The sequence below is a fragment of the Plectropomus leopardus genome, chromosome 11, assembly GCF_026936395.1.
Source record: "Plectropomus leopardus strain MGB_pleo_1.0 chromosome 11, ASM2693639v1, whole genome shotgun sequence".
NCBI classification, from domain to species: domain Eukaryota; kingdom Metazoa; phylum Chordata; class Actinopteri; order Perciformes; family Serranidae; genus Plectropomus; species Plectropomus leopardus.
In genome coordinates, this window is record NC_142186.1 from 22,734,705 (window position 1) to 23,023,062 (window position 288,358).

Below are 288,358 nucleotides of genomic sequence, written 5' to 3' on the forward strand. Positions count from 1 at the left end.
GAAAAATGGGATGGGATGGGAATTGGGGGAATGAGTTGGGCAGATACTATCGTTGCCAAAACAACAAGGTTAAAAACTTGATGTCAGGGAGAGAAAATCAGGGAGCGGAGAGAGCCTGAAGACTTGGAGATTTCACACAGATTCACGCAAAAGAGGTCAGATATGAGGCGAGAGTTCAAAGCAACTTTATGGAAGTCATGGGTGGGTATATTAATATTAATGCTAATAGACTGCTTTGATGCTTTGCTGCCTGTTTGAACTTTTCCTGACTGTTTGAACCAAACTGTGTGTCAAGTGTCAGGATTTGAGTCAGATGAGAGGGAGGCCTAAGCAGAGTTGAGATCCATGACGTGCTATCCTTGAAATCACCTGAAGGGGGCGCCAAAGATGGTTCCAAAAAAAAGATGCCTCAGAGGCTACAAGCCCATGGTATAACGCTAGATTAGGAGGGAGAAAAAAAAGAGATGTGGAAAGAGAAACAATTTTCATAATGGAGCAGCGCTCTCTGACTGGAAAACACAATTATGGGCAAACTGTGGCCACAGCATGAGGGTAAAGTTAAAGAGCCCCTTTAGCAGGACCTAATAGGCCCTGACTACATATGAGCAGAAACACTGGTTCATCCAGAGCACAAGTTTTTGTTCCGGGCCATTACCGTCTTTGTGAATGGTGATTTGACCGAATACACTCAGGTCTGCTCATGCTCTCCTTTATGAGTCCTATGCACATTTTGGAGACAAAGTAGCTTCTGCAACAGAATGTCCCTCCTAATCTGCACATAATATGCTGCACATAGTCTGATTTGGCAGTGAGTCATTTTATAACCTTCCCTCCATTTTTTATGACCACATTACGCATTGATAATAAGGAAAAATCATTTTACAGAAAAATTATTGTGTTTGCCAGCATGTCAGCCTTGCAGTGTGGGAAAGGTGAGCCCAGCTGCTACTGACATGGAGTGGAATCAGCACACGTATATTATGTGTGCTGATTTTAATCTGCATTGCATAGGAGTAGATTTTGGGAGGGGACCAAGTTGACACACACACCTTATTATTTTAAAACTTGGGTCTTCTACAAGAGATCTGCAACCCCTAGGCGGTCCTCAGCGTTACTGCAAGGGGGCTGCCAAAGTATTGTTTGGTTTGGCCTTGATGAAGTGTTTTGATTTCTAAAAGAAAATGTGGAAGTTAACTAGCAGTTACGCACAACTGAAACATATTGGACAATTGCTGTATTGTTATTTCAAATGTATGGACATGCTCGTTAGCAACAATGAATCATTTTTTCACATTTCAAGCAAGAGACTGAAATAACATCGTTCGGAAACAAACATATGATAATTTATTTTGCACTAAGGGGATAATCAGGGTTCTTTTTGAAAGTAAAAGTAGTAGAGGACTTTCATTTTGACAAAATTAAACTACAAATTAGTGCAGAAAAGGCTCATATTGGAGCGAATTTTTAAAAATGCAAGAAATGAATATTTTGCTGGTTAACATTTTCTGGTGGAGGAACCCCAACACCCTTTCATGCACCCCTTCCAATGTTGAAACCAAATCTACGCCTTTGCTGCATAATAATTTTGCAATTGACTTCAGAATACAATAGATGACCGCCACACGATTGTCCCCTCAAACAATAAACATCTGGTTTATTTTCGTCATCTCAATCATGATGCCACACATCCTTTTCGGTTTATGGAACTGAATTTGTAATAAATTGGTTATTTGCGTCGGGAAATTAATGTTGGTTATCAATCACATTTAGAGCGAATTGATTTCAATTAATTGGAAGATGCATCCATCCTCCCCTGCTCTCCTCTCTCACAGCCGATTTCTCTCTAAAGCCCAGCCCCTCTTGCTCATCCGCACACCCCTCCACCTGCTCCTGCTCTCTGCAATTGGTGGGAAACACACACAGTCCCGCCCTGCTGGCAAGCTTTGAAATATATTTACAATGTAAAGTAACCAAGTAAAACCGGCCGAGCCATCATATTCAGGCATACAGTGGGGGAGAAAGTGGGTGTGTGTGTGAGAGAGAGGGAGCATTACTATGTAAAGACCTGCCACTGAGCACTGAGCGCTTGATAAAACACACACTCGTTCACGCACGGTCTGCACGCTGCGCGCCATCACACTCACACACACACACACACAGACGCTGAAGGCGCTGTCGGAGAGTGAACCTGCGGGTTCATGTCACTCTGATTTCTCCAAGGAAGAGGAATACCGAGGAAGAGATCAGAGGGGGGAATATCAGCGACAGCGATGGCTTTCGCGACCGTGTGGAACTACTGCGTCCCTCTCACCATCATCACCGTCGCCTGCCTGGTGCGCACTGGTAAGACTCGCAACCACACAGTGAATGAGTGTGATGTGAATGAGAAGAGTGTTAAGCTGCCTCGATGTGTTGTGGCTTTGCAAGTTTGCTTAAGTCCAACAAGAAGCAGCTGAATGACGCTTAAAAAATGCACCGGGCTCGTTCTGACTGAATGAAGGAGAAAAAGGGAAGCAGGCGCACACCATGGGACAAAAACACGTGCAGTTTACAATCATCCTGCGGACTAATGTTAGTATCCACCGCTGGGTAATTAGAATTAAAGCCCATTGCGCAAGTCTGGACTACATCCGGATTGCTTTTTGGGGAATGAGTCATTGTGTTAACCACTTCTCGGAACGTTTAAGCTGGAAAGACCCCACATTACCTCAAAAACGAAACCAAAAAGTGAAAGTGCAGACCTTTAGCACTTTTTTGCCCACGCAGAAATCTTTTATGGAATCATTCCATGCTCTGTTGACCCGCGTGCGTCATTGCATTTTGATTATTTGCAGTGGACAGATCACATTGTGGGATTTATTGTATCATAGCTGCTGAGGGAGCCGGGACCGGATCCTCAGGAGACGTGTGTATGTGTGTGTGTGTGTGCGCACAGTCATGCATGTAGAGAGCTCCGATTGAATATTCTGACAGCCACATGAGAGCTCATAACAGATGCCCGCAGTGGACCAGACGTGTGTCACACACTAGACAGAGCAGCGGTGTTTATTGCAGCTTTTCTGTTCTGCAGTAGTGTGTGTGGGACTGAGAGGACCTTTGAGACTTCACCTCATCAGATACAATAACGTCTAACAATCAATTGCAAAGCTTTGTAATGGCACCTGCAGTGTCTTTTTTGGTGCTTTTGACTCTCCCCATTGGATTCTCTTAGTCTGGGATAGTCATGCATTGCTTCCTTTGAGGCACAATATATTTCATGATCACTAGTGCATCTGCTGCAAAAACAGGGATTTGGATTAGGCTCAATCATGACTCTGAGCAACTTTAGCCTCATGGTGTTTTGTGCCATCTGCTTGCATGTAGTATAATACAGTCTCATAGCAAACCTTATTAAAAGCTTTAGCAATTCTGACTTAGCAGGAACTGCAACGAGTGCAGATGTTGCCTCGCTTATTTGTGTCCTGTGGTTGTTGTACTCCTTGTTTACCTGAGGCAGCTAAAAGGTTACGCGCTGGGGTCGGACATTGGCACAGTCAGTCCTGTTGTGCTGTTGTGAAGATATCTCTTTTACAAAGGGACGCTCCATAGCCGTTCCTCCGGCTGCACGACATCACCACGGCCCTTTGTATTGATTTCTTCCCTTGTGTGCATTTGTGTGGATCTATTTGTGTTTGCAGCAAAGGGTTGATTTATGCATAAGCATGTAGGCGTTTGTATGTCAGTCTAGAGTACTGTAGAAGAGGTTTGTCTGTGTGTCTGTCTGTCTGGGAGTGTGTGTTGCATGTAAATGCCTGTCTGTGTGTGTGTGTTTGTGTGTGTGCATGAGTGTGTGTGCTACTTACAGTGCTGGTTTTTGCCTGAGCTGCAGGCAACCTCTGCTGGGGGCTGCTCACTGATCACTGTCATTAATCTAGCCACTGACAGGGGCCGGGAGAGACAGGGGGCCAGCAGGGTGGAGGGGTGTTAGAGGCAGGAGGAAGATGGAGGAAGGAGGGAGAAAGAGAAGTGTAGAGATGGTCTGCACAGATGCACATATATGCAGACGTTAAAAACAGTTTCTGATAACAAATCAGCATATTTTCTCCCAGAGAGGAAAATGGCAAAAACTAATCTAGCAGAAAGGGGAAAAGGTGGGAGGCGATGGGGGTTGGTTATTATGCCAGGATAGAGATGGACAGATTGATTGGGCAGATAGACGGATGAGCAGACAGATAGATTGAGAGGGTGCTGTGAGGATGTCGAGGCTGGGAGACTTGGCCCCTCTTTGATGAACGAAGCAGAGAAAGAGGGATGGAAAGATGGAGGGAACGAGAAAGACACAGAAGAGCAAGGGAGAAGAAAGGCAGAAAGACTTCACAGTGTGTCTGACGGGCAGGCCTGAGGGACACACACACACACACACACACACACACACACAGTCACTCACACACAGAGTCAGCGCTGTGTGTTTGTGCACCGAGTGCATGGCTTTGTGGGGGTGGCTGATCCACAGCAGCTGTGGGCCAAACTTCCACCCCACGTACAGTAACAAATGCTATTAACTCCACCTCTGCTGCTTGCCCAACCTTAATCGCTACCATGCATTCCTCCATCACTTCCATTCTTCCACCTCCTCCCCATCCCTCTCCTATGCCTCCATTACCACCTGCCTTATCGCTGTATGCATTAAATCACCTCCATTTGTTTATTTGAATGTGTGCAATGAGAGCCATCCGTTTTGAGCTTGTTCCCCATCACGCTGTTTGGACCTTGGCTGGGGCTCTGGCGGTTGAAAAACGGCAGCAGTTGGACGTACTTGTGGGAGGAGATTTGAATACCAATTATAGCTGGTGTATGTGCACACACACATGCACACACACACACACACACACACACAGAGGCCATGCATAAATCAATGTCGCTGCAGTCACAGAAGGGAGGCCTGGCGTGTAAACACAAACATCAAGGGAAATGCTGTACACCGAAAAACAAAAAAATAAGGATGTGTATGAGCACACGCATAGGTGCGTAAACACGTGTGCACACACACCTTGCCTACAGACAGCTTATGTAGTGCATTTCTTTTGAACATAGGAATAGGACTGCTAATGCATGAGTTTGTCTGAGCCCAATTGCAGTTTCTGATGCTTGTCAGGTGCAGTTTGCATCATTCCTGAGTCAAGATTGCCTTTTTACTTTCTTCCACATTGCGCTGGGTTTGCCATTTCAGCGTCTTTCTTTGTTCTCTAATGCGCTGAAAAAGCCTTCACAGTAAGCCAAGGTTTATCCTTTGATCCAAACCTTGGAGGATAATTCCCCCCCTAAATAAAATAAACTTGTCGACAGTTTAATTAAAAAGAGCGAGACCTTCCTTCCTTGCTCTCTGCCCCGCCATCTGCTGGTTCACAGCGTAAATTTAAACTCGGCGCACAATCACATTTCAGTGTTCCATTCTTTTTTTTCTTCCTGTGATTCCCTGTCTTTTGTAGGTCTAAATAATTGGACAAGCTGAACTTGGCAGACATTGCTGGCATGCCCGTCAACACGAGAGAGGCTGAAATTAGCCTTTTTTAAAAATACGCTGCCTACTGCTGTCGTGCACGGCCCTGTTTGATCAAGCGATGCAGTCTTAAAGGGTCCTGACAGGGTGGCCCACTATCTCAGCTGAGCAACTGCTCACACATAAGCTCCATAAACAAATTGGACTGTGTCGCTATTTGGGCGAGTCATGACTGAGAGAGTTACGGAGCTCAGTGTGGGCTGGTTTTTATTCTCCCCTGGGCTTTTATGGGTCCATTACTCAGAAGCAGAAGAAGTTCCTAGGCTCACCGTTTAGTGCAGGTGATGTATTTTACAGTAATTATCTCCTAATCTGCCCCCGAGCCTTCAATGTGATCTATAACTCCTTGTTTTGAACTGCTGTTGTTTCACACAATTGCATCTCAATAACTCCCTCCAGCATCACAGATGAGGTCCAGAGAGAATTTTATTTTTTACGTCGACTTAAATAGAAATAAAGGGGAATAAGGAATGTCCAGTCATCTTGTTTCCACTGCAAAGTCACTTCACTTGATATGACCATCACATTTTCACATCCTGTTTACGACACTGTTTTGTCCTCAGAGAAGTTCATGTACAAACAGAATACATGAGGCACAGTGATTGAAAGGGGCACACAAAGACACCGATTGGTAATTGAAGCCTTATATCTCATTTGACCATTTGTTTAATAGTCCATTAGTGAAACTTTCTGTCAATCTAATCAGGCCAGCGCTAATGTAGGAACACTCTTTATAGCTGCCACCTCATCTCCTTCCCATTACTATTCCCCAGACAGTGCCGCTTGTGATTATCATAATGGTGATCTATGTCGTCCTTACGTGTCGCTCTCTGAGAACAACTGGCGTTTCCCCAACTTTGCCGCTGAAGTTTTTTAATGCTGAGTGGGATGCCAAGGACATCTGCTCAATTTGCTGGCATCAGAAGCCTGCCAATCAATCCATTGCTTTTAACTCTCCATCCCATCTGATTGGCTGAGCGCAAAAGCGCAACGCCCTCCTCGGGTGCAGCTTTCCAAACTGACCTGATGTCCCCTGAGCCAGCAGCTTTTCTCCAGCCACTGACCCCTCTCGCTGTATATTTGTCTTTGCCACAGGAGTGTGAAATCAGTAAACAGCAATTCCCTTCCACACTGCTTCTTGGCATTATACACAAAGGCAGTTGCTATGTATTCTTTCTACTGGGGTACAAGGTGTACTAATGTCTTGAGCCAGTCGAAGTTGAATTATTGTTGGGGGGCTAGAGGGAGAAAGAGGGAATCCAGAGTCTGAAAAAACATTAAAACACTAACTCCATGGTGTGAGCATTCCTCGCTATTGGTGACACAGTTTCCATGACTAAGAGTAAACATTTATACCTCCTGCTTGGCTGTGGGCTTGTTTAACACCCTCCCTCGTTGTGGTGACACCTGTCTCCAAAGCTCCCGCAGGGCCTCACGCTAACTTGGCCAGACAGCGACCTCCAGTAGCGCCGGTAACCAAGGTGATTATCCACACTCAGGCGCTGTGACAGAGCCCTCACTCGCCTTGATTGGACGAAAGAGACTGATTGAGCCGAAAAGGGCAAGTGCCTAAAATTGAAGCGCTGGAAACTGTGTACTCTGCCAGTGCGGAGGCTAATACACATCCCATCTGGAAGACTCGATGGAGAGACAAGAGGAGTGAACGCCTGGTAATGAGGTGCTCGTCCGAGGGTAAGAAGGATCAGTGAAGGACTTAAACTCAGGTGAAACTGTCAAGGCTGGGCACGGAGCTTGCCAACAAGACCCCATTTTCTTTTACCCTTGGGAGGTCTGTGTGTCCAGTGGCGGCTAGCTGATGAAGAGTGACCAGGCTTAGCCGGGGCACCGAGGGACTGATGGGGTCAGAGAGGTAGAGTGAAACAGAGAGGGGGAGAGATGGCTTGCTGCTCAGTGTATAAAAGAGCGAAGGCGGGGGGAAGGCACCACGGGCATGCGTCACAGACCAGTGAAGCAAAGAGGCGCGGAGCAGAGGAGAAAGTCAGGCAAAGAGGAGTCCAACAAACAAGTGAATGATTGCAGGATTTCAGCTCTGAAATGGGAGGGTGTAGGAAAAAAAAAAGACAAGCGAGAGAGGGAGAGAGAACAAACCCCTGCTGTGGCGAATGACGGATTTAGAAGGCCAAAAAATACAGGCAGGAGGAAAGGGTGAGATTAAGAAGGTGGGAGCAAAGCAAGAAAGTACAGGGTGCTGGTGTGAGGAGAGGATGGGGTGAGAAGGAGGAGGAGGAGGAGGAGGAGGGGAGACAGAGAGATGGATGGTGATACACAGAGATAAAGACGGAGAGAGGGCAAGCACTGTGTAGGTGACCACACCAGAGAGACAAGGTGTCGTGATCGATGAGGTCACAGTATGCACACACACTCTCACACCCACACACACACACGAACAAGCAAACAAGTATTGAAATTGCCTCCCAGCAGCTCATGGCCAGTCCTCCCACTTTCAGAGGAGCTACACGCCGCTTCAGCTCAGAGAATTAAACACCCACACACGCACGGGGCTATTCATCTGTCTGCCATTTAGAATCGCTCTTCGTATCATCGCCATTAATAGGTTGGCTTTGATGAGATTGTCGGATGCTGAAAATTGCCAGTCAAAGCAGCGCTCTATCTACTGGGAAATCAGACGGAGATATCCAGCAAGCGGACACAACAATGCTGAAGAGGTCTCAGATGAGTTTGCTATCTCAGAAAACTCTCAAAATGTCTCTCTCACGAGTAGCAAATTCATCTGAGCTATGATCATGTCTGGCATTGATAAAGTGGTAGTGTCACTTGCAGAGACCTCAGTCAGGACATAATTTTTCCATTTTTTATTAAAGTGTAATCAGATCTGATTAGATCATACTAATGAATGTTTGAAACATCTTTGAAAGAACATTTGAAGTTGGGAGAAAAAAGGGGACATCGGCTCAAACAGAATGTATTTAGCACGCAAAAGATTATCACAGATTATCTCTGCAAATGTTACACATTCTGCTTGACTGTATGTGCTTTAAAAACCAAATGCTATCACTCAATGAAGGACAAGTGATAACAGCAGCTGCCAATAGATCAAACTCAGATTGTAGGACTCCATTCTGGACAGATGCCAAGTGATTGTTGACATAGCCACTGAAAAAAAGACCTCTACTTCAGCTTACTTCCCAGACACACCCCTACGCTCTCTCTTTCGCTATCTGACTAGTCATCTCATTCCCAGGCCTGAGACAAGAGCTTCAACATCAGGAGTAGTAAGCTTTGATCCACTTCATTAGCAACCCGTAAACAACCATTAATTATAGGCAATTAATTAGCAGCACATGAAAACAATCCTCGAGAAGTTGGCCGCTCTAAAAGACCCCCAAGCGCTTGTCAGAAGGAAAGAATGAGAGAGAGAGACATGGACAAAGAAAGGAGAAAGAAAAGAAGAAAAAATGAGGGGAATAAGCCTGCGGTCATGCTTAATGTGCTGGGGTGAGATTTACCGCAATGATTTGCCGGGCTCTTTTGAGATTCATAAGGTCATCAATTCATGCTCTGCTTTCAGCAGGGCAAAACAAAAGTGAGGCTATGCAGCCGTCTGCACTGAAGTAAAGAGAGAAGAAAAGAAGCCGGGCCAAATTGGATTGGTGCTGCGATTGTTTCTGCAGAGATTGTTACAGTTGGCAAGGCCACTTAAAAAGTGGCCAAGCACCAACGACCTTGAGGAAAGCTCTGGCTGATTCTCTCCCAGGATTCATTTTCTCCTGTGCAGCTGAAGGGGAGTTTAAGTGCACGACTGCTGATTCACCTTGTGGCCGTTAACAGGTATACCCCCCCTCACCTCCCATAAAGTGCACCAGCAGACTGAAGCAGTGCTTTGACTCATGTCCACAGACCTGTTCCTATCTCCGTGTCCATCTGTCGACTGAATAATGTTATCACGGACCGCAGAAGGGCCGTGTTGCTCCTTCCTGGCCATTGCCGTAGAGGAGTGGAGTGGAACAGCCGCACGGTCTGTGATACTCAATGAGTTTGATACAAGCCTTGGGCAATGAGTGAAGTTGCGGAGGAACGGTGGTTCATAGCAACTGCCACCCGCTGGGCCATACTGGTGAACTGAGCTGTGAAACAGCTTGCAGAAGTCAGTGGGGTTCTGTGGTTGGTACCAAAGTCATTTTTAGCTTTTGTGGACTCTGTAGCCTCGGACAGCAAGTGGTTTTTGTGTCAGTAATATAGATCCTACAGTTCGGAGAGCTGCAGAGCACACACAGCACGACACTGTCGCCTCTCGACTGCATATACAGTAACATACTTTATTGCAGGAGAAACTAATAAAAGAAAGCCGTGGGGGAATGTTCTTTCATTCTTGATTATTTTCTCCCTTCCCAAGGGCCAAGATGGGTGCCTGCCCGCTGTTCAAGTCACCAAACCTCCAGTTTCCTGCATATCTGACCACAAATTACCCATGGTACATGAGTTTTTTGAAAATGTGCTTTCTCTTATGTGAAAATTCACCACAAAATTATTTAGAATAAGATGACATGACATTATGATTACAAGTGCCAGGCATCATTCTATGTGTCTTGCTTAGCATTAGTGTAAACGTAAGCTACATGCATCTGCGGTTATGTCAAGGTCCTATGAAGCAAAAACTTGACGTATGCTTTGTAAGGCAGGAAATTGAGGCTGCCAGCAAAAATGAAGGCTCGACAATCTTAGGGGAGATTGTATGAGGAAGTGTGAGTCTGCAAAAATGACCAGAAGCTAATTTATCAACGTCAGGATTTGATCAGCTGAGATAACAGAGGAGACGATGCCCATATCTGGTTAATGTGTCACTGTTCGTTAGATAACGCTGCCAAATGTGGAACAAAGCATAATTTGACATTTTGGACAACTTTCTCGGAGACATTTTACTCTGAATACTTGAAAGTTTTATTAACTTAGATAAAAGAATTTAATCAGAATAGAAAGAGCAATTTCAACATTGAAAAAAAAGACACCATTCCACACCTCACTACTCCTTTGCAGACACCACTATATGTTAATGTGTTGTGCGCTTTTTTGTTATTCTGTTATCGCTGACTTGAATAAAAGTCGTACTTATGAATGCAATTCTTTGTAAAAAGAAATATTTATACTGATAATTTCGCCTTATATTTCAATCATTAAGTTATTATCCAAATGACTTTAGCCAATTCTGTTAACTACTACTTTAGTGCGAGAGCCAGGGAAGTTAGACATCTCAAAACTTTCTTAAAGAAGTATTTTACAGCTGGAACGTTGGTCTTTTCATACAACCAGCCTGTCTATGCAGTAGAAAGAAGCAAATTCTCTTTGAAAGTGCTATATGGCCAGCAAAAACAGAGAAAAAAATGCTGTGGCATTCGCTTTTACTTGTGAAGTCAAAAACCTACAACTACCAGAATATACAGCGCCACACAAGACCAATAAATGCTCCTGCTGGTTGGTGACATAATGCGAGCTTATCTGTTTTGACACAGGAAACAATATGGCAGCCAGCTGTGGTTACAGTGAAGTAGGAAGCTAAAATATGTTTCAGAAGCCATTTTAGGTGAGAAATAGGCAATGCAGTAGCAGAATCTTGGTTCATATTTAATCAGCGCTGCTTAGTTTGACAGTCTGTGTTTTTTTTAAGCCTCTGTTTTTAAAATACAGGAAACAGTACTTCTTGTTCACAAATTCCGATACAGTAGTCAAACAGTGCATTTGAATATGTTTCTGAAGACATTTTAAGCGAGAAATAGGCAATACAGTCCCAGAATCTTGGTTTATATTTGATCAACACTGATTAGTTTTAATATTGATCTGAGTTTGGTCAAAGTTTGAAAGAGAGAGAGGGACGGCTTTCTCTTGATCCCCTTCTATGCTCTTTGTGTACATGGTGGAAACAAAGAGACAAATGGAGTTAGTTTTTACACATACTACCCACATTGTGATGATACAAAGCTGGTTAGAAATCGTTAAACTACCGCCTTAACTGCTTTACAGTCATCACTACATCAATAGCTTTTAGGTACAAAACCTCAAATCCTAACTAAATTAGTTGTGTGGATTCATCATAATTACATCAACATTATCATATATTTATCATCACTTACACATATTTTCCCTCAGCTTCTAAAGCAATTCACTCAAAACCGTGACAGCTTTGGTAAGGGGGATTCAAATGAAGTTTTGTGACAGCACACACTACTTGTATATGCAATTATAACTGATGCTTATTTACCATGGAGATGGATTCGAATTGTGCTGTGGGGAAAACGATTTATGAGCTTATGGGGAAAATTAAAAACAAACATAAACCATAGGTAATTAAAAAGCAGGTTGATCCCAAATGATGACTTATGTATAAATCTCTGGCCGTGTTACAGAAGTGTGCACAAATCTGCAGCGAAGCAGACCGGCAGTTTGGCTTCTGCACACACAGACACAAACACACACACACGTACATGCATTTGCATACGCATGAATACAAACATTACACTGCACTCAGGAGACTGGATAGACCTTTTGGAGTTTCCAAACTTATTTACTGCAGCGTGTTGTGCCTTGATGCTCTGTGCTTTTTAAATGCCATGTACCCTCTCTGGCCTCCTTTTTTATGAGCTTCCCCAGGATAGTGTTGACAAATAGAGGGACACACCTGGTGATTGTGTTTCAAGTGCACAAGCATATTCACAAAAGCACATAGACAGCATTTTCAAACATCCATGTAGTACCCCTTTTCTGCCTTTTGTTCTCAAACTAAACCTGTTTTCACTCTTGATCGCTGTACTGCTTCTACTCTCCCTCTTTTTTTACCTTGTTCTTTTTCTACCCCTCCATCTGTCTCTCTTTCCCTCAACCCCTCCCTCCTCTCTGATCCCACACTCCCAGTTCTCCCGCAGTGGGAAGCAGGTTCAAGGGCCTCTGCGGTGACTTGGTGTCTTTTTGTTTGTACTCACCATGATCACTCAAAAGCTTTTTTATCCCTTCTGCCCCCTCCCTGTGTGCCTGTCTTTCCGCGACTAACCTTGTTGGTACTTAAATGCCAAAGCCCATGTCCATGCACACCCTCCGCTTGTGTGCACCAGGTGCATGTGTCCGCATGAATCTGCTCCAACTGTTTCTGAGAGTTTGCAATGAGAGGTAGACTCAGTGATAGTTGGAAAGACAGATTTTGGTGAAGGGAAGAGGGGGGCCTTTTCGTTGCCAGGATCGCTGGCTGATGGATCATTTGGCTAACAGTCTCTCCTGCTTCCCCGCTGCTTGCACCCCATTCCCGCCTCCTCTTCCTATCTACCTCTTATACTGTAGCTGCAGGCGATAGGGATGCCGGGGCCAGGTGTGGAGAGGTAGACAGTGAGAGGAAGAGCAAAGGAGAGAGAGAGAGGATTGACAGGGCCCAGGTGGCCAGCTTGAACGCCTGTGCTTCTGCTCTCACCTTCTCATTTGCATAGACAAAATGGTTTTTCCCTTCTGTCTGACTCTTTATTTTCCTCACTCTCTCCTTCCATTTACACACGCTGCATCGATTTATTTCCAATATTATTTTGTCTTCTCCCCTCCTCTTCTCGCGCCGTTGTTCCTGTTTCTCTGAATAAGTTACACTTCTCCCTTCCTTCCTTTTACTTTTAACTTTCTGTTTTCTTTTTATAGACAATTGCCTTTTTACCTCATACCTCCAGATTTACCTTCTCTCCCCATCTCTCTTGCTCTGGGCTTGCTGAACTGTGCATTTTATACTTATATGCTGCACTGCAATATTCTGGAGGAGGAGGCTTATTTTCACCGTACGTGCACTTCAGAGACCATGCAGTCCCCCCAACCATCTCCATTCATCTCCCACCCACCTTTTCTTGCTCCCATGACTGTTTTTAACTCACCCTATATCTTCTCTCCCCCTCCCTGCACCATCCTTGCCCCTCCCACCTTTTATTCCTCTTGAAGTCTGTGCATAACTTTGTTTTCCTATTATTTGCAGCAAATCAGAGTTTAGCTCCTTCATATTTAATTCCCTCATCTACTTCCTACCAATCTCCTGCGATGAGGCCATCACTCACACACAAACACACACTTCATCACTCTCCTTTTTCCACCTCTACCTTTTTCCATCTCTCTCCCTTAACCTCTGTGGCACTTTATCTCACTTATCCATTATATATCATGATTCACCTCTTCTACTTGGCCTGTTCTTGGCATAGTGGCCGTTTTACAGTTGTGTGTGCTGCTGTGTAGGTGTGTGTTGGGAGAGAGGCTGAGTAGTATTCTGCTCACACATGCAGGCACATACACATGCATCGTTGTCCTGGCGTTTTTGTCATGCCAAACACACTCCTGACTGGCTCAGCCTGAGCCTAAATTGTGCATAAGCACGAACATGCTCTTAGAAATATAATTTTAAATAGTTTGGGTACTTTTTTAAAAAAATCAAAACACACATCTAAACAAGCCTTCCTTTAGAGATATGCCAGGGTCTCATCTGTAAAATTCCCCAGATATATAGAAGCCCACATATAGACTTCCACATATATACAGGTGACACTGTCTGTCAGATAGTAGCACGCGAAATTTCTGTGCACTCACACACATATAAACACACACACGCTCACAAAAACAGCCATCAGGTTCCTTCAGAATTGCTGAATTGAGTTATGTAGCCTGTCAGTCAACTCCAGGCTCCCACACACACACACATACACACCCCCCTGACAGATTCCTTCCACACACACACATCCGCCCGTCTGACGGTGCATATTTCGCATGGGGAAGGGACTCAATTACGGCGAAGGTGAAAGAAGCAATAAACACTGCACAGATACAGTGAGGCGCGCTCAGCAGCACTGCAGTCAATCACAGAGCCAGGTAGGTAGCCACTGCCGCTTTGCTCATCCAGTTGTGAAGTGCAGAGAATGGCCAGGGGTGGCGGATGGATAGAGAGAGGGAGGGAGCGAGGAAGGGTGTAGAGAAGCAAAACGCTGCCATCCGACCCTCCTGAAAATTATGTGCCTGTAACCAACTTACATGGACCTGCCACTGAGAGGACAGAGAGGTGGGCTGGATGGAAGGAGGAAGGCAGTGGGAGATGATAACAGCCCACCTTAATTTCAGCCCTCAGCATACACACACATCGATAGTCATATTCTGTACACAAACAAACACACTCACACACTTGACCATCGCTGGCACTGCAGCAGAGCTGCATGATTTGGTCACCCACCCACACTACAGGACCAACAGCACAATCGCACAAAATAGTGCATCGTTTGCCTAGGATGCATCTGTTGCCCTATCCCTGTTTGCATGTGTGGGCTTATGTGTGATATAACCAACACCTCGCCTGATGTTGTTGGTGCCATTTTTAATACAGTGGGTTGAATATATTTTGGAGACTATACACATGACAGCTTACCGCCTCAGGAATTTACACACTGTAACTATGATGGTTTTTTTTTAATGAATTCAGGGAAGAGTTGTGCTTTTTAGGCTTTTTCTTTGTTAAACTGAATGAACAGATAATTCTAATTTATTACAGGTCTTGTTGTATGGTATGTATCTTTATTCCTTTTGCCGTTTCTTGTACTCTAATGGTGTCCACACACCATTCCCCTTGTGAGTGAGTTTTTTGGGATGTGCATTCAGGAAGAATCACCACTACTTGGCCACAATTGGTGTCATGATGAAATTCGTACAAGTTAACTGCTGAGATTTGGGAACACAGCCACCAGGGGCGTGGCATCAAACGCTGGACCTTATGCATAAGCAGTCCCTGTGGGTCCCCCGTCCTTTCTCCCTTGATCCATGTCTTCTTTTGAATTGTTTTACTAAGTCAGTTTGTTTTCTTTCCCTTACTCTCTTTTTTTTCTTTTCCCTTTGTTGCGGAAAGACATGACAGTACGTTGGTGCTCCAGCATAACAAGCATCATTCGGGCTAGACAAGTCCTATTGTAAGTTCAGTCTTTTGACAAGTTTGTTCAGCAAATTTTAATTTAGTTATGGCACTAATTACTTTGAAACAAAAAAAAACTGTAAAAAAAACCCTAAACTATTCATTTCAGGCTTTTTAAGGCTTTGAGTATTTAAAAAGTAGCTGTTAGACAATCATTCACTTTTTAAACCAACTCTCAGCTTAGCCAAACTTACTAAGAAGACAGGGGATGACTTTCTGTGTAGAGCGGATCTTCAACTAAATAGAAGGGTGGCTGTTTGGTCCCTGACTCCTCCAATCAACATGTCAAAGTATCTTTGGGCAATATAAGGAAGCCCAAATTTCTCCTGATCCTGTTCCATCAGCATGTGAATGTGTGTGAATGTTTTAAACTGAGTAGCAGGTGGCATCCTGTAAGGAAGCCTCAGCCACCAGTGTGTGAACATGTGTGTGAATGGTTGAAGTTGGCTTGTTTACAACCTGTCTGACCATCTTACTGTTTGTGTTTCTTACTCCTGGTGAGTACAGTTTCATCACAACCAACAGAAATTATATCCAACATTACAAAAACAACACTCAAGCTGTAAAAACCTGGAATCATCATCTCGAAGCACCAGTCCCTGGCTGCAGATACACTGAGCCAGGACAGAAATGTGTTCGTGATTCTGATTTTTGGCAGCCTTGGGCATGTTCACAAACTGACAGTTAGTGGGTTACACCTGGCAGGCTTACCAAAAATACATACAAAAAAGAGCCAGACAGCTGACAATTGGGCTCCATCTCTGCCTATTTGTGTGGCACAGGTGGTGTTTTCTTACCTTACTTGTCAGAGAATGTACCTGCATCCTGAAGGAGCAGTGATTTACCTGCAGTGTATTCCATTTTAATTCAGTTTGAAATGTTTCTGTATAATGGAGGCGATCTGTTGCTGCCAATGGATCGAACAGACTTTCACATACTTGAAGTTGGTGATGTTCTGCCATGCACCCACCTACACGTGAACGTACACACAGTTCTGAAAAAGTTTCATTCCCACTCCGCATTCCCACACACACAATCCAGGCCAACAGACGGAGGTTTGTACATATATATATGTGTGCATGCATGCAGTGCACATAAAAGAAGGTGGGTTGGTGGGTGAATGAACACCTACTCAAACTTGCACACGGGTCACACGGTGACACTTTAGTAGTCGCATTAACAGCATCACACGAAGTCTGACTTGATAACTACAGCAGAGGTAGAGAGAGGAAGCGAATGCCTACTGAGAATCTAATAGTTCCAGCAGCTCTCTCACTTACCTCAGCTACCTTTCGATCCTATCTGTCTCCCTCCATCTTTTATTCATTTCTGTTCCCCACAGCACATCCGTATTTCTCTCTGCCTCCTCCCCTGTCTCCCTCTCTTCCCACCCTCACACTTCTGAATTTACCACCAAGCCTTGCCTTTTGGCAGTTCCTTCATTTCTCCCGCCCTTGTTCCTCTCTCCCTCTGTGTCTTTTTCTCTCGTTCTTCTTGGCCTCCCTTACTCTCCGTCATAGTCTCCTTTGCTCAGTCTCAGTATCCAATCCCATTCTTTTGTACTTGGCCCAAACCTCTGCTCCTCTTTTTCTGTCTCTCACTCTGCACCTTCTTTCAGAAGTGTGACTTGGCAGAGATTTATGGAGGGAAAGCCTACAAGAGAGGGGAGGGGGAAAAAAAGTTGAGGTCAGGCGCACCGCCAGGGAGAGACCCGTACTGTAAAGAGCATCGCAAACACACATCCGCCAGCTTTAGATTAATCTTATTAATTGCTTGCGCAAAACTCAGGGGTTGTGACACTCTTGTTATTGCTTTGTGTTATTAATAAGAAGAGTTACGGAATGGAGGGGCTGAAATCAATAAGCAGGCTTAAGGGGAAATTAAACAAGGAGAGAAGGGGACAGGGCACACGGACAAACTTGGAGCAGCTCGGACATTGTTATTAGTTGCTGCTGCCCTTTAATGAGGGTTATTTAACGGGCCAGAAAACAGGCGCACACAGCAACCAGCAAAGTGAATGCTGATTTCGAGCTCCAAGTACAAACCAAAGTCTGACAGAACTCTTTTTATACTAAACTGAAAACAATGGGAGTGAAATATGAAGGTGCCGGAAAAAGCAAAGAACTTGGCCAAAACCCCTCTAGCCTGCTACCCCCCCTCAGCATACTCACTCTGGCTGTGTGTGCCGTTTGTTCCACTTTTATCCTCATTTACCTCTCTCTGCTCTGGGTCTTGCTTTATCAGTCTCCCTCGCTCTCCCCCCTTTTCCCACAGCGCCTTTCTTTTATGGGAAGTGTATTCATTACAGAACAATAAAGGCCTGATTGGAAAGAGTGGACCGTCTTTCAGAATGGGGTGTAAAAAAAAAAGCAGGACAAGAAGCAGAGAGCATGTGACGGCATTACACACCTGATGTCTTCACTCAAAGGTAGCCCTGATTCTCTCCACGCCGCTGCTTAACTCTCAACATCAAATCAGAGCACCTGTGATAGAACATTGTTTTTTTACGCTATTAGAGTCGAGTTCTAGGAAATCAGCTGCGCTTTTACTGCTGCACTCAGCCTGCAGTGCAAATATGGAGCAACATGGGTTTCAGAGTCACTTTAGCAATGCTATATTTACATTTAACAATTGTCTGGATCCGAGTGTGACACTCGTTCAATTATGTGATGTGTCTCCCCTGTGTAAACATGGCACCGCGGTGTAATGTAATTCACTGCAATAAAGACATCTCAAGGGTGGATGACAGAGATAAAGCAGTCACACAACCTCATCTGCATGGTGTTAGTTCAGCCTGGGTTATTACTCCCAACTTTTCTTTCAATTTTTCCCCTGTCTGCTTTTATTTTCCCCTTCACTCAAAGAACATAGAAGATTCTCAATTTGGATATAATTGTTAATGGTATACCATAGGAGATTTTTGGTTAGTGTTTGTAAGGAAGCTCACCAATGGAAATGAAAGTAAAAGCCAACCCAAATTCACTCTTGTTTGGTCCTCTGCCTGTCTTTATTTGTGTGTGGGTTGTTTTTTTTTTCGGCACTATGCCTCTTGCCTTACAGTCTGGCAGCTGGTCGCTCCCTTTCTAAAAAGCCCAAACTTCACCTGAGTGCTGTGTGGGTACACGCCCATAAACATCAAAGTAAATAAGAAGAAAATAGAGGCAAATAGAGGCTCTCTTTTTCAGAGAGAAAATATTGACCGCCACATACGTCTAGCTGGTCAAAAGTGATGATTTAGAGAGATTATTTATATATGAGTCTATATGTTGTTGTCTTTTATGGAAATCATGCATATTATAACTTTAAGTAATGTTAATGACAGTTAAGTCAACAAACTTGCACCTACTCATTTAGAAACTTGTGGTTACACATCATCAGAAACAGTGTTGAAGTTCTCAAGATTAGCCTCAAGACCATTTGTTAGCTTACAAAAAACAAAGGAATATTGATATCCCCACACATAAAATTCACCACCGCAATGCCTTTAGATTAGTTTATCAAGACATTTCTCATCATGTACACACACTTGTATATAGTATTGCAATAGAAGAGGAGAGTCTTTGTTTTCTGTGGGTATTTTTATGGGAGTGTGGCTCTCTCACATAAATTTGAGGTTGTTTCTATGGTTTGCTTGTTCTTCATTTTATTGTGAGCGTGTCATACAGTGCGGCTCTGATCTTGGTCTTGGTGTCGATGCATTCTGGTCTTGGTCATGACTTGCTCTTGATTTTAAGTGGTCTTGACTAAAACATTGTCCAGAAATGTGTGTTTGTGTTTGTTTGTGCATTGCCAGAAACACGTAATTCGAGACAGTCTGATATATTGGTAGATAGCTAATTGGAGATGCATTATATCAGTGTCAGTGAATTTGCTGGCCGGTAATTATCAAGAAATTGCAGGAAATAAATGCCAAAGATTCTTGTTTGAGGTAACTTAGAAACACCACAAAGAAATTAATGGATCCTTATAAAAGATGTTTGTTTAAGCAAGAAAATGAATATTGAATACTGGAACATCTATCATTATCAGATAAAGAAATAACTCAAATACTAATATGGGACTCTAAAGTCCTGCATCAGTCTGCCAATAATTTATTCCACGATCAATGGCATGACTAACATGAACTTACAATGAAGGTAAAATACATGCACTTATGTCATAATATTGTTGCAATTATGTAATGTTTGGCAAATTACACATCTAATATTGTTCTTGAACATATTTTACATGGCACCTAATTGGATTATATACTGTATATGTATATATTTATGCATCATAAAGGAAGTTCAGAGTTTAACTGGTCATGTGAGAAAAACACATCACACATGAAAGAAAATTAAAAGTAGAACTTATGTTTCCTCTTCTTCTTTTTTGTTTTACTCTGAAAAGTTGCCAAATGTGTTGACATCATCACTGGCTTCCCTCAGCCACCATTAATGATTTTGTGAAAGACTTTATAACCGGCAGACACTTTTATTGCATTCTGGCACAGAAAAGCTCAGTGGCATTTCATTGGAAAACAGTCCAGAAACTGAAACTATACAAAGTCTGCACTGCACTAGACGGACAACAGAAGAAGAAAATGCCCATCCTATACAAACTGCTGAAGCAATAAAAGCAAAATGACTAATATTGTAAAACAAATAGTGAGGTGATGGGAGAAAGATTGGTTGGGGAAATAGATGCATCCTATAAGACAAGGATGTTTCAGCTTGAGTTTAATTAAAAATAACAGTAGTCATGTCTTTGTTTTCTAACATCCAGTTCAATGAGTTGTTTCTCAGAAAGATTGCTCTCATAAAGCAGAATCAGCTGATAATTAATGTAAATAGTTGTTATGAAGAATAGTCAAACATCAGATTTCACAACATATTTTCTGTTGAGCGAGCTTAGTTCCCAAAATGTGAGCTCATGCTGCCCTTTTTGCACAGTCTATTTAGCCAAAAAACGTTGACAGCACTGATGAATCTGGCCCGCAGGTGTTTACAGGTGTAGACAAGTGCAGTATCGATGCTCTGGGGTCCAGACAATTCAAAACTAAAAGTCTGTGACATCACACAGAAGCAGAAATCTGCATGTGCAAACTCTCTGCCAGATTTATTAACTGCTGTATTTGCATTGTTGTGTCAAATTCATCTCAAATAGGTGTGAAATTTTACGCAAGGGCATGCGTGACGCCTGTTCACACAATTATCCAATAATGGATGTCAGCAAATCCCTGTTTGACCTTATTTGGACATAAACCAGACTTGTTTTGTCCTTAATCTGGCATTGGCAACATCCTCTGACAGCTCTACGGCAGTCATTCTTGTAATTACACACATCCATTACACACTGGTATGTTGTGAGCCATAACTGCCTTTTCATGGCGCATGTGCATCTCATGTATAATCCCGTGCATGTTATTCCCACTTTACTGCACAGTTAAAACATGCTGTATATATCTACTTTCACAAGAATATAAAATCATGTGCGATGTTATTGCTCTCATCTATGAATGTTATGCAGAGCCCTGCTGAAAATGTGTTGAGACCGACAGCATGATGTGCTGGAAAGATTAAGGCTCCAAATAAAGTGTAGCCCAAAGCCCAAATTTCCTCTTTGATGTTATCTTTCTCTTTGCCACATTTTCTTTTTCTCAGTCAAGTCAGTGCGCTCATGAAGGTCTTTGTAAGCACGGTGCAAAGCAAGCATGGAGGTTAGTGCTGAAATGATGGCTTGAATAATCGAGTAGTCAGTGGCCAGAAGATTAATCGACAGTTATTTTGGAAACAGAATAAGCTTTTGAGAGGCCTGATTCTGTGTTGGAGGACTCACAGAAGAATGACTAAAACTGAAGCGGCAGAAGCCGAGATATCCTGACTTTCAGTTCCAGTTTTAGGCACACAGGCGGTCTGTTAGTTGAGATAACCGTGATGACATCACCATGACATCATGAAGAGTAATTTTTTTCAAACTTGACAAAGCTCCTCCACAGAAACAGAGAACATTATGCGACTGTTTTCCAAGACTGAATACTAACCATGACGAGTACACTGACCTTCTTGTCAAGCCTTGTAAATAAGACTGACAAGGCTTGACAAGACAAGACCTTCTTCTGTAAAATTTTTGAAGTGTCCTGGAAAATATTTTTTTAACAGCAATTGCAAACTTTTGCCAGTTTCAGCTTATCACGTGGGAGAATTTGCTGCTTTTTTGTTTTATATGATTTTGAATGGAATGTTTTTCAATTTTAGACATTTAGTTGGACAAAATAAGCTCTTTGAGTTGTCACCTTTGATTCTGAGAAATTGTGTTTATCACATTTTACCGACTTATTAACAGCTTAGCCTGGAAGGAACTCGTTCAGACTTCCTTTTAAAAGCAAGTGCAAAAAGTAGCACATGCACTCTACACATTATTTTTGTTTATGTGAATCCAGTGACATCATGATCTGTTGAAAAGAGCATAAGGGTCGGTTTATGGCCGATGTGCGACATGTTGTTTGACTGAATCAAAGTTCCAAAATGGTTATAGTTATTCTGAACAGCCAGGTGGATTAAAAAGCCGGCTGGCATAGAAAATAGGGAGGAAAAGTTATCGTTTTTATCATAGTTGTTTTGAAGAGTTGAGGCTTTCCTTCTTTTTCTTTTTCTTTTTTTTTTTTTTGAGCCAGAAGTAACCATATTTAGATGAGAGGTTGGAGCTGCGGAGGTGCAAGGGTTGGATTAACCAATCAGAGCCGAGGAGTCATTGCTTCTGAACTGCGGTCAAACTGTCAAACTAGAAGGTGCTGATCAAATATGACTCAAGATTCCGTCACTGTGTTGCCTATTTCTGGTCTCAGATGTTTTCATAAACGTATTTTAGTGCACTGTTTAGCTGTAAAATGAGACATTTCCAGCCGATTGGCGGTGCTTGGTACTACTGTATCCAATGGCAGCCAGGTCATAACCTTTATAATTTACAGCAATAACTGAATCTTGATTCATATTTGATTAGTGCTGCCTATTTTAACAGTTTGGCAGCAATCATGAACAGTGATTGACATGATTGACAGTTGTGTTAAAGACTCTCTGATTGGTCCATTTTGGTGTGTAGATCCTAGCAAGTGCACTAAGAGGCACGAAGGAGAGGAAGTGGGACATGATTTTTTTCACAGCTTATCTGTCTCATGTACTTCTTGTAGAACATAGTGACAGTTTCAGCAAATATGAACTTATTTTCATAAAAGTTACTGACTGTATTTTTAAATATGGAAATAAAGTAACAGATTTTAAGACTTTATGTCCTGAGAGACCTTCATAGTGTTGCACTCAGTTGTACACATGAAAAATGCCACAAAAAGTTGTGTGCCAAATGAAAAAAAAAAAACAGCTTGAGAGAGAGGTTCAAACTCAGTGTACTTTATCACCTCTGCACAGCTGGCCAGTCATTGAGTGAAGTGGGTGTGAATGTCATATCGTTAGTTTCGGAAAGTTACAAAAATGTTAGGACACAGCCCTCCTTATCTGACGTTGGAAAAGTGTTGGAGGAGGGAATTTCCAAAAGTATTAGACAGGCAGTTCTGATGGAGTGCCGGCCCTTTAAACTAAGCTAGTGTGAGTGTGGGAGCACGTAGTTGCAGGCATGTATTTGCACATTTATTAACATGCAGACACACTTGCATAAAGCACATACATACACAAACACACACCACCTGTTTTTCAGGATGAATCAGTATGAATCTCAGTCTGCAAAGATTTGCCTTGGCTGTGCAGAAATGACCCACTTTATTTGAAGTTGAAACGCATCAGTTATCACCTAGAACTGCTAATACAGCAGCATTATTCACCAACTGAAACATCCAGCACAAAGGGAGGACGAGAGTACGTTTCTCGCTATAAATCAGATGACAGATATTTTCGCCTGTGCATCTTTACTTTTGCTTTTTCATTTGAGTGTATTAATGTGTTTCAAGAGATTGGGTGCGTGTGTGTGGGTGAGTGTGTGTGGGATTTATCTGTGTGTGCGTGCTCAGACTTGGTGTTTGTTGCTGTTTCTGTTTTGAAAGAGTACAAAGAGCCCGTGGTGGGAGTGAAAGCTCAGCCTCTAGTGCTATAGGCCTCTGATGGAGAGATTAGCAGGAAGAGCTGTGAAATAAAGAGTGTTAATTAAAAGCAGAGAGTGGAGGTGTGGGAAAATCAGGTAAGAGAGATAACATGGAGCCGGGGAGCTGAATAAAAAATTATTTACCTGCCCACACATGGACTCACACACGCGCGCGCACACACACAAAACCCATTTTAACCTGAGAAGATGGAGGTTGAGGGATAAAATGAGCAAGTTAGTGATGTGGAAAGAGTGCAAGAAAGGGAGAATCGCTGAGTAGGAGGCAGCGGGAATAAGGGATTAATTGAATCTGATTTTAATCCTGCTGTTCGTGTCTGTTTGGTTGTATACACTTTATGCTTAAATTTAAAGGGTGGGCTGGTGTATGTGCTCTTGTTCTTGTTCCAGGAGGTCAAATAAGGCGTTGAAAAAGTGAAAGCCATTGTGGCTGTGATGGCAGATTAAGAAGAGGAAGGGAGCTATCTGCCTCACTTCCTTTCTCCATGTTTGAAGTAAATGGAAGGAGATAACATTTGAGTCAGGCACCCGAGATGATTGCAGTTTCTAAGTATAACATAATTACAGAGAGGAATAATGTTTATGTGTCTGAAAGAGAGACAGAAAGATAGAGGAAGGGTGAGGAGGAAAGGCACGGAGAGAATGAAGGAAGCTCATAAAAACTGTTTTAACCAACAAAGTTGGGAGTTACGGGGGGCTACGCTGGAGAAAGTTGCCGAGGTGGAAAGGGCAGTGAGAGGGAAAGCATGAAAAGAGAGAGGCAGCGAGCAAAAGGGATTAATCGAAACGGATTTTAATCCCGCCGGTGATATTAGGGTGAGTTATATTTGGGGGGTGCCAGGGGGCGGGAGTTTAGCAGGAGGGGGAGAAAAAGACGGAGAGTGTGGAGGGAGGGGGGATTACATCTGTAAATCATTTTAATGACGCCTCTCCTCTGCATTAGGGGGCAGCCAGGAGGCCAAACAAACAGTGTGTAATTAGAGCAGGGGAATGGGAAATAGAGACGACGAGAGAGCCGGGGCAAGGGAAAGTCATTTGGTAAAGTAAAGGATTGGAACAGGAGACCTTTGGACAATAATGGTTATGGCTCTCATTATATGGTGCCGCTGTTAAGAAATGAGACCTGACAAGGTCCGTGTAACCACCGAGGAGGAGGATGAAGGTGAAGGTGGCCATGGCGATGACGTCGTTATGATGATGATGATGGTGGAGGTAATAATGTACCATCCTCCTGGGTGGGGGATGATAGCGATGAAGACACTGGTGGTAACGCTGATTATGATTATGATGGTTGGAATTATGATTACAGTAATGGAGCTGATAATAAATGTGATGGCGGTGTCATGGCTGCCAGGGCTGTCAGTTCTACTAATTATCAATCCATCCAATTTCAATACCCCCTTATCCTGTGCAGGGTCACAGGAGGGCTGGAGCCTTTCCCAGGATGCATTAGGCAAGAGATGAGAGGTATATTACAGGGTTATCACATACAATATAGTCATGAACTCACATTGATGCCGTCGAGTTCCTAATTGAACCTGAACTGTACCTGAACTGGGCTGTTGGGAAGAGCTGGAGTCCCTGTGCTGTCCGTTCTGCTAATTATTCTCAGCTAAATTTAAACTATTTTGAGCTGTTCCACATAATTGTGTGTCTGAGAAGTCGGTGTGCTCTTTGGGTTCAGTACAAAGTGAGCAGCAATTTTAAATGCAGTATCCAAGCAGTTATTTTTCACTTGCAAAAAAAGGAAGCAAGAAAAACAAAAGGTTGCAGAGCTTAACTTTTATGTTGTGATGACATTTTCTCCGTGCTAAATTGATCTTAATGAGAAGTTAGGACTACAACTAACATTTAGTTTCACTGTTGATTAATCTCTGGATTATTTATCATTTAATTGTTTAGACCATAAAATGTCAGAGTATAAAAATATCCCATCACAGTTTTTTCATAGCCCAAGTGGTACAGTATTTCAATGACTTCTTTTAAAAGAAAAAAAAAATCAACTTCTAGTGATATAAAACAGAGCAAAAGCATCAAATGTTCACATTTTAGAAGCCTGAAGCTCAAAATGATTGGAATTTGTTGTTGATAGTAAATTAATCACCAAATATTTTGATATTAGGATTGCAGTCGCATACCTGTTTCAAGGTATGCTGTAGTAGGAAACATGATGGTTATCATACCATTTAGATGTCCACAGTATTGAAAACAACTGAATTGGATGGAGAGGGATTTTTTCATGTTTTTTTAAATAAGGACCATGCAAAAAAACATTAATCTCAATTGAGATGCTTCATACCAGATTTAGCTGTTAGCTAGTTTACATCTGCAGTCCCTGGGCAGGTACAAACAGAACAAATATCTAACACTAAAAAACACTTGTCATACATGATGAAAAAGAGTCATTTCAATTGATTATAATGATAATTCCGTAATACTGTGAAAGTAAATCTTTTTCTGAAACAGATATCATACCGTGTAACTCTTATACCATTGCATCCCTATTTGATATTAACATTTATCTGTTGACGAATCACTTAATCAACTCATCATTTTAGCCCTGATTTTAGATTTAAAGGTGATCTTCTTGGTTCTGCATGTGACAGTCAGAGCATTAGTATAGCAGCAAACTACTATGTCTTTCGTAACGATGTAGTGGACTGATGGCGTCCTGAGAAGAGAATGAAGTCACGCTTCCTCTGTGTGTGTTGTTATCTGAGCTTGTCTGTGGTTTGCTTTGGTAAGTGCATGTTAGTGCATGTGTGTACTGGCAAGATCATCGCAGCTGCTTTGCACTGTGCTCATACAGCAGTTATTGCTGTTCTTGGGATGACAGAAGCACAGTGCTCATCCTCGGGTTACCCCTAGTTAACACTGTTAGCTCTGTTAGCACTATTGCTGTTGTTTAACCCTGTTTATGGAGTTTGCACTGTTAGCAGCCAGCTGAGCCATCTCCATGTTAAGAACCGTGTCCAGACAACTCATATGCTTTGAATTTTACATAGAACCCTTTTAAAGGATAGGTGCCTGGTTTTTCAAGCCGGTGTTATTACATTACTCCCATGCTCATATGAACATTGAAAGAGCTGTAATCATTCCTTCTCTTCATACTGGCTCTAAAAGGTTCCCTGCCTAATGTGATTACAGTTTAAAAGAAGGGGGATAAAATCCGCAGTCCTATTTCTGTGCGAAAAAGGATTCTAAAGTTCAACTGAATCTAATACGAGGCTTCAGCGAGCTCAGATGGACAAAGTCTTCAAATCTTCCAAAGTTAGTCTTTTTAGTGCAAAATTCCTTCTTTGTGTTTCCTCAGACAGAGTTTCCTTGCTGAGCTAAAGCACGGGGACAGTGACACAAAGAGGGATTTTTAGAGTATTTTTGGGTTATTTTATGTCTGTATTAGAGAGTTGACAGAGGGGAGAGATATGGGAAGCAACATGCACTAAAAAGTCTTCGGACTGATTCAAGCTGAGGACATTGCACTTCATGGTCAGCGATTTAGACCCTTGGGCCAACATGCTGCCCCAGAGTGAATTTTAAACTGAAAATAACATTTTAGAAGATGCTCACTGGATTTGTCTAACTTAAAGGGATACTTACCCGATTTTCAACCAGCTTTGTGTCATAATGTAGGTTGTATGTGTGCACAAACTGTGGTAAACTTACCTCTATCAAACCAGTGCTTAGATATTCTCCCCTCCCCCCTGACGAAACACTGTCTAATGACAATGTTTCATTGGCCCTCGGGCTGTTGCTTAAACTACAGGATGTACTTTTGCATTTTCATATTGCCCGCCAATGCAACAGAGCTTGATCAAGAGACTTACCTGCCCCTCTGTCTTCCTCTCAAACTTTGACCAAAATTTTATCAAACAGTTAAACTAGGCAGCGCTGATCGAATGTAAATCAAGATTATGATTCTCTCCTCATGTGTTTTCAGACATATATTTTATCACCCTGTTCAGCTGTAATAGTGAAAGTTTGTGAACAGGAAGTGAGCATCATTTTCAGAAACATGTTTTGGCTTACCATTTAATTGTAATATGAGATACGGTTGGCTGCCATTGTTGGCGCGTAGCATTCTGGTAGTTGTAGGTTTTCTACCTCTTGATCATTTAGCACCAATTTCAGAAGTATTTGCTTCTTTCTACATAGATGGCTTAATTTTGTGTTAGGATCTTCTTTATACAGATGAAATACTTCTGTAAACTCCTGGGGACTCATAGTTGCTTTTTGTTCATTTTTTGGAATTGGAATAATTGGATTTTTTTCTCTTGTCACTTTCATTGAGATCATGTTAACAGTGTAAAAATTAACTATTTGTTTTAATTTAAAAAAGGCTGTGTCCAGGCTGCCTTATTTTTTTAAGTTGATAGATTTTGATATTTCACATTGAAACATTACAAAATGACCTCAACTTGTCCACTCAAATTCAGTCAACTTAAAATTAAGGAAGCCCAGACACTAACTTTTTTAAGTTAGAACAGTTTCTTTTTACAGTGCTATGGACATGTAAATATTATAAGTCAGACTTGAAAGACAGACAGATTATAGCAGGTGGTGTTTATGTCTTCCATCAACAGATAATTGCCTGTTTAAATACTGCATATGTCAATTATGAAAACATGTCCCATCATATAATAACTGCCTTAATGGTGAAAGTTACACTGAGGCGGGTGACATCAGTAATGGTCAGGTACAGTAATGGCAATGACAGTGACTGTGGTGTGTGTACCTGTGATAATGACAATGATTTCACTCAGAGCATGTAATTTCATTTTGTTTAGGTCACCGGTCAGCACGCATATGCAAACGTTGTTTTTTCTCACATGTTGACAGAGGTGCTGTGTAGTGTTTCTATCATTACCTCAGTGCCAGCAACAATAATGAAGAACATTCGATGTCGTCAATCATCTAACAGGGCCCGGGGGATTGCCCTTTGTCGTTCCTGTCTGACCTCCTTCTCACACTCACGGCGATCCATAATTCATGCGGTGTGTCGTGGCTGCTGGATGGTGATACCGAGATGCTATCTGCTGTACACGGACGGCTGTTTGTTTTGCTGGAGAGCTGCATATAAATGAACGCAGGCGGGAAGGAAAACCATATAGGCTTATCTGAGGTGCAACGAGCGCTGGCTCGGGAGTGAATGAAGGGAAAGATGAACAGAAGGATGAGAGGGAGCCAGGTGGAGAAGTGAGGCGCTGTGCACTTAGCTGATGCATGGCTGTATGTGCTCTGTATGTGAGTGTGTGATTGCAGAAGTGTTTAACGGAGTGGAGAAGATAGGGGGGATTGTCTGAAAACGAAAATAGATGAAGAGAGGGGAGCTGATTAAGGTGTGTGAGTTTTAGCGCGTCCCATGACTACAGGCGTGTGTGTGTGATTACTCTCTGACCTGTCGCCTCTGGCTTTGCGTCTACATAGACCCTCTCATTTGCGCCACACACAAACACACACATACACACCCTAAATCCAGCGCGTAAATCCAGCCAAGGGCCACGGGGCAGGCGGGAAAAGCACCTCAGAGACACAGAATCTCTCTCTTGCTCCCTCTTTTTCACTCTCTGATCTCTCCCTCCCTCGACCCCCTCCCTTCCCCCTCTCTCCTAAATCCTCATCTCCATATTCATAGACAGAGGGGCTCTTTAAGAGGGCTGCTATCTGAAATAGGCCGGCAGCACCTCTTGTTTGTGGCTCTCCAAATGGAGAAAAGCCATTTCCTCTTCCTGTCAAGCATGGAGGTACACCAGTGTGGAGCACGTATGTGTTTGTGCATGCACGTCTGTGGTGTGCGCTTGTATTTGGATGGAGAGTTGCGTTGTCAGGCAGTTTCACAGTCTTATAGGCTGAGAGCAGGCCAACTGTTGGAGGCTAAAACCTCACTTCCATTTTCACAATCACACTTCTCGTAAAATCCTTAAACTGCAGCAGTGCTAGAACTGGAGAAATACAGAAATGCGGCATCAAAGGCTGAATCGTAAAGAGAATGAAGAAAGTAAGAGACTTTGTAAATGTTTTAGTTTTTTTTTAACTTCATATGCATGCTCACATCAATAAGAAACAGCAAGTGAAATTCATTTCAAATTGTAAAAGTTTTCATATTTTATAAAACTCTGCAAAGCAGGATTGAAGGCTCCTTGTTCAGTGATGAATTATCTGTGCAGACTGACTGAATAACATATTTCTTGAATTGTTGTCTGTGTTTGAATGAGAGTGAGTTACTTTGCAATAAAATGACATTAAAACATTTTTTTTTTGGACATTTCTTGTTAAGAACTTATTTTCTTATTTTCATCAACCAGCTTGTCACTTAAGAATATAAAGTTTTTGTCAAAACTGGGTTATTCATATATTCTTATTCTGTGACAACCAATTAATATTATGCAATCTGTTTTTCTTAGAGCTATATACATTTTTGGACTTTATTTAGAAAACAAAAAGGTTCATATTATCATTGCTATTTGGAATATAAAACTTTGAAGCTCAATATCTCAAAATTAGATAGACCTTTATAATTTTAAGGTGGAGAAAAGTTTTATATACAAGAAGGGACAACTTCAGGTGTGTGTATGTCTCAACCAGAAGTTTCTTAACCCTTTGAACTCTGCAATAGTCATGATCTGCCAGTGCCTACATTGGTATTTTTAAAATGCTTCATATCCCTAAAATCAGTGGTGGGCTGTTAGGGCCATCAGGGCCTTCTCTGCTGGCCCTGTCAAAATCATAATTTGTTTTTCATAATTAAATCGAAATGTGCCTGGAATGTGTCTGTATGTAATAACTTATTCAATGTGCTACGTATCCACAAAACAAATATGTTTTTTGTTTTTCTCATGGGGCTGGACTCGGATTTCCCATGTCACTTAAATGCATCACAGCTCCTCAGACCAGCTCTTGGTAGTGCTAGCCTTTTGCTGGAGCCCAGGGCTGCAAATTGATTACAACTTTGAGTGGCAGTATTATAAACCAATCAGATTTTGTTATGTGGTGACAGGACGCCCCGGGGGGACTACAATGTGTCGCTGCGCTCGCCTTTGGTCGTCATCAGCTTTGAGCTTCACCTGGCGGGTGTTGACCGTGTTTGTGTTATAGTCGTTAACGTTAGCTACGAGTTACGTACCTGTTGATGAGGAAACACAATGTCCGCTACATTTACCGCTGCTACCGACCTTATTTTCGACCTACTTCAAGTCCTTTTTTTAAGAAGACCGCTTGAACACAAGACAGAAATAATTACAAGAGGAAGACCTAAACAGGAAGGACTTATTAAGGCAAGCAAAGGTTTTGTGTGGCACTTCACCCAGAGCAACTATGACCATGAGTGGCTAACAGCTGTGCCGGCCATGTTTACTGTTTAACACCAGGGGACGTGGAGTAGCTCTGGTTTTTACAGCCTGAACAGCATTTTGAAGATCACAAGGGGCTGCTGTTTGTTGCATTGCTTTATTCACAACTGTTCCCACAATTCAAGCAGACATTTCCCAAGTCAGAGCTCAGGTGCCTGAATGAGAGCTACGGAGCACAGTTTGACCTTCCCAGACTCAGCGCTGAACTCAAAGTGATGTATAACATGACACATTTTTAGGGGAAGAGCCCACGTGATCTGCCGACTTTTCTGAGGGCATGCAGACAGTATGTCACGACTTGGCTTGATCATAACAATCCAAGTGTTCACAGCCCCAGTTGAGCGATCTTTCTCGGCTCTCAAAAGCATCAAAACATATGCGAGGAATATAAAACTGGACAAACACAACTATGGGCACTGGCCTCTATCTCTACAGAGAAGGAGCTGCTCATTCATCCAAAACAGGAGGCGCAACTGCACGATGAGGTCATTGAACGTTTCATCAGAAAGGATCGAAGGATGAATTTTATATACAAGTGGTGGGTGAGTGCTGCTTTTTTTTCTCAGATAAAGTTATTGTTGTGGTTTATACATCTTGCATTGATAAGGTTGTGTCTGATAAGTGTTGTTGGGTGTAACTTGCACATTTAATGTTTCGCATTGAACTTGTGCAATGACAATATTATGGTAATATTTACTGCGTGGAAACTTTTTTTTCTGTCGTATGGTGTTGGTGTGCAATCTGGTTGCTTAGAGACGTGGGATGATGTGATGGTGCTGCAATCGCTGCTAGTGGCGTTGCGGTTGTTTAAGATCAGTTTTGGTGTTGGGGTTTATGCAGTAGTGCAGGTAGCATGATGGTGTGTTTTGTATGTGGCAGTGTCGGCAGTCACTGACGCGAAGGGGTGTGTGTGTGTGTGTGTGTGTGTGTGTGTGTGTGTGTGTGTGTGTGTGTGTGTGTGTGTGTGATAAAAGTATTGAAATTGTCATTCAAAAATCCGATTTTACAATAAAACAAACCAAAGACATCGTTCCAAAAGACTTTTAAATATAGAAACGTAAATAAAATATTTATTAACATAAGTTATGTTATTTGAATTATGTACATTGTTTAGTTTTTTCAGATTTGCACGTTTTTATGAGCACAAAGGCATCGTGATGGATTCATCATTCATCATTCATTCATTCTTCTGGCGCCACTATTTTTACACCGCAGGTAACGTAGCACTGTGACGTCATTACGAGCGTACACGGTTAAATCGTGAAATCGTAAATCGTTGCTGCAAAAAGGATGAATGCGCTTGCTATAATGCCTCTTATTTTATTTATACCTATTTGAATAGAATCATGCAAACCAAGACATCCTGCGGCCGTCTGTCGAAGGTTAATTTTCTAAAAAATTCTGTTCATATTAGCAAGGACACTAACGATTATTTTCGTCATTAATAATAGTTATTTTCTATTTTTTATTGTCTGTGTCTTTGATCTGTAAGGTGACAAACTAGTAACAAATGCCCATACTAGAGCATAGGGTGACATCTCTTTAAAACAAAAAAAAAGTTAACATAATAGAAGCTTTAAACTACATTATGTGTGCAAGTGCGGCTCCAAAATAAATATAATATAATACAGTATAAATGTTTTTCATTAAATGCTGCCATATTCTCATTAAGAAAACCCCATAAATAACACTTGATTACCAGTATGCTTAATTGCATTAGTGTAATGAATCCAATTCATGTAAGACTGCTATGAGAACACACTCTCTCTGCAGTATAGAATGATGATACTCCATTTTTCCAATTCAGAATGAATGAACACAGGAGTGATTCAACACAGTTTTAGTGCCTGAGGGATGAGGAGAAGTAAGAGAAAGAGAGAAGGTGAGTAAAACAAGAGGGCGGGGAGTGAAACTAAAAATGAAATTGTGCAAGTTTAGGAGTGGTGAAGAGTCAAGAGTTTTCTTTGCCTTCTCTCACCTTCCCCCCCCGCCTTATGTTTTTTTTTTTTTTTTCTCATCTTTGCCGTATCCATGATGCAACTGAGGGCAATGGCTGCTTTACTTAGAGATTCATTGAGTCATCATCAGAAAAGAAAATGGCTGATGAAGGAGGTGACGAAGGGTGGCTTTCTCTCCCTCGCTCTCTGTGTGTTTTCCTTTCCCTGTCTCTCCACATCTCTACCTCCTACATTGTGTGGATTGAGTCCACCTCAGAAGGATCAAAGACGTGATGTTGCATTAATAGTACGTCACATGCTGACTCGTGTCTAGCCATCCTAGAAACTCTTACGTTTTTGGCTCAGAGTCAGGCTGCTGCTTCACGGAGTCAAATGTTCGAAGCTTTTGTCTCTTAAATCCTAAATCCCACAGAGCTTTGAGTGGGATACGGGTGGCGGAGGGCTGCAGTGGGTCTGTAGGGTGTGTTCCTCTGCAGGGACAAACAAATAGATTGATAGATGGTTGACTATAAATTAACAGATGGATAGATAGGCCTAGATGATTATCATTAATCACCCCTGTCTCTTCAAAATAATGTTCATTGATAACTAATACTGTTTTTTTTAAATTAAATGTTATGTTTAATTAAGTATGTTTTTAATCAACATAATGAGGAAACCTTTATACTGATCATATCTGCAAACTGTCAACATCATTTGTTTTCCCTACAACATCTGGTCCAGGCGGCTAATGCATGATTAATGGTTTTGTGGTTATGTGTAGGGAACTCAAAGCACTTGGTTAAAGTCAGGGGAAGATTGTTTTCTTGGTTCAAGGAAAACAACCAATTTCCAACCAGCTCTGAGCCTCTGTGTCATCGTAGTGTGCAAACTGTGTACAGCTGAACGGTGCTTGTCTTACCCTATTGCTGGGAGCACCCAGAACCCCCCGTTTTTTTTGCGGATTGACTTCAGTGTTTTGTGTCACCTGGTAGACTTTTGCCTGTGGGTGGGCGGGGAGCTACAGGTGCTTGGAGCACAGGGGGAAGCCTGGTAATATTCATCCACACTCATTGCACATATTGCGATGACACAGAGCTAGTTGAAAATTGGCAAAATTTCCCTTTAAAGGTCCAATGTGTAGGATCTGTTGGCACAAGTGATATATATTATTCATTACTATGTTTTCATAAGTTCATAATCACCTGTGTGTTAGTTACCTTAGAATGAGCCCCTTTTGGACTGGGTCCTCTTCCTTGGAGGCCGCCATATTCTACAGCAGCCAAGAACCGAAAAAACGAACTCCGTCTCTAGATAGGGCCATTCACCTTTTCACGTTGGCCACCGTAGTCGATTACACACTTGGCACACAGCAGAAGTTGCAGATCTGCTGATGGCTGATGAGAATGTTATTAGAGGTAAAGGTCATAAACCAAATAATTCAACTTTTGGCCTGATGATGGCGCTAGATAAAAGGAGGCAATCCTCAGTTTCCAGTGTCAAAGCCCCTTTTTTTCTACAAACACATCACACTTCCTGGATTAGAATAAAATGCCAGCGAATATAATCCATTCAGCAATTACAGCTTCTTCAAAACAACATTTTTCAAAGATAATAAGTACTGTATGAACACATTTTTTTTTTCAGAAGACATCTTTGCATGATTGAACCACCTAAATAAAGCATGACCAGTTGATCAAACAGAAATAACAGCCCTTAGATTTGTCTTTAGTCTGTCAGCACGTGATTGTGTAAGAGATAAAAGGTGTTATCCATCATCAGTCGCAACTCTAACTTCACTCACTAATAAATGCCTGTGTGAGTGACTGATTGGCAAACACAAAGCGCTAATGATGTACATGCCAGTCTGCAGGCCTCTGCGCCGTTTCGGAGCAGTGTATCAGGACTTGATTGCAACTGTTGTTTAAAATGATTACATATGAGCAGGATGAGGCTTTGGCTGGCTGTGATTGGATGTGTGTCTTTCCGGTGACTGTAGCAGTTCCACAGAAGATGTTACCAGTCCTGTACAACCAGTTTCATCGGCCTTTTAGACGTACTCTGTGTCGTCACACACTTCTCAAGACTAAGCAAACATACAGGGATGTGTGAGAACTTGTGAGAAACAAGAAATGTGCAGGCACATACACACACACAAGCAAACACACACACGCACACACTCTTGCACACACACCACACTGTACATTTATCCTCATTTACTCCCCCTGCCTCCCCCTCCTACTCTTCCTCTCCCCCTACTAATCCTTTTTTTCTCAGTGTTCTCTGTGGGCTGATTTTCTCCCCCCTATCCATCCTTCTCTTTCCTTTCTCCCCATTCTTTTCATTTTTCACTTTTCCCTTGTTTATTTCCCCTGCCTTGTTCCCTTTTCTTCCCAATCCCTCCCTGCCTGCCTCCTGTCTTTTCTTCTTCCACCTGCTCTCATTTCTCTCCCTGGCTCATTTTCTCCTTCTCCCCCTGTCTCCTAGTGTATCGCTGCAGACTCTTGTAGTCAATTATCCCTTCTGTTAATGAGCAGATAAATCTAATTGCTCTCTCCTTCAGTGCCTGACGGCGTTTCTCTTCTCTGCCTTTCTAAGCCCGCAGGACGCGCATCATTCTCTCCTCCGTCATTTTTCAACCCTTGCTACATACAGTGGCTCCGCTTCTCTTTTTCATCCACTCCTGTGGCTTGCAGAACAAGAAATTTGTATGGGGAGCCTTTTGGTTTACCCTCATCCCTATTTATATCTCTCCAACGCCCTGACCTTTACATTAACCTCACCTCAGCTGACTCTTCACCTTCTCTTCGGCTCCACCCCCACTCACTTTATCACTTGTCTTCCTCTCCGCTTCAGTGCGATCAGTAGTTTAACAGGGCTGTGGAGGGCTGGTGATCACAGGGATTGATAGTGACAAAGGGCAAGGGTTGTTTGTCTTCTCAGCTCATGGGATCAGCTCTCTCGCTTCTAATCTTTTCACGATTGACAGATGTTCTGTAAAATGACACTTAATTATGAATATTAGAGCTGAAACAATTAGCCCATTAAGCATTTCTTTGATCAAAACCAAATGTGCTGGCTGCATTTTTAATAACTTGATTGATCCTTTAAGAAACGTTTAGGTGAGGTTTAGAAAATTCACCATTTTCAGCTTCTCAAATGTGAGTATTAGGGCTGGGCTATAAAACAGTAATAATTATGTCTATATAATTTTCCTAGATGTCATAAATGTTTGATTCATTTGATTAAACCACAATTAACTATATGGTTTCCTCAGCCTTTAAATTCAAAGGATTTTTAAAAAATGTTTTTAGTGTGATGATTATCATTATCAACTTGTATGAACACTTTTACCATAACATTTTTAACCATATCGCTCAGCCCTAGTGAATATTTGTTATTTTTCATCATCTAATATGATTTCAGACAGCTAAAATGCACAATATAAACATGTCACCTCAGAATGAGGTAAATTAAACTGGGCATGATTTCATGACATTTATAGACAAAAGAAGGAAATGAATCAAGAAAATAACCAATAATTAATTCATGACGAAAATAATTGTTGCATCCCCAATAAACACACATTGTGGCAATCTGCTCATAAGAAACTTCTGGGTCAGACACACACCTACCTCAAGTTTGCATTTATATATAAAACATCACATTGAAGAAGATAAGTTCTCAGCAAGAAATGTTGACAAAAGTTTCGGAATTTAATATGGTGGGCTTGTCTAGAAAAACATTTGACGACCTTGGGAGATGGAAAGAACCCCAGCTTTTCATTTTGAAGATTTAGTCATCTTTGATGTGCCTTTTCTCACTTTAAGTTATGTGTCTCTCCGAGGACGAAAGTAGCCATTCAGTTGGTTTCTCTGTAGTTAGTGACCTTTTATTGAAATGTCTGCTTTTTGCAGGAAAATAATATTTGTTTTTACAGTGCAATTAAAGAAAAACTGAATGTGGTAAAGTCAGCAGCATTGATCCCCATGCTCACTTAAATGATCTGCATGAGGTTCATTTTCTAGCTTTATTCTGTCCCTCGTACGATGAGCAGAGCACCGGCCGCTACATACGCGCAAGGCTGATAACTGATGTGTCACCACTCCGTAATGTATGTGAAATGTTGGCAGAGGAGGCGTCTTATTGACATAATTGATGTCGGTGGATGGCAGGGTGACTGTAATAACAAACATTACACAGTAGTAGCAAACAGCGTGGAGATAGTTTGCTGTGTGCCGTGCACGGGCGGGTCAGCATGAATTATCGGTTACTGTCACATGTGAAACAAAGTCGGCCAGGGAAGCATGTTGATATGAAAGGATGGTCATGATTCAAACCTGGTGTGTCCACCCAAACAGGACGGATCAGTTGGCATTACACCGGAGGACTTAATGTGCCGTGCAGCCACACAGACAAGTTGAGTCAGTTTAGCAGCAAGACAGCTCGTGCTTTATTCGTCAGTGCTGGTTCTATCAATTACACTTTTAATAAGCTTTAAAACAACAAGCTAATTTCAGTTTAGTCACCATGGTAAAAGATTTTGTCTGACTGATAAGTTCTGCTAAAAGTTGGCCAACATATAAACTGCTACACAGTATCAGCATCCAGAGTCAAGGCCTTTTCACACAGTCTTTAAAAAAAAAAAAAAAAAAACAAAAACTAAAAAGTATACCTTTTTTCAATTTCAGATAAAAAAAGGACTTTGTGTGCAAAGGCCTTCGGTGTTGCAGACTCTTTTTCCAAGAAATTAGTGGTAATTCAAAAATATAACGCTGACACATGTCATACTTAAATGAGTTTAGTACAATCCACACTGAAACTGTATCGAAGGCAGTATGGAATGCGCCAACTTGTTTTGCAGGTATGTAAGTGAAGTCAGTTTTATTTATACAGCCCAGAAATTGCCTTAAGAAGCTTTATAATACACCCACTGTCCTTGCTTGCGATAAGAACCCCCGCCGCTCCTCCAAAATCTGAAGAAACAAGGATGGCTGGTCTTCAAAATCGCCCTTTACACAAACTCACAAATGTCATGTCAGTATTTTTATACATTTCATGTGTCTCCCAGCAGACAAATAGCTGCAAGGACTTCCTGCATTGCTGAGGGGAACAAAACTAATTTAGCCATTGGAGTAACCGGAGGGGAGACAAAACAAAAATCCCCTCCAGACTTTCACACTTGGTGAAAAAAAAAAAAAACCTTTGATCTATGATTGCGTCAGGTATAAGTACAGGCAGGGTGAACCAGGTATTTAACTCATACACACCGGCTCTGCATTAATCATGAGTTATTATGGAAAGGGCAGAAATAATCTTTAAGTGTAACGTGCCATAGCCACACTGTCAAAGCAATGTATGTGTTTCATTACACATTGTGCAGTTGTGTTTTGTGCAGGCACACTGGAACGGTGTTGGCAAGGTACCCAAATTTATTTTGTGCTGGCAGGAATTTAGTCTTGGTGATGTAAGTGATACACATAACGTTCCAGTATTTGGAAAGCCAGAGGGTGCTAAAAATAATCTGTCATAGGCATGGTAGACCTGTGAGAGGTTCAGAAAGGTGCACGCACACACGCACACGCACACACACACACACACACACACACACACACACACACACACAAGGGAGAGAAGGCGCACTACAGCAAACCCAAACATAGGTAGAAATTATATTTCACACAATTCATTCTCGTGCATACATAAACATCAAAAGCGCCCTGCTATCTGCAGCCAAACACAGATGCATAAAAATGGGCACACACACTGTGGGACATGGAAAGATAAAACATCTCTCAGACACACGTACATGGAGCCGCAGGATTTCGCACAGAAACGTGAACCTGATGTGCATGTACACAGTGGGATGCAGAAAATTATGAACACAATGTAAGAACATCAGAAGCACACACACACACACACACACACACACATATACACACATACAAGAAGTAAGACTGGAGGGAGCAGAAACAAGAGAGTGATGTGCCATCATATGGTGTCTTCAAGCTGTGGGAAACATTTATGTACAGATGAAATGGGTCTGTATGCATTTAATTTAAGTGTAAATGAAATGTTGTATCAAAGCATATCTAAAGAGCTTTTATGTATACATGTGTTTGTGTTTGTGCCTGTGCACAGGAAAAAAACCACAAGTGCTGTGTGTATGTGTGTGAGAGAGAGAAAGTGTGTGTATTTGCACCGCAGGTCATGTTTAGTTCATTTCCACCTCATCTACCTCAAGCTCATCGTCCCCTGTTGAGCCAATCAATGTCCTCTGAGACAACCTATGTCTCCAGCAGTGCCCTGATAGCCAGGCTCAGTGATGAACAGAACCGTGGTCGACACAAATGCACACCTGCATGCATTCAAACACACTCACACACATAGAAATGCAGCATTCAGGCGTACTCGAGTCTCCCGGTTGGGAGGGCTCTTTTCTCATCACAGCAGAGCCCTGTGGGAAGTGAGAAGAGGGGGATAAGGATAGTTGGGTAATGATAAAAGAGGTAGTTAAGGCATAATTTGGAGCCGCACCCATTTAGCAGTGCTGCTGTCATCAAACGCTGCTCCCATCAAGAGACGGCCAATCTTGGCCACCCCACACACAGTACAGGTCAATGGCAAGGCCTCTGGCTGCCTACATCAAAGATGGTCACTCTTTTAGAGTGGGTGGCCATGCTGGTGGAGCTGCCATCCCAGGCTTTGAGACTCATTTGCCACCTGCTGGCACATTACATGCCAAATTAGAAAGCCTGCTGTTTCATCACAAGCCTCCAAGTGTGACGCTTGTTCAGAAAGAAAGAAAACTTGGGGATGATTACAAGCAGCGATCACAGCCCCTTAGGTGTTACTTTTCAGGGCACAAGCGAAGCATTAAAATCTTAAGTGATAATTCCTCTTTTTTATCATGTGAAATATGAAATATTATTTAGCCTGAGGGCAGAGTTAGATAAAACTGCATCGCAGAGCTTAGTTTGGAGTGAAATTCATGAAAACATCATTACTGTTTAGTCTCTGAAAGTGCAAAACAAAGTAGAACTAGAGCACTTGGAATAAGCAAGAGAAAGCAGTCGTCTTTATAATTTAACATTAACCTTGGGAATACAGCCACAAAAAAAACCCTAGTTTGAATCCAAACCGGTGACCTAAAACTGACACATTGGTGACCGCAGCCGTTTTCATCACTTCCTCACAGGAGAAAGGCACATTTTCATTTCTGCTCCTGTATTGGAAAGCCGTCAGATGTGATTGATTCCATTGGAAGATACACCTTGATAATATTGATCACCTGCCCTGCCTTGGGCAACTTTCCTCCACTAACAGTGAGACGAAATCCCCTGCAAACAGCTCAAAGCCAATTTTACCCAAGCCAAACCCTGTTTGTCTTGTGAGGAACAAGAAGCCGCAGATTTGACAACCTTCAGGGCTCTCATAAAAAACAAGGTTTTATAGATTTTTAGACTTAAATATTGATAACTTAGGCAAAAGAAGTTAAACATAGATGGGTGTTATTTCTTTGTATAACTAAAGACTTCATCACTCTCCAGATTGTCCATTGGGTTTCCCTTTCTGCTGCTAAGGTGCTATTATACTGTAGCTTAGAGTAAGGGAGCCTATTCATTATGCATAGGATGAGGGTGCTACTGGACTTTCATGCAAATGGGATTCATAAATAGCAGCTGTTGGCAAAAGGATGACGTTCAGTTCAAAGTCAGCTGTCTCAGGTGGAGTCGCTGCGCTCAGTGAGAGGTATGTAAGCTTCGACTATTGCCAGTTATATCCATCTAAATTCTGTGGGATGACTTTGATTTGGAGAAAACAAATAACGTGTCCGACTATTCTTCATTTTTGCTTTCACTTTCATGAGATATGATGAAATATAGCAGATCATGAAATATAATGAAAAGGCTTGATCTGTAAAACGCAAAAAAGCAGGGTAGCTCACGCACAACGAAGCCTGTGAAATGAATTTGGAAGGGGAAAATGAGGCACTTGAGGAGTAGAGAAGAGCTGATTAATGGTAGGGAACAAGTGTGATTGATTATACGATGAAGTTAATCTTTTATTTCCCTCCTTTTCTCCCCCTCCCCTTTTCATATTAAAGCACCCCCCCCCCACTTCACTGACCTCAACACCCCTGTGAATGTTTGAACACTCCATTTCATAGAAAGATGTGTGATTATCTCCACTCGCTGCTCTCAAAAATCAAATGCAGTTCACCACGTGCAGCTGACGGATCGGCTCAGAAATGCACAGCTGTGTCTTTTCCTCTCTGAAATCAGTGTTTCCTATTATGCCCCACAAACCAAGGATAAGCCAGAAAAGATTGTCTGAAAAATCTCAGAAGAGCCAAGTGAAAAAAATAAGAGTTTGAAACAAAGGAAATGTTTGTGTAGTGTCTCAAAATTACAAGCGGAGAGAATTTTTCTTTTTTTATTTGAAACCACAGAAAATGGGTTTTTGAAAACCGCATAACTCCTGAGCAAACAAAGTAAATGTTGAGACGTCAGTATTGATCAACCCCATGAAACCCCTGCAGAAGTATATGTTGATTTTATTTTATTGATCAGCAGAGGTCTTGCTTATTCCACCTTTTAAAAATCTGCGGCATCACATATTGAGCACTTACTCTGAGAGAAGATGTAGGAGAGATGTCAGATTTGAGATAATACAATGAAGTGCAGATTCTGCAGACTGAGCTCCGTCTGGGGAATAAAACACGTTTTCTTCACACCAACAAATCTCATTTCTAGATATTGTCCAATACTGAATTCTTTTTGATGTAGACTTTCAGCTCATACTGGGAACATGGACGTGGCTTTACACACTGAACGGAGTTACGCTTTCATTTATCTCTTTCACAGAACTTGTACAAATGAACATTACTAAATGTTTGCAATATGGATCAAAGTTTCTTTACTGATGGTCTTTCCTATGTTAATAGACCATGTACCTCGTTACCAATGTTGTAATAATTGGAGGGGGGCAAACTTAGTGCAGGAAGTGTGTTTTCAAGCATTATCAACTCTCTTAGAAATAAAGGTTCTAAAAAGTTTGCTTTTGAAGGACCCATTTTTGAAGACAGGGTTCTGTGCTCTAGACAAAGAGTTCCATTAAGAACCATTTTCATGCAAAGAACCCTTTTTGGAAGAAAGAACTCTTTAAGTATTGCTGAGAGCATAGGTGTTCAAAAACCTTTGTTCTCTACACATATTACGAATGGCTATTTAAAAGCAGATGTATCACGAATTCCCTGAATTTATTTTATTTGTGTCACACTTGTGCCATAGTTGGTATCTTTACCATTATTTCATGCTGTACACTACCACACGGTCTTTGTCATGCTACCACAAAGGATTTGTGTTTTTGGGTTGCATGTCCATATGCGATATCTCTATGTCATGAGGGAATTTCTTCAAATTTGGCACAAACGTCCACTTGGACTAACAAAGAACTGTTTGATTTTGGTGGTTATAGGTAAAAGGTTAAGTTCACTTTGACCTCATGAATCTTATTGTTGTGAGTGCAATAACTCGAGAATCTCTTGAGAGAATATCTTCAAATTTGACACAAATGTTTACATGTGCTCTACAATGAAATTTAAATTTGGTGGTCGAAGGTCAAGGTCATTTTGACCTCACAGAACAGTATTTTGGCTATAACTCAACATTCATAAGCTAATTATGACAAAATTTCACACGTCTAATAGGATGTAATGATGAAGTGAAGATATTTTATATCCAAAAGGTCAACATCACTGTGACATCATAATGATTCGGTGGCACTAATCTTGGGTGCCCACCTTGAAACTGTGCTGATTGTTTAGATATTCTGTGCTGCTGGGAGGAAGATGTGTGTGAAGCATCCATCTCTTTACAGACATGGATTTAAACTGTAAGTGCAACTTGACTGGTGCGTGAAGGCTTACAACCATGGTGGTAATTCAGATTTTTTTTTTTTTAAATATCTTAGTACTTGGCAGTTTGTATTCAGTTCAGTTTGACAATTAAAATTGTAAAGGCTGTAGTGAAAGTAGTGACTGTGGACCATGACTCAGAGTCAGCCCCAGCCCTGTAGGAACCTCATGAAATCCAAGAACACTGGACATGGCTCCCTCAGCCCCAGGCTAAACTGCTAAACTAAAGCCACGATTAATTTGAGCGAGATCTATGAGTATGTAATCAATTACTATTGTTAGAGTCCCGCTGGGGTGGACTTTAGATAAAACTCTTGGAATACTGAAGAGTTCTTGGTAGAACCACCTCGGTGGCTTCTTGTTAGCACCCTTAGAAGGTAGAGAGAACACCCAGATACGCTTTTTACACCACATTAGGTCTGGTTGTTGAACTGATTCCATTCAGGGTTCTTGAAACATGGGTGCTATCCAAAAAAGCAGCCTGTTTCTCCACCAGTTTTGAGTGGAACCAATATAATCAAAGATGTGTATCCATAGAAGGTGTAGCAAAGTGCCCAATGGAAATAAACAATAGACGCAAAGTTGCGGATTACATTAATTAACTGCAAGCTTTGGTTCTGTTTATAGAAATATTTGTTTCTACCCCAAAAACAAGCATGGACAAACAACTAATGCTTGCTCCTCTTTGTCACAATTTCACACATGACTCTCTTTCCAACCTGTAGAATATGACATGCCCACTGTCATCACGGTTCTCACTATAGGTCAAGAAAAACTTATTTTTTGGTTCCAGCTGAGAGCCAACTTTTCAGGTTCTGAATCTGAACCAGTTTATTCTTGCTTGAAATGCTTTAAATAATTCAAAATTTGTTGCAGAAACCAGAATTGAACTGGCTCCATGTTAGAATATCCTGTATGGTTTCTAAGAGTACTGGTCCAGTAGTCATTCTTGTATTGAAACTGTTGAAATAAATACAGTACATATCTGTGCATGGATGCAAGGTACTGTTCCTCATATTTCTGAGGAAAACAACAGGGTTTGTCAGAGAGAGAGCAGAGACTATGCTGTTGCTCTACAGGCAGAGAAAACACTGATTGGTCGGTGTGTTGGTTGGATCGTTGGTCTGGTTCTGAACAGTCCCCAGACAGCTCCGAAGCTCCGACTGCAGACAGAGCTTGCACTCATCTGACTCCGCAGCCTTGACAGGCTCACGCAGGCCTACATCAGTTTGCCCCTGCACGTCTTACTCGGCTCTGGTTGATCATGATGACATGTCTTCTCCTGCACGCCTCTTCTGTGTGGTTACATTGTGCTTTATGGCAGCTGCAGTCAGAGTCAAAGGGTGCGAGCTTGCATCATGGCAGGAGATTTCTTGGCTTGTAAAACCCAGTATTCCTAGAAATAGCTTCAGCGTTGTATAGGCTTTATTTCAGCAAATAAATATGACAAAGCACAGGGAACAAAACGGTAAAGGGATTGTGGAGGTAACATTAATAGAAAAAGAAAATAATAAAAGGAAAGAGGCTTATAAAACAACACGCTTCAAAAGTAATGGACCAAAAAAGCCAAATGACAAAAGCACTGCTGAACTGGGTATAGGAAACTAAATGACAACAAAAGCTAACCAAGAAGAAATTACAGTGGATATTTACACAATGAAACTATTTTCACATATTAAACAACACCAAGGAAAGAAAAGAGGAAAAAAAAAACAGTGCACGTCTCATTTTCTCGATCTATTTCTATTTTATGTGAACAACAGAGCTTTTCATAAATTTTTCATGCATTATCCATGTCTAAATTAAAGTGAGGGAGTGAGATTGTTGCCAGAGAAACACATCAGTGGGCCTTTACCAAACCATCCCGTACACCCTCTCCCTACCCGCTTTCCACTTCGTTTCAGCGTTCAGGATCCATTACATTAGTCTGAAGCAAAATCAGTGATTTCTTTCTAAACACGTTATACGTTAGAAAAACTTGTTGAAAACATGCATTAAAGACTGGGAACTATGGAGTACTGAATCGTGGAATTAGACTCTTAAATTGTTTTTCACCATTACTTTTTTTCAGGATGTTTTTGGGGAGCCATCCGTATCACACCCCTTCCCTAATATTTAAAAACGATGTTACTATTGATGTTATGGTAAAATAGTATCTGTGTTTTTTTGTTTGTCCCCGGGCAGTTTTGCTATATTGTATGTATCTTTAGTTCTTTCAGTCTAATATGTACATGAATAGATATTTCTATTAAATACCACAATCATATGAACACAAGCGAAACAGCTGTCACTAACATACTGTACTTTTCAGTCAAATATAAGTGATACAAAAACATGTAAAGAACATCAAATCAGAGTAGTATTGCATTATATTTGCAGTATTCAAGACATTTGAAGTTCTGACACTTCACCTTCAAGTCCCATTTGAAAACTCACCTTTTTAAGCTGACATATTCGATTTCATTTCATGAAAACATACACATCTTGATTTGCACTGATGCTGATTTTATTATAATGAATTTAGCTTTTATGACAATGATTTTGTCAAGTTATTGTATAAGCTTATTATTGTATATTAATGATTGTTTGTCTTTATGGGTGCATCCCTTCTGTTTTAAACTGTGTCTTGATTCATTGATTGCTTTGCAAGGCACCTATAAATAAAATGTAGAATTATTATTTATTATTATAAAATCTGAGAAAATTTAAGAAGGAAAGAAAAGTTATGAATATTACTTTTTACAGTGAGGAGAGGGGAGTTTGCCCTAAAAATAGCCAATGTGATTTTGCCCAATACTTTAATTAGGGGTGCTTCATTCAGCTGTGAAGTTGACTACAAAAGTGTTAGACTCAGTGATGAAGTGGGAGAGAGGAGGGTCTGGTTTGAGAAAGGCTCAATAAGACACATGCCAGTTGACTGATACTGTCGATGTTTCGGAGACTGAGCCCGTGGACTTCCTGTTTTAGGTCCGTAACCATTGCATCATCCTTTTCTTCTCCAAATCTCTTTAATGTGCTTTAGTGACTCATGTTTAAACAAAGATACAAAGGTGATTGTTTGTTAACTTTGCCTGTTTTTTTGGAAAAGAACAGGAAATGACAGTCGATACTGCCTTTGCATTAGCTTGTCTGAATGAACAAATTGTATTGGTTTCCCGCTGAGCACATTGTTTCAAAGTACTTATCTGTAAACTCGCCGCCAGTTATCAAAGTCATTGCCTGAAATGAACAACTGAAAAAGGAAGCTTTTCCCTCCCGGATAAAATGAACACACTGCATTTACATTGATGGATTGCAGCCGCAGATTGACAAGATTGTCTGTCAGCAGGATATTTGATGGAGCTCCAAATTCGGTGTATTCCTCGGAGACCTTAAATCACACACGCGCAGACACACTTACACACACACACACACACTTGAGAACATAAAAAAATAGCTTAAAAATGCTCTGCGCTGAATGACAGCATAGGTGGGTCAAAAGTGGTGAGAAAAATGGTTGAGATAAACAAGAAAGAAAACTCAATAACTGCTGTGTTTTCCTTCAAGTTGATTTTTCTTCTTTGGCGTGTTCGTCTTTTGAAGTCAAAACTTCTCAATGACTCCAAAGTTTTCTTCGGGCATTTAAAGCCGCGCAAGAAAGCAACACAGCCTCTGACTGCCGGGAACCTCTACTGAATTACAGAGGCTGTTAAGACTGTTAGTCTGCCGTTTCAAGTCAGCGATGGATGCTCCTGCACTGCTTATAAGCTAAGCCAGGCTATGACAGGTAATCACTATTATGCCTGCCTTTCCATTTGGGTTACTGATCACAGCATAAAAGCCCATATCCCTGATTTGTGTGTACTATAAAGCCTGAGGAGTGAAATGAAAGAAAAAGTGAAGTGGGATGTGGGAATGGTGTTGAGAAGGGTGGAGAGATGTAGAGATATAAGTGTTGTAGGAGGTGTGATAATGAAAGAATGGAGGAACGGATATATGGAGGTGGAAGGAGGTGGGTGTATGAATCCTCATATGGAGATGTGGAGATTGGACAGGAGGGTGAGAGACTGGAAGAATGACAAGTGTGTGGGCCAATCAATAAGATCCTGTCAGGCAGATGGCAAATTGGAGAGTGGTGTGACACTGAGACAAATTGACACAATCAGATCTACGAAGATGAACGGTCGTTTGGGGGTGTGTGTGCATGTGCGTGCCTCTATGTGATGTGCAAGAGACAAATAGCCAAATCACACACATACATGGAGAAAGAGTCAGGGGGAGGAAGTGGGAAGAGGATGTGAGAAATGGGAATGGAAAGGGAGAAAAAAAAGGAGAAGGGGAAATGAGAGAGCGGGAGTGGCAGAAAGTGAAGGTATGTGTCTGGTTGAGAAGGAGTGCATAGACCATAACCTTAAATCTGTCAGCGTTGGGGCCAATATTCGCTCTCTCTCCGTCCTTGTGTCACTCACACATTCTCTTTCCATCTCAGGCGCACACGCACCCCTCTTTGCAATTGCGCATTAATTTTTCAGTGTCAATCTGGCTTGTGCCCTTAGCCCTACTATCTTCCCCACTCTCAGCTTTTTTTTCCTCATTTCTCCGCCACTTTTCTCAGTTCCCGTATTTTCTTCCTCACTCTCAGCGTCTCTTCCCCCTCGGATTTGTTTTGTCGTCGCTGCATGCCTTTGGTTAATGTGTGTGTCTGCGCTGGTGTGTTTGAGTGCCTGTTTGTACCCATTCAGCTTTAGTTTATTCCGTCAGCACCATTTGTCTCTTTTGTTTGTTTGTGAGCGAGAGATAGATAAATATAATTAGACAAATGAAATAGCGCCTTCCCCGTTTTATCTCTCTTTGCTCTCCCTCTGTTGGGCATAATCCATCTCTGGCTCCTTCCTACCGTTGCCCCTTTTACCCTTCCCTGTCTTCTCCCTCTTGTTTCTCTCCCTCCCTCCCTGTCTCTTGCTCCTTCTCTCCCTTCCCTCCTCCCTCCTTCCTCCATCTCTTGCCCTAACGCATTTTCATTTGGGCTGTGAAAGTTGCTGTTTGAATAGGCATATTTGTCCTGGTTAATAGCATACCTCCTCGCTCACTATGTGATTTAGCTCCTTGGCCTTATCTCGTGCAAACACAACCACTTCTCTGTATATCTGGGGGCTTCTCACACACTCTCTCTCTCTTTCTCTCCCTGTTTTTTTTTCTCCTCCAGCGTGGCTCTCTCTTTCCGCCCACACCTCTGGCCATTGCAACGCCCCACGGCTTTATCGAAAATGTAAAAAGGCGACAACCATACGTTTTGTATGACCAGATATGATAACTGCAGCATTTTGCCATTACACCAGTGTGGAATGCTTTTAACCCTTTATCTAATGAACAGCAGGTGCCCCAATGCAAAGATTCATAAATCTTCTTTTAGCTTGAAAAAACCAGCAGCTCCTGCATTTGATTTCCATTGGGGATTTATTTGCACTAATCTTACCTTATTTTACAGTTTATCTGACAATGTGAGGTGTTTGAGTCTCAGCTTTAGGTAAAATCCAGGTGGGAAAAAAAAGACAAATGCTGTCGTCACCTCTTTAAAAGCATCACCAAGGTTACATTCCCTCGGCTGCTCCAGTGGACCTGCTTGGTGTTATACTAGAAGACTGCAGTTGTACTGGGGAGCTCCCTGGTGTAGCTGCGTGTAACTGTGAATGTGAATGAATGTAACTTCACTCAGAAAGACTGTCCCTGGCTCTATAGTGTTTCATACAGATAGAGCAGGTGACCTGTCAAAGTTAGAGGGCGTGGTTAGCGATGAGGAAAGCATTAATTTCAGTCCTTTTCCCCAGCATATAAATGATAGAAAAGTGCTGTTTCTAAACTCATGTACAGTAAGAAAAAGATGGGAGCGAGAGATATTTTTATTTAAACTCCCCATAATATCCGTACCCTACAGTCATTAACACTATGATGTATTTTGGGATGTCCCAATCAAGTTTTTTATGCTGCCATTACAATCTGAGTAAGTTAATATTGAATATCTGCCAATACTGAGACCTGATTTGATACCTGCATTTTCCTAGATTATACATCTGCACAGTGCACTTCAGAGTTTTTAAATTTAGTCCGTTGTTGAATACCTCTTCAGTGTATTAAGAAAGAAAAAAAAATCCCGGAACCAAGCTGTTATTTAATGGTTTTTATTTTTTTAAATTTTTTTTACAAAATATAGTATAAAACAATGAAATCTTCTCATTAATTGTCTTGGCCTTGTTGCTGTCTTGAGTGAATCTCCTATGTGTCTTCATGACAGTATTGTTCATTGTTTGTTGCTTGTGTGACAACTGACGTAAAAGAAAGGATTGGATCAGACTCAATACGGCCGATCCAGATCAGATAAGAAATGCCTTCATCCGCCCCAGTACCAGTCTTTGAGATTGGATTGTGACATTCCTACTTGTAATAGACTGGCATGTTTTAGTTAAGTCCATGAATGTTTTGAGACAGTACAGCAGCGCCATTAGCCTGTGTTTTGACGATAAGCTAAAGCGTTATCAGGTAGAGATTTGCAACTTCAAGAACTACTCCTTGAAGGCTCACAGCTTTTCTTTTTTATTTTTTTTATTTTATTTTTTTTTTACCAGTGGCTTAACAATAGAACACTTACTGGATAAAGCATTTAATCCCTTTTCTTTGACAAGAAACACTCCCCAAAAATTACATCACTAAACCTACCGGACTCCATTTAAATAAAGAGTACTTTTAGCGTGCATAGAGGCAGCATATTTTCACATCTGACTGCGTAAATTAATGGTATATTTCAATCAAACTACAGTTGGTGATTGTTAAAATAGTAGGACGATGAATCAGGATGGCTCCTTTGAGTTTTATTTCATTTCTGTTAACTTTGAATTTAAGTATTGTTGCCATGATACAATTCCTGTTTATTTAAATGGAGTATGGTGGATTTGACAATCGTGATTTGGGGGCTGTTTCTGGTTAAACCAAAAGATCTTACTCTTATTTTTTTTTTGCTACCTATGTATGGATCCTCTCCATAATCTTGTCAAACACTTAGATTAATAATTTGAGCATGTCAGAGGCAATAACAAGCACTTTTAGTGAACGTACATTGACGGCGAAACATGCCCTGAGTGGTTACATTGCAGCTTGGCAGCTGCTCTCTTTCGTGTTGTCTGTCAAAACATGGCTGGAAGGCGTTTTTTCCACATTTTATCAATATTCTATCGACTACATCTCATATTTCAATCGAGGAAACGTTATATTGCGATGTTATCTTTTTTTAGTGCCCAGCCCTACCAGACTAATTTCAAAAGATGTTCTTTCCATGATAACTTAACCACAGAAATATGGGAAAATAGGGTCTAGGTTGAAAAATACCTGTTAATGCTGGATTTTTCATTTTATTTGAAATGCAGAAAGCCACACAGCAAGTCTTGCGCATGGAAGCAAATGCTTTATTTTTACCGCTGGTATAAAAGGGAAGTGACATTTTGTGGACAGTCCCTCACTCTGTTTCATGTTTTGACACGCTTGTAACCCCTTGTGATCTACTACAAGTACACCCTTGCCAATATACCAAAAACTCTGTACTCACCTTTTCCTCAAATGACATATGCCATTTTTTTCTGCTTGCTTTTATCTGTACAGAGCATAAATTACAGTGAGTAGCATCAAAGTGATCAAATTCATACAATAGTGCATGAATAAAAGGTAAAATCAACACTTCCACGGATACATATAACTCATTTTCTTTTGTATTAATAAATGCTGCCTCTTATAATAATCTCTGAGTGGATGTCACATCTCACCCGTCCTTTATCTACCACAGTGCTGATTACTATGTTTGACAGTATGTGTTGTTCTCATTTCAAATGTCACTGTTTTTGCAACAAGAAACTCTTTCTGCGTCACAAATATCACAGATGCAAACATGGAGCCATTCCCCTGGAGAGAGACGCTTCCAAAACCCAATTACACTGTCCTCTCAAACCATCAGTCAGCCATTGCGTGCGTCTGCACAAACTCGGGAGAACAAGCCAGACTGTTGTTCTGTAGATCGAAAGAACATACCACATTTTTCCTCTCTCTGGCATTTTGAACTAGAAAGAAGGAAAATTCATGTGGTACTTCTTTTGTTATTTGCTATTCAGCTACACTTTCTAAATATGTTTTGATGACCTTCTGTACACCTCCAGCACTTATGCTTGTGCGGTTTAATGGGTCGACATTTGAAGGACAGCGTGTTAATGACATCTGTAAGTCCCATTCACAGACAGACTTGCACGAATGTCGAACAGCACAGGAAAAACACTAAAACATTTGCAGCTTGCACACACAGGCACTCATAAATACACACATCTCACACAATGCGACTCTCATGCGTGCACACACACACTCACTGATTCAGGCAACACACAAATAAACACTTATCCTTGTAGAGTTCTTATGTAAGATTTACGTAATCAGTGTCTGAAACTCGCGCTGTACTGTCACTCTTTGTCTAGCCTGTGGATGGGGAACTGTGGGAATTGTAACAGCACTGTAGCACTAAAAAAAAGCAGTGACCTCCTTTAACCTGTTGGAGTGATCATGGTTAAGTGTGTGTGTGCGTGATGTCTTGTGTCTCTGCCTATTCATATGAGAGTTTGTGTACAGAAACACATCTTGTCTTTTTTAAATGTTGAGAGGAGTGTTTGGACTTAAGGTCACGTTTTCATTTTTCCTTCTACTTTTGTCTTCCTCTGAAGCACAGTGGAAAAAAAGTTTTTCATGCCCTTTGCCTCTTCAGAGTAAATATCTAGAGAAGATAACTGTCTAAAATATTAAAATAGTCTTGGTAAATATAATGGAAGCTGTTTCAGGCCTTGACTTTAATATCAAGCAATAATTTTGTTTAGTGTGACAGAAACAGCTGGTAAAACTGCCTTTTCTTTGTTTGTTGGGGAGTAAGTGACAGAGGGCAGGTTCTGACAGGTGTAGGACTGATTCTTAGTATTGTCTTTGTTTTGAATGAACCCTACAAACTCTCAGCCCTGCACTGAAAATGATTCCATAATTCCTTTAAGGAGACCCAACAAAAGCCTGAACATGAAAATATAAATGAATTTTCAAGTAGGCCATTCTCTTCTGGTGGCCTCTCCAAGTTAGGAGCTCTTTATTAGATACCAGCATCTCTCTCCATAAAACCATTCAGGGGTAATTTGCTGCAGCCGTTTCAGTTTCTCACACTGTGGCAGGCTGCTCTGCTGCTCATTTGGATGAATACTGAGACCTACATTTTCAGGTGCTCTCAGCGCACTTATTCACTGGCACCAAAGTTAAATCGGCTTTGTTGTCACCTACACAAATGGATCAAAGCGAAGGAGTTATGATGCAGAGTATGAATAAACCACTTGTGCATGAACATGCCCTGAGAGCATTCAGAGGTCAGGGATTGAGCTTGAGGGCTGAAAAAGAAATCAAAAGATTGTTGTGACACATAACACAACAAAAAACGGTTTGTCAGCTTTTCTGATTATTATGTATCTGTATGTGTGAGCGCTCTCTGTGTCGGTTTGTATATGTGTGCAGCATAGTTTAAGTGTTGCCAAAAAAAAAAGAAAATCCAGATACCACTCCTGCAACCTGAACTCTTAACTGTAGTCAGCGATTGCTTATTCACATCCAGCGTTCTCCATTTCCCAGCATCCTCTATTTGCATGTTCGTGTCACTGTGCTGCAGGTACACTGCGTGTGTGGGTGTCTATGTTTGGCATCGAGCTGTTTCACTGTATGCCAGCTCACCAGTGTGATTTTTCTCGAGGACAAGGCTAGGTCATGTTTGTACTTGTTAGTTTCGGGAAGCCGGCTGTGAGTGTGTGCCAAGGTGTGACTCTGGGTAATTTAGCATGAGCTTGTCTCTCTTATTGACAACATGTGTCTGTCTCTCTGCCGTCGTCACTGTATGTCTGTCTCTATCTGCTCCTGCAAAAGCATGAAAGAAAAAGACATTTTCCCAGCCACTTCTGGACGTCATTGAAAAATGTTTGGTTTTAAAAATACAGATGACATTTAAGATTGTCAAAATAATAACGATGAATAATAACGACGTTTCCCTCAAAATTGATCTTAACGTGATGTGACCATTCACACACCAGCAGAGCTGCTAGAATCCTTGTTAGCGGAAATTTACAGAACGTTATACATGCAGTATCTGCATCATTAAATTATAGCAGCGGCACTGTGTGCTGTTGTTCACTCAACATGTCAGTTATCAAACTTTAAACTGTCATTCAATTTATTTTAACCATGCACAAACACAAACACAAAAACATATCGATTTTGTCCAGGTGGAGAGAGAATCTTTTAGAAAATACTTTTTCAGAAGTCATGCAGCACTTTAGCATCTAGTATATTTTTTCACCATCCATGAGCAAATCGGGCAAAAAAAAACCACACTCATAATCTATTTTGAATGATATATAAGGGATATATTAGATGTGATAGAAGCATCAAATACTTTAAGTTATGTCAGAAAAAGAGATGAGCAGAGACACACAAACACACACACACAGGCAGACAAAAAAAGAGCTCTACGTGTGATTATAAAAGAGCAAAGGAGCAGAATAAGTGGCTGACCGACACAGAGAGATGCGTTTCTGGTGTAAATGGCCATGCGACTGCTGACAGGCAGCTGCATGACCATTAGCCTTTACACATCGGGTCTTTTTCGCCTCCAGAGTGAACATGACATTAAGGGCAGCTGAATAAGTTGTACGCACAAAATTGACATTAATTTGATATGTATGACTTTTGTTATGTATGAGCAAAATAAGTCAATGTATATTTATAGCAGTTTTAGCTGTGTATTGGTCTCCAGCAACTCCTGAGGGAAGTATCTGGCCCTTAAGTTGCTAAACAGTGACACTAAATGCTATAGTTGTTAACTTTCTGTCTTTTTGGTGTTAGGCAGGTTATGTATATTGTATATCAGAGCTTTTTTGCTGCCCGCTGTGACTGCAAATGAGGTCCATGAGAGAGAGGGACTGACACGAAACTGCGAAGCTGTAAGCCTCAAGAAAAGTTTTTTTTTACATTATCTGCTGTGAGGGGTTCAAGGACAGAGGTTGTTATATGTTGTAAAACCCTCTGGGGCAAATTGTGGTTTGTGATATTGGGCTGTGATAAAATTGAATGAAAGTAATTAATTGAAATTGTTCTTCACCTTGCTGTAAACTGTTTTGTTGGGAACAAAACAACAAATTTGATAACATGATCTTGGGCTCTGAAAAATTTTGATTACCATCTTTTCACAAGTTTTTGAAAGTACATAGACCAAATTATTCACCGTAAACATCGGCAGATGAATCTGCTATGAAAGTAATCGTTAGTTGCAGCCCTACAGTTAACACATGAATTGCAAAATGTCAAAATGTCATTATGCTTTCACAGATGCAGCAACGACTGAACGTGCGAAAACATGCTATGACACTTATTGTGCACTGGTTGACTTGCAGTGGCATGTGCGTGTTACCCTCTCTGTGGGTTGTGTGTCTGTGTGTGTGCGATTTGTGGAGTCAAGGAGAAAGTGTAATGTGTGTTTCTGTGTCAGACTGTCTGCTTGCATCAGTGCCAGAGGTGTTGTGTTGGGTGTGAGCTGCGTTTTGGACGTATGTTTATTTATATTGCTCGGCTTTCGTGTCAAGATGTCAGCCAGGATTAACGTCAATGAGTTAGCAAGTGTTTAAGCACACTGGGGGTGAGTGTCTGTGTTCGCTCAGATGGCTTTGAGTGTCAGTGAAATGTTATGTCAAAATGTCTGTTCATATTAAAGTCTTTATTTAAGTTTTTTTTTCTAAGCGCAGGTGTGTGGGGACAATGTCATTTGTTCCTGTTTTTATTTGTTTGTTTCTTTGCGTGAGCACGAGTGGGCTTTTTTGCTCGTGAGCACGTACATGTGAGGCTTTTCCATGCATGTCCTGTGCAATAACACCACCGCAGTCAGTTGGTAGATGAGCACACGAGGCTGTGTTAGCAGGCTCCATGCCATGTTTCTCCCTGCTGTTCATTAGACTGTCTCTCCGTCTGGCTACGTGTCTGTCTGCTTGGCTAATAGGCTTTATGGCTTGTTGGCTGCTTGGATCACAGTATCTCTGGGTGCTTGAAAGCCTGAAAATATCTCAAATTGTCTAAATGAAAATGTCCTCGATTCAATTCAGTTTAGAGACTTTATTCTTCCCCGTGCACTTTCTTTATTCAGGAGGAGTAAGAGAGGAAAGGACGACTTGTTCCATAAACATCTTTTTAATCGTGTCTGCACTGCAATTGCACTTAATGTGTCTTCGACAATTCCCTAGTGTCCTTTTGTTTATTATGCTAATGTACCGTTTAAAATTTCAATATAGTTACATGGCAATAAGCTGGTTTGGTTGCTTCGTCTCTTGATCGGTATCATTTAAAAGAAAAGGCATTCAATTTAGCTGTAAAGCTTGCAGATACCAAGGAATGGCTGAATACATGGTCACCTTTATGAGTCTCAGTGGTTTGCATGGCCTTTTAATGTGAGCTGATGAATGAACAGATGGATGCCCATAGGCAGTGGTGGACAGTAGCAAAGTACCTTTACTTAAGTACTGTACTGAAGTACAATTTTTGAGTATCTGTACTTCACTTGAGGAGTTTTTTATTTTTTTGGACTCTTTGACCACACTACATTTAAAAGACAAATATTGCACTTTTGACTCTACATTTCTACAAAGGCTTTCGTTATTTATTACATTGGCTTTGAAGTCAGCAGATGATTTTTTTCTTTTCTAAAATGCAGAAGTCTGTAAACTGCGATGAAGCTGTTCTGCGTGTGGTTTCTTTGTCTTAGTGGTGTTCCTACACCTCTATCTCATGCATGCGCTACTCCGATTGGGCAGCTCATCAGTAGAGACAGGTTGGGCCTTTCCCAAAACACCCCACACACCCTCTCTCACCCAGTTTCACTCTATTTCTGCATTCACAAAGTGTCCGTGACATTAAATGTCGTCCCAAACCATTTAGTAATCGTTTTGTCAATTTGTGTTTCTATGGGCATTTCTTTTGGCCTTGCAGCATATTCAGCAAGCTTTTCATTCTGCAGGCTATACAAGCAAGTCACTGCAGTCAGTGGGATGTTTTAGAGTCATAAAGATCTGTAAATGTATTGTGACAATTACAAAAATGCATTGATATATTTAAAAAAAGTACTTTGAATACTTGAGTATTTTTAAAAGCAAATACTCCACTACTTCAATACAGTTGAAAGTTGCTGAGTCAGATTGTTACTTGAGTTAGAGTAGTTCCTGATCATGATGTAGAAAAAACTTGCACTTGGTCAATCTTCATATTGATAAATAACAAAATGAATTCAAGCAGCCACAGTTGATTTTATATGGATATATAGGTTTATGGCAACATAAATCAGATCCAAATAAGTTCTTGGTGCAACACGATCATCGGCAAAGACACACCAACAACTTAAAGTTGTTCATGAATCATTCAGCCTTATACAGCACATTTCACTCATCAAACAGATGTGTTTATCATTGCAGACTAAGTATCTACAACGTCTTACTCTTGCAGTATCTTAACATTCAGACACTCTTGAGCCTCCTCACATGCCTGCACACAGACAGCGAAGGACTCTCAGGCCCCCGAATCTACCTAACCACGACCATAGATAAATCATATAGTCATGCAATTATTCACTATTACATTTACATACTTTCATATGTAATAATTTTCTACCACAGACCAGGAGCGTCAATACTTTCACTCAAGCACTAGAGTTGTGTACTTTGTCCACCACTGCTCATTGGTAGCTTTTGTCGCCGCCTGCATGTCCAAATAGTTTGAGGGGCTGGCTGGCAGCCTGTCTATCTGGCACTTTCCCAGCAGCATTACTCCTCAGTCCCAGTTTCCTGTGTGAATATTTAATGAGGGCTGCGTGCATGCTAATAGGCCTGCTGTAATTACCTCTTCCTCTGCTCTCAACCCATTTTTCAGACCACAGCCGCCCAATGCCAATGTTATTTTTAGATGGCAGTAATGATAACTCTCCCACGTCACAAACATCCCCCACGCTGCTGATTAGCAGAATCAAACTCTCCCCTGCCTCTCTCTTTCACTTCTAACCTTCCATCACTCGTTCTTCCGTTTTTTTTTCTCTGTCTCCCCCTCACTCTTTTTCCATATCACCAGCTCATTTCTCCCCTCTGCCCACGCTTTTCTTATTCCCTCTTTCTCTCTTTCATCTCCTCTGTGGAAAATGGGATATCAACAAACATTCATTCTGCCATGCTCTGCTTCCGTCATCTCCCCCTCTTTCTTCTCACCTTTATCCTCCTCTTCTGTACCCCCTCGCTCGTGTGCTTTTACTTTCCCTCTTATTCACTTTCATTCCTCACACCTCCCTAATCCCTCTGTACCCCTCTGTCTGACTTTCTCACCTCCTTTGTAACGGCCTGTTCTGTCTTTTTCCCGAGGAAGTTTTAGTGGCTGTGCGAATGTGTCAGCCTGAGCGATGTCATTTTTTCCCCTCTCGTACAACTCCCTCCATCTTTCTCGCTCCCCTTTCTTCCATTCTCAATTTCTCTTATCTTTCCTTCTTCCATTCTTCTTTCCCTCCTGTCGTTCCTCACCTCACAGGCTGAACCTCAATATCCGACTGGGCTTTATTAGTATGACATTCATGGCTGCAAAGCCCTTTATCCCAGTCTGCCCCCCACCACCACCACCACCCTCACACACGCCTCTCTGTGGCTGTCCTCTCCTACACACACACACACAAAATCTCCACCACACACGCTGACAAAATGATAGGCGGCCAGACACCTACACACACCTCCTTTCTAATCTCTGGTGATTTTGGACCCTCTGATCTACTCTTTTTTTCAGCCAACTCTCACTCTCTCCGCCCCTTCTCTTTCCCTCCATCCATGCATTCATCCACCTCACTTTTAAATCTGTCTCTCTCTCCCTCTGTGTCAGTCATTTTCCTCCTTTTCTGTAGTCTTTTTCTCACTGTAGGAGCTCAGGTTCCATTAAAGTCTACAATTCAAAAGAGGAAGAATAGAAAGACAAAATAACGACAGATCTAAGGAGTGAAAGGGGGGAGAAAAGGACTTGCCGGTAACTAGAGTAGGGCAAAGTATCTTGTTCTTTATTATCTCCTTTATTCTCTTTTTCTCTGTTTCTCAATTTCCTCTTTTCTTTCTGTCTTCTTCACTCTCTCTCACGTTATCCAGGCCTCCAGAGGGATCCGCTTTAGAGCGGCATGAAAATCAATCACTCCCTCCGTCCCGTCTGCCCGTCTTTCATCTTGTCGTGACGTGCGGTGGGGTGGTTCTTTCAACCTTCCTCTTTTGTGCTCTCCCTTGTTCTTTTTGGGAGGCTCAATCCCATCCACTTTAAAAACAAATCACTTGGTATTTGCTTAAGGTGGAGAGGGCTGATAAAACAAAGCAACCCCAGTTTGGCCTCCCCACGCGCCCCGGCAAACACTTGGCTCCATGATCTGCATAGTGATTGGGCAGTGAGAGGCTGGGAGTCTAATTTGGGTTGTCCATGTTTTTGAGGTGTGTCCTTTTTAATTCTAAGAGTGGCTGCCTGGTCCGCCGGGCCGGTAATCCAATCGGCTGTCCTGTTTAAAAGACTAAATTAACCCCCGTCTAACCTCCAGCCTTCCTCTGTCTGCCTCAGTCTGTCTTATTCCCTCAGGCAGGAGGCAGGCAGGAGGGGAGGGAGGAAAAAGGGAGGAAAAGACAGAGAGGGAGAGAGACACACAGGATTTCAAACCATGTTATTGTGTTGCAGAGGGGTTTAGGAGCAAGTGTGAATGAGTGTGTGTGTTCTCCGTGCCTGTATCCTTGTGAGTAACAGTCTGAGCTCTAGACCTTGAGAGGGAGGGCATCTCAGGCAAGTGAGGATTGTTTGATCCAAACTCGGTTAAAGGGTCAGTTCATCCAAAAAATAACAGAAACAAACCTCCAGTGGCAACAACATTAGACTTGATGTTATTTGCCAAGTTGTTAAGAAATCTGATCAGATTTCTAGGGCTGTGCCCGACTCAGTGTTATGCCAGTTCAATTGGATTTTGCAGTTCAACATGAATATTAGATGATTCATTTCATTTTCCATACAAAGTTTTAAAGTCTGAATGGGGCTCCACGGGACGTTAAGTGTGACAGTGGCATTCACATCATATAGTAAATAAGCTAACAGCGCTAACAGGGAATTGCAAATGTGCAACAACATTTTTTGCAGTGCACTAGATGTAAAGAAAAGCCAGATACTTTAACAGTGCAGTCTCTCTCTCTGTCTCTCTGTGCTGCTGCCTGCATGTCTGCAACTACAAGGAGGAGCGTGAAAGTCAAGAGCACTCACTACGCAGAAAAAATCTGGTGACCAAAACAGCAGTACACTGTACAGAAAAAAGTGACTGCTCGACAGTGACTGTCTCAGTCGACTGATGGTCTCCGTCGGATGATTCCAGTCAGCCTCCGCACATTTAAAAATGTGTGCTGTGTGTATTATCCAAAGTAAATGAGATGATTAGTTTTTACCCAAAGTACTTAACAATGTGTCTTTCATTGTTAGCACACACACAGTTATGTGGAGCTGCCACCAGCAGGAGCAATTGCTGTTCAGTGACTTGCTCAAGGACGCTCGGACATGTGAACAGGAGTAGCCAGGCATGGAACAACCAAACCTGTGATTAATGGATGACACTCTTCCTCTTGAATTTTTGAAATGCAATTTTTGATGCTGTGAGTGCCACTTGAGAAAATCATCCTCTGTCTAAGTGTAGGAGGCAGAAATCTCACAGATGGATATTTAAAAAGCATTGGAAGATAAACCCAAACGAAATTTGCCAGCAGGAGTAAGTGAGAAAATATGGGTATCTACTTTGGGTGAAATGACCTTTTTTAAAGGAGCCTTTTGTAGCTTCAGAGGGAGCTGTGTGAAGTGTGATAAACTGCCTCAAGTGATGTCACTAAGGTCAGCGCCTATTGGGTCTGAAGACTACAAGTTTGATAACAAAAAAGTTAGTGGAATTATAAAGAAGTGAGCTTACCAGATCCATGCAGCCTGCTCCTCAGCTCTGCTTGAGGTTTGCAGCTCGAGGCTACATTAGTTGCCACTAGCAAAACACACCCAAATCCCAGACTGAACTGTCAGCAGTCGAGTTGCATTGTGGGTACTGCCAGCACCAGGTTCAACTAGAAAGAAGGATGCATGGAATAAAAAAAAGAACATATCTCTGCTCCTGATGAATTGAATTTGAGACTTAAAAAAAAAAAAAAGTACCCATCCTAAAACTGATATAGGAGTGCAATAAATCGGTGGAGTTCATTCTTAAAAATGAGGTGAGGACTGCTGTAGGAATGGCTTTCAATGAGAACGAGGGTTAAGTGTAAAAGTCCTGTGTGTAGGATTTAGGGGGATATATTGGCATAAATGGAATATAATCAGGGCTTCCCACACATTCATTTATTTGTTGCGGGCTGCCACAATTAGATTTTCTATATTTGAAGCTGGATTAAATAAAATAAATAAATTAATATTAATAGTAATACAATAAATTGGAGCACTATTGGAATATATATGCAGTTCGGTTATTCATGGCACCACATTGCATACTTAAAAAAGCAATCACTTACAAATAGCTGCTTCTTTCTTTTCTTTCTTTCTTACCGATCAGATCAGATTCCACCCTGCGAGTGACAAACTGCTACCGAGGAAAAAAAGTACATACAGAGAGCTCTGCCTGCTGCGCTGTATTCACTGACCTGCTAAAAAATCTGAACTTAGTGAGGAGACACAGTAAATTGTACCCCCAACACCATATTGCAATGCACCATCTTTCTACAGTAGCCCAGAATAGACAAACCAAGCACAGGCTGTAAATAGGGCCATTTGAGCCAGCTGTTGTAGTTAGCAGGCCCTCCGCAACTAGCAGCATCTGAAAAACTGTATGTTTAATGTGAAACTGCTTTATTTAATTTTTTAACTGGTTTAAATCAGCCGGCCTGTTTGTTTTGAAGAGGAAGAGATAATTCCTAAACAATAAACACTGAAGAAATCATAACCAGGAGTTCACGCTTGGTACATGGGGGAAGTTTCGGCTGGTTGCATCTGCAGTCCTCACAGTGTGAACAGTGTGAACAGTGTGTTTTGCATTTTAGCGAGATGCCGCTAAATGCAAAACACTGTTCCTTCAAGACTAAAAACTGTTACAAATGAGGCCTGATGGGTCAGGTTTATGGAATTATGCAATCAATAGAGAGCTGTCATGAGATTAGAAACAAGATGACAAGATGTCTTTGTGCGTCACTCCATCCCCATAACACAAATAGACACAGGAACACAAAAACACTTCTTTTTCTTCCCCCTGTTCTGAAATGAAAGCCGAGGCAAAATAGAATACCTTACACACTCCCATAAATGCTTGAGGCGACGGAAGATTTATTTGTAAGACACAGTGCCAAACCCCCTGGAGCTTTCATCATATTAAAATTCTATAATATGTTCTGTTGTATTCGCCAATCCCTCCCCAATACACACACAAACACTCATAAACACACACACATGCACCTTGTATTTCCAGCAGTGTTCAATTTGTTATTCTAAAAATGCAACCCAATATCTGCTTTTGTGTTTGCAGCTTTTTTTCTTATTCCCCGCTTTTCACAGGCCTTTTTCTCTTCCCTTCCTCCTCCTCCTCCTTCCCTCTTCCTACCCCTCCCTCTGTCTTTTTTCTTCCGTCGTCAGTCCCCAGGAGTCATATCTAAAGTGTCCGTTGGGAATTCAGTGCTTTCATTAAAGTCATTACGCAATCGCCCATGCTTCCTCCTTTCCTCAATCGCTTGCTCTTGCCTTTGCATCCCCCTCTCCCTCTCTCCCTCTCCTGCTATACTCTTTTTCTCACTGCTGTCTGTCACATGTTGTAAGAAGAATATCACAGAGTGATATATTTATTTCCCCCTCTGTTTTTGCCTCCTGGTTTCCTCACATTCTTTTGCCTCAGTTTCTCCCTCTCATCTCATCTCTATTCCCGTTTCAATCTGTTTCCATCACTCTCATCTGTCTCCGCAGCCTAGCTTTTCCTTCACTTTCCATTCCTCTGATGCTTCTGTCTCTCTCTCCCTCTCCTCTGTTTCACATTATAATCTCTCCATCTCCTCTGTTATCTACCTTCCCCTCCCTGTGCGCACAGCTTGCCTTAATAACATGGGATGTACATGTAAATCCTGCGCTATTCTCCGCAGATTAAGCCACAACGCATCATCCCACCTCTGTTTTCTATCCGTCATCCATACCTCCTATGATCTCTCTTTGAATTACCTCTCTCTCTCGCTGTCTTTCTTCCCATTTTCACCCCCCGTACCTGCTGCTTTGATTTTGCTGGCTCTTCGCTCTGTTCTGCTTCGCCCCGTCCCTCATCTTCCTCCTCCCTTTCAACTAACTTTGTTTCTCTTTTAATCCCCCTCCTCTCCCCCTCGGTTTCTTTTCCTCTTTTAATCCCTCACTCTCCTCTCTGTCATTCTTGCAATTTCTCCAGGCTTCCTCTACACTTTCCCTTCATCTTCCCGCTAACCACCCCCTCTCCCTAAAAATCTATAAAAAGCCCTCTGAGTGTATTAGAACAGTTTGGTTTTTGCTTCCACCCCCACCCCCTCCTCTCCATTATAACAGTATGTATGTACTGTACATATATCATGGTGTGTTTGGTGTCCCAGATCTGAATCAGGGCCCCTGGGGGACCACACCTCCTAACAGCGTAATGAATTCAGGGCCCCAACATGAATATTTCAAACTCTGCCTTGTTCCTGTTTACTTAATGACAGAGCTAATTCAAATGGCTCCATTGATTAAAAATTCATTTTATTTGTTAGATGCTTGCCTTTTATTTATTCCTACCACTGCCTACATAAACAGCCGGAGTGTGAATATGTGTGTGTGTGTGTGTGTGTGTGTGTGTGTGTGTGTGTGTGTGTACACGGAGCTGTTAGTGTGAAGATACTTGCCTACAATTCAAGTGCTCGCTTTGTGCTTCTCGCGATCCCCGTTTGAGTGCGTAACATGTGCTGTTCAGTGCAAAAGAGCACACGTGCATGTGTTTGTACGCGTGTGTGTCTGCGAGTGTTTGCATGGCCTAATTTTCACATTGTTTAGATTCTCCCATCTTTCCTCCAGAGGCCTCACTATCACAGAGGAGCAACTTCCTTTATCACAGGGAGAGAACACAGGAACCATACCGCTCTAATGCATTCAGACCTCCTTTATTCCATCTTTTCTTACCTTCTCATTTATTTGAATGATTGCTGCTGTTCCATCTTTTTTTAATACTTTTTATACTCACCCTCGCTGTCTCTGTTCCTCCCTCCCTCCCCTCTTTTTTTCCATATCCTTTCTTTCATCCTGATAAAACAAGGCTCTGTTTATTCCTATCTATTTTGGTGTGTTTGTCTCTTTGGTCAATGCCAGTCCACAACACTGCTCTCTCTCTGAAGGCAGCAGTCATGATGGGAATGATTAACAACTCACTTTATGTGTGTGTGTGTGTGTGTGTGTGTCAAGTTTTTTGCAAGGATTATTTGTGTGTGTGTGTGTGTGTATGTATGTGTGTGTGTGTGTGGGGTGGGGGGGGCAGGTGTGCATGCGTGCTCGGCCCACAGATCCTAAGTGACAGCTGATCACAAGCCTTCTGCATTGACGCATGTCTTCCTTTAAGTCCTCTGTTCTTCATCTCTCCACTGATCTCCCCCTTTCCGACTTTCCACGCGTCCCTCCTCTCTGATCCTCCTCTTTGTGTCGTTTACACTCTCCATCTTGCCTGCTCCCGTCTATTCTCTATCCCTTTCTACCTCTTCCAGATGTCGAGAAAGGAATCTCTCTTTCATTTGATTTTTATTCACCCCCTCCTTCCTCATCTAATCTTGTCACCACAAGGCCCCGGCAAGTGAGGAAAAGAAAAGCAGTGCGTGGAAAATGGAAAAATGGGGTCTTTATTCATGTAGTTCTCCCTTTTCTTCTTCTTATATGCCGCTTTTTCGCCGGAAGGGCGAGTTTGTCGCACATATCTGCAAGGAGAAAAGAAAAAAACGGGAGAAAAAACCCAGCGGAGGAGTGAGAGGTGGTGCAGAACAGCATGCAACAGAGAGGGAGAGAGAGTCAGAAAGTGATTTTTTTGAAGGGTTGTCAGGCCGTGTCAGAGTCAGAGAAAAGAAGGGACAAGAGGAGAAGAATGCGGAGGTGTCAAATCTGTTTATCTGCCTAAAGAAAGTGACAGTCGTTTACCAGCTAACAATCCATTCTTGCTGCTGCACTTCTCTCCGACTCCCTAGCCTCTGCCTCTTATTCTGTCTTTCACTCTATTTCCCTCCCTCTCCCCTAGAGCGTGCTTTCAGAAGCGGCCTTGCCAATTTACTGTAACTCTCCATCATCTTTTCTCTCTTTCCCTCATTTTCCTTTTTCATCTCGCTGCATTTCCTTTCTCAATCAAATATACATGGGCTTTTTTTGGAGGCCTCCCTCGCTTTCGCTCCTTTTCTCTCTCTTCCAAACATTCGCTCATGTTTTCTTCCGCCACTGTCACAGCATTTTATCTTGACATTTCAAAACCGAGGCGCTCTCTCTCTCCAGGAAAAATGTCTCAATTGTGCACACGATGTTGGGCTTATTCATGTGCTAGAGTGTGTGCGCAAGTGTTACCCTGCCTCTATTCAAGAATGTGTGCAGGCCTTCCATTTCGTGAAGTATTCTGATGGCCTTAGGCGTTTTCTCAGAATCACACAATTCATATTCTTTGCGTGCGGATGTCAACTTTGGCAACAGTCGCTTTGCGTGTGTGTACGTCTGTCTTTTCGTGTGTTTATGTGTGGACATTTCGAGATCGCTCATGTGTGGACAAGGATAAATAATTGATTATGCTGGAAGTATAGCCGCCGTTGTCTGCAACATGACGTGTGATGGATGCTGCGCTGGGGGAGTGTGTGTATCTATATATATGTATGTGTGTGTGCTCTCACAAAGAGTAATTATCACTGGAAGGTTGCTGCCCTATTGGCAAATGCCAAATGTTTTGTTCTGCTCTGCTCCAGGTTAATTGGCTGATTGAAGTACAAGACTCCTACTAATGCTTTGTTGTGCTGTAATGTGTGAGTGTGAGCGTGTGTGGGTGAGTTTGTGTGGGTGTGTGCCTTTTCCTACGCTTGAACCGTGTTAGGAAAGGACACGATTTGGGGCGAGAACAAAGAAAAGCAGTGCTAGAGGTGATAATGAGGGTAAATCCTGTTACGTGTGTGCAGACACACCAAGTGTTCTAAAAGGATAAATTCTGTTTACTACAACTTGGGTTTTGTGTTGTTTCTAACGGTTATGATAACATTGTGCTCGGCTATACACAGCCGAGAACATGCCGACATTGCTACAACAAAGTCTGGCGGCACGCGAATCACAAGATGATCAAATAAGTTTAATTATATTATCTGTTCCACTTAATCTGGAGGCAAAACATGAAGTCAACACACCTGCGGTGTTAACCCCTTGAAACCTGCAGCGACATTGCTTTCCTTGTTATGCTTTCAGACACTTTGATACACTTTGCAAGTATTTAATCCCTTGAACTCTGAGCAAATGGGTTGATTAATTTTAAAACCACAGGGTATAAAAGGCAATGAGTGAAAAAAGTTCCACAAACTGCAAGAAATTAGTAAATTTAAGAAAATTGTTTTAAAAAGGTAAGGGAACAGTGTCTAGGGAAAAAAGAAAAAAGCTAGAGAACAACTTTTTACTTTAGTGTGCTTGTGTGTAGGTTTTCTTTCTTTTTTCAACTCTTTTTCATCATAATTTTCAGGTAGTTGTACTTTTACAGATTTCCTGCTAATTTTTGGGTCAGTTCTTTTTCCGTTGCCCATTGCCTTCTTCCCATGTTTTTAAAAGAAATGAAGCCAATTTGCTCAGGTGTCAAAGGGTTAATAATCTATCAAAGTGCAGGAAAAGTGTGTGTGTACAACTGAGGCAAGTCCTGTGCTTTATGATTAAAGTTGAGCCATAAAGTGGTGGTGTAAACTGTGACCATTTTTTAAAAAAAAAACAACTTTCATTTTATCGAATAAAGTTCTCTGATGGTACCGACATCACTTTTAGGGTAGCAGTAGTGGTGCTGGTATTGACATTTTTTAAATGATAACCAGCTGACTATTGAGGTTCTGTTTTGGTTCCATGTTTTAAATTATTTTTTTGCAGGATAATAGCAAAACTTTGGTTTTCATGAAACTTGTTGGAAGGGTGTAAGATTAACCAAGGAAGAAACCATTCAAATTTTTAGCGGCTCTGAATCACAGGGCGAATACACAAATCATTTTTCAGTTTTGTTAACTTTGCCAGATAGGGCATTTGGTCTTGGCGGGGGTCTGCACTTTCTGAGTGCCCTTCTAGTTACCAATATAAACATTTGCCAAAGCTACAAAAATAAAACCCAAGTTGTTATAATTATCCTTTAGGAATGTGATCCAAGATGACAGACAGCAGCCAGACTCTGACACACTTGGCTCTAACTACATTTTGTTAGAGTACCAGCTGACCTGAGTGTTGAAAACACTGCAAGAAAAAACGTTCCGGGACTAAAATGTCACTTATTCATGACAAGAATGCGTGAAATTCCTTGGACATGTGTGTACATGCGAATTCTGTGTGTGTAAGAGTGCTCAAGAGAGAAACAGAGATAAAGTGTGCCCTTTCAAGTGTATATATGTGTGTGTCTGCGTCTGTGTGTGTGCGTAAGCCCGTGGATCAGAGCGCTGGTTAAATGAGAGGGGTAATGCTGTAGCTTTGTCAGAGCGACGAGGGGCCTAACTCAGCATTAGTCCGACTGATCTCCATTTGTTCCACCCGTGTAGAGAGAGTCAGATGGGGAGCGAGAGAGCGAAAAAGAGGGAAACAGAGAGACAGAGGGAGCGTGATGAATTACATAACCATTCGGGAGTTGGGATGGGGCAGAAAGGTTGGAGGGGAAGACAGACGATGGAGCGAGGCAGAGAAAAAAAAGGAAAAAGATAAATTGTGAAATTGAAAACACTGTTTACTTGTGAAAATGACATGGGTCCGCACTCGTTCTCACTCTGAAACATGTAATTGCTCATTTTCCCTCATCACACTACACCTAAAATTATATCTAAAGATGCATGTAAACATCAGTGTGGGTCCACACAGGAAATTGTGTTTGGGATAACCATAGGTTGCACCACAATTCCCAAATATCAACAATGTGCTGTACAAACCTGAGCGTCAAGTGAATCGATTAGTTTACGTAAATACTGTTTGGTGGTTGGTTTGAAATGGGGAAAAAACATATGACCCCAAACAAGGGACGTCAGTTTTGGTAAATATTTCATTTAATTTAGCTTTTGATAGGCTGTCACCAATAGAGTCCTCCAGGGATGACTTTATTTGTTGGCCGCTGTGGAGTTAGCTACAGCCTAGTTCCATCGTCAAAAAGCCTATGTGATTTTTTGAGGGGGATTACCGTAGAAAATGAGCCCTGTACCAAACAAACGTTTATAATACTTGCACGTTTTGCGTGAAATAATCCCAGATGGACCCAGTGAGTAAGTGGCTTCATTTTGACCACAAAACCTTTTCGCTTTGTTAGCACCACTAGCTGTGCTAACACTGCAAACAGTGCTAACAGTGATAGCATAGTTAAGGGAATTTTATAACTAAAAATTGAGCTGTGGCTGGATGTGTTACCACAGCAACGCTGTTGGGTTGGGACGACGTGGTGGTATTTGTCACATGAGCAGTGCCGCTAGCTGGCTACTACCAGACCCATTGTAGTAAACTAAAGAGAAATAAAAATTAACCTATAAACCCACATGTGTAACTGGTAAAAAGTATTCTCATCAGGTAACTGATTAATGGTTAACCATTAACATCCCTAATTCAAACAACCAGGCATGCAAACGTCTTCTAAAAGACCACTGTACACGTTTACTACCAAGAGGAGCCTAAAAGCAGCTTCTCTGGGCAGTTCTTTCAAGTATCTGCTTTTTTTTAAGTGTGAAATATTTTAGTGTGGACAGAGGGCCTAAACAAAAAGATGCATTTTTAAATATGGCCTGCTGTGGGAGTGTTCTAAAAGAAGAAAACAAGGAATTTTAAAGGCAAAAAAAATGGTAGTACAGAAAAGATGGAGTGGGGAGCAGAGAACTCTGGAGCTTTGTTGCTCGGGTATCGTTTCCCCTCCTCTTTCTCTCTTTCTCCACCATCGCAGTCCTTTGATCTGAGCTCATGCCAAATTTAGAGATGTGGTTTAGCCCTAACCTTTCGTCATCTTCCTCTCTCTCTCTCTCTCTCTCTCTCTTTCTCTCTCACTCTTGTACATAGGCACACACACATTAAACGGCACTGATAAGTCTCTCTCACTCTCTTTTTCTCTCTCACACACACGCTGCACAAATCCATGCATTCACATGGCTTCATGCTGTTATAATTTGGGTTCCGCGTGAGTGGGTGCGTGACGATGACAGTTAGAGGACGGCATGAAAGAGCTGCCACCCAGTCCTCGGCTTGAGACAAGCTCATAGACCCCAAAGCCCTGCCTATCTGCCTAACCAGCACCTCATCACATTATAACCAAGTCGCAAGTCACTGACACCCCAGGCCTTTTTCCAGATGTAATTATCATACACTAGAAATCTCCCTCCTGCACTCAGTGTGCCACCAAAAAATGAATTCTTTGAAAAATTACCCGTTTCTTTTTCTTCTCAACAGTCGCGAGGGCTCAAAGACTGTAATCTGTTTTCTGGAATGAAGAGATGTTATGCATAGTCAAAAAGCAAGAATGCATGAAAGGTATAATTAAGAAATCAAAAAGCACATGATGTTATCAACAGAGCAAGATTATTATCATAAAGGAGAAGAAAAGACCGAGGAAGTTGAGAAACACTGTCACAAACTGAGATACAAATAAAAATTACATTGTGGAAATAGAAAGAAAAGAAACCTAACAAATGATGCTTACAAGAATAGTCCATCAAAAGGCACACGCTCTGACAAAAAGTTTTCTAGATGCAAAAAAGGAAGAGATTTTAAGAGAGAGGTAGCAGATGCAAAAGGTTTTTATTCACCTTCCACCTCTTTCCTTTCTTTCTTTTGATTTGTCTTTGCTGTTTGTCTGCTGGCCCATTTGGTGTTGCACCAGCATTGCTAAAATGCCCACCTTTCATGCAAGGCTTTTTCTCACATTGTCACCTTTGTATATGAAATAAGTTGATATTTTTTTTTACTCTTAAGAGCCTCTCCAAGGTTTTTTTTTTACTGCCAGAGTCCAGGCCTGTTTTTCTTTTATGATTAGACTGCTTACCTTGTAACCCACACACCTGATACCAGCTGGTGGTAAGCCTGGAAACAGCAGAAGCTACATTTGAGTAAAACCTGAGCAATACTGGTGCTCCTGCCGCGAAAGTTTCTATCCAACCACGTCACAAATTAACACTGCTTGGTGGCATATCAACCGCTGCAAAAGGTGGCTTTTGGTGTCAGTATCTTACGCCGAAATCACTAACAACGTGGTGGTATTTGATGACTACGGAATGAGAATGGGCTGACAGTATTATAATAAAGACCAACAACATAGCAACTACTCGTGAAGCCAGAACATCTCAATAGCCCCATGGTGGTTGGCTACAGTATATGTCATTAATCCCTGCCCCCTCCATGTTGGCAGATGAGACATGGACCAAACTAAAAACTCAAAGTTCACAACAAATTAATTTTTCCTAAAGATGGTTTCTGTCATTTCTGGTAGTTCTTATCATGCTGGTGTTTGTTCAAGTGTTCTTTTTTGTATAAGTTTGGTTGTAAGTGGTTATTTGATGCTAAAAAAAAAGGGGTATGATGTCATGATGAACAGCTGGGGGTGCCGGTTGAATGCCTGTGATCAATGGTGCTGCTATTGATTGGCTGGACAATGAGAAGTTGATACCGTGGAGGTAGCAACTGGTGTGATGTCACCAGTCCAAGATGGCAGCTTAAAGTAAAAAACAATGCATTTGTTTTGTCAATTTCAAGTGTTTTGCAGGATAAATTGGCAGGGTAAGCTTTTCAGCCCACTCTGTCCAAACAACTAAAGAAGCATGTGTGATCGGAGGAATCAAACCAGTGACCGTCCGTTCGGGCAGCATCTCAACAGAGATGATCCCATAGTTTCAGAACCACAGGCGAGGAGATAGTAGTTTTGTCCTAATCCTACTGTGACCTTTAAAATCTGAACAGTGAAGTGGACAGAGACGCATTTAAGGAACCCAGACCTAAAATGAAGCTCTCAGGGAGAAAAAGAAGTTAAGGGTTTGCTTGTTGTAATGGGCCGATATGGTGTGTTTATGTTGCGCCTGTGTAATCATATTACACCCACCCTGACCTTGCTGCTGGCAGGCTTCCAATTTGAGTCGGTGGCCCACAGCGAGAGTGTGCGAGGAGGGCAGCAGCAGCGCTGAATCTGAGGCTAGTTTTCAGAATGAGGTTGTTGGTGGTGCACTGTCTGAGCCTGAGGGGTCGAGCATTAGCTGTGGTCACAGGGTGTATACAGAGATTTTGTGTGTGTTTGTGTGCAGAGCGGATTGCACGTGTGTTTGTGTGATCTCAGATGAGCAGTCAGTTCATGTGTAATTTACTGTGCGTGCAGGTGATGCTGCTTGGCGGTGTGTTGTGTTATACCTGAACCTGAGGGTTCAAGCAGAGGTTTTAGATGGAGTATGAGGAGGTTTTGTGTGTTTGGGACGGCCTTGTAAAATTCTGTACATCGGTTATCGGCGCTCTTGGGCAATGTAGTGCGTGTCGCGCGAGCAGTGTTTTCCCTCGCTGTGACAGGTGAGAGGTCAGGACATGATGGAACAAGGGAGGGAGAGAGAGAGAGAGATACAGCGGCTGAGCTCAGTGAGAAGGCCAACGGTCTAATGAGACCTGGCTCCTGCCCTGCAGCAAGGAGGGAGAGTGGGAGGAGGAGGGATAGCAATAGAGGCAGGTGAGGAGGGGACAAAGAGAGGGAGAGAAGGATGAGTCAAGAAGTTGATTATGCTTTGTGGGTATTGTGACAATTTCCATTTTAAATGTTTAGCAGGAATTGGGGGGATATATTGGCTGAAATGGAACATAATATATAGGTGTGTTTTCTTTAGTTTATCACCTGAAACCAAGAAAGTTTTTGCCATTTACATGTAGTGGGAGGGGGGCACTCGTCCACCATGTTGCACCTTTTTGTCAGCCGTAGTGTCCGCCGTAGTTAGCAGGCCAGCAGTGACAAGCTGAAGAACACTGATTTGAAACATAATACTGCTTTATTATGTGTTTACTGGTATGATTCTCCTGGTCTGTTTGTTTTTGAGAGTAAGAGACCCCCTGCGGATAATTTGGCTCTTGGTAAAAAACCTCCTGAAGGTTTGGATCTTAAGTTATCGTCTGTGATGATTTGAATAATGTCAGAAAAAACAATTATTTGTCCCATTAAAGTGCTTTATACAGTGTTTATACTTGTCATCTCCTGGTCCGTTTGCTTCAGAAAGGAAGACACCTCTGTGCATAATTCGGCTCCTACTAAAAACCTCTTCAACAATGAAAACTGAAAGAATTTGGCTCTTGGTAAAAACCTCCTGAATGTCTGGATTTTTAAGTCAGAGTCAGAGTAAAAAAGGTTAGCACAGATTAAGCACTGGATTGCAGCCTGTTTGCAATGAGTGAACAGCATAGGCTAGACACTGATTTTTAATGTGATGCTAATTTTTTTCAGTGTTTTTACTGGTTTAAATCTCCTAGTCACTTTGTTTTCAATAGGAAAAAACATCTGTGGATAATTCGGCTCCCACTAAAAACCTCTAGAGCGATGAACCCTGAAGGAATCCTAACTGGGAGAAGTTTCAGCTGGTTGCAATCTGCAACCCTCATCACTAGATGTCGCTAAATCCAACACACTGCTCTTTTAAGTTTTGATAACCATTTGGTTCTACTTTTCATTTTTGCATTTCTTTACTTCCTGATACCACTGCAAAAGAGAGTCATAGTGTTAAACATCAACATCATCTGGAAGGAATGAAGAACAGGAGTTGTTGGTGCAGTTGCAGATGGGGGGAAAACAAGGCTTGAGGCAAGAAGTTGATTGAGCGAGAGAGGAGGAAAAAATGAAATGAGTGTAATCAGAGAGAGAGAGAGAAAGAGAGAGAGATATTGATAAATGGCTGAATGGGAAACGAAGAAAGATGAAAATAAAGATGAAGAGGCATGTAAACGAGTGATCTTTTGGAGGCACGAATAGAACAGTAGCAAATGAGATAACCTGAGGAGAAAAAACACAAGAGCTGGAAAAGGAGCAAGATTAAATGAGCTAAGTGAGTCAAGTGATGCCAAAGGTGGATTGGGGAGGTGGAGCTGCGAGACGGGAGAGCAAGAGAAGAGCAAGTTCAGAGTCTTAGTATCAAAACATCTCCTTCTGACTTGCCAGTTACTTCTTTATAATGACTTTTCTCATTCAACCTGCAGTCTTATTACTAGGGCTATTCAGTCAGACTGCCCGTGTGGGTTAAGTGATGTTGACCTGAATCCTAAGTACTCCTGTCGCACCTCTGGACCCATCACACAAAGCCATTCATTACCAGCAAACTGAGAGCTCAAAGGTGATTTAGAGCGATTTGATGCCCTCAGCTACGTATTCACATACTTCACTTTTGTAGGACATGGTGCTCGTGTACTGTAGTTTGAAGTAATTCAGAAAATGTACAGATGCATTCAGACTGCAGGCAAATCAGATTTGTTTCTCAGAGCAGATCTGTAGGACAAACTGTGTTATTTCCAGGTGATGAGATCAGATCTGTTTGTCCAGACAATACCAGTCAGTCTGCACATGTCGCAAGGGTAGCGTGACGTGGACTTGAGTAACTACATAGTGACTCTGGCGATGAGGGTTTCAAAAGCAGAAGCATGAGAACTGGAGGTCATTTCGCCCTCCAGACGATTGTGCTGTCAAGTCGCAGTGCAGACAACGTGATCTCATCCTTGAGGCTCAATTATACGCCCTTAACATATGAAAATAGATGCTTTTGTTTCAAACACTGTAAATGTCACTCTCCTCATACGTCCATGCATTCTTTATGTTGGAAGAAACACAGCCAATAGATGGCACTAGAGGGCAGAGTCAAATGTTTCACACATAAACAAATGAGGCAACATTGGAGGAGATCGTAATAATAGACCTTTTAAAGGAGGAAGCCTTGTAGATGGAGAACGTCTGCTACAGTGTCTTGCATGAACCGTGCTACACTACCCCCACAATCATTGGTGGTGCTGTGTTGTGGCAGAAAGTGGTGGTTCAGAGAGGAATCAGATGGTCGAGACACAGGTATCAGATGGGGAATCTCTTTATTCACAGCGGCCCTACTTTTCTCCCACCCTCCAGATTGCGACATGTTCTTTTATACCCACAAATGTTTGTGTGTTCAACATTTGTGTGTCCCTTGTATGGACAGTTTCTCTTAACATTTCGGCAAGATTAACTTCCAATGAAGGAAACAAAAGGCTTACCACTTAACTTAGACTCCAACCAACAATCTCCACTTACTAAGTGTGTGTGTGTGTGTGTGTGTGTGTGTGTGTGTGTGTGTGTGTGTGTGTGTGTGTGTGTGGCGTACTTTGCCTTTTCCCAGAATATTCTTGGCTCCTTCCAGATGTTTTTCCGTACTCATGCTCTTGGCTTCTTCCCGATGTTTTTGTTCACGTTGTTGACCCGGCGCTCACTTACTGGCGGCCAACCAGGGACGTAACCTGCCCTGAATGTTTGACCCTATCATTCTCCTACAGCTGCTCCATTCATCCGTATCTGTGAGCCCTCAGACGATGTGCGCAAATATGGACAAAATAAATGCAGAGAACAAACAGAAGGATCCGTCCATCTCCGTATCTGTTGTTCATTATAAATGATTCCTTGCTCATCGTAATTTGTTGCTCGAGCAGAAGCCTTGGTGTTATGAAAATTATGTTGGGGGCAGCCTTTTGCGGTGTATCTTGACGCAGTAAGAGGGGGTTGTCAGTTAGGTTTCGGTAACAAAAATACTTGGTTATTGTTGGGAAGATGCAGATGTCACTGAAAACATCAGGTTTTGAGTGCCATGAATGCAGCAAGAAATGTAGATGTGTGTCGCTAAAAGAACACTCAACCCAAGTTGCTGTTAGATGGTCTTGAACACCAGTCTCCTGCGGGGTCAAAGTTTGGTGCTTGTTGAACCCATCTAACGCCACTCTGCCTGCCCTGAGCGACTTTCAGACTCTATATAGTGTGTCTGTTGCTATGAGCTTCTAGTAATGCATGGGTCTACATTGGTGGACAGCCCTGTGAGTCTCACAGTGACGCTAAATGGGGCTCCCTGTCCCAGCTGCATATTTTGACACTGAAGGAGTCAGACTAGGCTGGTGCAGCCAGTGCCGGAAGACAATTTATTTTGGCATCTGTCCACAAACTGTAGTTCTCCATGTCTTTCTCCATAGCTCTCTGCTAGTGCAGTAGCAGCAGGATTCTCCTCAGCACTTCCGTCATTCTGAATTTGCCATCGTTGTGTGTCGTGTTGCGAATGATCTAAAAGTTTGAATGGCCAAAGAGAGCACTGAGAGACCCATCCCTAGCAATCTGATTGGAATCACATATCAAACCACCTTTAAATATGGTTTTGGAACGAATTTGCATGTGTTTTTTTGTTGTGTAGATGTTTGAAAGGCAATTTGGATGCAATCTGGACATGCCAAAAAATGGATTTGCAGTCTGAACAAGGCCTAAGACACTTTCAGACAGATGCAACAGTGTGCAGAGTTACTTTAAATCTCTGAGCTGATAGGTGAACTTTTTTAATCCAGCAGGGTCAAACATCAGTCTGGACATTGATTGTTTGTACGACTTTGGTTTTTCAACTGCTGAGTGAGCGTGTCTGAGGCAGCAAAGTCAGCCGGTAGTAGAACAGAGATTCATGATGTTGATGCTCAGAACTGTCTTTTGCAGTTCTAGGCACAGGTAAGTGTAAATTTGAGAAGTGCTGACAGTGTTTGGAGAGCGTTTAGTGAATACTGGAATCATGCATTTGTGTAGGAGTTGTGGAAAAAACTGTAATGGGTGATGGCAGCATGAAAACCAGCATGGCTTACCTTTTTTATTTTGTCATCTAAACCAGATTGCTGTGTAAACGCTTGGCTTAGATAACGACATAAGGAGGTGTTAGGCTACATTACATCCTGTGTATTGTAATTAGCACATCCCTGCTATTACAGAAACCAGGAAAAACATTTAAACTGTGGAAAAAACATCCAAGGATTTCAAGCCAGAGTGAGGAGCTGGCCATTAACAGGTGTTTCTAAAAAAATAAACTAGAAATATCCACTTAATTTACAAAGTAAGAGACTGGAATAATATCACAGCGTAATGAAGGGTATAATTGTAGTAATGACATTGAGTGTTTGTGCCCATGAAGCTGTTTACCTGACTGCATAGGAACACAAGCTTACTTTAATGCAAACAGAATTGTGAACGCTTAAAGTGCCATGCAAATGAGGATAATTTGTAACCGCTTGTTACATGATGATGTAAATTCAAGCAACCATGCAGGTCGTATTTGTATAATTGGGAATAAGGTGGCTTTATTTTAAAATTCACTTACAGTGGGTAACCATAACATCCATTGAGAGAGGGTGAAGATTGGTGCTATTCTTTTTTTAGCGACTCAAGCCCTCAGCCCACTTCCTCCTTCCCTGTCTCCTTCATTAATTACAGCCTCTGTTCTCCTCTCTGCCTCCCACCTCTCGTCACTCCATCACTGGAAAGAGGTAGAAATCGCTCTCACCCTGACTCGCCCCCTCCCTTCCACACCTCCATTCCCTCTTTTCACAGTTTCCCTCATCCTTACATGTCGCCTCATTTCCTCCTCTCTCTCCTCTCACATCTGTCCTCCTCGTTTCCACATCAGCGTCACGTTTCTTTTTTCGACACTATCTTTCCATCTATCTACCCCCCCGGAATAGCTATCTCTCCATCTTTTTCCCCTCTCTATTACTCCATGGGTTTACTTCACAGCTTCCCTCATCTCTCCCTCTCACTTTTGTCCAATGGTGTCTCTTTTTTTTCTGGAGCACACTCTCCTCTTTCTCTTTCTGTCAGTGGAATGGAAGATAAAGATCTTTAATTAATCAATCCACATACTGTTGCAGACACTGTCTCTCTGTCTTACGTCTCCGGCTCCGCCGCTGGAAAAAGATGACCTTTTCCACCTTTTCTATAATTCATTCCGAGAATACAAGAATATTATTTTTCCAGATTTGGTGGGGTCAGTGTGGTCATCACCTTTGCACACCTGACTGAGCATTCACACAGGGAGAAGGGTGAAAGTTTACTCGCATTATGAGTCAGAATTAAAAAGCAAAAATAGTTTTTTCATGTAGGAGTTTTTGGTGATCTTTTTTATATCGGGTTAATTAGGACTACTTCAATTAAAGACTCAGTAGCAATTTAATACTTTCATGTCAGCTTTTGCAATCACTATAAAAAGTTCAGCTCTTCTTAATGATGAAATTTAATTCACATTGAACCCCATGACACATTCATGGGAAGTATAATTTGTACTGCAGGACCCCCCTCACAGGAGGTCAAGTCACATGACTTGGACTCAAGTCAGACTCTAGTCAAATATTTGATGACTTTAGAAGGTAGAAGGTGAAAGGTAGATTTATTAGTCATTTTTTAAACAAAGTTTTTCAAACAAAGTTTAGAAAACAAAATTACATTTGTCCTTGATCCTGCTACATCTTTGGAGTTGAAGGATGTGTTGATTAAAATCAGCAGCTACTATTAAGATTCCATCGGGCTGCTCGGGCATGTTGCTGCTGATGGCATCACTCTATTCCTGCAGTGCATTTTTTGACTTTGCATTAGAGTCTTGTGTCCTTATGACTTCCAACAAGGTCCGCCCATCCAGTGCAACAGCTTGATCTGGGTTGTTAGGGGCTAACCATGTCCTTGCAAAGATGTGCGCAGAGCCGTTCCCCCGCCGCTGAGCGAGCCCCAATTGCATCTCATCCACTTTATTCTCTTGTGACCGGACTTAAGCCAGAAGAAGACTTGGTAGAGGAACAGCTCTCGGTCCAAGTCGGGTCAGCAGCGTATGCCATTGGTGGGGACCCTCTCGCGGTCTGCTGCATTCAGTCCAAACCTCACACAGCTTTTGCCGATGTTGATAAAAACAATTTAAAAAAAAGACTTACAACTCGACTTGATCTGTAACACCAGTGACTCATGACTTAACTTGGGACTTGAGCCTTTTGACTTGAAAATACTTTAAACCTTCCCCCAAACCCAAGATTCAGAAATATTAATTAAGAAAGTGCACCACAAATCTATTAATTTCCCTTAATTTCCTGAATCTGCTTAACATTATCTTTGTATCTCATTAAGACAAGCAGCACGCATTATCACTTTAAAGGGAAGAACAGTCTTCCTGAAAATGTCTCACAAATTTGTAAAAAGAAAGTTGTAGACTGTTTTTCCGATGTGATATGAGTTAAACACACAAGACAGGAAAGAAACCTGTCAAAATTAATTATGGCGTTATACTGGCTATATGGTATGAAAGTGCAACGTCAGCACTGCTTTTTTATGATCAAAATCAGTTGCACTTGTTTAATAAAACTTGTTTAAACAAATTAATACAACATTTTAAAAAGCATTTGTGATTTTTTTAAATTAATTATATTATTACTCTTTTGGCAAATGGTGCATTATGACTTGTTTGGGACTCAAAATCTTAAAGGACTTTGGACTTGACTTGAAACTTGTCAATATTGACTTTAGACATGAATGCAGAGACTTGACTTTCTTGTGACTGGCAAAACAATGGCTTGGTCCCACCTCACCGCTTGGACTCAGTAATCCACAAATGAGCAGCAGCTGTGCACTAACCTTTTTCTTACTGTATACCAAGGTGTTTAAAGTGTGACACTGTTAGACACCCCCTCACTGTTCAGTGCAGAGCAAATCAGCTAGTAGCAGTTTCTGTTAGCAGTCTACTCAATGGATTACTTTCAAAGTGATGCAAAGATAAAAACATGATAATTTTTTGTGTGTTATGGAGTTTTAGGGAGAATGCTTTTGAATGGTTTCAAATCAGATTTATGGATGTTTGTTCACAATGGATAAAGTGCAAGTTACTGAATTTAAAAATATGTGAATCATGCCTGGGCGTTCACAGTTGACCAAGTTATGAGTCAGGAAAAGTGCAACTTTTGACGCAAATTGTGGCAGTCAGGTGCCAAGTGTTTTGAAGTACCTTAATTGCCGGCATGATCTGTGTCACAGCCACTGCTGCAGCTCAGACTGCTGCCTGTGTCAGTGTGTGGACCGAATCAGCTGGACAAACTACAGTAACTAACTTCCATTTGTTTTCAGCGGCATGCACCTTCCCCTCTCACCTCATGCGATATCTCAGCCACACGTCTTTTCCTACCCCCTGGGGACGTGCTCCCTTACAGTTTGAAAATGTCCCCTGTCTATGATACAAACTGGAGGGAGAAATTCATGGATGCCTGAAAGGCTCCCTGCTTGGCTATGGACTATCTTTCACTTTATTGCAGCAGACAAAATCCTGCTTGAGTTGAATTTTCGCCTATTTTCACCAAATTTGTGGCACCAAGAACAAACAATGTCTGTCTCGCTCTGTTGGCCTCCTTCCATCGGATTATACTTGTATATTTTGAATTTTGGCAATCTAGTGTACTCACTGTAAGTTACTCTGAACAAGAGCCTTGATCAGATGCCCAAAAATCTAAATGTCTCTCATGTGTCTTTCTCTGATTTACAGCTGATGAACAAGACCATATTGTTCCTTTCCTTGCCTGTTGGCATCATTGTTTCTTTGCCTTTCCTATTTGAACAACCTCACGCCTACTGTTCCTCGTAGTGACGGTAAAAGAGCTGTCAGCACACGAACACACATTCACACAGATGTTTACACATTACACCATCACACATACAGACTCACTGTGAGCCATGATTGTCTTCTGCAGACAATAAGAGCCAAGAGTGACCTCTTGCAGCATCTCTGTGTCTCACACTATCTCTCTGTAATCCCTCATCTCTCCCTCTCCTCATCTCCACCTGCTTCTCCTCCATTCTACTGTCCCTGTCTTGTTCTGCTCCGTTCCCTATAGATGATTTCTTTGTTTGCACTCCTTTCTTTGCTAATCTGTTTTCTTGTTTTTTATTCACCCCTCCCTCTTTCTTCCTCTCTTCTTTGTTCCCAGTTTTTCTGCCTCTCATTTTGCTTGTTGGTCTCGCGTCTTGTTTCCATTCTTGCTCTCTTTGTTTTATCTCTGCCTTTCCTTTTATACAAAGCATGTTGTTTTCTCTCCTCATCCTCCATCCCTTTGGACTTGTTACACGAGCTAGATCGCCATTTACCATCGCACTACCCCTCTGTCCTTCCATTTCTGCTCTTCTTTACTTTCATCTCATGTAGCCCTTTACAAGATCCACTCTTGGCTGTATGTTTACCTCTCCAATTAAATTAAATGAATCAAAATTAGAGTTAATTACTCTTCCTTCGCTGGCAAGCATGGGAAATGACTCCGTGTTACAAGGGCATATTTCACTTGTGTAACAAAAAGCCAAGACACTTAGGCAATATGTCTAAAGGGATAAACACTAATTAAATAGTGTGATTAAAAGACACTGCAATGTTGGAAAGATGGTCATGCCCAATTTAGCACAGCTCAGCATGCCACCAATTTGACAGGTTTGTTTGCAGCCTCTGTGAATGACATTGATATAAATTATTTCACTTAGTGTAACATTGACAGGATTCTTTAGTTGTGACTTGTTACAACTTCCAGATAAGTTGATCTGAAGTTGATCCAGCAAAACTTAACCCATGCATACATTATAATATATTTTATGTAAATAAACATTACCATCATTAGTAATTTTTATTCTACCTGTAGGAAATGTTTGACCTTCAATATTTTAGCATTTGTGGTCAGAAGAGAAAGGGTGATGCATGCACATCCTAAGGGTAAATATGAGATTGAGAAAAGAATTTCACCACACAACCTGGTCTTATTACCAACTTGTCAAACGACAACACATGGCCAGTGGCCATCAGCATCAGATACTGATGCACTAAGGCACTGTTTAGTGGTGATATGAGAACAGCAGGCAGTGGTCATTTTTTGATGTGTCGAGCAACTGCTGTGCTGTGTATGATAAATTATTATGAATTATAGGTGAATAATTGACTAAAGTATTTTACAATGCCTTGAAATGTGGCTCAACCAATCATAATCAAGGACTAGAGTTATCTGTCTAATGAGCAGAAGTTAAGCTCCATTCTTGGTTAGATACTGTAGATTCTGATGAACTTCATTGTTTATGATTGAGAGCTCTAGAACTAAATAGAGTGCGTGGTGAGTGAGTGGGGATGACTTTGAACTTCGTAATGTTTCAAGTCAAATTAATTAAGATGAGTTGGCAAGCATGAAAGCCCTTATAAAGTCAGAGCTAATATTTCAGCTCTGCACAGAAACAGTCATGCTGCAATGTGGTGAATTGCTATGCTACCTACAGTGCCACTCAGTGAATGCCTCCCTCGCCATAGAATTACACAACTTCACCATGTAGACATTTACCTGATATACAGAAAAATGTGGAATATATTTAATAGTAGAATAACCTTCAGTCACTTCACTGAGATCTAAAATACTTACCTGACAAGCAAAGAAAAGCTTACGCTAACTGTCTGACCCATGAAAAAGATTGCAAAGGATTTGCTCACAATGCTGTGAAAATATAATACCCAGTAAGCACTGAAAAGAGAGCTACAGTGAAGGAAAATTCTTTTTACATCAAACCTTGAGTCATTGTCAATCAGTACGCTGTCTCAATTGTAGGGAAATGGCTTTTCAAATTTAAGCATTTTTGAATGTCTTATTTCACCAACAGCTCAACAAAATATATTGGCTGCCTCTGTATTAAACAATGAAAGTCAAAATGGAGCCGTGGTGTATATTAAAATGTGGACTTCATGTTTAATGCATCAATTTCTGATTAATTATCCCTTCTGAGATTGTGACGTGTTGAAACTGATTTGGCAGCCAGTGACTGCACCCCCTCCTCTCTGCTTTGAGTTTCTGAATATTATGGGAAGAGAAGAAAATAAATGGGCTTATATTTACACATGGACAGCAAGTGTACTTTTCCATCATATTTATAATGTAAGAATAGAACTTGCACTCTCTGGCGTCTCCTTTTGTTTTGCTATCTATCTTGCATTTCTGCAGTCTCTCCTTACCCCTCCTCTCTCCCTCTGTGCACGTGTGTCCACTGTCTTTGTGGTGAGAAAGAACTATTTGAAAGATTAATTGCAACCTACTGTACTGTGGTTACTGTCAGCAGCCCCGCTGGACCATACAGAAAGAGAAAGAAAGAGCCAGATAGGGAGTAAATGCAACAAGGGAGCTGTTACGGACAGACTGGGATTGAGAATGAAAAAAGAAAAATAAGAGGTGGCCTACGAGAGGGGAGGAGATGGAGGGAATACAGCGGCCTAGGAAGAGATGTAGAGAGGGAAAGGGGAGAGAGATGGGAAGAGTGGAGAAGGGGGGCTGGGGGGCGAGAGTTAGTGCAGAAAATGGAATTGAAGGCTACTGTAGCGTTACTCTATCTAGATGGGAAAATAAGGATATAGGTGGATTCAACACTGTATGTGAGAGAGGGGCTTAGGGAGTGGGTTATATGCTCTTGTGATGAGTTTGTGGGCCCCTACATGTGCTTGCATGTACTTGCATGTGTGTCCTGGTGAGAGTAAATGATTGTACTATCATTATGACTCTCTGGGGGGAGGCAGCACTGTGTAACTCATAGATACAACTCTATGTACTCAGGTATTGAGAATCTCAGCATGAATAGCGTGAGCGTGTGAGCACCTGAAGTGGCTCTCGTTATGTAGACTAAGCCAGTATGAACTTATCTGGAGCTTAAGATTGTTTTCAATGAAAAAAATAACATGTACTAGTAAATATCCACATCCTGTGGAGAGAACTTGTACTTAGTGTCCGTGTGTAAACCTGAACAGTAAATTTGCTTTAATGGCTTTCTGCTAGAAAGCTTTTCCTGGCATAAATCTTTTCATTTCCACCCAAACCATGATTGTTAACACGAAAGCCCTTTCTTGGTTAATTTCAGGTTAAGTTTATGCCCTTAAGGAAAACCTTTTCCTACGGCACCTGAACAAATATACTCTGAGAGGCCCGACATGATACCTGGTGTTCCTCAAGGCTCTGTCCTTGGTCCGCTTACATTCACCATTTACATTCTTCCATTAGAGCACATTATACAAAATAGTCACAGCTACAATCATAATTATGCAGACGACACCTAAATTTACCTTGCTCTGTCACCAAGTGATCATAATCCCATAGATTCTCTTTGCAAAGGTATTGAGCAAAAAAATAATTGGATATCCCAGAACTTTCCTTAGCTAGATGCAGACAAAATTTAACTAATTATTTTCTGGCCCCAAAGAAGAAGGCTCGAGTTAGTTCTTATCATGACTATCTTCTATCTCTGAAAACCAAAAACCAAGTCAGCAAATCTTGGAGTAATTTGTACTTAACAGTCCTAATTTTACCATCATAAACAGCATAGCAAGAATTCAAGGATTTCTTGTCAAGGCTTATAGAAACCAATCCATGTTTTCATTTCCAGCAAGTTCAATTACTTTGATGGTCTTTTCATAGCTCTCTGCAAAACTTCAGCTCACTCAGCACGCTGCTGCTTGAGTATTAACAAAAACAATGACAACTTTTCAAAACTTGTTCTGCACTACCTGTGACTGAACCTTAAATACCAATCATGAACCATCTTATGTCTCTGTTCTTAACTTTTTAATTTCCTTTAAAAAGTTTCTGTTCTTTTAATTTGCATTTTAATCCTTTAATGTTTGTTTGTCTTTTTCCTCTGTTTTTAAATCATTATGTAAAGCACTTTGAATTGCTTTTCTGTAGGAAATGTGCTACACAGATAAACTAGTCTAGCAATGCCTTACTCTCTCAGTGTGATTAGATAGTGCTAATCGTTTGAAACAGTGTTTGTAATGATTCCACATGGGTAGTTTTAGAATATTTTCACAAAAGCCTTCTTAGCCCTTTCCACTCAGCGCTTTCCCTTTTTTTCCCCCTGCACTTTGAATCTGTTCAATAAAAACAAAAATTGCAGAGCCGGTAATGGTACCAGTAAGAGCAACTGTACTAAAATATATGTCGTTGCAATTTGCATAGTGTTTAACACAGGGCACAACTGTAACTGTCAATGTCTTCGAGGATCCTCCTGGCGCTGCCTCATCAATTACTTTGCTACTCAATAACTACTGGCAGACTCAAGTACAACAGTAAATGAGATTCTTACATAATACGACATGGGCCAATAATGACTTTGGAAGCTCACTGCATGCATTAGGTTTGGTGGCCAGGTACTACATTTCTGCACTTAAAATCCAATACCTACTGCACACAAACCAGGAAATCTTTTTATGAATACTAATGCAGTTATGCTATGTTTTGTTTACCATATGCTTCAGTTTTTGCCCACTGATATCAGTTTTAGCATCATCACTGTCATCATTTAACAACTTCTGGCTTCCAGCTCCTGAGCACATCACATTTTGATTAGTTTTACACATTTCATATTGGATTTTTGTCATTACTGACCAGAAACAAAAACAATGCAGAACAAAAATAACAGGAGAGTGTAAGCCTTATACTCCTCGTTACTGGCTAGATGTTGTTTTTTCTTATGCTATGATAATGAGAGTGTGGGTATGTACCAAAAATCGACATAGCCACATAAGCACAATGTTTTTCCAGACACCAAATAAATCACTAGATAACTTTTCACTGAGCCGTGGGCAGACATGTCCAACTTGTCCAGCCAATGTAACACACAGTTCCCCCTGTACGATTACTTGTATTGTGTGAGGATACATAACACACAAAAGCAGCAGTTGTGATTAGAGCTGATGCTGCGCCAATGCTGCCCTCTCCGCCCTCTCTGTGTCCACAGGGCAGATACAAGAGGGAGAAGGTATTGCTGATGATCATTTATGTTAAAGGTTTTGAGGGTTTACCTTAGCTTCTGCACATCTTCATCTAACAGCTTCATCTATGCAGGGCTCCATCTTTTTTCTTCTTTTTCACATGAAAAGAAAATGGCTTTATTGTGAAGCACATAATAGAAGTTTTCGATTTATATAAAGTAGCATTTGCTTACTGCGGCAAGTGCACAAAGCAGTACAGAAAAGAGCACGGCTCCTGCTGTGACAATTTGAGTGGCGTTTGGCAAATAGTGCATACATCGAGCAATATTATGCACCGTAGATTGCTCTGGTGTTGAAAAATCAGGTGTGGCAGTCGGCTTTAATGTAGCAAAAAACATTGAAATATAAGCAAATGTAGTAAATGAAGCCTATAGTGTTTAAACATTATTGAGACAGTGTTTATTCAACTCTGGGCACTTTTGAGGCTCTTTAATACCTTCTTTAATATTTCTGATTTATCAGTGCATAGCAATTTTGAATATTTAGTATGGTTGCAATAATCATTTTCTGCTGGGTTTATGTACCATGTGACTCAATGGCGGTTCCAGTACCTGGTTTGGGTACCCAACAGTACCCTTTTTCCTCTGCAGTAACAAAATGTATATTTTGAACAAGCAGCTCGGCTAACAGTCGACTAAAAAGTAATTCTGCTCCCCTGCTCTTTTCTAATCACACATAGAGCTAATCTGCCGTCTCTGTCTGTCTGTCTGCTTGTGTATTTGTATGGCTATTAAAATAATATAGAAAAGAAAGTAGACCAGATGCCAAAACTATCGTGGCAGATTGGTGCTGCAGACATAATTTTGGCTTGCTGGGAAGGCAATGGAGCGGCTGCAGAACTCCATGGCTGGCTTCCCGGCTTCAGGACGCTTCGGCCTCCTGTCTGAAGTTGAACCCGGTACTCCATGAAACTCCATTGCTGGCCTCAGAGCTCCGTTGCTGGCTTTAAGGCTTTGAGGTGCTTTGTGGCACTTCCACCTCTTGTCTAAATCCAGCATTCTCACACAGATGTGCTCTCGCGTATCGACATTTAATTGGCACCAGTGAAATTAACCTTAATCAGTACTCAGTAGTACCGATCGGTACCCTTAAAAGTGCCAAGTTCAGTACCTAACCGTATTTTCTGCAGTATCAATATACCAGCGCCAGCTGGACTTTGTCTCTCTCTTTAATTTGTCTCTTAATGTTAATTTTTACTGCAGTCATTCTGATATTCTCTGCTTTTAAACAAGAAAGGAAAGAACTTCATTGACATGGTACAGCCGTGTTATATTTATATTTTAATAGCAATTTCATTTGTATGCCCTCAATGTCAATTGTTCCCCATCAAAATGGTATTGAATATCAATATTTTTCAAGATAGAGTATCAAAATTAGAAATTCCAGTATTGTGACAACATTACTTTCTCGTGCTGTTGGGCTACAGTGCATCATAGTGGCAGGCATCATGAATGTATTCATTACATGCTCAAAACCCTCACAGACATAGCAGCGATCATTGCATCAGGTTGCATTATATTTAGTGTGTGTGTGTGTGCTGTTGGCAGTCTGACACACAGAGACAAGGAGAGGGCTGGTGAAACCACACAGACGGTCAACAGTTGGTTCATCATAGCGAGTCATGTTGGTCAGTTTATAAAGCTGCTACATTCTGACGCTCCAACCAACCCACACACTGGGCAATCCACCAGTATTCATCCTGATTCTTCAGTCTGGCCACATGGTATGTGTATATGTATGTGTGGGAGTTTCAGTTTGTGTGTCTGCTTTCATATCTGTGGGTCCTTTTTTCCAAGTCTTTGTGTCTATTTAACTTTATATTGGATCTTTTGTTTGTTGGTGATGTGTGTGCATGCGTACAGTATTTTCATGTCCGTGTGAGCCTGTTTGTGTGCGTTTGTGCCTGTCTGTGTGGGGCCTTTGAAATGTGCAGAGGGGGATTGTCTGTCATTGTGCATCCGTCAGTCTTCCTGTCATGACAGTCAGAGAGCGAGACGGAGGAGGGAGGAGCGGCAGAGGAGATGAAGAAAAGGGCGGATGAGAACAGGAGGAGAAAGAGAGACAGCAAGGCAGTTGTAGAAGAGGAGCTTGAATTAGAGAATTGTTTCAGGCAGACTGTATGAGAGTGTTAAAGTTTAACCTCATACTCATCAGGATGACAACGAACACACACTCTAATACATCTTTTGAGAGCTACAGATGCTGGCAGAAGAGTAGTTTAAATACAAATTGAAAAGAAATCCCTGCAAAAAAAAACAAAAATCTTTTTTATGTCTTTTTTTAGAAAAAAAATGATCAACTCACAGTTTTATGCCTCAGAGAACCACTGAAGTTGCAGTTGCAGTTTACATCTTGTCTGTAGCCACGAGAGGGACAATGCATACTCTAAAACATGGATGCTTCACAAACATCTTCAACCTGGCAGCACAGAAGATCTGTACAATCACCACATTTTAAAGACTGAACCGAAGATTACGAGTTATGACCTTAAAGAACAGAAGAAGAAAGTTAGCCATTTTAATATAAAATGTCATCCCTTAATCATTTCATCCTATTTGATATTTGTGGGAAATTTTGCCATAATTAGCTTATGAATTCTTGAGTTATGGCCAAAAACATGTTATGTGAGGTCACAATGGTCTTGACCTTTGACCACCAAATTCCTTTCAGTTCATTCTAGGTGTCTAGGTGGACATTTATGCCAGATTTGACCAAATTCCCTGAAGACATTCCTGAGATATTATATTTATGAGATTGAGACGGACGCACGGTCACAGTAACCTTGACCATGGACCATCAAAATAAATCAGTTCATCCTTGAGTCTTAAGAGAACGTTTATACCTAATTTGAAGGAATTCCCCCAATATGTTTTTATATCCGACTCACAAAAATGAGACAAATGAGGTCAAAGTGATCCTCACCTTTGACCTTTGACTTCCCAATTCTAATCAGTTCATTTCTGTCTTAAGTTGGGTGTTCCCTGAGGGTTGTCTTAAGATATTGAATTTTTGTATATTAAAAGGACACAAGGTCAGGGTAACCTTGACCTTTGACCCTTGACCACCAAAATCTATTCAGTTCAATCCTTGAGTTGAAATGTATGTTTGTGCCAAATTTGAACAAATTCCCTGAAGCCCTTTTTGACATATCAACTTCATGAGAATGGGACAGATGGACAGACAAACTGAAAATAGAACTCCTCTGGCCACCGCCATCCTCAGTGCAAAGGCATTAAAAAAGGATGAATTCATCAATAATACAATGCCCACTTAAAGCATAGACACAAAAATGAATGAGTAAATAATGGGACACGCACACAACACACTAAGAAACACACACACACACACACACACACACACACACACACACACACACACACACACAGAGAAATCGCAGCCAGACAGGAGTCAAACATCCTTTTAGAGATAGTTTGATTCACACAAATGCAGTAATGAGCCCTTGCCTACACACAGGCCGGCTCTCCCATGTGTATTCACCCAACTCAAACATTAACAGGCTAAAAGATTGAGTGCACACACGAACCCCACACACACACATAATCCCCCGCTCTCTCTCTTTCTGTTTCTCTCTCTCACCCACACATGCACACACACACACATACACATAGGGCTGTTAAGCACACCCATGTATCTCAAATGAAGTGTCAACTGTACTTTAATTAGGCTTAAATGCCATCACTAGGTGTGCTGTAGTGTGTGTGTGTGTGTGTGTGTGTGTCTGTGTGTGTGTGTGTGTGAGAGGCATGGATGTGTGTGTGCTCAGTCAACTATCTCTGTCTCTGAGTTTGACCACAGTAGATAGATTGGCTCGCCCTGCTCTCTCAGTCCCTCAGCCTTGCTCTCTGTGGGACTCAACAGCACAACAAACCATCAAGTTCTCAACCAGATGCCGACCTTTGGGCCAGAGGAGCACAGAGCTAAACTACATCCACCCTAAGGGTCGGGTTATGCTCGATCAGAACTAAATTGAACGTCCTGTTGTCCAACCACGGCGGAAATGAAAAGGGGTTTCTGGCTGTTTGGAATGGTCATGCTGGAAGGCGGATTCATAGAAAGGGAGAGACATGATATTGTCTGAATATGGGGATAACGGCGCACTTTTTCAGACGGCCTCTTCTAGAAGACAGAGGGTTTCGCTGGGTTGTTTGCATGAAAAGTGACAGAAATATCTGTGTAAAACTTAAAAGCGAGCGAGAGGGACAAAAGCTGAAATACAAGCTAATTTGCTAACTTCTCACACCTGGTCAATCATGGTGTGAGAGGGTGTGAATGTTGGATTGACGGTTTTGGAAAGAAGTTTCCTAAAGCAATTTGACCATCTGAGAAGCAGTCTTGCTGGAGTATACTGGCTGAATCTTTGACTCATTATTTTGGCTTTATATCCACTGTAATTTGGCATTTTTCACACCTAAAAACTGAGCTTTTAAAAACGTTCTCTGGTGTGGTTGAATCCAGACGTGCTTGCCTCAGGTAGCTCTGCAAATGGACCTGAATGTAAGCTTGTTTAAATGTGTTTGGGGCGTGTGTGTTAGCTAAGAGTTAAGAACATGACTTTGGTCTGCCCCTAACCTTCTCTGCAATCACTCGCTTTAAATGTCAACACAGCCTATCTCACAGTAAAGTATTTATTTTTATCTCGATGACTCCTCCATCATAAAATAGTGATCTGATGGACGCCTCAGTGCATTGCAGGAATTACATTTATGGGCCCTGATTAAATCACATTTTTTTGCTTGTTCAGTAGTTTGACAGTAGAAATCAAATAAAGATGTAAATGAAAGCAGCTAAATTGTTGATTTGCTGTACTGAAACATGGTATCGGTGACCACTGAGAGCAGATGTAGCAGAAAAAAACAGCTGAGATTCAACAAAGCAACCTGGCTGTCACTCATCGTTTTTCAACTGTGATGCACGGTTGTGTTGTTTAGCAGCCGCAAAAAGGAGAAAGAAGAAACATGTTTCAGTGTGTAGGGAAATATTTATAACAACACTAATGTGTTCGCAAGTTGTTTTCATATGTGAGCAGTGTTTACAGATTTTCCCGCTTATTGTGGACACAATCTGAGAGCAAAAGAAACAAGTAGTTAGTTAGAAAAAAGCTAATTTGAACCAATTTGTGTCGAATGCTTAAAACAAATGTGCCCGAGGGATGCTTGTTTACAGTATGTGCTTTTGCATGTAGACCATGTGAGTATTTGCATGTAGGCTAATTGTTTCCCCACTTCTATGTAACCTGGCTGTCACTCATCATATTTTAACTGTGATGCACAATTGTGTTGTTTAGCTAGCACAATGAGGAAAAGAAAAGACGTGCGTCAGTGCGAATGGAGATCTTTTCATACACAACGAGACAACACTAATGACAACTTTAAGTATTTAATTGCTGTGAAAAAAATGTGTTTTGATAAAATGGGGCTGTGTATGCAGTAGAAAGAAGCAGATACTTTTGAAATTGGTGCCACATGACAAGAGAAAAAAGAAGAAAAGGACGGTGGCCTTTGCCATGGCTCAAAAGCTTCAAAACCCAAAACTACAAGAATACACTGCTCTGCATGGGACAAATATTCACTGCTGGTGGTGGGTCACATAATGCTGTTTAGCCGTTTTGACACAGGAAGCAATATAATGCCCAGCTGGTGACAAACAATCTCGAATAACAGTTAAACAGTGCACTAAAAAATGTTTCTGAATACACTAACAACCAAAATCTTGGTTCATATTTGATCAGTACTGCTTAATTTCACTGCTTGATATCAGCTTTTTCAGCCTCTGTTTACACAATGCAGGAAACAGTTTGGTGTACACTTTATAATTAGTGTACACACTATTACAGCTAAACAGCGCATTCAGATATGTTTTTAAAGACATTTAAGGTGCGAAATAGGCAGTAGCCGAATCTTAGTTCATATTTGATCGGCATTGCCTATAGTTTTAATCTTTAGTTTGGTCTGAGTTTTAGAGATAGAGTCTCTATCTCCATACGCTTCTATACTCTCCGTGTGCATGTATACATTTCATTGGGTAAATCTGAGCTGAGAGATGAGCAGGGAGATCTTGACCCTGGTAAGATGGAAAGAAACTTACCACAGTTCATCTACACATATTAACCAGATTGCTATGCCGTATGCTCTAAACCTGGTTGAGAATCGACAAAGTATCCCTTCAAGTCGAATTCACATGTAAACACTGTTTACAGATTTTACCTGCTTAGTGTGATTGTAGTCTTTAGAGCAAAAGAAACAAATAGTTGTAGAAGAAAAGGCGAATTTAAGCCAGTTTGTGTCTAATCTGCCTCTGGGATGCTTTTTTATTTGCTTCCGCGTGTATGTGTGTATTTGCACCTGATTGTTTGTTCTCGTATCTACATATAACCAATGTTGGTGATGGGAGGCAATCAATCGTCCAACTATACAATTAGCAGCAGCCTAGAGAAAGAGTATGTGCGGGTGTCTGTTGTTGATGGTGTGTTGGGGAGGGGGGTTCTCTCTGTTAATTTGTGTTAGGCTATTTAAATTCACAAAGCAGCCAGAAGAGAGAGAGAATAAGAAGGGAGACGAACGGGAGAACCGAGTGAAAGGGACAGAAAACAAATGGAGTGGAAGGAAAAACAAGACCCGTGGCAGAGAGGGAGGGGAGCAGATTAGATGGGAGGGGGGTTAGGCCGAGTGAGAAAATGGGATGAGAGAAGTGTCAGAGAAGGCCAAGCAGTCAAAGTCAGCATTTAATCCCTGAGATGGCTCGCGGGTGGGGCAGAAATCGCCTCAAGACAAGTTACCGTTCACACAAATACATATCATGCATATCACGTGTTGTGGTTCACCCTTATATCCACTCAGTGCTATTGAGTTCAGCATCTCTGTTTTCTCACATGGTACCGTATATTTCCACACATTTTATCAATCGCACACCTGGTGACCTTTACGATCAAGGACACAGGATTTTATAAATACCGAGGTGTCCAAACTTCTCTTCACTGCATTGCATATTCATCAAACGTTTCAGAAACGTGTTTTAGCCTACTGTTTAACTGTAATACGAGATGGTTTCTTGCCAGCTGGCAGCTATTGTTTTTAACAGAATGCTGCCTGATGCTGGGATGCACTATGTCCCCCACCAGCGGGAGCGTTTATTGGTTTGGGGTGGCGCTGGGCATTCTCGTAGTTTATAGTAGTGGTGGGTGATACCACAAAATTTGGTTCCAATCAGATATCAAGTAATTCACAGATCAGAATTCAGATACTGATACCGATAAGATTCTTTTATCATTAAAAAAAGATTAATATTTTTCACGTATGGGGATGTAGGGTGTCATGATTTATGTGGTCAATAATCAATCTGCTTAAGTGAAAACTAATGATGACCAATTACAGTATGAAAATGTAACATTAATCAATGCTGAAGATCTGATTTGGCTAAAATAATAACTTCACCTCTATATACGTGGATATTCCTCACCTGAGCCTCTCGTAACAGACTGCCACAGTGCACGTGTGCAATACTTGGTTCTGGCACACTTTCTGCATTGAATGCCTGTTGACAGCTACGGTCTCTCTGGACATGCACATGGTTGTATTTATCGTTGAACTGAGGGTCCACGTCAGTATCCAGCAGTAAATGGGAGGGTTGGGATGTGAGTTTACCGCCCTTCTACTGCCGACATCAGTTGTAAGTGAAACTAAAAAAAGACACTGCTGGGTCTGGAGTATTTTGTTTGAGTGCAGACAACAGAAAACCAGTGGAGGAGTAGAAGAGAGAAACAAATCCTCTTTTTGGTACATATCCTACTGACACTAGGATTGATCTTTAAAATGAAAACGTAGTATCGAGAGTATTGATATAGTAGTGTTATTTATATGTATTATTTATATTTAATCGATTTGCCCAGCCCTAAATTGTAGGTTTTCTCCCTCTTGAGCAAAAGCATCCTTTTTCTCTGTTTTCTCTGGTCAGATGGCTCCAATTTCACAAGTATGTGTGTCTTTTAACTGTATAGATGGCTAAGTTTTATGTCTTATTCCTTTATATCGGTGAAATACGTCTTTAACTGTTCAGGGTTTTTGTGTAGATTCTATTTCCTTACAACACGGTCGAAATGCTTTTCCTCCACACTGCCAGAAATATGGGATAGGGATTTGTCAGGGAGAAAAATACTAAATCCCGTCATTTTATTTTAAATATTTGCTCAGAATAAGTCGTTAAGTCTATTTGATTATGTATTATGCTTGCATACACTTGTCTTGATGTAAACCTACAGTATCTGCTGGTATGAGCTCCACAGCTCTGCCGAGACAAGGACATTAGTTACTCGAGAGCAAATTACTTAATTCACAAACCATTTAGCACTGATCTCTTCCGCCCCAGTAACTAGATACTACTGTCTCCAGCACTTCCACTAGCATTAGCCTCTGCATTCATTTCTTCATTACATTTAGCATTAGCTAAAGGCGCTGTGCAGCCCTATTAATTAGGTCTGTTTTTAGCGCGGAGCATTTCAGATCACGTTAGCGTGCTAACTGAAGCAGGACCACTCTGTCTTGCCTTGTTGCCTCCTCCATCACACGCCTGTTTCTCTTCTCCAGCTTTATTTCTTTGTCTCCTTGCCGTCCCCTGCTCTCATTTTCTCCCGGGGTCACTGGCCAACCATGACAAAGAAGAGAACTGTCTGTGTGCTGTGTTTCTATCCGTGTGAGAAGCTTTTATTGAGATTTAGACCCTTGTCATTGGAACATGTGTTTGGGTTACGACTCTACTTTAGACTCAAGATTAGGATCACGTTGAGGTTAAGTTAAGTGTGAAACAGTGAGAGATTAATAATGAGGTTAAGGCCTTGGAAAAGACTGTCCAGCTGTGTGTGCTATAGGACAGAAAGAGCAGCTCTGTTATTATCCACAGTGTTTACCCCTGCATGCTGGGTTTATCTTTCTACCCTTATGTGTGTGTTTGTGTGTGCATGCTCATGTGCATGGAATAGGATGTGGTCCAGTTGGTGGCTCAATTTTGATTGGAGCAAAGTATGTGCAGTGGATGAACGCAGGAGGGAGAGGAGTGGTTGACATGATAAAGTGGAGAGTGGGATGGGAACATTAAGGCAGGGTGTAGGACAGCTGTCCAACAGGGGAGAGCGATGGGTGGCAGTGCCAGTGGTGACAAGAAAAGGTGAATACAAAGTAGGAGGAAGCAAACAAGTGCAGGTGCATTTTATCATAACTCTCCCTACAGCAGCCAAAACAGCAGTCCCAGAAAATGATTAGTGGTTTTGACTTCCCTTTTTTTTTTTTTTTTTTTTTTTTAAGCAGTGATGACGACAGTGACTTACGTCATCTGAAACTTTGTAACCAATATGACAAATCATCCACTAGGTGTGCATGAGGGATGTTAGTAGTTATCATAATTGGTCAGAAATACAAGATGTCAGGAGTTCTGTTTGAAGCCGATTGCACTCGTGCCTCAGGCAAAAATTCTTGCTCAAGTTGAAAAAAAAAAAAAACCCTCTGGAGCAAGCACCTCTTCATTTACATTTGCAGTGGAGTGAAGCTCTGTTACATGTTAAACTGCCACTTTGCAACATGTAGAGTGGCAGATTGCTGAACACAAGTGAACATTTCAGATCAGAAGGGACACACACAGCATCAGTCAGCACAACTTTTCACATTCTGAACAAGAGACACAGAGATCCAGGGAGCTGCCAGGTGAAGCGCACTCCTTGTTTTGAACACACACAATCCAGATGAAGCAATACATAAGTGCATTTACATTTAGTCCTGCTCATTAACAACGTGATCTCGTCCTACTCATCATATTTTGATGCCGGGGTGGAAGCCTCCAGTCTCAATGTAATGACCCGGGGTTTCCACCCGACCCAAGCATCAAACATTTTGAGTTGTAACTTTAAAAGGGTTTAGAAGGGTCAGAAGGGTTGGTGGATCTTGATGCCAAAGGGATCAGTGGTTTGTTTTTTGTTTTTGGACTCACGGTGAGATTTGGCAGTGAGATTTAGGCAAAAAGAAACATTTGATAAGGGTTAGGAAATGATCATCTGTCATTGGCAATCAATCGTCATTGGCTGTCATTGGGCGGAAGGCGGAGTACACCCTGGACAGTTCGCCAGACCATCGCAGGGCCGACACATATAGACAAACAACCATACACACTCACAGTCACACCTAAGGGCAATTTAGAGTCACCAATTAACCTGAGCTGCATGTCTTTGGACTGTGGGAGGAAGCCTGAGACCCAGAGAGAACCCATGCAGACACGGGGAGAACATGCAAACTCCACACAGAATATATATATATATATATATATATATATATATATATTATGTATATTTTAAGTCTTGACTTAAAATCCCAACAAAAGCAGTTGTTTCAGCAGGTTGTTGCTGTGTTTCCATCTGCTTCTTACGCTCAAACGTGGATGTTTTGTACAGACCCGTCAGTGTGTTTACGTCTGCTTTTTAGGCTCCAGTCGCTGATGTTTTGTAGCAAGCTGTCAGTGTGTTTCCATTGACTTTTTAGGCTCCAATTTTGGGTGTTTTGTAGTGACCTGTCTGGGATAGTGGCACAAAAAGTAGTTGTTTTTTTTAGCAAGACATTGCTGCTTTCCCTTCCAGAATTGTGCCATCTAAACTTAACCACACCTGAACCACAGCATTGTTGAAACATAAAAGTTTAAGCGCATTTGCTACATAATTAAGTGCAAATGTAATGTACATTAGTTTGCATAAACGTACCAATGTCATTATTTTTTGTGAAGATTTGGTTGCCAACTAGTGTATTTCGACACCCAGAACCAGGCTGACATAAAGTAGAATACTGAGGTATTTTACCGAGGTATTTCCATTTTTTGCTACTTTGTAGTCGTACTTCACTAGATTTCAAAAGGAAAAAATACCACTATAATCTGTTCTTTATACTATGCTTTTTATTCAACTACATTTAAAAACAGCTATAGTGAGCACCTGCTTTGTATCTATATAACACTGACAAAGCATTACATATATATTACTGTGATAAACATGTTAAATATGATATATTGTTCTGAATTGAACTGCCTAACAGTAGATTTAATGGTAAAGATCTTTCAACAACATGAAAATGCTGCTTATATATAAATGCATCAATAACAATAATACACTGATAAAATATGTATTATATAACTCTCCACATAATGAGTGTTGGTACTTGAGAACACTCTGCTATTCATGCTAATAATACGTTGCTTTTTACTTAAGTAAACGTTTGCACTGACCATATTTTTACAGCATGACATTGTAATGATTACATGAAGGATCAGAGGTTTTCTACAGAAACTCTCCAATGCTCATCTTCATTGAAATGATTTGGCTATAATACAGTATGAGGCTCCTTTGTACTCTGTGAAGAATGAGTAAAGTAAACATTATCACTCTTTCATGTGTTAGCATAATAGTGATTTTATTATACAAACCATGTAGTGGTGTCTGTTTTAATCTAAATGGAGATGCATATAGGCAGTGTGTTTTGCATTTTCATAAGAATAATGTTAACAGACCATTAAATCTTCAGTTGAATTGACCTGAGGAGGGAAATAAAGAAGGGTGAAGCAAATAAGTTGAAAGTGAGAGACAACGGGACAGAAAGACAGATTAAGGGAGAGAAACAGACAGAGAGTGAGAGAGAGTGAATAAGTGAGAGAGATGAACAAAGACGGCACAGAAACACTTCTAATGAAGATGAACAACAGAGAGAATCTGTCATTGAAGACGAGTGATGGCTGATTTATGGCGGCAATAAAGGACAAGATGGGTGTTTAACTCTCACAATGGTCGTCAACTGGCCTGCCTGTTATTGTCCTGCCCATCCTGGCCTCCCAGTGACATCACTGCTTCTTACTGTAGGGGCACGTTGGGCGTTAGTGTCGCCGCAGCAACTGGCTCTCCTCCAGTTGTTGCCAGGCGGCAGTCTCCATGGAGATGTATATGGCGGGGGCGTGGGTGGAGCTGGGAGAAGAGGAGAATGGAAAAAGGGGCTAAAGTGCTAATATGTACATATGTGTGTGTGTGTGTGTGTGTGTGTGTGTGTGTGTGTGTGTGTGTGTGTGCTTCTCTATTAAAAGCATTTTTCAAGGTGAGATAGTAATGCTATTAAATAAAATAGTGATGTTGACAGAGATTAAAAACCCATACTGGCAGATATGTTGCTAATTCCAGTGATGCATGTTGGACAGAATACCTCCACCCCATGAAGAAAAACCTGCTGGACTGACAGCTCTCTTACTGTACGTCCATGTCCATGTCCGTGTGTGTGTGTGTTCATGTTCGTGAGTGTACACAGGCGGCGGTGGAGATAAAAGGATCAGGTAGACGGTGTGTGTATGTGCATGTGTGTGTGACAACACAGCAGTAAGTAAGGACCTCTGTCTTTCTGCCTGTAATGATACATTAACTGTAGCTAAGATGGTAGAACACACACACACGCACACACACACAGCCTTGGTTGTCCTCTCTATGCTTTCATTTTATTCCCTCTTTCCCGCTTCACTTCACCTCCTCCATCTCTCCAACTCCCACCTCGCCCTCTCTCTTGTAATCAGATGTGAGTAATACACATTGTCACCACTGAGCAAAGTTACTACTCCTCCTCTCCTTTTCACCACACATACTCATTGTATACACGTGCACAATCACACACACACTCACTGTACATGTAGACATTGCATACTCCACCATAGGCGACACATGTGGCTCTCTGCACCAAAAAACCTGATAAGGCTTGTTCTCTGCTGTACAATACAGTGCAGCATATAGATCGTATAAATCTTTTATTGAGCCTCGTGCTGCTCAGCCTACGCATATGAACTGAGACTAATATACACAGACATTGGATAGCTAACGTGATCAACTAGCTATGGGACCTATTGTGCTCGGAGGTTCTTACAGTAGAGTGGTGATATGAAATCAGTGCTGGTTTCTGTTTATATGAGCTACAGAAACCTCACAGGCTTACAATCCTGTTAAAGTCCATTCTTGGTATCAGAAATGTAGTAGTGGATACCAATACCAGTAAAATTCCATACTATTCAATACCAGGGTAAAAAATAACAAAATCCCATGTTGTAAGCATATACTCCTTTATTAAAATTTAAACATTACAAAAAAGGAAAACTGGCATGTTGTTACTACAATATGTTGTTAATGTAAAGTTAACCTGAATTGAAACTCACTTACCTTGAATTCTTTGAAGAAATCCAGGTGTCTGTCTTTAAGTCTGTCAGTCTGTCTGTCTTCACTCATTGTTTCCTTCTTTTGTCTAATAAAGTTTGATGGGACCATTTGCATTCTGGTTTCGAGGCGGCGCTGTCGCTGCAGCTGCACTTTTTGCCATCTTCCTCATTTTGTTTTTGTTCTTCCCTTCTAGTAGGTGTTCTTCTTCTTTTCATATTTAATTGTTGACTAGACACTTGTATGAATACATGCTGTCCCTGTCAGGTCCAGAAGATTTGCACCTACAGTACAGGAAAAAAAAACTACACTGTCATATTTTCAGAATTTTGGCATTGACTGCATTGACACGGACTGGAGTCTGACATCTCTAGATCCTACCAGCACTCTCATAGCAAGACGTTAAATGGACACGACTTTTGAACAATGCATTTCATGGTGGTGAGCACGCAATGTGGTAAAATAACTTGCTGGTTACATGAAAACAATACCAATCAGAAATCTATCATGGATGAAAATTGTTGCAACAGCTTGTTCATGTGTAGGTAAAGAAAAATACTGATGATGATGATTAAGTTTAGGACAAGATCACAGTTTGGTTTAAGTAACTACATACAGGACATAAGTGACATAAACATATGTGCTTTGTATAACTGCAAAAAGTACCTACATAAAGTACTTTGCTTAGATGCATGAAGTCAGTAAAGTCACGTAACTTTGTTGGCTCTGGGCCTCACACTGGACACAAGCAGCGGTCTCCTGGATGAAAGTCCATGTTTGTTTGACCAATCCACCACTGCTCCCACTCTTTAAACTTCATTCGTGTTGCCCTCACAACAATAGATCCTAATTGACTTTACACATTTCAAGCCCACCACCATGTAATTCATTGTTAAGACTCTGCAACCATTTCAAGCATAGCAAGAGTTAGCAGAGCTGCTTAGTTAAAATATGAAAGTGACATTTTCAGTCATTAAAACATTGCTCTACAGCATCAGTGGTAGTCGTAAATGACAGGTTACCTTTAAACTCTAAACTAACTCCAGTCCAGTTTTTGACCATCAGGGCTGCTTGCGTTCTCTCTTGCGATTAGTTCTTTGTCCCACACGTACCCAGTTGATTGTGACTGACTGAACTATTTACGTCGTCATTTTCTGGTTGGAGAACCCTTTGGTTTTTCTGCATTTGTTTCATGCTGCTTTTCATAGTTTTGCATTAGCATTAGTATCATGTCCGGAAGTGATCAAACTTTCTCTGCTGAGCTAAGTCTGACAGATCCTTATGTCACCATGTCTGCTGTAATCAATTTAGTTACCAAAAAAAGTCAAAACAACAAAAACAGTAGCCTCACTCATTAACTATATTCTGTGTAAAGTAGCACTTCTGCTTTTTCTCTCCTTTTCAGGTACAGGTTTGATTTTATAGAAGCGTTTTAATTCCCTCTGACATTCACTATAGCTGTCAGCAATTCAGCGGAGGTGGTGCACCTCTGCTAACGGCTTCTTGGATAGCAGCAGGTGGCAAACTTTCGCATTTCTAATTAAGTGTAATGTGTGTTTTTCGAGCTAAAAGCACACTCATTTCCTATTCAGTACTGCTTTACCTATAGCATAACACACATAAGACTTATCTCTGCGAACTCAATGAAGCCACATTATTTTCTCTTACCACAGACTTTGTATGCCACCACCTGTACCTAAGGTCATAGCTTCGTTTTCTCCTATAAATGTTTCCTGTAATGGTAATTCACAAGTAGGAGAGGAATTGCCTCAGGTGTGCATGCTGTATTAGATTTTTTATTTCCAGGATGTAAGCTATTGATGAGGACAGCCAGCTAGTTAAACAAGCTTTTTCCCTCAGTTAAAATGGGTTAATCATTCAAATTGCTCCAGAACTGTTGAAGTTAAAATGTTATTTTAGACCCTCAGTGGAAGCACAGGCTGTTAAAACACAATATTTCTGCCTGCAGGGATTAGTATTGTTACTCTGCGAACTGAGACTCCCTGGCTAGCCCTGATCTAGTGTGTCTAGTTGCAGTGCTGCCAGTTTTTGTGCCAGGCACTTTAATCAGCTCCTCATTGCTGCATGAATTCCCTATGTAGGCCTGGCCTCCCTCCCCTTGTGCCTGGCAGCCTGTTATTTTTCCCTGCCACTTCCACAGCACATCAACCTGTAAGTGTCATTTAGCTATCAACACACACGGCTCCCCAGAGCTTTTTTGTTATTAAAAAATGGGACACGCTCCCCTCGCCACTAGGGTGCCACGTGTTATTGTGTGTGTGTGTGTGTGTGTTGATGTTCATTTGGGCTACAGAGAGACAGCGCTATTACTAAGAGTAACCCCGTGTTCCCCTGGAGGAATCAATGAATCAAGAATTATTTGTGCACCGCTCTGTGTGTGTGTGTGTGTGTTTGTGTGCATGCCTGTGACTAAGTGCATCTTTCAAAGCTCAGAGAAATAGGTGTGCTTATTCCCGCATGCATTACTGTGTGTGTGTGTGTGTGTGTGTGTGTGTGTGTGTGTGTGTGTGTGTGTGTGTGTGTGTGTGTGTGTGTGTGTGTGTGTGCGCACGCACGTATGGGCTGAATGTTGCAAAAAAGAGCTGAAAGTGTTAGAGAAATACAAACCTGGAAATCTTGTTTCTCCTCATTGCTTTATGTCAGGTTTCAAATTCAAATGCTTTTTCCTTGTGAATTTTTTATGTGTCATCCCAGATAAGTAGGGTGATTACCTGCTAACATGTATTCGATTTACCGGCTGGCATGAAAGCCCCCCTGGGTGATGAGTTAGCCCTGTTTCTGGAGAGACCAACCTGCACCTGAGTTTGTGTGTAGCTGTTTGCAGATCAGTTTTATATCAGTTTTTTTTTTTTTTTTTTTTAAATAATTTTTACTGCTCATATGAGCATTGATTGAAAGGAAGGGTATTTTTTTTTATCAGTGAGTCATTAAAAGTGACATGTAGAGATGTAGAAACACTACTGGCTGCCATGACTGACTTTGAATTTCACCAGCACCACATCTGGTGCAAAATGAGCTGTCAGGTACCATATATGCGCTACTCTGTGTAAGTGTACACATTTCATATTGGATCGAAATTAAGCTGTCAGACATGTTTTTTGGCGTGCACGCTTTTGATCGATAGTGAGCTGCCATGACAGTGTGTGCATGTGCATGTGTGTATGTGCATGCATTGCACATTAGTGCAGTTTTTAGGAGCTGCAGTCTAACAGGCTTTAGCTTTTCCTAAATCTGTGCCATATCAGTATTTATATATTCAACTTCATTTTCCGCTCATTTAAACGCAAGCACAAGCAGATAGGTGCACAAACAGCAAACACACACACACACACACACACACACACACACACACAAACTCGCAGAATGCTTTATTTATTTGTGGGAGTTTTTAAGCTAATTAGTTCGAGTCCAGGGGAAAACAGTAATTGCCTCCCAAGAGTAAAGGGGGATGACAAAGGGAAAGCGAGAGGACGGAGGCCTAGAGGGAGAACAAAACTGTGAGAGAGTGAGAGAAAGAGAAAGTTGTGGTGTGGGAGGAGCTTTGTCTGGCAGTTCGAATGTGTCGAAAAGGCGTGTTTTGACACACGCCGTCTTGAAACGTGCCTCCGTGCGTGTGTCTATGAGAGTGTGTCAAGACAGTGTGACAGATCACCACTGATGGTGACTGAAACAGTGCCCTCTTCGAGGCGGCACCTTGTGTGTGTCTGTAAGTGCGCGTCAATCCACGCTGGCTTAGCTAATGGTGTGTTTGCAAGCGTGGGCGGTGAGCGAGACATCCCTAACTGACACCGACAATACTGTATAATTTGAGTGACGGAGAGAGTGAGAGGGAGCAATGTGACAAAGGCAGAGACACAGAGGGAGACAGAGAAAGGGAAAGCTGTGTAAAGATTGAAAGGGATTTGATGTTTAAGGAGATACAGTAAGACAGGGAAGAGATGCAGGAAGACACACAGTGACAAAGTTACACAAACAAGAAAGAGAGATGCAAGAGAGCCCGGTGGCAAAATGATGCAGAGATTGAGAGATAGGAGGAAAGACAGAGGAGGGAATGAAATTCAATGAGAGAAAAGATGAAGGTGATGAAAAATAGGCCACCTCCGAGGTTTTTTTTCTCGGGCTCTGGCAATCAATCATTCTATTAATCTCAATCCTTCCCCCATCTTTCTATGAATTTAATCCTGACTCACTGCCTTCTGCCCCCGCCACATATTGTTTCTTTTTTTGTCTTTGATTCTTTTCTATTATATTCAGCACAAAGAAACATAATCAATAACTTGTTACTCAACAGCAAAAATAATGACATTACTTCGACTGTTACATAACAACAGCATTACTTTCCATAACTCAGCCCAGCTCCATTAAAGGTTCTTTTAACAACTCCAAAGGCACCTCGCCACATAGTACACATGTAGCAGCCGGTTATGGTTCCCGAGTATTTAGCTTCCTTTCATGGTAGAAGTTAGTCTGACAATTTCTGTAACATCTTTTCAAAACTGACAATCTGACATTCACACCAACTTCACACAGTCATTGGCCAGCTGTGTGGAGGTGAGAAAGAACATTTTTTTTCTCAAGGTTTTTTTTTTTTTTTTATTAGGATTCTCAGTTCTACTTCTTTCACCTTTCAAGCAATTTTAACACTGTGAATACCTTCCAGAAGAGATTACCTTTAAATTTTTAGTGTTATATCCCTATATTAAAAGATAATTGTTTCTCTCTGTTTGTGCTGCCAGTAATGTGGCTGCCCCCAACAGGTATAATCACTTCTACATTAGGATGTGGCTGGAGGACATGTTGTGCACTACTTGTTACCAATAAAGGTAATGACATTTTTAAGTAACACATTAAGAAGTGTAAGGTGTTATTCATCCATGGATGCATTATTGAACGGGCCTAATAGAGGCACAGGCCCAGGGGCCCAAAGTGTCAAGGGCCTTATGGCCTTCACCTGCAAAATGTCTCTCAATTTAATGCGTACTAATCAGGAAGAGACTTAAAATGACCACAAACAGATGCAAAGAACTACAACGAGACACAGAATGACCACAAAAGATACAAATGTGATGCAAATGTCACAGTTTTCTACATATTTATTTATTTGTGGTGGCTCGCCACAATTAAAACATCTGCCACCACATATTGATTTTTTATTTTTGAAGCTAGACTGTTCATTAGGAGCGCTACTGAAATATAGTATATACCGTTCAGTTATTGTTTGCGCCACACTCTCAGAGTGCAGAGCGTACTCTGAGCACAGATGGAGCAGCAGAAAGTGAAACAAGCCTTCATTGCGCTGGGTCTAAAAAGTTTGCTTTTAGCAGCAGCTATTCTTTTCATCCATCGCCCTGATCAGCTCTGACCAGCTTGATAGATTAATTATATAACCTGCAACTCAAACATCTCAAACTTCTGCTGAGGGAAAAAAATAACTCATAAAAAGTTCAGCCTGCGTTTACTTACCCTCAAAAATGTCCAAATTCAGGGAGAGGGAACATGTTAAAGTGATAAAAAAAAAGGGAAACACATGAGATTTTTTAAACAAAAAAAGAGAGAAAAAAAGGAGTTTTCTGAGACCGGATCAAAGTTGTAGTCTTGTTCTATTCTATCCAGCACTTAGGATGTTGTCTTCGTCTGTCTTCTTCCCGTCTTCTCTCCAGCTCAGCATCTGATAATGACAATGACAGCATACAATGTGTTTGATCATGAAACAATGATTTATCAAAATACAAGTGGATTATGTGCTCTACAGTACAGCACTGCAGTGTCATTCACCATCTGCTGTGATGCAAATGCGGATATTTCCATCTAGGTTTTTACTGGAAGATCTCTTTGTGTTATAAACCGTGTTCCCCTGCTGTATTTTCCTGCAACTGGTTCGCTGATGGTTCAGAGGTAAAACAGACTTTAGAAGCTGGTAAAGGCTCTTCTCTGTTTCTTTTTTTTTTTTTTCAAATGATGCATGTAGCACCGTTAAGCTACCCTAAACAAGGGTTAAAGAGATACTTGTGCTCATTTTTCTCCTGCAGTGTGGTGGGAGTAGACAAAGCTAACTTGTATCCATGCAGCGCTTTTATCTTCTCTATCTCGCCTTCTCTAACTCTCTTAATATCTCTTTCCGTTTTCATCTGGAGCTGCTTTGGCCTTGCACACATTGTCTATGTGAGTTGTTGTGTGCTTCTATCAACGGTTGGTCTCCTGGTCCTTGTATGTTTCAAGGCCATTAGTCACATTGTCATGGGGTCACCGCAGGTCACGACAGAGTGCAGCTTGGGCTTGTTTACTCCTTGGTGCTCTGAGCTCATCTGTTCATCTCTCTGTCTGTCTCTGTTTCTCTCTCTACTTAGCTATCTGACCCACTGCCTGCCTCAAAGCCCTGTCTTTCTGTTTGGATGTCTGATTAACTGACTCGACCTCTGTATTTTTTTTGTAGTTAGACTGCATGTCTACATGTTTACATGTTCCTTAAGCTTCCTTTATCAGCAGGGAAATGGGAATTATTGCCAAAGCAATTAATTCCACAAAGTGATCATTGTAAATCAACACTATGTTTATCACCCACTGATTTTCTTTTCACTAATTTTCTCACCTCTTCCCACTCTTCATATCTATTTCACTTCAGTTCAAATCTATTCAAGATGGCTTATTGGCATGATCTCATCCTTATCCCGTTGCCAAAGTGCAAATCACATTACCAGTACATCTCAGCTCAGATCAAACACACAAACAAGTACATCTTTACAAATTTTGCATATATATATTTATCTGTATTTGCATGATCTGTCTTCCTCTTGAAGTGGTAAATCTTTATAAACAGGTAACAAATGTTTTTGTGGTTAGCGGAAAAGCCATTTCCTAAAACAGCAGGACAGTGATTGTTTTTCACAGACATTTCTCAAACAAGACTAAAGGGTACATTTGTTAGGGACTATTTTAAACCTGTGGATTCATACACATTTGATGCCCTAGTGTGTATATACAGCAGCGAAATGATGTACTGTATGTGGTATTTGCTCGAAATAAACCTTTCTTCATTGCAATGAAGATACATGTTACCCAGTGTTACGGCACGGCTCATTCATGTGTTTTTAATAGTTTTCGGACAACAAGGCCAGAGAGGAAAAAGCCACATAAAAAATTAGATTTTTTGAAGTCTTATGCTAATATCAGTGCTTTTTCTTTTTCATTTTTCTCTGTCTAACCCACCGCCTCTCTATCTTCCCTTAAATCTCTCTGTTGAATAAATTCAAAGCACCTTTATTAACAGTGTTTCACATTGTTCGAGCATGTGGGAAAATCACATAACCAACACATCTCATTTTGGGTAAATATATCAGTCTTTACGATGAGTGGCAGGTCTTCCTATAGGCGCCAGAGGCAGCTAGCTGCCAAGGAACATTATAGTAGGTGTGAAAATGAAAAACAAAAAGCCATCAAGGTTATTAACACATTCTCGTTCCAACTCGTCAAATATTGCCGCTTGGTCTTGGACTTTGACATCTACACGTGACGCTCTAAGTAGCTATCCTCCAGTGTCTGTTGTCCTGCGCTCTGGGATGTTGTGCCATTGTTACATTTTGTCTTTTCAAAAGACACCTCTGTTTTCACAGGAAATGTAAAGTTTCAACGTGTTAGATGCCAGTTTAGTCTTTTTCAAAATACACGTATGTAAGTGAAACACCTCGTAATAGGGATCATTTCCGCTTGTGGTTAAGTGTAGGCAACATAAGCAGATGGTAGGGTTTGGGAAAAAGTTGGGGTTGGGCATGTGAAGGGGCTGTTGACACAGTACAAAAGCTAATATTACCGCATTCTCTTATTGTTTGTTATTTATTCATTTTTTTGTTTGCTAGTGTCATAACCCGGCTCTCACCAAAACAACTTAATAGTCAAAGCAATTCATTTAACAAATTAAGTTGAAATATAGCATAAGCAAAAACAAATTGAATTGGACGTGATTACCAGTAGATCAGGGATGTAAGATGTGTTGTGTGAGTGGTTATATGATGTGTAGGATGTTGTATGGTGCACAAACTATATGAATACAACCAAAACACAACAGAAGGGCCAAATCACCAGGGAGGGGTACCTGCTGAAAAAAGAGAAAGAGACAATAGTTAACTCAGTTTATAAATTGGAGCACTGGGACCAGATGGTCCCAGAATGCACTGATTACCAACTCATACTGTAAGAGAAGTTCTAGCAGACCCTGCAGGCAGGGCTGAGAAACAGCAGGGGACAGCACAGTTAGCGAAGATGTTTATTTATGCTTTATTCTCATTAACTATTGTTGTTAGTAATGAATACATTATTGTTATTATTATTATTATTATTATTATTATTATTGTTGTTGTTGTATTAATAACAATAATATATATTTTTTTTAAGGAATGGAGGGCACACTAGGGAAAACTTGCCCAGAGCGTCTAATGTGCTATGTCCAGCACTGTTTACAAACAAGATACAGCTGTCTGTTTCGTCATTGTCAGCAACATCAGGGAGATTCAGTGTTCTTTATCGAGAAAGATGACGGTTTGTTGATCCTCGTGGGGAAATTGCGAGTTTATACCAATAAAGGGGCTGTTGACAATTACGACATTAATCAGACATCATAAGTGGGAGGTATGAAGTGTTAGAGCGCCTGCAGATTGCCACTTGGAGATGTTAATAACACTTCCAGCTGTTTACATGAACATGGATTGCAAAATTCGCGACGTCCAATATACACAAATATAAAAATGAAATGCCTGCCATCTGTTTGGCCTGTTTCTTCCTCTCTCTGACTTCTATGATGTCCCTCTTTGCCCGTCTGTCTGTCAGACTCTGTGTCTTCTGTGCTGCTCTTTAACTGTATTATAAAGCCATTTTCTTACAGTAGCCGCTCTGTCTCCGAGCCTCCCCTTGTGCTCGCTCTCTCCCCTCCCACTGCTTCAAATCAATGAAACTGCACAGGCCCTTCCTCTCCCCCTGACTTTCTGAATACTGTTCTCTCTCTGGTTCTCTGAATACTTCTCCCTCCTGCTGCGTTTTCTCCCTCTCTGTCTCCCTCTTTGAATACTCTCGCCCCCGTCTCTCTGTTAGCCCGTCTGTCTGTCTCTCTCTCGCCGTCTCTCTGCCTGTCATCTCTGCTGGACAGTTAGTCTGTTTTCATGAAAACTTTCTCTGTCCTTCGCCAGCTCGATTTTAAAATGTCAGATGAGAACCAGAGAGCAGTTTTTTTTTCTTTAACACACAATGTCCCTCTTTCTGTCTCTCACAAACACAAGCGAGTAAGTACACACACTCTTATAGACTAACATAAATGAATGCTTCCTCTTCTAACACACACATCATTGCTCACTCACACACACACACACACACACACAGTTTGGTGACTCATACTAACAGGTAATAAGTAACCACACTTGGTTCTCGCAAAGACAGCAAAACACACTCTTTCAATATATACATAGTAGTGACTGGTGATGGCGTCTAATTTTTACCCCGTTGACATGCCTCATGTAGGCTGCCAGTAATGAACCCTGTGAACACTTCTGCTCTTCAACAGCACAGCCAATTACAGCAGGGTTCCCGAGCACGGCTTTTTAAATTCTCCACTGCGAGGGATGTGAACAGACAGAGTCGTGCGACAGCCATGTTCTGTTATACTCTCACATCATTTTAACTTTGACATTTTCTCCGGCAGAATATGGGCGACTGGGAGGTGACTTTGCCATATTGTTGACGCTGGCATGTAATTTGTTGTGGAGTGGAGGAAGCAAATTAGTGATGCTAATCTCAGTTATGGAGAATTTAATTGGAAATCCTTGATGGGATGGGGGAAAAAAAGAAATTAGAGGGAAAAAAGGCGAGTGCTTTTGTGTCTGGTTAACCACTCAAAAGATTTTTCAACATGTTGGATCCGAAAAAGTTTAATTTCACAGCTACTTGGGGACGTCTTTGTGAACGTGGGTGTGCGCAGGAGTGTAAATAGCATTACTGTAGCTGTGTGTGCACACGTGTTTTTGTGTCTGTTTCCTGCTGTGTGTGTTTCTCTTGGATGTGTCTGTGCACACGTGCCAGTATGTTCCTCGTTCTATAGAATGTCAACAGTCATTTGCGTAGCTTATTGTCAATAGCAAAGTGTGTGTGTGTGTGCGTGTGTGCACGAGTGTTTAGCAGCAGCTGTGTTTGTCTGCAAAGGAAATGGATGGAAAGCTCTTTGTCCAATCGCAAATAAGCTGCAAGTGTGACTGTTATTCAGAGGAGGAATGAAAGACTTAATGTTGCAGCTTCTTTCACATGGGTACTGGGAATGGAGAGGGATGGATAATGATGGAAGAAAAATGTTTACAAATGAGAGAAACAGGGAAGGAGGAGGTGCATGTGCAATTTGACAAAGTGAAAGCAGTGTGTTTTCATAACAGCAGCTAAGCAAGGGGAGGAAAGGGGAATCTGACTGGCACTATTCTGGCAGCAGACAGAGAGAGGGGGGAAAAAGGGAAAAGAGTGATGAGCGGAGATTGAGTTGAGAGGTTAAATGACCAAAACGCTGGATCAGAGGATGAAGGAAGAGGGAAACACACACACTGAGAGACAGGGTCATGCCAGTTTCCCCACCATTGTCAAACTCAAATGCTGCTGGTTGCTCGAGAAACATGCAAATGGAGTGCAAATGAGCTGAACCACGGGCGGAGAGGGGTGGTCATCATGTTGACGTTGTCATGGAAATGACACACAAGCGCACGTGTGTGTGTGTTTGTGTGTGACTGGATGGATGGATCGGTCAAGGGGGTGGGAGAGGGGTATAAAAGAAGGGGTGGACAGACGGCTAATGAAGATGAAGGAGTGAGAGACTGTTTACCTCGGAGTTAAGGAGGGAGAGCTGCATCTGGCCAATAATGCAAAATCCTGGAACAAATTTAATAGAGGTGAACTGAATAATAGACGAGGGTAAACAATTGACGTTATTGGTGGAAAATGAGAAAAGACAAGTGGAGAGGAAGGCCGGTAATATGAAGCAGACGAGGCTGATAGAAGAGAGTCAGTATGTTCATCACTCCCTCCTCTTCCGCCGTCCTTCAAGTTATTCTTCCTCTCCTCCATTTATGCATTATGCTCCATCACTTTCTTTCTACACCTTGCAGCTCTCAGCCATTTCTCTTTCAATTTTCAAGGTTCAATCTAAGCAACAGCCGCTGTGTCCGACACTGTTGAAGCACCATTAGGCACTACAGGTACTCTAACTGTTAAGTGAAATGCATGCATGCACATTGGCAGCCGCTCGTCATGCATTTATTTTGTTTCTGGATCAGTCTTACAGCTATACTGCAGGTGGTATTTTCCTCCCTGAGTGTTCTTTTCAAATAAGGCCGATACTGACAACATCTCAGTGAACCAGTCTGCAGGTCGCCGCTTTCAATTTTGAGTGACAGTGAAAGCAAAACTTTTATTGTTCCCAACCACTTTCTCTTGGGAATGGAGCCCGAGTGAGCAGCAGTTCATAAAGTATGCAGTTTAAAGTGGAGATTCTTGCATCTGTATGTGCATATCAATGCAGAGAAACAAACTCTTAATTACATTATAAGTAAGAAGCCAACTGAGAAAAAAATATTATAAAATAAGTACAGGAGGGCAAGCTGGAGGAGGTAATGACTCTCAGCAGCAGCAACGATGGACAAAGAAAAAGGAGATAATGAAGAAGAAAAATCACACAGACTACGAAGGGCAAATGAGAGAGAGACTGAACGACAGAGGGAGATAAACAGGCAGAGAAAGAGAGAGAGAGAGCCGAGGATGCAGGGTGCACAGGAGGTATGGAGATGAGAGGAGGGAGATGGGAAAAGGAGGGAAAGTGAGGGAAGGAAGTGAAACGAGTGATGCGAAGAGGAGAAGGGGGAGGACAGATGAGGGAGGGGAGCAGTCGTGCAGGGAAGGGCTGTGAGGCGAGGGAGAGGGCTAACAGAGGGCCGTGTTTTACAAATTGCCATTTGAGAAGAGCCAACGGAGGGATGAGGGGAAAAAAAAAAAATACAACAACCACAGACCGGCTCCAGATTGCACACAGCGAGAGATGTACTCCGGCACCTCCAAACACTGCATCATGCACACATGGGTGAACACACACAGACACAAATGATGCAGACACAGGTAGACAGAGAGCACCGATACACACCAACATGATTTGATGGGTAAATTGGGGTAGCACACTCATCGCCATGGCTGTGAACTCATCCTAACCTCTCATTGATTAGCCTTATTCACCGACCCCTAAACATACCGCACGACAGCTCTTATGAGACTGAGAGACGATTTCTTTTAAGCTCTGACTCCCTCAGGACTCTCCGATGTTGTGTCAAAGTCTGTTTTCCCATCAATTTGTTTCCACTTACCTTAACTTGAACCCAGACTCAGCCCTAACCTCAGCCAGCCGTCCTGTCTAACCAGTGCCACAAGTCTAAATACAGAAGGCAGGAAACTGTATTTGTAAGGAAACACACATTTTAACGTAAAAATGAAAATATTTATATTTTTGTTTATGATCAGTTTTTATGTAAGGCCCATATCCAATACCATTGGTCCATATACCATTTTTTGGAACTGTCAAATCTGTCAAATAAATATGAAACTTCATTACTTTCAAAGAGACAAGAGTGGAAATGATTAGTCCCATGGGCGGATTATGAGAGAGTGGGCCCCAGGGCACAGATACGCAAAGGGCCCCACCACCTCTCCTTCACAGGAGCAAGACACAGAGACTTTGTTGTCTTTTTGCATCTGTTTGCAGTGGATATGCATTTTTTGGTGGTCAATTTATTTCTCTGTTAAGATGGTTTTGTGCATTTTTGGGTTAATTTTGGGTTTTGTTTTGGGTTTTTTTTGAGGTAGTTTTGGTTTTTTTTTGGTTTTGGTTGTTTTGCATTGCTTTGTAGTCATTTTGTGTCTCCTGGTAGGTTAGGTTTAGGGTTTTTTTTAGTGGTTTCCTGTCTCTTTGTAGTCTTTTTGTGTGTTTTTGTGGTTGTTTTGTGTTTCTTTGAGGTATTTGTTTTAGGTATTTTTCTTCAGACATTTTGTGTCTCTTTTCAGTAATTATGTGAGTCTTTGTGGTTATTTGTGTCTCCTTGTCTCTTTAATTTAAATTATTTGTTTTTAGTTGTTTGGTTTTTATTTATAGTCATTTTGTGCCTCCTAATGTTTTTTGTGCATGTGTGTCTCTTGGAAATAATTTTAGATTTCATTTTGCGTCTCCTTGTGGTTATTTTTAATGTCTTTTTGCAGTCCTTTATGTCTTAGTCATTTTGTATCTCTGCATGGCTGTGTCTCTTTGTAGTCATAATGTGTCTCTTTGTGTTTTTTGTTTTGTTTTGTGTCTTTTGAGGTACTTGTCTTTTGTTTTTTTTTTTGTCATTTGGTGTCTTTTTGCAGTCATATTGAGTACCCTTGTGTTTTGTTTCTGTTTGCATAACCTTTGCATCCCTTTTGTAGTCTTTTCGTGTCTCTCTGAGGGTAATAATTTTTACCCACATGGTATCTCTTTGTAGCCATTTTGAGTCTTCTTGTGGTTGTTTTGTGTCCTTTTGTAGTCATCTATATCCCTTTGAGATCATTTTATGTTTCTTTGTTGGCAATATGTGTCCCTTTGTGGTTGTTTTGTTCATTTTTGTAGTTATTTTGTGTATCTTTGCAGTTCTTTTGCACCTCTTTGTAGTCATTTTGAGTATCGTTCTGGTTAGTAGTTGTTAATTTGAGTGACATTTTGCAGGTGAAGGCCAGAGGGCCCCCTGACACTGTGGGCCTCTGAGCCTGTGCCCAGAGGGCCTGTTCAGCAATCAATCCATTTCTGAAGCTTCATTTGCAAATTGACACAGATGTGTCTTGACAGAAATGACGCATTTCCGATGGGAGAAAAGAGTCACAGGGCATGAGTTTTGCTCCTTTTGTACATGCAGATTTCGTAATGTGCCGGCAATGTCAAGGACTGCTGCACAGTGTGATTGGATAGTTTGTCACCATTGTAATAATGGCCTCTTCCTTAAACGAGAAAGAAATGAGAAACTATCACGGTTTAAGTGACTCATTTACATGAATCTTAAATTGTACGTTATATTTCTATTTATTTCTATTCTCATCCAGAGGGTGGGAGAGGTTAACCATGTCCTCACCATTTCTTCGAGGTTTAAATGCAGGGTGAGGTGTGACATACATTTCCATCACTTGTTATGACACAGATGTCGAGTGCATGATTATGTCTCCAGTTACACATACAAGTATACAGTTGGTTTCATCGAAGGAGCTATGCGGAGACTTCTTGACATTATCTGCATTATGTTCAGTGCCAACACCTGTTCCATCAAAACTGCAGTGAATTACTATTATTATTATTATTATTATACTGAATGCTGTTCCCTTTTGACTTAAAACATAACTTTATGCATCACTATAGTTACATGGTGCCTCTAACTTAAGCTTAAACCCAACTATGAGTCTGGAACTTCTGAAGATATCAATTTTGCTGAAAAGTTTCTCATTCGGCATGTTTGAAAATATAGTAAAGAGGAACAACACACACACAAACACACATTTAGAGGCACTCTCTGTGTCTTTGTCCCACTCTGTTAAGCCCTCCAAACCCACCAGGCACTCACTCTGGAGCGTATCCTTCCAGAAGCCTTGCTGACACTCCTTTCTCTCGGCCCTTATCCCTCCTCTTCCAGCTCCACGCTTCAGCGACACAGGACATCATAAAAGTCCCATCAGCGCAGCACCACTTTTCTTCCCCACCCACTGTCCTTCCCTCCCACCTCACAGCCTCTCCGCTTCCCTCCAGTTCACTATGGCCATCAGCAGCAAACGAGGATGGAGGCTGAAAATATAACGGGCAAAATGTCCTCCTCCCTGACAATTTTACTCAAATAACGATTTAGATTAAGAAAGGGGTTATTGAGCTCAGGTTGATTTGTCAGGCCGCGTTAAACAGTGAAAATGGAAGTGGCCAATTTATTATTAATGTATTTATTGATTTGTTTGGCACCTTTTTGACCTGCATGTGCTATGTCTTTTAGTTTTTCTTGCTTCCTCTTCAGGTCTACAGTGGCAAGTGTATTGAATTAATGATTTTTTCATTTTCACTAGTGAGCAGTTTGCTCCTATTATTGGTACCATAATACGTTTATTGTCATATTAATACCCCCCCGACTGTGGAGTAGTGTGAAACTGTTGGCACTGTGTGTGCATAACTGTCTAGTAGACCAAAATATGCAAACAAGTTGAGGACCCAGACAAAAAGAAGCAGCTCCAAATCAGTGGCAGCTGGGGCTCAAAAAAATTGGGAATTTGGAAGAAAAGCCAACCCATGGTGTCATATTGTTTTACACCAGTTGGCTACTTATCCCTGCATTCTTGTGTTTAATGAAAAATTAAGCAGTAAAATAATCACTGACAAGATTCCTTAAGAGTAACCACTACAGGCTCTGGATGAATGAACCCTGTGTGTGCGTTATGTTTCACTGCAGCCCGTGCAGCCATCCATCACCCTTACTGGGATCCAGTCACGGGTGAGCGAAGTGCAACAGTAGGTTGAGCTGCCACAAGCCACCATAGCCCCACCATGGGTCCAGCCCGTACAGCTGGGGCAGCAAGGCCTGAAGCTGCACCAACAGAGCAGAGCTCTCCGGCCGATTGGCGTCCTGTCGCTGCCGCGTCCCACAGTCCAAATCCTTTTTCACCATTAGTTTAACACTCCTTCAGGGCTGCAACAACAAGCTAACTGTCACGTTGGCTAACTGTTGTGGAAATTCTCTGTTGCTGGTGAAGAATGAAGTAGAAACTTCTGCCAGCCGACGAGGTTTTTATTTTCTTTGCAAAGAAAAGGTCAATCATCACACGGACGGTCAGAATGAAGACCGAGAGCTTAGAAAGATGTAAACATTTATACTTGAGGAACGCCCCCTAAGGTGTGTTTTTCTGCTGCAGGGACTGGCACCGACTCCCTACCTGGGGGATCCTGCAGGTTTGTGTATTTTCGGGTGGGGGGTTAAGAGGTCTAGTCATCTTTATTTAAAACACAAAAAGGATCTGGTATCTTGATGAAAATGCAGGAGGTTGGACGTCTCAAGCAGTTGAAAACAAAGAAATTGAAATTACAATCACACTAACACAATTTGCTACTGCTTAATAAGAAGAAAAGCATAAATCTGAAGAAAAAAAAAATAGGAATTTGGACTCTGTTGAAAAAGCCTGAAAAAAGTTTGTTTTTTTTACTGATGTGTTTAATAGTAGCACTTCCACTTCCCATTTTCTTTAGAAGCCTGAAATAAGGTCTGCGGTAAACACAAGCTTGAGAGACTTTCACAATTTTTTCTACAGCATTAAATACGTCAGTGAAGTAACCTCTCTTGTTTGAAGCTTTTATGTGTCCTAGTGGCCAAATAAAACTACAGAATGTCATCACACTGAGTCGTGCCACCGAAGTGCCGACATTAGAGTAGTTAGTTTTTCGCTGAATGTTTGCTTTTAACATTTGGCCATTGCATTTGGGCCTCAAAAAAATCCTGAAAGTGTTTTTTACATGTGTGGAGGTTATCTTCCTGAACAGAATGCATAAATATCATGCACTTTTGTTTGCCACAGAGCCAATTTTCTACGGTAATCCAAAATTTAATGTCATGTGTAGACATTTTGACGAGGGAACCAAGGCGACACTAACTTCAGCGCTGGCCTACAGAAAAACATCATCCATGCACAGTATAGTGGTAGAGAATTGAAGATGAAATTTGGAAATGATTATTAGATCAACACAATGCCAATATCCTATAACAGCTGTTGATTGGTTAGGTGGGACGTCGTCCGTTGGGCGTCATTTCACACATTTTTGCCAATAACTAGTGCATAAAATTGATGTAAGAGTTCCTGCCCTAAGGAGGACAGCAGGAATCTCTTTTTCTCTGCCCCCCCCCCCAAAGACCACTTCACACAGACTGCATTTCCCCCTCTTGATTTTCCTGCAGATGTAGCTGTTGAAACATTTTAATCAGAATACCAATAATAGATTGGAATTAGAGAAATGTCATTTTTATAAATAATGCTAAGATTTGGCAATAAATTATTATCAATCAATTTTTTCCTTTTTTTATATTTTGACCCCTCTCTTGCCTCTCAGAACACGAAGAAGAGCAACCTCCTCTGCCTCTATAGACCTGCCTTCCCTGCTCCAAACACTCGACTGGTTTTATGTTTTTGCAAGAGGCGCCATTATATTTGTTCAGCTGAATAAAGCTGTGGTGCAAGACTGTGTAGCTGCTGATAAGAATTGGATAGCCAATAGTTCCTAGATCCAATAGAGCCCAACTCTTGATTTATACAAAATACTGTTGTATAAACTTTGATGTTGTTCTTGATTAGTAAAACTTTTAGCTCTGAACAGCACATTTAGTCGCTTCTGTTCCATTTCTGCTTTTTCCATCCTCGAAGTATTTCCAAACTACAGCCTATTGTGCTTCAAAACAACTGCTAGAATTGATTATATATGCTTCGCTCTCTCTTGGCTGTCGGCGCTGCAGAAATTACAGCTGGTTCAGAATGCCACAGCAAGAGTTTTTTGAAAATGTAGAATCAGCCGCAGGGTACATATCGCCCCTATTCTTGATTTTGTGTCACTGAATGCTGGTAAAATGTAATGTTTATTTCAAGATACTGCTAAAACTGCTTATATTTTGAGATTTTTCGACCACTCACTTTTCGTACCAGATGAGTTTTACTGGCCATTTCTCAAGTTTTGGCTGTTGAGGGTCAGCAGTGGCCTTCTTGTTGCCTTTCAGTGGGTCAGTCTCTTTTAAAGTGCATCTGAGCACCTATTTGTACAAAGTGGCTTTTCATCAATGACTGTGTTAGACTGCGTGAAGTCTCTCTTTGGTGTTGTTTGCTTTATTGACTTGAGGGGTACTTTGAGATACTCGCTATATAAAGATGCTTCATAAATACATTTTGCCTTTTACAGTACCTTACCTAGAACAACAAATGTAAACCTTTCTTATGAAATGTGTTGAGATGAATTATTGTTTTATCAGTGAACAAGGGCAAAACAGACTTTTAGGTCTTTGAAAATACACACGCAGAAACACAGACACACACTTTGTGTATGGCTCTCAAGGTTGACAACTTAGATAAAAGCTCTTGGTAAGAATAACACTTCACTACTGCTTCTTCAGCTTTTCTCGCTTTCACCGTGTTATCCGCATTGATTTTATTTTCAAACCGCATCCATATTTCAGACAGTGCTTCATTCCCTCAGAATATAGCCTGTGTGTTTACCCTCAGAGGGTTTTAAATGTGGCTTTACGCTGGCCTCTTACACAATGAGATCATTGCTACAATTGAGTGAAATTGGCCTTTGAAAAGGGAGGGGACGTGGTGTTGTATTATTTGGTGTGTCATTCAGGTAGTGTGAGAACTGTGTCACACTGTTCTGTCTCATACTTTGACAAGGGCCTTCACCATTCTGCTCTGTCAATATAGGGCAGATCCACTGGGGGAACGGGCTGAATACATGAGCCATTTGGAGGAGAGCCTTTTCATGCACTGAATCTCTCTGGGGTTTTCTGAATTCTGTTTGTGTCACAGAGACATAAAGTGTGTGTGTGTGTGTGTGTGTGTGTGTGTGTGTGTGTGTGTGTGTGTGTGTGTGTGTGTGTGTGTGTGTGTGTGTGTGCATAAGGGTCAACAAAGACTGATGATAGGCTGACGTAACAAGGCCCAATGTCGAGAATAGAAAGGAGGTTGGCCCACATGTCAAATCAGCTTCGATTAATATATAGTAGCTCTGTTGATGTTGTTGTTGTGGTTAGTGGTAATAGTGTGCGCATGCGTGTCCATGTGCATCCATATGTGTGTGTATGTGTACAGAATGTGGATGTGTGGGTTAAATGGTGCTGTGATATGTCGTTTTTTTTTTTTTTTACTCCGTCTCCTTCATTTTGTCTGTGACATACCTGCATCATCAAAAAATAGCTTGTATTCGTCATTATTTCATGAAAATATTGGGAATTTCTACGTGTTTGATTGTGCAATTTAAAGTATTAAAGGGATATTCTGTTACTGTATAATTCTCTTACCGTATTTCCTATTTTTCCTCTTAAATTGTCTTCAGAAACATGTTTTGGTGCACCGTTTGGCTGTAATACAAGGATTTGTGAACAGAGAGCAAGAGGGCACCATACTGTTTTTTGTCATGCAAAACCTGAGACTGACAAAAAAATGACATTAAACAGTAAAACTAAGCAGTGCTGATCCAATATGAGTAAATATTCTGTTACTGCATTGCCAATTTCACTCCTTAAATGCCTTCCCAGATGTATTTTAGAGCACTGTTTTACTGTAATTCGAGATTGGCTGGCTAACATAATGTTTCCAGTGTCAAAGTGGGCACTTTCGCATTAAGTCAGCCACCAGCGGGAGCTTTAATTGATTCGGTGCAGCGCACTACATTCTGATAGCAAATGCCACAGTGCTTTTTTTGTTTTCTCTGCTCAAGTATCACCAATTTCAAACATATTTATGTCTGTTTTCTGCATACACAGCCCAGTTTTATTGAAAGACTGTCTTTCCAGAGTGAAACACACACAAATTATCTCAAATCAAATCAATAACATAAATAATATAGTGGTGAATATCAAATGATAAAACCTACTTCTCTTAACTCTATATTCGTACCTATCTAGACCATACTATGATTGTCATTTAGGCTGACTCTGAACAGGCCCAGGGGCCCTATAGGGTAGGGGACCTATGTGAGCCACAGCCTCAGCCTCTGTGTGAGCTGACGGCCAGATCTCACATTGTTGAATGGAAAAGCAAAAAGTCTTTCTGACAAACTGAAGAAATAACCCCCATATTCTCTTTGAAGTTACCAAAAGAAAAAAAAGCATTGTGACACCTTCAAAGGGTTGCTGTGTGTTTGTCCCTTCAGGCTTTCTGTAGGGTGGTTACTGTAGGTCCTCTGCTCTGTAGTGACACCATGCAATACGGTCGCTTTGAGTCTGCAGAGAAGCAATAAAAAACACCTGTGTGTCACTTGACCACCAAAGTTTGTAAGAGCGAGGAGGCATTTACGCATCCACACCCAGGGAACAATCACGGCATAATCCTCCTATGACTTAGAGGGACTCTGGCGCATAATCTGCAGCTCATTTGCATTCTATACCCATTTGTCTCTTCACTTTCTATTACCGGAACATTCTCTGAGCTGTCTCTTCACAAAAGGACCTCATTTACTGTAAACAGCCGTGATGAGAGTCTTCTTACCGCAAGACCCACATCAACTTTTGTGACTGCGTCGGGACATGAAAACATGGGTGTGAACTTTTCTGCTTCTTTGCAAAAATTTAACCAAAGACGCTGAGCCTCACCTATATCTGACTTTCTCATGTTGTTGCGTAAAAGAGTGGGTATACAGGGGGTAATAAACGGACTTTATAGACGCTCTGATTGTTGATATGGGTAAACAACTCTGCAGAGTGTTTACTGTGTTGTTTATTGGTGGCTGTATTAGCTGAGTGCTGTTATCTCAGCCTATGGCGCTTACTTGGCCTCCACTGTCCTGCACTAGCTTTCAAAGTCAGTAGATAAGTGGGAGCAGGAAGAGAAGGGTGGAGGGAGACAGTTGAGAGAAGGAAAGATGGAAAACAAGAAAGAATGCTGTTATTTCACAGCTCACAATGACCCCAGTGTTTGACAAGTGGAATGGGAGGGAGGGAAAGAGAGATGAGCAGGAGGCAGAAGTGACAGATGATGCAGTGGCATACTGTAAATGGTAAATAATCCCAGAAGAGGGAGATGAGTGAGGGAAGGGGGGGGGGGGGTAATGCAGAGAAGGGGGAGGAGAGAGAAGAGGAGTGGATAGTCAATTATGTGCAGAATGGGGTATGTCAAAAATGTGTGGCCTCCTGAAAATGCAGCATGGTAGCCTACTTTGCACGTGATTGAGGAGAAACATCCCGAGATGACATTTAAACACGATTTTCTCAGGAATAAATTGCATGTAATTATTTCAATTTCCCATCTGTAGTAATCACTCTGCATTTTCCATCTACTCTATGAATTCTGCCCACACACACACGTGCACTTGCGTCAATATACCGCTGTATTTGCACTTTCACATACTTGTGTGCCCGCACACACAGAAAAGGCGACCCTATCTTCCCTGCCTCCCTTTGTGTCTGTCCTGGTGAATAAACAATAACTCATCTTTGTGACAATAAAAGTTGACACCCCACCCTTCCCATGAACATCTATTCTCGATGAATGGCCCTCGACACAATGAAGGAGCGCCGCACTCTTGGCCCGTCCCTCATCTCCTTGCCTGTAACTCCATCTCTGCCACCACTCACAAACCACCCTCCTCTCAACCCCGTTTTCCATCCCCTTCTCCCGTCCTGGAGTTAAATTCAAATCATGCAGGCTGCTTGATGAATCCATTGTTACCAAAGCACTTCAGAGAGAGAGAGAGCCAAATGCGGGCTGAATTAATGGGGGCTCAAGACCAAATAGCTTTCAAAAGGCAGCTTCTCTTCAGCGTTTCTCATTGCTCATGTTCATCCCTTGCTCCTCTTTTTGCTCTCTTTCTTGTATACTCTGTCTCCCACTCGCTCTGTTTTTTTTCCCCTCTCCTCCCCTCAGGGCTTAGATAAATACTCTTTCTACCTCTTCCTCCTCTCTGATGAAGATTCCCTCCATCTCGCTCACTGATGCCTTTCATCTTTTCTTGTTTCTGCGTTTTTTTATCCATCACGTTGCATATCTCTCCTGCTTACTCCCTCTTTCTGTCTTTCGCTACCTCTGTGTTTTCCCCCCCTTTCTCGTTCTGTCATCGCAAATTACCTCTCCTCTCAGTCTCTCCTTCTCATCACACAATTCGTATTTCTCCCTCGTTGGCCTCCGTCTCCCGTTCATGTGCTCTTTTTCTTCTCATCCATCCTTCTATCCCTTCTTCTGCTCCTCAATGAGCGGCAGGGCGTCCACAGCCCTCCAGGGTGTGTTTGGTGTCATGGTGAAGCTTGTCTTGTCACCACAGGCAGCTTTCATCACCGCTGGCCTTAAAGGAGCGCACGCGCGCACACACACACACACACACACACACACACACACACACACACACACACACACACACACACACTTGCATGCACACACACAGATTTGAAGATGCTGACTCAAAGCAGCAAGAAATTGATCTCCTAGGGACAATTTTGGCCGAAAGGGTGTGACATTATCAAAGTGCTCTCTTGAATGCAGCAAGCATGTGTTTGTTTGTGTGTGTTCGCACGCGCGTGTGCGTGTGTGTGTCCATGCTTCGACTCCACATGGGGATATTAGCCATTTTAATTTGCATTTGTCTGCTCCCTACATGTGTATGAGTGTAAGTCCCCTTGCTCTGGAATATTGTGTCATCAGCTGCTACTTCACATTTCATCTGTGTGCTGCTATAATTTGTGTGTGTGTGTGTGTGTGTGTGTGTGTGTGTGTTTCCCTGTGCTCCAATGTTATACAGGAGCCATCACAAATCACTTTGAATTGCGGTTCCTCTTTGTGTGTGTGTGTGTGTGTGTGTGTGTGTGTGCGCGCGCGCATCCTATTTAGCTCCTCCCTTCTCCTGTCCTCTCTTTGAACTCTGCTCCAATGTTCACGGCAACAACTGCCGGACTCAAGGACCATACCAATTTGATTCTTGGAACACACACACACACACACACACACACACACACACACACAAGGATGATGCTCAACATTTTCAGTTTAAACTATTTTCTCCTAAAAAAAAAACAAACAGATTTTTATTGAAAGGAACACAGCACATCCGTTCAAACTGATTTTTTAGTTGATTTTTATGCTCCCACGCGCCAAAAAGTTGCACTGTTTCCCACTGCCAGACAAACTCTTCACTACACATTACAGCAAACTAAGGTCCTCCTGTGGCAAACACAACTCCGAATGTGCTTCTGCTAATAGATGGAGAAGTGAAAATGAGGAGAAAATGCACAAGCTGCTGATTATGCTGCAGATCAGCCCTCCAAGAGCCCATGGAAGTAATAAACAATAATATAATATGAGAATGAAAAACATTGATGCTGCGAATGCTGTTTTTATTACCCGGTATTCTCCAAGAATTTTGCATTCTTGATATTTCCTCTTATTTAAAAAAAATAGTGGAAATACTTATTTTCTTAGAAAAATAAAAATGGGAAATAATGAGCCCCCAACAGGCAGTGCATAGACATGTGCTTTAATGTGGACACAACACATACAGGAGCGAATACACACTGACGCATCAGCACATGTGAGTAGGAGAGATCAACAAGGACAGCGATGAAAGTCAGATAATTGCGATATGTGGAGAAGATGAAACACAGGACACAAAGAAAGAGAGGCAGAAAGAGAGAGAGATAGTGTAACGGATTGCTAATACCCAGCAGGAAGCAGAATGTGACAAACAGATAAGAAATGGCCTGATGCATGATGACATGAAGACGGACAGGAGGGAGTGGAGGAGGGAGTGGCATCGGGAGAAAAAGGATGGAGTCAAGGAGAGGTAGCATGATGGAGGTGGGGGGAGCAGGAAGGAGGTGTAGGATATTGAACGGGAACAAGAGATGGAGAGAGAAAAAAGGGGGGAAGGAAGGAGAGGAAGGGGGGCTGGTGAAGCGATGAGGCGAAAAAGCACAGCACACCCGGGAGAGATAGAAATGATGGAAGGATCGCAGCTGAGGCACAGGGACAGACGGATAGAGACACAGTGATAGAGGAGGGCAGAGGGAGGGATGGAGTGAGACAAAAAGCAGGAGGTTTTCAGTGTTTCCTGCTGCCTGAAATGATAACATGACATAATAACATAGTGCTTGACAGATGCTTGTAGCTTGTAGAGTTCCTCACACCTGTGCACATATATTTTTACAAGCATTAGGGGCCGCAGGAGGACTGGAGTGCCCAACTCTTAGATTGAGAGGTGCTGCCAGTTCCACAATTATTTTGTCATCGTAAATTTTCATGATATCCTCACTGTCATTAACATACAAACACTGTTTGCTGGGTAAATTGAAAGTAAAAATATTTTAAGTTATGGTGATCAGTTTTAATTATGTAAACTTTAAGTGTGGCAAATGGCTCTAAATACTATAATACCCATGAGCCTCAGCAGCTGCACAGTGGAGAAAAAGCCAGTCATGTTCTAGCTGAGCTTAAAAAAATAGTCATTGTAAATAAGTGCTGGGCCGTATGAGCTAAAAAATTGTATCATGGGATTCTGGCAGTTTCAGTGTATGTCATTGTATTTTTTCCCAGTTTATATAAATTTAAAGAGGCTTATTCTACTGTGAAGAGTTCACGCATGATTCGCTAAATCCATAAATTGATAAGGCTTTTTGAATTTAAGATTATAATACCATTTCATTTCTGATTTAAACATTTATCCAGCACTGAATTTTCATTGCTGGACTATTAATTGTTGATTTGTAATGATCAACAGATCATTGGCACCATGGTTTTGTGGTGTTCATACAAAATTCATGAGCGATTTGAACTGTTCAGAACCTGGGTTTCCCACTGATTCATTCATCTGTGGCTATTAAACATCTGCCACCACAAATAGATTTTTTTTATTTTTGGAGTTGGAATGTTGATCAGGAGCATATATATATATATATATATATATATATATATATATATACAGTATACTTTTTTTATTATGCTAGGCCTAAATCTCTGCATTCACTCGTAGCAGCTGCTCCTCTCATCCATCACATCTGATCTCATCAGCTCCAAAAGTATCGACAGCCCAGATATCCACTCCTTGAGTCAAAAACTGCTGTTGAGGAAAAAAAGAACGTCATGAAGCGCTCTTGCTGCGTTGCATTTACAGACCTGCAAAAACCTTCAGAGAGGGGGCACAGAATGATACAACGGGACACACACATACTTTTAAAAACAAAAGTAATCAAAGAAATGATAATAGTTTGTGTAACACTTATCTAAACAAGGTTATACAGGAAATAAATTGTAAAAGTTACAAATCAGGCATTAAAGGAAAAGCTTTCCTGCATCCCACTGCTCAACGCTTTTAATACGTGGCTGGTCTACTGCTTGACTGATTAAGGGATGATTAAAATGAATACTTCATTGTACCACAGGCAATGCGAAGCAGCAGAGCAACCCTGTGGGTGTTTTTACCGTTTCACATTAAAATAAATCAATCAGATCAATGCATCCTGTTGTTAAAATGATCCCATTAATTAATTCAGTACTAGTTAATATAGCCCACACTTCCAAAACCTCCATAAACAACTACATTATCACTTAGCAAAACTCAATATGCACACTGTGAAGCTGGCAGCTACCACACACCTACTCCGCCTACGTCATGCATCAGTTTCCCATGTATTTTGTTCATAATGTATGCATGCATGCAACATCATTTTTAGTACAGTGATTTACCATTTATCATCAAAATGCACTTTGAGAGATTTTAGGTACATTTATTGTGTAAATGCACAGGCTTATAGATTTTTTTCCTCAGAGAAATCTTAAAGAGAGAAATCTGATACTAATTATTCAGTCATGAGAGTTTCATGCCCATCCATAGTTTGGTGATACCTCATTTGCTGGTCACCTTCCATTAATTAACAGAACTTGTATGTCAGACATGGACACTCCAAAGAACTCCTCATTTCTCAACACGGGAGAAGAAAAAGACAAAAGTCTTGTCCCAAAATTGGAAAGTGTCTCCCAACATTCCAAATATCATACTAAATGTGTCACATTTCGGTGATAAGGTTGTTTCTTCTTGTGGTACACACATTATATATTAACTGTGTACCTCCATAAACTTACGGGATTACTGGCCCACATTTAAAAAATGTTTTTCCCTCAATATCTGTGATTGGTTTAAAAAAACAACTAACCTTTGCAACTGTCATTTTTAACACTATTAAGTTACTCGGTAGAAAGTCCGCAAACAGAAGAGATAGTAAAAGCCTGCTGGTGAGGGTAAACAACCCTCAAGCCTCTTCAGAAGCCTGCATGCAAACAATGAGGGATTCTGACGTCTTCCAAAACACAATACTTTAACCTTGGTTGAAGCATACACACAAGTACTCTTATTTTAGGCTAATTAATGAAATTCACATACTCACCGTTGTAAAAGAGATCTTGATGGCAATGGGCTTCATATCTGGTTAAATAAAGGTTAAATAACAAATAAAGAAAATAAAAATGTTTATGATAAATAATTTTTCCATGACATCTACCTAGGAAATATGGTTCCGTTTTTTTTTTTTTTTGTCCGCTATTCCAAAACTAAAATTCTAAAACATATTATCCTATTATATTATACTATATATATATATAGTACTGTGCTGTTAAAATGATCATTGTTTAAAGCAACAACACAATATAAAGCTGATTAAAATCCAATAACACTGCAAATAGGTATTCCATCTAGTATAAAGTTAATATTTATATAGCCTAAAAATCGCGACTTATTTCTCACATCATGCAAATTTACATCCACCGCCTAACAATGGAACAATAACAAGGTGTTCGCTCTGAAAGAGGTGCAGTATAAAATGAGAGCGAGTCTGCAAGGCTGCAAGAGAGGCAGAGTGGGGCTGGGGGTATGCCAGAGGATTATCAGGCTGATTTACAGCAGATTTGCCCACCCGGACAATTGGATCAAAGGCTTGATCGGGACCAGTGGTCAACCCAAATTTATCTGGTAGAGTGAGTGATTCAATTTCAGTTAACCCTGCGAAGCTACCCTAATAATGTCAAACACATCTGATAATTATAACCCAACATCTGTACAGATCCAGACCAAATCCTGTCACAGATTCAGTCCCACAGCAGATCCGACAGCAGAGCAGAGTTTATTACTGTGTGAGGTGAGGCTGAGCACGCCGAGTCTGATCCTCTGCCTCCATTGTTGTTTTGATTGGGCTTTCATTGGATTGAGTGAGTTCTTGTGAGATTAGAGGTCAGTGTCACATGAGGAGCCAGCAGCATCAACTCAGTTTTATTTTCAACACATAATATTGTTGTTGTTTAAGTTTGTTTATAAAGAGCTGTAGACAAAATTGTTCATTTTTCCACCATCAGAAGATGCCATTTTTGCTGCCATTTTTACTCCGCTTGAAAAAACAACTTGCAACAGACTTGAAAATTGCCTAAGACAGAAAATCCATCACAGCAAAAAATGAAGCCTTGATTTGGTCTTGTTAGAGCTCTGTTTTATCATTATCTCATTGTGCCAGAGAGTCCCCAGGTTGAGTGCTTTCATATCGCTGAGTTACATTGTGCTCCGCTTACTGTCAATCACCTGACACCAACAAGAAGAAATGAAATTCTCTGGCGGGACGTAATCCCTCTCAAAACATGTTGCAATACAAACACTGTCACAATCTAAAATATCGTCACAGCCATGTCTTGTTATTTGAGGCATCTTTGTTAGCCGGGATAAGAAGCGAATTTCAAGCCAGATTTGACAAGATGAAGTCTGGAAAACAATGACAAAAACAGAGAAAATGACAAGAAAATCCAATTCTCTGCAATGCAAATGTTTTTTGGTGAAATAGAACCAGGAATGCATAAATATTCTTAACCTGTAAGTGACACTGCTTTTCATTTTTGTGAGAGCTGCATCTCATCTTTCTCTAATCTGTCTATGAGCAAGATAGAAAACCTTGGTATATGCATCCGATGCATTATCTAAAATATAGGTTTGGGTTTTAAAATCACAGAGCGCCGCCTACACACTGAGAGAGAGGAGGAGAGCTGGCGAGAGGTTGAAGTGCTCCAACAGCAATAATTGTTTCACAAAAAAAAAAAGACATGAAAAAACAGAATGACGAGCTTGATTAAGAGAAAGAGGAAGGTTTGTGCTGGTGACACTAAAGCTTTATTGACTCAGCCTGCACACTTCCCCTCCCCCCTTCTCCTCTTGATCACTGTAGTTTTCTCCCTGGGGAGCAACTCACCTGATTGGCTGCCTTTCAGGGGCAGGCGACTCCAGTCCGGAGGTGAGCGTGTGCCCTGATAGGTGGTTGCTAGGCAATGGATGCTAGTATGTGGAGCTGGGTGTGGAGGACAGACCAGCTGCAGGGATGATTGTGTGTAGTTATGTCTGTCTGTGTGTGTGTCTCTGTGTGTGTGTGTTTTCTGTGTTTTATGTGTTCGCACGCATGAGTGCGTTGCTGTGTGGTTTACTGTGTTTGTTCCCTACAAAATAACTCTGTGATTGAACTGCACAATTGCACATGTATCAAATTAAATGGTTTGTAAGAGTGTGTGTTTAAGTATATATATGTGTTTGTGAGTGTGTCAGTGCAAAAGCCTCCTGCAGGCAGAGCAATGTAATAACTATCATTACCAAACCATGGGCTGAAGCTCTCATTTAAGACTAAAAGGAAATTAAAGGAGGGCTGCTGTCAGAGCCACAGCAATCACAAAAAACTGTGTGTGTGTGTGTGTGTGTGTGTGTGTGTGTGTGTGTGTGTGTGTGTGGTGACACTGTGCACTGGCAGATGAATACATATAGAGTACTTATGCAAACATACTATCAGTTATGAAAGGTTTCCTGAGGTCATGTAATAAAACTGGATCCCCTCCATCGATATCACACACACAAACTGTACACACACACACACACACCCAGCTTTGAATCTACATATGGCTGTGCAGGCCCCACATTGCGCCTTATTAGGCCTGTTTGTGACTGCTGCAGCTTAATTTAGTCCCCTGCTGGGGGTGTTATTCTCTTCATTAGAATTACCAACAGGTGTACTGGGAAGCTCACAGATAAAACACTGCCTGATAGCAGCAGCGTTACAAGTGTTAGTCATGCTAGTTGTGGTCTAATTCTTCTTCTTGTGGTTAGTCTCTAAAAGGTCTCAAATCCCCCAAGTTCCCTCAAGCTAGTTAACAGACTGCACTGTTGAAGTGAAGCTGAATGAAATGCAAATTTTTTTTTAAAAAGAAGCGAGAGGTGTATAAAACTCAGGCTGGTTAATTGCTTCGAGCTACTCGGGCTCATTTGGTGGATCCCTCTGCTATGGCTTTGCAGACTCTCTGTCCACTTTAAGTCGTCTAGGAGTAAATAGAGGACTGTGCATGTGTGTGTAATGTGTTCCGTGAGGCACGGTGAGCTATTGGCTTGTTAAAGTGGTTTGAACAAGTATTTGCTTGTTAAAGGCAAACAGCACCTGGCAGCTCGCTGTACAATAAACGAGGGAAAGAAATACTCGCAAATGAATTGATGAATTTTTTCTTTTACTTTGGCTCAAGAGGGAAGAAGGTTGTGTTCACCTGAGCGCTGTGTGTCATCGACAGCTCCAATAAAAAGTTGGATGAAGTAGATTTTACATGGATTTTCCTCTTTCATTGTTAAACTCATAATAATCAATCAAAAGTCCAGATGAAAAACAATTTAGCAGATTGGAGACACAAGTCTCCCTCGGACATGTTTTAAAGTAGGCTATGTAAATTCTTCTACTAATACTAATATTATGTTTGGTTTTCCACATAATAGGCCTAGTTAGAAAAAATATGAAAAGTGGTTGAAAACAGAGCTACTCTTTCTTTCGCTTTAAGGCTATTGGTTTTGTTTTTTCTTTCCACTTTCTCCATCACTGCTAACATTTGGTTGACTGGTCAAATGTGGGTTAAGATGGCTGGAAGGAGCTATACAGGTCTGAGCCTGAGTCAGAATCAGATTAAGAGTTTGTTCTATACTAAAATCCACAACTAGCAGAAGTATCAGAATGGTAAGTGTAGTAACCATCTTTTATTTATGTTTTATTTTTAACTTGTTAACATGTAGGCTAACTGGCAGTCACTGACACCAGGTAATGGTTGTATCACATACAATAATATCTGCTGCGCTGGGATTTTTGGTAGAAAGGAAAGCTCCAGGGTCTGGTTTACATCCAAAAACTGCACACTCATCTGTGTTTTATGTCAAAACCTTCACCATGCTAATGCTGACTATGCATTACGTGGCAACTTTTCCATAGCTCCAACAGTCGCTGAGATGATGTCATTCGTTTGCTGATTACATATTAGTGCATAATGAGCTAAAGCTTTGCTGAATTAGAAAAAGTAGAAAAATCCACAACAAAACGTTTGACTGGCATGAGAGCTATGGCGCCTATAGCCTACTATAGTGCATCGCTTTCGCTTCGAATATTGAGTGTGAGAGCATCATTGCATCCACAGAATCTAACAACTGAACTCCCATGGCAAGTGGCGTCTTGAGAGACCCCGCGCTGATGGCAGAAGAGCCACAAAAGTGATTTCTCAGAGCAGCATGCATGGGGATGTATCATAATATATTTCTCTCTTTTGAGACCTGATGGTCTGAATAAGTCGCTAAATTTGTCTCACGTCGTTTTGTAGAGATGAAGTTTCAAAGACGGTCTGCAAAGTCACTAAATCTAGTGAGAATGTCGCAAAGTTGGCAACGCTGGCGTCAACATGTATTTCTTGTTTTAGTAGACACTGACTGGCTGTCATATAAATGATGTCTGGTTTTTCTGGTGAACATTTGAATCTCAGACCTCTGGGAATGCTCAGGCATCGTCCCCTTCAGTTGGCCTGCACGAATGTGACAAACTTTGCACAGATGAAAGTCAGTAGAAGGGGGACTTAAATCTGCCAGTGTTCGTATCTGTTTGTCTCTGCTTATTATATGTATGACTAATGTATTGCAGACATGTCCACTTAAATATTCTTGCATGTTAATGATGGTTAGTGTGTTTGGGTGGCCATATGTTCATTGCTTAGTCCACTGTGGGAGAGCGCAAATACTTATAATGCAGGTAAAAACAGTGGTGGCTTATTATAAATGAGTAAACAGAGCCTGAGGGCAGTTAGAGCAGGAGGACGTGAAGAAGAGAGGTGAAGAGGAGGATAGGGCTCATGAATAAAAACAGTGCTGTGTCAGGGTCACTTGTGTGGAGGCAGTGATAGGTAGGCCTACCTTGAACATGCCAGCTGGCTGCTCTGCACAGCACTCATGTATGTGGGCAGTGTGGTAAGTGTTCGTGCGGGTGGGACAGAGAGAAAAAAAAATATGCTGCATTTCGTACCTTTAGCTATCTGATGTCAGCAAAAGAAACAAACTTTGAACACAAAGAATGTCACCCTTGTTTTTCTCCTTAGAGAGAAAAACAACATGAAAATAGAAAAATAACAACGCCTCAAGAACAACAGCAAAGGACTGAAAGGAATCAAATCAAACTCGTAAGATGGCTCATGTTTCTGGACTTAAGACAGCAGTGGCAGAAAGACAGATGGTGGAAAAGATAGCAAAGTTATTGCCTGAACTAAAGTGATAAACTTGTTCTGATCCAATAAATCATACTTGCTTTTTTCCTATCAGTAATCATTACCTTAATTCAAAGCATTGCCTCTTAAACCACAATTAGTAGCCTCGTCATGTGTCACGATTAGTGAGAGAGTCATTTGTCTGTGTTGATCATCATTTGTCTGATGTGATCATTTAACTGTGATGTGGGAAGCTAAAATGTGGGTGGACGCTCAAGTACCACTTCATTTGTAGAGCAGAAAGTCATACAAAGCAATTCAAAGCGCTGGGCGGTATGATCCAGCAGTACAAAATCATTTCAAAATATACATTTTGTATTTTAATGTGCACAACATTAACTGTGTTTAGATCATAGATCAAGATACTCACACTAAAAAGATGTAAAATTCAAACTGATTTAGAGAGACAACAGTAAGCGGAGACGAAGAGAGACAAAAAAGGAAACACAGAGATGTAAAATGGGGAGGACGGCTGTCAGAGTCACCTTGCAGGAACAGGAAGTGACTGTCCCAGTGAGGGATGTTTGGAACAAGTCGGACTAAAGAGAGGAGGACGGGGCTGGAGAAAGAGAAGACAGGCTGATGAAAAAGGAGGAACGGTTAGAGAAGAGCTCTGACAGATTGTCATTAAGAAAGACAGCTGCCTTTTTCCACGGTGACTTCTAATCTATAATCCACACGCACGTACACACACACAAACTCGCTCACACTTTCATTTTTCACTTTTGCTTGCAGGTACTGTGGTCTCATTAAAATTGAGATCTCTGTTTCAAGGGAAGCTTCTGCAAGTACAAGCGACAATGAAAATGCACAATCTAATTTAATAACATGTTCAGTCAACATACACTTAAAAAAGCAATTATTAAAATTCTTGGAAAATATGAGAGAAGGAGAGATTTTAATTTCACAGTGCTTTGCAGCCAGTTTTGTTTACAACGCACAAAAACCAGTCATGTTTAGAATTTATGCACAATGTATTTAATTAGAAGAGGATCTGTGAACTGTTACCATAATTATTGGACTTTAAAAGACAGTAGAGATGCAAACGACATGGGCAGCTTCAAAACAAAGATAAAAAAATGCTTTGAGCCTTATCTTCTTACTGTGGGATTACAAGAGCCACCTTTTTGTATGAATTACATCACGAGTTTAACTATCTCCAGTAATACACATGTAAACACACACACAGCCACGCACTTAAAAGAGAGGTTAGCATTTCATGTAGTGCAACTTTATGTTATCCTCACATGTATGTACAGTATGCTGAAAGAGTTATTAATCACTGTAAATAAAATCCTCTTCTCTGTAGTGGCTGTGATTAGATATAAATATATAAAGAGAACTGGATAAGGCATCATTCCTGTGAATGGTGCGCAGTGGCACATGAAACCCCAAAAAATTTTGAACCGGATCTACTACACTGTTAGGCCCATGAAGCAAGCGCACTGGAGACTATTTCCAGCAGAGTGATTAAGTTCAGTTTTGCCCTCCTCTAACTTGAATGGGGATGAAATTAATTAACAAATCCTGATAGTGAAATGAGTCATTTCTCACTTGTGAACTTGGAAGCTTTTATGTTTCTTTTAAAAGGCAGTTGCTAACAAGTGGCTAAATGAGACTGTTGTTGTGATTACATGTGAATATTTAACTGAGTAGCAGGTGGCACCTTGTATGGTTGCCTCAGCCGCCAGTGTATGTCAATGTAACATATATCCCTTTTCCACCAAAATCAGCCCATGCACGCAGGTTTTTCAAACACGAATAAACCCCCATTAAAAAAAGGCTATAGACTCCCTTTCCATTGCCAGTAAAGCAGAGCTGTGTACACTGCTCTGCAGCAGACAAGCATTTGTTTTGTTGTTTTGATGTGTCTGATATCACGGACAGGCCAGAGAACAGGTAAACAGGAGAAAGCAGCATAAACAGAGGTCACTGACAACTTGACAGTGTTTACTTTTCTTTATATATCTCTTATTTATTCAGTCTCTTTCAAATCAGTCCAGACTGCTTCGGTGGAGACGAACGATAATTAGTGGCGGCGCATCATTGCATCTGGCTGGTTGAGCTGAAATTAGCACCCCAGTGTTGTGCTCCCATCAATGCTGATCGGAACCAGAGCCAATAAATACCCATGACTACTTCAGAGTCATTTGAGCCAGGTTCAAATGACAAATTGTACACCAATTGTATTAAAAAAGCCAGATGTTTGCAAGTGTCAGCGGGTTTTTTGTGCAAGTCTATGGAGTGTAAACTTTGCACTTTGAGTAGTTGGAAGACTGGAAAGATGCTATAAAAATGCAAGCCCATTTACCATCTAATGAGGCTAGTTAGCCAAATTAAGCAGATATCTTCATCCAAGCAGTTGCTATTAGCTTTACTGCCATAGTTGCATTTCAGCAACAAATCTACATGTCAGGATCTATCCCACTGCCGCAATTTGGCGAGATAACAGTGTCCGGGGAAACACAAAGAGGAAATATTGTTCTAAGAATAACTTGTGCTAACTCAGACTGCTGAAGCTTCATATTTGCAGAACTTTAGGGATTACTACACTTCCAGTATGGACAGGAGGGATGATTTTATGGCATGTGAGTGTTAGGCGAACTTAGACAAACTTATCCTTTACCACAAACATGTACACACGGATGTCACCGCAACCATGCACAAACATGCACACTCTATCACAGTCAGACAGGCGTGAATGAACTAATTAAACACACTCTCCTGCAAGTCCATAAAACAGTGAATAATCAAGCTGACATACTACCTACAGTGTATTAACATACTGTAGCTTTAATACGCAGAGAGAAAACAGAGAGGAAAGACGGACAGAGAGGGAGACAGAGACAGGGGGAGAGGAGATGAAAAACATGCCGTGAGAGCGGAATGGGAGCAGATGAGAGGGAGAGAATGGAAGGGAGAAAGTGGGGGAGATAGAAGTGGGAGAGTGATAGGGAAGCAGTGGAGCAAATCAAAGTAAAATTAAGTGCATTTACATATTTAGATGAGCGCTTCTAGTCAGCCTGTCTAATTATTTCATCTCCATTTTTCATTTGCACGCTGTTCAATCCAAAAGCAGCAGGCCGTGAGGAAACTTTCCCCCTCTCTCTCCTTCCTCACCATTACTTTATCACATTCACACTTGTCCCCCCCCCATCTCACTCTCTCTGACTCTCCACCCCTCGCAGCAGCCTTTCGTTATCCGGGTCATTACCATACGCTTTTTGTCCGTTCGCACTTGTTCTCCCTATCTCCCTCACGCCCCCTGCTCCTGCTGTCTCTGGCCATGTTTTATGCATACGAGGATACTGCCCCACATGTGTCCAAAAAATGTGTGTGCGCGCACAAAGGTTCACTGCTAATGCCCTTTCTACCACCATGTTTTATGCATTGTGTTGTCCTGGCGATCTGTGTGTATGTCAGTGTCCAATATCTGTGTGTGTGTGTGTGTGTGTGTGTGTGTGTGTGTGTGTGTGTGTGTGTATGTGCACCCAACCACTATTAAACCTTTCAAATTAGCATGAACCATGTCAGGAGCAGCCAAGCCACGTTAACCTTCTATCACTGATTTTCCCCTTTTCTTTATGCCTTTTTTCACACTCCATAAATCTGTCTTTTCCTCACTCTCACAATCTCTCCTTCCTTCCCTCTCTCTCTCCTCGCCTCTGTCTCCTTCTCCGTCTCTGCCTCACTGCTGCTCATCACTTTGTTTGTCTCTTCTTTCTTTCTACATTACTTCCCCTTGCTCCTATAAATGTCCCCCTCCTTCTACACCCACACTCATCAGTGCAATCTATTAGTGTGTGTGTGTGTGTGTGTGTGTGTGTGTGTGTGTGTGTGTGTGTGTGTGTGTTTGTGATAGCACATCCTTGCTTTGAGGCCCGTATGTGTTTCTGTTTATGCGAGCCTCTTTGCTTATAGGCCAAATTGTGTGTGGCAGCTTAAGTGTGTGTTTTCCTGCAAGTATGTGTGTGCATGTGCAGCGGCACGTACGTGTGTACGAGTGCACGCGCACATGCATGCGAGTGTGTCTGCTGGCATAAAAGGTTGTTATGTGCTTTAGGTGTTAATTGGCTGAGGAGCTTCGTTAATATTCTCCTTGCGAGCCTGCTCGTCAGGAGCAGAGCCGGCAAACTGATGAGTGTGTGATTTTCCTCCAGAGAGAGAGAGAGAGAGAGAGAAAGAGAGAGAAGGAAAAAGAGTAACAAGAGTGACTTCAGTGCAAAGACCCTCTGTAAGGTCAGAGTGAGAGAAGAGTAGAGCATGAAAGGATCGGAAAAAAGCAACAGAGGCAGAGAGAGGGCAAGCGAGGCGAGAGCTGGACGAGCAGGGAGGGGTCGGGAAAGCAACAGACAGTTAGAAAGACAGAAAAGAGATGGAGAGAGGGAGGGAAAAGAGAGATTTGATAAAAAGCCATAAAGGGTTCCATTGAGGCGCTGGGTGAAAGGAAAGATTATATCATGCGAGGGAGAAATTATCCTTTTGTTAGGCGTTTGTGAATTGGCGGAATGGGGGCAAGGCGGTTGGCGGGGTACCCCCCAGACGCAGTGGCACATAGCCACTCAATTCTAGTCACCCACACTAGGCCCAACAGCACACAGCTAACCTGGTCCAGACATCCAGCTACACTGAAATATACAAACCGTCCTCCTGCAGAGCGCGCAGTTAAAAAAAACATCAGAGGCCGCGGCCCTGACAGCTTGCTATGAACATCAAAAACACAACACACGCGCATACCTGGAAAATAAAGAGCAAAGTAGTAAACTGATGCATGCATATATAGGCACAGTTACAACAAACCTGTCTCACACACACTTCAGGGAACAAAAGAGAATTCCAGGCAAATGTTAGCTCATGCACAAGGGAACAGAAAGTTGAGAGACTGACACGTGCACTGCAGCAGAGAAAACAGTGAGTAGAGAGTCGTGGCCTGTCACTGGGAGGTATGATGCCACATGGATAATGAGTGTTACTCCCAGCAGGTAGCTGTGTAGCATGTGGCTCACAGTGCGCACGGAAACACTCGTTAGGAAGCTCAGACAGTACGTTCTCAACTTGGCAGGTAACACTGTTTGCATTTATCTTACTGAATAAGGGATGACTGAGCTGAGCATTCTGTTGCATCCCAGTGGGGGAGAGGGGGTGACTTGCAGGGTTCTGCATGATATAATAAGCATGTAAAGCGTTCTCATACTTAAACTGTGTATTTTTATGAATGCATGTATAAGAAAGACCAGGAGCATATTAAAGTATCATGCCTGCATTTAAAGCATTCAGCCTTGTTGGCTTGTATACTCCAAAAACCTTGTTCTCTTTATCTGAGTAAATGAAAAAAACTGCAGCTACCTTGACTCCCGCTCTATCCGCCTTGACTGCTAGTCTTGCAGATTTTATGTACACTGGCTATGATTGTCACCATTTCTGTGCGCCTTGTCACACAGAACCTAAACTACTACTGTTAGATTTTTACAGCTGTAGCTGTGTTTTTTTGGCTGTTTAACCCTTTGAAACCTGATAAAACAGGCTTGATTTCCTTTATAAACATGCAAAGAAGGCAATCAAAAACTTAAAAAGAAATACTTCAGAAAAATTCCAGGAAATTATAAGAAAGCACAAGAAAATTTCAAAAATGACCTTAAAAAGTACTTTAAAAGTAACAATAATTCTACTGTTCACTGTATAATTACTACACTTATACAGTAATATTACTATTATATTATTACTTATAAATATTCCCGGACATTTTCCCCAAGGTTTAAATACTTGTGAATTGTGTCTGAAAGCAGCACAAGAAATGTGATGTTGATTTAGGTTTCTAAGGGTTAAACTACAGGTACTATATGTAAAATGTTATTGTTTTAGTCCCTGAGCAGTTGAGTCAATAAGCATTCACAATGCAGCCCTGTCTCCTACAATGTGCTTTGCCAATTACGTTTTGTGGGGAAAGTAATTGCTGCCATGACTTTGTTCAGTTGCAGGTTTTTTCTAATCCGATAAATTTGACTGTCTTAAGCCATTTTCTCATATGAACTACCAACAATATCCAGAAAACCTGGTGCAGATATTTTCTGTCACACATGTAGCACACAACAGCAGATGTCTGTGTCACAAGTTTTGTCACCCACTGGAAATACTTTTGGTTAAGGCAAGATGTGGCACCCCGGTAGAGCGTGCAGAAGGCGTGAAATGACACTAATTACACCGCGGTCACGGGGTAGTTCACAGGAGGTATGTTATCAGACATGCAAAGCAAAGGACTTTGACACCGGAAATCAGGCTTTGTGTTTATTTATGAAAAAAACGTTTGGTTAGGGTTAGGCACCAGAATAAAACCTAATAATATAAATGATGATCTTACGCTTGGATAAAAAGAAGCTTATTTGTGCCAAATTGGTTAATTCGTCTCTTTTTGTTAGCAATCTCCAGGAGTCTTCTTTTAGTGTGCTTGAGTCCAAAAGTCTTTGTCCACACTGAGACTTAAGAGTAAGGTTCCCCTGAATTTGTTGTGGAGACAAATTGCAACTCTGGCTTGTGAAAAAAGGTTTGGAGTCCTGCGTTTGTTAAATAACTGCTCCATCTGATTAAGTGAACTCGATGCAGTGAATTAAACGAAGAGCATTTTTACTGAATTAAAGAGCTTCAACGGGCTTCTTCGACTACACCAGCACCAGCCATTAATAAGAAGTCTCCATCTTCAGTTCTTTTGTGTTTTGTTCTAAAATGCATGCTTGCTTCTTTGCCAGGTCCAAAAAGAATAATCTAAAATTGTCCCCTTTAATGCACATTTGATGCATGGTAAATGCATAATGAGATGAGACTACTAATAGGATGTCTACAATGGCTATCACAGCGCCTTTATGACATTCCTTCCACTCTGTAAAACCAGTGAAAAGACAGTGCCAAGTCTGCTGTCTGCCAGAAAGTGAGTTTAACCTCCCAGTTTACTCTGGAGAAAGGTGAGGCAGAGTAGGAGTACATGAAAAAAACACTCCGCCTGGTCAAAACATGTGATTTCAGACAGCCAGTGATTCAAATACTAATGTCTGTTTTGTATTCTTGTTAGTCCGCCATGATGTGAGCCATATCGACTTGTGTTTATTTGCCAGGCCCCACTGTCAACAGACTGTGAAAAATAAAGAAAATCAAAACTTTGTAATCCTAAATTGTGTGAATAAGGACAGGTGGTGTCACTCCAAATGTACCCAAATGATTGGTCAGTATTGATCACTGTGCCTAGAAGCGTGAGGTGAGCAGGAAGTAGCCTGAGCTGTGCCTCCAGAAAATGCAGTCACTGATAGTGTCCATAGATCGAGGAGCTGTGACTTTTCTAATTAGAGAGTTCAGAGTCAAACCCAGTTGGATTAGCTAGTGCATGGCTTTAGGCTAGCTATTAACACCAAGTCAGACAAACAAGAAATCAGAAAGACGAGAAGGAAAGGAGAGCAGAGGACCAAGGAGACGCAGGGCATGCAAGCGCTGATGTGAATGTACTTGGATCAAAATAGTTGTTTTTATAAGAAAGTTGGCTCTGGAATCTGGAATTTGTATATATTTTTAACACAAGGGAAATCTACAAAACAAGTCAGGAAATAGATACAAAGATAATGGGTAGAATTTAGCAACAATTGTAAAAAATGATGCTGCAACAAAATAAAATAAAAGATAGAGGTACAATTATATTTAACAATTATAATTTAAACAAAAAGGCAAAAAAAGAAACAATCAGGTAAACAAATAAAAACACAAAAAAAGCTGCTGTCCCTGCTTTAGGCTTTCCATGAATGCACATGGCAGGGAGATTTTCTCTCTCTGCCTCAGGCTGTCCTTATATGTGCGTGGAGAGCAGAAAGGTTTGCTCTCTCGGCTTGGCTTTCCTCTTAGCATGTGGAAGGGCGAAGAGGTGCTCTTTCCACCTTAAGCGTTCAATGTAGGTGGGGGGGATGCTCTCTTTGCCTTAAGCTCTCCACGTGAGCGTGTGGAGGGGCAGAGAGGAATCAGAACTGACAATACTGCCAAATTTCAAGTTGCAAATAAAAATACAATTTTCGTTGACTGATGTGATCCTGACTGAACAATATCTTTGTATCTAAATGACAATTCACAGTTTTTAGCGAGCAGCAACCTCTGGGGCTGAAAAATGAGGCAAACACTGAAGTGGTATAAAAATTGCAGTTCCTCTCAATCTTTATAAATCCCCATGTTAAAATGCCCAACTTTAAAGCAGTAATTAACGTGTTTACAGCCTGGTACACAAAAGACTTTTTTTTTTGGTCTCTAAAGCTAATTTCAACATTCATGACAACTCTACAGGAGTTGGTTTTGTTTTATAACTCAAACATATACATTTAATTAAGGCTTGAAGTTACACATAATCAAGGGCAGGCTGCTTTGAGTGACAGGCTGTCTGCAAGTCGTCATGACAGTCTTTGAGTCCTGATCCATCCGTCACTCCTCTACTGGACCAGCCTCTCACCCAAATATGGTCACCTCTGGCTCATATATGCAGTATGGTGATGGCCAAAATGCTGAACGTCACAACTATAGTGCACAAACCAATGGATGACAGAGAGACAACCAGCTGTGAATATCAGACAGATTTGCATACCAACATTTAAAGATTGATGGCTAATTGTTTAATCTTCGGATGAGCAAAGGCTTCAAGTATTTACTATTAATTTAAATCTTTTGTGAACAAAAACCACTGACAGGGTACAGTAAAAACTTAATGATAGCATCTAAGGAACTAAGCCCATTGGTGTTGCAGTATTTTAAACATTGGTTGTAGTACTTTAGATTTTGTTTACACTGGAGAGAATCCCAGAGATTCCTCATTCAGGGCAGTTCAGATAATACATAGCTGTGAGTGATTAAACTTTCTGGTAGTCTGGGACTTTGTGGCAGTTTCATAAAAAAAAAAACTTTGTATGAAAAAAAGAAGAAGAAAACTTGAACCTATTATTTGTATTGCACTCAGAATCTACACAATCTATATTCAGGAATATCTGTATGTATGAATTCACATGCCTACGTTAATATAATCACACTAATACGTGGATGTTCACTTGTGCTGAAACATCCTTGGGGAGATGTTCATTTGATTTATCTTTACCTTTCAGGAACACATGCCCTCCTTCACACTTTGCCAGCTAATAAACCCTTAAGATTCACGCCTACACGGACACATGTAACCCCCACAACACGCTCACAGACACACACACACACACACACACACACTTCCAGCCCACTCGCCCGCACAACCTCAAGGGAGACATAAGAAATAAATTCGACACTTCCGCTTACCCAAGAAGCGCCTTAAGGACAAAGAGAAATTTAATCTTGGATAAGCCTCCCGATAGAATCTCTGCATTAGCCCTCTGCTGCTGGTTCACAGCTATCCCATCAACCCTTACCTCCCACACCTTGGCCCGCTTCCCTCGCATCTCTCCTCCTCTACACTGCTTGGGTTTTTTTTCGTCCATATTTCCTCTCCTCCCTTGCATCTCTTGGTTTGTCTCACCACATCTTTTCACTTTCCACTCCTCTCCTTTGTCCTTGATCTACACTCTTTTCTTCACCTCACTACTTGCCTCCATCCGTTTGACTCTCCCTTGTCTCCCAGCGCATGCCTCCACCGCCTCTTCCCATTCTTTCCACCAGCCTCCATCTCTTCATCTATTCCCAGTATTGGTACATACTGTACATATCTATATTTCTGTTCCTCTCCCATGTCGAAGCGTTTTAATACCATTGGTATTAAATGCTGGCACGACCTCCTCGGCATACTTAAGCAGGCAGGGATCCTTGTAAGGCTGTTTGAGTGCTTAATATTTTCAGCACGCCGCTGACTTAAGCCCCTTAAGTGCTTTGGCAACACTTATTCCACGGTGGCACCAATGAAGCCCATTAAAAATTTGATTTGGATGAGAGAGAGAGAGAGAGAGAGAGAGAGAGAGAGAGAAAGAGAAAAAAAAGAGGAAGGGGATAGGGGACACAATTTGCCATTACCTCCCTTCCTTCCGCACACACTGCGACAAAAACAAATACACCCATCAGGGGGTTGCCCACACAGGGACTCTGACACACAAACACACTCGCCAGTGGTGCAATGTTTGCAATGTCTTCTTCTTTTTGTCTGTAATTATGTCCTTTGTTACTCTATAAAGCACTCTGTGATGACCCTATTTTGTTGAAAGCGCTTGATAAATAAATTTGACTTTATTTGACTTGATAATAGGGAACAGCATGTTTCAAATTGAATGCATAAAGATGTTTGTAAATACAGCGTGTGGCAGATTAGAACTGATAGTTTACGATCAGTTGATTAAGAAACAAGAAGAGGTGCTGTTGTAATAGCAAGACTGTGTTTCCTTTCACATTTTACAGGACAATGAAAGTCACACACACAGAGTCTAGTGTAGTTAGCCTCCACCATTGGCTTTGTATTGCCAGTTTTATTGCCAATAGCAGTGATGTTAGTACATGTGGCAATGAGCATGAACAAAGGAATTGCATTATGCACGATGTGTTGATGCAAAACATACTGACAGGTGGGACTAGCTGTTAGTGATGATTTCTGTTTCATCAGTATAAAAATATGGAGCTGCTACTTTTTATTGAGCCTGGCTCGCATCAGCATAACTCTTGACACAGTCATAGTCACGTTCATTTCTGCCTCATCCACATACGCTTTGAATTTCAAATGCCGCACACAAACACGTATACAGTTCTTGTCAGCAGACAGCCGAGCGCATCCCTGCAGCCATAAAAACGGCCATTTAACATAAAGAGGCACTATGATGCCTCTGTGTGTGCCTGCAAGGATAAATTAATGGGTAGTAGATAGTGAAAGGGCCAAACAGACAGCCAAATGTACACTCTGCTTCAGTCAACACTGGACAGACGAGCACATTCAGACACACACGCCGCCACTGTTTGTTGACCTGAAAGAGAACCATTGTTGCCGCGTCCATCCACACACGCTCATCTCTAACCTTCGCAAAATAGGATGCAAAATATGCAGACACGGATCCCACACTGACACACACACATTCTAAGTAAGGGGAGGGTAGCCAGGGTTATATAAACAAGTGGAACACAGAGAACGGATAGACAGATGGACGTGATCAACCGCGATACCACATTGGGATTATAGCAATTTTCATAGATCAACAGGAGAGAAGTGGAGCGAAAAAGAAGACAAACTTCCAGGAACTAACAAAGTGCTACGGATTGACTGGAGGACTGAAGCGAGAGGAGAGAGAAAGAAGGCAGAACGGATAAACTAAACACAATTTGAGGAGATCAATCGGAACAAGTGAATAGCAATTTTTTTTGGCAGTCTGTCCACCGCGAGGGCCCAGACCTGTCAGACCCGAGTTTCTGGTGAACACCAACACAGAATAATTTTCTCAGCATCAGCCAGTTGACCAGAGAAGTCTGCGCCGTAGGGAAGATTGGCGATGATCCGCTTTCGGCTTTGCCAGAAGTGTCAGGGCCATCGGCATTAGAGCTCATTGTGTTTGCAGTGGCACCGAGAGTGAGTGAGAGCAGGGCAGTGTGTAGTAATCTAAGAATGACACCCGCACTTTATTCCATCAGATAGTGCTCAGCGAGGTGTGCAGTGCAGCTCATCACGCTTTGTCTCGCCGCTGCAAACACATATTAAACTAACACATACAAACACATGAGAACGACACACTCCCAAAGAGCGATGATGCATTAGATCCTGAGAATCAGTGGGACTCTCTCCGGACCTTAAACACAGCATCAGATCAGTGAGCGTGTGTCTGGAGTGCACCCAGTGGAGCATGTTGGAAAGGACAAGTTAGGCAGGTCGATGCTGCACGATTACACCGTCTGATAGCCTGTGATTATTCTGAGGGGTTTCAGATTACCATGTGAAATCACTGTCCGTTTACGCTACGGTGTATACATGATAGCGTATCAAAAGAGCTCTAGCGTTCAAGCGAGTAATGGTAGATACCTTGTGCGAGTAATGTGCAAGTCTCAGGGGTAAAATAGCAGACTCAAAAGTGTAATATCTGAGACTAAAGCGTCTGGCTGCAGTTTGCTCAGCCTCTTGCAGGTTGGTTATTCTGCACGGGGCAAGCACTTCCACTCTCTGTCTTTATAGAGCAGCACTCCAGCTCAATGGATTTTATTTAACCTTAGCTATCTACAGATGAGTTGTAGTAAGATCGTGTCTCCATTTCTCCCGAGGCCTGGCGGGTTTGGTTACAGCTCAAAGGAACATTGACTTCTGCCTGCCGATTTGTCGAGTGAGAAAGTGCAGAAAACCCTGTTTGACTCATTAAAATACAATGTGTTGGAGAATGAACATTGTTGCCCTAGATTTCTCTGTCCTCGAGGGCACAATAATGTAGGTAGCTCTATCGCAAAAGTTAGCATTCTGTCAACATCAGAGGAGATAAACTTGACTTGCTTTGGAAGACAGTTTCTCAGCCTCTATCCAACTGAAATATAATATTATTGATGTTTTCCGTTCCTCAGAGCCGTGTGGTTTGACCTACACAACACAAGCAGTGTGCTGTGGTTAATTGTGTGGCTGATTGTTGGGGTGCCCGGTGCTCAGGACTAGCTCGGCTGCCAGTTTGACACTGCAGTGTACAGCTGGTGACGAGCTAATTAAGCTGTCCCTCATTTGGTTACTTGCATATTTCTGTTGCTGAAACCCATTGCTGGTAAAGAACTCAGTATTGCAGGTCTGCATCGGTCACTTTTGGTATTGGTATTTTCTGGTTTATTGATCTGAGAGTCTTGAGCTTTGGTCTCAGGAGGCTTGGAGCAGTGTGGTAGAAAATAGCTAGCCTCGCAGTGTTTGTTTTGTTGTCGTTTTGCTTAGATGGGACTGAGCTCACATACTGCCTTGTAGCAGCAAAGCCTCCACACTGTATGGATTTAAGACAATGAATGTCAAGTTCTTCCTAAGCAGCCCAAGGTGCTAAAGTCAACAGTGGAGCTTTTTGTCACTCTAAGCTCATCTCTGTGTGCATTGTGATATAGTATCTAAATCGCTAGCTCTGTTAGCACACTGAGCTCTGGCCAAACGTCTGTGGATTTCGTGCAAGCTCCGGCTACAATTCACTCCTATGTGATTGAGCAGCTAAAGCACTTTGTGTGCGTGTGTTGTGATGTGGCGCATCACATAAGAGTCTTTTCTCCAAGTGTTGTCCTCAAACAACAACTTGTGTCTGATTGCACTGAAGTAAAGCTGGGCCGTTAGCGTGTGCACGTGTCTGCAGCATTGCAGTCAAGAACAAATCAGAGTGTGTGTGCGCGTGTGTTTATGTGTGGACTAGTGTGTCTCTAGCAGTGCAGGCAGGGTCACAGAGGCGCCATTGATCAAACGTGCACATCCACACATCCACACACACACACACACACAGCTTCTCAATACACAATGAGGCCTGTCCGGTGCTATGTCCTCTGCCGTCTCCTCCCTGCCCACTTCTCCCTGGCCCTACGCAGCCTCGTCCTGGTCCTGCTCTGCATCACTCGTAAGTCATGCATGCATGGGCATCCACATGTGTATACACACACACAAACACACAAACACACATGCAGATTAAATGAGACGTGCAACATCGATTCTAGAGGAAAACTCAGGTGTCATTAAACAGCAAATAAGTCAGAGAAACAAGCGTATAATGTTCACATGTACACACTGATTTCATATTACGGTCAGGATGTGGCAATTTAGTGTGAGCAGAGAGCACAAGCTCCTTGTTCTTTTAATTGAATCTCCCTGCAGATATATTTTTAAAAATGTTGATGTCTGTGTTATATGGAAAGAGTATTGTGTGTGTGACACTAATTGGTGCAAACTGATACAGAATGGGATCCCGTGCATCGCCTAGCACATGACCAAGGGAGGAATAGCTCATGATGGAAGGAGAGCTTCAGATAAATTGTTCAAAATGCCAGTAATTAAGTTAGAATTGGTAATTAAGATTCAGAATACTGAGAATAGGAAGACGGGAGCATATGCCCAGGAGGTGACAGTATTGGGGAATGAGAGAGTGGACGGATGGACCCAGAGACTTAAAGCGAAACAGTCGCGAATGAAAACAGAGAAAGACAGAAAGATATGAGAGTGGCTGAAGCCTTTCTCTTCAGCGCTCCTCTGAAGAACATAATAAAAGAAAGTTGGACCCCAGAGTGGGAGAGATATAGCAAGCCAAATGGAGAGGTTGACGAATAGAGGGAGAATTTGGGGAGGAGAAAAGTGCAGTGCAAGAGACCAATATTGAAAGAGAGACAGACTGACACAAGGAAAGAAGGATGACCAGATAGACACTTGAATTTGAGGCAGCAGTGGAGGCAGAAAGAGAGAAATAGGGAGACAGAGATGGAGAACAATGCGGTCAGTGTGTGCGCAAGAAAGACAGAGATGGAGGGGAGGGGTACAGCGATAAAGCAAGAGACTATGGGCTTTAAAAAGAGCTGGACAAGATATGAAACCAAGAGTCATAAGACTGAACACGAGAAAGAGATGAGAAAGAGCACAAGTGGAGTGGGATCAGTGGCAGAGTTGCTAGGTGCTATTAATACCCCCCGTCATTATTATTATTGTGCATCTAATACAGGAGATGTTCTTTCCCCGCTGCTCATTGGTAAACAAGTGTTGTGCCGCTGTGCACAGTACCTTCTCCTCTGCGCCAGCCAAAATCTCAATTCAGTTTTTTTTTCTTGCATATTACATCAACAGAAGGACATTGTGTTTTGTGGGATGTTGAGGGGGATGCTGGGTGGGGGTGACAATAGGGGAGCGAGGGCTACAGAGAAAGAATGAGTTTGTGTCTTGGCAGTCGGCATGATTATGTAATTCATGCCAGTAGGGCAGTTTTGTGTTGCACACACATATACTCTTGCACACGGTCAAGCACACACTTTTAAATGCACGCTCATGCTTTCCACCCTCCCACATACACACCAAAGGGAAGCAGCCATGTGGTGGATTTTTGAAGGGGGTGTAAAGACCAGTTCTTTTGGCTGTGGTGAATCTCCAGTGTCGTCGCGTAATAGCCCTGTAAATTTCCTTTAAGCCGCTGTTGGGGTGTGTGTGGCGGCCATTGTCACAGGGTTGTTGGGGCTGTGACAGACCCGAGCCATAAAACGCCGCACAGTAGATAGAGCTAACCAGCTTTGACTGTCAGAAAAGGAAAGAGGGGAGGCATGAAAGAGAGGGAGAAAGGAAGGGATGATAGTGGTTTGTGAAGGGTAAGAGGAGGTGAATAAGAAAGCAGAATAAGCAATGGGATGGGTGGACAAGAGGGAAAGGAGAGCGCTCAGGGAGATGCAATGCAGCGGCAGAGGGAAGAAGAGGGGATGGGGGAAGAGAGGGACGAGGTGATTGAAATACGCCAAAGGGCCGGAGAGACATAAAGATGCGAAGGTCAAAGTGAGAGATACGTGAGCAGGAAGGGAGGGGAGGAGGTAGAAAGGAAAAGGTGATGAGAGAGGAGGAAGACAACAGATTTCAATGCCGAGGATGATGTGACTGGGGAGCAGAGTCAGAGAAAACAGGAAATATATAAATAAAACAAAGTAAATGTTTCTAATGAGAGGTCAAAAGTGAATGGAGACAATGTTATGCTGATTTTGCTGATTAGCAGTGTGGTGCCCACAGTGCACCACAGGGTGAAGGAGGGATGGTCTGAAGTTCCTACCAAAAAGAGGGAGAGAGATTTAGAAAGAGAGGGATAGAAAGCGGAGAGAGGGCTGAGCTATAACTGGCAATTAAAAGAAGAATAAGAAGAGAAGAAGTTGAAAGAGAGAGGAAAAAGCTGAGATATTCAGTCTCTCGCTCCAATAATTTGTTTTGTCCCCTTGTCCCATTCACTCCTCTCACTTTTTTCCCCCCTGTCTTCCCCTTGCTCCCTCTCTTCCGCTCTCCCGGCACACTATAAAAACAGCGCGATTATGCCGCAGACTTGAGCTGCAGAACAAATCACATTTAGCGAAGGAGAGTGTGGAGGGAGAACCAGCAGAGAGGCAGGAAAAAGATTCCCACTGAGTCAGAAAAGGAGAAAGAGCAAGAGAGAGAGATTGCAAGGGGAATGAAAGCCTATTGCAGCTTGAAAGGAAACTATTGCGGGGGGGGGGCAACATGAAGAGAGAAAAGGAAGGAGGGGACAGGAGCGAAGAGACGAGGTGAAGAGACAGTAATGGGAGAAAGAAAGAAAGAAAGTAAGAGTCGCAGCCATTCTCCTGAGGCCGAGGAGAAGAGAGAGAGAGAGCATCTTCAGGACGGCGCTGATGAGGAAGATGCATGATGAGCGATGCAATAAAAGATAAGGGAGAAAAGAGGGAGATGGAAGACAGGAAGAAAGGAAAAGGGGCTGATGAAGGCAGGAGGAATCAAGGATTAGATCAGGCAGAGGTGGGGGGGGTGGAGGATGGAGAGACTGGGTTTAAATAAAAAGAAAACGGAAGATGGTGCGAATGAGATTAGATGCAGGCATTAGAGGAGAGAATTAAGAGTTGTGGACTAAGTGGAAGCACGGGTTGGGGCGTTTTACTCGAAAAAATGAGAAGAAAGCCTAAGAGGAGGAAAAGGAGGACAGGAGAAAGCGACAGAACAAGGTAATGAGAGAAGACGAGAGCGAGATTTGTAAAGGATTATGTATTATTTATAGAGGGAGCATTTTTTCTTTGTGCTGGATTTGATTGGCAGAGTTCTGGCTCTCTCACAGAGATGGAGTGATAATTTTAGACTGGGAAGAGGAAGAGGGGGAGAGTGGGGAGAGTTGCGGGCCTGCAGAGGGAGTTATGGCGGAAAAGAACCTCAAAGTCAGCTATTTTATAAAGTCAGTACACCGCAAAACTCTGTGATTAACCTGGAGCAAGTGTGCATGCACACATACACACCCACACACACATAAACATTGCAAACTTCATTTGCATACATACTGTGGAAAGCGGCTCGCCTTGCAGGCTCGAGGGATAACGGGGAAAATATGTACATCCAGATGGGAAGAGATGGAGAAGATGCCAACGGACGACCCCGTATGAGTGGAAACTATGAGCTGCTGTTATTGTTTTAATTAAAGCAGTAATAGCACGCGGGGTTGCGCATTGTACTCTCCTGCATCGATTCCCTTGTAAATCCGTGGCCAGCATGCAAAGAAAACACAAGCTCTTGGCCCCCTTCCAATTGAGAGATAATGAGAGATAATGAATAGGGAGACAGTGACTGCACTACTTCAAGGATACATGGGGGCTTGTTTGGGGCAAATGGAGACAGCTCATCTCTTATGTGGCTTGTCTTTTTTTTGTTCTATCTTTTCCTCTCACTCACAGAGAAAGAGAGAGAAATAAGGGCAGAGTGAAACTGAGAGAGAGACGCAGCAAGGCGGTAATTCAGCCCGCTAACCCTGCACCAGTGAGGCAGTTTCTAGAATTTACCGTGACCAAGGGTGAGCCAGCAGTCCACCTGGCTGCCTCCCAAATCCCCCTCTTTTAACTCTCCACACCTCCGTTCATCCCCTCCCCTCTTGTCCCTCTATCCCCTGCCTCCCTCGGCTTATAACTCAACCCTATTGCGGGACCATTAGGAAGGGCCCCTGAACAGCCTTGTCTTATGAATTTGCACGCCTATTATTTATTTATTTGTTTATGTATTTTGAAATGATGGCCCTTCCTCGGATCTCTATTGCCGCTGTAAATAAAGGCTCCTTTTTTTCCCGGTGACAGCGGGGGTAGAGGCATTTCCAATGATGAGAAGCACCAATTCACTGCTATGAAATACTGCCCCCGCTTGGTTGGAGAGAGAAGTGATTGTTGTTATTCCCCCTCCTGTTTTATTTGTGCGTTGATCATGGCAGTCAGTGCACTAGCATGGTATCGATTGCTCTCAGCATTCTCTCTTAATATGATTCGACGCTTGTGGAGTATTTTATTACGGGCACAGATTTTAATGGGGGCCAGATTAATACCTCTGTCACAGAGGTTGATTCCCTCCCCCTCCTTCTCATTCCCCCTCCCTACTATACTTATGCTGCTGATCAGAAGCACCAGCTCATGGCCTTGATGTGAATGGCAGCCTATAAAACCTACAGTCAAACTAAAGTGCTGTACCCAGCTGCGTTATGAGCAGGAGTGAAAGAATATGCGTCATCTCTTGTATATTTTCATCCAGCCCCCGCCAGCTGCATTATTATACTCAAACCATCGCTTCCCCAATCCCTGCTATCATTTCCTGGTTAGAGCCCTCACTCCCCCACCGTTTCTCCATCCCTCTGTTCTCTTCGCCCAGACTGATCATCCACCAGCAGCCAGCAGGTGTTTCTGGGTGGCATCTCTCAGCAGGCGACGGATGCCAGCCATCCCGCTCACAACAGCGGTTAACAAATTTTTTTTTCCTTTACTTTTCGTCAATGCCACTGCAGCTCATTTCCTTTGAAGGGGTGACAGCTGTCACAAGGAGTGGCTGTGCAAATGGACAGCTAATTAGTTTTTCTGGCCTCCCCCCAGAAACAAACTTTTGACCACTTTCTTTGTCTGGAGACCCACTTGAGGCCCTCTTTCTCTGCTGGTTCTGATAGGTCACTAATCACACACAGACGCTGTTCCAACTTTGTCAGAATGCACGGCAGCACTTTTACAATTAACACTGTTTAAAACAATGGCGGTCTAGCCTGGTTGCCACGGTGATGAGTAATAACAGCCATTAGAAAAATAATTGGGATGGCGGTGGCAGGCCCTGATGGCCGCCGATATGAATCACAATATTGATGCAGAGAATGGGAGCAATAATGACTACAATTAGTGGTAATTGTCAAGATTTTTTTCTCTGTTCCATAGAGTATTAGAGTCCCCTTTGTCTTTATCCCCTCTTGGTTTCTTTCTGTCTTCAGTTCAATATCCACTGTGTCTCTCCGTTTCCTCTGATGTGATGAATATGTAGGCTTTGAGTATTTCATTAAAAGAGATTAAAATCGAGGGGAGAATTAAATTTGGATGAAGTTGGCGGGATCAGATGATGTCAAAGCAGCTTAATTGCAATATGCCAGCCAATGCATTTGCACACCCGATGCACATGCTCACCTTTTGTGCATGCACACAAGCACATGTGCTGAAACACAGGACACACTCGGTTGCAGATATAGACATTCATTTTGGCCCAAAGCAGTCAAGTCAGCAACTCCTGCTATGGCAGCCACCATCTGTTTGTCTCACAACATTTCCTGCCTTCTGAAGGTGTTTTACTGAGCTCAGAGACACTGCTAGACCCAGCAGTGAAATATATATAGTTGCGTCGTCTTTATCGGCACTTCTTATTGCCTGCTTCATCATCATGCTTCAATATTGATGTCGCTCCTTCTCTAAATCCTCCCCACGGCCAACACTTTGCCAGGGAGAGAGGGAATGCAAATGGGGATGCAAATTGGTAAATACTAGTTTGGGGAGCCCAGCAAGCTGGTACTCTCTTCAAGGCAATCAAATTCCACTGCTGGCTGGAGCCTTATGGCTAATTGCGCATAAATCATTTGAATTCAAATGGCATAGCCCGCTGTCCATTGTGCTCAGCAGGAGGCGTAACTCAGCTGAGACGTGTCAACAGCCTGACCCACAAACACGCAGGGCGCTCCAATCAGAGCATAATCAACCTCCTCATTACTGACTCTTGGGCTGTCAGCAACATCAAAGAGGCTCCCTGCTGTTTCTCAGCACCCTTGTCTAAAAATATTGGTTTTGGGGCCTAGACAAGTTTGTTTGAAAGATAATGTACAAAAGTTTCTGTAAGTGTCTGCACACATGCATGCATGCATGCATGCATAGTTCTGTGTGTATGCATCTGAGCGCACGCTTGCTGGAGCATGTGCACACACCAAGGCATCATGACAATACATTCATTTGATCTCGAACAAATAAGCGCCCCACAAAGTAAGTTACAAACTTCATGTAATGTTACATACGTTTAAGAGAAGAAACATGGTGACAATATACATTCAAATATCTCATAGTTCATTTGGTTTTACACAGGGACAGAAACACCTGCCTTTTGGGGAAAAGTCCAATGATCTTTGACCAAACCACCATCCTAACCTGCCTCCACAAGAGGACTTTGGGTCAGATAATAAAACTACACAGATAAAGAAATCATAACATTTTAATCTATAAAAACTATAAATAATAAAGTAAATAGACACATTAAAAGTATAGAACGATCTGTTTTTTTAATACTAATAACAATAAACTAATAATACTAATAATAATAATAGCTTTTGATCATAATATCAGCTTCAAAATGTGCCCTGTATGAAGAAACTTCAGTTGAGATTTTGGCCCATTTTTCCACACAGGCAGTCTTTAAATCTTGAAGTACTCAAATTCTTACTGAGTGTTTTTCAAATAAAAAGTGTTGTAAGAAATTGGTAAACATGCCCATCTCAGCTTTTTTGGAATGTCTTAAAAGCATCAAATTCAGAATAGTGTATATTTACAAATAATAATCAAACAAAAAGTTTATCAGTTTGAACATTAAATATCTTGCAAATATCTTACTTACTTTATTCAATTGAGTATTGGTTGAAGAGAATTTACAAGTCATTGCATTGTGTTTTTATTAATGTTTTACAGTGTTTTTTATCAACATTTTACTTTTTTGGAATTGGGGTTGTATGTCCCTCTCTGACTCAGCTCAGTGGTCACATGATTGCAGCCTTCCTAATTTTGCGGGTTACACATGCAGACTGTATAAATATGGACATAAATGGACACAGCTGCATCACCCATTGGTTGGTGGATTCTCATTTTGTAGCCTCGAGTTAAGTATTTTGGCCATTCACCATCATGGATGTTTGTTTTCTTTTTTCTTTATTTTTTTAACTTTGGACCCTAATAAAATGTAAATAGGTTAGTTATTTAAAAAATCGTTTAGTTTTCATGAAAGTTGAAATTAGCCATAGAGACCAAAACCGTTTTTTGTACCAGGCTATAAACATTTTTATTTCTGCTGAAACCTCAGGCATTTTAATAAAAAGGGTCTATGGGGATTGTCTTGCTTTTGGAGCCAGCCTCAAGTGGCCATTTGATGAACTGCAGCTTTTGGCACTTGGCGTTAGCTTTATTTTTCAGCTGTGGAGGTTGGCGCTTGGTTGATTATGAATTGCTGGCTCATTATTATGGATTGTATAGAAATTGTGCATTATTTCCATAAGTATACATATGTATGGTGCATAAGAACCTGCACACACATGAATGTTCAGGTGTCTGTGTGTATGGGTGTATTCATTCCCAAAAATTGTGAGTGATATCCCCCCAACCCCCCCAGCACTTTCCAAATTCCTGGAATAAGAACCGTTACATCAGGATAATAGAGCATAATCAAATGGTTTAGCTCACACCTGGATGAGAAAATGCACTTTGGCCAGCTTTCACACTGAGGCAACCACAGATTCATACGATGACACTACAGTTTAAACTTTTATACACACAGGTGGTGGCAGGGCCACAGTCCAACCCGTGATCTGCTTGTGTGCCTTTTTGTGAATGTCATGGTGTGTTTATTCATGTGTGTGTGTGTGTGTGCGTGTGTGCTTGTGTGTGTCTAAATTCAAGACCGACAGCCACTTAGAGATTTAATAAGGCATTATGTATTCAAATGTGTGTGTTGATGCATTCTGTTAGACTAGCCAGCGGCAGTAGGCCTGTTTGCATGTGAGCGTTTGTGCACATTTAAAGATGAATAGCAGTAATTATAATCATCCCTATTATAATCACAAGAACACATTGTTCATAGGGACCCTGTTTTACTTGTTGAGTCCCTCAGTGTCTTTTCTGTCGTTTTCAGTCTCTTTATCTCCATCATTCTGTCACCTCCCCTCTTTTCCTCCCCCCTCTATTTTTCCCTTGTTGTGTCCATATGATGAATAACGACTAAATGAAGGATGCTCTAAGTACCTTATTTTGAAAGGTTCTATCTCAAGCGCACTGCAAATTGAACATCTTTTTTTTTTGCTGCATCTGTTCCCCCTATTTGTCCCATTTGCTTTTTTTCTTCCTCTCCATCGTCCACCCTCTGTGTCACTACATTAACGTCCATCTTTCTCTCCCACAGCCCGTTGTCAGGCAGTGCAGGCGGAGAATGTGACAGTCTTGGAGGGAGGTACAGCCCAGATCTCCTGCCGCCTGCAGAACTACGATGGATCAATCGTGGTTATCCAGAATCCCCGCCGGCAGACCCTCTTCTTCAACGGCACGCGAGGTGTGTTGCCACGCGCACATTTGTCTCTGCAGACAAACTTAATCCATCTGTGTGTGCATTTGCCCCCAGTTCCATTTGAAGCCAGCCTTTTAAACACATTAGCAGTGACTCACCAACACTTGCACTTTACATTTTTCTTATTGCAAATGTCCTCACTTTGCCTTTGAAGCGATTCCACATTAAAAAGTCAGATAACCCCAGAGTTAATTTGGATGATGGTTTTCCTCTCAGCCCTAACAGTGTGACTGCTTTAACTGTTTTAAAAGCATAGTTCAAAGCTCTCTGCATAATCCACTTTTAACCCCTGTGATGAGATCAGAACTTATTACAGATCCTCATTAGAGCATGGCCTTGGCAATCACATGTTTTTTTTAAAGGCAGCTTTATGGCAAATTATCATTGTAACCAATATTATAATGAAGGCAGATTTCATAGAGGGCCTTGGGGTAGGCAAACACTACTTGTTTTTTTCCTAACTAATTAAGGGCAAAAGCTGCCACCTTAGCCAGATTTTCTTCTAGTGCTGCTAGGGAACCTTTGAGCAAAAGAACAATGTTCAAGGATATTAAACATTGCCTTTGAAATACGTGTGGGCAGCTTAATTGGAGCAAAGTTTTGCATTATGATTTGGTGCAGCAATAGTTATTTATATTCTACTTAATCTATGTGATAAACTTAATACGTTGGCTTGGGCTTAAGGCTGTGTAAAACTGTTGGTTTGTAACTGTTTCGAGTTAAAGGCAAGGGGGTGAAATTGTAGGTATTCAAAAAGTTTTAGATTCAAGATTAAAGATACTGTTAGTAACTTTTAGTTGAAATAAAAAAAAACATTTGCTGTCACAATATCCTCACAGCAGTACTTGAGACAGATGATCAGTTTTTTTTTGCCTTCTCGAATTGCTATTAATAGTCTTACTGCACAAGAGTAAAAACACTCAGAGCCAAGGAGTCTCTAGCACAGCTGTCAGTCATGTCAATCGCCCAGAACTATGGTCAGACTGTCAAACTTGGCAGAGCTGATCAAAAATGAAATAAGATTCTGTTACTGCATATTTCTACCTCAGATGTTTTCAGAAACATATTTTGGTGCACTGTTTAGCTGTAAAATGAGAATTTTCGCTCTGGACGGTGCACGGTGGGTGGTGCTTGGTGTGTCATTTGTTTCTAACATAACAGCCATGTCACTTTCACTGTTAACAGCAACACAGCACACAAAAAAAGATGTTACTGAAAACACTATAGACAAGAAACAGGCAATACAGTACCAGAATCTTGATTCATATTTGATCAGCGCTGCCCAGTTTGACATTTTGAATGCAGTTCGCGAGCAGTGATTGACATCATTGGCAGATGTGTGAGAGACTCCTTTCTTCTGATTAGCTGTTTTCCTTGGAGTTTTTTTCCACAGACTAACTGTCTCATATAACACTTTGTGGATGTAGTGACAGTTTCAGCAAATATGATAAAAAAAGTTATTTTCACAATAACCAATTTTAGCTTTAAGAAACCACATCAGCCCAACAACCTATTCAATACAAAAAAGTACTTACACATTGCACCAAACTGTAATACCAGTTACTGGCTTTGCAGAATTGCCTCTATATTTACAAACAAGTATGCAAAAAATAATGGATGTAGCTTGTTGACATCATGTTAACACCACTGACCAATGCAAGAGCTGCAGCATGTGACAAGTTGGGCCAAAAATCACCTAATAAATCTGCTTTAAGTAAACTACTAATTGACTGAAGAACAGCTCAAACCTTCACACAGATGCAGGATTTTGAGCTTAGATTGTATTGTATGCTACAGTTAGTTTTTTCCCAAATCACATCAAAACACAGCTTAAGTGGTTAAACAAAGACATGGGCTGAAACAGGTTGACAAAGGAGTCAATCTGACACCTCAAATCCTGGTAAAGGAGCCCTCGCTCACCTTTAAGCTGAGGAGGTTGACATTGCGCAAACACCTTAACGGTGTCTTTTCTATCTTCATCCTAAGATCTGATCCTCTCGGTTCACTGACTGGTCAGCCCTCTCTTTCTCTCTGACACACTGCTCCAAAAATAGTTTTGATTAGTTACAATCCCAGAAAGGATTGTTCTGCTGTTGCAATTGTGTGACAGGTGCTAATTTTCCCAGCATGATTTAGACTCTCAGAGAGTCTGTTTGCTGAGCTAACTTCACTCAAGCTGCTGAATGTTGCTGACTTCCAAAGTAGCTTATAAAATACGGTTACACATTATTATTTTAATCTCAATCTGCTACTGTTACTCAGGCCATATTTTTATTCAATCTAATTGGCTTTAATTGAGATGAACTGACAACAGCATCAGACGGCCAGAAATTTTGTTCCAAATATTACGATGTTTGTATTTGTCTCATGGCTTTGAGCTTGTGATAAATAAAGAACGCCTCAGATGCAAGGACCAAGCTAGTGCCAGTCTCACACAGCCTTAAAGAATGCATTCCACTGCTGGAAAGATCATCTTTTCATAAAACTTCGCTGTCTATGCAGTAGCGAGGCACAAATACTTGAAATTGGTGCTTTATGACCAGAGAAAACAAAAGAAAAAGGGCTATGGCATTTGCTATTGCACAAAAGATAGAAAACCTACAAATACCAGAATGCACTGTGCCTTACAGGACAAATAAGCATTCCTGGTGTTGGGTAAAGTAATGAGAGCTTGGCCGTTTTGATGTAGGAAAGAATATAGCGCCTGGCAGGTAACAAGTGTCCTGAACTGAATAGTCAGGTAAAATATGAAAGAAATTAAAGTTCCAGTGCACACCAGGATGCTCAAGCTGACGCTTGTTTATTAACAGTTCACATTAAAAACAAAAGATGGAGCAAACTACATGTTTCGCATATCACTTCTTTAGATTTGCTTTATGTTTAACCATCATCAATTTTTCCATTCAAATCCTCACACATGCTCATTAGCAGACGATAAGACAAGTGTGATTCAGCATTAAAGGTAATATTTGCTGTAATATAGAGTTAATTTCAACATAAATATACATTTAATAGAATAAAAAGATACAGGTAATGGAGAGATACAGCAAACAACATTTCATAAGGATACCATAAATATTAAGTACATAATTTAGGAATACTATTATAATAAATATATCCAAAACTAATAGAAAATGTAGAAAAAATATATTGAAAAGAATGTAGCACTAGTACAATACCAAAAAAAACATTATAGAATCAGTAAAATTTTACTTTTTTTTTTTTTAACAAGAACTGTTCATAAATAAATGTCAACAGCATCCTGGTGTGCACTGGAACTTAAATTTCTTTGATTCATTGTTACCCTGCACTGGCTGGCACCCAGGAGAGAGGCACAGCTGTGCAGAGGGCTTCTCCATTTTATTTTGGGTTTTTTTGGTAAGGTAAAATATGTACCAAAAATATTTTAGGTGAGAAATAGGCAATGCAGGAACAGAAGCTTAATCTGATCTCAGTTTTTTCAGCCTCTGTTTTTACAACACAGGAAACAGTATTGTACCTACTTCCTAATTCTCATATTACAGGCAAACAGCTCACTAAAATATAGATTCTGAAGACATATTTGGTGACAAATAGGCAATACAGTAACCTTAATCGTGGATTATATTTGATCAGCACGACCAAGTTTTAAAGTTTAATCAGTTTGTTCTGAGACAGCAGTCTATCTCGATCTGCTTCTGTACTCTTTGGGTCCATGGTGGCGGGCATACAAAAATGCGGGGGCACAATCTGTAGTCCTGGCAACATCCCTTGAGCCAGTGAAAATCTGCTTTGAGCTGAGAGACGAGCAGGGAGATCTGGGTACTGGTTAGATGGAGGGAAGTTTACCACATTTCATTTACACATACCATCAACATTGTTGTGATGCAAAGCTGCTTGAAAATTGGTAAAGTATCTCTTAAACACAGATGCATATTCATTATCTTTCCAGCATATAAAATTACAAATAAAGTACAGTGCTGTGAGGTAGACAGTCATAGACAGTGGCAGTAATGTGGTTAACCCTTTGAAACTTGGAGCAACATCACTTTTCTTGTGCTGCTTTCAGATGCTTTTCACAAGAATTTAAACTTTTGAACTCTGAGCAAATGGGTGGGATTTGTTTCAAAAACATGGGGAAAATGGCAGTGACCAACTTGTTAAGAAATGTTCCGCAAATTGCAAGAAATTAGAAGATTTAGAAAATTATTTTTGAAAAAGCTACAGCAAAATGTCCTGGAATAAAATAAAAAAGCTATATTCATAAACATCTCAATTACATATTTGAAAAACTATGTTACACAATTCTAACACTTTTTCCAGGTCATTTACCTTTTTCTTTTTTTGTTTACTTAGCTTTTTACAATAATTTTCAGGCGATTTTCTTGTACTTTTTACAAAATTTCTTGCTAATTTTATGGTCACTTCTTCCTTCAATGCTCATTACTTTCTTCCCATGTTTTTGACAGATATCACGCCAGTTTGCTCAGGTTTCAAAGGGTTAAAGAAAGCTGACAGATCCAGAGCTTCAGTTAAACCTCCACATGATGAAGAGGGGGCAACACATTCACATGACTATTTAAGATAAACTACTAAGAACAGCTAGAGCACGCTCGAACTTTTGTTCTAACCACAGAGAATGAATGAAAAAGTCCTCCAATTAAAAGGCATTTCTAGAAATGGATATTTTCAAACATATGCCATGATATTTTTGTACGTGTGTGAAAATTTCCACTTGAGCACATTTTCACATTTCTAATCATTACAACTTCCAGCTCTTGTAATTACATTGATTCGACAATCAAAACTCCCACTCTCCCCTCGGGAACAGTCTGCGTCAAAGTAGCAGTCACTGAAGATTTTCTGCACAGTGCGCCGAGATCAGACTAAAAACACTGAAGACAAGACTCGTACAGTGTTCAAACACTTTTGTTCTACACACCTTTTCCTCACTTGTTAGTCTCCTCGATCACGGAGCGGCCTTAATTGGGTACTTAAGGTCGCTGCATTTGGAAACCTTACTTTCAACTTTCCCCCCAATTTTATCAGATCAGCACTGCTGGTAAGTTCCATTAAGTATTTAAACAGAGCCGCCCCATGTGCTCCCCCACGAGACACGGACTTGCACCCTTTTGGAAGCACGATGAAGTCTAATCAGAGCTAGGAGGAAGACGAGATGTGAAAGCGAGAATGAAAGAGAAAATGAGGAAGAAAAAAGGAAAGAGTGGGGGAGAATGTGACAACGGGTTAGGAACGACACAGCAACAGACAGAATAAGGAAAAGGAGCGGCGCTATGTAGAGAGAGCATCACTGGGAAATGATCCAAAGGTTAGGCATGGTATAAAGTATAGATGGCTTCCCGTAACTAATTTGGCTCCCGTAAGCTCTGAAAAGCCTCGTTGGGGGACATTTTGTGGGAGCGTAAATTACAGCTCACTCTGGCTCTCTCTGCCTCCACGTTTGCTCCATCACTCGCTGTAGGGCTCTTCCATTTCTGCCTATTGCCCATCTGGCGCCCAGATATCAGGCTAACAAACTGAGGCCTTTCTGTGCTGAGCCATTCCACGCTAACTGCCCAAATAGAGGTGCTGCTGTAAGTGCTGTGAATTAGGCTGTCTGTTTTGCAAGTGAGCAACCAGCCAGGGGTGTGTTTTATGAGATTGTGGGGACTGATAGCTATAATAGAGCGGTGGAACTAACCAAATGGACCCTTTCTCCTCAGCGGTCCATATCTCTCTTTCTCCCACTATTGCCAAGCTCTCCTCAGCATGCAAATGAGATAGGACAATAAAGGTGAACTTGGACTTGAACAGAAGTCTGACATTTAGTTGCCATTTAGTGCAGAGAGGGAAAAAAAGATTTACCTATCTGTGGGGAATAGCTCTCTGACAATGCTTTCGCTGCCATCCGGTGGAGGAGGAATTTTGGGGGCGGGGTGGAGAGATTAGTGTGGTGTACTTCCAGGAAGAGTGGACTGACTCCATCGCTCCAGGCCGCTCTCTCGCTCCCATGTGGATTTCTGTCTCTATCTATATTTTTTTTTTTCCCCGCCTGCCGCATTATGTAGCTATATGAGACTATTTCTCTCATTCTGTCCTCCTCCTCTACTCTCTCTGGCATACACGCCAACACACAAAGCCAACATCTATACTGTAGTGTCTGTGTTGTGATGAATTATGCTGAGAGATGGCTGGTTGTTACATCAAGTGAGTGCTGTTCCCTGCGTGAACCACACAAAGGATTAAAGACGGCATGGAATAAAATAGAGATGGGGAGGTTTCACAGTCAAGTCGATGCAAAGTGAGTCTTCGATGAGAATCTATGGACATCGAGCCACTGTCACCCGCAGGCTGTTATTAGCCTTATTTGTTATCAGCATTTTTCTTGCCATTGATTTTTACTCTTTCTTTGAGTAACAAAAGAAAAATTGTCGCATGTGTTCTCATCCTCGCTTTGCTTTCTTTTCTTTCTCCTTTGTGCATTGTGGGGTTAGTGAGAATCTGTCTGAGGTCCATGATTGGCTGTAGAATTCAGAAAGCTGATATGTTTTTACTCTTTGTTTCCAATCTTCGATTAATTTTCATAGTCTGGATTACAGTGTTTACATTGTGTTGAATTGTAGTATTTAGCCCATCTCACACTGACTCAAAGGGCAGCACTACTCAGTTTAATAGCTTTCCTAAAATAATTTTGCTTGTGCAATGAGCTTTATTTGCATAGCAGTTTTCAAAAGACTTACCAAGTGCTTCACAGCGAGTAAAACAATAATGATTAAAACCTAATAAGATCAACAATAAAAATTCCAGACACTAATTAGAAATGGGCTTACAGAGGAATAAAGCAAAGCACTTACAAAGAGAATGAATGAATACATTCTAGTTTAGGATGGTCCAATCATTGCTCGGGAAAATGAACAACACGCTCCCTCAAAGCTGGAAATGAGAGAACCAAGACATCTGTTATGTTGTATCAATGCACAGCCTGGAGCTGCTCCATCGAGACTGACTTTGCAAACTCTCTCTGAACTTTTTATATCAAACTGAGCTTTAGATTTAGCTGCGCTATCAATTCCAGAAAATCGTCCGAGGTTCTGTCACAGCCACTATTCCTCCCATGTTTAGCAGTTTTTTTCTCAGCAGTGCTGTCCATCCAAGTGACATCACAAATTAGAGGGTGGTGAAAACGGCGCTCCCGTTCCAGACTGTGGGAGATACAACCAACTGTTTGCTAATGCAGAGCAAACTATCTTGAGGCTAAGAAATGACTGATTCCAAAAGCTGTAAATGTCATAACACTCAGTTAAAGCAGCTTTGCTTTTCTTGTGCCTGGTTTGCTCGTCAATTACTCCTTGCAAAAAAGGTAAATGTTCGGTATTTACAAAGACAAACAGAAAAACATTTACATTGTAAATATGTAGACAATAATTAACATGGATACAAAGGGTTATTGATGCAAAGTGCCCGCAACCAGGCCAGTGTCATTCAACTGCAGAGCAATACTTACAGCCCTGCAGCTCTGCCACTGTAGTTCCAATCAAACCTGTGCTCTTATCGACAAGAAAAGTGCAAGCAATTGCAGCAACTGTCACTTTCTTGGCCAGCAAAAGGCAACATCAGCGTACCTACAGTACATCCACTTGTATGAACTGATATGACTCCCCTGTAGGTGGTGCGGGTTTGCACTAGCCTGGCCGCATGGATGATTTTTCTTGGGAATAGGTCTAGTGTTCTCATGGTCAATGACCGTTGTTTCCTGGTTGGACGAAGAACCAAGCAAATTAGTATGGTGAGTAAGACTGCTGACCTGGTGCAGGAGCCTTTGTGTCAAAGCTGGCAACAGATTTAGTCACAAGACAGCGGGGTTAAATGAGAGACCAGCAGGATCTGTCTTTTATCACTCTCCAAGGCGAGCTCCCCACTTTCTGAGCTAGCCTATGAATGTGCAGGCCCTGCTAGTACACATGCCTTCCCCTGCTTCCCACTGCATTGATAACTGCAACTAAACTACTCTTGTTGATTATTAATTCGATTAGCTGATTATTAATAGGATTAATTTATTGATGTACAGCACTTGGTCACCTCTGTTGTTTTTAAATGTTCATAAATACATTTGGATTGGATTAATAGGATAAAAAGAAATAAAGCTTATTTTACAATGTTCTTTCAAACAACTTGCAAAAAAAATAACAGCAAATGTAGGCGATGCTGCATGAAGAGTAAGTGCAGACAAGGCACTACAAGAAAACATAAAATAAGATAAATGGGCGTTGGGGAAGCAGCCATGCACTGAGAATAAAAGGGAAATGCAACTAATATTTTTTTCAGATATTGCTCAAGTTTCTGTTGTGAAGAAATGATAAATTTACTTTAGACTGTCACTGACTAATGGCATGAAAAACTCCAAACTAATTTCAGTGAATATAATGAATTCACATTTTAATGCTGAATTTAGCATTAAAATAGATTTGTGTAGCTTACCTTTTGACAGACAAACACAAGCCACAAACCAAGCATTATAATGTCTTTATCAGGGCCCTTAGCAGCTATGTTTATCCATCACAAAACGGAGGGAAAACAGACGGAAAGTATCTGTCAATTACATGTATTTTTTTAAAATTTACCTGTAATCGTGTGTTTATCCATCAAAACAAATCAATTTGCAGGTTTAGCTAGCTCTATCCATTTAGCTGAAAATAGGCTAAAATCAATCATCCTCACACTCTTACCTTGGTAACCCACCGGATTTAATCTACAAGTGACTTTGCTCGTCACTAGCATCTCTAGTCTATCTGCTTCAGAAGGACAGACACATCACTTACTATTGATTGGTTAGGGCGAAATACCAGCCTTCCAGAAAACAAAAGCGGCTAACATGAAAACAATATCGCACTAAATATTATAGGCTTAGTAAAACAAAACGCCATTTCACTCTGATTCTCTTAACTAGTTCTGCACAAGTAGAGCTGGTCTGTCAATGACCAAACAACTCCACTCTGTGGAGAACCTGCAGTCTGCTCAACTGTAATCAGTAAATTTGTATGTGAGGTACAAACTCACTTCCTGAGGTGCTTCTCATTTGAAAATAAACTCGAAATAAAACAAGAGAAAGCTTCCCGCTAAAAATTTGTCATGACACTCAGCAGTAATTTTTAATACTCTGTCTGTCCCTGAAGCATAAGAAAATTATGAATCAATTACACTGACCCAGAGTAAAATCTTGTTTGTTGTTATTTTCCCTCTGTTTTTACCCTTTATATACATGAATACAGAAGCAATTATTTTGTCTAACTTCACAGACGGATTGTGTTTTTTCTCCCAATGACTGATGTACTCACCTACCCTCTCTTTGTTCTTGCATCTCTTCCTGTCACTTACCTCCCACCCTCTCTTCCTCACACCTCCTCTCTTTTCCCTCTTCAACCCCGTCCCATGCTGTCTCACTTCCGCCCTCCACCTCCATCCTTCACTTCCTCTACTCTCCCCATCATCCGTATCCACCTCCAGCCCTGAAGGACGACCGTTTCCAGATGGTGCTCTTCACGCCACGGCTGGTGCGCATCACGTTGACCAACGTCAGCGTGTCGGACGAGGGCGGCTACTTCTGCCAGCTCTACACTGACGCCACGCACCACCAGGTGGCAACTCTCTCCGTCTTAGTGCTCCCGGAGACGCCCACGGTGGAGGTGAAGCAGGAGGCAGTAGAGGGCGGCGAAGTGGAGCTCACCTGTATGTCGCCGCGTAGCAAGCCAGCTGCCGCCCTGCGCTGGATGCGTAATGGCCGGGAGATACCAGGTACCTGGATGTGACTGACAAAGGACTAATGGATGGTTGGATGATTATGAGAGATAAATGAGGAAACTAATGAGGGATTTTAGGGCAGGTGAAGTGAAATGGGTGGATAATATCACAAAATGAGTGCTGAATGGAAGACGGCTGAATGGATGTGTGATTGATGGGATGACAGAGGTAATGGCAGATGGATTGGTTGATGGGAGCAGGTGAAGATGGATGGATGGATTAATGGATGGAGAAAATTACGTTTTTGGCTATGGGGTTGTCAAAATCTCTTTTCTCCTCCTGTTTCCATGATTTTGATCAGTGTTCTTTGCAATATTTATAGGCGACGATCTAGTTTCAAATGATCAAACACTGCAAACTTTTCTGTCTCCATTCCTTCGAGGAAGAGTCAAAAGTTCATATATCTACGTGTGTGTTGATCTATGTGTTGAGGAGACAGACATCAACAGCCAGAATTAGAAAGATTTCTGTGCTTTTCTGTCTTTTTAATGTGTACACTAATCAAATTCTCTTCCCATCAAAACAGATACACATCTCCCCCCTCTTTATATCTCTCCCCATGCACATGCTCCAAAATTCTATTTCAAATGTGTTATATTTGCACATAATCTGACAAGTAAACCATTACATGAAAGCACAGATGCTACACTCCAGATTTTCTTCTCTTTTCATTCCACCTCTTTTTCACACGTTCACAAAGAAACACTTTTTAATTCACCATCATCTAACTCTCCCTACTTCTTTGCTTCTGATAAATCTACCAGCCATCCGTCAGCACATTACCTTGATCTATCCATCTTTCTAACTCGTGTCTCCCTTGACTTCTCTCAGTTAAAGGGGCACTTCACTCAATAATACATCTGAGACTGATCTTCTCCTTGCCTTCAGTCTATTTAACCCCGGAGAAATCACTTTCCTTTGCGCCATTAAAATCAGCATTTGTGTATAATTCTCTGTTTTGATTTGAATTCCTCAAAAACCTTACACAGTTGACTGAGCAGACAAAACTTTAGAGACTAATTTATGCAAAGCGTCTCAGGCTCATGGCTATATTTCTTTATTCAGTTAATCTCAGATTTTAATAAATACAGACAACGTTGTTTAAAAGTACAAATCGCTGTCAAGTGTGTTGCATAATCATTAAATCTCACTTGCCACCATCAAATAACGTACACGGACACCAGATGAAATAGTGTGAGATAATCTGGTGTCAACAGTTTTAGGGGACATGCATTGAGCAATGTTTTGCCCTTTAAAACTTCATGTCAGCCGTCGTCTCTTTTACTTTCTATTTTTGTCTGACACTCAACGTCTCTTTCATCCAGTCTCTTCCCTTTTTCTCTGTCGGAACTCGCCTGTCACCGTCATTCTGTCTCTCCCCTCTCTGTCCTTCCCCTCTGCTCCTTCCCTTTCTTTTCATCTAATCTCCCTTTTTTTCTTTATATTTCACTGGTGACAAATACAGGATGCTCCTCAGCTTGGTTATTGGTTGCAAAGGGCTTTAATAGTCAGAAAGACAGAGAGGGGACGCACTTTTGTTTCTCTTGCCTCATCTGTTTTACTAAAGCTCCTCTCCTCTCCTCTCCTCTCTTCTCTTCTCTTCTCTTCTCTTCTCTTCTCTTCTCTTCTCTTCTCTTCTCTTCTCTTCTCTTCTCTTCTCTTCTCTTCTCTTCTCTTCTCTTCTCTTCTCTTCTCTTCTCCTCTCCTCGCCTCTCCTCTCCTCTCCTCTCCTCTCCTTGCCTCTCCTCTCCATCATCTTAATATTTCCCTTTGCTTCGCTCACTCACATCTCTCCTTTGCGTCTTTGTTCCTCCCAGCAAGGATGTGAGAGAGATGCAAGAAAGAGACATGTAGGATAGTGTTTAATCGCTCTAAGCTCCTCCAGAAGCCTCATCGCTCCTCAAGGTGCATTTAAGGGATTGGAAGATCCTCCATGATGGAGGACGCGGTGTCGAGATGGTAACCCCGGAAAACTCCCGCAAGATTTCATGTTATATGTTTCAAGTCTTCATTTTAACTCAAACTATTATTTTTTTCCCCAGGGGCATCGAAGTGTGACTAACCCTTTTTATACAGAGATTGCGCTACAGGGCCAGTGCTAAGTCCCTTCTTTATGATAACTTTGCATCGTTACACAAATAGCCTCATGGAACCAAAAGAGGCATGTGGCAAGTGTGACATTTAACACAACAGTGTCGGCCTCTATGTGACATATAACACACATGTCAGCAGTGCTTTCTAAACAAAAAAATGCCATCACATGGCAATAACATTCATTTACTTTCTCTTTTATATCTCTATTTCGTCGTCTGCTCGGAGGATAAGGAGCTCCTGAATCTCATTGTTTTCCCAATTTGCAGACTTTTACAGACGCTTTTCTTCTTCTTTGAGTAAGCTGCTAACTCCTGTAAGCTGCTTTTAAAAATCCCAGCAGTGGGTCACACACATGACACATAGTCAAAACATGACGTCAGTCATGCCCACGGTGTGTCATGTCCATTTTCTGCAGTCACTTCCTCCTGTGGTGGCCTAAAGCGCCCCCACTTTGCAATCGAACCTTTTGTAATGGCAAGAAAGCATAATGGTGTGATACTCCCGCCTTGAACAGCCAGGGTAGAAGGAGCTACTGATTGCCTAGAGCTCCAACTGGAGGGGAGCCCTTAAAAATCCTGGAATGGAAAGTTTACCTTTGGATTGAAAGACTAAACTTTGTATAAAATACTGTGGACACTCTTTAAGGCCCCATTCACCCCTGTGGCTCAGGTGGTGGTGCAGGTCGTCCTCTAATCAGAAGGTCATCAAGTCGATCCCCGGCTCCTCCAGTCAGCATGTTGAAGTATCCTTGAACCCTAAATTGCTCCTGATGGCTTTTCCATCAGTGTTTGAATGTGCATGAGTGGTTAAAAACTGAGTAGCAGGTGGCACCTTGTACAGTAGCCTTGGCCACCAGTGAACGAATGTGTGCGTGAATGGGTGAATGTGACTCAGAGTGTGAAAGCGCTTTGAGTTGTCAAAGGACTAGAAAAGCGCTGTACAAGTGCAGGTCCATTTACCATTTAAAGGTGAAAAATGGCTTAGGTCACATCTGCACAAGGCTTCATCTCTATATGCAGCTAGAGCTGAGAGAGTGACTGCTTACGCTGCTGGTTCACCAAATACAGTCATGTCTTTCCTCAAGAAAGGGAAATAGGGGTTCAAAGAAAGAAAGAAAGAAAGAATAAAAGCAAACTGACTTTGTTAAAAAAAAAAGTAAAAAATCAGAAGGTGCATTAGAAAAACAGAGAGGAGGGGCCCACAGAGACTGTGTATGCACAGGGCCCTGCAATTGGTGCAACATCCCTGTCTTTTCCTAACCGTAAACCCCAACCATACCTGAACCATAGCGTTGTTATGACATAAACACAGCAATACAAGAATATTTTAAAGCGGCTCCCAAGAATTTTATAGATTTAGAGTCACGATCTAGCTTAAGCATGGCGGCGGGGGAATAATTCCTGGGTCACAGGAGGAGACAGGACGCGAGAAAGCATAAGCTAGCGTAATGAAAAGCAACCTCTTCTGGTTCCCATCCTCTCTTCAGGATTTCTCCCCACATGTTTCCTCTCTCCTCCCCAGCCCTCCCCTCTCTGTTGGCCCTGAGTTAAATGAACTGTGGCACTAAAGGTTAGAGGCAGATCCCAGCAGATATGGGAAGGCACTCTTTAATTAAGACACTATCTTACCCACCGCTGCCTCATTCCTGCTCATCTGCACCCACCGCCGTCCTCTCTCACGCTTCGATTGGGCCTTCTCTCATTTGCTCGCCGGCAATAATTGAAAACTCAGCGCGATATAAGTAATATTGTTGTATTCTGCCTCAACAAGCACAAACTCCCAATACGTGAGCGTGTCACCCCACCGTTCTCTCTTCTTCTGTCTCTCCTCCTCCTCTTCTCTCGCATCTTTCCTCCCCTCAGCATCTGGCTTGGCACCCTTATCGTCCTCTTTCATGTCTGGACTTGTCTCATCGCAGCTCTCCTCACCCCTCCTCCCCCCATCAATCATGTCCATTTTGCTGCCCTCTTTTTCTTTCTCTGTCTCTCTGTTTCACTTTCTTCTCTCAGCCGTGGTCCTTTGACACCCCGCTCTCTCTCTCTCTCTCCATGTCTGGCTTAGTTAAAATCTCAATTCGGTTATGCATATTGTCTCTTTTATCCCTCTCTCTCCCACACACAAAATATTCAGTTGATTTGCCATCTGCAAACAAACAGTTCTGCTGCTCATAATTGCAATGAAATATAGATGCAAATTGCTTTCTCTTCTTTCTCTTATTCTGGCCTCCACCACCCATCCTCTTCACTACAGGTACCTGATGCTGTAGAAAGCTCATTCATCAGTTACTAACTTCTTCCTTTCTGTCTGCTCACTCCTTCTATCCACCTCTGTGGTCTCCTCTAAACCCCCCCCACCTGTCTCTCTCCCTCTCCCCCACAGGTGTGATGTCTCAGCAGGGAAAAGGGAAGAACAGGCATGTTTTGGCTGCTAACTTGTATCTTGGCCACCCCACCTGTCTTCTTTCCCTCTATCATCTCATCCCGTCTTTGTCTCTCCAGGTGTGGTATCCCAGCAGGACAACGGGAAGACGTTCAGCGTGTCCAGCACCATCCGGATTCCGGTAGAAAGGAAAGACAACGGGGCAGCGCTGAGCTGCGAGGCGTTCCACCCAGCACTCGGCGGGCAGAAGAGGATTCGACACTACCGCCTAGATGTGTATTGTGAGTGTGTTTCTGTGTGTTTCTGTGTGTTTCTGTGTGTGTGTGTGTGTGTGTGTGTGTGTGCGCGCGCGCGCGCACTTGATATCAAAGCACTTTCTATCCATCTTGGAAACAAATGAAGTAACATAATGTTCATTGCCAAATCTTTCAAAAACATAGATTATTCCATCTGTATTGCTGTCACTTGTGTGCTACTTCAGTACTATTCATTATAGTGTTTTACTTTAATGACAGCAATAATTTCATCAGGGTAGCAGCCTCATTCTTCAAATGCTGGATATCTCATTTTAGAATGAAGCTCATTTAAACACAGTCCAGGATTTTAACAGAGTGGTAAGCTGCCCTGTATGAGACCTGCTCTCATTAAAACCTAATACATACGAATCTTGTCGTGCAAAGAGCTGGCAAATAGGCCTGAGGCCAGTTTAGGGTCCTGGCCTGTGGTTTAAGGAGCCGATCGACATGAGCCGAGAAAACCCGGGTCACATTAGTATGTGCAATTATTCCAGTACTGTCCTGGGGTTGATTCATTTTGCTGCCTTATTTATACAAGTTTTGAAATCTCTACACATATGTCCATCGGAGGCAGGCCAAAGCAAACAGTAGAAAACACTGAGAGATTTAAATTTATAATTGGCTTAAGACTAATATCCACTCGGGGCGACAAGTTCAGATAGAACCGTGTTTTATGTTTTAAGATGAATTCATAATATTTTCACAAATCTGTGGACGCTTCAGTAGGATTAATCTTGAAAATGTCAGACAGCTATAATCTATATCCTTGGAAAAGTGTGAAATTCATCATGTAATATATTAATGTTAATCCATTGTGTTTGCTTCTAATCCGATCTAACATGTCAAGTTTACTTCTTCTGCTTTAGTTTAGACATTTTTGTCTTTTAATGTGATCACAACAAAACTGACACTGCCTTTCAATTCAGTGATATTACTATTTAATTATGATATGTATGTGTTATATGTTGTCTGCAAATCCTTCTTTAAAGTCAAAGAAGAAAGTCATACATCAGCTGAAAGGCACTAGATTTCATGTCATTAGCTGATACACCAATACTACAATAAAGCTCTTTTTCTCCTCCAAAATATTCAACAAGTTAACTAATATCCAGTTACTATATTTGTTCTTTCCTCTTATTAGTATTCCTGACAGTTCAATAGGATTCTTATCTCACAATATATCAGTCATTCCGAATGGTTAAACATTTCACAGGCATATATAAATATTTAGCGTTGGTGCTATTATTCATATTCAGCACACTTCTGCATCAGTCTTTGGGTACAGTTAATTTGCCTCATGTACACTAATGTTTGTTGATAGATCAGAATGATTAATATTCAACAGTTAAGTCAATCTGCGAGCTGGTGGTTCCTCCAGCCCGAGAACTGGTAATAATGACCAACTGTCAGCGTGGATTTGGCTTCCCATCGCTCTGTTACTGAAGCAAGTGCGGTACGGCAGCTGCCGGAGCAGTGGGCTGCTTATGATAACAGGTGTCTCAACCGTAGAGTTGTCAGCTGGTTGCCGTGGAAACAGATGTGAAAGACCCTTCCTCACACCACTTTCTCACTTTTTCCTTGTTCCTCCTTTTTGTTCCCTCGCTCGCTACTCTCTCTCTCATTCCTGATTTTTTTTCCTGTCCTCTCTGATTGTCGTTCTGTTTTGATCCCTTTGATCCACTTTGTTCTCTATTGTGCCTTTCTTGTTTTCTCTCTCACTTGCATACTCATTTATCCCCCCTCCCCTTCTCTCTTTCTGTCTCCCCGCAGTTGCACCAACAGTGAGAATTGTTCCCCCCACTGGTATTTTGCGAGAGGGCGACTCGCTCAGCCTCACCTGCTCCGTCTCTGGGAACCCTCTGTAAGTCTATGTGTGTGTGTATGTTTGCTAAATTGTGTGGGGTTTTTTTTTGGTGTGATCTGTAGGCCTTAATGCTATTTTTTAGGCTTGGGTATGTGTTTTTTCATACCTTCATAACTTCTTGAAATTTCACAAGGATAAAATGTATGGTTTTGCAATAACTAACCCTACTGACCGCCAAGTTTGCTACATTCTGCAAACTTTTTTCAGTCTAAGAAATTAAAAGCAAATGTCAACAACATTAATAGTCTTACGCCTATTTTCGTGCACCTTCTAGATTTAAGTTTCTCTTTTTTGCCAAATAAACTAGCTTTACTTACTAGCTTGTTAACTCACCGTAAAACACATTTTATTCAAACTCGGCAGAAACAAAATTAAACTCACTAAAACTGCCTTAGTTAGTGTCATTAGATAGTCCACTGTTCCAACAATCACTTACTCTAGTTTGGTTAAAATAATCCCTTAATTCATCAAGTGAAACTATGCAGTTTTTTCCCCTGTAGTCTCTCTCTGCTGTTGCTAGCCAGTTGTCTACAGACTTGTACATTATCCCCACCACTCGCAGTTGCCATGTTTGTCAGCTTAGCTGCCTGTATCACACGTAGACTTTATATAAAGATGAAAAAAAGACAAATTTCCATTTACCTCGACTGTACAAATAATACATATGTAGCAGTTAATCATGTCATGAAATCTTTTTTATAGCATTAAATAACTTGTTTAAAACAAACATGTCAGAAAAATGAACACTTGAACAATCATTGGCATGATAAAATCTGCCTAAAGTGATAAAAATTGAGTGTTTTAGTTTTGCCCATGCCCCGTCCACAAACATGAGTTTGTGGTGTGGGGTTTATATTATAAACTGCAGCCAACCACCAGGGGGTAATCAAGATGCCTTGGCTTCACTTTTAGGGGGGTTGTCATGTAGTCCAACTTTTGGCAATAGACAGTCTATCGTTCCACCAGGAGAAACTGAGCTCTTGTGGCTTGTTTTGTGCACTACATACAATATATCCTCAATACAGCATCTCCTTATGAGTTTAATAGAAAAATAAGCTTCTGTATTTTTTTACTATTTTGAAAATCATACAGTCGAGATTTCTAAATAGCTTGGTGTGCTGTAACATCATGATATCGCTCAAGCCTAAGATCCATGTCCTCGTTCTACAAATAACATAATGAAAATGGTTGACCTTGTTCATAAAATCTAATAATATTGTGGCATCAGTGGCTCAGAAGGAAAAGCATCACCATTCAGAAGGTCGCTCTATCTCTGGCCCTTGCACGCATGTCTAAAAGTCCTTGGACAAAATGCTGAGCCCAAAATTGCTCGTGATGGTTGTGCCATTAGTGTGTGAGTGCGAGTGAATGTTTATCATATGAGTGTGGTAGCCTCACATTGTATGGTAGCCTTGGCCAGTATTGCATGAGTGTGTGTGTGAATGGTGCTTACGTTGTAAAGTGCAGTGATTGCTTTTTGTAGTTTTAAAAATAATTACAATCATCAGCATCAATCAGCTTCACCTTCAACAAGAGATCAAACCTGTACATTAACCAGCTGTCACAAAATGCTCCTTGTGAAAGCTGTCACAGCAGTATGTTGATTTGTTTTCTCTCATTCTGTAATAAATTCCTGACAAAATAATCAGAAATTATAAAAGGTTTGTCTCAACAAAGTCTTTGTGCTTGAAAAGCTACAATGATTCCTGACAAATTGGCTTAGGGATACACAATAAGCGTTTGATAGACGGTAACATCGGGAGGTTGCCAAGTTCAATGTCAACCCTTACAAACACCACATTTTCATAGAAACTGATTTTATGGGACAGCAGGTTTTCATGTTTGGTAATTTTTTGAGCTGCTATGAGAATAACATTCAAGTTGTAACATCAACAAACAGCTGGTAGCTGCAGGTAGCAGCTACACACACAGCTACAAGCCTACAGGGCTCAACTTTCACTCTGGCAATCTGTTTGGAGGGTGAAATATTTGCTGGCTTCAATTCAGTTCAGTTCACACATTTACCTAGAGCACCTTTTCTAAGCATAAGTGTAGAATAAACTTGAGTTCAGTAACCTAGAATGATTGCAAAAGTCAAAGCCAAATGTCTTCTTTGCTTTGACCACAGGCTGCAGAGAGCAGTTTTAATTGTAGGTTTTTTCAGGTAAAATAATGAGGTTTTTTTTGTTATGTCTGGTAATGTTTCCATTTTTTCTTCAAGTTGTTTCCAAAAACAATCAAAAGTATTACTTACAAAGAAACTCAACATACTGCAGAAGACCGTTAGAAAGAGTTTGGGTCCAAACTAAGTGCAGTCCCTCTAATGGCCACTTGAGGCTGGCTCCAAAAGCAAGTCAATCCCCATAGACCAGTGGTTCCCAATTAGTCTAGTCACAGGGTCGAGAGTTTGTCCTTAGTCATCAGGTCAAGGTTCACACATAAGATAAATTTCCATATATTCAGTTTTATTTCACAAAATGTAAACAGCACGTTGGCTTAGAATAAAATGAAATAAAATGTACACTGCAAGAAAAAAGCACAATTACTTAAACTTTCAAAATAAATAGCACTGCAACCAAAAAGTGCATATTATTGCCTAAAGATCAGTGACATAAAAGCAGTGCAAAGAAGCAGCATGTTTATAGGCTAAATAACACCAAGAACAGGGCAACCAAATAGTAGCAGGAACCATTACTTAAACATAAAAGCCTTGTGCCAGAAATTCAAAATAATGAGTGTTTCTTAGAAACTTGATGTGTTTGGAATTCACTTGTGTTCCATTCAGAATGGATTTGTGACCGACTTTTGAACTGCGACCCTCCAGTTGGGAACCACTGTGGTAGCCCCCCATGTTAAAATACTCAACTCAATTTTCCTGTTTATGACAACTGTACAAAGGGTGTTTTTTCTTCAATTCACACAATTACATTTTTCCAAATATATTCATCTTGGTACACTCTTAGCTTTAAAAACAGTGATGGCCAAAGTGCCAAAATTGATTCTTCAGAACAGGAGTCCACAAACCAATGGGTGACATCACGGTGGCTATACATCCATTATTGTCATACAGTCTATCATAGGTCTCTGAAGGGTCCAATCCTGCCCACCGAGTGACTTTACACACCAAACATTGACGCCCGTGTGAAGGCTAATGGCCAGACTATATCAGACTCAGGCGTGGCTCCACACATCAGCCACGGCATGCCCCCGGCAGACCTTGACCATTACACTGAACACAGACACTATTTTTTGTCCTCTTTGTACGGTTCTGTGGGCCTCCAACAGGTAAAAACTACATAAAACTGTTTAAAATAAACAAGCACAATCTTGTTAAAAAAAGGCTAAAAGTTAATACTTAATTGTATCAGAGTTATTGCAAAACAGTGGTGCAACCTTGTGAGTGTTTTTGCAATTCATGTTAGAAGAAATCAATTGAATTCATCCAGTTTTTGAAAATGTTCCAGTTAATTAATTCTGTACCAGTTGAGATAGCCTATGTACTTTCAAACCCTCCATAACCAACTGTATTATCACTTGGCAAAACCCAATACACACACAGCGAAGCTGGCAGCAGCTACGCGCTACATTGACAGTGTGTGTGTAGCAGGTGAAAAGCCCTGCTCCACTCTGTCTACATGACATGTCCCAGCCATGCTCGATGGATTTTGTCCGTAAAAGTTGCCAGGTTTTAAGTTAATGAGTGAGTGACCTACTTTAGGTAAAATGCTGCTTCAGAGGATTTTCCACCCTGACCAGAATACAGTTCTCTGAAAAAAAATCGCCAATGCTCATTGTTGTCATACTTAAAGATAATTATTAAATTAATAATGAAGCAAAATATTATCAATCAGTACCAAAGAATCTGTATCAGACTTCTAATGAAAACGATATTGGCGGTACCCTTATTCTATAATGGTCTGCCAAAACGTGATTTGTGAACGATTTGTAAAGCAGAAGATAATCTGATTTCTCAATAGCTTCCTCTTTAGTTTGGTCTGGAAATGACTGTAAAAATGCACATGTAATGACAGTGAGTTGTAGACTGAGTGAATGTGGAAAAACTAAGACATGTTTAAATTGCACTTAATTTTCTCAAGACATCTCAGGCTGTTCATCACCTGTACATTATCTTTACACCTTTACACCAAAAGTAAGGGAAAATGTGGAGGTGTTGTTATTTATAGGTTATTATGCATTTTTAGATCAAATTGGGCTGTATGTGGATTTGACACCCCCAGTCGAAATACACAGATACAACCATTAGTGGGTACCAAAAGGTTGTTTACCTGAAATTTGATTAATGACCAGAAGAGATGAATCAGAGATACGATCTGCCAATATCACACAAACAGCTTTACTATATAATACACAGTTTATTTTCCAAGTAATGACTATCCACCTTACACAAAAAATCTTATCCTCCTTAGCAGCTGTTGTGGAAACGTCCTTGAGTAACCTCTACCTGCTCCAGTTGAGCTTTTCACCGGCCGCAGCAGAAAACAGTGGTTTTCCTGGATGACTACCAAATGTGTGAGAGGAAAGCAGGGCATCACTGTAAGGAGAAAATGTGCGCTTTATCAACCCTCAGTGCAGGTTCCAAAAAAATGGATGAGAGCTTCTCCCCCCTAAGTAGCTTAAAATAGCCAGCTGCATACAAGAGATCTTACCCCTTCTCTCTTGATTACGTGTTGTTGAAATGAACACTAAGTTGACCTCTTTCTATATAATTACTATCCCACATAATTCCAGGGGACTTTCTTGGAAACTTCAAGTAATTACCAAGTACTACTAATCTCCACCAACTTCAATATATTCCCTATAATTACCACCAGATATCTTGCTGCTTTCGAGGAACCATCCTTAGAAATGAGCAGCAACTTCCAATCAACCGCTTTCAAGGAAATTATTAGGAAACAGACAATCAAAATTAAATACGACCACATGCTGTCCGCCACGAATTATGAAGGCAATTCAATCCCAAATGCTTTAACTATAATTGAATTCAAACCGAGCATGTCTAATATGCCACATGTAAATTTACAATATTACAGTAATACTGTAAATTTACAGTATTATTTACAGCTTGGGTCTTCAACGGGGGTTCTGTGGCCCCTAGGGGGTCCTCCGTATTTGCAAGAGGTCACCAAATTTTGTTTGATATATATATTTTTTTAATGTTTTTTTAAATTAAAATAATATTAAATATAAAAACACATATCTTATAATATTGAGAGAACAGCATCAAAGAAGTAGTGTACTTCCAAATTTTATCACAACCGGAGGAGGTGTCTGTGGCATCACCTGACAATAAAGTTTGACGGAAAGATAAAACCCACCTGATCCATATTTTATTGCATGCAGGACAGCGAGGAAAAAGAGCTTAAGAGAAAGGCAGAAACAGTATAATTTATTTATAACTATAAATTTACAATCTTCAAGAATTCTGTACGTTATACTTTATTATCTGTCTATACACCTATGTTAATATTATTATTATTATTGTTATTATTATTTATTTGCCTTTTCATTTAAAGGTCCACTATTTTTCCTGCCAAGTCTGACTATTTTATTCATATGTAATATATGTTTTAATTGAAAAACTCAATAAAAATATTGTTTTAAAAATACGTATTAATTTACAGTATTACGATAATACTGCAAATTTACAAATGATACTGTATATTGGTTTGGTAACAACCAGGATATTTCAATAATCTTGACACCAAAGACATACTTCAAAGTTTTATCACAACTAGAAGAAATGTATCTATGACATCACCTGACATTAAAGATTGACAGACAGATAAAAACCATCTGATCCATATTTCATTGCATGTGGGACGGCGAGACAGAGCGCTTAAGACGAAGGCAAAAGGTTACCAGAAAAGTATGAAAGTGGACATATCACAAACTTGTGTGTGACTCTGTGTGCGATGGTGGAGCTTCTAAACCCAATCAGCAGTCAACACTTTTAAGAGCCAGCTTTGAAGCAAAGCCTTTTTCTAGTGTGTTCACAGCCCTTTGTGCACTTTCCAGAAGGGTATTGGGTCCTAAGCTCTTAAACCCTCCCCATAGATGGTCCGTCTGTCTGTGGGCATCAAGTCCACTAAAGCTCCCCAGTAAGGCTCCACGCAGCCAAAGTGTGTGCATGTGTGTGTTTGTGAGCGTGTGATGACTTAAGTGAAATCCCACAGTGAGGACTGGCTGAGAAGCGTATTGGCTATAGCCCCACTAAAGCTTTGTAACGGCTGATTTGGGACTCTGTGTGTGTGTTTGTGTTTGTGAATGCACGCGTATGTGACAGTGAGAGATGGGACAGCAGGCTACTGTGGACTCTGACCCTCATCTCACGCTGGACTGCACACACACACACACACTCACACACATTACAGTCCCCTTGTCACCCTCCCACGAGCTCCCTGGCCCTGTTAACTGCCTGTTAAGTAATAATGACCAATTATATGCCACTTCCTTTTGGTGGAGGGGTACACTCATTGTTTGTCTGTTATTAGAAGAGATGGAGACGATGTCTTGTCATTTTGCTTAATTGCCTGCTTAGTCGTGTGTTCGCGTTTGACGGAATGATTGTCTGTGGGAGCACAAGTATGCGTGAGTGTGTGTGTTGGAGAAAGAGGAAAAGGGGGAGATTTTAGCTTGTGTAGGATGAGTGAGGGAGTGTGTGTGTGTGTGACTAAGCAAGAAAGAGGTTTAATTAGACGTCCTGAGGGATTAGAACCCAGATGAGTCAGGATTGTAATCTGGCCAGGGTGGCATGAGCCATGACACTCAGCCAGACACACACACACACATACACACACAGCGTTGTTCGCCAGGATGTCTCTGTAATCCTCGCACCTCCTGTCTACTCTGCCTTTCCCGTCTTTCATGACCAATTCATTTTGTCTGCCTGCTCCTTCCCTTCATCTCCCGGCACGTCTCTTCTTCTCTCTCTCTCCTCTACCTGTAGTGACACTCTTTCTACCCGCCTTTTTTCTCCTCTCAACTCTGCACATCTGACACCCTATTTCTCTCTCATCTGCCCTCTTTTCCCTCCTGCCAACCCTTTCACACCATCGCCGCCCTCTGACCATCCGTCTCCTCATAATTTGTCAGGATGCAGCCCTCTGCTGCCATTGGCTCCTTCAAGCTCCTTTTATACTTTCTTCTCATGTCATCTTCCCCCTGTGGGCTTTACTCTCCTTCTTCACCTCTCTTTTTATAGTATCCCTCTGGTGCCTGCGCTTCCATCCCTTGTCTTTTTTCACTTTCCTATTTTTAATATCCCTTAGCACCTTGGGTTTTACTAAATGTGTTTAAGACTTACAGTCTACCTGTGGTATTAGTTAGAGAAATACTTGTTGTGTTGTATACAGGCTTCACGGGACTACCTAAAATCTAGGAATTTCATCATGGAGCTTTGCCTTACGTCTGGTTGTCAGAACCAGTGTTGTGTGGCCTAAGCCCGGTTTGAACTGTGCAATTTTGGGCTGTCTCAGTGAACGATGACCAATGTGAAAGAAACGTGGAGATAACTTTGGTCGTGGCTCTAAAACAGTGGTCCTACGTCACACAGTGAGAGAGGTTCAAGGACGGCCGTTGTCACAGTCTTGTGATCAAAGTCAGCCTGGGATAAAATTCTGATAGTGTCAGAAATTTGGGGGAACGAACTCACTGTGTGACTGCTATTATAACAAACATCCACTGACTAACCAATAAAAAAGCAGCATGAAATGACACACTGATCAGCGCGACTTTGGCACTAAATGCTCATAGATACTAATGAATACTTATTTTGAGTCCTCATTGCAAAATTGGCCTCTTTTCCACAGCCATGACTGCGCCTCTTTTCAGTTTTTTTCGTCACATAATGCCATTATAGCGAGGACTCGATTTGTTCATTTACATTTTTCTCTTACCACTGCAGCGGCGTAGATGGATGATGCACGCTGATGAAGTTTTGTTTTTGTGTATTGATGTGGATTGATGTACGTTGTAGCCTGCGTAGGCGTTGTCATTGCACAGTCTGAAAACATCAAACTAGATGTCATACCCAGAGTTATTAGATCCATGTCGCACACTGTAGCTTGCACCAAACTTAAAGAGATTGATAAAGCCGCACAGCCTGTATAAGGTTTTATTGGCAGTTTCATCCATTTAGGCACTTTTTGGATAATCCAGTAACCCAAAAGTTATTTATTTACCTAATCTTTGTCTGAACCTCAACATTAAATGTACAGGAGACCTTATGCCTACTTATAACTTCAAACAGAGAGACATTTTCTTTACTTTTTTGTTGTTACTGGTTGATTAATACTCTGGCGACCAGGTTGTTCCCCGCCTCTCGCCCAATGTCAGCTGGGACAGGCTCCAGCCCTCCTGCGACCCTTAACAGGATAAGCTGTTGTGGATAATTAATGCATGAATGATTTAGGAAGATTTAAACAGAGAATGCTTTTTGTATTGCTGGCACTGCTGCAACCTAGACCAGACTTTCCTGCAAATATACAAATTACTTTTACCTGAATGCTGATAAATTCTCAAATTCATCATTATGACGTTAGACTGAAAAAAATGTCCAACTAAATGGTGCTGAAATGACATTTGAATGAACTAAATTATGGGTGACACATTTAGATAGTCTGCCTACAGATAGCTTATAGATAATTTGTGACATTTCAACAGCTTAACAATTCAACGACTTTAATTTGTCTTTAGGTGTTTAACAGATTATCTGTAGAATATATATGAGAATTCATGAACAAACATATTCTATAATTTAGTTGAACATTAACTATTCACTCAACCTATGCTGCATTTTTTTTGTCTGCCTGCTCCTTCTCTTCATTTTCCCAGACACACCATGTCTTCTCTCCTCTGCCTGTTGTGAAACTCTTCTCCCTGCTTTTTTTCTCCTCTCCACTTCAAATTCAATTAATTTATTCTGAGAATATGTAGTGAATTTTTACATACACTTTATAGATAAACATCTATAGAATAAAGCAAAACAGTTGAATTGTTGAACCTTAATTAAATCTAAGCTGTTGAAATGTTACAGATACTAATAATACTGTATTCAGCTATCAGTGTAGTAACTTTTAGTAGTAGTAGTACCGATTTATAGGGCAGACTATCAGTGGTCATGTATGCTATACTAGTATACAATTTTTAAGAAGACCTGAATAGTATATTCTGTATGCCTTTGTACTTGACATGCATGAAATAAACTGACCTCATGTATGCTTGTCTTCTTAATTTTCCTTAAATTTCTTAAAGGTTTAGAAATAAAACTAGCCCATACTTTTCTTCTCAGTCCAACTTCTCATTTTCATCAGAGAACATACTGATGAGATGGTCACAGAGCTCAGTGAAGCATGCACTGCTGCATCCTGCAAAACCACGCCCATCTGGGTGAATCACTTAAAAATACGTTTCTACATCCCAGACCAGTCTCTCGGCTGAAACTAATTTATATCAACCTTCCATCAAACTCCATAAGACAGTGAACAAGTCAACCTCTAAATTGTTATAGTGATGTGGCACTTGTAACTTAAATGTAATCTCTAAAATTCAAATTGCACTGCTTGTTACTGAAAAACGTAAACACATTACGGTAGCTCATTACCATTTAACACCATGCCATTGTTAAGGTGATAGAAAAACTGGTAGAAGTAATTATATGTGTAAATCTACATTATAGCTATATTTAAATGGAATGCAGTGGGTTGAAGATTATGCTTTTAAAGCATTATGTTTGGACATAGACGCAGGGTCAAGTTTCATGGCTAGAGTTTATCGATTTAATTAGTTGTTTCAGCGGCTAAGAATTTACACAATCTAATCTGTTTCATCAAGTCTGGCCTATTGTTGACAGACGGCCAAATCATGTTTTTATTATCATTTTTATTTATTGCTCATTGATCCAAACTTCCCTTTGTGACATTAGTTTCCATTTTTCAACACCAGACAATAGTGCTAAAACATCCAGTTTAACAACTTGTCTTATTGACTTGGCTTAAGAATTTATTTTTTAACGGGACTGGCTCCATCTCGCACTGTTTGTTGTGTGTTCGGGGTGCGAGTTGTGGGTGCAGCGTGGTCCGTAACACTAAAAGGGAGCGAGAAGATCGATACACAGATAGAACATATCACTTATTTTGGAACCTGCTTGCTTTCAGTGGTTGTGAACAGAATTTTTGACTTTCTGTTAAGGAGAAAGAGAGAGAGAGATGCAAGCAGTAAACCACAAGCAGCTGCTTCTATGCGCCTCCCCCGCTGATTTTGACAGAGATCCATTCATAAGTTCACAAAATGTTTAGCACTCTGCCAGTGCCACTTTTTAATTTGACAGCTCTGGCTATTACATTTATGCCAAAATTGGTTATATATCATGATTTATTGGGAGAAACCAAGCAATTCTATGTAAAAGCAGACATTCAGCACTCCTATACAGCAGGCAGTCAGATCAGGCTCCTGAGATCAACTCTACGAATATTCAGCTAGATGGGGTGACTCCTAATTTAGACATTGAATCTATTGACCCTCCCCCCTGATTAATTGCTGTGAAATGTCAAAAAATAATAAATTAAAAGGCACACCGCTGTTTCCCATAGCCCAAGATGACCTCCTTAAACGACTTGTTTTATCCACTCAACAACGCCAAAGACACTCTGTTTACTGTGATATAAAACTGAAAAAAAAGCAGTGTATCCTCACATTTGAGAGGCTGATATCAACTTCGATAAATGACTTCAACAATTACTAAAATCACTAAATCTCTTGGGATTCTTACAAAAATAGAGGTTTTGTACACAATACATGCTTGTTAACACTGCGTCATAGTCTGGTTTATCCATATTTAACATATTGCAATATGTTGCTGTAAGTACATTTCCAAATCAACTTTCTAAAATTTTGCTGCTGCAGAAACAGTTTGTTAGATTAGTGAGCTTCTCTAAAGTTGTACAAAGTGCACCTCTCTTTTATAAATTGCAGTTTTTGACTATTTTTGACATTAATATTCTTCAAATCTGTACATTTGTCTTTGAAGTGAGATATAAGGCTACAGATTTACCCCATTGTTTTAGATACTATTTTGTTAAAAACTCTCAATTCCATAATTATAAAACTAGACAGGCTCAAAATCTTCATATTCCTTTGTAAAACACTTCCCGTGGTCAGTTTTCTGTTGTCTCATGTAATGAAAATGGATTCTTCTGTCATCAAAACAAAAAGGGACTCTAAGTCAAAAACATATTATTTGGATCAATACTGTTCCCTTTATGAACTGATGTTCACACATTCAAAATGAATATTTGCACTTATATTTTTTTTAACCCTATACTTATACTGTGAGATTTTGAATTTTTAGCAACCAATGTATTGATGTTTTGATTGCTTGTATTTTACTATTGTTATGTTTTCTGGGTGTGGTTTCCATATAAGCCAGTATAGGTTTCTAACACCCCCTCACGTGTACATTTTATATGTTTTATCACATCGTGCTTGTATTATGTGAGACAAATAAACAAAACTAAAAATCAAGTCAGTTAATCGACAGTGGATTTAAGTAGTATCTATCATTAACCCTCTCTCTGTCTCCTTCCCTGCAGGCCCAGGAACATTCAGTGGTCCAAGATTAACGACACCTTACCTGAGAGGGCAGAAATTTCCGGCCCCACCTTTCAGATTTCCCGTCTCAGCCAATCACACAATGGGACGTACTTGTGCCAGGCCCAGAACAACTACGGACGTGCTGCCGATCATTACACCCTATTGGTGTATGGTGAGTAACTGCGGCTGACAGTTAATTATATGTTGCAAGTTTTCTAAGAATTTCACAAGTGCTTCAAAAGTTAGCTGCATTGATTCTTTTTTTCCGATGTTTTCATTTCCAGTCTTATTATCCCAGGTAATTGTTAACTGTTCAGAATAATTTTATGTTCAATGGATCTTTTGTTTGTTACATTTCTTCCGTTTGTGGTTTGATTTCTTTCTTTTTTTTGTTTTTTTAAATAAATCTTTTAAATTTTATCGATTCTTTTATCTTCCCAGTGTCTTTGGAGTCTGGCTATTCTTGCACTGGGCAACAGAGCCATTAAATCCTGATGCTTGTCTCATCTGTCTCTCTGCTTTATTTGTTTTCCTGATTCGGTACACAGCAGGAAACCTCTTCTAACCCTCCTGAGCAATTGATTCAACAGAGGTATTGATTCCACAGGAAGACGTAGGCTACCGTGCTCAAATACTAGTCACCAACATCATTATTCAGGCTATGTCTGGTAAAGAAGCAATTTATCTTGTCCCCTGTGACCCACTCCTTCCTTCCAGGATTTTGGAGTAACTTTAATCATCAAGTGCAATAAATAAAGATATGAGATGTTTTGACAACTAAATGAATTTCACACTAGCAGCTGACATGTAGGAGACAAAGACAACAGAAGTGCAGAGTAATAATGCAATGCTGAATCTGTTGGAACTCTGCATTTTACATGGTAACATTTGGCAGAAAACAACGGCGCAACATCTGTTGCATTTAAAATTCAGGCGAATCAACTTTGCTTGTTGCTTGAGCAGAGGCATCAGAGGAAGGGGAGGGAGAGGGATGTGGGTTAGAGGCTTTTGTTGTCAGTTTTTTTTTTTTCTTTTTTACAAGTTTTTCAAGATGTTGCACCTCGATTCACTGTTGGCTGCTAAATACTTAATGAGAGTTGACCCAGATAGGCTGCACACCGTGGCTCAAAGACGGATGACGGTGGAGCTTGCAACATCACATGAAAATTTTGGATCACAATAGTTATTTGTCAGAAAATGTGACAAATTGGCCAACTTTCTCTGTGAGTTTGTTTGACGCACATTTTGGAAACCGGTTTGATGCGTGTTAATATGTTCCACTCACGAAACAAGTGAGTAAACTAGCAGTCAAGTAGGGACACATTTGTGAGATTTTAATGGGACTGGAGCAAATCGCAACGTTAGCTCATCATTAGAGGCTTCTACGGTTACGCCTCAGTTTTTGGTTCAGCCTAATTACATGCACAGTCCTGTCACTCAGCAGGTTTGCTGTTTTGTTCATCCAAGCGCCCCCTGCTGGCTGCTCCTGTCATTGCACACAAGATCATCACAAGCAGAGGGACAGAAGGAGGCAATGGAGAGATGATATCTTATGTAACATTTTTAGGCTGCTTTCGGTTAGCGCCCCCTCATTTATCCATCACACTAAGACTCTTTCTTTCTCACATGTGCGCACAATATTGCACTCTCTTGTACAAGCATGTCTAGCATCAAACGGCACGCATTATGGCAGCTTTCCACAGGCATCAAGGGTGGTAACAGTGGCAAGATGAAAGGTGACATCCCCACCCACTTCCCTCCCTCTCTCTCTCAATCTTTTTCTTTCTCTTCGTCTCTCTTTCTTGCTCCCTCGCCATCCTCGAAGGTTAGACACGTTGCGCTTTGATGTGCATTGCCACCTCTGTATGTTCTGTCTTCCTCCCTCCTCCTCAGATTCCTCCCTCACCAATTTTAGCTGTCTTCTTCATTTGTTCTTCTTTGAGCCATTTTTTCCTCCTTACATTTCGTCATTTATCTTTTTTATTTCATGCCGCTGCTCCGTGCTGGTCATTAATTTGATTTATCTTGCTTTTTTTTCCTCTCTCTTATCCTCTCTTATTATAAAAGAAAAGGGCTACATTTAAAGTCAGTAATCTTGCTTCGACCAAAATCCATAAAAGACCAAAAATCAACATAACCAACATAAGTCAGGCTCCAAGTCCTCTGCTCTGCACCATGGATATCCGGCAATCAGCTTCGTAAATCCTTCTGCTGTAGCCGTGTATCAGCGGTGGTTTGTTGTACTTCAAAAAAACAAAATAAATGTACTCACCCACGGGGCAGATTGTTTCACACCTTATCTCAAAGAGCTCAGTTGTTGATTCAGCCATCATATTAATCTGCAGATGACTGAATGTCGCTCTTAATTTTCCTACAAGCCTCAACTAATAACGTGGCAAATGTGTTAATTCCTTCGCAAGAAATGTCAAGTGAACATCTTGCATTCAGGCTACAATACTGCATGTGTCATTGTAAGTGTTGCATAACAACAGTAGGGTGTGTATGCTTTACATAACTGACAATGCACATACCAAGGATGTCTTACAGTGGTGTTAGTGAAGTGCTACTTACTGATGATTAAACACAAAGTTCATTAGAAAATATGGAAAATAAATATGATTCCACTCAATATGTTAAGATGACTCATAACTCTTAGCGCAGAGTGCTTTTTTTCATTCCAGCACCCACGTTCTTATTGTAGGTGTCTTGTTTTCCTCTCATCTTATTTTATAATAAAGCTCTTCACTTTTTATTTCAAGACTTTGCTGATAGGAGAAAGAGTTTCATTCTTGTGCCTCAATTCTTATTTTCTCCTTCAGTCAGAAGTATTTCAACACTCTTCATCCCTCTCTCGTCTATTATTCTTGCTCCTCATTTTCTCTCCCTCTTCCCGTTCCTTTCCTTGACATTCATCCTCTCTTTTACTCTGCCTGCTGTTCTCACCTCTTTTACACCTCCTGTCCACTTCCTCTTCCTCTCTCCGTTCCGCCCACACCCTTTCAACTGTTTCTCACCTTGCCACCAGTTTGCCCTCCGTTCTCGGTTCAGCTGCAGTTCATTGTCTTTACTCAAAGACGGCCTAGGCTTGTGGGAGTATGGCACAGAGAGAAGTAAATGTGACTGTGTGAGAGCGAGGAGGAGGGATAGATGGAGGGAGGAGAGGAAGGGGGAGATGATGGAGGGATGAAAAGGGGAGAGAAGAAGGACGATGGAGGTCGAACGCAGGTTAACATTCAGTACCATAGGCTGTCAGATAAACGGAGTGTCAGTTTTGTTGGCTTCTAGTCCTCCCAGAGGGAATCCCAGGGTGCACTGGGGAAACTGGGGAAGGAAGAGGGGAGGTAGCGCTGGAGGTTCTGTGTTGTAAAAGATGAGTCAGCAGAAAAGAAACCATTTTATTGCAGGTGCAGAAAAACTACAAGCGTACTCTCTCGTCTCTCTCCTTCTCATTCTGTGTCAACCTTCCCTCTGCGAGAGTTATCTGCCATCAGGGCCTGTACACAGAGTACAAACTCAGGCAAAAGTGGCTGCCAATTTGTCAAAGGTGCTTTAGGCGCTGTCACGTTATGAGGGGAGACGAGGCTTAATGCTGGTGAAGGAGAACAAAGAGCGAGAGGTGGGGAGCTCTCCAGGGAGCCCGGGCTATGGCAAAAACGGGTTGCATTGAAGCTGAGCTATATTTGACTGGTCACACTGTGTGTACATGTAACTCTGTGTGTGTGTGTGTGTGTGTGTGTGTGTGCTTTGATGTGTTTATGATTTAGAGAAAGCGCATGGATGTGTGTGCACAACTTAATGCGTTGAAATTAACTTTCTGCAATTTTAAGAAGTCGCTAATGATAGAAACGTGAAAAATTGTTTTGAATGAATCACAGAACACACACACACTCATACACATACACGTATCTGTGGAATGAGAAAAGGATGTGGCCTCTTTCGGTTGTTTCATCTCTGTGCCACCATTGTTAGGGAGAAATTGGATTTTTTATGCGTGTGTGTATGCACGAAGGTGCATGTGAATGTGTGTGCATGTGACTGGGAGGAGAGTGTTGCTGATTGTCTGGTGAAAGCCCGCAGGGCTCCCTTATGTAATTGAACTGAGCTGCTGCACTCAGATGAATCGCCAAGCCAATAAAACCCATTAGAATTGAATTGCATGAGAGAGAATGTGGGAGATGGAGAGAAAAACAAAAAAAGGAGAGAGAGAGGTACAGATGAGAAGATAAGAATTGTCAGTTTGCATATATGTAACCCATTTATATGGGGGGGTGAATGTTCCAGCAAAAGGGAGCTGGAAGTGAGCACAGGGGAGAATGGAGATATTAATGGTTTTATAGAAAGATTCATAGAAAGCATAGGGGAGTGACAGAATGATGAAAGAATGGGTACATAGTGAGATGGAGTGGGATGCTAGGTGACCAGGGATTAGTCGGTGTCTCCTCTCCTGTTGTAATGAGCCGTCAGGATAATTGGAATGAGAAACATAGTCCTCCATTTAATGAAGTGAGACTTTCAAAAAACATCGAATGAGAATGAAAGTGGAAAAAGGTTGGGGGCTACAGGCAGAGGAAGCCAGACGGAGATAATGCCGATTCAATTTTGTAGTTTTCCTCCACACATGACGGCGCACCTTTATTGGCGTCTGGGTAAATTCTGAGTGAGTTTTCAGCCAATCAATGCCAGCCTTAACAGCCCCGCACCGGACCCCTGACCAATGTCCAGCACTCAGTGCACTGATTGACAGCTGGAGCCACCACTGCTCTGGGCAAGGCCCTTATAATCAGGAGCAGAGAACATGAAAGAATAACAGGGCTCATCCAAAATGGTGGTACAGTATCCTCAGGCGCACTTCTGCGAGAATGAGATACGAAGAGAAACGTCATTATCGCAAGTGCCGCCACATCCATCCCTGGAAATAACATGGGCTGTGTGCCTGATTGGCAGCCATATAGTGTTAATGAATAACAATATGATGTAGGAGAAAAAAAGGGACGCTATCGGCCAAGAGAACGACAGCTGTATGGCATTCTCCTTAATTAAGTTGAAGAGAGAGGCAGTGAGGGAACGTAGTCACAGAGGAGTGAAACCAGAGAGGCAGCCGAATGACGGAAATTGAAGGAGGGAAGGGGGTGGGGGGTGTAAATGAAGGGAAGAAAGTTTGGTTGAAGAAGGAAAAGGAAGTGAGGGATGACGGTAGAAAGATACGAGCAAGTTGGAAAAAAAGTGTGAAAGAACTATTTTTAGGTCATTCATGATTGTCAAGAGAAATTAATCAGCGTCCAGTTAATTAGTGCAGCAACCCCGGCCATTAATCCTCAGGCTCAAGCGACAACCACATGCACACGTATCTGCACACACACATGTGACATATATGCACTCATACAGGAGACGCACATACTTGTGGAATTTCTGGCTCTTTCCTTCTTCACTCTCTTTCATTTCACCCTACAGAAAACTCTGCTCATCTCTTTATCTTTCTTACAAAATACACTACGCATCATGTAACATTTCTTTACAGGGAGACGAAGACCAAGGCTGGGCTTGAAGAAAGAAAAAAAGAATCAGGAGAGGGGGAGGTATAGTGCTGACATAAGAAGAGTGCAAAAAGAGATTGATGATCTCAGGGCCAGTGGGAGAAAGGGAGAGAAGAGACAGAGGAATACTTACCAATAAATTACTCCTGAGCAGAAAGGGCAGTGTGTGTGTGTGTGTGTGTGTGTGTGTGTGTGTGTATGTGTGTATGTGTGTGTGAGCGTGCGCGCATGCGTGTGCGTGTGTGTGTTGTTTCTGTATGCCTTTGAGGGTGTGTTGAATGTGTGTGCACATGGCCAATTATGCATTTGTGTGTTAATGTGCATGAACATGTGGTCTGGGTATTGGATTGTAGAACTCTGCATGTATTTTTAAAAACAAGCTGTGTGTGTGTGTGTGTGTGCGCTGAGACTTCCAGTGCACAGACTGCCTCACATGTTGCGGTTTTATAGAGATTGTTTGATGAATTGGCATGTTATTCACTCCTAAAGTGCTGATGCACACACGCACACATACACACACATTCACACCCACTCCTCCATCTCCCTTTTAGTTCTTGTCAGCCATTATTTTTGTCTTTAACGGCAATATGAACTTGTCTCTCTCTACCTCTACCTTCTATTGTGTCTCAGCCATTGATTCGGAGAATGTGTCAAGATCCAAGCTATTGTTCTGCATTGAATGAGACGGTCCCTGCATGGCACTGCTCCATTGGGAATGCATCTGTCACAGACAATGTCTCTGTCTCTCCTGCCATTGTACCATAGAAAATGTGTCAGTGATAGAGAATGTGTTCTTGTATAGTCCAATTGCCTCGTAGATGAATGTCATACTGCCAGGTATGATTCTCTTCAGCCCACGCTTTAAAGCATGTCTTCCTCATTGTAAATGTCTCCTTTAACCCCCTCAGCTGGCGTAGAGGCCCTGCCGGAGAACGTCATTTGTCCTCGTCCTTATCACTTGTCAGGGGTCGAGGTCGATTCCATTTCGCACACATGGTCAATTTGGGGAAATAATTAGTAACATTTGTCTCTGGTATCGAAATGGCATCGGCCTCAATTGCTAAACATGTTTGAATTAAGTCTTTTCTCCAACAGTGGTGCCCCCAGAAATTTTTCCAAGGGGTGGCCAGATGGGGTCACTGGAAATCTTGGAGAGGCACACCAAATCCAAAAGCCATAACTGAATTTCAGTAATTTGATTATGCTGTGAAAGTATACATTCAGTTAAAACATTAAAACAACTGGCTGGTTAAGTGAATAACGTTGATGTTTTCATTACAATTGGATGTTCTGTGGATCTTCATCGTCTTTGATTCTGGAATTCACGTGGACGCACTTCATCCACCCAAACATTGTTGCAGATCAAGTGTCCCCCTAATGGCATCAGCCTCCCAAAGTGAATAGTACACCGTACCACATGGAAGGGTCTGCGGGAGTGACTGACATCTGGCATCAAACTGGCCGCCAAATTCCGCAGATCCCAAACTGATCGAGTATTTGGGGCCTCCTTCAATCAGATTTGGCTCTCTCCCATTAAGGCATCGACAGAGGACCAGTAAGGGTTGTCCTGTGATGTCTGGCACCAAGGCATTGGTGGTGGATCCTTTTAGTCATTTTGGGATTTGGGGAAATTGAAGGCCAGGTTGAAGCCTTGAGCTCTTTGTCATGTTCCTCAGACCATTCCTGGGCAGTTTTTATGGAGTGGTGGATTGTTCTACTGGGGAGTCCATTTGGGAGTGCCGTTGCCATGAGGGGTCCACACGAATTCCAGGACTCAAGGTCTCCTAGCATAAAATTGCATTGAAACAAAATGATCACTGTTACTCACCCCACCTGTCAGTGGTTTTAATCAATTTGGCAGATTGGTCTAGGTAAAAACGATGTCACTCTGGAAGTAAAGGAATCACCCATTGACGTACTTTGGTTTCTTATTTTACACTTAATACTACTAATTATCTGATATGTATAGACTGACATCGGCACAGTTAACATTTTGAGTTCCACAACAATCATTTTTTATGTTTTAAATATCTATACATGTCAGGCATTTAATGTTTCTTCAAAAAGGCTGGTTCTCATTTTTCTTAAAAAGACAAATATAAAAGTTTAATGTGAAGAAGTACTCTGATTTTAAGGAATAAAACATTTATGGGGAACAATCCCTCTCGAGTTGAGGGGAGACTTGTAGGCACACATTGAACCCTTTTTCATTCAGATATCTTGAGGTAAGAGTTCAGGGGACCCTTTTAAAAAATGACCATGGCAGTTGTTCCCTCACCAAAATTTAGCCTACATTTGGGGCATTATTTAGCTCCCTTCCCAACAAGCGATGCTGATGTGGTTTGTACAAATGAATGCCTTAGCTTGTATATATTTTGACAGGGTGCACTTAAAAAATGATTGCACCACAGCCTCTTAAAATCAGTACTGTTGGCCTCCAATTATTTTTTTGCCAGTAATGCCCCCCTCTGCCCCCCCTTGGGGGCACCACTGTCCTGTAATATTTTACATTTTCTCCTTCTCAAAACTCATTGGAGGAGACAAGCTGTCTCTGAGGCTTTTGCCCAATGATTATCGAGCAGGAAGCTGAGGCGGAGCGGCCTAGAAACTCCATTAATATCAAGCAATAATAAAGCATGTGTCATGTTTTATAGGCTGTAGTAACTTTGCTATAAAACCCTGCAGCACCTTTGTTGAAATGTCACTGCATGTTGTAGATTATAGCATTTCTGTAAGTGTGTGTGTTATCCCATTCCCTGTCTGTCTTTAGATAATGTGTCAGTCACTCCCACGGTCCCTCCCACTCCCACCACCACCCAACCAATCACCTCCCATCCCACCACCCCAACACTCCTAACACCCAGCTACGCTCCTGATGCAGAAGGTAACATACACACACCTTTTTTTACCTCCCTCTGCTACCCTCCATCTCTCTCCCCGTCCTTCCCTGCTCTCCTTTGGTGTCTTTCACTCCCCTACTCATTTGATGACTCTCAGGTGGCATGCATACACACACACACACACACACACACACACACACACACACACACACACACACACACACACACACACACACACACACACACTTTCTCTGCTGCAACCTTCCTTTGCCCTGCATCTTCATGAGCATACGTGCCTGCAGACGCTTGGGTGTGCACCGTGCGCAGCCACCCACTCGCTCCCTCTTTCTTATCACTAGCTGTTTGATGCTCCCCACACACACATTGCCCAGTCAGCATTTGTGTATGTGTGTGCGTGCATATGTGTGTGTGGTCTGGAGTGAGTATCTCGGTGCTTGGTGGGTAATGTTAATGAATCTGCATTAAGAGTTTAAGGAACTAGCAAAGACTAACGCTGGCCTCTGGAGAGCCGGGGAGGTGCTACATAAACATTTTTATCTGCGCGCATGCACACACACACACACACACACACACACACACACACACACACACACACACACACAAATACAAAGGTAAAGTGAGAGAAAGAAAGAAAGATCGGGGATCAAGGTATGTCTAATAGTGTTCTCCCTGATGATGATGTTACACAGCAGGAGAATGAAAGGCTGCTTGGCAGTGCTCTGCTACCTTGTGTGTGTGTGTGTGTGTGTGTGTGTGTGTGTGTGTGTGTGTGTGTGCGTGTGTGCACATGTGTGTGTAAAACACAATACTCTCTTACACTATTTTTACTCTCTTTTTATCCACAGAATCTATTTATCTCATACGTACACTCACACAAACACATGCTCACCGTCTCCTCCTTTCTTTCCACACCTTCGGCTGCTCTCCGTCTCCTCTCTAATACTTAAAAGGAGAGATGAAGCAGCAGGAGCGGAAGCATCCCCTCTTGTTCTTCTTTTGCCACCGCCATCGTTTTTGGCAAGTAGAGGTTGTTCACCTGCTGGGCATGTGTTGAGATGTCATAAAGAGTCGCAAAAGCAGCGGCTTGAGCAGCTGTGTGAACGTTTAGTCGATGTTGATATATAATCTCAGGGGCACCTCAGAGAAACGCCACACTTTTCAGTACTGTCATTCATTTCCTGTGGAGCTTTGGGCTGTGGTGGATTAGGGCGGCGTGAGGGAAAGGTGTAGCGCTTGCTTCTTCATCCCCGGTGAAATATTGGTGTTCGATGCTATCACAGTTGGATCACACGTCTTGTTTGCTTGCTGGTGCACCAATTTTCATAATATGATGCGCAAACACACACACACCCATGCCGATACTTGACTATACACAAAAGCAGGAATGTGATGCACACAAGGTTCAAAGATACACCTCTCAAAGAAATACACAAGAATTCAACCTCTTTTCTTAAGCTGTCAAGCCTTCCTCTTCTTCCTCCTCCACTTTCTGCTTCTCTCCTGATCTTTATGTTAGCACTGTATTAATGATTCATGTTTTAATTCCGCTCTGTCAAGGTTCAAGAGCTGCATCAATAACTCTGTGTCCTTGCCTCCTATTGGCCTTACCAGCTTCTCTGCACCCCCTCAGCCCCATTAAAATAATCTTTTGTGATTCTCAGCAACGCTGTAAATCCAGACTCAAAGAGCTTTTTTTTAGCAGCATAGATTACATGAATTCACACTTTACCAACCATTTATTTCTCTGTCTCTACATCTCTACACTCTATCAATCACCTGCTGTTGTTGTTGTCTGAATGTATTTACTGGCAAAACTGAACACACACGCATGCTTGGCCCTAAGTTTGCTTTATGATCTTGGTACATAGGGCTGCAACTAACTTTTTTGTAATTTTTCAACTAATTGATTAATTGTTAAGTCCACAAAATGCAAGAAAATACTGAAAAATGATCGTCAGAATTTACCAGAGCTCACAGTCGATGTCTTCATTTTGGTTGTTTGCTCTGATCAATAGTCCTGACACTCAAATTATTCAGTTTTGAAGGAGCAGTGTGTAGGATTCAGTGACATCTAAGGATGATGATTGCAGATTACAACCAGCTAAAACTTCTCCCATATGCAAAGGGTGACCCCCTGGTTTGGATTCCTTCAATGGTCGTTTTTACCGGGAGAACAATTATCCCTAAGGGTCTCTTTCTGTCCAAAACAAACAAAATCAGTGATGATAAATGAAGCAGTTTCACATTAAAAATCTTTGTTTTTCGATGCTGTTTGTCTCGTCGCGGAGGGCCTGCTACCTACGGTGGCCGACCCATAAGCGCAAATGGCCTTAGCTAGAGCCAGTGTTTGGTTTGTCCATTGTGGGCTACTGTAGAAACATGGTGGTGAACATGGTGATCTTTTTAAAAGAGGACCCACTCCTTATGTGGATATGAACGACTCATTCTAAGGTAACAAAAAATGCATTTCTTCCAATATATCCCCCTACATCCTGCATCTTTGAGTGATATTAAACAAAGAGCAGTAAATCTTCACTTTTCAGAATCTGGAATAATGTTTAGCATTTTTGCTTTATAAATAACTGAAACAGTAATCAACTAATAAAACTGTCTAAATTTTTCTGTTTCTCTGTTGCTGAGTGATTGCTTTGTCAACTTATCATTTCAACACTAACCTACCTTTTTTAATCCTCTGTTTTTCTTTTCATATTTGTCCTCTACTTTAAAGTAGTGTAAAAATGGTAAAAGGTGAGGCTGACATGAATAATTCCTCACCACTGCTGCAATTTCATACTACAAAATGTCACAGAATTTAACTTGCCTTTCTTCCCTTTTTTATCTTTTTATCTCTCTTCACTCATCTTGCGATGAAGTGTTTGATTTCATTTCCCAGGGCTGCACTACTCGGGGTGTAAACACACTCAAAGTTTCCCTCATTCAAAATGCATTGTGGTCTTGACAGGTGCTTGGCTGAAGTGGGTTTTTAGAGGCTGAAATACTTATTTTTTTATTCACTATCCTCATTTCTCCACCTTTTTCCTCGCCCGCTCTGATTGTCTGGCGTCCTGTGCAGTGGGGGGTGATGAAAGGTGATAATGCAAGTTGGGTGGAAGATATTGACTTCTCTTTTCTCCTGTCTCGCTCCCCGTACCCTCTCCCACGCTGCCGTTTTAATGTGCTTTCTGTCTCTCACTTTTATATGTTTTTTCTCTCCCTACAACATCTCTCCTGCTTTCATTTTTGATCCATCTCTCTCTTTGTCTCAGTTTCTTTGCTCGCACTTCTCTCTCCTTTTATCTCCATATTCCCCTTTATATACCCCCACACTCTTCCCACACACACTATTTGTCTCTTTTGTTCTTCCGCAGATCCCGGTGCAGTTGTAGAGACTCACAGTGCAGTACCGTATGCAGTGATAGGTGGCGTTCTGGCACTGCTGGTTTTCACCGTCATCTGTGTCCTCATCGTCACCATCTGGTGCTCTGTTCGACAGAAAGGTAACACACACACACCTGAGAAAACACACAGCAAGTAACACAAAAGTTTCATTCACAAGCGACACATTTCGGCAATCAGAGTATTTTATCACATTTTTCACAGCCGCATTTTCTCATCTCGCCACTCTCTGGCGTTACAAGCTGTGAAAAAATAATTGCAGGCCAGTTACACCCAGATTCTTTGAAAATAATCTTTTAAACCGAGGTGTGAAATTGTCAGCACAAAGCAGACAGGACGGGATGCTCCTCTCCAGGCGGGCACTGTCCATGATGGACGACCTTGGCTGGCCAGGATAGCGGAAGAGATAGGGTGGGGTGGGAAATGTAGGTGTGGTCCCAATGTTTTATGACTGTGTGTTAGTGTATCAAGGCTCATCTATTAAAAGCAGCCTCCCAGTGTTCCCTATCTTTTAAAGTGCCCCCGTGTTGGCAGCCTTCGAGTGTGCACACTGGCTGCCAAGAAATGATCCGAGAACAGTGTAGCAAGGCAGCAACTGCGGCTACGAGCCGTCAGTCAACATTCAGTATGGCCTGACCACCAATCAGCGCAGAGACAGGACCATTACAACCAAACCATGTTGAGACAGAGCCATTAGGGCTTTGTCTTCGGCCTGCCGCGACTGTCAGCACGCCAGTCAACCTCTGCGGTGAGGAGAATTAGAGTGTCACTCACCCCTGGAGTGAAGGGACACTCGAGCGGGAAGATGACTTGAGCATTCCTCGCTCTCTGTAACCTGTATTGCACCGACTCATTAATCATACGGACCTGAGGGGTGTTAAAATGTGTTTGATGGGTTTTATAAGTGACGCAAACGTGCCATTGTTCTCTTGCACCTAACCTTCCCTCCACCCTTTTCTGCCAATCTCTCCTCCCTCTCTGTCTTCTCTTCTCCTCTGCGCCTCCTCTTCTGCCTCGACACATCCATCCCAAACCTTTAATTTCCGCCGGTAGGCTCCTACCGTACACGAGAGCCTATTCTTGCTTGGTATTGACCTAACAATCAGTTAACTAATGAATTAATCAGTCACAGGTACAGAACTCAGTAATATTTGCACTGATTGGTTTGATAATGCTGCATGACGCTGCAATGATCATGACGCTTCGCCACCTAACCTTCCCCCTCCAATCTCCCCCTCCGTCTCTGTCTCTCTCTGTCTCTTCTCTCAGGTTCCTATCTTACCCATGAGGCCAGTGGGTTGGATGAACATGGCGAGGTGCAGGAGGCTTTCCTCAATGGGAACGACGCCAGCCAGGGCAAGAAGGAATACCTACTGTAGCCCCTTTCCTCCCCTATCCCCTTCTCTTCTGACCTCATCCCCTCCCTATCCCTTCCTCTCCCTTTGTCCCACCTTATATACACTATACACACACACACACACACACACACACACACACACACACACACTTCTACACAAAGCGCCATAACAGGCAGCCTTCTGAAAACGACTGTATACAGATACTGCACACAGCCAATCCATCCCGCTCCATTCCACTCCATATCCTCCACACACACACAAGGAGACAGACGGAGAAAAAGAGAGCCTATAGACCCACCAGCCATTAACGACTGTGCCATATACTGTAAGTCGGAAAAACTGGAGAGAGCAGGGGAGGGGGGACGAGGTGAATGTAGACAATAACGGAATGATGCCATAATTATTTTGATTGAGAGGGAAGTGGGGAGCACAAAGAAAACAGGCACCCTGCCCGTGCAACCGCCAAAGTGGAAGGGGAATTAGAGGCAGATGACTGCTATAATTCCACGCCTGGAGAAAACCGTCTATTTCACAAAGCTCGATATTTAACTGACGAAGACAGTGGGAGTAGCGCGTGAGGAAGAAGGGAGGGACGGCGTGAGGGGGGCGTTAAGGAGCGTAGGCAGAGGGGTGAGTTGACCAGGAGCTATATTGAGCGCTATAAGAAAATTGAATTTTTTTTTAAATTGCCAAAGCATTTAATTCTACAGCTCATATATAATTCCCTAACAACACTGGAGTGTTTCAGCCCAGAGTCCAGGGAAGTATACAGACTTTAAGATATCTGTCCTGTTTTGCTATCCTTGTTGGGTGGCCTGCCAATAATTTGTGAAAAGAAACCATCTTTTTTTTTCTCCTCTTGCTGCAACAGTGAGAGAAAGGTGGTTCTCTTTTCTGTTAATTAACTCTCCATCTCCTCCTTCCTCTCCATTCACCTGTTACCATCCTCTCCCCTCTCCCTTCTATCTCTCTTTCTCGCTGTCTGTCCCCCCTCTATCGCTCCTCCTTTGTTGGCTCCTAATAATGAAAGGATTAGTGTTGGGCTGCGTTCCCGACAAAGAAGAAAGGAATATGACTTGCTAAGGCATTAAAGAAAAGCTTAATTATTTTAGAATGTCATTAAGAGGATAAAAAGGTTTAAAAGTCTTAATAAGAAGGGCAAGGGGAGTGACTGAATGAGAAAATAATAAATGGCTTTTTTTTTCTGAATGCTACCACACATATGCAGATACATGCACACATCCATACGTACAGTAAACATGTTGACAGAACAAGTATACATATCTCTGAATTCCTTATTTGTATAAAAAAAGAACAGCAACATAAATTAAATGAAACTTTTAAGAAAAAAAAACAGTTTACTATTGAAACGCATTATGAAGCAACTATACTAACAGAATATTAGCCTATAGAGGTGCAAAGCCGAACAAAACACTGTCCAGTGATCTTTAAAGAAAAATAAATAAAAGAATAAAAAAAATCATTTGTCTTTATGAGAAACCAGAGGTCTTATTGATTTTTTTATTAATTATAATTATTATTTGGATAATTATGATTGTTGTTAATGTTATTATTATTGCCGTTGTTATTATTATAATTGTAAATGTTAAAGAAATGTACACTTCCCATGGTTTGTTTTTGGTTCTACTGTAGAGAAATTGCTGTCTTTTTTCACTCTTACCTTTCCTCTCTTTCGCAGCCTTTTTCTCTCTCTTGCTCTCGCTCTCTCTTCGTCTCCTGTGCCTAGTCGTCTCTTCTCCTGTCTTTCACTCCTGTTTATTTTAGAGTCCATGTGTCATTGTTGATATATAGCTAACTATTTCTTTATAGGGGAAAGATACAAAGCACGACAAAATAAAAAAGAATTCAAAAATAACCTCTGGGAGCAGATTGTTTTTTCTGGTGTCTTTACTGTGTAATTAGCAGGTGCTGTTTTTGAAATCCTGCGAAAAGGGAACATGAGCATATGATTAGATCAACGGGGAATAGTGGAGTTATAGGTGGTGAGACAAAAATGAAGGAGACAGAGCTGGTTGTAACTGGCAGCTCATTCAGAATAAATAGAATAAATAAAACAGGAGGTTCTGTGGCGCCGCTGATGAATCATAAGAACAGATAGCGGAGGGGAAGAAAGGGCGACAGGAGGGTTGAGTCAGATGCACACAGAAAAATATGACTCTGCCATTAACTTTCACACAATCAATACCCGATTCTGTCGAGAAGCACTCAACATGTCCATCTGTGCGCAGGGCTAGATTTGAAAGCCGCCGGAGGTCGCTGGGTGATAGATCGATGTGTTTCTCTTCCATCGATGGCAAGGCTCCATGGTCGCCTGTCATAAAGACAGATTGTCAAACGGCAATCAAAGTAATGGACTTGCCAGGCGCTACCAGCAGGAGTTGACACTCTGGCCAACAAACAATTCTAAAACACACGCACACACATACACACACACACACACAAGTCCACAACGAACATATCTTCAGTTTATGATGACGCAAAGGTAGTGTAGGAAGGATCAGACCCGCCGTGGTCGATGGGTAATAAAACTGAGAATATTGTCCCTTTCAAACAGAAGTGTGTGTCCTTCAAACAGAGCTTTCATCTGTTGTTCTCCTGTGGGAGTCACAGCACTCTTGTCTGTTTGCATTTGTCGGCTGTTTGGTACTGTTACTTCTGCTTCTCCTCACAAGCACAAACTCGACAGAAAAGTAAACTTTCTTGCACTATTTTGCTTCAACAAAGAAAGATTTCAATCAGATTCGCAGGACTTATTGTTGGATAGTCGCTAATGCGGTGTTCCAGCGTGCTCTGGTGCATCCTGGGAAACCAGCCATTATCTGGCCATAACAATGTTACAATTCAGCTGTTAGACCTAATGATAATCAGACCACCACTGTGATCATAGGCAGTGATTATCAAATCAATAGACAATAGGCAAAAATGAGAGCGGGACGAGCCAGATAACAGTCGCTTGTGTTCCTCCCTCAGTTTATGACATGCACTGAATGTAGCATAATCTGTCCGGTAATGACAGCAAGGAGTCTATGAATAACTCACGCGGCTGCTCCCTGATGCAAGTTTTACCGATTAACACCCTGGAACGGGTTCACGTCAGATAATTCCCCTCGTTTATGACCCATTTATGACAGCCGTATTTCATTTCTACGAGATGCAGTAGATATCCATCCAAACACAAACTCCACAATATTTCTGGAGGCGACATGGCGGATTAGGCACTGTTCTATCCATCTGTAAAAACCAACCCTGCTGACCCCTAGGATGGTGAACGCAGCTTATGCTCGCCGGTCTTGGCATCGTGACCCAAGCGAGGCAAGAAGGTGTGTACAGAGTGGCAGCATAGCATGAGGCATTGATTGAGGTGCCTGAGTGTGTCGAGACCGAGCATAATCAGGAAGCAGAGAGCTTTCAGGCAGACAGAACAATTGAATGGGCAGCGGCACCAGGGAAGCTGGAGAAAAACCTTTTTTTTTCCCCTTCACTAGATTTCTCTATCAATAATGTGTTCCAGTCGGGGATTTTTATTTCTTTATTTATTTTTTTGTAGTGATGGAGGCAATACGGTACTGTGTATTTTTTGAGTCCTTAAAAATGAGATAGAAAACAGGGAAATTAAATGTGAAAACAATTAAAAATAGACACAGCGGCCCTAATTTGTGAAACAAACATGCGACATGAAACTGGGCAGTCATTTTTACCAATGTGGACAGGAGTGGAGGCTATGTTTGATCTCATGTCTGGTCTCAGCTCACGCACTGTGAACTTGCAGTGCAGCAGAGGAAAACTGGCTGATTTAACAAATTGTTATTGGACCATAATCTGACTGGCAGTATTTGCAGTGTGAGATTCATCACTTAAAAATGTATAGCCTATGAGAAAGCATTATATTTTGTAAAGGCCTAAAAAAAAAATATTTTTTCTTTCCCAACTCGCAGTTGCCTGGCTCTGTGGGACTGACTGCAGTCTAACCAAAGGCTGAACACCACCTGTGCTCTGATTCTGACTCTCAAACATAAAAAAAACAAAAAAAAAAAAAACAAACATGAAGAGACGCACAACAGGATATCTTTGAAGGTGATCTCCATTTATTCAGATAAAAGAGGTAAATAACAAAATCCACTGTCAAAATATATATATATATATATGTATATATATATATATATATATATATATATATATATATATATATATATATATATATATATATATACATATATATATACATATATATATATATTTATCTCGGCAGGACAAGGCAACTGAGTGTCAAACATTTCACACATTGATCCTGGAGGTTTAACATGTCAGTTTATAACTGTTTACTCAGATTTTGTGTAATTATAATGCTACACATTTCTAATAGATATTCTACTCTGTTACACATCCTGCAGGTGTATAATCGACGTAAATACACTAGTGTAGGCGATGACATTTTTAATGTTTTCTGACTTCGACACAGGTGGTCCGTCTATGTTTCCTCCATCACCTGTTAATGGAAGCGGCCACACGCTTAATTTTATGAGTCAATTATAGGCTTTATATGCATATTATAACAATATCTATATTATATAATATATAGGCTAAAATTAGTTATATGTACAGACTAAAGGCCGGTACATATGATGGATGTATAAACTAAATATTCTAACCTGGATTTAAATCGTCCGCTGTTACCCTGTTAAACGCAGCAGTGATTTCTTTCTAGACTGTGTTTTTCCAACTTTCTTTGATGCCACTTTCCAGGCTGCCAAACAGAACCAGTTGGTTAAACTGGACCTGAGGCATCAGTATTTTCATTTCTAGCTCAGAAAAGTTTCTCTTCTTGGCTGTAAACTTTTGGGCCGAGGCCTCTAAACCGAGAACATATTGGGTCGGGATATTGAAATGATCTTTATTTTCATAGGCTATATTTATCTACATCTGATCAGTCCTACACAGTGAATGGCCAGATACGGATGTTGCATGAATCACATGCGAACCCATATCTTTAGATGATTTCAGCATTCTGATCTGCACTGGTTTTCACGTTAGATTAATAAATGAGGGTGCAGATCTGTTGGAAAAAGCTGGAACATGAACAACTGACAGCAAATCTAAACCCTGAGACGAAGGGTGGAAAAAAGGAGGAGGGAGGGAGAGAAAGACCTCTACAATCATGAGAAACAGGAAAAAAGAAACTGTGCTGAATGTCTTGTCCATGTTTCATGTAGAAAAAGATGGATTCCTCTTTTTTTACAACACGGTTCAATTAGACTGAGCACTGCCCCTTTTTATTACGAGAGAGCATCACATTGTATTTACAAGTTTAATCAAAACAGCCATGAAGATTCTGTCATAACCAGGTTAATGGTGTTGTTTCTACGACGCTGCGTCCTCTCTGGACCACATGTTATTACTGAATGTTTAATTAAATGCCGTCACTCATAGATCTACATTACTGGCGGTTGGCTTACCGGAGACTTAGAACAGGCTTAGAATAAGACCCATGGGAAGAGCAGTCAAAGAAAACAGACATCTGTGATCAGGATAGTAGTCTTCATCTGGAGACTTAATTTTCTCACTGACATTTGGTATGGGACCTGATAATTAACTGGCCTTTTCATTTGCGAGTTATTCCTAGCGTCTGTGCACAAGGTTGCTGATTAGTTAACAGGCCAACAACAAACAGGAGGAATATGCTGTGTTTCTTCATCTGTAGTTCACAAGCTGTTTGTTTCCAACCTTTTTTTTTCTCACGCACACAAAACATGGAGGGGACATTGTTTTAATTTAACGCCTTGAAGACGAAATGTGTACTCAGGAAACAAGATCTTGCATTTTGTCAAGATTCAGACCTCTGGGCACACTTTGGCTTTAAGCGAGTGTTTGGCTGAAGACCATGGAGCTGCCTGCACTGCCTCGCACAGAGCCATACGGACAGACTTTCCTCTGGACGGAGCAACTGGAGGTGGAAGGTGGGCAACGGAATGTGGAAAGGATGCCCGTTCTCTCCCTACTCGTTTCTTTGGAGGAGTGAAGAGGATCTGGGGCACAAGGCTGTACAGCTGGAAGAGGAACGTGGCAACTGCATGAGCCCAGGCAGGAAGATTGGTTTTTGGGGTGAAAAGCGAGAGTGCATGGATAATGTGGAGCGGCAGGCACAGCAGAGCTAAAAGGGAGAGGGACAGAGCCAGTGAACGCACCCTGCCAGAGTCGTGTTTAGGGAGGTCTGCATGACTAAAAGGAGTCTTCCTGGGCTTGATGCACAGCAGGTCAAGGTAAATGGCCAGCAGGCAAAGCAAGGGGAGCATGAACACTGTCATCCCGTGGACATAGATTAGAAACTGCGGACTGAGGATGGTGTCAGGCGCGCACACTCCCCAGTGGCTGCTGTGAATCTCAGCGTAGGTGAAGTTATGCATGTCTTCCACATAAAACTTTGACAAGAAGCCTCCATATGGAAGATACTTTCCAATGACCTTGCGGTCATGGTTGTACTTTGGGGGCGGTGAAGGAGTAAGAATGGGCAAAGAGGTTGTCCAGTTGCCATCCAGTCCGAGGCCAGCTGTGCCTGGGCCAGTCCCACCACTTCTCCAAGTGTCGAGGATGTCTGAGCCGATGAACTGGCCAAAGGAGGATAGAACAGAACCGACCCAGCAGAGGAGAACAACACACAGGGCTCGCTGACGGGTCATCATTAAGGAGTACCTGGCGTTCAAAAACATGTGGATTTGAATTACACAAACTGCACTCAAATGCCCTCAACTGAAGAAAGAAATGAACATGAGCAGTTTCTACATCTCTCAATAACACTAAAAATACAAAATGCCTCACAGTGCCCCTATCAGGGAAAAGGGCATTTTAATTTTAAAATTCATTTCTGACTTTTGGAAAAGATCTGCTTCTTCCAAATGCTGTCGACAAAAATCCCATCTTACTTACACCAGCCGAGTAACTGTTAGGTGAAAAGCAATTGAAGACCTTAGAAAAAAACACGGACATAATGCTGGCTCTCTTCCACTGAAAGGCTGGATTTGTGGGTCACTGTCAATGAAACATCCAACAGCCTCAGTGCCTGTTGATATTTACTCACCCGTTTCTATCAGATGGCAGTATAAGCAGCATGTGATATAAAGAAGCCTTATGAGCACTGAACGAATAGCCTATTTTGATGTTACAATAATCCATATAATGTTGACATGTTTGTTTTACCCTTTTATTGATTTTCTTCCTTTACCGCTGAAAGCGCGCTTGGGATTGTTGACCTTACATAATCACCCTCACCCACTCACATACAAAATAGCAAATCATTGTATGTAATTATATTTCCGACATATCTTGCATATTTTATGTAATTGGTATTTATTTGTGTCATATTAATGTATGACAACTACCACTTCCACCTTAGCATACACTAATTTATATCTACTAAAAGGATTGATACCACAGTCAACAGCTGTTTTAAAAGTCATATATACATGGGTTTTGATGCTGTAGTTGAACATGTGGACCCTAAAGCATCATGCCACACACTGCCACCTGTTGGCCAGGTTTGTAAGTGTGTGAGTCTCTCAAAACCAAGATGGCAGACAGAATGCAAGAAATGTGCAGCTCAGGAATATCTTAACAATCCTTCTATAATGGGAGTCCCTTGCAGGTAAACAAACTTTGGTAACATCAAGCAGTATCTAATGAGTAATACAGTTGTTAAAATGTCCAAGTATTGATTTAATGTTTGGAGGAAACACGATTAATCATCTGTCCACTAAACTGGACATCATGCATCACTTGCTATATTTCATCCATAATTTCCTCCACGGTTTCTGCAACTTTGCTACTCTTGAAAATACTTCATCTGCAGTGACGTTTTTTGGCTTTTAATCAATTGATATATGTTATTAGAATGTGAGTAACAGTTGCTGTAACAAAAACAATCGGTGGAGATGTGTGGGAGGGCTGAGGAATCAAGAGGAAGGAGCTGAAAGTTTGTTATGGTACAGGAGGGAGGAGTAAAGGGGAGAGGCTGAGGAGTAAAGAGCAAGGTTTTAACACTTTGAAACCTGAATCGACATCTCTTTTTTTGTGGTGCGTTCAGATGCCTTTCACAAGAATTTAAACCTTTGAACCCTGAGCGAATTTGAATTCTTTCAGAAACATGGGGAAAAAAGGCTATGAGCAACTTTCCAAGAAAGCTCCTGCAAATAAAAATAAATTATACGATGCAGAAAATCATTTTTAAAAAGCTAGAGGAAAATGTCCAAACTATAATTATGGTTATCATAGTTTTATGTATATTTGCTACAGAATAATTATTACTTTTTAAACACTCTTTTCCAGTTCATTTCCTTGTGGGGGATGTGTTTATTTTTCAGTAATTTCCTTGTACTTTTCACTAATTTCTTGTAAATTTTTGGGGCATTTCTCAGTAAGTTACTTAGTGCCTTATATCCATGTTTTTAATAGAAATCAAGGTAATTTGCTTAGGTTTTAAAGGATTAACGTGTTTGCATTGCATTGAAAAGTACTGATATCCCTTAAAAAATGTTATCACACTAGTTTAACAGCATTTAAAATGTATTTTTATGGTTTCACATAATAAATTTTCATTTTTTTATAGGTTTAGTTGTTCAGTTGAACACTTTAATGCACCCCAGTTGACATTTGAAAAACTCCTTGAAAAAGTTATGCTTAAAAAAATGTACTTCGAAAAATTTCTATGTGCCTTAACAGGAGTAAAAACACTTACAAAATAATTCATGCATATATGTGTGCATATATATATATATATATATATATATATATATATATATATATATATATATATATATATATATATATTATATATATATATGCACACACATATCAATGTATATATGTATATATATACATTGATATGTGCAATTTTCAATTTCAGTGTGTAGCAATAACATTGACCAAGAGTGCTACTTTCTTGATCTTTTACAAGTGACTTAAATTCCCCTGTAGTAATCTGTTTAGACAGTTTCCTGCACGAAAGGGCTGGACTCACCTGTCTGTTAAGCGATGCTGCAGATGGGCGTCCAGTGTGAGCATCATTAACAGGAACATAGTAAACTGTCTGACGAGCAGGGGGCAACACACTAACGTTATGCATGTGTACAGACACTGCGGGGTTCGCAGGTTGAGTAGCACATTCACAGGGACCCCGACTGCGCCTCCTATAGCCCCCACCCAGCCCAGGCACAGCCGTAGACAACACGAAACACTCCCAGGCTGGGGCCTGGTCTCCTGGGTTACCTCCTGGGCATTTGCCACTGTACCACTGCTGCTGACCGCCATGCACAACCTCACACTCACCACAATTACAGACACAGATAGGATGCACTGGCACAGGAAATACAGCCACATGAATTCCATGTCTGGGGGAGATAAAGAGAGAGAGAGAGACAGTCTGATAAGGCAAAGGGTACAGTTCAAAAAGTCATTACTGATAATGATGTGAAAGAGCAAAAATTAAAGACAAAAAAAATTCGATCTCATGCAAATACATCCTCATACACTCACACCCCAGCTACCCCAGCTGCCACTGCTGCCCTGTGTTCCCACATGGCTGTCTGAGCAAAGACTGCCCCTGCGGCGTTAACTTGCTTTATCAGTGGTCAAACTTAGAGAAGGAATATTTACCCACTATGTCAGTCAGTATTGTTAAAGAATAGAGGGAATACAGATAAGGACGGAGTAACAAAGGTTTTGAGGTCAAACATAGGGGTATAGGTCACAACAAACAGTCAGCAAGAGAGGCAAAAAGGACAGGTGTGGAAGGATGGTGATAGTGATGCAAGTTCATGCTAGTGGCAGAGAGATGTGCAGGGGGAGAGTAGATATTTTGATAGGTATTGGAGAGCTGTAGACGTGCCTGGAGAGTGAAAAGGTCAGGCCAGACCAGACTCGACAGAACTTCTCCACTGAGGATGTGAGCACCATGCAAACACAGCAACAAGCACCAAGTGGGGTGGCAACATACTGTTAACACTCTCTTTTCTCCCCTGTTTCGCTGCTCTTTGTTTTGCCTCTCTTCTCCCTCCGGCCCAACATGCATCATTCGCACACTCAAACGCTCTGCAACACAAACAGGCCCGGACGTTTATGCGTAAATACGTGAATGATTGCACTCAATCACACAAGCGCACGCTCTCTCCCAAGTGAGCAATTTCAAGCAAATGCATTCAAAAATGATTGGCAGCTAATTTTAGCGCATTTTCAAACAATAGTCTCACATAAAGCGGAGTGGATGAATATTGAAATAGCAGATTTGCCAGAGCAATATGACACCTGTCCATTCCACGTAATTAGTTTGACCTTTTCCAGAGCGTTGGGTGTTAGTCGTCACTTTTCCATAATAATTGTGACTGGCTGAAATAACCTCTTTACACCACTTCATAATCACTTTACACAGTTGTCTCCTGTCGCGCCACTTGAAGGGCCTCAGCCAAATTGATTTACTGAAGTAATTAATGGAGTTTAATCCACCTTGTGTGAGTTTTCCATTCAAATCTGTGGCTGGTCACTCCCAGTGTAATTAATTGCCTTAATTAATCAATTATGCTCTTTGAAATAACATGCAAGCTATAGGGCCCAACCTTTTAGCATGGTCAGAGCTTTTTAGGGTGACAAAAGCGAGTGGTGTCTGGATGTTAATATAATATTAAGGAGTAAATTAGGATTAAAAAAGGTGCCATTACCTGTTGCGAAGCCCTTCGAGGACACAAATAGTTTATACAGCGTTCTATAATCTGTCCACTGTATGACTTGGCTGCCTTTTTATTTCCCTCCAGGATCACTATCTCTCACTCCCTCACTCTAAACTGTCTGCCCTATATAAACCTGATTCATAAACCTCTGCTTATCCACCTGCCTCCTATCTCTCTCTCCTGTCTCTGCAAACATATCAATTGTGTCAATGTTGGAGCACGGCTGCCCTTTCCATCTGAGATGTGCAAAGGGCAACACAACCACTGCCAGCCAGGGAAATATGTAAATAAGGCACACACACACATGCACGAATGAGCATGCACACACACACACACACACACACACAGAAATAAGGTTTTTTTTTTGCTCTTATGGCAAAAACATTTCAGTCAGATTTTCTTTGATTCCTCCAGTTTTCTTAGACAAAGGAAAATAAGAAGTATCTCTTCACTCCAAAAACAATTCGCTTTTTGACGGAGTGGGCATGAGCTCGAGATGATAAAGATGAGCGAAGACGTTTTTACACAGTCTTATCTAAAGGCATTGTTCCATGAAACAGAATAAGCAGACAACACCAGTGTGTAGTATATTGCTGTGATACCTACACAGCGAGAATTAAAAAGATAAAGAATATATCTTAAGGGGTGTACTTTACATTATCCATGATATTCCTGTGATCTTAGACGGATCATTCAATAATACATAATACTCTGCTGCAAATAGAAAAATCTATTAAAGCTCCACTAACATCTAAGAGACAATGCCTGAAGCCTCTTCACTGAAAATTGGTTTAAAACCGAGTTTTGTGTGCTTAAACAGTTTACTTTCGTTTTTAAATGCAAATCAGCTTCATTGAACTGTGGGGCTAACAGTTATGGCCTCGAAAATGGGTCTATATTTCCAAAAAATCATTCAAGCATATCATATGTTTATACAAATCATTCTCCTGCTGTCTGCCAAAAGGGCAAAGCTCCAGGCAGGGGCACGCTGAGTCCAATTGAGGGAGGTTCAATTTCACAAAAACATACCCACAATACAAATCAAAAACAGAGATTAGAGAAAAGTCACTTTTGCCTGCTGCAGTTTGAATATAGCTTCAACAAACTCAATGCTCAAATGTAGAAGTCGAGACCCTGAGGAGAGCAGGGAGGATACAGATTACATAAGTAGAATCATAATGAAGAACTATACTTTATTTATCAGAGTAGAGGGTGGCTCAGTGTGACTCTGTGTTCATATATGTGTGTGTGTGTGTGTGTGTGTGTGTGTGTGTGTGTGTGTGTGTGTGCGTGTGTGTGTCTGTGTGTCTGTGTGTATTATGACTCCCTGGAGTAACAAATATTTTTCCTTTAGCTTCCCAGAGAGACTGTCAAAAAAACATTACCCTCCCAACACCATAAATATCCATATTTCACTGTTTCTTTCTATGATAAATGGTGTGGTTTTGGGAGCTTTTCACCAAATCAAAAAACACAACTCCTTCCACAGACCTTAATGAACTATTTGGAGTGCCTTTACAATTTTGCACCTCCCCCTCCTCTCTCATAAATGATGCACAGTCCCTAATTTAACACTATTACAACAGGCTACATGTATCCTTTCTGTGTGCCCTCAGTTCAACCTTTTGAAACCTGAATGGACAATATGCTGCTCTTTTTTAACAAGTATTTCAACCTTTGATCAACTTGGCAACAAATATCCTGCAAATTGCAAAAATATGTGTAGATTTAGTCAAATGTTGGGGTGGGGGTTAAAGCTAGGAAATATTTCCAAAGAACTATACATCTAGATATCATAATTATACATTTAAAATTATTTTACAGAATAATTATAATTTTTATGCAGATTATTTTTCCAGGTCATTCCCCTGTTTTCTCCTTTTTGTTGTTGTTTGTATTTTTTTGGTTGTTGTTTACCCAGGTTTTCAAAGGGTGAAAGATGATACTTGTGGCTCCAGAATTTGTTTCAAAATAACCTCTTTGTCTCTGATGTTTTGTATAAGCATATTAACAAATCTAGATTTAACTGGTTAGCGTAATAACTCAATACAAGTTGGGTTTCAATGACTATGGAAGATCAGCGAATTGCTCTGTGCTTATCCAAGTTTTTCTGTGTAAAATTGGGAAGTTATTAAAGAAATGACATAGAATGCATGGAATGATGAAAAGCAGCGGTGGGTAAAACAACGCTCCAGTCTCGCGATACGGAACGAGATCTGCCCGTTTTAACATCAGTTGGAAACCCCGTTCTACCCTCTTCCCTTCGCTGTCCACAAGCAAGGTAAAGCGCTAGATTTCTCCCTCGGTTATATGACTGAAAACTGCCTCAAATTTGTAGCGTTTACCCCCCAAAAGTGACCAGGGAGCACATAACGCACAGACAAAATAATGTTTTAGCGTTAAGAGAGGTTTTTCGACGTGTATAGTGGTTTTTGCATGGAATTTATTTGAATGTTTGCGCTCATAGCATAGAGCTATATGTAATGGCTGCCCCCATGCTACCTCGTTGAGGCCTGCTAGCTGGTGGCTAGCGGTGCCGAATTAACTTTCTGTTTATCGCTGAAATGTAAAGTTAATATGGATATTGCCTGGACGGATATATTTTGAAGGGCATTGTGATCTTGAAGTGTAGTGTTTTTGTAAATGGTGAGGGTCCAAGGCAAAATCTTTATCTCTGAGACGAATCCGCTAACGTTAGCATACTAACGAGCGCTAATATCCAGGCTATAAGGGAAGCTAATGCCGGTTTGACGCGTGTAACCAAGAGCCCACGCGCATGTATTAGCCCCAAATTGTAGGCTCGGCGTTTGGATAGTGATATTGTTATGTCATTATTGTTTATCGCATCCGTTATTGAGAAGAGCCGGTCAGTGATACCCTCATAAGAAACTGATGATCAGCATCCAGCATGTTTCGTGTACTGTCAGGTCACGTTGTCCCTCTGTGCCGCACGGTGAACATCATCCTCTGTGCAGAAAAAAAGTTGTATATCAGTAACCAAGTTCCAGTCTATTTTGCTGTATGTCAGGAGGTGGTTAACGTAACTTAAATGTATTTTTAAATCTCGATCAGATGCCAGGTGTCACAGTGAAAGACGTCAACCAGCAGGAGTTTGTCCGTGCCCTGGCAGCCTTCCTGAAGAAGTGAGTATTCTGTTTTCTACACACATTGTTTCTATAAATCGAGCGATCACACAGTCAATGTAGTTTTCGGTGGGCTTGCACCCATCCTCACTTTACCACAATGTAATGTTTAGTTGTAGGTAGTGCTAACAAGCAGTGTTGGACCACAGAAATGAATTCTACCTGTAGAATAGGTATGGGATTGTGCTACGGTTTAGTACATGATGGCATGTCTTGTCTGTCCCCAGATCAGGAAAGCTGAAGGTGCCTGACTGGGTAGACCTTGTCAAGCTGGGTAAGCACAAGGAGCTGGCCCCCAGTGATGAGAACTGGTTCTACATCAGAGCTGGTAAGTTCACATTTATGTTGATTTCCACTGACCATCAGTGTTCAGATTACTTTAGATTTGGTTAGCTATATAAAGTACAAGGCATTCATTAATAGTTTCAGACACCGCAGACAGCATACAGGATGAAACATGACGAGATGATTAAAGTTTCCAGTGCTAAAGTGCTCAAAGTGTTAAATATGTAATAAATACCAATTTAAATACTGAACTAGAAAAAAAAACAACCCTAAAGTAAAACAATCTACAAACTATGAATAAATAAATGATAAACACAGACTCTCAAATTATATTTGCAGTGTGCAATTTCCTCACAGCTTGTTCACCTTTGTAATGGCAGCTGGAATAAAACAGTTTTTGTAGAGCTTGATTTTACTCCTTGTGACTTAAACCCCTTTCCAGATGGGAGAAGTTGAAATTCATTGTTCAAAGGTTGCTGGTCATCATTTAAAATGGCATTGGCTATCGGCTGTAAAAGTCTAGTATACACGCATGGCTCAGCTAGGGCTTATCGATAAGCTTAGGTTCTGTAAATATCTGAAGTTGTTTGCAACCAGTATTTATACAGCAGAGCAAGCTAATTCAACATCTTGCTGTTGTTGGCTGATGCTGCGGTCCCTGAAGGACTCTTGCTGCATTTGACGTCACTAAAGGATATATGGAAGTTTGTAGACTTCATATGGAAGTTGTGGCTGCCATGAATGCTGTGTGGGCTTACCTGGCTCCGTAAGTGTCAGCACAAAGCCTGCTTTGATTTGAAACCCAACTGAATGTGCCTTCATGGTGGCTTATAGAATGCTTTTGCAACCTCAGGAATGATTGACAGCCTGTATAAAGAACATATCTCGATTTAACGGTTTAATCAAATACACCACTTATCCCTGGTGATATGTAGTCAAGCAAGGTGTTTTGGTATTAGGTTTCTTTAGATGTCATCTTATGAAAGATTATAGAAATATGACTTATGTTCATCATTTGGCTTCTGTTTGTGAAACGGTTAAAACTCAAACCATTTCGTATGCCATAGCGTAACCCCTTGAAACCTGGATAGACATAACATTTTTGTGCTGCTTTCAGACACCTTTCACATGCATTCAAACTTTAAACCCCTGAACATATTGACATTTTTAAGCACCATTTCTTTCAATTATTTCTTTTTGTTTTTCCTAACTTAAAAGTATTTATTTATTTTATTTTTTACTGATTTCTTGCAAATTTTGGGCCATCTTTAGTTGCTCATTGACATCCTCCTGAGATAAACTGTTAGTACTTTATGGAGTTAATTTGTTCTGTTAATTTCTTGCTTCAGTGCATTGCTCATGAAACATAAAATCAATAACTTATTAATTTTCCTGTCTTTAATTCTTACTGAGGCCACAAGCCCACTTATCCAAGCAGCTCTATCATACCATTATGAGAGGCAACCATCAAAGCAACATATTGTTACTGAAAGTGCATCATAACACTAGGGCTGGTTAAAAAAAATCAATTCATCAATGCATTGCAATATGTTAATTGGCAATTCAGTATCGATTCACAAAATCCTGAAATCGATTATTATTATTTCTGTTGTAATGATGCCCGCCCCTGTGGGGGCAGTGTGAGTGCCGCGGGAGTGTGACTGACGTTCAGAAGCCCCGCTCGACCCCGAAACAATGTCTGTTGTTTATTCATTATAATGGCGATAGTGGTGCGAGGTAGCAGTGTGGTAAAATCAGCGTTGACAACATTAAAAGCCTACGTTTGGATACACAAAGTCGATAGTAGTTGCGTGGTGTATGAGCCTCGTGAGTCAGTGTTAAAACACTGCAATAATACGACGTGACCATTTTAGCCAACGCTAAACGCTAAAGCTGTGGATCACACCCAAATGCAGGTTGACAAATCCTGCATAAATGTTTGTTACTTTTTTTAAGTTCGGCTCAGGCAAAAATGTGCACTTTTCTGTACTTCAAATTAATTTTAGTTTTAATTTTTATTTAATAAAGAATAATGTAATGGTGCAATAAGTTTTGGTATCAGTTTGTTCTAAGTCGATATATATAATGCATGCTTCATTGAACACATATCAGAAGGTATTGGAATGAATTATCTTGGCATTTCTGACATCAGCACACATAATTGAATTGATATCGAGGCGGCTGGATCAATATCGAATCGAGACCCAAAGAATCGAAATTGAGTTGTGAGCTTCTTGGCAATACCCAGCCCTACATAACACCCTCCTCTCTTCTGCTCCCTCAGCATCCACAGTCCGTCACCTGTACCTCCGTGGAGGTGCTGGTGTTGGCTCCATGACCAAGATCTATGGAAGTCGCCAGAGGAACGGCGTGTGCCCTGCCCATTACAGTGTAGGATCCAAAAATGTGGCTCGTAAGGTGCTGCAGGCCCTCGAGCTGCTCAAGATGATTGAGAAGGATCCCAATGGGTGAGTGCCTCTATTAATTATATCCATGAGATAAGATCTTAAATTTAAAATTAGAAATGTTTATACATTCGTTTGTTAAAACATAGCCTGTTTGAGTGGCAAGTAACTCTTCACAAGCACACAATTGTAAAATTGCATGTGGAGTCAAACTGACTGCACGACTCAGTTGGCATTTATGTGATGTGTGTTTTGGGGCTAAGGTTTGCAAAGAGTAGTCGACACCTTTCTCTGCACACGTGGTCACTCACTCTTGAATTACTGCTGTTTTCATCTTTGAAGAACCATGATGTTAAAGCGACCTGTTAATGTGATGCTGCATAAGTAAAATCTTTAAACACTTGAGCTTGAGTGTTTGCTTAGAGTCTGCAATAAAGATGTAATCACTGTAACGAGAGGAGTAATTGGATGGCTTGGTTTTTATTCGGTTCAAGCGGGCAGGAAAATGAAATTCCATTTTGAATTGCCTCCCTTTTGTGGTTGATATTGAGAGAATTTTTTTACCAGTGTTTATGGATGGAATATTGATGTGTGGCTTTTCCTGACTGACACTGTGGTCAATGTGGTGTGAAGAAGTGGTTGTTATAGGTGTATGCATTTTCTGTATGCTTTGACTAAATAATGTTGGTTGATGTATTCTGCTGCCTGTCTTTCCTGTTCTTAATTTTTGCTGTTCTCCTTTTCTTTCAGTGGTCGCAGACTGACCTCCCAGGGAACCAGAGATCTGGATAGAATTGCTGGCCAGGTGAGAAACTAACCTTTCTTTACTGATAGTGTTGGCATGCATACATGAAAATAACTTGATTATTTGAGTACTTGGATTTTAGAAAAAGTCTAGGCAAAACCATACATAAAGGCCTTTTCTCAATTATCTGAGTTGTTTTACTACTTGGGTTATTACATGTTCTTCGCTGTGTCATCTGTGTTCAGTAGTGCCATGTGCTGTTGTGTGGATCAGCTGATGCAGTGTACTACTAAAGTGTCTGTTGTGGGCAGTTCTACAATGGAATAAGACTAAACCCATTTTAAATATTAAAAAGTAAAATTTATTGTAGCACCTTTTCACAGAGCAAGGTCAGAAAGTGCTTTACTGGAATAAAGGTGTTCAGAAGAAGACGACTTAAGTATTAATTAGTTAGTATACCACTTTACTATGCAGTGTATAATACTTCTATAATCCCATAGAGTGACATCAGATGTTTTTGAAAATATGCCCCATGATATACAGTCTTACGAAGTATATTAATTTAACTTTTTCCTCATAGTCTAGTTTAAAAAAATAGAGAATTGCAGTAAATTGTAATATCGAATTGCAATACTTGTAGAATCACAATACTTAAAAATCGCCATTCTTATCGAATTAACACCCAAGTATCAGTATAGAATCAAATCGAGAGATAAGAATATCACCACAGCCCTACAGTGATAAATGCTTTTATAATAGTGTACCCAGAACTGCATGAGCATGTTGCCTACTGTTATGTGCATTTACTCATACAGTAATGTGTCCTGTATGTCTTATATTTTAACATTGTGGACTCATCGCCTGTGATACAGAGGGCCAAGCCTTACAAACTGAAGTAATTAAGGTTGACAGAACACAACGGGAGGGGTGCAGAAACTGGTTGTAACAAACATTTTTTAAAAGATGTTGATTTCACAAGGACAGTGTCATTTGTAGTGAGTCTGTTGTGGTTTCTGAAACGGACAAGTCCATTTACTGATCCTCTGTGCGAATACTAATGAGCAGACATGGCATCTGCACTGATACTGTTATGCACTTGATCTGTTTCTTGCCTCAAATCCTCCACAGCTTAACACAAAATTGTATTGTACGAAAAAGTTGTTTTAAAAAGAAAACAGATTTGCCGTCCCCCGTTTAACACTTTCATTGTGCTTCACTACTTCTCTGCAACCAACTTGCCACACGTCTTTTAACACATTTCGTTGCATTTGGTTCAACTTTGTAACCAGTGTAAAGATTCAAAAGTCAAATGACATATTAAGCGACACTTAAGCCTTTAATAGTACATTTAAGAGCTTAAACTCAGTGTGGTGTGATTGTGACCTTAGATAATGTTCTGTCATGACATCTGCAGTAAGGGAAATATCTTAAATGTAGCCTGGATCTGTGTTGTGCATTTTTCACTGGCTGCCATAAACAGTTTGGTGGCTGAGAATTGAATCCCACCAGACCCCTCTTACCTGTGACTCCACTCGTTTCCTACTGTCTCAAAAATGAAAAAACACAAAGGGGTGTGGACTTCCCACTGCTTTAAATGGTCACCATTGTGCTGAGCGGCTTTAGTATGTGTGGCACAGCCCGCTCTAACCTGCTAGAATTTAAATTGTCTGGTATCAGGCTACCGAGCTGTTGAATGAATATCATCACAGCCTCATGCTGGACAGGCAAAGGTTGTTTTTTGCAGTGACTGGCTGCGTGGGACACACTGTGGCATTTTCTGTTACGTTCAGACACACTCGGGGTGGTGCCTTAAGCGTGTGTGATCACAGAAATACCATCCCTTTGCTCTGATGCGACACCTCGTCTGTTGCGGGAGTACAGGGCCCCAGAGTCACTTCAGCATGCGAGGCTTTTTAAAGGCACTTGTCCTTGGGCAAATGTTCCTCTGGCAGCCAAGTGAGTTATGTGTCTTGTGTGGCACACTACGGACATTGTTTGTTTCGCCTTCACTAAAAAACAAATCGCAGTTGGGCCTTGTCAAAAATCAGGAGAGGCAGCAATGTTGTGATAATCCAAGGGTAAAAGGGGTAAACATGTGGAGGGAATTTCACGCTTGGCGAGTCTGCCGTATGGCATCAGTTTTCTCCTTGTTTACCCATGCTAATGAGCAGTATGCAGATGAGCAGACCTGGGCCCAGCCCCGCCTACCTGCTGCACAAAACTGGCACAAAGCATGTTGGTGCGGCTCCGCTTCCTCCTGACGAAGCCCCCCTTGTGTGTTGTAGATTCTGATGGCTTTTTAACAGATTGATGCATTTTCCCTTGCAAGCGCACTTTCTTCCATGTACTGTCAGAATATTCATAGTGTTTTTGGCATCAGCTGAAACACACTTTCTCCTCCAAACCGTGTTCACTCAAGTCCCCATGAAATTGCATTTTGATAGCATCTTACCTCCTTAAGTTGCACATTTCCTGTTCAAACACAATATTGCGGCAGGCCCTAATGTGGTGAGAAATTTTCAAGTAAACAGTAAACCAGTAGAATATTAAACAGATGGGAGGTTTTATTTGATTGTGATTGATACAAATGAGTTTTAATAGTTGGGATCATTTGCGCCAACAGTGGCAGCAAAATGAAACCATTAAAATGCTATTTTTTCCCCACAGCAATTGGATGCCGATTTGAGGACAAGTTTTCAAAGACTACAACACCTTGACTGTTCTTACACTTATGAATTTACCTCATGTTGTTTTCTTGTGTTTTTCACAGGTCGCAGCTGCAAACAAGAAAACTGTTTAATAAATCTTTTTTTGGAGAAAGTCAAATGCTGTGTGCTCTTTGTTTTTAACTTGTGTGAACAATGAAGATGAACCTGAGGGCGTTAATGGTCTGCTCAGTATTTTGAATTACTCTGCTCACCTTGTCTGACAAAGAAATTGCTTGAATGGGTCTTTGTGCTCATATTTCACGGGAGTTGTTGAAGTTAAGCCAAATTTATTGGCCAAGGGGAGATTTTAAAGGGCGCGATAGTTGACCTGATCAGTTATTTTCTGCTAAAGTGAACACTTGAAATTCAGCTGGCAAGAGGGCGGCAAGATACCGCATGAAATCATCCTTAGCTGGTTTCTGGCCGCCTGGTTTAAATGTCATTTAGTGGAAAGGGCAGTAAATGGCCACTGGTTTTTCTCAGATCTTCATATCCTGTAACCAGCAAAAGCTCACCACAGGGTGCAGTTTCATTAAGCAGTTTGAAAAGGCTTCCTGGGAGCTGCTCCATCAGGGAGCCAATGCAGCCTGTCATCAGTGGCCAAACGCTGTCTCCTGTCACAATACTTAGCTCCCATTTTAATCTTTTTTTTCCTCTACTGCTATGTTCATGTATCAGATGGAGTTTGTTCAGATTGATCCACGATACCATGACAACCAAGGAAAATTGTTCAGTTAATAAAGGCAGATGATTACATTTCCATAATCAACACAGTTGACAGTTCAATAGCTGCTAAGGAATGATGTCATGATTTAGCTGTTTCATTTGGGGCCACAGTGCCACCTAGAGACTCAAACTGCTAACAGCAGCCTAAACAAACTTGACAATGTTAATGACATTGAACAAATACTGTACAGTTAGTTTTTTAACATGGTCACTGATAAGATTACTGGGATGTTATGAAAAACTCAAGAAATGAACCCTGTATTCATAAATGTACGCGGGTGATGTGTCATTCATCTAAAGCTGGCCATTACTGCCACTTCAGGTGTGCCTAATTTGTCCCATTAAGCCTAGATAGTAAATGACCTCACAGGTGGATTTAAAAACAGCCCTTTTTAAAATCAATGGCTTTGAAATAATGGGGTTCCAGCTTGGTCAAGCAAATATAATTTCTCACTCTTTTCTAAGGAGTCGCACTGGCACATTTTTTTGCACTGAGCTCAATCAGTGGAAGCACTTGAGTGATTTAATTTGGCGGTGCTTCTGAGATCCTGCAGAGGGTGCCAAAGCCTATAGAATATCTATCAGGCTATATGTGCACTTTGGGGTGATTGCCTTAGAGGAGCCTGATCATGCACTAGAAGCAATAACACTTATTAGTCTAATGGCTACAGTCTGTTTCAGAGGAATAGTGGAAGTCTGTTGTTATAAACAGATGCAGTGTGTTAAAAAGCCCGACATTTTTCCAGTGTAATTTGAGGTGCAGATGTGTGCGTACAGTTGTAAGAGTTCATTTCTATCGGCAGTGTTTTCCAAATTTGTTAAACTCCAACATTATGTGCAACACACAACACTCCTCAGATTGTGTTTATTGTAACAGCTTCAGGAGCTTCCACAGAGAAGTGTAATGTGTCGGGCCAATTGACTGTAAAACATCCAATCTGTTTTTTCTCATTTTCAATTTGGGCCAGCGGAGCTTCATGAGCTGGCTCTTTCCTTTTTTTTGTCAACTCGCCTTGAGGCAACAAAACTACAAGCACAACCAAATGAGAAGAGCAGGGGGAAAGTGCAGTGCACTGTTCACATATATCTGTGTCCCCTTTGAGATAATACAGATTGCTTTTATATTGTTGACTCAATTCATGTCCAGATTTGAAGAACAATAACCAGAAGGCATTGTTTGCTGACAGAGCTGAGCTGTTGTATGCAGCCTGCTGTGCTCACTGTGTGTGTGTGTGTGTGCAAGCTTATACTTTGGTCCTGTGTTTGCAAGATATTTTGTGTTGCAGATCCCTGGACAATGAGCCTGCTGTGCCAGGCAGTCTGTCATCCACTGTATGTGTTTGTGTACAGTACACACCTCATGTGATGCAGTGTGCTGCACTGCTCCGTCCAACTGAGCACACGGCTGTCTAATCTATCATGTCAATCACAATAGTCTCCATCAATTATTCTGCACGTCTCTCAGGAAATATTAAACTCTGGTCTTATTATACACCCTGTCTCTTACTCATCTCCATCATCCTGTCCTCCGTACGTCCGCTTTGCTTTTTCATTTTGAATACCAGCTGTTTCAGAACACCTGAACCCATCGTCTCACCCTCCCCTGGCCCATCCCTCTCTCCCTCCCCCTTTTTCCCCTTTATGATCCCTCTTTTTCTTCTACCCTGTAATTTGGAAAAGAAGAGGATAAACATGTCCTTGAGAGGTAGAGAGCAATGTGTGGAATTCACCAGAGGAGGTCTGCCATGTTTGTTCACGCGCTACTGTTTTGACTTTGTGTGTGCTTGCTCACCTTTGTGTGCTTTGTGCATCCATATATGGCGTTAATTTGGTTTCAGCTCCAGTCAGTCAACTTGTTTGTGCACTGATTTGTCATTGTGTGCTGCGTAATTATCTGCAGGCTTCACTATAGCAATTACTGCTGTGGAACAATTACCACTTAAACAAATGCACATCCAAGTGGTTTGTTGTGCCGTGTGTTTGTGTGTGTGTGTGTGTGTATGTGTGGAGGTGGCTGCACCTACCCACTCTCCCAATTCTTTGGCAGCTCAGCTTGATCACACTGAGAATGGATGCAGACCTGCCTCTCACCTCCTCGGGGCTGGAAACAGCAGATAACTAAGAAATGTCTCCACTGCACAAGTCTCTCTAAAATAGAACCACTATCAGGAGAGCTCCTACACACACACACACACACACACACACATACACATTGTCAACCCACAGCTTCATGCCCTCTGGCATGTTTTCCCCAGAAGACAAGACATACCTCAGAAAGTTTCCCAGCATTCCCAGTCTCTGGCATACCAAGTTAACTGAGTTTTCTTTGGGAAAAGCTGGCAAAGATCCCACTGAATCTGTTTCTGGGTTAGCTGAGATAACATCAGCCCTTCCTGTCGCACAACACAATGCTTTCCTCAGACTACACTGCTTTCTTATCAAAAGCACGATCTTTTGTTTCTATTCAGTGTTTGTAGATTTCCAAAACCTTAGTCGCATTCAGTTTTGTGTTTAGATCTTTTTTTTGTACTGATCATATAAACTCAAGTACTGAGTTCTGTTCTTGTCTGTAGTCTGTAATAAAGCTTGAGTCTTCTTGTGCAAGCCAGTGGTTAAAGGGGATCTACGCCCATTCTCAAAATTCATCCTTCTTAGTTAGATGATCTAAGATGGCCCAAAAATATTAGTAAACATAAACAACTCTCCCAAATCCAAAAACGAGAGTTCTAAAATTTAAATTTATGTCATCAGGTATTAAGTCTGGAACTGCTTTATATAGACTGACTTGGGAAAGGCGTCACAGACAGTAGGTGAGGATCTGGTTAACTTAAGTCTGTAAGGGACCGACCACAAGAATCAAAGAGTTTTTCATTTTAAACATCAATCCAAGTTGTGAATATTGTCATGTGAAGCAGAGCTAATTCTTCTTCTTTTTTTTTTTTTAAATGGACACAGCTCTTCTCACGAACAATAGGACAGCCCCCGGAGCACAGCATGCACACCCACACATTTAATAATTTATTCAAACCTTTGAAACATGAGCAAATCACTTGGATTTCTTTCAAAAACATGGGGGAAAGGCAATGAGCAACCAATTTTTAAAATTATTTATATATATATATGTATGTATGTGTGTATGTATGTGTATATATATATATGTGTGTGTATATATGTATATATATATATATAATTTATATATATATATATATATAATTTATTTATTTTTTAAGTGAGTGAAAACTGTTTAACTATTTTTTAAAAAAGTATTTAAAATATTATTAATTTTGTAATTATATGCTATGTTATATGTTGTTGCTGTTTTTACTTTCCCATTTTTGTGCTGGTTTTCAGGTCATTTTTTGGTATTTTTTTTAAATAAACTTGTTAATTTATGAGTCATTTGTTATTAAGTTTATTGCATTCTTTCTATGTTTTTGACAGAAATCAAGAAAATTTGCCCAGGTTTTAAAGGGTTAGGCCAATGGGCTTCTTCAGGAATCTTTGTTGGTACTGTACTGCAGACTTGAAAAGCATTTTTCTCGTGATTCAGAAACAGTCATTATGTTATGTGATGTATTTTGGTTAATATTTGAAGAGCAAATCCAATATCAATATCACTACAAAAGTTAAGAATGTCCTCTTTCAGTGTGTTGGTGTCTGGATCCGGACTGGATGGGTGGCGGAGTACTAAGGGGGGAGCCATATTAATCACTTTGCTAACAATGGGGGTGTCGCTTCAACTTTGTTCCTGCTTAAATCGCCTACTGCTTAGACGTGATACTAACCTCTTTTATACAAAAACTGTGTTAGAGGGCCGCTATAAGGTCCCTGTCTTACACCACCTTTCATTTTAGCACAGAACCAAACAACAGCACCATTTTGCCACAGTAGGACCACAGTGGTCTCTTGTTCCTGTTTCGATGGCCGAACTTGAACTACCATTGGCAACATCATCTTTCCATGGTCTGCAACTCACAGCAACTGTTTTAACCCTTTGAAACCTGGATCACCATAACTTTTCCTATGCTGCATTAAGTTTCCCTTCGCAAGTATTTAATAGTACCTTTTATTAAAGACGGCATTACTAGCAATGTACCTGTCATGAACAGGCAGTGAAGACAGGGCCACGCACAGGCCCGACATTAAGGGCGCCGCCCATTTGACGTCTCTGCACGCCCAACTAACGTGCACGTTTTCAAACCGGTCACAGTGGAGCAACTATGTAAACAAACAAACAAACAAACAGAAAAAAATGGCAGTGGCAGTATTCTGTTTTAAGTTAAAATGGATATACAAAAATGGCTTAAAGCTGAGGACATAATCAGGTGAGAGAACTGCAGCAGCTGACGATCCTGAACCTGCAGCAGCTAGCCAATAAGTTGCACGTGTTGGCTCATTTTCACCTTTGAAAACCGTTTTCAGCGAAGACCTATGCTCTATCTGCGCAAAGCTAAGTCAACTCGGTTTTGAAGAAGACTTGACCCAGAAATGCAACGATGAGTGTAAGGACTGTGTGTGTGAAGGAGATCCCATTCCACAGCAAAACGGCGTCTCCAGCTTTTTTAGCTTTAAGGAGCGGAGCAGCACTGACTGGGAGGGTGAGTTGACTGTTTACATGTTTATCTCCTGTCTGCTGTTCGTTGCTGTACATTGTAGTGTTGTTTCTGTGTATTTTGCGTATTTGTTTGCCTGTGATCTGCTGGTTGGTCTAGTATAGGGCCTACGCAACTGTTGTTGTGGTGGGTTTTGGTGTGCAGTTAGCCGACGCGGCTTTACGCAATGTGAAGTTGTGCCACTTTACGCAGTCTTTCTTGTCATGCTGTTGCGTTGTTGTTCATTTGTGCCTACTTCTGTGCCTTCACGTAGCGCAGATGGTCATGCTGTTGTGTTGGTTTGTGCGTAATTACGCGCAGCATGTGTCTTCACTCACTGTTGTTGTTGGTCATACTCAGCCGTTTTTAGTGGTATTTGCGCTGCGTTTTCTAGAAATGAATGCTCTTGTTGCTGCTGTTGAGTTTAAAATGTGCATTTGTCGCGATGCTTTTGTGCCCCCCCCCATCTGAATCACATCCCCTCTCCCTGGCGCTGGGGCTGGCCACAGAGAGCACTCAGGGGAATGTGAAAATGGGAACATTTTCTGTTTCAGAACTGAAAACACTACAATAAAACAAAGCTCATTTGGGTTTTTAAAAGAAAGCAAATGAAATATGGCATCCATTTATTATCTATGTAGCTAAGTTTAAACTTGATTAAATCACAAGTTTGACTTCTCTGGCTTCTGGCTTTGTGAGAGAGAGAAGCTCATGTTTACAAATACTGATTAAGCTTTCCTAGACCCTGGAAATAATGTACTGGAATTCTTAATTGAGATTGCGTTCCCCTTTAAACCAACACAGCAGATGCAGTGTAAAGCCGTCCTATGGTGTGTTGATGCTGTGAGGCGAGGGTCAGCCCCAGTCTGCAGGAGTGTGTTTATAGAAATTAGTCTGAGGCCCAAAGGTCAGTGCTGTTTTAGCAGAGAGCTGGGTTGATGCCCTCTGCATTACAAGTCTGAGAAAACTCCTCAGCCACAAGAAGCCTGCTTTACACACTTATCTGTCCCAGGGGGTGTGTAAAAGCTGAGTGATGGATGGGTTTGTTTTTTTTTGTGTGTGTGGAAGAAATAATAAGTTTGACCTTGCTGACTTCCCGGATAGTTTAAAGGGTTTTATATACATCTGTCTACTGTATGTGTGTTGCTGTTCCTCTGTGTGCTGTCAGCGCTAATCCCTCATCTTGTGTTTGGCCTGAAAGCAGGTGGTGTAAACACGCACCGTGCTGCTCAGCCTGCCTGGCACCATGGGGCACTGTAGCGCTGCCCCACAGCAGGTGTGTATGTATGAGTGTGTGTGTAGGCGAAACACTAACCATGTGTCAGTGACTTTGGGGTCTCTGTGAGCTTTGTGTGTGTCTCCATAGCTTGTGGGTCTGAATCCCCTCCACCTGTCACAGAGGGTGGGGTGCAGAGGGAGGATGACAGGGCGCAGAACAGATGCTGGCTACAAAGCCAGATGAACTGACTGAATTGCACAGTGTGTCTTCTGTATGTGCGTGTCGGCCATATTCCTCCTATGATGTGCCTGTGCTTGTGTGTGTGCACCTTTAGATCAGAGCTTTCAAGTCATTCGTACTTTGATGCTGCGGCCCAGTGCCTTCTCCTGCACAGAACAAAAGAGTGACAGAGGGAGACAGCTAGACACCAGTGTGACACGAATGGCTGTGGAGATAGTTGACACAGTGACAGACTGAGATAGGGGGAAGTGTGTGTTTGTAGCTCTGTGCTTCATCAGTTCTCTATCTATCTCACAATCTCTCCCTATCTTCCCATGAGTCTGTGGGAGGGAGGAGGAATCTCCAAAGAAATGCCATGCAGAGGTGTCCGAAACTGACCAAGATATGTATGAACTCAACCAACAGAGCAGCCTGAACTCGCTTACCAAGCTCAGTATCTAAGACACCAGATTTCTCATCACCCACAGCCCTGTCAGGTCTCTTGCTGGTGTTACACTGTAGAGGCAATTTTGAGATTTAGTGCATTTGTGAGGAGAAAGCTGAGATTCTCTTGCGCATGCTCCATGTACAGTGATCGGATGAGCTAACCTTGCACTCTGTGGCCTTTTGCTGAGTTTCATGTCATGTTGGATTTACTGTAAACACGAGCGCCTGACTGGAAAACTGCTGCAGGCTCATGGCAGTAATGAGCCTGAGAAAACAGATTCCAGGATATTCAAATATCTAAATTGGTTTTCAATGTCTAAATTTAATGAAGTAATAAAATGGATAATTCATGGTGGGAAATTTCCAACTTGTAGCACTGAGATATTTCGTTTTTTTTACTAACAGATGCACTCGGCATGACTAACCCAGACACATTGCATTTTTTGCAAGGTTGGTCATGACCCTAGGGAAAGAAATGCCAGTCGGTCAGTCCAGCACTTCGGTCTCGGCTGAAAGATCTCAACAACTGTTTGAAGAATTGCAAGTGAAGTGCTATGAAATGTTTTACTGCCATTCATGGTCCCCAGAGGAAGAATCCCAATGAATCATTTGAAACACATCAGACTAGCACTTGAATTTGGAAGGCCTATAGTGTAGATAAGACACCAGATCTCTGTGTGTAAAACCACTGCGTGGGGAAATACCTAAATCATTACTACTTATAAATTGCAGTTAATACCCCAAAATTCTGACAGGTGACACTGTAAGCAGACAAATCATAGCAAGTACTTACCAATGAAGAAACAGACAAACATTTGACTCAAGTTTTCAAATTGTGTATACTACAAAAAAAAAGTTTCTAGTTGTTAATATTACGTCTGATCCCTCTCACACTTTTGAGGAATATCAGCATTTCACTCAGGAGATTTAGAGTCCAGTCTCAATAGAACAGGTTTAGGAACTCTTTTCATCTTCAGTCTGGCAACCTATTAAATTAGAGTATGGCTCCGTATATCATGGTCGAACACTGAATGTAATGATTAGTTTGTTGCAGTGTGTGATGGGATTTGTAGTGTTGGTAGCATCGTTTTGTTGATTTGTTAAATGTTTTGAATTTTTGTATTCATGTGTTTTGTATTTTCATATTTGTTTGTATTTATCAGGCCCTCAGAAACACTGCTCCTCCTTGCTTCCATTTTTTTCTTAATGGTCACTCGCAGTATTGCAGCCCAAAAGGCATTTTTCCCAAAGACCACCATTATAAAGGAGACTGCAAAACTATTGACAGGAGATCTCGAGCTGCCAAAGTTGTGACTCCATTTTTACTTTTTTTTTGTTTAATCTGCGAAAATTTTCTGTTAGTAAAACTTTCTCTTAAGCTGACAAAAGCGATTTCAAAAAATCTATTGAGGTCATCACAATGTAAAGTCCAGTAGCCAAGCGGGAGAAACATCACACGGTCACATACCTCGGAAATAAACCCAAAAGCTAGAAACTTTTTTGGGTGTGTATGTAAGGCGAGCAATTCCACTGAGCTAAATAGATACCATCTTTCTGCCCAGTAGCCTATATAGTCGTTATTGTACATCTACAGTTTTTATGTTGACGTTGTGGGATCCAAGACAAATTTCAAATTTGTTTTCTGTTTATGAAGAGAAATCTTAAAGACTTAATAATAAATTGTCTTAATGTATAAGATCCTGGATGAACCCCGTTCATGCTTTTATTAAGAGGGAGTTTCCACACGCTTAAGTTTCAAAATTCAAATATGTTTATTTAATTATAGAGAAAGTAAGATGGGGTGTCGGGATTTGAAAAGAGTTTCCTTTCAGCATAGTAAAGAGTTTGAGACTTACGAGAGTTAAAACAAGAAAACTTTTTCTGACTTCTCACCCTCATTCCTCCAGGACCCTTTCTCCTCCCGCTCCCTCCTCCAATCTAAACAATCCCTGACTCTCACTTCATCGCTCTAATGATCTCTCTCTTTCAACCTGCCTTTTGTATGTCTGTGTTCGCCCTCTTCCTGCTATCTCCCTTCCCCTATTACCCTTTATCCTTTATCCCTTAGTACCATTACTACCCTCTTACCCCTTCCCCCAGCCTCACCATTCGTTATCAGGGCTGAAACCTCTGAGCTTCTTGCTTTGCCTTTGTATCATGCTTTGCCTCAACTGAGAAAGGCTCTTTGCTTTCTGCAAATCCCTCCACATCTTTAAGTTATATCTTACATGGAAGCTAATGAAAATTAAGTTTTTTTATTAGAAACATTCCAATATATATTTAAGGAATGATGACAAATCATGAATGCATTCATAACAACACATGAAAAACAAAGAAAAAATCAAGTCAAGTCAATTTTATTTATAAAGCTCATTATCACAAAACACGGTTTGCCTCAGAGGACTTTACAGCAGACCCTCACATTGCCCAAGGACAAACTCCTGAAAAAGAACCCCTGAAATAGGGGGAAAAAAAACTGAGTACAAGTACCAGTATGATTAGTAAAATGTGATCAAGAAATGTCTCAGTAGGGTGTTAGGCAGTTGTGCATTCAGTGGATCAGTGCATGTTTAATAACTAACAGGACATCTTTCTTTTTAAGTGAATTATAAGAAGCTGTGATTAATCGCTGTGGCTGACAAAATTGCTATAATTATGTTATTTGTGTCATTTCTTTCGGTCATGACAACATTGTACTCACCCAAGAGATCTGGAAACATGGCAGTGTGGTTGTAGTGACGTCCAGCGGGGCAGGAAACATGATGGTCAGATGATCAGATGGGTTGTAAACAAGCCAACAGTCAGTGATTAAAAATACATACATATACTGCAGCGCCATGCTTACAATTTATTGATACTTGTTCTTGAGTATTTTAATTGTCGGCTACCCTATTTTTCCACTCAAATACATTTCAGAGGCAAACGTTTCACTGCACAACATGTATATTACAGCAGGAGTTACTTTGCAGATTAAGGTTTTACGTAAAAAATATGAGGTAATTTTTAATACAGTGTTAAAATTAAACTCCCCAGTAGCAGATAATGCAGTATTTTCAGTACTGTGGTCGCTGCTTGAAGTCCATTTGTAGTCTGAGTAGTGATGATCAGTCACGTTTTAGCGGCAGGTAAACAGTCCATGTGGAGAGGCGGAGCGCACTGGCTGAAATAGACAACTCACAACTAATCGGCTATTGTCTGAGGATGACTTATATTTATATGTGCTATCTGTTTATAGAGAGTAGCCAAAATAACCTGCACCGGCTCAGATATCCAATGACTACACCAGATTAAGCCTGCCCTCGCCCCCAGAGGCTTACTGTTGTGGGTTCTGAGATGGCATACACAACAATATTTAAGTAATCCCATCATATAACACTGAGAGAGACAATTCCCCTGAATAATGCGTACTTTTACTTCTTATATTGAAATCCCCCTTTTGCTAATCACACTTCTTTATTTTGTAAAAAAAATTAAATACAGGAATTTTACTTTTAATAAAGTTTTGCTTCTTTTACAGAAGTAAACAATGCGACTACTGCTTCCAGCAGTTTAGCCAGATTTAAAGGTTTTGTGTGCTTTAGTGTCATCTAGCGTTGTTGTTGCACAACTCTTGTCCTGTGTGCCAAGTGTGTGAGAGAGCTACAGTGGCAAATGTGAAAACGCAAATGGCCCTGTCAGGAGCCAGTGATTGCTTTGTGCATTCTCAGTTATGGCAGAGCAACGTGAAGGTGATTATACACTAATGAAAACAGACTTACAAATATATTTCTGCCCCCTTAGTCCTATGCACTGGACCTTTAAATGAATAGTTTTATATTGAGATCAAGCCAAAGCAAGTGCGCCCAGAAAGTATCTATTAATCCATCACTGCTCATGAAAACAGTGCGCACAAGTATGATATGTACTGTAGATCAAATATATATATGAAGGACAGTCTTTACACTGTGGCATTTGAGTTGTGAATTTATTATTATTATTTTCATTTTTTTCTGTCTTTAAATTTTGGCTACCTGGAAGCTGATTGCTTTTTTTCATACCAATACTTCCATACTCCATGATTCCAAAATAGCAAACCTACAGTGACTCCTCAGATGCATACTTGTGTGTGTGTGTGTGTGTATGTGTGTGTGTGTGTGTGTGTGTGTGTGTGTGTGTGTGTGTGTGTGTGTGTGTGTATAACTTTGGTGTGATTATCTTGTGACTTTCAAGCATGTCTCTCAATTGAATTTTGGAGAGTAACTAGATGAAGCTGCACGGATTCAGCTGGATGCTGTTGCATTGTACAAGATCAGCTGTAGCTGCTGTTTGCTGCGCTTTCATTCATGACATTGAACCCAGGTGTGTTGTGTGTTGTGCATACACATGTAAGTGTACAAGTGTGTTTGCGGCATAGGGGTTGCAGAGGTTAGGGAACTCATTTCAGGCTGCTGTTAGTGTGCTATACTTGTCTTTTACACACAGTGACCTCCATGGCTCAATCTAATGTCCTCATCCCTCCCTCTGGACAAATTCCAATATGTCCTTATTTTCTCTCAAACTCCTTGCTGTCTTCCTATGTCTCCTCTCTATTGTCCAGTCTCTGCTCATTCTCCACACTCCTGTGCAACCTCTATATCCATGCTTTATTCTTGCTATATTATTCTTATGGTTTCCTTTGACTTACCTGATTTTTTTCCCCACTCAGTGGCTGAATGTCTGTGTCTGTATTTTCTATTTTTCATCCTTTGACACTCATTTAAAGCACACAGTTGTTTAAATAAATATGCGCCCTTGGACTCAGGAAACCTTCAGTCTGTCAGTGGGCTTTTGTTTCTGTATCTAACCTCCCTGAAGAGATAAACTTGCCTATCCTTCACTGTTGCCAATGGGCTACTGTCTTCCTTGTGCATATCTGTGTGTGTGTGTGTGTGTGTGTGTGTGTGTGTGTGTGTGTGTGTGTGTGTGTGTGTGTGTGTGTGTAGGTGAGGAGAGACAGGGAAAGTGTGTCTTGTTTGTGTGAGAGAAAATCCTAGACACTGCGCGTGTTAATGCGTGCGTGCAAAAACAGTGTGACAGAGAGGTGAGGTAGTGTTAGCAGAAATCTTATTAACTGCTGAGCTGCTTTCAAAGCCTCCTCTTCTCTTTACCCACAGTTCTCCGTCAAAACATCTCCTGAGAAACTTCTTCTGCCAGGAATAAATGGTGTTTTTTTCAGCCAGTGCAAATGCAGATTTTGCACATTTCTGCACATTTCACAAAAAATAAACATTATTTTCCAATTATACATAATGACTCCAGATACAGCATTTTGCAGTTGTGCGGATTTGTGAGCCATGATTAGGTGCCATTTGGGACCTGTTGGATTCATGACTTCAGGGTGAGAGAGAAGCTCAGAGCAAACACTGCATTTGACCGACAGCAGTCATAGAAATTGTGCTGTTCCTCTGTGGAAATCCAGGCACACACTACAGGGACCCATCCACTGAGAGAGCATTTAATTTGACGACCAGGTCCTGCTGTGGCAGAGGTTTGGTACAACATTAGGCTAACATTATGCACTAGCCTGCGGGCGTGCCGAATGCGGGCAGGCAGCAAATCATAGGGTCATGCCTCTCTGGGTCCTGATAAAGAAATTGTTCTGCTGGTTTCTCTCAGTCTCATTTTCTCTTCTCATTATTTCATTTTTTTCATTTTCCATTACACAGTTTTTCTCTCCCCCTCCCCCCGTCTCTCTCTTTTACCCATCTGGCTGTTCTAGCTGAGGTCAATACCCACCACTCTGCTGTAGCACCAGGACACAGGAATCTCATGAATAGCAATGTACCAAACTGTCGCCCTCCTGACATTTAGAAAGTGTGTAAAATTGAAGTTCATTTCAGTATTTTGATTTTGATGTAAAACTTTGAATAACTTACAAAGACAAGATAATTCAGTTCAAACTGATAGATGTTATTAATCTTTGTAAATATACATTAATTCTAAATTTGATGCCTGTAACACGTTAAAAAAAAAAGCTGAGATGGGGCATGTTTACATCTGTTGTAAATTACCTTTTCATTTAGCAACATTCAGAGAGTGTTAAGGAACGGAGGTAACTAATCGTCAAAGATTTGAAAATGAAATTATTTCCCATTCTTGCTTTATAAAGTTCCTCAGTTCCTCAACAGTCCGAGGTCTCCTTTGTCGTATTTTGTGGTTCATAATACACCACACATTTTCTTTTCTTTGTGCCTTTCCATACTTGTTGTGTTAACAAAACCGCATTGACAAAGACTAAAGCTAAAGATATTTCCTGTATACTTATTATTTTATCTTAGTTAGTTCTGTAAGTAAACATCGTTAAAAGTTTTCTTTTTTTTTAATATTCTGTAAGTCAGATATTTTTATTTCAGTAAACCAAAATGTGTTTTTTTTTTTTCATCACACTTAGTTTTAATTTTTACTTTCGGTTAACTAGCCTATAATAACCTTGCTTTTCAGTGCACTGCAGCAAGTGTCCTTTAAAGACAGCTATGTAGACAAACCTTGCATGCTTATCAGAAGTGTGTGTATCTCTGCTTTTTGTAGCATAGTGTAGACTGTTACACACAACTGATCATCTCTTTGAGCCACTGTCTGTCTGTTCTTCCAAATATGCTGAACTTCAAGGTCTGGCCTCCTCAAAGGTCAGCCGGAGTTTATTCACATGAATCTTGTCTGGCTCATTAGCGCTTGTGTGTGTGTGTGTGTGTGTGTGTGTGTGTGTGTGTGTGTGTGTGTGTGTGTGTGTGTGTGTGTGTGTGTGTGTGTGTGTGTCTGAGTGCGTGTGTGCGTGTGGGGGCACCTTTGTGTCTGAGAGAGAACACTAGGTGTCTTTGAGACGGACGTGATCTAGTTTCACACCATTTTGCAGCCCTTCCCGCGAAGATTATTCCACCAGGCCCGTCCTCTCTATCTTCTACTTTTGCCCAAAATTGCTTTACCGACTTTCCTCTTCCTCAATTCTCCCCACATTTACTCTCACTCTCCTCACTTTGTTGCTGTCTAACTTTGCTTCCTCCTTTCTGCCTCTTAGCCCCCATCATACACCCACCCACCCACCCGGGTTCCTTTTTTTTCTCTCTCTACTCAGCTGGTGGGCCAGCCAGGAGGCAGTGCATGCCGTTTGAGGAGCATAATCTGCTCTTTCTCCCCTTCCCATTTCCATTTCAATCCTCTGTTCACAGCTGGAACCAAGGCGCTCTGCATGCAGATGAGCAAGACTTGACTTTTTCTAGAACGTACATTTCAGACAGAGATGGGCAGGAGAGAGTGAGGAAGAGGTGGAGGAAGTGAGAGAAAGAGAGAGGGGGGGGGGCAGAGGTAGAAAAATGAAAGATTATGTGATAAAGCAAAGCAACAGTTGCTGACAGGAGGAAACAATTCAATTCCACTTCATTGTCATTCAACCTTACACAAGTGCGCAGAGGAAGATGAATCGCTTTTGCGGGTCACAACACCCTCTAAACAAGAACAAAAGCGAGACAAAATGACAAGAAAACTCAGCCCGTCAGTCAAACAGGTCATGGCACAATCAAAGTAAAACAAAGTAGTAGTAAAAAAAGACTTGTTGTGTGTCCAATGTAAAAGCAACTTGGATTGTTGTTTTTTTTTTAAATTCATTCTATTGTAAGTAAAAGTAACACTGATCACATCAGTAATAAAGACAGGATTTATCAACAGTAATTTTAAGAACAAATACCACACATTGTCATTAAAAATTCAGAATGTTTTCATGCTGAAGTATCTCAATGTGACCTTGTGCAAATTCAAAATCTGCTTATAATAATTAAGTAGAGATTACAACACGACTGTGTTGTAAAAAGCATGGAGGACAGTTTTATCCCTGTGTTCTTTGTAATTCAAACTGCTTGGAGGCTTCTGTCTTCATAATGATTTATTAATCGGTGTTGTGCAGAGTTACACAAAGCTGAGTCACTCCCTGAACAGCCTTGTCAATAAACCAAAAATACAAAGATTCGGTTTCATACTCTTCCTTCTTGTGCGCCTTGTGACACATTAATAATACCTCTGTTCATCTCTGCCAGCGGTCAAGTGCTTTGTCACCCTCCCTCATATCCTGACAGTGATGACAAATGACCACGAGGTCATCACGCCGCTGTTGATGACATCATAGCTCTGTGTAGCGGTAGAAGCTGAGTCATATTGGGCTGATGATCTCTGAATATGGATGATTGTTTTGGACTTTGGCGCAGTCACATGATCTGCCTGCAGCATCCATTATAAGAGTGGGTAGATACAAACACACTCTGGAACATACACACTAATTGATGTTATTTTTGTGGGACGGGGCCCCTAATGCACTCTGTTCAAGTGCTGTGTAGCCTGCCACTCGAGTTACAGTCGAATCCCATTTATGGGGAAAAACCATCTGCTGCCAATTGATTACAAAAACTGATATTGATTTGAACGGGCAAGCTGGGCAGCAGAAGTAATTCACTCATAAGGAGGCAATGAGGCGTAGCAAAATCTGTTGACCACTTAATATGGCTGTTTAATCTTTAATGTCATTGTCCACTCCTTGAATTCATTATTCTCTCTCTTAAAATAACATCTAATAAAAAGGCATACCCCCTGTCTGTGTGGGTGAATCAGCTAGAAATTGATGTCACTGAAAGTTGCTCTCCACACGTGGGTGGCTCCACGTTCTGCCACAGCGGTGTGATAAACAGCCTTGCTGCCTGACTAACTCCCAGTTGCAGTGCACAACAGAACTGCATTAAATTTCGTCATGCCAAGCGGTCTGCCCGGCCCGGCAGGCCAAGCAAGACAAACAGCACGGCCGGTCAGAGGGGGCCCGCCGGCTTGCAAGTGCTCACTTTTGCTTTTATTGACAGAATCTTCTCTTTCGGCCGTTTGCCTTCCGCTTTCTCTTGCTCCATCTCCTGCCCCGGGTCGATCCGCTGCACTGAAACACATCAGTCTCTCCCCTCTCTTTCCCTTTGCTCAGTGTTTTGATCCTGGCTGTACTCACATTATCCCTGCTGTCTCTCACTCTCACTCCACCCTTAAAACATCTTAGCAACCACTGTCTTCTTTCCTGCCCTTCATCCTCCTGTAACACTAATTGACTCTCCACACCTCTGACAGCCACCTTCTGCTGTCTTTCTTCCTAATCTCTCTTATTTTTTATACCCTCTCCATGTCCCATTTACCCTTGCATCCCCCACCACCACCCCACCCCACTCCCAATCTTAATGCCCTCCCATGGAGTCACAGAAGTCTGTATCGATGGCAACACTTGGCCACGGTGCATGAGCGTGTGTCACGGTTCCTCAGCCCCCACTACACAGTCATTGTGGCTGTAATGCCATAATTACCCCCCATTAGGGGCAAGAGAGTGAGTTTCAAAGTGAGAGAGATGGGGGGAGGGAGGGGAGTGGATGTGAGGAGAGGTGGATGAGGGAGAGATGATTGAGGGAGAAGATGTTGGAGTTTGACAGAAGAAGTAAAAGGGCAAAAGATGTTTGAGAAACAAATGTACTGGTCAGTAGATCATTGGGATTGGTATCTTTGGTGTGTGTGTGTGTGTGTGTGTGAGAGAGAGAGGGAGAGAGGGAAAGAGACTGCCTGGGTCCGTGCGTCTCGGGGGACGGTCTGTTCTTGGGCCCTGTGGTGGGGGGGCCCACAGATGCAGAGATGTTAATGGTTCAGGCCTCATTGGACACACACAGATGGGTCCCTCACTTTGGTTGCAGCAGGAACACACAGGTGGAAAAGCAGATCAGGCAGCATGTTTGAGGCACAGAGACAAATACAGTCAGACACTCGGATAATGAGCTGCTGACCTGATTGCAGTGTTGGGAGGGTGACTGTTAAAACGTATTTTACTAAAGATTACAGAGTGCATGCATGCCCTAAAAAGCAATTTGTAACATATTCTATTAGACGACTCAAAAAAGTAACCTATTCTAAATATTTTGAATTACTTTTCTTAAAATCATCCTGCAGATGTCATTTGTGTGCGTTTTATATGCCATGCCAAAACACACACTCCCCACTGTGTCCTGTCTGTGTACCTCCTCTGCATTGTCTTGTGGTAGGTGCACTGTGCACAGTTTTTTTTTTAAGTGTAATCTGTTTAAAGTCTGTGAGAAATGTTATATTGCTTATTTTATTTGTATCCCCATTAGGCACTACCAGGGTAACAACTGCTCTGCCTTTACACAAGTAAACGTTACATCATCATGTAAAACAAACATATAATTAAAAATCCAAGAAGAAAGCAGGCAAAGTTCAAAATAAACACCAAAAAACAATCAGTAAATCAACAAGTAATTACAACAATGACAAGCGTGGTCATTGTATCTTAATAGTCAGTAAAACATCCGATACAGCTTAAGAAAACAGTACTACTAAAACAGCAAATGTAGTGACTGCGGGAAAAAAATAAAAAGACCAGGAGAATTTCTCATTAATGATACTATAGTAATGTATTATGTGACAAACATGTCCTATTTGAGAGGAAATGAATTAATTTAAAACCAAGTCCTTGCTATGTCCACATTCAATCTGTTAAATATGCACTTCTGGTACATCATGCAAACAAAACAAGTAGATGTGTGCTTAAATGGAGATGTAGCCACTTAAAAATGGGAGAGTACTTCCTATCTTTCTGTCTCTGTTTGTACTTTAAAATAGAAAACTCACGCTTCATGTTGTGATATTTACTAGAAATGACATACATCACTTACCAGAAACTTGCTGGTGATCGCCACCTGCAGCCAATTGTTAACTTTTTTAGGTTTTTGCAGTTAAATGAAGAAGTGTCAGGTAGAATGTTCCTCACTTCAGTCTAATAAATCAGCCATTCTTTGTCCACTACAGAAATAAATAGACACCAGGTGTCTGACTAAAGTTCAGCTCAAAACGGCAGTGCTGTGTGGCTTGAGCCAGTTGGAACATTTCAAGATAGAAAACAATTCCAACAAACTGATGCTTGCTTGAATCACATTCATAAAGTAATCCCTTCAATTCATCTATTTTTAAATCAATTGCGGTCAGAGTGTCACCAATTTAATTTGTAACAGAATACAGTTACTCATATTTTGTATGTCAAAAACGTAATTTAGTTATTTGTATTCTGTTATTCCCCAACTTTGCTTGATTGTGATTAAAAATATCTGCAAAAATCATAAAAATACTGATATATTTTGCATCTACTTTCACTGATTTAGAACTTTGGCCTCAAATTATATTTTAAGAAGAGAACATGATAGTTAGAGAAATCTGTTAAATAACACCTGCTGAGCATCTCATGCTGAGCACCTAATTTTGGATGAAAACCATACTCTTGTTAGGGTGAATATGTACAATATGTTTGACTGGTTAGTGGTTACACAAGCGTGTGTGTGCATATTTAAACATGTACACTGCAAAAGGGCTTTTAAGTTGCAGGATAACATTGCTTTGGGTCACATCTGCAAACCCAGCCGGATAGTGTAAACATGCAAATAAGAATGTGCTCACTCACATAACTACACCATTTAAGTTTGACAGAGGTGGTAACACTTTCATATTCCTATTGTAACCCCCGGGCGGACATGGAGAAAATGCAATAGCCTGCAATTCATTCAGTGGTGAAGGATGATTAATATTCTATAAAAAAGCTTTATGTATTCATATTCAAAGCCTGCGGGTTTGAGTGCAGAGCAGACGCCAACGTTGAGTTGGTGTATGCACGATAAAGTCCACACAGCCCAGCAGGCATGGAGGATTTTGTGTGTGTGTGTGTGTGTGTGTGTGTGTGTGTGTGTGTGTGTGTGTGTGTGTGTGTGTGTGTATGTGTGTGTGGTATGTTTGTAAGCAACAGAAAGTGCAGTGCAGAGACGTTGGAGACTTTGAAGCAAAGAGCTGATTCCTAATTAATTTTCCTCTGAAAGCTACATTTACATGCATTACAGAAAAAGACGTCTGAAGAAAAGCCAACTGTAGTTCAAGAGCATAAAAGAGTAAGCTGCAGAAAAATATAATATAAAATTATTCATTTAGAGTTTTGGAGAAAAGTTATATTTATATGGTGTTGCTCTTGAAACTCATTAAACTAATTTAACTGTTCATTCTTTTACTTTTAGACCCAACCTAATTCTTTCAAAAATATAAGCTTCCATTTGTAGTTTCATATAAGATTGTGGCTGGCAAAATACACTGAGGACATTAAGGAATTAAGTAATAAGATCAGTTTTAATTTCTGCACCCAACATAGCATGAAATTAATTAACTGGGGATTAAGATTCAATTTGAAATAGCCACTCTTTAAAATGATGCTTGTGGTAGTCTGCCTCTCAATTTTCTCTTTTGGGACAATCTTCCCTTATATTAACTTTTTTTTGTGCTTGCCCAGCATTTTTTGACAGAATGAAGTTCATGTTTATGTTCATACTTAATTGTTTGATTAAGGTGGAAATCACAGCATCACAACTTATATTTATGATACCAGTTTAGTCCATTAAAAGTGGGACATGAACCTTTGAACAACTGCAAACAGAGATAATGTAGTAACTGTATTTTCAATTTCATTACTAATCAGTGATAAATTAACTGTGACCAGTGGTCAAATGTAATTAAATACATTTACCAAAGTACAGTGCTTAAGTACAATTTTAACATACTTGTACTTAAGTATCTCTGTTTTATGCTACGTTATACTTCTGCTCTACCACATCTCAAAGGGAAACATTTTACTTTTTACTCCACTATATTTATTTGACACTTAGTTAATTTTCTAAATAAAACCTATGATGTAATGCAGTACTGTACTACTAATTGACAAAAAGCAATAAAATGTTCTTACATGTTTTTGTGATTCTGCAGAAGGAGTACTTTAACTTTTAGTACTTTAAGTACATTTTGCAGATAATACTAATGTAATTTTACTTAAAGGAAACTTCATGCACAAAATGACAATTTGTGTATCAGTTACTCACCCTGTTTAACCTTAAATTTCTTAAGAAAAAAAAAATTGTTTTTACATTCCTCCACAGTGCACGGGGAATCCAAAAAAGTCTTGATGAATTTCAGTAAAACAGCAAAACTATATCAAAACATCAGTTTACAAACTCTCACACAAGATGTGCAGAATAAGTGCAAATCAAGTTTCATGAACTCAGTATGTTCAGAACTTCTGAAATGCCTGCAGTTTCACTAAAACCTTATCATTTAAAACACTTCTGAATAGAAGTTGCAAATTGGAGTGCACTCCATGTAACAGAGTTCAAATGCACACGCGTAACCAAGCACACTGCATGTTCATACCAGACTGTTTATGCATTTTTTACTCCAATTCACTAATAATTTTCTGTTTGTGGATTCCTCCTTCATTGTGGAGGCTTGCAAGAAAAACAAACGTTTTCTTCACAGCATCAACATAACATGGTCTGAGTGATTAATAAATAAATGGTCATTTTGTGGGTCAACTATTCATAAAGTGACATTTTGAATCTAGGACTTCTATTTTAAGACGGTGGTTTGTACTTTTGCCGAAGTGAGGGTCTGAGTACTTTTTCCACCACTGACAGTTTCCAGTAATGAAAGTAGATTTCCTGGTATTGATTAGGCCCTACCTACCTGAAAAAATTCATCACAAATTTATTTTCATAGTACTAAAATGGATGGCAAGTTGTTTTGACACTGATGTAACAAAAAAAAAAAAAAAGGAATTTGTAGGAACAAAACATGCAAAACAGCGGGTAAGTCTTTGAAGAACAGTGAAACACAAAGGTGATTTTTTGTGGATTATAGCTGTTTTCCTCACAGGCCTCCCAGGACAAATAACACAGAACAAATTTCAATAGAATAAATAGAATTCTAAAACGCATTATTTGGGCTGCACCGAAAATGATATTCTGCGAGGCTTGGGAACGTCTCTATGACAATGAATTAGTGAGTGACTTGAGGGGATCAGACAATTTTTGTTTGAGATATTAGGCGACATGAGTTTTAGTGGAATGCAGGGCTTACAGCTGTGAATGAGAAAACGTCCCCATATCCCAGTTTAATCATGGCTTTTTGTCAGAGTGTTGTAGGAGGGGTTTCATTAGTCATTGTCTACGGAGCCGCTCCAGGATTTGGCTATAGATTACATTATCACTACAATTTGCCTTTCTTTGCTTCCCAGTTCAGGAACTCGCAAATAAAAACTAAGTTGTAAACTAAAGTAATGCAGAGGTGTGCACTCCAGTCACATGACTTGAGTGACTCAAGTCAGACTCAAGTAACAAATTTGATGACTTTAGACTTGACAACTTGAAAAGACTTGCAACTTGATGTTAATAACTGAATTCACTTGAACTTAAGCCTTTTGACTTAAAAATACTTGATGTTTCCCCAAACCCAGAGATTAAAAACAAAATTGCAAGGGAGAACTATGAAGAACTAGTGTTATACTGTGCCTGTTGAAAAAAATGATACCATAAATAATTTCTTTTGTGCTGAACCAAAAAAAGGATTAAGATTCTGCAAAACATGCTGGTCAATAATAACAGACAAAGATGCAACAACTCTCAGTTTAAGGCTAATATATATTCTGTTTACGCACAAAGAAAGATAAAAGTCACTGTCTTCATACTTCCATTCATCCTTTAATAGCGGAAACACCAATAGATGCCACTACAAGGCAGAGTCAAAAGCTTCAAACATCAACACACATGGCGACTGTTGAGGAGGTCATAATAATCTACCTTTTCATGGAGGCAGCGTTATAGACAGCATTGGTCTGAGAGGCCATTAAATACACTGTGACATGTGGATGGAGAATTGTTCTCACTGTATAATAGATTTTTTCTGTTCTGCCATTTTTTAAAAAATGTTTTTATAATATCCTATGGGTGTATCTTGCTTGAACTAGAATACACTGCCCCCACAATCTCCAGTGGTACTGCTCTGTTTCATCCTTACCTGTAAGCTTTCACAGAAGGTGTACAAATAAATGTGTATGAGTACGGACAAAAGGCTCCATCGGTTTCTGATGTTGAGCATAAATGAGCCCTTAGTTCGACATTTGAAGTTGCGCAAAGAACAGTAAGTTGAGAGTTAGCAAGGAAATTCTTACATTCACTTAATAGCCAATTAACTTTGAGACAAACCTTATTTTAAACAAATAAATACAGATTTTAAAAAGAGTTGAATGAGTTTTGTTAACTGCAATGTTAAAATCGCATTATGGGACGTATTATGACTTGTTGAGAATTTGAAACTCAAAGTTATGGTATTGGGACTTTTCATTCTTGTCTTGGGTCTTGACTCAAGACTTGCTTGTTCTGAATTGGGATTTGGATCAAGATTTCAGTGCAGACTTGAGACCTACTTTTAAATACCAAAACAATGACTTGGTCCCACCTCTAGTATATATATTCTCTTGGCTGGATTTCCTCCTTGAAATAATGAAAAACAAAGTGGAAATATAGCAGTTATTTTCCATTGAATATGACCCAGTTCTTGTAAACTGTGCTGGCAGCACTTGACCACACTGATGACCTTTACAATGCAGCGACCCGCTCTATAGGCACAGAGGCGGGCATGTGACTCCCATATTGTTCAGCACCATTTCCTGAAGCTTGGCCCTGTCTGTCATGAGCATGACAGATTTCCCTCCCACAGAGTTACTGTCAGTGTGGGTGGTTTTGTGCCTGGCAGAATCCACTGTGATAGACACAAGCTCACATTAAAAGACACGGTCCCAGTGAAACTCTTCAGGGGACATAAACAAAGAGCAACAGCTCATTTGATCTTGTTATAACCAACACAACAAATGCACATTGCCTGGAGAGCACAAAGCTTTTGCACAAAACTACTGTTGGTGTGCCCAGTGAGCGATCCAATCCACTACATCTAATGCAGGTAAAACCAATGAGATAGAAAACAGACAGTGATGTTGGGATGAATCATAATGATTAGTTCATTTTACTGACTCGATTGATCATTAGAGCCAATTGGCAGCAAATGTAAGATATCCACATAACACAGTAGTGTTGACTTCCCAGAGAATAGCTACATCACTGCACAAATCCTGCACTGTGACTCACGCTCCACCATGTATCAATGCCTGGAAAACAGCTGTGTGATCGTCTGTGGCTCGGCCAAGAGGAAAGAGGCCAAGAAAGAGAAGGAGACAGAATGAGCCTGAAGGGGAGTGGAGGGGGGTAATAAAGATATATGGAGAGATTATAGTGGACAGGGATGGAGGGCACATATAGAAAGAGAGACTAAAAGAGTGAAACAAAGGGATAGATCAAAGAATGTGAAGGATGGAGCTTCAGCACATCTTTCATTCATCCCTCCCTGCAATGCCGGGACCAGACCTCAAAATTCATACAAGATTTCAGCTACCTTCACTTTCTATCTCTCCCACTCTTTTTTCTCCCTGCCTATACTTTGCTATTATTCCCCGGGGCTGTGTGTTACCCATCCCCTGACTTTGGAATTAAAGTTCTCCCCTCCTCCACTTCTAATCTGTTCTCTTCATTATTCTTTCATTACACATCTCTGTTCCCTTTGTAGTGCCTCCATGTCTCTGTTCCTCTTTATCCCCTTGCTTTAGGCTGACGTGTCAGATATTCTCCCTGTCAGGTAGCCTAATTTTTGACACAGGGTGGGGGTGGTAAATCACATAAAACAAGGGACTATAAAGTGGGCTGTGTGATTTATATTTTGCAAGGTGTGACAATATGCCTAAAAGAACCTTCAAGGAGTCGTATAACTGCATGATTTTATTTTTCTTGAAGTCTAAAAATGCTGACAGTGCTATCAGATAGGTTTTGCTCGCATGTTATGAGCTTTATATAAGTCATGGTGATGTTTAAAATGCCATGAAAAAGCATCTATTTAGGGACTCTTTGAATGTCAATGTCTGTCTTTCAGTCTGTAGGTAAGTTTGCCTTTTGACCTTGGTTCACCGTACTGAGTGGTTTAAGTTATGTTTATCGTGATAGCTATTACATGGGTTGCCATGAAAATTGGCTTAGACAGTAATGTGCCCCTGAGGAGGAATTGGGAGAACTCCACTGACATTAGGTTTGTTTACATGTTTTGGGAACTAATACTGCACATGTAAGAGATGCTGTTTAAAGCCTCTTGTGGCTCCAGAGGAAGTTGTGTGAAATCTGATGAGACTTTCCAGTTGCCAGTAGACCAAAGCTGTGTATTCAATTCCTCAGTTAACAAGTATATCTTCCTAGGATTTTTTTTCAGGTTTGTCATGTTCATCTTCATGGAAAATAGGTTGGTAAACAATACAAAGCAGTATGGAGGCCAGTGAAACTGTTGCAGTGGTGCACTACGTTTTTTAATATATATATCTAGTTCATTCATTTGCTCTTTTAAACTTATTGCAGACTAAATTTTAAAAGATGTTCAGGTGCTGTTTGGACAGAGGTGTTACAAAAGGCATAATATTTTGTAGCAGCCTTTTATTGCATTGCTCAGGCGTAGATTGCGTCAACTTCAGTGTCATATTTCCATTGCTGCAGATTGAAGCTGATGGGAGCTGGAACTGATGAATACCTGTGACTACTGCAGAGTAATACAAAACAGGTTTTTTGTCCAATAGCAAAGGGGCTCAACATGTTAGGAGTGCAATTCTAAATCGGCTTTTAGCTGTTCATTTTGCGCCATTATTAGGCCAGTATGTGTCCAAATTACAGCTGCAGCACATCTAGAAAAATGTTGGCTCTGCAATTTTATAAGCGTGCTGCTTGCGTTTGTCAGCAGAAATAGTGAAAATGATGTTTTGTTGACTATATTGACTCTACACCACTTTTTACTGCAGTTTAAAAGTCTCTCTGTCACAGAGATAAGGAAAGACAAAGACATCTGTTTTACTCCACCTTCCCCACATCCCTTTCAAAACAAAAAACGTCACAGTATCTGGACAAAATCCCACCAGTTGCATATACATTATTTTGAAAACATTTACAGGGCCGTGTTGTCAGCAGTGCGGGAGCTTGCACAACTTCATAAATGAGTGAAATTTGTGCTTATAAATATAAGAATACAGTACTAATATCTGCAGGCCGTGTGTGTGAAAGTATGACACATGATTTAAAATGTGCAAGGTTTAGGGGCTGGTGTGTGTGTAATTGCCTGCAGAGTAGACCGTCTGCTTCTGTTGTGCTTGGTGTTGTGTGTGAAAAAGGAGTCAGTGCAATCATCTCAACTTGTGTATTATTTCTGGTTGTTGAGAGGGCAGTTTTACTTATGTTGAAATGTTGACATTGATTTGAGCCCCACCAGTGTATAGCTTAGCCCCACCTTTATATAGACAGAAACATTTGTCTGCCGTCACCACTGCTCCAACTGATTGTCAAGCTTCATTTTCTTCATCGAGAAGGAACAATAAAGATTCCATCAACGAAAGAGCAGACCATTTTTATATTTATAGAAGGATACTGAGGGTTCACGGGAGTTCAACCATTCCATCCAAATGCTTTTGGGGATTTGGGGAATGCTTATGACTGTGTCCCCCTGGGTTTTTTGCGAGGCGGGGTTCTGTGGGAATATGGAATGATGGGTGACAGGGCCATTGATATGAGCCATGTGGTCTTTTTAAAACTAACATAAGAGCTGTGTTGATACTTAAGTCAAGGACTCTCTCTGTAGTCTCTAGGATCTGCCAAGGTTGTGTCTAATTAATGTTAATGAAAAGAATCTCTACTCAAGGCAATCAACATTGCTTCTCTGGTATTTGCTGGTGATGCAGCTTTGATTATTTATATCAGACAGTACCCTTTAAGATCAAAACAGGTTGCTTTCAGCCTTGAGTGAAGCGGCTGTTATAAGCATTAGCCATGGAGGTATTATTAGATCTGTATACCCAACATGCTCTCATCCCAAGTCGTCACATATTGCTGCTTTGCAGTGGATTTCTGTGTCTACATATTTCTATCTGGTAGTAATACAAGCACATGGTGGGATTACGCTGGTATGTGGATATGTTTACGCAACAAAAGCACATGGCAACCATGGATGTCAGCAAACGCACATGCTGGCACGGATGATTAGGATATGGCAAAATGGACATGGATGGTTAAGTTTAGGCAAAAGAGGCATTTGGTAAGGTGCAGAAAAGAACTTCACATTCAGACGGGAGGTGAACACTAAAGTTACAGGGTTTGTAAGATGACAATTGCTTGTGTTACGCATACCAAAAAAAGTTTCTGGCTTCCAGTTTACTTCACGGGTGTGCAAATATGTTAGTAGTGTTTCTCCTGCTGGCTCTGCCCATGACTTCTGGCATCGCTCGTAGACATTGTGATGATGTCAACAAGAAGGGTCTTTATTGACCTTGTTTGCAGTTCAAGGTATCCTGTCAATAGTATAACAGACAGCTCTTTTATAATAGTGGTCTATGTGTTTAATGCCACTGGAGATATTTTGCTGCAATACCACAAGGGGCCACTGGGAAAACTTGGAAGCAAAGCTGAGATGCGTTCCTTGGAGCCTAGCGTAAGCACCTCCAAGGCCCATGGTACTCTGCTAGAAAATGGTGGATTGCCCTCTTTAGTTTGTGAGCCAGCTAATGTCTTTAAGTGTATGAACTGGCTGATAAAGGAGCTAAATTGGGTTTCCTATTCAGAGCTTTGGAGTTTGATTATCCAGAGGGTGCTGGGACTGTTGCTATTTTGTTTTAGATAGAGCAAGTTGCGGTGGTTTAGGCTTTGGAGAAGGAGGCCCTCTGGATGTCTGCCTGTGGAGGTATTCTGGGTATGTCTGTTTTGGAGGAGATACTGTGGTAGACCCAGAGCACACTGGAGGGATTAAACCTACCTGGCCTGAGAAAGGTCCTTGTGGAGAGCTGGAGGACATGGCTGGTGAGATGGACCTGTGGGCTGCATTGCTAAGGCTGCTCCAGTTGCAACCTAAAATCCAGTGAGCTGAATAAAATAGGTTGATGGATGGTGAATTCAAACTCTCTCAGCTGTTATTGGCAATATTTAGAGGAATATGGCTGCAGTCCTGTGCTTAAAAGACTGAAAAGTCAGCCTGTTCATGAGGAAAGTGTGGCTTGTTGGCATTGTTTTGCAAATTACATAATATGCTTCATAGTATAATTACAGTATGGTTACTTGTGTTTACACAAAGTGTGCATACAATCTTGATACAAAGTATGGGGGACATGTATGTTTAAAATAATAACACTTGAACAATGCTATGCACTCGTTGGATTATGTTAAAGTACACAAAACACAGTCTGTCTGCAGAAGTACGACAACCTGGTTATTTTAAAACTACTCCTGTCTGACACCACATTTACAAATCAGGTACAGGCTACCCCCTTATGATGTTCAAGTCAGCCTGTGTTTAACCTTTGCTCCACAATTCTGCAAGATTAAATATTAAGTTCTTGGGATTTTTTGTCAAGAAATAGGTCCAGCCATCTTCACTCTTTCTTTCTCTGTATTCTTCACCCCTTTCTGCGTCTCTTGCCCTTCAGTCTCTTCATATATTCACCTCAGTTCTCCTTTCCTTTTCTGTTTTTTCTTGTCCTCTTCCACCCTCATTCTCTCCTCTCCTCCCCTGCAGCTCCATTAGGTAATGAGCCAATACAGTAAATCACTGCTACTGTACTCTGTGTATGACTAAAAGACCTTACGTAAGAATGCCCAACGCTTGGCTAAATCAGCATCGGCCACAGCTATGCGGCAGATACAGGTCTGATGTAAGGCAGTGCGAGGGGTTACTCAGCACCACAGGACAGAAGTCTTGTTAGTGGATCTCATGTCTCTACAGCATGGGGAGATGATTATGACCAGGTCGATATCAGGAATGAGTGGCTGTATTGATGTGAGATCAGTGGGAGGGTTTTTCCCCTCCTGTTGGCATTGCTGGGAATAGACAGAGAGGAGAAATTCAGGGAAGGATATGATGTGAGGGTAAACTAGCTTCCTGTGCCTCGTCAAACTCTCAGCCTATACAAACACCTGCCATAGTCGTCTTATGTGTAGAAAAACTGTGTGTGTATTCCTGGCAGCTCAACCATCAGTCTTCTGTGCAAGTATCGCCTCTCCTCTTTAAATGGGTCTGAGAAAATAATAACCAGCTGTTTTGTACCAACTATGTTTGGAATGTATGTCTTTAAGAGCAACTGCTCAGCAAGGCACTATTATTACCTGCAGGGTGTGCCGATTATTGATCGCTGCTCCACAGTCAAACAGTCTCCAGTAGAAAGAAACTAGGAGATAGATGTTTATACTGTGCACTTAGATGGGCAGTGGCTCCATTAAGCTGTTTTATAGGGGATTGACATCTATTTATGTTTTCCAACTGCCAGTTTACGGGGGTTTGGCCTAATTCGACGTCATAGATCACACAATAGCCACTCTGAGCACTCAGCCTGGTATTATAGCATTGAGAAAAAGCCACTTAGCTCTTACTGATAATTGTATATCTGAACTGTAAATACCCAAATACCCTGTGCCATACCCTGCAAATACCCAAACAAATTCTCAAGGGATTATATGTCTAGGAATGAATGGTATGTCTGTCAACAGCAGACAGTTTAACCCCACTCCCAAGAAATTGCCTCCGGTTGTTTTGAAAATAAAAATCCTAATTTAAGACAAATGCAATGTTAACGGTCGAACCAGGGCAGGAAATTTGTCTGTGAAACAAAGTAGCTAAAGAAAGGTGTTTGTTTTCCCAACCAATTGGTTTTTGGGTGAGACTAACCCTGCATTCATGTAGTTTCTGAATAATCTGTAAAATGAGTTCCTGACAGGGAAAATTCAAGTGAATGCCCCCTCAAGTCAGAACAACAGCTTGAAAAGCTGGTGAAAACTTAGATACAGAAGTTGCTGAGTTAACATCATAAATGCAAAAAACATGCCACCTTTCATACAAGAAATGCACCCCAAGTGCTTTCCAAAAAAGAAATTAAAGTTAGTATTAGTATATTAGTTTATAATGGTCATTCAAAAAGGGAAACGCGAAAACCATCATGATTCTAATTAGCCAGTTAGCAAATTTACAACACAATTCAATGCTAAAATAAGATAACTTATTTACCATGCGCTGGTGATTATAAACACAAATGACATATTTGCTAAAGAGCTCAATGGCTAAAGAAAAATAATCTTACCCAATAAAACAAATTTGTTTCGATCTCACTCCTTCTTGAATTTACCCCTTTGTTTGCTTATAACACTTCTGTTTTTCTTCTTGTGCAATGAGCTTAACTGCCAAACAGAGTGATACAGTGTCTTTCGTTGGGGCCTCCGCTGTATGCGAGGCCAATACAACATGCTGAAGTTGCTAAAAAAAAAGTCGACAAAGGGCAACGGGGCAAAGACTGGGGCGATCAACGCTCATCGGCAGCTGAACATTGACAGATGGCCGACCATCGGCTTGATGTGTCACGGCCTTTAAAGCTCATGAACACACCAAAATCACCAAATGATTTCCCAACTTGAAAAAATGGACCATCTGAGGGGCACATGAATGCAACACAAGACCTCTGAGTGATGATTAGTAACCTGCAAGATTAATATACTAGCCTTTAGCAATAGCAGATGAAAATAATTTCCCATGTCTACAGTTGAAATATATTTTCCAATTTCCCACCTAATTAACAGTTAATTGTTCTGCAGCCAATTTTATCAACGTTAATATGAGTTTTTTTTAAATGCCATGTCATTACCTCTATCATTTCCAAGTAACAAAGATATTAAATTGTGCCATACTAATACTTAATACTCTAAATAAGTCTAAAAATAACGTTAATAATCTAGGCTAATAGGGACAAAAATATAATGTGGTAGTACAATAAACTTAATGTGAGCTGGTACATTTCCTCTAGTTCATTGGGGATTTTTCTGCAGCGAATCAACCTGATGAAACTTGACTTTGCAATGAGTCAGAGAGCCTCATGATAAAATCACTTTTAACTTGCTTTAAAGAAATCCTGCGGGCCCCAGTGGACCTACGCGATTAGTCAAGCAGGTCTTTTCATTGCAAGTGAGGTAGAGAGAGAGAGAGAGAGAGAGAGAGAGGGGAGGGGGCTGTATTGGGAGGAGGAGGAAGAGGAGGAGGGGGGGTCACCTTTTGTGCAAATATATCAACCAAGAAGACTGCCACCAGCATCAGATTTCTGTGTATGTGTGTGTGTGAGTGAGGGAGAGAGGCAGTCTTTTGCAGAGAGACAGAAAGAGAGAGAGAGAGAAGTCCAGAAAGCTTTGGTGCATTGAAAGAAAAAGACTCGCTGTTGCCAGATTTCCACTCTACAACCCAAAACAAAGTGAATACTTTTCCTTGAAAAGTTAGGGGGAAAAAAGCAACCATGATCGGGATAACGTTTGGACGCACGTCGGTCTTGTGCACCTTGCTGCTCTGGGCATTTCAAGGTAAGTCTTTGATACTTTTCGTTATATATTTATATATCTTTTTTTAGAAATCACACCCTGTGTTAGTAACTTTATAATGCTTTGGACACGTTCCTGGTTAGTTTTTCGTGGATTCAGGGTGCAGATTTATACTTTTCGCGGACTCTCGAGTTTGGAGGTCCGCTGCTTTCGGGACAAACCTGTCCGTACATGCCGCAGTCTGAGGCATGGAGTTGCTCTACTTTAACACTTTGTAATTTATGTTTGCTCTCTATTCTTGGCTGCTGTCGAGCAACCTGTTACCGGCTGCGCAGATAAGCAGGTGGAAAACCGAATTTATCCCCAGCGCAACATGTAACGTACAAGTTTGTAGCAAACATTTTTTTTTCTTTCCAAAAACTAGATATAGGTTGAGGTTGTAAGATTGTGCAGCCCTGACATACGGGTTATCTCCACGGATAGGATGTTTTAAGGGTTTAGTGTCTCTTCGTAGTTGTGCGGCAAGTCTCAGCGTCTCACTTGAGTGCACGTCTTAGCGCACAGGACTGCGGCACTCCGTTATTTCCCTCTGGACCCCGCTGCCAATCCAATCAAGCCTAAACACTTCTATGCTGCAGCTGCAATAAAACATCATCAAAATCATTGAAAATTCATAATTTTTTGGTAAATCTACAAAAAAAAAAAAAAAAGCTTCCAAAATGTTTTAGGCATCACAAATACTCCCTCCGCCAACTGTGAGAAATGTTAAGCTTTTATTTTGAAGAGCACTCTGGCCGTCTCTGTCTCATCCACGCTGCTATGTCTGGCTGCTGGGTGCAGTTTCCAGCTGCTTTGATGTCTGATCTGCGGGATTTGCGTCTCCTTTGCTGGCAGCGCGCCTCACCCTCAGCACCCCTGGGTGCTGCCAGAGAGGCTAAGCCATTTTAAATTCAACTCTCCTTATATGCTCGTCAAAGAAAAGTTTTGGATTGCGAACTAAAGCCAATAACACTATATCCATTTAAGGTGTTGCTGTGGTGCTCTACAAGTTTATCACTGACCTCGTTTTACATTTACCATGGAGATTTATTTCCCATGCTCTTCTTCTAACTGTCCCATAAGAATTTACAGTGCTGCAAGTGAGATTATACTTCACTGTACTATATGGTTTTAATACCTCTTTTTAGTGTCACTATAATATTAAAGTTATTTATGTCCTTATTAAATGAGTAATAGATTTCCAGTTTGATGCTGAGGTTTGTTTTTTCACATGTTTGATTTGGAAATACACGTTACAGCCATCAGTGGGTCCTGTGTGACTGTGTGTGTAAATTGAGATCATACTTGCTGAATGTTTTAAGGGCATTTCATGGAAGTTATTTCTAATTTCTTGCTGGTGCAGTGGTTTGAAGCAGGATGAGCTAAAGGGCGGGGCTGCTGGTGCTGGGCGGCTCCCCTCTCTCTTTCACACTCACGGCTTCCTTGTGTATTTCTTATTTCGCTTTAACCTGTAGCAATTTATTTTAATTTTACACAAACATATATATCAGCATCCACCTCAAGATTTACATGGTCTTCTCTTTTTCCATAATACTATTTACACCACGTCTTCCCCTAGATCTCCTTTTACGACCCCCCTCTTTGGCCTCAGAGACAGTTGTTTGCTGTCTGTCCCTCATGGAGCCTTTTAACAGGTGCTCAAAAACAAAACTGCCCTGTAATTGTTAGACGCACTGTAGATCACACATCCCTCTGTACAGCTGTGGTGCGCTGATTTAAAAGCTCAGCTCCAGGTGCTGAGCTCCCCTCGATCCTCGCGTGCTGCTCAGAAGTATGAAGGAAAGGAAAGTCATTATTTCACTTGAGCGCTACAAACGTTGCTTTCTTCAAAGAGAAAGTTTGCCAAATCCCTCAGTTACTGAAGTCTCTCCCTCATCCTCTCTCTCCAGCATAGTTTTGTCTAATAATAGCAGCTCTTGTTGGGTCTCACTGGGATTCTGTCACACAGACCCACATTCTCACAATTACTGGTCACACACCGGCAGCTTGCAGCTATGTCGTTTCTGAACATAGAAGCGCGCTGAATAGAAACTCAGGACACGTAACACCCAGATGTGTGTCATCTCCTGAATGTGTGACGACATATCTCTGAGCATGTGTGCCTGTATTTATGCGTGTAGTTGTGACACACAGATATGTGGTGTATGGTAGCGTGGGGCGCCCCGAGGTGCTCGGCATGCTTGTGCCCAAGATCGCCGCTGACCCTTTGACCCACTCACCCAGACATGTGAGTAAACGGCTCCTCTTCTGCGCTCCTGAGATGCCATTGCGTTGACATTGCAGGGCAGGCATCAAAAGTGGAAAATGTAACTTTATTTTCAGTGTCTTTTGTTGGTGATAGCACAGTTTGTCCAAATTAGAAACACTATTTCTAAGTAGAAGTTGAAGAAAATACATTACAACACTCTATCCTCACTGCAAGGTTATGTAAAACACAACCAGCACTTTATCAGAGCAGCAACTTCACACCAGCACTGCTTTACTTTCTCCCTTAATTTGGATTTTTTTTCGCTTTTGTGGGGGGATAAAAAGAACAAAGTGACATTAAGGTAAAGAGACAAAAGCAGAGTCAAATGGTCAGATGAGTCTGAGCTAAACTGTAGAGACTCCAAAGTGGTCAGGGACAAGTGGAAAGAATCGTAGTGACAAGCATCAGCTGAGTTCAAGGTGTTAAAGTCTAACACGCAGCGTCAGCCTCTTTGTCTATGGCCACCCTAATTCCAGCAGTCATTTCCTCACTTTTAATTTCTGTCCCCCCTGCCAGCGCCGCATCAAAAGTGCACCCCCTGGAGATTTGTGCAATTATTATGGTATTAGGCCCCAAAAAGAGCCATTTAGCCACAAGGAGATAAAAGCCAGGGGACCTCTTTTACAACTGTCCCGGGGCACTTAGTTTTGTGCAAGCATACACACGTGTGCATTCTTGAACACTTGAGTGCAAAAACATTAACAGGTATGCACAGGTAACATACATTCACTCATCAGCAAGGGAGTAGTCACATGCACTCATAATATATGTGCAGTTCATGGAAACACACACACACACACACACACACACACACACACACACACACACGTAAAGCTTCTTAATGCTGGATTCTGATGTTACGCAACGCTGGAAACCTTCGCTCATACAGCAGTGAGTGACAGGTTGATAGTGGCTGCTTTGGGGGTGAGCAAGTCTATGTTTGCCCCCTTGTCATTTAGGCCTCTGGAGTGGGATGGAGCTGTAATTATTGGGGTGATTCATGTGTGTGACAGTGATAGAGCAGAGCACTGAGAAGAAATGAGTGGCATTCCTCTGGACACGTCGGCACTCGCTGTGTAAAGTGTGTGTTTGTTTGTCATCACTTCAAATTCTATGGACGAGGGCTTCCCTTCTGGCTTGAAAACCTCCTCTCACCACAAGTTTCAGGCAGTAATCCACATACAAACAAGCGATACCACAATGTGGCATCTGTCTCTCCATGAAAAGGCAGTGTTACAGGTGCAAAGCTGGAGTCAGTTCACAGCCAGGGTGCATTCTTGTAGTTTGAAGGGGTTTCACTTGCCCGCGCAAGCAGGGGGCACCAGTTAAACATTAGTCAGTGAAAATAAAGGGCATGTTGTGGTTGGCTTGTGTCAGGAGGTCCAGCCATTCAGTAATCATTGAACTCAGAGAAGGAAATTTGAGCTCGGCAACCTTTCACATACCCACTAGTGTTTATTATTCCCAATGAATGACACATTAAAGTCAATTACAGCAGTGTGAGAGCACGCTGATGTTGGCTGGTGAGCTGGCAATCAGCACCGACAGGCAACTGGGCATCAGCAGATGGCAGGTTGCATGCATGTGGTTAATCCCGGTTTGAAGTCAGTTAGCAAGTATGATGTGGTTCACAGCGGAGACGGAAAAGTTTATCCCCTCGCTTTTTCATCCTCATATCCCCACGAGAGCTTCAAAAGAGCTGCAGCCAAAGCTGTGATTACACACACTTCCACAGGTACTCATACATAAACAAAAGGTGTGTTTCTCCAGATCAGCTTTGTCTATGTTCCCATCTTTCTCCTTATCTTTGTCTGTCTGCCTGTGGCTCTGCCTTGGTCTTTTTTTCTGTTTTGTCCTTAAAGGGATATCAATATCAGTTCAAGTGTATGCTATATTTAGAGGATTTTCACTGATTTACCTTTCCGTCACACAGCTCTTTCCGACGGGGAAGCAGTTAAAGGCTTCAGTTCCCCATCTATGCATGCCACCAGACTCCAATGACAACAACAAAAATTTTAGCATGCTGAATATAGGAGCTGCTGGTCTACTGCTTTTATGATCAGTAGGTCAGTTAGTGTGACTTTGGTGGATCTGAACTAACCTTTTTAACTCCTAAAACCCTGGGACTATATCATTTTGCTTGTGCTGCCTTTAGACATCTTTCACAAGTATTAAATTTGAACTCAATGTTCATTTGGTTTGATTTTTTTCTCTCAAAAAAGCATGGTAAAAGAGGCAATAAGCAACTTGGTAAGAACTGTTCCATAAATTTCAAGAAATAAGTAGATTTAGAAAATTATTTTCAAAAGAAAATGGGGAAAACTGTATTTATAACTATCATAATTAAATTTTTAAAATTATTTTCCTACGTTATTATAATTTTTAAGCACCCTTTTCCAGTTAATTAGTTTTTTATTTTTTTAATTTACAAATTTTCAAAAAAAGTTTTTTTTCTTTTTTACTATTTTTTGGGTCATATGCTCAGATTTTAAATCATTAAACACCAAAGTCACAAAGTGTTTAGTGATGTTAAATCGCTGTTTTTCTCAGGTGAGTCTGGCTTTGAAGAGAACGATATAACTGCTTCATTATCCCGCTGGAAAATGAATGTTGGACAGCAAAGTGAAGTGGTGAAAATATTCTATATAGAGCTTACACTTAAATGAATCTAGATTTTTTTAGGTGGGACTTTCTTCGTGGCCAAATCACTTCCAGAACCGTAGATTTCTTAGCTTCCATGTTGATTTCCAGCTTGCTTCTCCAAATTTGGGCGTGTCACCCGAAATCTACCATTTGTAATATACTGTCTAGGGATAAGTACCCCTCACAACCCCACCTCAAAAAATCTGAACTATCCCTTTAACAACACCTTCAGTTTTGTTTGTGCGTGTTTGCTTGCTGTGATTTACCATGTTGTCTTTGCCCGTGTCAACCACTCTGCTTTTGTGCGTGGCTCACTGTTAATAACCCTGCATAGCATCAGGAAGATCGCCCGCTGTGTTTTTAGTGGGAGAGGGCTCTGTTTGCTTTTACGCCCATCCCTAGAGACGTTCCTCGGCAGATTTATGGCTGCTATTGATGATTTTAAAATAAGAATGACCGTCCTCCCCCGCTTGGCAGGTTCGCTGTTTCCCACTCTCCAGCGAAAACATTCCAGTATGGTGTCTGTCTGCCAACTGTGTGTTTGAATCCTCATTTAAACTTTCAAAGTTGTGGAAAAAAAGTTAAAAACACATTGCTGTGAATATAAAGAAGAAAAAAGCGAAAAAGAAACTGGCTAAAAGTTGTTTTGGTTTCATCTGTTGCTTTTAAGATGCTCTCTTGTCATTAGTGGGAGTTGTAGGGAGGGAAGGAAGGAAGCAGAGAGGAAGGGATGGACAACGAGAGATCAAGGGATGAGATGAGAGATGATTACAGCGGACTGTTGTGGAGCCACTGTGCAGTCTTGTTGTTCTTGTCTCAGGGGAGGAAGATGATGGTGATGGCTAATTTCAAATGCAGCCTTGAAAAGAGGGTACATGTCTCTGTATGTGTGTCCTTGTCTCTACATCTGTGTATGTGATAGTGTAGTGGTGGGGGAAGCTTTTCAGGGTTGGAGCAAAATTGAAAATTCACAAAGCTCTTTCGGGAGACGAGGTTAAGTGCTGCCAATCCATTTAGCAGGAGAGTGCTGTAGCAAGATGCGGAAAAGAGGTTCTGTTTCTGAATATGTTTGTTGTAGGAATATACAAAAACAGCAGGACTGGCTTGAGCTTTTTAGCCATGCACTATACAAATGTGTGCCATTAAATCGCAAGGACGTACGATGGCCGGTATTTTTTGTCTGCCACAGAAAATGGCATTTATAGCATTCAGCTCGTGTCCAGCTGTTTTGATCAGTCTCACAGCGTATGAGGGGGGAGAAAATGAACAAAGGCGATACGGGCAGAGATAGCAGCAGTGAGGATCAGACAGGCGGAGTACGTCAGGATTGAGGGATACCAATTAGGAATGGGGAATGTCATAGAAAAGCCTGGATCTGTGGCCAAGGAGATCATTTTCCTGGCAGCAGAGAAGAAATCCTAACCCCTGCGCCCCTCCAACCCTAAACCCTCCATCTGACTGTTGGCTGGCAGAGCGTCCTCTGGGAGCCCCGCAAGCTGTTGCTTTTCAGACATCAACAGTTGCCTCAGCAGCAGTTGTTGAATGCACCCCTCCAAGGCTCTGCCACCCCCTTCTCACACACACACACACACACACACACACACACACTTGGGTTCCATTACCACCTCATGTCTTTCCACACCACTGGCTTGTCCTGTTGTGGTGTAAGGAGAGAGTAAAACTGTATGCTGGCTGTGAACGCACCCCTAATTTAGCTTGTTTTTCCCTTTCTGTTTTTATTTTTATCTGACATGCTTTTACCTACAGCTGGGCATGGTGTAGTGGAGGGTAGACACAGATATTAAGTATTAATTATACCACTTCTTTTTCTGGCCGTTTATAGAATGCTCATCCATCAGCCAACGGCTGCAACAAATGATTATTTTTATTGTCAGTTAATCTGGCGATTATTTTCTTGATTAATCGATTCGTTTTTTGTAGGGATGGTAACAATTAATCATCGATTGATTAATCTGTTGTTAAGAATTGAATTGATCATGTGAAATGTAATCAATCAATCAATAGGCTGCCAAAGGATATGCAATATTTTGTTCTGAGCTTTTATTGAGGAATAAACACATTTGGTAATGTCTGAAATAAGCTAAATAAGTTTTAATGTTTTTTAAAAACAACAATGGATTAATTGATTGTTGTTAAGTTTACCAATAATCAGTGAAGGAAGGGTCTATAAAATGCCCAAGATGACATCCTGAAATGTCTTGTTTTGTCAACAACCCAATGATATTCAGTTTATTGTCAATCAGGACTAAAGAAACCAGAAAATAGAAGCTGGATTTGGAGACTTTTGACATTTCTTTCATTAGTTGGTGATTAAGTAATCAATTAATAGTTGCAGCTCTACTGTGGTGTGGTGAAGTGGGGTGTATTTGAAGGATTTTGCAGTTCAGTCTACCAATATGTGACCAAAATGTTTAAAATTATGGATACCAATACAACAACTCATTCATAACATAGGTATTGAATAAAGGCCTCTATTGATATTGCTATTCAAATAGAATTTTTTGAAATGATACCCAGCCAGACATGCTTTTTTAAAGTTAGTGTACATGATTTAAAACACCTCCCACGCTACTGAGGCACAATTTCAAGCATGTGAACAGATATTTGAATGCACCTCTGACCCAGTCATTTTTTCCTTTGAAGGAGTGGTTTCAGAAATATGACGGTGGAGCCTCAAGGGATTCTTTTCCTCCCTTATCAGTGTGGCATAATGATAACTAGGAGATGAGGGTGACTTAAAGTTCACTAGGCTACAGAATGTCCTGTGTTTACATATGTGCACACTTGTGTGAGTAAATTTACTCAAACTCGCTGCCACAAAGGTTGTCCCAAAACCACAGCCATTACTCCTCTCTCTTCATAACCACTTTTCATGTCCAATCTCTGTCTTCCATCTGTCAGAAAACATTCCTGCGCCTCCTTGACTTTAATCTAGTTAATGGTTAAGCAGCGGTGGTTAACCTCTCCGGTGAGGCTGGTCACTGTTTGACAATGAGATCTTATTGCTTTAACTGGGCCGGGGGGACCTGGGAGACAAGAGTGGGAACATTAATCCTCCATGCAGGGAAGGAAGAGGAGGAGCAGGAGGTGGAGGAGGGGCAGGCGTTTGCATTACAGCACTCATATATACTTTTTCAGCTTGCGTCTGTGTGTTAGATGTTCGCTATGACTTCATGTTTGTGTGTGAGAAAAAGGGGGCTCCCCCACGTTACCTGAGAGTGGGGCCAGAGTGTCATCACTGAACACTCAGTGTCAGCTTTCAGCGCTTCTAACTTGCCTAAAGACATAACTCGTCTTTGTTTCATCAAGGTTTCGCTTACCTGAGCCCCTCTGAAACAACGACCACAGCACTAAAGTTCCCTTTGCGCCCCTCTGCCTGTGTGAACTTGACTTTGAAAGAGAAGAGTAGAGGAGTGAAGTTACCATGCTCTGACTGTTAATGTTCTCCTCTAGTCACATCTTGTACTTAACTTTAGTTTGAGTCTTTTTTTCTCTGTTAGTTCCAGTCCTCCCTGGAATTCTCTTGTCGGTCTCGTTACCACTCCCTAACTCATGCCCAGCTCTGTGAATCATCACTTTTATCACTGTTTTTCTTCTCCACATCTCGCACTCATCCATCTCTCCTCCCCCTCTCACTTGCCTCAGTCTCCATCCGTCATCTGTCTCTCATCCCTGCCAGGGACCAGCACAAAATACATGCATCCTCCTGACCATGTGCTGTCTAATCATCACAATAGCCTGAACAGAAGGTGCCACTAGAAGCAGGGCATCTCAAATCCCTGGTGGTTCTGAACAGTAGGGGAAGGTAATCTTTTTTTTTTTGACTGACGGTTCAGTTAATGACAGTAATCAAGCCAAAGGACTTAAGAGTCACTTTTTGCAGGTGTTACAGTATTTCTTAAGTTGCATCAGTGCAGTAGTGGTGGTGGAAAGCAGTTAAGTCTGCAGATCCATTAAGCCAAGTGCATTTCTCAGATTTGTTGTCATTGGCAAATTCAAACTGAATCTCTCGTGTTGTTCATCAGTTGTGTCCATATTCCGGTAATACAAGGCGAGTCAAGTTTCATAGCTTCATTTTGATTCAGTCTGGCAGGAAAAAAGTACAAGCTTGCTCCCGGTCCATATGAATATTTAATCCAAAATCAATGCCTTTCAATTGGGTTATAACTCCATCAGGCTAAATGATTCCAAATTACATGTCAGTGCAATCTGCAGAACAACAAACGTGATGGATAGTTATTGTCGACATAATGTTGGACTTACAGAGTGCCTAACTGATTTAGCCTCTTGTTATTGGGGGATAAAGTAATTATAACCCCAATGTTTTGCCTCGGGAGCATCTTGCATTCTGCCCTGGTGGGTATGTTGCAGCAGTAAATTTAAATTTAGTTAACAATTATTCGTACTGAATGATTATCAAGCAGAACTGTACATGTGAAGGGTGACCACGGTAGAGATTTGAGCTTTCCTGGCTGCTGTATGGAGTGTTGAGAGAGGCTGAGAGGTCTTGGACAGGCAGCTCAGAGGACCTCCTTTGATCCCGTCCCCCCCACCACACACACACACGCACGCACACATTCACTTCAAGATTTGTCTCTGTGGAGAATGATGAAAGATGCACCGACTCCACATGTCAATTAGCAGTTGTGTGTGTATGTGTGTGTGCCTGTCCATTGAAATCAGTGTGTGAGGGTGGGGTTGGTTAATGGCAGGGGCAGAGAGGGCACATGTTCAATAATAAGGCCTGACAAAGGGGGACAGGCAGAAGGAGGGATGGAGGGAGGATGGGAGGATGATGGAGCACTCAGTGTGTCACTGCTTTTCATTATGCCTCACTTCTACTTATTGGTGGAAATCAAAATCATTATAGTAATAGGAATATTTTCCCCCACACCTAAAAAAAAAAATCATAGTATAGCCAGTCACATAGAAAATAATGTAATTTAATTTGCTTAGCTTAATAACTTTTGGAAAAGTACTGCAACAAATGATCATTTTCATCTGCTTATTATTTTCTCCATTAAGTCTCTTAATTATTTGGCCTACAAAATGTAAAAAAATGTTGTCCGACAGACAGTCCCATCACCAAAATATTAATTTAACAGTGATGCAAAACACAGTTGACCACAAATGAGAAACATTAAATAAAATTGTTGTTAATTAATCTTCTGTTGTCCAACTATTTGATTAGTCAACCTATTTTTGCACAAATAATTTGGACTACTTAGTAAAACAACATAATAGAATGTACCATAATTCAACGCATTCTCATAAAATATGTATCCTCATAATGCCAAAATGCAAGCACAAAAGTTTATATATACAAATTTATATATATTATATTTATATATAATTTATATATATATACAAATTATATACAAATTTGCATCCAACTAGAAACGTAAAATTCTTAACACTAGGTTACAAAATTAATGTACAGTTTAGGAGGTTTAGGCAATAACAGTTTCTATGGTTAGGTTGTAAGTCTATGGTTATGGTTCTTAAATGACTCAAAGTTCATACAGTTCCAAACATGCATATCCTAGGGAAAGTCCAGATTTTTGTGACCCATCCACCACCCCAACCTGCCTCTGTACAAGACTGCTGTGGACTGCTTCCTGTCAGCGCAATGGTCACGTGATTGCAGCTTTTCAAAATATGCAGGAGATGAACAAATTTAGAAGCATTATTTTTTGTAGGAAATCGCACAAATAGTTTGTGAGAACAGCTTGCATCATAGTATATTACCACTGAAAAGCATCGAATTGTAACACTGGAATATCACTCTGCTTAGCTGCATCTTGATTTATTTCAAGCCACGCAGGCATAGACTGTAGAAATAACATCACCCATTGGTTTGTGGACTCCCGTTTAGAGCTGGATCTAAATGAGAAGTGAGGGCACTTTTGGCAGGTAGCCTGTCAATTCAAGCAGCCTGACCTTAATTATGTATAACTTCAAGTCTTAAGAAAGGATAAACAGGTGAACTGTATAAAAATTCACCTCCCCTACAGTTGAAATTAAGCGGAATATTGGCTGTATAGGTCAAAACTGTTTATTATTTTTTGCACTAGGCTGTTCACATTTTCATTTCTGCTGTAAAGTTGGGCATTTTAACATGGGGCTTTATGGGGATTGACTTGCCTCTGGAGCCAGCCTCAGGTGGCCATTCAAGGAAATGCAGTTTTTTGCATTTCCACATTGGCTTCATTTCTCACTCCTGGTGTTTGCTGCTTGATCCCAGGCTTTGAGACTCTAAGAGTTCCCAAGTGGCACACTTGACTGATGCGCTCTATGTATGTGTGTTTGAGTGAAGCTTTTTTTATGGACTAGCCTCAAGTGTTGGAGGCAGCAGGAGAGCCAAGTGTAAACCACTCAACAGTGTTCATCTCAAATCATAAAGTGCATCACTTAATACATGGTGGGTGCCTCTTTGCAGCATATTTTAATGTATTTTTCAGTGAGGTTTTTCTCTCTCTGCACCTGAACAAGGCTGCATTGTTAAGACATTCCTGTAGGCTGTAGGAATGCAGGTATTAATACTGGGCTGATTACCCACACACCAGAGAGAGAGAGAGAGAGAGGGGGAGGAAGAGAGAGGAGGTGTGGAGTGGAGCAGGACGGCGTAGTGAAAGGGAGAGCCTGACTAACGGTGGTACTCGTCAATGTTTAAACCGTATGTGTGATTGTGCACACATGGATGGATACATGTATGCACTGTATGCAGGTGCTTAAGTATGTCAATGTGTGTGTCCATCTACATAGTTGTAAGACGGGGGTGTCTGGGTATTTGAAAGTGTGTCTGGAATGCATACCCCATTAACTGAACTAACACTGCAGTGTGTGTGAGCGTGTGACAAATCAGAGAGTTAGCTGTGGGTGTGGGACAGGACCCGGCTGTGTGTGTGGGCACCCGTCACTTGGAGCAGTCAGGGCTGTTAGGAGCATGTGAACATTACTGCAACCCCAATGTGAACTGGAATCCAGACTTAATGGAGGATATAAATAGGTGTGTGTGTGTGTGTCCAATCTCACATCGATGGCAGTACCAGCTGGTGATGGGACAGTGGTGGACTTGTCGCAGAGCCTATAAGTATACTTGGGGGGCCTCACATTCACATGCCCAAAACCACATCTTGTTAGAGGTGATTATTAGAGGGTCTTTAAGTTGGCATTATGTCTACAAAACATTTATTTCATGCATTTTTATGTGGCTTCACTTAAAAAAAAGATTTAATTGTTAGCATTCTCCGCTTCATTTTACTTTGTCTTAAAGGGACAGTGCAACCCAAATTAAAAAAATAAATAGTTTTCTAAGTTTTTCTGATTTCTTGCTCATTTCTTGGGTAATTTCTGCTCAAACTGCTCATTGCCTTCTTCCAAAGCTTTTAAAATAAAACTTTGGTGTGAGTTGCTAAGTGCTGAAGATATCGGATGTAGAGATGCTTGCCTTCTTTCAAATGTAATGAAACTAGATGGCACTCGGTTTATGGAGCCCAAAGCATAAAAAAATTAATTTGACAACTGAGCAGCAACGTCTCTCTCCAGAAATCATGACCCGGACACTCAAGATAATCACAGATCTTGCTGTGAGCGGTTTTATGTAGGAATAATTTTCTTCCTTCTGAACCACGCCCACTAACCATATCACCATGCAGAAGGCATTGTGTATCTACTGCTAGCTCCCCTAGCATCACAGAGCTAGTTAATGTTACAGCTTAGCCAAGGAGGAAGCCATTAATGTCCCTGATTCGGTAGGTCAGTGTAGTTGAATAGAAGGAAAATAGTTCCAACTGGATTATCTTGAGTAATAAGGTCATGATTTTTGGAAAGAGGCATTGCTGTTTATCAAATGTATTTCTTTGGTGCCTTGAGCCCCACTAGCCAGGGGCCATCTAGCTCCATTATATTTGCAAGAACTGGACATCTCAAACTCTTTATCACTCAGCAAAACACAATAAAACAATCTAGATTCCTAAATAGCACTACAAGAAAGAAGAAAAAAACGTATTTTTGGTTTTGTGGCAAGCTGTCCCTTTAAATCAGTTGTAGCGCCTTTCCCTGTTTGCATTGTGTCATATTGTGGCGCCATGGTTGTGGCCCCTGGTTCACCAGCTGGTGGTATATGATCAGAATTGGAGCCTGTTCTCTTTGGCAAGGAAGTCAGCAAGGTAAAGCCAGCCAAAAAATCTACCATCCACTGCCTACACCCTTTTCTGTAGCCCCTCACCCACACACACTCCCCACCTCGTCCCATCTGTTTGGGTGTGTGTGTGTGTGTGCATGCATTTGGCGCTGATTTTAGAGTCAGTTGGTGTAACGGTTCAGGAGAGCATCAAAGCTGGGCCCACCATCGGCATGACGGGGCAAACAAAGTCAAAGCTCAGGATGCAGCAGTGACCCCTCACTAACACTAACTCTCCAAGGTAGATCAGTCAGAGATGCTACATGGCTAGGTGCAGTTTGAGGAGACATGGAGCTTATGGTTACATTGGTACCAGCCAAACAATGGCATACTTGTCTTCCCGTGGCTACCCACCTGTTCTCTCCTCCCTCGCTTTGGCTGTGTCCAAGTATCCGAACATTACCTCCTGTCCTTCATCGAAACACTTTCTCCTTCCCCCACCCACACTGTGCCTCTTTCTTTGCCTTCTCCCACTGGGGAGGTTTAGCATTTTCATCAGGACAAAGGCAATGGTGGCAGTGCCTGAGAGAGAGGAGAGACAGCTGGACGGTCATGGACTCAAGATCGTGTTTCATGTGTTCACTTGCAACACCGTCTGCACCTCTTTCTCTCGGTGGCCTCATTTCTGCCAGTCACCGTCTCCTCACTGTTTCCTGTTTCTGACACTTTCACCATCTTCCACTTCCTCTTGAGTTCTTGATTTCTATTCTCACTACTGCTATTACCACAGCCACTCTGCCCAAATTCTCTTTCGCTCATTCGATTTCTCATATCACATCCCACTGCCTCCTCTCTCCCTCTCTCTCTCTCTCTGCTGGTTCTTTTTTCTTGTTTGTGTCAGTCTGTTCCCACTCGACTATGCTGGTCAGAGCCCCTGCAGTGGATTATCAGTCAGTTGACTCACAGAGGGCAGCCAAAGCCTCCAGTACAAACATGAGACAATATCCAAATGATTGGCTGGTTGGCTTTGGACCGTGGAAACAAGCCGCTATATCAGTTTGAGCCAGGCTCGGTCCACAGGTCTGCCCATAAACCATATTAGCCAGTAACACGGACACACTGCAGTGCTTCTGTTTGTTTGCAGCAGCTGCTTTGGGTGTAGTGCAATCCAAAATGGAACAATTTATCAGATAAATACAGAAGCTGCTATCGCTTGTTTTCACATAAGGTTATTATGCATGTGGGTGGGAAAAGCCATTTGAATTGCAAATTCTGAATTTTTTTCCCTAATGTTCAGCATGTTGGGCCATCAGTGAATTCATTTTTTATCAAGTTTTGTGTCCTTGCTTCCTGCAGCTGTACTCAACAGAAAAAATAATTACAAACCTGGAATTCGGTCAAGGCAGTTCCCTGCTGTAGGCCTGTACTATAACCCCTTTACTACACTATAGCCCTGGAGTTGCTTTGCCTTTGCCAGCAATGGAAGTAGTAACAGCGCCAAATCAATGCCTGTGTAAAAGGGACAGACGGCAGGTGTGTTATGTGTGTGACAGCTGGCAGCAAAATAAAAAAAAACAGCAACTGAAAATGTCCGCAAATTAAGAAAACACCTAGATTCAGGAGCTTTCACACTCCGAACAGAGGATGAGATAGGCTGCCATATGACAGAGATTATAAATGATTGTCGTTGTATGCCATTGTTATTATTTAGAAAAAGCTGCAGAGCAATATTTTTTATTGGTCACACTAGAGGCAGATGCTGTTGTGTTAAATGTCATGCCTGTCATGCCTCTTTTGCCTTCATGATGCCATGATGCCTGCATGCTATCTAAAATCACACACTGGAGGGGCATGATGCTTTGGTGTTTGATTCTGTGTGAAGATGCAATGGCAGCGCAAAGAAGGGACTTAGCCGTAGCCAGAACCCGACCTATATGTCGGTCAGCCAATTTTTTTTTGGCTGATATTGGCCAATAACAGATATATTGTTATCGGGTTATATGATGTCAGATATGCAGGATATAAAACAAATATAGGAAATTTGTTTCTAACAAAAAATAATGCAGAAACAGATATTAACAGAAATATAGATTTATCAAATTCCCATTGTAGTTTACTGTTTCAGTGCACAGTTGTCATTTTTAAAAAATAAAGTTTATTGTTGAACTGTAAAATATCCTGCCTCCATTACATATCTTTGTCTCAAGTATTTGATTACCATATCCAAGGGATAATAGAATTGCTTAATTCTGTTTATGTATTAAATATAAGCCAATATCATATGTATTAATATCAGAATATTTACTCCCCAATTTCAGTATCAGCATTGGCCCCAGAAGTCCAGTATTGGTCAGGCATGTGCAGATAAGATGATTGTATAAAATCTTGCATAATGCACATTTTGTTTCAAAGCTCCCATATGCAATGAATGAAGAATGAAGCAACCACTTGGCATGATTTATGACAACAGAGGGTGGAGAGCATCTGGGTTCTGCTATACTAAATGTATATAATGCCTCTTCAATCTGAGGAACACATTTGCCTCGATGAAGTGGGTCTTCCGTTCCCATCTGCCTTCACTTGTGCACGGCTGAAACTTAAGCTGGAGTGTTACCTCCAAGTATTACCTCTGTGTATCTCCCTGCCTCCTCAGCCGGTGGTTCACAGCTCATTATAGAGACATAGAAATACAGGGGTGGCTTTTCTGCCCCCCAGCTACCTTTATGCTTGGAGATAGAGAGTTGTAGTCATGGAAAATTCTGGAGCAATGGCGATGACAGACAGCCTCCATGTCTCCTGTCCGTCAGCTTGACTTACTTCTCTTCCACATTCCTCAGCTCCATATTTCTTTAGTTCTTCTCACCTCCTCCTGGATTTGACAGACCTCCCTCCTCCTACTCACACTCCTTCCTGCCATATACCTTTAAGGACATGCTGTTGCCTGCCTGTGCAAACCCATCTCAAACACCCATCCCGCCATAAATGTCAAAATTTGCCCAAGGGGCCTCCACACCAACTGCAGATTGTGCAATTCTAACCCAAGCAGTACAAAAGGCCGCTGTTCTCAAATGACATTTAGTGACACACAGACCCAAGAGGACGATCTTTGAGTAAAAAAAAAACTCACATCGGTGACTCACATCATAACCATTCTAGAAATGTAAATTGAATGTAAAAAAAAAACAAAACATCTGTCATGAGCATGCTTGTGATTTTGGACACAGTGTTATTAATAATGAATGAACGGTGCTGATGGGAGGTCCAGCTTCGCCATGGCTGCCTTTGAGTTCATCTAATTGAAACGAGTTCAATAGTATCATGTCTGCTTTTATCTTCATCTTGTTTCCCCCCACCCCCTCTTTCTCCATCCCCCACTCCAATAATGAAAAGCACAGGCTTACAGCTATGAATATAGTCATATGATCAGATGTTGAGCAATATACAGGATGCATTTCATTTCACTCTTTTCATTTTGTGTCTGTCTTTGACCACTTAGATTAAAATTAAATATTTTCAATCAGTACATGCACGGATAAGTCAAGCTACAGTTATAGGTTTATTAGGCCAATTGATTGGACAACTGTCTAACTAGACTAGCACCAGGGGAGAATCGATTTATTGGCAGAAGTGTGTCTCACACCAACTTGGTAGGTTGCAATATGCCCGATTTTAGTTAGTTGCAATTAGACCTTCTTCCGAGTGACTTATTACGTGACATACCAAACAAGTAAACAAGCAGCAAACAGGCTGCATGTCTAACCAGGACAACATGGATAACCTTTCGGTGCTGTACATTTCATATGTACTCAAATACTTTTTGTTGGTACCTTCATTTTGTTTTCCCTTTTCTTCTTTATTTGTTTTTCCTAGCATTCTTTTATGAATTTATGCTCTTCGACTTTCGGGTCAAAGCCTGGCACAGGGACTATTGGGGCATGTGCAGAACCCTTTGGCTAGTTCAGGTCTGGTTGAGGCGTATACATGAAAGAATAAATCGACCCCCAACCACATTGTCTAGGTGTTTTAGTCTGACGTTGAGAAATTTGAAAGTAAGTCAACCTTTTCTAACATCATGTAAACGATCTGAAGAATTCCCTTTTCTTTCATAAATTGCTAAAAATGTAAAGAACGCTTGTCGGCAGTTTTTATCTCTTCCATCTTTATCCCCTGCCCACTACCCTCTATCTAACCCCACCCTTCTCTCCTCACCTCCATACCACCCCCCTCCTCCTCCTCCTTTTTCTTGTCTAACCACCCATCCATGCTTTCTCCCCCGACTCTCCCTCCCTCTACCTATATACTCAAACATCTCAACATTATTACCAGATGCTTGGAGTTGGAGGAGGTGAATGGGATGGTGCCAGGGTAGTAGAGGTGCTGATAACTAAGCTTCAACACCCCTATGAACTTCCAGAAGCCTCGGTCTTACACATATGCACGAGGATTCACACACATACACACACACACTGTGATGCTGCTCGGCTTCCCACCATATTTTATTTTGCGTATTATTCTAAGCAACCAGCACTTGCAACGCCTACCTGGACCATCTGCTCCTGCAAACACATGCTAGACTCATCTCCTTGGACGGAAACCAGAGTTTTTTCTCTGTATTTCTGACTGTATAATACTTATTTTTAAGGAAACCCAGGGTTATGCTAACCTTAAACTTATGTTTTAAGGCTGGTATATACAGATATGTACAAAATGTCACCAGGATATACTAATTAAGAGAGAAGCAAACCACTCTCCATACTGCCTGCCTCTGTGGTATGCAGTAGCCATGATGAAAGTGATCCAAGGACACCCTGACACACTCCTTTTGTAAGCCTCATTTTTCCTTTGATCTCGGTATGCTGGCAATCATACAGCATTGCGTCCTCATGCCAGTTTTGCCACATTTACTTTTTTCTCCCTCTCTTCTTATCAGCACCTGTCATCCTCGTAATCTCCGCCTGTCAGACTCCATCTTCTTGTCATCACTTGTTTTGTTTTCGTAGTTTTACTGACTGCGTTTCTTGATTCGGTATCTTGGCTGGACGTGTTTGCATGAGAATGAAGGCATAGAGGTGTAGTGTTGCAGGTGAATGAAGACAGTCCTTTTCTCGATATGTTTGTGACTTGTGGTTGCTACAGTATAAAGGACAAATGGAATTTCAGTTGAACTCATCTCGGGCTGTAATCAGTCTTCATCAGTCACGTGTGTGTATTATCTGTGATATCACTAAAGTGCCATTTTAAAGATATAGCTTTAGCGTGCAGTGCAGTAAATAGCACAAATAAACACACTTTGTCAAACTAGAGAAAAAGAAGTGCCTGTAAATGGTTCAGAAACTATAAAACCCTTGAAGCCCACCAACATTTCACCAACGGCTGTGGGCAGGATTTGTTAATATTTCTGTCCGAGAATGTGTTACTGACTTACAGTACTTCTTTTATATCATGAAAAATGAATGCCTGAAGTCATTTATAATACTAATTTTTTATATCACTGATATTACTGACATCTGCTGCAAATTTTTGTGTCGAGTTTCACTCAGTAGAGCTCCGATTTAACAGTCATAAAAATCTATAAAATGTATCATTTTCCCCTTTATATGAAGCTAAAATTCATTCTGAATTATGTTAAATGTTTGCCATATTTGTTGGTCTATTTTTTAGTTGTAAGAAATCATAAATCATCTTCTAGAAGGTGTAGATGTTAAGCGTAAGCAGTCGGTTTTAGTAAATAGATTAATATGTAAATCGAGCAAGGCGACTTAATTGCTAACACAATTCATTAAAAAATTGACTGCTCTTGTGATCTAACTTAGGTTGTCCAATTATTTCATCTTGTCCTTACTCATCAGGGCACAATAAACAGGTTTCATATTCTCAAATCCTTATTTTTTGTCAGTATTTTTTTCATTTACGTTGTTATTACTAATTAGTATCGAAGAAAAGTTGTTTAAAATATTAACATTGTGATAAAGAAACTGCCACATGTTCAAAAAGGCATAGGAAGAAGTTAAATGATTAAATCCTACCTCCTTTTTTGTATAACATGATTACTTGAGCATCCTGAGATGATTTACCGCTATACGCTGAAACATACAAGCAAGCACACACATACAAAAAAAAGCACAATACCCCAGAAATTGCAGCTCAAGCCACAATGCACGTCTGCTCTAGTTTACTCTTGACAAATCTATGGGTACTTTGATGATTAAAAATGCTGCAGGCTAATTTCCTTTCAGTTGACTAAATAGTCCTTTCAGCAACTTTAGTCCACTTTAACCCTCTCTGAACTGGCATCCTTCCTTATAGAGGAAGCGTCTTGTTGTTCCTGCACTCCGTGATAACCAGGCGTGCCCTTGGTTTCCAGAAGCCAGTAAAAGAGAAACCAAAATGAAGGGGCCACAATATTGATGAAATGTCAGTGGGAAACACAGACCTTGTAGAAGTGTAAATTTGCTTAAATTAAATCAGAGTGAACGATTGTGTGCGTGGGTGCAATAGGAAGCATAACCTGAAGGGTCACCAGCCCATCTGGTGTGAGATCTCATGGGAGGCCAAGGCATCACACATCAGCGTATGACCTTGGGTATGTTCACTCCAAAGGTGAGGTGGAGCTGATGGTGTTTTTTCCTGAAAAGCAGGACATGGGCGCTGTGTGAGCAGAGGAAGTTGTGGCACCGAATGAGTCAAAATCTGTTGTTGGATCCACAGTGTTGGAAAGAGAGAGCATGTTTGGTGGTTCAGAGGTTTGGTGGGGGGAGTAGAATGTGGCTGAGATATTTTTCAGTGTATCACTAACCTTTTCCCACCCACCCTCTTCCTCTCAGCCCCCACCTCCCATCTTTGTGTCTTTCTCCATCCATGACGACATCCCACTGTTTTTGTCTGTTTGTTTTTGACTTTGCAGCCCTTTCCAGCAAACCCCCCAGGTCTTTACCTACACTCTTTCCCCTTCCACACGTCTTCATCAGCACATTGTGTCTCTATCTTCCATCTCCCGGAGCTGCAGATTTGTCTGTGCAGGTTGAGGCGCGTGTTGTTTTGTCTCTCTCAGGTTACACACATTCCAGATATTATCACCTGGCTCCCTTTAGCTTAGCTGATAACCATCTAGACAAGGGAAGTCAATCACTTAGCAGACAATGACGGATGGTGCCCTCTGTGTCAGGCCCGGTGCCCGCAGATGAAAGGCCTGCACCAGGCACGGCTTTAAGATAATGCGCATGTCATGTTGGACACAATGCAGTTATCTTCTCAGATGACTCTGTTCTGCTGTCAGTTACATTTTCTGTTTTGCTTTGCGAAGTCACCAGACGAGTGTCCCTGGAATCCATCACAATGAGAATGAATGTTGAATATTTAAATCTTGGCTTCATTTCCCTAATTGTTTCATCTGTTGTCTCCCATTTCTTTTCTAATCACATCATCAGCCAAGCTATGAATAATAATTTAATGAAGCATTAATGAATGTAAAAAACGTACCGTGTAGCAGATTGGAATTTTATAAGGATTGGAATAATGTACCTTCTGAAAGTCTCTGGTGAGCCTTGATGTGTAAATGAGTTAGACAGTTTTTGGTGTCTTATTCAGAAAAATGTCTAATTTATGTCAAGTGGCTCCATTATTATTTTTTTTTAAATCACAGCTCGGAATTGAAATTGTTCATGGCTGACATTTCCTCTAGTTTCATTTTGTCATTGTGGAGCTCTCTCTTTACAACCTTCATATTATCAGGGAACTTGAGGACTGTGTTTGTATTGTGTGTTTATTTCTGTGTTTGCGTCTGTGCGTGCCTTTGTGTATCTCTCCACCTCTAATCCAGCCTCGGGCTGCTTCTGTCCCCTGCAGGCTCAATGTCAGCAGCCTGACTTTGATGTCAAGCCACAATTTATTTGTCTGTCTCTGCGGACTCCCCTGCTGTCCACATAATGTCAGGCAATCAATAATAATGTGACCTACCTATATAACCCGCCTGCCCACTGCTTTAGTTATTCGCCCCCTGGCCTGCACTGTTCCAATCTCTGACCTGCCCCCCGCCCCTGGAAGAACCCCTCTCTCGCCCGGCCTTCGTTCTTTTAACCAATAATGCCTGTCTAGCTATGACAATAACCTCTATGTCTGTTACCGTAGCAACATACAGCTCCCCTAAAGCACATACTCCTTTTGTTAAAAAAAATAGACTCTCTCTATGGAAACAGGTCAAGAGAGGGTGGGTTGAAGATAAATAGAGTGATGCATAAATAAAGAGAGGATGGATCATCTGTTTGTTCATGAATATGTTTAGTGTGCCCCCCCCCCTCAAACCACCGCTGTACTTCTGTGGAGGTAATGGAGAATGGGAGAAGACAGGTGTGCCATTATAGCGCAGATTAGCGAGGAATGCTGGAAGGTTAATGCAGACGGGAGTTGGCTAACTCTGATGCATATTTGTGTGTGAGCTCCTATTCCCTCTGGGTTTACGTTAAAATATGTGTGCATAATACGTGATCTGCATGCCACTTATGATATGTGTGCTTGCAATGTCCATATGCTGAATGATATTTGAAATATGCACACTGGGTGTGTAAATATGTGTGTGTGCATAGCTTTCTTCCGCCTCCTTGCCCTACCCATGTATGGGCGAGAGTCAGCCTCTCACTATCTCCTCGTCTCCAGCTTATCTGCCGGCCTGTCTTGAAGTGTTGATGCAGAAAATAGAAACTGCTTTGTGGGAATGCATTCTGCTTTTTTTCTCCCTCCTGTGTAAAATATGCATCTCACATGCAACAAAATAGCATGAGACACAGAAGATAATGCAGAATGACATGGGGAACGATGTAGGATGCTTTTAACTGTATACTGCAAAGGGCATTATATCTTTCTATAATAAGTTATCTGCATGAGAAAACTGTTGGCACCAGTTTGAGATATTTGAGGAAGCTGTCTGCATACAAATGACTGTGCGGCTACTGTATCTATATCTATAAATATATTAGCAGTGTGTGCACACTGGTGTGTATATCTTTCTGTGAATCCTCCTCACAGCTAGCATCTTGTCGCAGTGTGGTTGTTAGTGGGTTTCTCCAGTAAACAGCTTCCCAGCCAGTCTTACACCAGCCATGTGGTCCCCCTCCACTCTAATTAAACCCACCGTGGTTCCAAAGTCCAACCAGAAAGACGCAACCTCAGTGCCAGACTCTGTGTCAGCTGCTGCCAAGACCTGTGCGCTGGTTTGTGTGTCAGAGCAAGAAAAATTGAGAGAGCTCATAACCATATTTACCTCTCATTTTACTCTGTCAAGACATAGTGTAGAGGAGCCTGCCAAGGCTCCAAAGAAGCAGCAGGGGGAAAATAAATAAAATTGTGGAAAAGGAGACAAAGACGGATCTGCAGTAGACAGTATATTCAAATGCTTTCCGGATTGAGGGAAAATAGGGAGTTTAGTGGATTTAGAAATCAAGGAGAAGAAAGGGAGGAATGCAGGAGAATAGTAATTAACTCCGAATTATTCTATCTCTGAGGGATCAGGGGGATTAATAGGGGCTTTGGTTTGGATTCTGCACCTTTCACTCTGTTTCAGCATGGGAGTCTGGTTCCTCTATGTAAACTTGTGTGTGTTTGTGTGTGTGTGTGTACCGCATGTGTCTCGCTGTACTCCAGAAGGCTCCATGTGTCTGTGCCAGTGGGCTTGTGACCGTATCTACCAGCCAGCCAGCGATTTTGTGTGTATTGATGTGTGACTTTGTACCCCCCACTTACTGAAGTTCATCCAAGCATTATAAGTTAATCCGCCATAATAGGCAAAAAGACAGAAAGTGGGGGAGAGTGGAAGGTAGGGGAGTAGAAAGAACAGGGGGGATGGTGGGAGGCGGGGCACGAAAAGGTAGTGAGAGTGTGTTTCTATGTGTGTGTATGTCTGACAGTCTGCTGTGTGTGAGGTATGCCAGGCAGGAGACTACAGATTTAGGGCTAGACAGACCGTTCTAAATCTTCGGCTTATATGCTGTTTTGGGACAGCGAGTGTTGATAGCCGCAGCAGGCAGACAGCTCATGTCGTACAGATGAAATCATGGTTTTGGCCGCCTTCACCATCACGGCTATAAATCTACCCAAATATGATAAGAAAACACTGATTTAAGAGGGAGACAGGGTGCAAACTTTTTTTTCTTTTTTTTTTTAACGAATGAATCATTGGTGGAGTGTGAAGAGGTGAGTGAGATAAGTTGGAATCTAGTGGTTTAGGTGACACATGGAGGTCAGTGATGGCAATGAATTAGCACAAGTAAAAAAATGTGGTGAGGCTTTTGTTGTGAGCTGAAAGTCATATATTTCTAGCACACAATGACTGAGTTCACCTTTTAGCCGGGGTTTCCCGTATCTCTCAACCTCCCACTGAGTGTTGCCACTGTCAACACTGTATCAGACTGTTTGTCCAAGACAGGAGGGGTTAGAAGGAGGGGGGCCGGAAGGCAGGTGCAGGGGTAATTTTGTGATGGCGGAGGAGTGGAGGTAGGTTTTATCCAGCCTGTCTGGAGGCAGTGACCCGTTCTGTATACACACACTATCTCTTGATTACTCCCTGTCCTCCATTTTTTTAAGTGTGCCATTTATTTCACTGCTTCATTTCCAAGCTCCTGTTAACATGCTCTTGAATCTGTTTCCAGCAGCACACGCACAAAGAGACACGCTCCCTTTCAAGCTTTCATTTCCACACTCTTGTGCCCTTTTCTTTCTCCTCTGCCCCTATCTCCCTGCCAGTGTGCACACCCCTTCCTCTCTATCCCTCTATCTGTCCCTCACACACGGGCTTTACCAGCCCGCTAAGCACCATGGCCTGTTTTTTAAAAAATGGAGCAATGGATGGATAAGAAAACAGCAGTTGGGATAAGGGATGTAGAGAAAGGAAAGAATGGAGGAACAAATCAACGCGGACTCCAGTGGCCTGTTATCTCATTACAGCGGTACCGGCTTGTCACGCCCGGCTGACTGGCCCCCTAAGGAGCGCCCTCGCCCCCTTATAAGACCCCCTTTATTCAGCAAGCGCTCTCGTATTTCAGCTTGGGCACAAAGAGGGGCAATTCTCTCTGGTTTCTGAGCTGTCCACACCAGATTTGTGTATCCTAGCTCGGCCAAGGCACACAGTCAAACATGCAACAAGGGCACGGCCACATACACAGAAGCCTTGTTAGTTGCTAGTTATGAAATGATGCTTGCGGATAATGGAGGCTAATAGGGAGAGTGGATATCCATTTGTTCCACCATTTTCTGCCCGTTCCAGCCCTCTTGTGTAGTCCCATGTGGGTATTAGAAGAGGGCTTGAAGAGGGAGCTGCTGTCAGCTGAAGTAGTGGAAACGGTGTTCCTCTTTCTGGCTTTTCTCCCTCTTCTGCCAAAATGAAGGCTCATTAGAAGTGAAGGGAGGGCTGTTTCTAAATGAGATGGGCAGAGTGCTACTCAGCACTGCTACAGAGGGAGAGTGAGAGACAAGAAAGAGGAGGAGACAGACAGTGAAAGAGGACGCATCAGAGAGAGAGAATGCAGACACAGTGATTTTGCTTGAGTGGAGCAAAAAGAGGGATAAAATGATAGACAAGCAAGAACAGCTTCATCATTTCAATGGGCTGTACCTGAATCAGAATTGTGTCATTCAATTGAGATTCGGCTGTTAAATACAAATATTCGACTATTTGTTCCTTTTTTCTTTTCTTTTTTCATGTAGCGCTTGAAAATGGGGTTCGGCTGACGTTTAGTGACAGCAACTTCACATTATAGTAAACAAGTCATGTTAGCCCTCTGTGCTAATGCGTGCTAATGGATCAGAAATGTGCAGCAACATTTTTTGCAGACACTGGATATCAAACAAAAGCCGGAGACTTTATCGCATTAAGTCGCTGTGAGCTGTGAATTCACCACTTAAGCAGAAAGTATAAGATTACATATTCTTGGAGCTTGGCCAGGCACAGCCTCTCTTCCTCTAGGCAGCTGCCTCCGTCTCATTCAGACTCACTCTGGGTCTGCAGCTTCCTGTACCGGAGAGGAGCGTGAAAACAAGGAGCACTCACTCTGCAGCTAAATCTGTAGTGTACTGCTAATGTACTACTAAGTGTACTACTACTAATCAGTCAAAAGGCTTAGACACATGCTACATCTCCTAGCGCACAATAAATGTAACATATTCTTTTAACATGGGGTAGTGTTCTTGTGCGAATTGTTTAACTAGTGTCTTAAAACTGTCCTGTTGTTTTTCCGGTTTCCCTTTTTGAATGATGACTACAGACTACTGCTGCGTGCTGCTGTTGAGAGTTGTTTCCGCTTACGCAGGTGCAGAACAAACATGTTAGTTGGCCGTTAGCTGTAGTCTTTGTGGTGTGTTCAGGTGCAAGCGTTTTGGCTGAGACGGGATGCCCAGTAGCATGTGCAAAGGTTAAGTCCTCGCTGCAGCAGCTGCGGGTTCAATACCAACCTGTGGCCCTTTGCTGCATCTCATCCCCTCTCTCCCCGTTCACTCTGAAGACTGGCCTGTCCAGTAAAGCTAAAAGGCCCAAAAAATAATAAAAAAACAACAACAAAACAACCCAACAGACAAAAAAACTTTTTGGCCAAGACAGACGAAATGAGGAGGTGAAACCTTTTGCCTTCGTTGCCAAGAGTTCTTTTGAATCTCAGCTGGTTAAACCTTTGGTGTGTCCGATAGTGACCTCTATGACAATTTCTTTTGTGTTTTACCTTGTGGTCATGGTTCATAAATAGTACCTTTAATGCCCTTTGTTCATGTAATTAGGTGTGCTGACAATGAAAATATATGACTTTCCTCTCTGGAGAGCATTTTTGAAAAGATCCGGGTGTGAAAAATACTAAGCCAGCTGTAAGTGTGGCTCTCTTCTCAGTGTATTCATATACTAATTTTGTCTCACATCATAGTGTCTTCAACAGGAGCAATATCAGAAAAGCAAGCTACAGTAGCATCTTGGTGTTATTTACCCATGGTCCCTCTGTTCCCCTTTCTTTGTTTACATCAGCTTGTGCAGTGTGTGCATAACCCAACCACCCAGGAACAGGCTCCTTTGTCAGGCCAACACAACACCTAGCTGTTACAGTTAAGCAAGAGATGACGTTTGTGAAAAAAATAAGGGGTGGATGGCTGTGCGTTTGAGGAATTGAGCTGTTGAAACATGAAGGGCAGGCAGGTGTGTTTGTGCATGTGTTTTGCTCCGTTTGTCAATGTAATGATACTGTAAATAGGCTACTGTAAATAGAATTTGAGACATTCATCTCTCGACTCATCAGTATGAAAATACACACGGGTTGGCAGGACAGCTTGTTTCAGCCTTTACTGTACGTGTGTGTGTGTGTGTGTGTGTGTTTGTTTGTGTGTGTGTGTGTGTTTAGGGCTACAGAACAGAAATTCGAGACCCACGGAGAGACATGTTGGCCAGCTTTCACCTGTTTCTCACCTTACGTCTTATCTCAAATCTTATTTCCTCTGTGGAACAAAAGTGTCTGGGTCTGTTTTTTTAATTTAAATCAAACACACCGCGAACTGTTGTATTCTCAAAGACACATACACACATCCAAACACTGTAATGGACACACTCCAGTGGGTTGTTTATTACAGTAAATTGGGCATAAGAGCTGCCCTACCCTGAGTATTTATCTGCACAGTATGCTAGGAAATGACTTGCAGAATGGATTGATTTAAGGATAGAGGGAGAGGGGAAGCAAGAGAGACGGCAGCAGTGGCAGCACTTTGTCCTAACCCTTTTAGCGAGATTAGCTGTAGTCTTAATGTCTCTCCCCTTATTTATACTCTGAGTCAGCCCTTTCTCCTCGCCCTCTCTTTGACAATCCGTCCCACCTTTAAAAGACAGGGGTGTCGATACATTTTCATTTTGAAAAATTTAAACCATTACAGTAACAAATGGCAGCAAAGCAAGAGCTGTATGAACCTTCCTGCAACAGAAATGACCCTGCTCTGCACAACTGATCCAAAACAAACACGATACCATGTGAGTTTGATAAAAAGAGGAAGGACAGTGTCTCCTGAGGACGTCTTTGCTTGCAAACATGCTTATTTTTTTTCCTTCTTTCAATCACTATACCTAGACACTATTGCTCTGAGTAATAAATACTGAGATATGTAACCTACCATGCTCGACATTTGCAAAATTTAGAGTATTCACAATGAAGATGATTAAGTGTCTGAATTACCAGTCAAAAAACCCACACTTGATAATTCTTCAGCACTGTAATGCTTGAAGCACTTATCAATGAAATTTCTTCACTGGAGCACATGTAAAGGACTCTAATGGACTATAGCTATTTTGTGTGCGGTGGGCTCCACGACTAAAATGACTGCAGTCTTTTTTTTGTCCCGGTGAGTAAATGTGTTTGACAATAACTCTCTTTTGTACATGTATGCATCGCTGTCAGGCTAACGTTACTAGCTAACTTTTTTTTTTTAAGATTATTTTTTGGGCTTTTGCCTTTAGTATTGATAGAGCAGTTTAAGCAAGAAAGGGGGGAAGATAGCTCTACCAGGTGAGCTACAGGGCAAGTTAACTTTAGCTACTATTTTCTACCTGCTAGGATAACCATTGCCAGAGGTGTTTTGAAACCCTGTGAAAATTCAGGGTCATGGCTAAAAACATGGAGAAGTTGTGACTGCATATGGTATTTGCATCCACCTTGAGGCATGTTTAACACAAAGCTTTAACATTAACATTTGATATTACCCTGCCCTCCAGACTGAAGTTTTTTGGTCCAAATCTGCCTTTTTTTTCATTCAGTTTTTTTTAATCTCCTCTTTACATGCTACAATTTTTAGGACTTTAAGCAGCCTTTTTTTTCAATTTGATCAATTGACATAGCTGTAAACTGTGCAAAATATAGGAATTTGTGCAGTGTTTGTAGTCTTTGCCTCTAGTTGCCTGCCCACAATCTGGATAGCACATCAAACTATGACATCATATGCAAAGAAGCTATTACACCAAAACTTTAAAAAGTTACCATCATACAAGTGAAAACAGTTTTGTATTTTCTTCTGTGGCTCAGATGGCACCCCAAAAATCCCCCCGAAGATGTTATCCGGGTTACCTCAGTTTGGTGTTGGAGACTACGAATTCGGAAAGCCTGAGTGCATTGAGTTTAAAAGGTTTTGGCCGGAAGAGAGTTAGAAAATGTTATGCTTTGCATTATAGAAAATGATGGATCCAGTGTTTTTGGAGCACTTGGGTGTCATCCAATTTAAGAAAACATCGGAGGTGGCGTATACATCAGTGAGAGACGGTCCAAAAGTCCCAGTTTGCCTCTTCAATTGTCAGTCCCTTGTCATCCGTCTATCCATCATCATCCTTTCAGGGCTGCTCTCACTCTGATGAGGGTCTTGAGAGGAATTTATAATCTTTACTGCCTCGCTCATCACCAAATGCACCTCATTAGGGTTTCCCATTACAGACGCCGGCAACATTAGCGGCAACATATGCAAGCAGATTGCCTCCACCAAACATTGCATATCATTCTGGCCCATTAAAGCAAGTCATTTACCTTGATAAATAGGTAGAGGCAGTAGGGAATTGAAAAGACACGCAGGGGACCATCTCCTTCTCTCACTTCATCTTTCTCCTTGCTCCATTTTTAACTCCTGCATCTGGGAGGGCACAAGTTTCCTCTCTCTGGTTTGATGCTCATGCCTGCATTTGCATCAGTATCCTCCTGTGTCTGCTTCTTCTCTTCCATGAAACCCTCTAGCCTTCTCAACTCTTCCAAACTTTGCATCGCACTGCTAAAAACTCTCCCAGTCCAACTCTCCTTCTGCTCATCCCTTCGTTCCTGCCTCCACTCTGTTTCAAAATTTTATTTTTTCTCGCCAGGGGCTGTGTTTCAAGGAAGGGGGGAATAGGGAGAAAGACTGGGAGAGCGGGGGGAAGAAGAGTACAGGGTGTGTTAATTGGAGTGCCTCGGGCCAGAGGGGTGGAAGGAAGAGGGAGAAGAGGGAAAGGAGGCCCAGTTTCAGAGATTCGGGGGCCCTGAAACATTAAATATTAACACCTTTTCTCATCTCTGCCCCTTAAGTGACATCTACTGATTGGGTTCTCCCGCTCAGTCGATCAGGACACACACACACACACTCCTTTCTCCCTTTCACCAAATTGAGTTCCCTCTGAAAATGAAAGGCAGCCAGGAGGAGACAGACTGTGGTAATTGGCGGACCCTCTCTGTTTTGTGCCCTTTGATTCAAAAAGTAATGAAATTCCTCTTGATATTTTTATCTGATCTTGCATGCAGTTCACCGCTGTGGCCTTGCTTTTTTTTTCTTTGTTACCTCCACTGTATTAAGACCCTAAAAGTGAGCTCTAATAGGAGCAAGACACTGGCTATTGTTAACTCACTGTTAATGGAGTCACATATAATGGCACCAGATTGTGTCAGCTTAAAGATATTAGCTTTATAAATGGCCCGGATATTCTGTGTGAGGGATGATTTCAATTTTACTCAGCTAACTTTAATGGGGAAGGACACTCAGAGAATACTTTGGTTTATCAGTGAGACGATGAATCAAAGTGACTTTTTTGGAAGCACTTACACAGCACTAAAACTCACAAGACTCATGTATTCATAGCTCTATTTATAATCTCTTTATAAGATGTCTTGGCTTTTTTTTTCTTTCCTTTTTTTTTTCCAGTCGTCGCTTTCTGCAGAACGCAAGACTGCAATGTCAGCGCCACAAATTCATATTCAGCTCATGTACTCTGTCTCCGCTTTATCCCTTTTTGTTTTTCTCCTCCTTGTTCCTACCATCTATCCTTGTCCTCATTTTCTTCTCCTGACTCACTGGCTCATGCTCCAAGAGGACAAACACACCCACTCCCGCCCCAGCACCCACACAAACACACGTTGACCACACAGCTCTAAACTCTCCTGTTTGAATGGGGTTGACTTCTCACCCCGTTGCCGGGACGACAGGACAGGCCATGGGGAATCTCCCGCCAGACAAAAGAGTGTGTGAGGGGCCGACCTTGTAGCCCACTTCACACTGTTTGTCTTGAGCCCCTAAACTGCAGTGCGATGACACAACACACACACGAGTAAAAGCTGTGATTTATCTGTCGCTACTGCGCACACTGTGATGTTACCTCTCTGCCCTCCACCCGAACACAACAAAGAAAGCCACACACCCGCTGCTTGGCTCGCAGACATCATTTGCCGAGTCATTGAACTTTGCCTGGCATTTTATTGCATTGAGGAGGATGCAGATGCTGATATTGTGGGGAAGACTGATGTGAACCCGGGCTAATTGCTAATAGCCTAATGTTTGACTTAGCTGCACTACATCAATGTCAAGTCCCCGAGAATATCAGACCTCTTCTAAACTCATATCCTTGCCTTTCTGATGCCGTCCTGTCTCTCCTCACTCAGTTTAAATGAACTTCAAATTACATGATTTACGTGCTTATCATATCAGCTTTATTCAAAGCGTTTCAGACACGAGAGAGGAAACACATCTCGAGCAAGGAGGCTGATATAAAAGCTTGACAGAGGAGACAAATGGAGCTAATAGAAAACTTTAGAGGAGCGAGAACAGAACAATAAAAGGTTATCTAACACATGATAAAATCTATTTTCCCCTCACAGTCTCTCCTTTTCCCCCCGTCTCATCTCTTCCATCTTGAGCAGACGAGCAGACGCACATAGCTGGTGGTTTTAGTGCCAATAAATAAACAAAGTGGTAAAACAGTGTCCTCTGCTAGACTCACACGACCTCCACAACCAGCAGTGTGTGTGTGTGTGTGTGTGTGTGTGTGTGTGTGTGTGTGTGCGCGCGCGTGCGTGCGTGCGTGTGTGTGTGTTGCTGCAGGGACCCAGGTGTGAATTTTACTTCTACTCAGGTGGTACATCGGTACAAGCCCAGGCAGGGAGACAGACAGCCCGCTCCATATCCTGTGTTTGCGGTGCAAAGGCTTAGCATGTGGCATCTGAACATCCGGGATCGGTCTATCTCACCTTTAATCAAGACACCATCCCCTCCGCCCATTACCAGCTCACACAGATATCAAACAGAACCCTTATAAAACACAGGCAAGCCATAGAAAAATAAAACGAGGGTGCCCTGTTTCACCAAGCAATAAAATTCGAGCTCCAAAGACGTTATTGTGTTTGACTCCAATTAGAAGCCCAGATATCATCTTTGCGTCACAATAGACCTCCGCTGTCGGCTCGGGGAGTCATGACTGCAGACGTTTTTGACTGGCTTGTGAACGGTCAGAAGAGATTTACAAGACTGAGGTCGATTTTGTGATTGCTGTAATTGGTACTTCAGAGTTCTGCCATCCATGTGTTATTGGGCAAAAAAAAAAAAAAAAATCCAGAAAAGTTATTCAGAGGTTTCTTGTTAAGTAAATGCAGAGTTGGGGAAGCTACTTTAAAAGCATAGCTTTGCAAGCTACCAATTACTTCACAGTGGAAGAAGTTGAACTTCAGCAAAGCTACCCTCAGGGGAAATCCAGTTTGGTTAATGAAAGCCACTTAGAAAAGTAGTTCAAACAACTAAGTGAGAAAAAAGATCAAATTGACAATGTATGTGTGATATGAAATTTAAACAAAATATAATATTGAAGAGTCACATGCCAGCAAAAAAAGCCACTTAAGTGCCCAATTATTAACAGTTTAAAAAAAAGTCCAGGTGGGGGGACTGCAACAAGCAGAATTACTTGGTTAGCCAGGTAACATCTCAAATAGCATGTAGAAACTTCTCTGAAGATTTGTTGATAAATAGCATTAATGAATGCTTATGACAAATTGTGGCCAATCCATGAGAGTTTCTTCTAGCGCCCCCTAGTGAAACTGGCCACTTGACCCCTCCGTTTTTAGGGGGGCATTTTATGTCGATATTGAATTGATGTAGCTTCGTAGCTGTAGTTTTGAATCACCTCCATACAGATCACTCTGCTCTCTGATCCCGGCTACTCCACTTCATGTTTTGATCTACTGTCTTTTGTACTACAACTACGAATCCCAGCAGCCCCAAAATTACACACAGGAAGCGCCCCCTTCTGCCAGCCGCTGAAAACACACTTTGACGTATATATACATCAATGGCACTCAATGAGTTAACATGTAGTTCAGTACTTCCCAAAACAGGAGTAGTCCATGATGGGATGAATTGCTGTGAAAGATTATGCCCAAAAGTTTCTTTTAACTTAAAATTCTCTTTGCTGAATATTCAAAAACAGACGGAGTCAGAATTAGAGTCACTTTGTCAGGAAAGTAGAGCAAATATTTAGGAGTTTGTCCTGGTAGCTGTTCCTCTGGGACTCTTATGACTTTTGGATGAAGGCAATTGAAGTACTTTATCAGTCTCATTTGGGTAAACTTCCTTTCTCATGGAACATCATGAGACACAGAAGCAAACACAAAAGATGCATACAAAAGAGCAAACAGCTGCCACTGTGTCTGTAAAAAGGTCAGCCACAAATCTGTTCTGATTATTTGTGCCGGTTTGTGAAGAATAAAGTCATTACTGAATCATTTTATATGCTGAATCAGCACATTGTTATTTGCTTTGTTTGGGAGATTTTGATGTTTCAATAGGCAGAGTATTAATATCTGTGTGCACAAGCACCATGTGCAGTGTGCAGGATCAGTCAGTGCAACAGGATATTACATGCTTTATCAGACTGTAAGCAATGTTTGCAGCGACAAATTATGTGGTGCGAATGTGGCTTAGGTTATGCAGTTATTCATGGCAGGGAATTTTTTTTAGCTCCTCTTTGCATATAGTATCCTGAAGTCTTTCTTGCATTGTCCCTCTGTCTCCTCCTTGTTTTGTGTTCCTCCTCTCCTCCTGGCCATTTCTCTCTGTTATCCTACCATATCAATGCAGTAAATGACTGCAGGATTCTAATTAGCATTAGATACATATCAGCGCTTCCCTCAAAGGTCAGCACTTAGCAGGACACCAACAGATCATTGCAGCACTCAGTCTGCTATGCCTGGTCCTAGAAGTAACCAAGGAGACACACAAAGTATCTATTTCTGTCTGCTTTTCACGTGTTTTCATTTATTTGTTTCCTTGGTTGTTAAAAGTCTTACCAACAGTTTGGCACTGTGTATTTTTGTCAATTGGGAAACTTCCTCTCTGTCTCTCCCTGTCTGTCATCTCTGTGGCTCTGCGTTACTCACTGTGTCTGTCTCTCTCACTCTCTCTTGCCCTCCGCATGTGGCATTCATTGTTGGTGAGTGTGTGGGGGGATGTGTGTGTGTGTGAGCAGCTGCTGTTCCTGCGTTGCACCTGTTCTTGTCTCATCAGTCAGGCGTTGACGGACTCCAGGCCTTACATGGACCAACCCCGACACTGGCAGTCTGACCCAGCCTGCCCCTAACAAACAAACACACACACACACACACACACACACACACACACACACACACATATCATACAGTATACATACAGTACATATATATATATATATATATATATATATATACAGTTATGCCACTGCTCCTCTCACACTGTCACCTATTTAAACTTGCTTCAACAGAACTGCACAGATCTAACTTTCACTTTTTTATATATCTGTGTGTGCCAAACTACAGCTGTATTATTTACAAATGGCAACAACAAACAGTAGTTTTAACATCATTAGAAAACATCTTTCAGGTGAGCACCAACTGAAGAGCCTCTTTCTGTTTATTTTTACAGTTGGCCCTCTTGGGTACATTTCTGAAATGGATGAGTTTGTTCAATAAAAATGAAACTCACTTAACAAATCAAATTTCCTGTTGCAGGGCATACAGACTAATGCAAGTGTCGAGCAAATGTGAAAGGCACGTAAACACGAGATTTGAGTCGGATCCAGTCTGTGACATTAACAAGCCATTATGAGTTTGAGAGAGCTGAGGGCATCCTGCCACACTCTGCTGCCACAACTGTACTTGCAAACACTCTGGCTCATGATGATGATGTGAATCAGTCTTACTGTCTGTGGTCATAGTAGCCATCATAACATGTGGTCAGAGCCACATTTATACTTGTGGGTATACTCTTAAAGCTCAGCAATTCATTTCACTCACTGGCACCATGACAGCAACAGTGCGTTGGTGTATCAGGCTCTGCAGTGCTTTCCCAAGTAACTGTGTTTACATTCCTGGTGAACTTTGCTTCGTGTGATGACAAAATATGTCTACTGTTACAAAAAAATGAGAGGATTTCTGAACTGTTTTTTTAATTCTTTGATGTTGTCTTCCCTATTAAGAGCCTCCTCTTGCATCTGAAACATGTAGAAGAAAAAAAACACAGGTAGAGCTGAAATGATTAGTTAATCAAAAGAAAAAGAATCTGAAGCTACCAGTATTTATAAAAACAAATCATACATAGGTCAATTTGTCTTGTATGATAATAGCTTTAGATTTTGGAGTGTGTGATAAAACAAGCAATGTCATGGTATCACCTTAGAAATAAAACAGTGACTACATTTACAAGCAGAAAATATTCTAATTTTTGCCTTAATTCTGAAAAAGACACTAGTTCTGCTAAGCTGTTCATATGGCAATTGCCTGTGAATAATTCACTAATGTTTCCATGCAGCTCTGCTTACTCTGATTTACATGCCCTAACGTCATTTATCACATCAAAATATGGAAAATTGGAACAGCGGGAGTCTAGTAATGCATCAAATAGGATTTTTCAAAGTTTTCCTCTGGTGGTGAACTTGTTGGGCTGTGTGAACACTGCCTCCCACTTTCATTCATTCAACATCCTTCTTAAAAAAAGGTTACCGTTGTAATATTTTCCCATATCTGAAAAGCTGTTAATATCAAAATCCAGTGGTTTAAAGTAGACGTGTTTTTCCTTTCCACCAAAAATGCGGGCTTTTCTTTTTGAGTTGCATCTCTATTTCAGCCTTACAACCTGTTTGGTTTGTGTACAGAGCATGCATGACAACACATAGAGCCAACCATAATCAGGCAAGAGTGCATGTGGCACGAACTGCGGTAAAAACCCTAAATGAGATGGACATTCTGAATGCGCTGTATACAGTACGTGTCCAAAAAATGGTCCTAAAAGCTGACAAATACTGGCATGTAACAGAAAATGATATGTTCAGATATATTCAGAAAATGGCCTCGAACAGAGTATCTAAAATGAATATAGTGTTTACACGACCCTTTTCAAATCAGAATATTTTCATATCCAGAATAATAGTAGAATAGTAGTGTGCATTTAAACATAGACATGACGATGTTGTGTGGCATTTTTCTACCATTCACTGACACTTTATAGACTAAACAAATCATTGATTTACAGTGAAAATAATCTGAAGAAATCAGTAGTTGGAGCTGTTGATGTTATAGCCCTGATTTTTTTAAGGAGATGTGCATAAGCTGTGATCTTGCCACAGAGTCCTCCTATCTGCTTGTGTAGCTACATCATAATCCCCTAACGAGTAAGCATAAATGCAGCTTGAGGTGTCAGCAGTGTTGATTAAAACAGACGAGGCAGCTGTAGAGAGATTGAGAAATAATCCCGGAAGAGGACCTGTCAGCGGAAAGTGATGAATAAAAATGAGGAAGTTATTGTTACTTGTTTTTTTTTTAATGGTCGGGTGCTGAAGGTGACTCAGCTCTCGTGACATTGACGCTGTGTCTTCTGTGGCAGGAGGCTGTTTGCTTTGCCAACAGTCAAACACACTAATCCTCTTAGAGGCCAAGGATGTTTTGGACCACACACATACACACACACAGGTACACACACACACCCTCTGACTTTCCTCGTCCACCAGGTACCACATTGCCCTCTTTCTATTCTTCTCAGTTTTGCCCTCACCTCATCAATCAAGTCTTGCGTACGCTCCTTGACACAGCGTTGGCACTAGTGCAGATATGCTCTACCTTTGTGAAAAATGCTGACTGTAATCTAATACAACCGTTTCACACCCGTAGCACCATCATCCAGGTGTATACACTCCATTTAAGTAGAGCGGAGTTACCCAGGACATGCTGTAGTCTTTAGCAGGAAGGTGTTTGGGTTGGAGGGGAGACAATGAGGTACTATCAGTGAATGGAGATTCATTCAGAGGTGTGGATTTGACACAAATCGAAAGACGTGCAACTCGGACTTTTACAGCAATGACTCGTGACTTCACTTGAGCCTTTTGCCTTAAATAGTTGATGCCTTCCCCCCAAGCCCAAAGACTTAAATGTATGTTGTTTAAAAAGGGAACCACGAATTAAGCCATTGCTCTTCATTTTTTCAATCAACTAGCATGAACACTGTTTACATCACTTAATTCTCCACATTCTTTTTGTTTAAACCAATCAACCAACTGCACTAAATCAAGTTGCAAAAGAGAAAAATGAAGAGCTAATTTTGCGTCACTGGCCATCAGTTGAAAAAAAAAAGGCATCAAAGGTAATTTTGTGTAAGACAAAATCTACAGGTGGTCAACAAAAACAAATGAATTGCAGAATGTAAAACATGCAAGTTGAAAATTACAGGTGGAGACGCGGCACCTTCCACAAAACTTGTTTCAATAAATAAACACAAAATTTAAAAAGCATTCATGAATTTACTGTAATTTCTTTTTACTGTGTTGCTAGAATCACATTACATTTGGTAACAAGCACATTTTGACTAGAACAACAAACTCAAAGTTTAGGACTTGGGACTTGTAAGTCTTGACTTTCGGACTCAACTTAGACACACACACACACACACGCACACAGACAGAGCTTTCTTTTTTTTAAGTTATCATTATTTTTTATTGTAAATCACTTTGTAACTTTGGTATGAAAGGTGCTATATAAATGCAGTTACTCTTATTATTAATAATATTATTATTATCCTCTCCCTCTCTTGTTGTTTCCTTTATGTCTTTCTTTTGTAATCCTGCATTCTCTTTTTCTTTCTCTTTTCTGTCTTTCAAACATACACATGCGCAGAATAGACACATGGCCGAGTTTGTGCGTTGGGTATTAAAGAATGCTCTTTGAGAATGAGGGATAAAAAGAGGAGAGTCAGAGAGAGAAAGAGGCTCCCGGTTTGATGTCCAGAATACGACAGTAGGTGAGGGGGAGAGCAAGAGAGGGAAAGAGGACAGGAGAGAGGATCCAGCTGGTTCTTTTCATAATGAGGAGCTTCTGCTGTGTGTGTCTGTCGGTGTCGGTGTGAGTGTGTGTGAGTGTGTGAAAGAGATGCAGGCGGAGAGCTGAAGAAAGAGACAGACACACAGAGAGAGTATTAAAGATGGTTTCACATTAACTTTTCAGTAGATGTGGGATTGACACGACTCTCTGGGTCTCCTCCACTCTGTCTCGCTGCTTTGACTGCAGACTTGCATCTTTTCTTTTCCTCACACACTGTACTTAACCGTAGCTTTTTGGGCGGGTTCAGTTGCTCATAAATATCACATGCAATACAGATGTACACTAAGAGTGAGTGAGTGTGTGTGTGTGTGTGTGTGTGTGTGTGTGTGTGTGTGTGTGTGTGTGTGTGTGTGTGTGTGTGTGTGTGTGTGTGTGTGTGCACGCACACAGGTCACAGTCTGACCGTCTCGTTCCCATCTGTCTTCCTACCCCGTCACGCACCCCATCACACACCACCTCACACACACTTTCCCTCTCTTTGGCTAAATCCGATTATCTGCTCTGCGTCAGCTAACGAGACCCCCGTGTAGCTGCCCCCCCCAACAGCCCCGACCACTCTCTTTCTTTCTCTCTCACCCACAAACACACACACAGTGACAGCCTGCAGCATGTGTACCTAAAACACATTCACGCGCACACACACACACACACACTGCTCTGGGCTCAGATTGGACGGACGACTCCCTAATTATGCTCTTGTCTCTTGTCTGTCCAGCTGCCTCGTGTGTAAAACACAGAGCAGCGGCCTGACTGATCACTCTGCACCAAAACATATTGTGAATGACACCGAATGATGTGTGCGAAGGGGAGAAAAAGGGTGAGAGTGGTACAATGAAATCAAACGAGAGGTGGCGAAGGGGAGAGGGAGAGTTTGGCAGAGAAAGAAAGATGTGGTACAGATGGACTCTGTTGATGTACATTTTTCAGCACATATTGCTTTAACTGCCAGCGGCTCTGTTTAGTGACCAAGCAACTGAGCAAACTTCAGCCGAGAGAAAAAAACAAGTCAAATACTGAGTGATAAAAACATCAAAACCATCCAAACATCCTCAGGAACTCATTTATGTATATATATAATATAGTTTCAATAAATTTATATATATATATAAACTGGTGCTTCATGCTTACATGTGTTTTCAAAAGCCGAATTACTTGAGGCTCTGTGTCATTTAATGTGATACGTGTATGAGTGTGTATTTTTCCCATGCAGCACTTAACGGGACTCTTAAATCCTAAGTCTCTGCCTAAAAGCGCAGCGCTCAGTTTACTCACACATTCTTGTACGTTTGCTTGTTTGGCTTGCTGTTTGTGTTGGCACGGAAACATAGGAGGATTTTCTTTTGGGCGACATCCCTCTCACACACTCATGAACATGAGACTTGGTTTGTCAAACTAATGTCACTTCACTAAGAGCTCCTTGTGCACAATATTAAGAGAGAGAGAGAGATAATGGATAGAGAAGACAGCAAAAACATAAAAGGAAAAACAGAGGGGCATTATGAAAATAGAGGAAAGGGAAGTGAAAGAATTTAACAGACATGACATCTTTTTTATCAAATGTCAACGCTTGACTGACCTCTGACCTCTGTGTGGTTTGTGGGTCATAGTGAATCACAGCATCTGACCCTGGAGGAATGTGTCTCGCTAACAACTGAGGAAGCACAGAGTTTATTTTTGACAGCTTTCCTTATTAGACCCTCTGTATGTACTCTTTGCCTTCTTTCTTCCCTTCCATCCTCTGCCCTCTTTTTACCTCACACTTGAGTGATAACAAGGTGACCATCCCTCTCATCTCTCTTTAGACATTTCAGGCAAGCACTCTTTCATCCTCCCCGTCTTCGTCTCTTGGCCGTGCTGTTAAAACTAACCCGTCAAACAACCACGATTCCCAGAAGTCCATCCTCCCCTCTCTTATCTCCTAGTTTCTCACAACAAATAAATTATTTAAGTGTCGATTTTGTAGTCCAGAAATTGATGACATGATTAATTTATGTTATCATACAGAGTGTGGGGCTGGGTTGTTCATTAGCAACACATATGTCCTGAATATGAATATTAATTTGATACTAGATCTCTGGTTATTTAATGATACTAAAAAAAAGAGTTAATGTTTGGAGTGTTTGCAGCATAGAAGCTTTTTGGAGGATGTTTACTGTTGCTTCCTTGGTGCATCCATTATTTACTCTATGAAAACATTTTTCTGGTTGGACTTAAAAGTACTTTATGCCTATTTTATGCACTGTTTCAAGCGTGTGCATATCAAATCGTACAGTATATGGCATCCATATGTTGACTTACTTTATTGATTTCTTGCTTACAGATTCCTTAATTGATTTGGCAGTTTAACCCCCGTCACTTAAACAACATTGTCCTTTCTTTTACACATTAAAGCCTCACACTCAACAGAGTGGACTCCGGTGCCTTCATGTGTTACTGTACCATAAGATTTATGACACTGCATGTGCTGCAGTGACTTCATTAACAGAAATGGAGCTCCTTCTCTTCCTCCAGCTCCCCCTCCTTCGCCTCCCTCTTTTCCCCGCCTCTCCTCTCTGTAATGCAATCTCCTTGTCACGTTGTCTCTCCATAGCTAGATTCTACAGAGAGTTAGAGAGCTATAGTGCTCCCTATCCCCACTGGAAACAGTTTGGGTCCATCTTGTGCCCTAGCTGCTACTCTCTCCCATTGATATCTGGGACAGTTTGTGCATCCTAATGTCTTCATTGAATAGAGAACACTGACAGTGATGAGGGCCTGCTAGCTTCCCCCTGGGTCCCTTAACAGCTTTACTGCTGTTCAAACACCTTTAAGGGAATACTGATACTTGTAACTTGCTCCCTTTGCAGTCAACGGCTCCTTTAGTTAAAACATATTCTGATGGACACCCAAAGTCAAAAAGACGTGTCGACACATCCATTAAGACTTCTGAAGTGACTCCTGCAACACCATCCATATATTTACTATGTTTCAAACAAACCTAGTTTTGCAAACAGCTGTAGACATTGTGGTTTTATTATGTCCTCTGTACCCCTCTCGAATGTTATCAGCCCACTAAAGCTGAGGTAGCTTGGAAGAAATCTTAAAAAAGCAAAAAAGAGCAGAATTATAAAATACACTCTCCTTTCTCTGTCCTAAGCCCCTCCCACCACATGACCACGGCATATGCACTCGCTTCATACCATTGTTTTCCATGCATTTTATTTATTAAATCCTATTTCATTGTATAGTTGCACGTAGCTCATTCCCTCTGCCAGTCCTTGCCCCACTTTTTACTCTCTTTGTTCATCATACCACAAAGGAGACAAGAATTAGCTAGCAAGCAACCCCACTGTCTCTCTGCCTCGCCACTATGGACTGCTGCTATTGGACAAACAGTTGGCAGCTATAGCAGCTCAAATTTGGCCAGTGCAAACCCACTAGCGCCAAGAGTCACAACGTGCTGGTGGTCAGCAGCAACACCAGGTCTAACCTGTGTAAAGGCAGGGGTTTTGGTTTGTGCACCTGCCTTTGCACTGGCTGGGGGGCCTTCTGTGTGGAGTTTGCATGTTCACAAGACATGCAGGTTAGTTTAATTGGTGACTCTAAATTGGCCACAGGTGTGAGTGTGAGCGTGCTTGATCATATTTATTCAACCGTATTTTTATTATTTCTATCTATTTGTATGATTCTCTGCAGTTTGTAATGGTGCTGTGCAAGTGAATGTGACACCTCAATTGGAAGTGATGAAAGGAGAGACTGCCAAACTTCCCTGCAAATACACCGTCTCACCACCATCAAGCAACACTGTCGTCGAGTGGTACATCGTAAGTCATTTCCACATGTTGATGTTCTTTAGTCAGATATTTTTAGACTGGATATGTTTTTTCCAGTAAAGGTTTTTTATATTCAAGTGTAGAAAATACTGCAAGAAAGTTGTCTATTTATTGTCTTTTTTTCCCCTCCCTCTTCAATTAATTCTCATGTTTCATCCTTTTTCTGTATCACATTTTATCTTCTATACATCCAGGAGGAGCATGGAACGAGGGAGCGTGTGGCTTTTTTCCAGGGTGGCCAGGGAAAAGCTGATGACAAAACTCCTCTGACTGGGCGCGTCAGCATTGGAGAGGATCACACCTTGACCATCTCCCCCGTTCAACCATCTGACCAGCGCATCTTCTACTGCCAGGTCACTGCTGGCACCACCGGTTCAGGAGAAGGCCCCACTATGCTCAAAGTCTTCTGTGAGTTGCCCCTTTTGGCCTTTTGTATGACCTCAATGTACCCTCACTTTCCCATGACTTGTTGTTATGTGGAATTTATGACTTAGTTTGTTTCTATCTCTGGCACTAAAGGTTTATGGCTTTAATCAGATCTGCATGTGTTCATGCATACTGCCATTTAGAAGTGGCTTAATTGTACCTAATGCATGTAATGCACTTTGATGATTGCATTTGACACAGTTACTCTGTGCAAACCCTCTTCATAGAACCTCTGTGCAGTATCATAAAATGTGATTTGTCACAATTGTCTTTATGTGTCAAGAATAGCGCAGACTTCAGCTAATATTCTTTAATAATGTTCAAGACTTTGGAATCTTTTCTGATGCCTGAGGTTACCAGTTTCCTTTGATAAGTTCCCCAGAGGTCAATTAACCACAATCTAATCACTCTTGACACAATTGATGAATAGCTCAATCACACCTGTCATGTCTCATATATCTCACCTTAATAACGCTCCAGATTTATCACCAAGGCGCTGAGGGCTGACCCCTGCTGCAGGCCGCTGTGTCCTCTCCCCTCCCACAGCAACCCCCCGAGCAGACATCAATCATACTTTTAGCATTTAACTGGCAAACCAAAATGAATATGATTCATTTGCATTTTGGGTTGGACTGATCAATCACTCCAAAAAGGGACTATTTGTGTTTGAAGAATAGCAAAACAACCCTTTCTTTAGTCACGCCCCCACTTAGAAGAAAGAGCTTAGAAGTTAACCATTAACATTTATGCACTCTGGGGTTTACAGCAATCTCATAAAATAAGCTATTAATTGTGAATGGGCAGTGAGTGGTAGACAGTACCTCAATGCAGTGGTATTTGACAAAGGCCTTTTAGATACACTTAAAGCCCACACATGTAAGAAAACAGCCTCACGCAAACCAGCAATCATTCTTTGGCCACATTTGACCACTTGACTCATTGGGGTTGAATTATAGTGTGTCTGTCCTGGCTTAACTTAATAGGACTGAGTTATGAGGTCTCTTGAGGGTTGAGCTGTAGCAGCGATAGCCTGGTTTCTCTCTCTTGGGAGGCCTACAGTAGAGAGCAAACAGTGTGTCTGTTAAGCAAAAAACACACTTTAACAGAATAAAAATAACTCTGCCTGTACATCTTGTGCTCTCCCAAAGGGTAACTTCTGTATTTTTCAACCAGGACTCTATTTTCCCATGTTTTTGTGTCCAAGTGACTAATAGGAACAACATTTTTTGAAACTGGTACAGTATTGAGTGACACTGCTGTAGCCGGCAGCTATGAAACAGGCTGTAATGTAACTACTCAGGACATTTCTGGGCTTCTTCTGGTTAAACATGAAGGCTCTTCCTCTAAAAAAGTTTTTCTCTTTAGGGATCCTTTCAATAAGAATCACAATTTGAGCCATACATTGGCAAAAAAATAAGCATGTTTAGTGGACGTAAATTGGTGGTGCAGAACGCCACAAGTGGTCACTTGCAGCCTCGTTCACAGCTGCTGGCTGCTGCCATCTCATTGAATACTGGATTTTATTATTTTTTTTAAATGTTCCTATTAGTCATTTAGAAACAAAGACATGGGAAAATTGTTGGTTGAAAAATACTGAGGTTACCCTTTAACTCTCTTGACATTTAAATTTCCTGTTGTATGCTAAAAAAAACTTTATTTGGCTAAATCTAAGAAGACTTGTAGTCTTGCATCGTACATGTAATTTGCTGCCTGCTTTGCATAGTCTGTGGAAAGGTAATGGCTATGGGAATGCTTCGGCAGTTTTTGGAGTGGTTTAACAAAAAGAACCCAACACAAAGAATTGAGTGAGTGAGACAGAGAGAGGAATACCCATCCACTGTTTATTTTTGTAAGCAGTCAACAGCTGCAGGCAGTGATAAGATGACCTTGCATGTGAACAAGTGAGCTCGGGAATAAAGCAGAGAAACAAGAGGGAACACTCACACCTGTGGTTGTGCGTGAGGCAGAGAGAGGGGGAGTGATTTTTTTTGTTATTTGACCCCTTATCAGCTCATGTGAACCGGGTCACACTGGAATAATGTGAAGCAGGATATTTACTGCTCAACTTAATTACCAAGGGCAGCAGGCATGTGGGTGGGACTGCATATATGGAAGTAGAAGGTGTGTGTTTGTGTCTATGTTAAATTTTTTTCCTTCTAGTGAATCATAATGATAATTCCCCCCCTTTTCTTTTTCTGTTGCTTCAGTTGCTCCTGAGAAGCCAGAACTCACTAAGCCCACAAGTCAGGCCATTTCTGTGGGAGCAGCTACCAGCTCTGAGGTGTGTACACAATTTCATTCTGTTAGTGAGTTTCTGATTTCCTATGAACACTAAAGACACACATTTTAGTAAACTTTCTTTTATCTCACCTGCATTTGTTCATGTGTATCAGATCGGTACCTGTGTGACGATGAACGGACATCCCCAGCCAAGAATTATCTGGTTTAAAGATGACCAGCCCCTACCCGAGGTCAAAGATAAGGACAGCAGTAAGTGTCCACATGCTGTTTGTTCGAACAGTGGTTCCCAACTTGTGGGTCGTGGTCAAAATGTGGGTCACAGGTCCATTCTGAATGCACACTTTATTTACAGTGAATTTCCGGCACAGAACTTTATTTTGTAGTGCCATTTCCTGCTGAAGAGTGATAGATGTTTTTTTTGTTTGTTTGTTTTTTGAGCACAGCAGCTATTATTCTGCCTACCAACATGCTGTTCCTTTGCAGTGTTTTTTTGTCACTTTTCTTGAAGCAATAATATGTCCTTTATTTACTAACTTTTAAGTAACTGCACTGTATTCTTGCAATACGTTTTATTCCATTGTTCTCAAAGACTAGGTGTCGTATACGTTTTGTGAAATAAAATTGATTTATGTGGTAATTTTTCTCATGTGTAGACCTTGAACTATGACATTGGAGAAATCTAGAGTCTGGGGAATCCATTAAAAAAGAAATGTGCCATAAAGAGGAATGACACAGGAAAAAGTATTGAACTTGTTCAGTGAAATATGTTTATTATTTGGTAGAAAAGCGTTTGCTTGAAATACTAGCTATGAAATGCTCCCTGTACTAAGAAGTTAATCTCTCAGTGTTCATGTGGGATTTTAGTACGTTCGTCCACAGTATTTAAATCTAAAAGATTCTGGGGTGCCTGCTGGTGAACCTTGACCCTCAGTTCCTTCTTCAAATGTTTTATTAGGTTTCAGTCTGATGATGGATTTGGCCATTCCAACACCTTTATTTTCTTCCTTTGTACCCAGTTTAGAGTCTCCTTTGTAGTTTGTTTTGGACTGTCGTCCTGCTGGAAGGTCATTCTGGTGGATGGCACCAGATTTTTCAGCAACGCTAGTGTCTTGCATGTCATTGCAAGCAAAAGCTTTTACACTAAGTAATAAAAACATTTCAGTTCCAGTTTGATACTTTTTCCCTTTGTCATTCCACTTTATTGCTCCTAACATTATTATTTCTTTATATGTGCAGTTTTATTGAGTTAATGCCAGTGTCTGGTCTAGATTTCTTGGGAATAGTAGCAATATGTTCAATGAATATACACACACATCTTTAATAATTATTTACCCCACTGTATATAGTATATTATCATATGTCACACAAAGCAGAGGATAATAAGAGTGTCTTCTGTCTCTCCTCTCGGTTAGACCCCCACATGTTTCCTGCTACGGTGAAGGAAGCCTCTGGTCTTTTCACTGTAAAGAGCATCCTGTACATGAAGCCCACCAAGGCAGACAAGGACTCTGTGTTCCATTGCGTTGTGGAGTACAGCATGCCAGGAGACAAGATCCAAGAGAAGAAGTCCAACACCATCACCATCAACCTTAACTGTGAGTGGAGGAATAACAGTTTAATTTAGTGAGCATTACATGTGCTTGTAGGGGGATTTTATCACCTTCAGACATGCACAACCAGACCAGCTGTTAGCCCCTGTTTTCAGTCTTTATGCTAAACTAAGCAGCCCAACTGCTGGCTGTAGCCTTAGACTGGGCTAACACTGGATACGGATTGGCCATTAAGTGTACCAATTTTCTAAGGAGCGCTGGCCTTTTGTTTTTCGGTGTCAATATTGAGCGGATCAGACTGTTCATACTGCACGAGCCGCGATCTGCTGTGATAGTATTTGTGTCAAGTCAATTTTTGGTGCAAGCCTTAAGCGAATCAGGCAGGAAATAATAGTACTAATAATAATAATAGTAAAAAAATTACCTGGAAAAGTGCTTATAATAACTTTGTAACATAATTTTAATAGTTATAAATACAGTTTTTCTCTAGCTTTTTTTCGATAGATAATTTTCTTTATCTACTAATTTCTTGCAATTTGTGAAACATTCATTACCAAGTTGCTCATTGCCTTTTTCTCATGTTTTTCAAAGAAATTGCCCCAATTATCTCAGGGTTCAAAGGTTTAAATACCTATGAAAGACATCTTAAAGCAGCACAATTAAAGTAATG

The 288,358-nt window shown here is 41.4% G+C and overlaps 3 protein-coding genes across 9 annotated transcripts in view; all 3 read left to right on the forward strand.

The window, feature by feature from the left end:
- The first annotated feature begins 1,977 nt into the window (after positions 1-1,977).
- Positions 1,978-193,794, forward strand: cadm4 (cell adhesion molecule 4). 5 transcript variants are annotated; one of them, XM_088084289.1, is made up of 10 exons: positions 140,046-142,020; positions 150,588-150,734; positions 160,233-160,520; positions 165,119-165,280; positions 167,066-167,156; positions 178,769-178,941; positions 187,074-187,187; positions 190,533-190,661; positions 191,614-191,692; positions 191,830-193,794. In XM_088084289.1, exons 1-9 carry the CDS (start codon positions 141,924-141,926, stop codon positions 191,652-191,654), a joined length of 1,242 nt encoding a protein of 413 aa, XP_087940415.1. In that variant the 5' UTR covers positions 140,046-141,923; the 3' UTR covers positions 191,655-191,692; positions 191,830-193,794. The 5 variants fall into 5 exon arrangements, with proteins under 5 accessions (XP_042346141.2, XP_087940415.1, XP_042346142.1 ...); XM_042490207.2 differs by lacking the exons at positions 140,046-142,020; positions 191,614-191,692 and adding an exon at positions 1,978-2,343; XM_042490208.2 differs by lacking the exon at positions 191,614-191,692 and having other exon boundaries at positions 140,048-142,020.
- An 11,054-nt stretch (positions 193,795-204,848) lies between these two features.
- rps19 (ribosomal protein S19) lies at positions 204,849-212,052 on the forward strand. Its single transcript, XM_042490426.2, has 6 exons — positions 204,849-204,929; positions 205,721-205,791; positions 206,019-206,119; positions 208,361-208,544; positions 209,232-209,286; positions 211,997-212,052. Exons 2-6 carry the CDS (start codon positions 205,721-205,723, stop codon positions 212,024-212,026), a joined length of 441 nt encoding a protein of 146 aa, XP_042346360.1. The 5' UTR covers positions 204,849-204,929; the 3' UTR covers positions 212,027-212,052.
- Positions 212,053-242,197: 30,145 nt separating this feature from the next.
- The window catches only part of bcam (basal cell adhesion molecule (Lutheran blood group)), a 62,880-nt gene continuing 16,719 nt past the window's right edge, over positions 242,198-288,358 (forward strand). For 2 of the 3 annotated variants that reach the window (XM_088084292.1, XM_042489836.2), the window contains exons 1-6: positions 242,200-242,488; positions 283,335-283,462; positions 283,666-283,879; positions 286,105-286,178; positions 286,291-286,387; positions 287,551-287,733. In XM_088084292.1, the coding sequence (XP_087940418.1) occupies positions 242,425-242,488; positions 283,335-283,462; positions 283,666-283,879; positions 286,105-286,178; positions 286,291-286,387; positions 287,551-287,733 (760 nt within the window). In that variant the 5' untranslated portion in view covers positions 242,200-242,424. Of the gene's footprint in view, positions 242,489-283,334; positions 283,463-283,665; positions 283,880-286,104; positions 286,179-286,290; positions 286,388-287,550; positions 287,734-288,358 lie in introns of all 3 variants that reach the window. The other variant, XM_088084291.1, reaches the window with a different exon arrangement.

What these genes read in the sequence shown, in the direction of transcription:
- cadm4 (XM_042490208.2), top strand. Translation starts at nt 141,924, where the DNA reads ATGAGGCCTGTCCGGTGCTATGTCCTCTGCCGTCTCCTCCCTGCCCAC. An exon ending in CTTCTTCAACGGCACGCGAG is followed by an intron (nt 150,735 to 160,232) that starts GTGTGTTGCCAC and finishes ATCCACCTCCAG; the next exon opens with CCCTGAAGGACGACCGTTTC. An exon ending in TAATGGCCGGGAGATACCAG is followed by an intron (nt 160,521 to 165,118) that starts GTACCTGGATGT and finishes TTGTCTCTCCAG; the next exon opens with GTGTGGTATCCCAGCAGGAC.
- rps19 (XM_042490426.2), top strand. Translation starts at nt 205,721, where the DNA reads ATGCCAGGTGTCACAGTGAAAGACGTCAACCAGCAGGAGTTTGTCCGT. An exon ending in CTGGCAGCCTTCCTGAAGAA is followed by an intron (nt 205,792 to 206,018) that starts GTGAGTATTCTG and finishes GTCTGTCCCCAG; the next exon opens with ATCAGGAAAGCTGAAGGTGC. An exon ending in ATTGAGAAGGATCCCAATGG is followed by an intron (nt 208,545 to 209,231) that starts GTGAGTGCCTCT and finishes CTTTTCTTTCAG; the next exon opens with TGGTCGCAGACTGACCTCCC.